Genomic DNA, 288,358 nt, shown 5'->3' with positions numbered 1-288,358 from the left:
ATCTCTTGAATCATGTCCACAATCTCTGACCATCTCTTGTATCATGTCCACAATCTCTGACCATCTCTTGTATCATGTCCACAATCTCTGACCATCTCTTGAATCATGTCCACAATCTCTGACCATCTCTTGTATCATGTCCACAATCTCTAACCAGCTCTTGTATCATGTCCACAATCTCTGACCATCTCTTGAATCATGTCCACAATCTCTGACCATCTCTTGTATCATGTCCACAATCTCTGACCATCTCTTGTATCATGTCCACAATCTCTGACCATCTCTTGTATCATGTCCACAATCTCTGACCATCTCCTGTATCATGTCCACAATCTCTGACCATCTCGTGTATCATGTCTGCAGCCTCTGACCATCTCTTGTATCATGCAAAAAAAAAAAGGTTGTCACGGAGATTCACCCTATTGTAATAGTCTGGGCAGGGAAGTATGGGTAATTAATAAACAATACAGAACAATTATTCCATTGCCCTTAGACTCAAACCATTCACCTAAATATATACAGAGTAGGATTAGGTGTGCCCCTCTGAATCAGGGTTAATGCATAAAAAAAAGAGGGGAGAGAAAGAGGGCCAAAGGCCCCGTCAGGATTCTTCAGAGAGGAACAAACTGGATTTTAACGAAAAAAAAGCTCTGTCCATCTCTTGTCTTGTATGTCTTGTATCATGTCTGCAGTCTCTGAGGGGGTGCCAGTGGAGAGGAGTGAAGAGTGGAAGCACAGCCTGGATGGGGGTCACGGGAGGAGACAGACGTGTGTGGACTGTAGAAATGAGAATATAAAATGAAACCAGAGCAGCAAAGCTGGAGCCCGGAGAGGACCATCTGAATGAGTCCTGCGGGTTTCCCCTTATATCAGTAATCCCCCTTTACCTTAGTGTGTTCAATCAGTGAAAGGTAGTCTGTGGTCACCAGATTCCTCCCCACATCTGAGTTCCCGATGCTTCACTTTACATGAGAGTCTGCAGGATTCTCCCTTACAGTGTAAGGGGGGAACACTGTTGACACTGATGTAAAGGGGAACTCTGATGTAAGGGGCAATGCTGCAGACCTTGATATAAGTGAGAATTCTGATGTAAAGGGGAACGCTGTGGACTGATATAAGGTGGTCTTTGGTCACCAGAGCCTCCTCTTACATCAGAGTTCCCCTTTACACCAAAGTCTGCAGCATTCTACCTTATATCATGATTCACATAATTCACCTTTACATCAGAGTTCTACTTTACTCTGATGTAAGGGGGATATCGGTGCTGGCTGGACTATATATAGGTAACTTGAAAAATATGTTTTTTGACTTTTGTTATAACTGAAACAGGTTGCTAATAGCACTAGCTACATGTTTGTAGTTTAAATATTTATATTTGCATTGTTTTGCACTTTTATGTACTTTTTTGAAGTGTCAGTAAAAACTGTGGCTCTGTAAAAAAATTGGTGCGGTTTGTAAATTTCGGGCGTCCTGTCAGTAAATTTCACTTTGGGGGTAGGCAACACTGTCCAGATGCCCTCCATCATCAAGACTGATGGAGGGCCCAAAGTCTTGTATTGTATGTGAGGATGCCAAGGGACAAGTCCTCTGCAGAAGCATAGGAGAGAACTGTCTGCCAAGAGCAGGGCCGTGTTTGAGGCAGGGCAAAAGGGGCAGCTGTGGGCTCTGGGCCAGATTCTCAAAAGAGTTACGACGGTGTAACTCAGGAAACACCGTCGTATCTCTGTTTTTGGCCCCGGGTATCTATGCGAGTGATTCCTAGAATCATTTTCGCATAGATACGGCCAAGATCCCACAGGTGTAAGTCACTTACACCGTCGGATCTTAGATGTAATGCGACGCCGGCCGCTAGGTGGCGTTTACGTTCAGTTCTCATTTGACTATGCAAATGAGCCTGATACACCGATTCCCGAACGAATTAGCGTCGCGTAGTCGTCGCGTACGTTGTTTCAGTAAGCGTAAGCTTACCCCTGCTATATGAGGGGTAAACTTACGCCAGTCCGCCGTATGCCATGTTAAGTATGGCGTCGGGTCCGCGTCGGCTTTTTCCGTCGGTTACGTAGTTTTCCTAAGTCGTTCTTGAATACGACTTTACGTCAATGACGCTCACGTCGGCGTCATTGACGTTTTCCGTTGTAAGCTGGAGCATGCGCACTGGGCTATTTTTCAGCCCAGGGCATGCGCAGTTCAATCGGCGCGGGGGCGCGCTTATTTTGAATACAAGCCGCCCCCTTTGAATTACGTGGCCATACGCCGGGCCAGTTACACTACACCGCCGCAAATAACGGAGCAAGTGTTTGGGGAATACGGCACTTGCTCCTGTAAGTTGTGGCAGCGTAGTGTAAATAGCTTACGCGACGCCGCCGCAGGATATACGAGAATCTGGCCCTCTGTCATTGTTATGGGGCCCAAAGCAGCTGCCTCATATTTGCCTACTATTCCAGTTTAAATTCCCTTGTCTTAGGACTAAGTTTTAGTCCTGTGCTGTGTCCTGATATCTCAAAGTGAAGTGCTGCTACTAATGCTGCCCAGCTCTGCCCTATTGTTGTGTACAGATGGCTCACCTGCAGACCCTGTGTTTACATGTAAATAACTGTCATTCATATGTAAATAATGGGAGCATTCATATGTAAATAGAAGCAGCATTCATATGTAAATAGCAGAGACCGGCAGCATTCATATGTAAATAATGGCAGCATTCATATGTATATCATGCCCCTCTGCAGTGAAGAGATGATGTGGTGTAACCTCTAGCAACCAATCAGTGAGCAGTATTACTGTACAGTAATCTCTAGCAACCAATCAACAAGAAGAAATCATGCGCGGTAACCTCTAGCAACTAATCAATGAGCCGTAATGTGTGCTGTATCCTCTAGCATCCAGTCAGTAAGTGGTAATGATATGCTGTAACCTCTGGCAACCAATCGCAATCACTGCCTGATCTGATACATAAACTGATTTTAAGTCTAGCTGATATTTATTGCATGGGGGGCCCCAAGAAAGTTTTTACCCAGGGTCCAATCAACATTAAAGATGGCCCTGGCCAAGAGAGCGGAAAATAAGGTAAGCAAAGCTGCTTTTTTATCCCCTAGGCATAAAGGAGTAGGACAGTTTAGTCCCTCCCAGAGGATTTTGACTTTTTCCAGAGGTGGGCTTTAATTGGTAATGACCTGTAAATCTGTGCTAAGACTCTGATCTTATATTTTGTCCACATATAATTTATCTGAGACATAAACACATAAGTGACATAAGGAAACAGGAAAGTAGTTCTTTGTAACGTCATATTATTATGTATATGGCCATTTGGCTCCTCCTTGTGGTTATATGTAGGTATTACAATAAAAACAATTTGTACTGTATACATGTTTATTATTATTATTATTATTATTAATATTATAGTAGAGCAAAGACTAATAAAATATTTAATGTGCAGTAACCCACATCAGCCATTCAGACAATATCCCTTAAAGTGTATCTAAAGCCAGAAATTAAAATGTAATACATTGCAGCTGACCAGTTCTTAGATGTTGCTGCTGCATTAGTTTTCTATGTTTATTTATTTATTTTTTCACCTGATAATGCTAATAACACACATTCTGTCCTTGAGTGGCTGGGCTTACTCACTCCACTGTATCCATTAAAGGAGCAGTGGCTGTCACCCAGGCTGTTTTCTGGATTTGGACTACAAAGAGGGCTTCTTTTTTTCATCTTCATTACCGGGGGGGCTATGAATTGGCACTTTATAGAAGGAAGATGGGGAGAGAGAAAGCAATATAAACTTGACAGCTAGGGTATTGCTTTAAATAATAAATCCAGGCATAGGTATGTTATATATAGCTTGGACCAATGTAACTCTGTATATACTATACCTGTCCAATGTCCCTGGAAGCTGGAAATCAGTAAAGTAGATACTTCTACTCCAGTAATCTCCATTTGCTTTTGGGTACTGTGGCCTGAGCAGCTAGCCTGATGCATTGTAAATACAGGACTATGCTCAGTATTCTCTAAATGCATGCAAAGCATTCTCTGATTGGACGAGGCGGAGAACGTGAAATCACCACCCTATTCTCTGAATGGCTCCCGTGCCAAGTGGCTAACCTCCTGACTTCACAATGCAGGGGAGCCCGGAAGCAAGTGGAGATGACTGGAGTGGAGTAGCGAGATTCATAGAGAGTTACGCCAGCGTATCAGTAGATACGCCGACGTAACTCGGAATCTGCGCCGTCGTAAGTTTAAGTGTATGCTCAAACTGAGATACACTTAAACCTATCTAAGATACGACGGCCTGCGCTGTCGTATCTTAGGGTGCAATTTTTACGCTGGCCGCTAGGTGACGCTTCCGTTGAGTTCGGCGTATAATATTCAAATGACTAGATACGCCGATTCACGAACGTACGTGCGCCCGTCGCAGTAAAGATACGCCGTTTCCGTAAGAGGTACGCTGGCGTAAAGATAAAGCTGCCCCCTAGGTGGCGTAGCCAATGTTAAGTATGGCCGTCGTTCCCGCGTCGAAATGTGAAATGTTTACGTCGTTAGCGTAAGTCGTCCGTGAATGGGGCTGGACGTAATTTACGTTCACGTCGAAACCAATACGTCCTTGCGGCGTACTTTGGAGCAATGCACACTGGCATATGTACACGGACGGCGCATGCGCCGTTCGTAAAAAACGTCAATCACTTCGGGTCACCAATCATTTCCATAAAACACGCCCCCCCCCATCCTCATTTGAATTAGGCGTGCTTACGCCGGACACATTTACTATACGCTGCCGTATGTTAGGAGGCAAGTGCTTTGTGAATACAGTACTTGCCTGACTTAAGGTGGCGTATCATAAATACGATACGCTACGCCGCCTTAAAGATGCGGCGTCCTACCTGAATCTGGCTAGAGGTGTCTACTTCAGTGATTTCCATCTTCCAGGGGCATCAGCCAGGTATGTAAACGTTATGGATCGCCCCCCACTTTCTGTCCCACTGACACTGGCTACCATTACTATTATAAATAGTAAAAAAATAAAATATGCTTTAACTGGGGTGACTGTAGTAAACTATAACCAGTTATTAGCATAGGTCACTGGAGGTCCACCTCCATACCTGATTCCTCTGTGCATTTTTCTGGATTCACCAGCCTTTCTAAAATAACAATTGTGCCTAAAATCAGGTGTTGCATGAAAGACAGATACAGGTATCCATTAATTATTTGCCATTTTCTGGTTGTTTCTGGGTCACATATGACAAAGTCTGTAGGAGTGCCTTAATTTGTTGTTGGCATTGATGTACCCAAAAATACTTCCTTAAAGCGGAGTTCCGGCCACAATTTCACTTTTTAAATATAAATACCCCTGTAATACACAAGCTTAATGTATTCTAGTAAAGTTAGTCTGTAAACTAAGGTCCGTTTTGTTAGGTTGTTACAGCATTTAGACACTTTATAAAATAGAAATTGACTGGGGCCATCTTAAGTGTGGGCATCATGAAGCCAGACTGTATGACTTCCTGGATTTCAGCCTTGCAGATCTCGCACATGCTCAGTGCTGCACAAGCAGTGTCAGATCAGGTTTCAGCACCTGTTCTGTCCAAGTCACATGATTCTTTGAGACTGGGGAGTGCACAGACTCCTGGAAAGTTACACCCACTACATTCCCAGGAGTCTGTGCGGTGTAGGTTAGGAAGCATTAAGCACCTAGGTGCAGGAAGTGGGAAGATTAACTATTCTGCCTAGCAACAACACTTTGAAGGCATCTAAAAAAAAATAAAAAATTCGTAAAGGACTAATGACATTTTTTTAAAACTACTGATGTAATGTTATATTTATCGGTGGAACTCCACTTTAAAGAACACAGGCCGTTTCTGACACAATGTTCATAAACACTGTCCAGACATGGGATTTAAAGAACACAAAGTAGTATTAGGCCTCATGTACACTACAACTGAAGTTTAGGAGGAGTTGGTCATTTTTTTTCAGCAGCCCCTGAACTCTCCTCTATGTTATCTTATGTATACATACAGTGGGGCAGATCCACAAAGAAATGACGCCGGCGTATGTATTGATACGCCGGCGTAATTTCAAAATTCCCGCGTCGTATCATGGTTTTGAATCCTCAAAACAAGATACAACGGCATCTCGGCTAGATCCGACAGGCGTACGTCTTAGTACGCCGTCGGATCTTAGATGCAATTTTTCGGCGGCCGCTAGGTGGCGTTTCCGTCGAAATCCGCATTGGGTATGCAAATTAGCTATTTACGGCGATCCACGAACGTACGTCCGGCGGGCGCATTTTTTTACGTCGTTTTCGTTCGGCTTTTTCCGGCGTATAGCTAAAGCTGCTATTATGAGGCGTACTCAATGTTAAGTATGGCCGTCCGTCCGTAATGAATACTAACAGGATGTATCAGTGGTGTGTAGCAGAGCAGGTCTCAGAGCCACTGACAGTGTCTGTCTTGAGGGGCGGAATGTGGCCTGACTGGTCTGTACCCAAATGGGGAGGTCTCCAGGAAGGATGGTATGTCCCTATCCTTTACCTAGTTCTCTGGAACGTCTCCCTGCCACTAATCACTTTCCCTGCCAGACGGGTGACCTGTCCCTACGCTACCTACATGTGAAATGCACACCAAGCCAGGGCCTTAAATAGGCTCTGCCTGACCCAAGATGGCTACCAGTGTCACATGGGATGGCAGCATCCAATCAAATAGCTTCCCCAGTGACCCTAGAGACCATAGAGGAACCAAGTTCATCTTGACCTCCCCTCCAACTGCAATGCAGCTGCGGTCGAGTGCCACCTACAATGGAGAAAATAGACTGGACAGATTCTGTCCTTGGCATTGCAACACAGTAAGGAACAATGTGATAAATGCAATTAACATAAAGCACAACAGGAAAAGTTTCAAACATCATAATCAATAAGAGTATCTTGTAGGAAGCTAGCCGTGGTTAGACCACAAAGGGCAACAAGCAAAGGTGTCCTCTGGGGAGTCAGGTTGCAGGTAATAATCTTCTGACTGTGACTCCGGGGCCACAGGTGGATGGGGATCAACCAGGCTTTCCATACCAGTCAACTGTGCCCAAGACCGAATCCTCAGTCTGTGGAACTTGCAGGAGTGTTGGGCTGTCCGTTGTTGCTGTACTGGGGCTTTCCGCTGCCGAGCCCAGAGGGACTGTAGGCTCAAGCAGGAGAGAAGACAGGTACCACTCTGCGGGACCTCCTGCATTGGTGGAACATCCACAGGGTCAAATACTTCTTGGTCCCCAACTTGTTTGGCAGAACAGTCACCACTTAGCACACAGGGCCTCATCAGGTTGTAGTGAAGACATCTCTGTACAGGATTGGGCACTTCTGAGGCCACGCCATATGCTGTTAGCCAGCCATAGGGCCCCGAACATCAAAAGGTAGGGAGTGTAGCCAGTATTTTGGTGAATGGTATTGCTGTAGGTCCACTCACAACCCCCACATGTTAGTGTCATTCATCTCGTAGCCCTTATTCAAGGGTCCGGCATGCCCAGCAGGGTGTGGTTGAACCGTTCACAAGATGGCTACTAGAGTCACATGATGTGGCAGCATCCAATCAGATAGCTTCCCCAGTGACCCAGGACACAATAGAGGAACCAATTTCCTCTTGACTTACCCTCCAACTACAATGCCACTGCGGTCAAACACCACCAACAGTGGAGAAAATAGACTAAACCTGCCTACATGTTTTAGAAAGGCTATGATCGAGCATAGCGGGAGCTAGATCAGGACAGTGAGTGGGGAAGGTGTCTTTCTGAGTCCTGACCTCTCTACCTCCTACAGCCAACTGCCGCTCCTTTGAAAAGCAATCCATGCTTGGATTGTTTTTCAGAGGCATATGACAGGCGGCGAGGTAGCGATATGTCACCCATTCACAACCTATTTTAGCCCCTTAAATGCAGTACTACCATGCACGCCTTTGCAGGTCGGTTTCAGAGCAACTTGTTCACCTGGCGGGAATTTTTCCTGCAGGGCTACAGCATGTGTGCTTTCCTGGCTGCTGCCTCTGCAGCTAATAGGGGAGAAGTTGGGGGTGGTGAGTGTAGGACAGCCAATTCATCTTATTTTCCTGCCCTACCGACAGAAACACAGGGAAAGACTTCCCCAAATCGCACAGCACTGATTTGGGAATGCGCTAAAACGCACCGTGATTGTCAATGGTTGTGGAGTAAGAATTAATAACATTTCTGCGTGTCTACCTAAGAGCAGCATGCTTGTCTGCAAAACAAAATACGTTCCAGACACACATAGGTAGATTCACGTAGCTGTGCCTATCTATAGGCGGGTGTAGCGTATCTCAGATACACTACGCCGCCGTAAGTTAGAGTGGCAAGTACAGTATTCACAAAGAAGTTGTGCTCTAAGTTACGGCAGCGTAGTGTAACTGGGCCGGCGTAAGCCCGCCTAATTCAAAAGAGGCTGGTTGGGGGCGTGTTCTATGCAAAATACTAGTGACCCCACGTATTTGACGTTTCTAACGAACGGCAAATGCGCCGTCCGTGGACGTATACCAGTGCGCATGCTCCAAATTACGCCACAAAGACTCATTGGTTTCGAAGTGAACGTAACTGACGCCCAGCCCCATTCACGGACGACTTACGCAAACGACGTAAAACGTGAAAAATTCTACGCGGTTCCGCTGTCCATACTTAGAGGATCACTAAAGGAAATTTTTTTTTTAGCTAAATAGCTTCCTTTACCTTACTGCAGTACTGGTTTCATGTCCTCATTGCTCGTTTTTGCTTTGAAGTGGCTGTAATTCTGCTGTGATCTCCACACTTCCTGGTTGTCGGTTTCCTTATAACCATCATACTGGGAGCTTTTCATGATGGTCTAACCAGGGATATGCAATTAGCGGACCTCCAGCTGTTGCTGAACTACAAGTCCCATGAGGCATAGCAAGACTGACAGCCACAAGCATGACACCCAGAGGCAGAGGCATGATGGAACTTGTAGTTTTGCAACAGCTGGAGGTCCGCTAATTGCATATCCCAGGTCTAAGCTGTCATTACTGTGTGTCTAAAACTTAACAGAACCAATCAGATTCATTTTAAAAACAAAACACTGCCCTGGATTTGTTTGTTTTTGTTCTGTGGGTCTCTTTACTTCACAGAAACATGAAACCAGTTTAAAAACTAAAGTGAAACTGTAGGCACATTATATGATTGAATTTAATCTATTTTTAATAATTTTTAAAAGGAATCAATTAACTTTTATGTCTCTATACCCTGTAAACAGTCATTTCAGCAGAAACATTTTTTTCCTTTAGTGACCCTTTAACATTGGCTGCGCCATCTTTTTGGTGGTTTATCTTTACGCCGCAAAACGCCTTACGTAAACGGCATTTATTTACTGCGACGGCCGGGCGTACGTTCGTGAATAGGCGTATCTCGCTGATTTACATATTCTAGGCGTAAATCAGCGTACACGCCCCTAGCGGCCAGCGTAAATATGCAGTTAAGATACAACAGCTTAGGAGACTTACGCCGGTCGTATCTTAGCAACATTTAAGCGTATCTCAGTTTGAGAATACGCTTAAATGTAGGACGGCGCAGATTCGGAGTTACGACGGCGTATCTACTGATACGCCGTCGTAACTCTACCTGAATCTGGCTAACAATATTTAAACCAAGCTTTACACTGGGGTGCCTCAAGACTGAAAATACTTCTCTGTGGGGCACCGTGACTGTACAAAGGTTCTCAATGGGGGTCATAAACAGAAAAAAAAAAAACAGGCATAAAATTTGGCTTGTCTAAAACGAAATAAATAAATGTATGAAATCTTTTTTCATGACTAAGCAGACACAAATGTGTATTCATCCACTAGAGGGAGTGTGCACACCGGGATGCGTAATATGCAGAGCGAAAACTTTTCAGTGATAGCTGAGCGCCTCCTTTTCACATCATTATATAATAATAGAGGTAGATAGCATTGGGATGGATAAAAACTAACACCTTGAAACCTTTATATTATCATCACATAATTACTACTGTTCCACTAACATAAACATTTTCTGTTATGTTATGTCTGGTGATGTCGATGTACACTATGGGCCAGATTCAGATAGAATTGCCTATCTTTAGGCAGGCGTAGCGCATCTCAGATACACTACGCCGCCGTAACTTAGTGAGGCAGGTACCGTATTCACAACGAACTTGCGTCCTAAGTTAAGGCGGCGTAGTGTAAATGGGCCGGCGTAAGCCCGCCTAATTCAAATTGTCCAGGCAGTGAGCGTGTTGTATTATAATGAGCCTTGACCCCACGTAATTCACGCTCCTAACGAACATCGCATGCGCCGTCCGTGAACGTATCCCAGTGTGCATGCTCGAAATCACGTCGCAAATAGTCAATGCTTTCGACGTGAACGTAACTTACGCACAGCCCTATTCGCGTACGACTTACGCAAACGACGTAAACGACGGAAAAATCTACGCTGTCCCGACGTCCATAGTTAACATTGGCTACGCCTCATATAGCAGGGGTAACTTTACGCCGAAAAAAGCCTTACGTAAACAACGTAAATCAATGCGCTGGGCGGACGTACGTTTCTGAATCGGCGTATCTAGCTCATTTGCATATTGTACGCGTAAATCTACGGAAGCGCCCCCTAGCGGCCAGCGTAAATATGCACCCTAAGATACGACGGCGTAGGAGACTTACGCCGCTCCTATCTAGGCCAAATCTATGCGTAACTGATTCTCTAAATAAGGCGCATAGATACGACCATGCTCATTCGGACATACGACGGCGTATATGGAGATACGCCGTCGTATGTCCTTTATGAATCTGGCCCTATATTGTCAAAAGTATCAGGACGCCTGCATTTGCACGCACGTGAACTTTAATGACATCCCAGTCTTAGTCCGTAGGGTTCAATTGAGTTGGCCCTCCCTTTGCAGCTATAACAGCTTCAACTTTTCTGATAGATGGTGATTGGGAAAAAGAGGTGCAGCAGTACTTCCCCCTCATGATTTCAGCCAGAGAAACATTATTTCTGCAAACATTTTTAAACAGGGTATATTACACCCCTTAGGGATTATTGGATATATAGTGTACTGCTAAGGACTGTGGTCAGAGATCAGGCAGCAATTATGTCCATCCACCTCTGCAGCTCTCTTTAAAATGGAACTTCAGGTAAATAAAAAAAATTGGCAAGCAGGGATGTAGGAAGGTGCAGTTAGTCTTCCTGCCTGTAGGTGGCTCTGTGCCATTACTGCATGGGAGGGGGAGCCTCATAAGAGAATTGAACCCTTACAGAATCCATACTGTGCCCTAATAGAAGTGATCTGATTGAACACTGAACTCGTAGGAGACTTTGGCAGCCATTTTTAGTGTGGGAACCTTTTAAAAAAGGAAACCCATGTCACTTTTCACGCACTTCTGGCAACAAACCCGATTGTGAGGGGCATTGCAAAGCATAGGGAAAGCTTCCTGAGAAGTAAGGATAGCTCAGGGCAGGCTCCTAGGTGATTGCTGATACTCTGGTGGTTGGAGTGGAGACATGGAACCAGTGAGAAGTGTTAAAGGGGTTGTAAAGGTCAGTTTTTCATTTTCTAAATAGGTTCCTTTAAAGCGGATGTTCGCTCAAAAAAAATATTAAAAGCCAGCAGCTAAAAATACTGCAGCTGCTGACTTTTAATATTAGGACACTTACCTGTCCTGGAGTCCAGCGGCGTCCGCAGCAGAGGACGAGCGATCGCTCGTCACCCTGCTACTCCCCCCTCCATCCACACTGAGGGAACCAGGAAGTGAAGCGCTCCGGCTTCACTGCCCGGTTCCCTACGGCGCATGCGCGATTCGCGCTGCGCCTGCCGATTGGCTCCCGCTGTGTGCTGGGAGCCGAGTGTTCCCAGCACACAACGGGGGACGGACGGGATGTCAGAAAAAACCTGTCTTTTGCCCGTGATGTGTGGCCGGAAGTGGGTGCAAATACCTGTCTTTAGACAGGTATCTGCACCCCCCTCCCCCCTGAAAGGTGTCAAATGTGACACCGGAGGGGGGAGGGTGCCGATCAGCGTGACTTCACTTTTGGGTGGAGAACCGCTTTAAGCTAGTGCATTGTTGGTTCACTTGTCTAAATTTCTCACTTCCTGTTCCTCCTCAGTAAGCTGTTCTGGCTGACTAACCCCCAGCCAGAACAGCTCGGATGATGGGGGCAAGCTTACTGAGGAGAAACAGGAAGTGAGAAATTCAGACAAAGAAAAAAAAACATTTAGAAGGGAAATTGAAGGAAAAAGTAAGTGAACCAACAATGCACTAGCTTAAAGGAACCTATTTAGAAAATAAAAAACTAACCTTTACAACCCCTTTAATTGGTCTCATACTAATTGTTTGAAGGAACACTACCCCTGCTAGCTGAAGCTGTCCTCTAATAATGCAGTTGGTAAATGCTGGACTGTTCAATTTTGCATTACTCTGCATATACCTAACCTACTGTATATGCTAGAGCTGCAGGATTAATTGTTAATAAATCGTGATCTCGATTCAACTCCCCTCACGATCTTAACCCACCTTTTTCTCGATTCTATGTAAACAGTGAAGAGCCGTTCTCTGCTCAGAGCTGTCAAAAAAAAGCCGGCAAATGTTTATCAACATACCTTAGCGCTGGGAGTTGAATAGAAACATTGTAACATTTATTTATTTTCAAAGATCAAAGGGAAGAACTTAGGTCTGTAAATGAGGTCAGTTTAACCACTAAGCCTTTTTCTGACACTTGTTGCCTAAAAGTTAAAAGACAGTATTTTCTGCTTGAAAACTACTTAGGACCCCCAAATATTATATATATTTTTTTATCAGAGACACTAGAGAATAGACGCAGTGCCGAATCGCAAAAACTGGCCAGGTCCTTTACCTGCATAATGGTCCGGGTCTTAAGTGGTTAAACACGGGTGGGTCAAATGTACAGTCCACTACAATTTTTACTACATGCTGTCTTTGGTTTGATCGTTTTTACTACATGCTGTCTTTGGTTTGATCGTTTTTACTACATGCTGTCTTTGGTTCGATCGCTTTGTGAGTAGCCTGCGATTATAATAAATGCTTGTGTCTTTTTAAAAAAGCGGAGAGCACTTAGATAATTTCTTTTGTTTCCTATATTACCTTACATTGCCTGCTGAGTCTAAAGGAATTTAGGGCCATATTCACAAACTAGATACGGCGGTGTATCTACTGATACGCCGTCGTATCTCTGTTTCTAACTATGCGTAACTGATTCATAGAATCAGTTACGCATAGCTAGCCCTAAGATCCGACAGGTGTAATTGAATTACACTGTCGGATCTTAAGGATGCAATTCTAGGCCGGCCGCTAGGTGGCGAGGCCATTGTAGCCGGCGTAGAATATGCAAATGAAGACTTACGGCGATCCCGAACGGGCCGTCGATCTAAATCTACGTCGTTTCCGTCGAGTTACGCCGCGTAAAACTAGGGCTGAGCCCTAGTTGTCTTAAGCCATGTTAAGTATGGCTGTCGTTCCCGCGTCAAAATTTAAACATCAACATAGTTTGCGTAAGACGTCCGTGAATGGCGCTGGACGCCATTTACGTTAACGTCTAAGCAAATGATGTCGGTGCGACGTCAGTTAGCGCAATGCACGTCGGGTAATTTACCCGACGGAGCATGCACAGTATGTCCGGCGCGGGAGCGCGCCTAATTTAAATGGGACTCGCCCCATTCGATTGGGCCCGCCTTGCGCCGGACGGATTTAAGTTACACCGCTGCAAATTTACAGGTAAGTGCTTTGTGGATCGGGCACTAACTTGGAAAAATTGCGGCGGTGTAACTTAAATCGGAAAACTTAACCACTTCCCGACCTCCTCATGTACATATACGTCAGCAGAATGGCACGGACAGGCACATGTACGTACCTGTACGTCCTCTGCTAGACGTGGGTGGGGGGTCCGATCGCATTAGTAGTAAAAAAAAATAAAAAAAATAAAAATGCAAAAAAACTATCCCCTATTTTGTAAACGCTATAAATTTTGCGCAAACCAACCGATAAACGATTATTGCGATTTTTTTAACCAAAAATAGGTAGAAGAATACGTATCGGCCTAAACTGAGGGAAAAAAAAATTATATATGTTTTTGGGGGATATTTATTACAGCAAAAAGTAAAAAATATTGCATTTTTTTCAAAATTGTCACTCTATTTTTGTTTATAGCGCAAAAAATAAAAACCGCAGAGGTGATCAAATACCACCAAAAGAAATCTCTATTTGTGGGGAAAAAAGGACGCCAATTTTGTTTGGGAGCCACGTCGCACGACCGCGCAATTGTCTGTTAAAGCGACGCAGTCCCGAACTGTAAAAACCCCTTGGGTCTTTAGGCAGCAATATGGTCCGGGGCTTAAGTGGTTAAGTTGCGCCCGGGCTACGTGAATCTGGCCCTTAGTGTTCTCTGTGGAGTTTAAGCAGAATCGTGTAGCTCTACTATATGCATATACCCGTGCCATAGACTGTTTTACTTGTTTTTGCAATGCATTTGCAAGGACTCGTATAAAGGATACTGTGCATTAAACAAAGTGGCTATTATGCTACCTAAATTAGGTCCTGCCTACAGGAAGTCTTTCTTAATTGCAGAAAATACATATTGTACGTCTTCTGCAATAAAATATTTTTACCTCCTCCCTGCAAGCTCATCATAGTGAACATTGAGCTGCACATGGTCTGCTTAGTGTAAAATCCCAGCAAATGCTGGGTGCCAGGATGAATTAAAAGTGAAATTAATACTAACTATTGTTAAAAATGTTCCTTCCCCGTACTCCTACCTATCCTGCCTGCCTTTTGTAAAAAAAGTTCTATATAATTACCCTTTTTTTAAGTGTAGCGCTACCCCCTCAGGAGCCGCTGGTTAGATTTGGGATCGGCATAATTATGTTACCTCTGTGATGTGTCTAGGGATGATGATGATGGTGAAGAGCAACGGAATGTCCAGATAGCAGGGTGACATTTTCTGTGCTTTATTAGTGGTCCAACATGACCAACAATCCAACTGAGATAGATAGGAGTAGGTTGGTGAAAGGAGAACTTGCAGATTCAGGCCTATGGATAAACAGAAACAGTCCTGCTTCCAATAGCAACTCTTGCTTCATCGCCACTTCAGCCGAAGTGGGTAAAGTGCCCCTGGACAGGTCCCCCTCACAGGCCTGGCAGCCAGAGCGTCACTTAGAACTTCTGGGAGGAACAAGTCTCTGCCACCGACTTGGCTCTATTAGAATTCGGATTAGTGATGCGACCTCTGCCACAGGCCCAATACTCAGGAACATAGATGGTAGAGCGAATCCTCCCAGTCAATAATTTGCCTGAATCTCCCTCAGGTAGACTTCGTATATTTGGGGTCACCGACTGACAGTTTGCAGCATACAACCTGTCAGTGTCCAGTCACCCAGATCCCCAATGGTTCGTCTAAGCCCCGTTGGATCACCTGCATCCGGGTTCACCTCAGACCAACTCCTCATCGAACAGCACAACTCGCTGGAGATCCTCTCAATAAGAGATGGGGGACCCAGTAAATCACTGGGGCCCCTTTGCAGCATCAGTTGCTCCGGGCCATGAGGGCCCAGAGTCAGGAACTCTGCGTAGCACCTGCACCCCGGCCTGGCAGGCCATATCGCCAGGGCCCGTGATGTGCGCACACCCTAAAGGTGGGTGCCGCACCTGGAACCAAGAACCTGCGAAGAACCCCACAAAATGGCATCTGCCACAGAAATACCCTCCCCCAGCATGCCCCGCGAGGGAAACACTCCTCTCATTGGCTGCTGGAGAAAAGCGGCTCCGCCTGGACCCCTCTGGCGCCACCTGCCTCCAAAGATGGAACTACATCTTTGGAGCACAGCATGAACTACATCTTTGGAGCACAGCCCAATTTAAACAGATCAATATGAATGAGAGCAAAGTAACTCTCTCATTCCCCAACTAAATTTGACATAGCACCTGTACTGAAAAGTACGCAGGCGCTACATAAGTCTGATCCAGTCCGGTCATTTGATCTTGCAGCTCCTGCTCCCCTGTGTCAGCAGAAGGGAGCACTGACAATAGCTAGGCCATGAGGGACTTGTCCAATCTAGATGGCTGAAAATCCTAAACCCTAAAGAAACTAATGTAAGGTGACCAGATTTTTTAAGTGAAATCCGGGAAAATATTATTATTTTTTTTACTAGTAATGGCGGCAACCAGCAACTTATAGAGGAACTGTGATATTGCGTCAGGAAAATCAGACTCTAAGTGATACTTTTGACACTTTTTGGGGTCCAGTGAAACTAATACAGTGATCAGTGCTAGACATATGCACTGTCACTGTACTAATGACTCTGGCTGGTTAACAGCAGGGGCGATCAAAAGGTTAAATGTGTGCCTAACCAGTGTTTTCTCACTGTGTGGGAGGTGTTTTTACTATGGGAATGCATAGATCCCTGCTTTGCAGGAACACAGGATCAATGTTTTTTTATACTGAAAGAACGGTGACCTGCCATGTTTACATCGGCAGGCCGCTGTTTTGCCTGTGTACAGAATGATTGGAGGGTACCGGCGTACATCGAGTTCCAGAGATGGAGGATCACATAAATATACACACATTAACTGCGTGGCGCGCCAGCCCTGTAGCAGTTAATCCGCTATGGGGCGGTCGGCAACTGGTTAAGATCAGCATTATAATAACACACAGGTAGCAGGCCCTCTATCATGACTCTGGTTGGCTCTGTCACAGTGTGTCACATGACATGGCTGCTGGGTGCTGATACTAATGACCAATAAGTTAACAAAATCAGTACCCAGCAGACATGTCATGTGACACACCGACAGAGCACTGTCAGCCAGAGCCATGATAGAGTGCCTGCTGCCTGTGAGTTATGATTCCATCCATGATGCCAGAGAGACACAGTGCAATGTAGTCTATTCACAGACACCCCCAAAGCACACCTGTGTTGAAGCCTTGAAGGCACTGGCAGCCCCACAATCAGATCCTCTTCCCCTCTGTTCCTGCTGCAGGACACTGTCAGCTAAGCTGCCTCTCTGCCCGTTGCCACCGATGCCCGCCTGAGCCACCTCACAGCCTCTCAAGTCTTACTCTCCGGGCCCCCGCTACTACTGAGTGGGGAGCGGAGGAAGATCAAGGCAAGGCGATAAGCAGGCAAGTGGTTGGCTGGGACTGGGGCCAGGGCAAAAGACAAAAGAACATGTGAGCGGGAGCGGAATAGGCATGTGCCCGAAACTGAAGAAATAGTTCCTCCACTCCGACCAGCACATGATTATCAAAGAGGGGCACAGATAATGGATACAAATACACCCCCGTAAGCTAGTGGGAGCGGCAGAGCAGAGGGGTGTAATTCTGATTTTGTTTTTTATTCTGCACTGACCGTCTTTGAAATTGCCCGAGCTCTGGGAAATTGTTTTGGCTGAGCCTCTAGTATAGATTTTAAGGGTATCTCATTCAATAATAACATTTACAGACCCTTCATTCAGTACCCAGTACTGTTGCTGGTTCCTGTTTACGAGCTTTTGGAGCATTTCAATGTACAACCACAGTAGGCTTCATCACCATAGAAGGGTTATGGAGAGGGCGAACTTAAAGCGGGAGTTCACCCAAAAATCAACTTTCTGCAGTTAGATCCAGCATACTGCTGACATCTGCAGTATGCTGGTCTTTTTATTTTTATTTTGGTACTTATCGTTATAGCGGTATTTCTTCTATGGCTCCGAGCGGGGAATCCTTCGGGGAATGGGCGTTCCCGAAGGCAAGCAAGTTGATTGACGGCCTTTGATAGCGCGTCACGGCTTCCGTAAAAAACAGCCGAGGTGACACTTGGCTGTTTACGGCGCCTGCGCCTGCCGTGTAGAGCTGACTGCGCAGGCGCCGTAAATTGCCGAGTGTCACTCGTGTGGATTTTCAGAAGCCGTGACGCGCTATCGAAGGCTGTCAATCAACTTGCTTGTCTTCGGGAACGCCTATACCAGGAAGTAAAATCCCCGCTCGGAGCCATAGAAAAAAAAACTGCTATAACGATAAGTACCAAAATAAAATAAAAAAGACCAGCATACTGCAGATGTCAGCAGTATGCTGGATCTAACTGCAGAAAGTTGATTTTTGGGTGAACTCCCATTTTTTGGGGGGCGCAAACAAACTGAAATATTCAGAAAAAAAGAAACAACAATTGCAGCCTCACTGTGCCCATAAAACGCAGCCAATGTGCCCCTCAAACACAGCCACTTTGCCCCTCAAACGCAGCCACTTTGCCCCTCAAACGCAGCCACTTTGTCCCTCAAACGCAGCCACTTTGCCCATTAAACGCAGCCACTGTGCCCATCAAACGCAGCCACTTTGCCCATCAAACATTGCCACTGTGCCCCAAATGCTGTCACTATGCCCATCAAACGCTGCCACTGTGCCCCCCACATGCCCGCCGTCTGCCCGGCACATACCTTGTCTCGAGTGGGCAGCAGGTGATGGCAGCAGGTGGCGACCGGTGTCCTCCATTTCTTCCCTGACCCCGATGTCTTCTCCCGCCCGCTCCTCCTCTCGTCCTCTGCTATGATTGGACGCCTGATAGGGGTCTAATCACAGCGCCTGTCGTTTCAGCCATCCAAGTGACAGGTAACACAGACCCGGCACACCTGAATGGCTGAAAGGGGGTTCAATTTTAGCAAAGTGAATTCCTTTGCTTTGCTAACATACAGCTGAGTGAAAAGCGAACGCATAGCATTGCACCCGCTTCTCAAATTTTTGGGCGCCTATTAGAGCCGACGGCTCTAATCAGTTGCTTCCAAAAAACACCCCCACCGCTGAAAAGCGGCCGGACACCCTTTATGGACGCACTGCCGCTGGAGAAGGTAATAAGGTTGAGGCTGAGGCTGTAATAAGGTTGATAAGGTAATAAGGTTGAGGCTGAGGGATCACTAAAAGTAACCAAAACTATTTCTTGCCTTGAACACCATCATCATTTATATTTGGGTATTGTAGTAGGCGTACTTCGACAATGACAAGTGTGAAAGAAAAAACAAGATAATTCTGACTGCCAAGGACAAACTATGCAAACAAGATATGACAGTTTCACAGACAATGTCATTTACATCTTCTGCAGCTACCATGGTAATGTGCTACAGGTTTGCATGTTTGTTTTATAGCCTACCATGTAGAGCTATTCAGAGTTTAGCATAAAAATGCTCATTTTCTGGATCACTAGCAGTTGCGCAACAAAATTGACGTAAGAATCTAGTCATCAACGAATCCTAAAAACAGGTTTACCCACCTTTTTTATGACTGAATACACATCATATTTCTATGTTAAAAGTGTAAAGCTTAAACCTGACCTCCAGACAGATATTTAAAAAAAACACCATTTAATGTAGTTGCGTAATTCTTTATTATAATAAAATTGCTTATACAGTAAGCTTTAGAACTTGTTAATGTCATCTCAAAAGTTGCTGTCATTCTTTCAACATCGGCAGATTTCATTAAAAACATAGCAGGTGATACAGCTATAAAGGTCCATGTTTAGGCTCTTTGTTTCCCAATTATGCTGTCACCTTGTCACATGCATACCTGGTGCTGACTACAAGCATCATTATTACCAGGTAGCAGATTCAGAGTAATGATGTGTAGCTGATGCATGAGTGAATGCATATAGAGAGGACATGGCTGAAAGAGACTGAAGGAAATCAAAAACACTGATGCCGCGTACACACGATCATTTTTCGGCATGAAAAAAACGTTGTTTTAAAAAAATTTCATTTAAAATGATCATGTGTGGGCTTCACATCATTTTCGGGTTCTGAAAAACGACAACAAATTTTTTCGAACATGCTTCATTTTTTAACAACGTTTTAAACAATGTAGTTTTTCGGGTGATCGTGTGTGGGCTAAAACGACGTTAAAAACCCGCGCATGCTCAGAAGCAAGTTATGAGACGGGAGCGCTCGTTCTGGTAAAACTACCGTTCATAATGGAGTAAGCACATTCATCACGCTGTAACAGACAAAAAAGCGCGAATTGTCTTTTACTAACACGGAATCAGCTAAAGCAGCCCAAAGGCGAATGGAACTTCCCCTTTATAGTGCCGTCGTACGTGTTGCACGTCACGCGCTTTGCTAGATCATTTTTTTAAAACGATGGTTGTGTGGGCAACGTCGTTTTAATGATGAATTTGGAAAAACTTTGTTTTTTCTACATGCCGAAAAACATCATTTTTTTTCATGCCGAAAAATGATCGTGTGTATGCGGCATGAGATGCAAAGAGATGAAATAATAGTGAAAACGGCCTTTGATAAAAAAAAAAAAATAATAATAAAAAAAAAACTATTGTATTTATATACAATATTGCATTGTATAAACAACCTCAAATCCAAACAAGTTGGGACGCTGTGTAAAATGTACAAAAAAACAGGATTCAACAATTTGCAAATGTAAAAAAAAACATTTTTATTCACAATAGAGAACAGAAATGCCCCCCCCCCCCCTTTTTCTACCCTCTTCTCTCTATCTACTCCTATTTTTTGTTTCCTACCTTTCTTATACTATTGTATGGTACTACAGTATTAAACACATTATCTCTTCTGTTTTTAATATATTCCTATTGGATTGATCTTCTTATTACTGCTCTTGCAATATTTTGCTCAGGAAGAGATCATCACAGCCTGTTTCCAGACGGTGCTGTGGCCCAACTTCCCAATCCAAATACAGCGAGAGGCATTTTTCAGATGTCCTCCCTGGTACCCCTACAGAAAGATCACCCCAAAGAAAATGTTGCGTCTGTAGAAAACGCGGATATAGGCTTAACATCTGATTTTTTTGTTCCTCCTTTTTAATTAAAATTGCAGTGTGTTTTTATCTACAGGCACCCCTTACATACATAGGCAGTTTTTTGGTAAAGGCAAGCTAATTCTCTAATGCCACATACACACGGTCGGAATTTCCGACAACAAATATTCGATGTGAGATTTTGGTCAGATATACATTTGCTGTCGGAATTTTCGCTAAGAACAATTTGAGAGCTGGTTCTCAATTTTTCTGGCAGCAAAAGTTCTTGTCGGAAATTCCGATCGACCGTATGCAATTCCGACGCACAAAAATCCTAAGCATGCTCGAAATCATTGAACTTAATTTTTCTCGGCTCGTCGTTGTGTTGTATTTCACTGCGTTCTTGACGTTCTGAATTTCAACATTTGTGTGACCGATTTTTATTGAGAATAAGAATAAGGTTACAGTTGTTACAAAATATGTCAGAAATAATAATAGCCCTAATGGGCGATGCATACCATTTTGCAAACAGATTAGGCTAGAACGAAAAAGATAAGAGCCAATATTGGAGAGGTAAAACTAATTTTAAACCTGTATGGCTCGCAGTTTGAAAGGGGATAACTGGGGGGGGGCTCACAAATGTGTACATCAACTGCACCCTATAAAATAAGGACAGGACCCAAGGGGAGCTCGGAACCAACCCTCCCGGCACCCCACATGGGATCATACTGTGCCAAGAGCGAGGTCCTCTTGTTTGGAGGTTGGCACAGTTAAAACATAGCCTTAAGCCTGTATATTACTCCAACAGCGCATTATGGGCATTGTTTTTTACTGATATCATAACATGACAAGGGGCATTATTATTACCTGTAGTGCCCTCCTACATAGGTGTGGGTTAGGTAAATTTAGTTACTGGCTTACTGTAATCAGTTAAGCTGCATGTGATTGTTTAGGTCTGTTCTGTGTTGCACTGGCTGCATGGATGGCTGCTTCCCCCTGTCTGTCTGGAAAGGTTCTGGAAGATAGTGGACTTGGAGAGTCATATCAGCAGCTGAATATTTATGCAGCCCCAGCTAATCCCTGGGGAGAGGTTGCCAGATGGTGGCTGGGGGCGAGCATTAATACTATGAGACCCGGAGCAGAGGGGTTCTTTTTCCAGAGGAAGAGATCCCGGGCTGGAGGGCTTCTGCCCTCCCAGGCAGTCTTGCCATGTGTCTGCCGTTCATCAAGATCCCAACTATGCTGGCTGTGGGGCCTATTCTGTTGAAAGTTACCAGAGATGACTGAGGGAAGGGTATTACTGAAGAAAGGTGCCTGAAAGATATTAGAAGAAGGCATCCAACAATTAAAGAACATTAGTGAGTACAGATTGGAGTGAGAGATCCCTGAGATTGTGTGTTGCTGCTATGTCTTGTAGAGTCAGCATTGCTCGAAAAGGGGACATAGGGCCTAATCCACAAAAACCCGGCGCAACGTAATTTTTCCCATTTAAGTTACACCGCCGCAAAATCTCTACCTAAGTGCCCGATCCACAAAGCACTTACCTAGAAATTTTGAGCGGTGTAACTTAAATCCGTCCGGCGCAAGGCGTTCCTAATTTAATGGGGCGAGTCCCATTTAAATTAGGCGCGCTCCCGCGCCGGACGTACTGCGCATGCTCCCGACATCATTTTCCCAATGTGCTTTGCGCGGTTTTACGTTGCGCCGGGTTTTGAGAATCGCGACGGCGAAAAAAAAAAAAGACAAGTTGCGGCGGGGAAAAAAAAAAAAATATGACAGCGACGCGGGGTAGAAGGGTCTACTTTTACAAGGTGTAAACAGTTTAGGCCTTGTAAAAGCAGCCCTAATTTTGCGACAGCAAACTAATACTTACGGAGAAAAAACGAAGAGTAAAAGCTTCGTGGATCTCCGTAAGTGCTAATTTGCATACCCGAAGCGGCATCTCGACGAGAAATGCCCCCAGCGGCGGCTGCGGTACTGCATCCTAAGATCCGACAGTGTAAGTCCCTTACACATGTCGGATCTTCTGCCTATCTATGTGAAACTGATTCTGTGGATCAGTTCCATAGATAGAAACAGGGATACGACGGCGTATCAGTAGATACGCCGGCGTATCCCTTTTGAGGATCAGGCCCATTATGCCTGGTGTTCTGGAATAGCTCAGTCCACTAACTGCTTGTTGTGCAGGGACTCTGTTCACAATAATAGGAGGAAGATTAGTGTCCTCAAGTTGCTACTCAAGTTACTGGGGTATCCCACGGTTATCCCACTCCTATCCAAGTTCAAGTTCTGCAACAAAGCATCAGAAAAGCATACTTCTAGACTGTTCATTGTCCCGAAGGAATTACTATGAAGGTGTGCCTGGCTGTGGGTGCAAACCAGATGAAAAAACCCTGGGGACCTTGTACTCTTGGCTCCTGCAGGAGTGAGCGCTACATAAATCAGAGACAGCAGGGTGTAAAAACCCAGCTCTGATCACTGGTGGTATTTTTGGAAGTTGACTTTTCTCCATCATATTTAGAAAGCAGAAGCTGATCAGTCCTGATTCTTTCCAGTTCTGAGCAGTTCTGCCAGAAAGTCTGCAATTTCTTTATTAAAAAAAGAAATAAAAAAATCTACATCATATCAGCATAAGACTCAAGTTCCATACAATGCCGAATTAAATGTACTCCTGTGTAATGCTTAAAAGATCAAACCAAAAATACCAAAGATCCCAAAATGAAGGACTGAATAACCACACCAAACTTTGTAAATGTGATGAAAACACATGAGTAACACCATAAGTTTGGAACAAGTACATACATTTTTCTGAGAGCCATAGATACCTTATCTTTTTAGTTTCTTAATGGGACCTATTGATAATGGGGTCCATTGCTGGGCTTACAAATTACATTTCCGATACTGAAGAAAATAAGTCAGGGCCCAGTAATAAAGTAAAACAATTTTAGAGGGTGGAAAAAAAGTAGGTTTTGTGGCTAATAAAGGTAATGACAGACATCTTGTTTTGTCTGTTGTTAGGCAGGACAACTTTTCAATAAAGTACAGGATCACTTTGAAGTGAACTGGCCTAAAAAGTGTCTAACAACTTTGCTGGTGCCTTCTAGTATCCAAATTAGTCTTAAAGTATGTTTTTTTTTTTTTTACGTTTCGGATAGAGTAAAGGAGGGTTATAAATCCTGTAAGGTTTATTTTTCCATCTGTGTCCCATTGGGTAGATTTACCTTCATTTTAGCCAACTCAGAATGTGAGGGAACCCCTGATTGTCACCATAACTAGTGTCCTCACTGGAAGATATTCCTACTGTTCCTGCTCTGGGGACAACCCAAAACGTGTGATTGTCTGGCTTTCACTTTTGGTGATAATGGTAAACAAGGGTGCCCCTGTTAGGGTGAATCTCCCTAACGGGCACACACAGCAATTAAAACCTGATAGGTATTTTAATCCCTCTTCACTATATCTAAAACTAAAACAAATGTTGCCTTTAGCCATACTTTAAAGAGTTTTTCAAAACAAAACCTTTTTTTCAATTCTGACTAGAGCTTTTAGAAGAATTAGAACTTCTGACAATGTTTATTGCTGTTTGTGGAAGATGCACCCTTTTTTTTGTCCCACTATTGTCTAAGATGGGAATTCTCTTCACTTTTGGGAGATTTCTGGTTGCGTTTCCAAGCCAGAAAGTGAAATGAAATTTCCCCTGTGGAGCCTCTTGTATTCAGGTATCGTCTCGTCGCTTAGATACGTGCATGGCCGTGCATGCCAATGAGACTGGCGCCAAAAGGTTCCCTATTTAAACCTCCCAGCTGCACAGAGACTTTGCTGTCTGATCTGAAGCTTGTACCTGTGAAATCCTGTTCCTGATATCCCAATCTGTTTCCTGTGTTTGACCCGGCTTGCTCAACATTGCTCTCTGTTATCCTGACCTTGGCTTGCCTTCTGACTATGCTTACCTCTCCACTGCTTGATATCCTGTTGCCGAACTTTGCCTGCCTCCTGATTATTCTCTGCCAGTCATTATATCTGCTTCACTGTCTGTTACCGAACCCTGCTTGTCTGACCACGCATCCAGTGTCTCCACAGCTCTGCACTTACCTGCTTCTTGTCTGCATTAGCTGAGCTGACTAAACCTGCTGGTCTACTCAGGGAAGTCATCCGTGCAAGGAAGACGATCCAGGCACCCATACACCACCCGGCTCTGGTGACCACTGTTCCCAACATCAGTGACCCTTGAACCAGGGTTGTACGCAAGGCCTTCCCACTGCACGTCAGGCTCGTCCATCAGGTGCAAGATAAAATTCCAATCTAAATTTTCTTCTGTTCAAATGTTATGGGGATGCGAGTGCAGCAGTAATTGGATGGGTCCCACTTCTGTCTCTGGTTAACTGGAAATGTTTTTAAACATGTGGATGGCCTGTCACTTTCCATGCACAGCTTGGTCTGCGTTTATCCTTGAAAATCAACAAACCTAAAAATGAAGTTACCTTTCACACCCAAACTCCATCTTTTAATTTTTTGGATTAGGAGACATGATGTTGAGGCATAAAGGACCTCGGTGGAAAAAGAAACACATTTTTTGTCCTGAGGAAGCAGACTAGTTCCACAAAATGCATAGACTTTTCTGTTGTACATAACTATACACATGGGTCTATTGATGTGATCACATATTATAACAGTGCAAGTAATCTCACATTTACTAATGTTGTACAGTAACTTGATTTTAATAAAAATTAATTGTTTTTAGTATAAACCAGCATTCCATTGAACCTTAAGAAGGCCATGGACAGTGCAAATTTAATTCAAATTGTATTCTCTTCTCCCGGCTTTGGAGGGAGAGAGCGGTTCCCCACTGGGAGAAGACTGCGATTATTGCTAGCGGCTAGTAAATTCAGCAGGTTAGGTTGTACCCAAGCTGGTCGATCGATCAACTTGGTACATTCAACCTGCCCATGCACAGTTTGAATCTCATCAGGCAGTAAAAATAGCTGGTTGGTCCGTCTTTTTACTGTCCCCTGACCACCTATCTAAAGCCCACCATGGCTTTACACGAAACTGAAAATCTAACACAGCTTGTCAGGTTTGACAATCAGCACTGCCTGTAAAACTTGTCCATTGAGGTTAACGACCGCACCACAACCACAAGCCAAACACTTAGCTTCCCCCCTGGGATTAAAAATAATAATAATACATATTCAAGAGGCAGCAGGATCACCTCCTGAACTCCTGAAATTGGCTGCTCTACCACCCTCTGAAAATCAATGCACCACAGACCACTTTACAGAGGGTGGTACCCACTGCCCATGTGAAAGGGGCCCAAGAGAAAATTTGATTATAAATCGTAGAAGCAAAAGGTATGTTGAATAAAAAGAACACACAATACTATCATTTTTTTATACATATATATATATATATATATATATATATATATATATATATATATATATATATATACCCTGTTTCCCCAAAAATAAGACCTACCCTGAAAATAAGACCTAGCATCATTTTCCAGGAGGGCTGCAATATAAGACCTACCCCGAAAATAAGCCCTAGTTAAAAATGCTTGTAAAATCCTAAAATCCACTCTATTACAGTATTATATAATGTACAATGTGTGTGTTTCTGTAATATAATTACGGGGAAGAGATCGGCGCTATAACAAAGGTATTTGGCACAATTATGTTACAGGAACACGCACATTGTACATTATATAATACTGTACTAAAGTGGATTGTAGTATTTTACAAGCATTTTAACTCAGTTCACACTGGGGATTCCTGACAGGCAGGGAGGGAGAGGGGGAGAGAAGACAGCACAATACATAGTAAGACCTACCCCGAAAATAAGCCCTACTGTGTCTTTTGTTGGCATAATTAATATTAGACCCGGGCTTATTTTCGGGGAAACACGGTATATATATATATATATATATATATATATATATATACACATACCACAAGCCATTACCAGAATATGCTATATGTACTTTAGTACTGTTATCTTTTAGGATAGGTTAGGCTCACTTTTAAAGGGTTTACCAACGTAAACAAAAAAAGAAGGTAACACCTTTGAATGAATCATAGCGATTGGCAGAGATCACTTTTTTGGCATGATGCAGCTGACCTTAAAAACCCAACGAACACACACACCTATTAAAAAACGGTGACATTTTTCCATATTGAGCCAAATGTATTTGCTTTTTTTTATACATTTTTTAACAATTTAAATTGCCTCTATGGTCAGTTTGAGGGCCCTTTCATACTTATGTGTGTATATAGTAAAGCTTGTGGTTGAAACGTGCTACTTCTTGGGTCTATAAGTACTTTTTTCAAAGTGATAACATCTTTAAATTGAGATGAGAGAAGCATTAAAACCACATTGAACTGTGTGATGCATACATTTACAGACCTGCACAGTGTGTATAAACACGGAAAAAATATTAAGGGCCAGATTCACGTAGGAGAGCGCATCTTTGTGCGGGCGTAACTTATCCTATTTACGTTACGCCTCCGCAACTTTGACAGGCAAGTGCAGTATTCACAAAGTTGCGGCGGCGTAGCGTAAATAGGCCGGCGTAAGCCCGCCTAATTCAAATGTGGAAGATGTGGGCGTGTGTTATGTAAATTTATTGTAACCCCACGTAAATGACGCTTTTTACGAATGGCGCATGTGCCGTCCGTGAAAGTATCCCAGTGCGCATGCTTCAAATTAACCCGCAAATAGCCAATGCTTTCAACGAGAATGTAAATGACGCCCAGCCCTATTCACGAACGACTTACGCAAACGACATAAAACGTGAAAAATTCGATGCTGTTCCGATGTCCATACCCAACATTGGTACGCCTCATAGAGCAGGGGTAACTTTACGCCAGAAAAAGCCTTACGTAAACGGCATATCTGTACTGCGACGGCCGGGCATACGTTCGTGAATAGGCGTATCTAGCCGATTTCCATATTTCTAGGCGTAAATCAGCGTACACGCCCCTAGCGGCCAGCGTAAATATGCAGTTAAGATATGACGACGTAGGAGACTTACGCTGGTCGTATCTTAGAGAAATTCTGGCGTATCTGATTCTTTGAATCAGGCGCCAAGATACGACGCCTCAGACTCAGAGATACGACGGCGTATCTGGAGATACGCCGTCGTATCTCCTACGTGAATCTGGGCCAATATATTTTTTTTCCCCCCCAAAACCTCACCAACCTGCAGCACATCGATACGGGTTGGCTACAGAGTAGTAAATACGTTTTCTAATGGAAAGGCATTTTAATGCACTAAATCCATTACATTTTACTGCAGGAAAAATAGAAGTGTGAACAGGCCCTAAACTGAAATGGCAATGATAAATATAGAATGCATAATAACACTGAAACAATCACCAGGCATGAAGCTTCACTCTACATATTCTAGAAAAAAAAAAAACTGTAGTGCTAAAAGTAGGTTTGTTTTAATACTCAAAGCATAATGGAATGGGAGGACATCATATAAAAATGCAGAATAAACAGAAGGAAACACCATTTATATAAAACTGGAAAAGAGGAAACATGCATACCAGGTTAGCATGTACATTTCGGTTTGTGAACAGACCCGGAAAACTCCAGTCCAGAAGGGCAAACACACAGGTGAAAACATCGTAGTGATTTACTAAAAGAGTTACAAAATGGTCACCTAGCTTAGTAAATACCGTGAAGCTGTGTTTACTTCAACAATCCAATTTTTTCAGTAACCTCCCTGGAGGTATGATTACGTCAGATTTTTGTATCTCAAATCGGTACACTGTTTTACATGGAAATTTGGCATTTTATATTGTAGGCCTGTAATTCTTAGGAATAAATCACTTAAATTTGTCCAAACAAGAGTCTAGTAGACATCCCGGGTATGATAACATTTGAAACACAAAATCATAAATTATAATATAATAAATAACATAAATAAAATGTATTCAATAATGTAATCGAATCAAAAACACTGAAATTTGCTCAGTTGCAGAATTGTCGCTGTTGTTACTTTCAGTGTTTGATGATGAATTTCCCCACGAATCACTATCACTCAATTCTGCAAGTGATTCTAATTTACTATCGCTGCTTTCTAGCTGGTGTTTTCTAGCTGGTCTAAAACTGATTTTGACGTGAAAGAGACACTTTTTGGTTGCTATGGACAATCTCAAGTTTCCAGGCAGAATTATTATTTTCACCACTCTGACAGGGAGCGTTACCTGGCCATGGTGTGCTCAAAGGCCCCAGGCTTAGTCTCGCATCCCTTTCAGATCCTGTTCTGCGAGCCTCGCGAATCCTGACAGGCGGGTGACAGACAGCAACTGCTTTTCCATCACCGCAAAATTTGGCAAATCGCCATGACTGTCGGCGAGGCGCCATCTCCGCACTCGCACACGCCCCTATGGGACAACCCTCGATTACCCGAGCTGGCCACAATCCCTGACCACGGCACCTGGATCAAGAGTGGAGTTATATACCTCACACAGGTCGTTGCCCTCGGCTCGGTTAGATCCTTCCAATCCCTTAAGGATACCCACACCCTAGCTAACCACATGCTCTTCCGTTATCTCCAACTTCGCCATGCATTAGTCACACAGTTTAGTTCCAACATCCCTTCGCTCGAGACCCCGTTACCTGTAGACATCGTACTGGGCTCTGACCCCAAGAAACTCATCTCCCAATTCTACTCCTACCTACTAGTGCCCTCGGCGACCGCCACTCTCCAGCAGGTGAAGTCCCGCTGGGAGCCTGATCTGGGGGTGGTGTCGGCGGAGGACTGGGACGAGGCTCTTATTAATTGCAGACTAGTGTCTCCCAAAATCTCAGACCGTCTCACCCAACTATACATCCTACATCGTTCATACCCGACACCTCATCGAATCGCAAAGTTTAGACCGGGCAGTGACCCCAACTGCCCGGGCTGTGGCTGTTCCAACGCCTCCTTCTATCATCTCCTCTGGGAATGCCCCTGTGTGTTAGGTTTCTGGACACAGGTGGTCCAGTTCCTTCACGACCGTATGGGGTCACCACTGTCCCTATGCCCCCGCCAATGCCTACTCGGGCTTCTTTCACTGTCTGAGGCCGAGAAATACCTCAACATCTTCCTACAAGAGACATTATTCCTTGCCAGGCTTCAGATAGCCAGAACTTGGATGAGGGGGACCACCCCCTACCCTACAACAATGGATTAGAGCTGTTAACGCAATCCTACCCTTTAAAAAACTGCTATATGTCCACAGGGGCTGCCCCAATAAATATTACAAAGTATGGGACAGGTGGTTGGGGGAGGCCTCCACCTGTGCTACTCCTGATGAGTAGGGCTCCGTGCTCCTGTCCATTGCCCTATAGCGGTGCATTTTCCCACATGTATTACCTTGCATATGTAGCTCATTATTTCCTTGTTGTGTCCGTCATGTGTGTGTATACCTGACATTGCATTGTATCCTTGCTTGTGGTGCATGTTGCACCGATTATTAATGTGCCTGTCATCCTTTTTTCTTTATGCTCAATAAACGTCGTTTTTGATTTTAAAAAAAAGTTTCCAGGCAGAAAGAACAGATATATATATATATATATATATATATATATATATATATATATATATAAAATAAAAAACTGCATGCAGGTCACTGAAAAAAGCATTAGGGAGAAAAGGGAAGTAAAATGATTTGGTACAGTAATGTAATCTGTAAAATTACAATGTACTGTATGTGTTTTGTCTTTTGCACTTTTTGAATTTGATGCTGAGCTCCGTCTCCATGCATCGCACAGCTCGCAGGGAACTGAGCCCGGCACACAGAGTAATCGAGCAGACTACACAGCGAGAGAACCTCGCAGGATCCTGGGGACAAGGTAAGTAACTTTCCCAGGATACTACAATTCAATCTCGAGTGTGTCTGGGGGTTACTGCTTTTGGTAATAAAAATGTACCCCGAGCCACACTCAGGATTACCGCCAGGGAGGTTAAAGTGGTTGTAAAACCTCTCCTATACCCAGTGAAGCGAATAGCCTCAGATGATACACAGCGATTAAACAAATCCTCCTACATTAGTTGTACATGAATATCTGCTGTCTTCCCCTTTCTACAGTCTTTGGAAAGTGCAGATCGCGTTAGAAACCTTGCTTCCTCTTTCTGCAGTGGGTGTGAAGTCTGGGCATAAACTGTGTGTGAGACCTGATTGTAGGAAGGTGATACACCCCCCCCCCCCCTCCATATAGGCTGAGGAACAAAAGAAACATGCAGAGCTGTAGTCTGAATAGACAAGCTCCCTGCTCATCTCTCTCCCCAACACAAATTTTCAGCTGCCGTTATGTCTGTTGGAGAATTTGTCAGAAGTGACTCTGCTGATAACAAAAGAATTAAGCAGCAGAAGGAAACAGCACTTAGAGCTTTGGAGAGACATAAGTAAACACTACAGTTATATGTGATTAGGTCAAATTTCATGAATGGGGTTTACAACCACTTTAAAGCAAGGCCACGGGTTGCAGAAAAGAAAATTGCTCGATTCCCCCATCAAAACTGACTGTATTGATGGGGGAAATCAAGGAAATTTTCTTTCCAACAATCCCTCCTACACCGCTATTGTGTTCTGCTGGTGGGGAGCCTACCCTGCCGGCAGAACACACTACTAACATCTATAGCTGAAGGCAGTAATCGCATGCAAAAAATCTGACAGGCTGGGTGTACTGAAGTTGATCAATGGATCGACTACAGTACAACCAGCCTGCCCAAAGATGGATCAAATCTCAGCTGGCCCATACCCCAGCTGGCCCATACCCAGATTCGATCCATCTATGGCTGGCTTTACATGTGAAAGTAAACACAGCTTCACCTTACTTACTAAGCGAAGTGAAAATTTATTTTGTAAAGTAAAACAAAAACAACTTTCCAAAGCTTCTATGGCTATGCTAAATCAACCCTGTCCATTTTATTTCATTTTTCATATTAATCAGGAAGCCATAATACACTTTTCTGTTCATGGGTTACCAATATACAGTATACAAATTTATTGAACCAATCGGAATGGTCACAGACTTTTCATAAATTTTTAGCTATAATGTAACTGTCTGTTGCAGGTTGATGCCAAAACTTCTGTTTATACATTCAGGCATAGCACAATACATTTTTGGTAATAGTCAAAATTATATAATAAAAGGATATTGTAAAATTTCATTTAGGAATGAAAAAATAGGGTTAAGGGTTAGGTTAAAAGGTTACAATTTAGGTTGGTGAATTCACACTTTCAACCCCTTTTTATATGCTTTTCGAACAAGGGCCCAAATGGATCAAAGTAAAATACAACCAACAGTTTCTATCAATTTACAAACAAAATTGTAGGTAATAGATTGCCCTAATGCATTTATCCTCAATGTGATAAGAAGATGTCTGAAACTGCTTGATTCATGCTTATGTTCAGAAAAAGGGTCGGTTTTGGTGTGACGAGGGTTTGGGTTAGAATGGCGTTTAGGGGAGAAGGTAAATTGCTTTTATGTTTCCACTGGAGCATGGGCTGCTAAATACAGTATCTGTCAGGTGACATTTCTTTATCCACCTGCTAAGTGGGGATGGGGGAAAACAATAATTTCTTTTGTTTAGCCCACGAGGCAGTACAAGATAAATTTGAAGTGTTTAAGGCCAGCTATACACACACACACCAACTCCAACTTCTGGATGTACAGTGTGTGAGGTCAGACAGATAAAGTGGAGGTCCACACAAAAAGTGAACCTCCGCTTTTCGGAACTCTTGCCTCCCCCGGTGTCACATTTGGCACCTTTCAGGGGGGAGTGGTGCAGATACCTGTATAATACAGGTAATTGCACCCACTTCCGGGAATAGACTCCAGCGGGAGTCACACCACTTTGCGTCACTCCCCGCTTTCTTCTGGGAAACACACTGGTCCCAGGAGACAGCGGGGACCAGTGAGGATGTGCTGAGCGGTTTTGCACATGCGCAGTAGGGAACTGGGCAGTAAAGCCGCAACGCTTCACTTGACGATTCCCTCAGAGAGGATGACGATGGGGGCAGCCGAGAGACGAGCGATTGTTCGGCCTCTGCTGCCAACATCGCGGGCGCGCTGCACAGGCAAGTGTCCATTTATAAAAAGTCAGCAGCTGCAGTATTTGTAGCTGCTGGCTTTAAAAAAAAAAATAATAATTTGTGTGAAGCTCCGCTTTAAAGTGGACATTTAGTCTGTCTCAGGTGGCTCAACGCCCGCTCCGGCAATACAAATATGGCACATGTGCAGATGCAGCAAAGGGCTTTGTCTGGGCTTCAGGTCCTGGCAAAGCCTTTTGGCGCATCTGCGTACGCGCAGGCATTTTTCCATGCATGCACAAAGACTAGGGACTTCCGATAGCCATCCTTGTGCAAACACAGGAAACCTCACTTTTCTCTGCGCAGATGGCAGAGAAAACCAGTGCGTGCACAGCTATGCTGCAAGGCTCGCTTGGGACCTGATGCCCTGCAGCGTATCTCTGCACGTGCAGGGGACAAGGAGTAACAACAGGAATTCTCGAATAGGCAAGAGATGCAGGAGTGGGAAGGAGGCAGGGCAACATAACATGACATTTAGGGTGAAATTCCTCTATAGGCAATATGAGAGAAAGCTGACCGTTGTAAGCACTCCCAGCAGTGTCAATTGATTTGTTACAACCCCGTAACTAAAGGTTTTGGTGGGCAGCATGGCTTTTTAATAGAAGTGAAAAATGTACAGATCTACTGGCAGGATTTACAGGTATAAAAATGATATATAAAACTTTATTATTAGACCTCATGCACACGGACATTATATTTATATTATATAAAAATGCCAGTAGCGTTCGCTGTAGAATGCGTTTTGCAGCTTTTTTTTGTAAAACTATACTCCCACAAAAGCTTATGGCTCAAAAAACGCTCATAATCACAGAATAGCCAAATTTTTCAGCATTTTTTTGAGTTTTTCAGAGTTAAAGTGTTTTAACAGCTGACAAACCCAAACCCAAACCCAAACCCACTAGTTCTGGGGTTTTTTTCCCCCGGCCAGAAACGCCCCTGCCAAAAAAACACTAATAAATATGTGACACATAGGATAACATGCTGGGGAGTTCACTGGCTGCAGAAAAAAAAAATGCCTGAAGCCAAAAACAGTCCAATGTGCATGAGGCCTTATTACAACTGTGCAGGCTCTTTATGTCTCTGAGACAGGGGCGGACTGACCATTGAGTCACTCAACACTGCCTGAGGGCCCCATGCCACTAGGGGGCCCCATCAGGGTTGCCAGGCTCAGTAAAACCAGGGACAGTATGTAAAAATCTATGTTTTTTTTTTTACATCTGTCCCTGATATGTCCGAAACCGACATGCTTTTGATGTGAAAATGCCGAGATTTTAGCTGCCCCGCCTCCTGGCGTGGTGGCCATCTGTAATTCCAGGGGCCCCATTATCTTCTATTGCCCGGGGGGCCCATGAGTTGTCAGTCCGTCCCTGCTCCGAGATAGTTATAACCCTTGAGAACTGGGAGTTGTGAAGTCTTGTTCTAGACACACATATATCCACTGCTTTGAGACCAGGAACACAAGAACTGGCTCGCCAAATAAACTTCAAAAAAGGAAATCTGTTAAATCATGGGAAATCAAATATTTGTCATACATGTACGTTTCAATAATTGTATTGTACAGACATTTGTTCCTGAGGTATGCTGTGAAATTACAATCTCTAAAAAAATATTTTACTGTTTAGGTCACAATTTGTGTCACATGATGTAGCAAAACTAGAGTGTGTGTAGAAACTACCCATCTCAACAATATATTAACACAATATATACATATAGTTTTTTTTTACTTTTCTTTGTTTTTTATGGTTTTGGTTTTACTATAAAAATTGTATGTTAATGCTATTAGTGGGAACACGGCAGAATGCTTTAGGAATGTTAGAGTGTAATGGTGGCAAATGAGGATTTCTGGTCTGAGGGTTTTTTAAATAGTTAAAACTGCTTTAATCTCTGCTGCAAGAAGACATCTTTTTGAGGAGGTATAATATTTCTTGCAATATCTAGGTTTTGGATTCCAGCTCAGCAACACAACTCTCCAAGCTTCTAATGTAGAGTTTTTTTCTGGAGAGGAGAGGCCTTTGCAACTTCCCTGTAGAAGGGAAAATCCAAAAATACCAACACACATGTGCATGCAGTTGTACTGATAAAAGCAATAAAAAAAATAAAAAGCAATAAAAAAAAATAAAAAGAAGAAGAAACACTCCTAACTCTTTAAGAAACCCACATCAACATAGAGTCCGTCTTGGGCTTACAGTCCATTTTTGAGATCCGGATTGAAAAATGCTCAGTGTCATGCCTCTAACAAAGTTCAAAGCCAAACATTTATTCTGCTTTATGACAATATAAATCTTTAAGTGCCTTCAGCTCCTCAATCAGAGTCTTGTTTTGGTTCTCAAGCACGGCCACTCGATTTTCAAGGCACTTGACATATTCTTTCTTCTTTTTGCGACACTCCCGAGCTGCTTCTCTGGAACCAACACAGGATATGAAATTAAAAAGGAGAAACCAAAGACAGAAGGAAAATACTTTCACTGCCACAACGCAACGACACATGAACAATGCAAAGCAGCAAATCACAGCTCAAATCACAACAATGAATGAAAATGGTGACACATGTTGGCTCAGATTATATAACAACAGCACAAAATTACAAAAATGGAAATGACAGAAAACATTTCATAACTGCAAACCTTGACATGCAAGTTACTTAGGCAAGCAAATGCAGCAAACAATAGAACAAAGTGATAATAAAAAGTTTTTTTGTTTTTTAAAGACATTTGAGTACTGTCCGTGATACTTTTTTTTATTTACACTAACATACAATTTTTCAGGACAAGCTTTCGGGGTGTTACCCCTCTCTTCAAGGTCCATGCAGTACCTTAAAGAAGGGTTAACACCCCGAAAGCTTGTCCTGAAAAATTGTATGTTAGTGCAAATAAAAAAAGTATCACAGACAGTACTCAATTTTCTCTATCACAATTGCACTAATACGGCTACAATCACGTCAAGTATGTTGTTTTTTAAACAAATATGGTTTTGCACAGAGCAGGTATTAAATAAAAAAACAAAAAAACACTATATTGAAATAAAAAAGTTAACCAGCTAGGGAATGCCTAGAAAAGCATTCAGCGTGTACTATAAAACCTTGATGTTATTCTAGAATGAACAACAGCTTAGCAACAAAATCACTAGCAAAAAACATGCCAATTTACTGGATGACAAAAACAAAAAAAAGTGCACATAGTGAGGCACAGCTGTTATCGGGAAAGGGGTTCCGGGGGTTTCATCCCTATGGGGTAGTTGGGATCAGTGGAAGGTAGGAGATCACAGGTCTCACTAAGAAGGACAAATTCCTTGGGTTGTGGTCTGGGGCGCCAGAAATAGAGGGAAAGGAACTAAAAATTTGCACGTAAGGATTCAGGGAGGGAGGGAAAAAATAAAAAAAATACAGTATTCCCCACTGCAGGTTGCACTTGACCGAAGCAGCAATGCAGGAAGGGAAGGAAGTTGTGAAGAACCTGGTTCATCTACGATATCCTGCAGTCACAAGGTCACTTGGATGCAGCTTCTTGGGTCAGGCAGAGTCTATTTAAGACTCCGGCTCTGGGTTGGGCTCGCTTTCTGCGAGTGGCTAGTGTAAAGTCAGGGACAGTGCTTGGATGAAGAGAGGTTCTGGAGGAGTAGGGACAGTGCAGGGACTGTCTGTCTCACTTCAAGATGCCTCCTCTTTGGGTGTGGACCGGCCAGGCCGCATTCCTCTCCTCGCAGCAGGCTGTCAGTATCTTTCAAGTCTACAGGCCATTGTTACAGTTCATAAGTGGCTCCAGACAGTCGTGCCTACAAGCCAGGCCTAATTGTATTGTGTTTAACCTTTCTCCATGTAGCGCCTGGCTACTTTAAGAGCTGGTGCTATGTTAAATTTAGGGGAAGAGTTTAGAGAAATAGTTAGCTCTGAATTTGTTTGATTGTTTAAATTTGGGTGCTCTAGCTTGGCTGTACTGTGGGCTGTCCTTTTGTCTGGGGACTCCCGTCACCCCCGGACAGCAGGTGGCAGCAGTGTGGTCAAGTGCTCTGAGTACCACTCTCAGCGGCCAGTCGGGGGTTGTCCGCCTCGCTGTGCATGCTGGGGAAGGGTATAAAGGGGGCAGACATTACCTCGAGGTTCTTCCTCATGTGGTGTCCATCATTGGGGTAGCCATTCCACAACACCCCCACATATGGCCCTCCTGGCCGGGGTGTGCTTGGGCAGCAGTGTTCCTGGTTTCCGGGACCAGGTTGGCCCAGAGCAATTGATCCTTGGTGTGGGCCCAGAAGTCGACTGGGTCCCCAATCTAAAGGGGGTCCCGAGCTGTCCGTCCAATTGGAGGAAGCTGACCGATGAGGAGTCTGTCCGAAAGATACCGAGAACAAGGCTGGAGTTCCAAGAGGGGCCTGTCCATTCATCGGGGACCACCTGAGTTCTGACAGGCTGGGTGTTGGTCGCCTGTCAGCTGCCAATTTTGCAAAACTACCTGAAGGAGATCCGGGTGCTGAATCTACTGAGAAAGGATTCCGGACCATAATTGTCTCTAATCTTATAGGAGGGTCTGTGGCAGACTTAATCCTAAGTTCGAGTGACACTCGGGCTGCCAGGCTGGTGAGAGAGGCCTGTCCAGGTGCGCTATACCCACTCCGGCTGGAGTGGAAAAGTAAAGTGTCGTTGGAAGCAGGACTGTTTCCCATATTTGGATACACCTGGATCTACGGTCTCCTATTTGGTGCAACATGGACAATAGTGGTTGGCGGGCTTAAAACAGAAGCTACAACAGACAGTGGCGGGGAGAGCCACCATAGCATGTAGTGTGGTCAGTGGCGGGGAGAGCCACCATAGCATGTAGTGTGGACAGTGGCGGGGAGAGCCACCATAGCATGTAGTGTGGACAGTGGCGGGGAGAGCCACCATAGCATGCAGTGTGGACAGTGGCGGGGAGAGCCACCATAGCATGCAGTGTGGACAGTGGCGGGGAGAGCCACCATAGCATGCAGTGTGGACAGTGGTGGGGAGAGCCACCATAGCATGTAGTGTGGACAGTGGCGGGGAGAGCCACCATAGCATGTAGTGTGGCCAGTGGAGGGGAAAGCCACCATAGCATGTAGTGTAGACAGTGGAGGGGAGAACCACCATGGGATGTAGTGTGGACAGTGGAGGGGAGAGCCACCATGGTATATAGTGTGGACAGTGGAGGGGAGAACCACCATGGCATGTAGTATGGACAGTGGAGGGGAGAGCCACCATAGCGTGTAGTATGGACAGTGGAGGGGAGAGCCACCATAGCGTGTAGTATGGACAGTGGAGGGGAGAGCCACAATAGCGTGTAGTATGGACAGTGGAGGGGAGAGACACCATAGCGTGTAGTATGGACAGTGGAGGGGGGAGCCACCATAGCATGGACAGTGGAGGGGAGAGCCACCATAGCGTGTAGTATGGACAGTGGAGGGGGGAACCACCATAGCGTGTAGTATGGACTGTGGAGGGGGGAGCCACCATAGCATGTAGTATGGACAGTGGAGGGGGGGGCCACCAAAGCATGCAATATAGACAGTGAAGGGAGAACCACCATAGCATGTAGTGTGGACAGTGGCAGGGAGAGCCACCATGGCATGTAGTGTGGACAGTGGCGGATCTATCCCCTTCACCTTTCTACTGTTTAATAGTTTTTACCTGGCTGGGTAATAAAAGCACAGAAAAGACACCTGTGTGGACATTCCCTTTACTACAACTCTCATCAAGTACCCTAGACGGCGGAGATACTGAAGTAACATGCCACCCAAAACAAACCAGCAGCTCCTTTGGGGGTAGTGCTACATACAATATATTGCTACTGCTAAACTTGGACTCTGTTTACTTCCCGCCACATCATGCTGCACCTTGCGCACAAGCAGGCACAGGGCTCTAGGGGTATTGTCATCTCCAGGGGAAGTTGGAATCAGTTAAGGAAGTGGGATTATAGGTCTCTTCAAGATCTGCAAAATTCTTGGGTTGAGGTGGGGAAATGCATATGTTATCAGTCTAAGCCAGACAAAAAAGTAATAGGACACAGCAGAAGAGCTAATAAAATGGAGTGCATGTTAGCAGACTAACTTTACCTATCAAACTATGGCCATTGTGGCAATAAAAGTCTCAGGAAAGCTGCTGGTGAATGTGAAACACATGAAGGTCTGCTAACGCCCATGTAAAAGGCACCCTAGCAACTATGAGGTTTATTATCTATGGAATGCTAATGAGTAATAAAGGTTTCAGCTGTAGAAAATAACCAGTACTATGCATATAGAAATTTTAATATGAAGTCAGGGCAAACTCCTAGCCTGACCTGCACTCTCAGTGGAACCCACCGAATGGGGGACATGCATGTGGGAGTGGAGACCCTAAAGTCAGTTTAGGTGCATAGCCATTTTAACTATTACAATAAAACAGCGGTTTTAAAATGCCAAATCTTCTAATTATACAGATTTTCAAGTCCTCAATATTTTCTAGATTTTTAATATTTAGATTTACTATGCAATGTTCTCCATTTATATTATGGCAACAGGAGCGGATCACCTTGCCTACTAACCTTATGGGTTATTCCAGTGTTTTCCTGGGATCAGTGTGTTTTGCCAGTAGTCTACAGCCACTACAACCTACACGTCATCCATAAAAAAAGAGATGGGCTGTGCAGGAGCCATGTTTATGCACAACATCATTAGTATGCCATATATGCATGCTTTAATTTAGATGATTTTACTACAAACTGTTAACTCCTTCTCCTGCCTGACATCTCACTGTGTTTAAGGGACCCTTCAGAGCAATGTCAGATGATTAAGGAGCTGGTGACACTTGCAATGTAAAATATATATAGATCATAGCTCCTGTGCAGTACATCTCCTCCTTACAGGCAATGCATGGCTAACAGAGACTCCTGTTACCGGATATAGCAGCATGTATTGGTGCTCACGCCCAGAGGACTTTGGAATTGCTTTACTCAGAGAGATCTCAAACTGAAAACAGCAGGTTTGGTATCTGCCTGTCCTTGCTGAAGTCACACACTGCTGGGACCAAATACAGCTTTTGTCCCTGACCCAGTTGTCATAAAGGTGAAGTGCATGAGTTAAGGGGCCATTTTGACTGAACAAAGAACAGGGGATGGAGAGGAGGCAAAAACAGCAGCTGGTTGTGGACCAGAGTAAGAGTGCAGAGCAGAATACAAGAACCTACAGAAAAAAAGAATGGAGACAGTATGTTCACCTATCGAGGATAATGAGAGAAAGGAAAATCAGTTAGTAGATGATCATGAACAGTGGGGCAGGGAGAGTTGGTAATATGATCAGATTGGTGAATCTTAGAATAGGTAAAGTGGGGTAGAGAGTCTAATTGTCCCAACTATGGCAAAAAAGACACATTGGAAAACAAAATCAGTGACAAGGCCACAGCCACAGAGTTTAGGTTCTGTACAAAGCAAAAAGGTAAAGGATAGTATGTATGCTGAATATTGCAGACTATATGTTGTAGATTGACTGGGGTGGAGAGTGATGTAAACAGGTGCAACATGGACAATAGTGGTTGGCGGGCTTAAAACAGAAGCTACAACAGACAGTGGAGGGGAAAGCCATCATAGCATGTAGTGTGGCCAGTGGAGGGGAAAGCCACCATAGCATGTAGTGTAGACAGTGGAGGGGAGAACCACCATGGGATGTAGTGTGGACAGTGGAGGGGAGAGCCACCATGGGATATAGTGTGGACAGTGGAGGGGAGAGCCACCATGGCATTTAGTATGGACAGTGGAGGGGAGAGCCACCATAGCATGTAGTATGGACAGTGGAGGGGGGAGCCACCATAGCATGTAGTATGGACAGTGGAGGGGGGAGCCACCATAGCATGTAGTATGGACAGTGGAGGGGGGAGCCACCATAGCATGTAGTATGGACAGTGGAGGGGGGAGCCACCATAGCATGTAGTATGGACCGTGAAGGGAGAACCACAATAGCATGTAGTGTGGACAGTGGAGGGGAGAGCCACCATAGCATGTAGTATGGACAGTGGAGGGGGGAGCCACCATAGCATGTAGTATGGACAGTGGAGGGGGGAGCCACCATAGCATGTAGTATGGACAGTGGAGGGGGGAGCCACCATAGCATGTAATATGGACAGTGAAGGGAGAGCCACCATAGCATGTAGTGTGGACAGGAGAGCCACCATAGCATGTAGTATGGACAGTGGAGGGGGGAGCCACCATAGCATGTAATATGGACAGTGAAGGGAGAGCCACCATAGCATGTAGTGTGGACAGTGGAGGGGAGAGCCACCATAGCATGTAGTATGGACAGTGGAGGGGGGAGCCACCACAGCATGTAGTATGGACAGTGGAGGGGGGAGCCACCATAGCATGTAATATGGACAGTGAAGGGAGAACCACCATAGCATGTAGTGTGGACAGTGGTGGGGAGAGCCACCATGGCATGTAGTGTGGACAGTGGCGGGGAGAGCCACCATGGCATGTAGTGTGGACAGTGAAGGGAAAGCCACCATAGCATGTAGTGTGGACAGTGAAGGGAGAGCCACCATAGCATGTAGTGTGGACAGTGGCAGGGAGAGCCACCATAGCATGTAGTGTGGACAGTGGCGGGGAGAGCCACCATAGCATGTAGTGTGGACAGTGGCGGGGAGAGCCACCATAGCATGTAGTGTGGACAGTGGCGGGGAGAGCCACCATAGCATGTAGTGTGGACAGTGGCGGGGAGAGCCACCATAGCATGTAGTGTGGACAGTGGCGGGGAGAGCCACCATAGCATGTAGTGTGGACAGTGGCGGGGAGAGCCACCATAGCATGTAGTGTGGACAGTGGCGGGGAGAGCCACCATAGCATGTAGTGTGGACAGTAAAGGAAGAGCCATCATAGCATGTAGTGTGGACAGTGAAGGAAGAGCCATCATAGCATGTAGTGTGGACAGTGGCGGGGAGAGCCACCATGGCATGTAGTGTGGACAGTGGAGGGGAGAGCCACCATGGCATGTAGTGTGGACAGTGGAGGGGAGAGCCACCATGGCATGTAGTGTGGACAGTGGAGGGGAGAGCCACCATGGCATGTAGTGTGGACAGTGGAGGGGAGAGCCACCATGGCATGTAGTGTGGACAGTGGAGGGGAGAGCCACCATGGCATGTAGTGTGGACAGTGGAGGGGAGAGCCACCAGTAAAATGTAGTGTGGATGGTGGGGAGGGGGTTGCCACCAGTAGATGTAGTGGGGGTACAGCTGCCAGAGAACACAGTGTTGAGGGAATCTGCAAGAGAAAATAATATAGATTGATTTGGGTGTTGCCAGAGAATGTAGAGTGGACAAGGAGGAAAAAGAGTTTCAGGAAGGGTGGTGGATAAATGATGCTGGACAGTGTAGTACAGGCAGTAGGGAAGAGCTACTACAGACAGTGTAGGGAGAGCTGTGACAGAAGCTAGTCCAGAAACTAGGGAAAAGGATAAGGAGGTGTGTACGGTTTAGTGTTGTGGACAATGGTCATGGAACAACGTGTGGTGGAGATATGGACAATGATGGCATAGCCTCCACTAGGTGAACAATGTTATGTGCTGGGGACATGTCACTATTCTGGTACAAAACTTCAGGAAGGGCTGAATCTAAAGCCAGCCGAACATAGAGCGATTTTCTTTTCTGGGAAAAAAAATCACTTGATTCCCCAATCAACACAATGAGACACAAGTTCCCTGTAGGAACCTGGACAGCAATGAGAGTTATATGCTGTGAGCAGATGGTCAAAGCAGATCCCTCACATTTGGGCTCTGCTCTATCCACGTACCACTCAATGAAAATAACAGGCAGAATTCCTAGTGAAAAAAAAGAAGAGGAATCCTGAACTCATTTAATCACTTCTTTTTAAAACCGTATGAACTGGCCTGATGAACTGGCTTAAAGTGGTTGTAAAGTCAGAAGGTTTTATATCTTAATGTATTCTATGCATGAAGATAAAAATGCCTTCTGTGTGCAGTAGCCCCCCTGCTCCCCCAGCACCCTTAATACTTACCTGAGGTCCCTCTCTGTCCAGTGATGGCTACGAGTGTCTCGGCCGTCCCAGATCCTTCTAACTGACTGATTGACAGCAGAGGCAGCCAATGGCGCCACTGCTATGTCTCAGCCAAAGTCGGCTAGCCAATCAGGAGTGAGAGGGGGTGGGGGGGGTGTGGTCGGGGCTCCATGTCTGAATGGACACAGGGAGCTGTGACTCGGGTACCACCATAGCAAGCTGCTTGCTGTGGGGGGCACTAAACAGGAGGAAGAGAGCAAGAGAGGGACCCGAGAAGAGGAGGATGATCCGGGCTGCTCTGTGCAATACCGACTGCACAGAGCAGGTAAGTGTAAAATGTTTGTTATTTTTTTATAGGGGAAAATAAACGAGACTTTACTATCACTTTAAAGTGTTTGTAAACCAAAAAAAAACAAAAAAAACGTAGATTCTGTTCCTTTAAGGCATGAGTAACAGCACAGTGCTTGTTAAAAAGAAAGAGGTACAGTGCAAAAACCAGTGAACATTTGATAATGAGAACCTAATGGCTGAAATAGGTAATATAATAAAAACACAAAAAACTTGTAAATGTATGTAAATGGGAAGAAAAAAAAAAAAAAAAAAAAAAAAAAACTTAAATCCACAGGCAATCAGAGACCCATGCTGTATTATAAGTTAGTGTAAATAATAATAAAGTCCAAAACACAGTATAGGGAAAAGTCCAAAAAATAGAATTTCCAATGTGAATCAGGTGAATGGCTGGTAATACACTCAAGTTGTGACATCAGAAGAAAACCATGTGTTTCTTTGGTGGATAGATCACATGGTTTTCTTCTGATGTCACAACTTGAGTGTATTACCAGCCATTCACCTGATTCACATTGGAAATTCTATTTTTTGGACTTTTCCCTATACATTGTTTTCTCACATGACGTGTTTTGGACTTTATTATTATTTACACTAACTTATAACACAGCATGGGTCTCTGATTGCCTGTGGATTTAAGTTTTTTTCCCCATTTACATACATTTACAAGTTTTTTGTGTTTTTATTATATTACCTATTTCAGCCATTAGGTTCTCATTATCAAATGTTCACTGTTTTTTGCTCTGTACCTCTCTTTTTAACTTGTTCTTAAATTTGTATCTACAATTTTTTGGTACTTGGCAGCACTTACACAAATCATTTCTGCTCAGTGTTTTTTTCTTCTAAGAATTTTCTTTCTTTGAAAAAGTTTCTTTTCAACAGCACAGTGCTTGTTATGTGCAATTCTCTTGCAATTCTCTGTAATAAAACTGACTGATCCTGTGTGTTCCTGTGTCCCCCTGCCTCTGCTGACCACGATAATCATGGGGGCCCCCAGATACCGGCCCCCCCCCACCCTAGGTGAATATGGGAATATGGGGTACATCGTACCCCTACGCATTCACCTGGAGGAAAAGTGTAAAAGAAAATAAACACACAACGCAGGGTTTTAAAATAATTTATTAGTCAGCTCCGGGGGTCTTCTCCGCTCTCCGGGGGGGGGGGGGGGGTCTTCTCCACTCTCCTGGGGGGGGGGGGTCTTCTTTCGTCTTCTCCGCTGTCGTCTCGGCGCTCCCTGGTTTTTCTCCCGCTCGCTCTCCGGAGAAGACCCCCCCTGGAGAGCGGAGAATACCCCCCGGAGCTGACTAATACATTTTAAAACCCTGCGTTGTGCGTTTATTTTCTTTTACACTTTTCCTCCAGGTGAATGGGTAGGGGTACGATGTACCCCATATTCATTCACCTCGGGTGGGGGGGCGGTATTTGGGGCCCCCTTATTAAAGGGGGCTCCCAGATTTCGATAAGCCCCCCGCCCGCAGACCCCGACAACCAACGGCCAGGGTTGTCCGGAAGAGGCCTTGTCCTTATCAACATGGGGACAGGGTACATGTTGAGGGCATGCGGCCTGGTACGGCTCAGGAGAGGGGGGGCGCTCGCTCGTCCCCACTCGTTTCCTGACCGGCCGGGCAGCGTGCTTGGATACGGGTCTGGTATGGATTGTGGGGGGACCGCCACGCCGTTTTTTCGGCGTAGGGGGGTCTCCTTGCAATTCATACCAGATCTAAGGGCCTGGTATGCCCCTGGGGGGAACCCATGCCATTTTTTTATTTATTTGGCATGGAGTTCCCCCTCATGATTCATACCAAACGCCGCGGCTAGAATTTGCAGGAATCCAAGTTGGATCCCCGTCGCTTCTATGACGTGCTCGCTGGAATGTGCTTTTTCTATTCCAGCGAGTGCGAGATGTCGGCACCATGTCGCAGGGAATCAGCACGATGCCGTCCTGCTGGAAACACATTCTCGGCGACAGGTATTGTAGTTTTTAGACCCTATAGGTCCCCGCACCTGCCTATTCAGAAATACTTAAATTCCATACAAAAAGAAAAACCGAGAGGTGATTTTCTTGCAACAGGAACACAAAATGGCAGTGCACTTTGCATGCCGCCTGACTTTGCAACTTGCGTCCAGTCATACCAGGCAGAACATCCCTCAGATAGTAACGGGTACAATTTGCAAAAAAAAATAAAGGGGGTCTGTCTTGTAGAAACTTGGAAACTGGGATACTAAAGTGATAAACCTGAAGCTTCTGCTATAAATTTATTTTCACTGAGAAGCATAACAACCTGCACTGGTGCAAGAATAACTTAGAACGGATAAGAAGACAAAATAGTATATATCTTATCATATGAGTTTCAGCCAACCATGTGCATAGGGACATAGGTGTGCGCAGCCTGTTGCATTAGGGCGTGCACCTCAAAGCTTCAACACATATGCGTTTGTGACATATTTACTGGCCTTTTCCCCGCTCTCCATCCTGAAACAATGGGGGGACCTGGGAAGCAGAAAGAAGAGGAACAGGGACAGGAGAGGTGGCATATATTGGTACCAATCCCTTGCATTTTCTCCCTTGTGGCAGCTGAATGTCAGCGAGAGGCAGGGTTGGACTGGCCATTGAGACTACAGGGAGTTTCCCGGTGGGCCGATGGCTCAGTGGGCCGGCTTAAGTGACAGCGGACCGCCGCCCCCCTCCGCTCCTCTGTCTCTCCCTTCCCGCAGTGCTCACCTCCTCTCCCTCACCGCAGCGCTCACCTGGGGGGAACAAAGAATCAGGGGGAGGACCAGAGGAGCAGGGGGGACGACAGAGGAGCATGGGGGAGGGGACAGACAGCTGACTCAACAGCTATGGCCTAGGAGTTTCTCACTTCTGCCTAAACTTGTCCCATAAGGGGGCACCAAACGGATTTTTCCCCCCCGGTTGAAATAATGTCTAGCTTCCCCACTGGTACTGCCTATAAGAGTACCAGTAGCAGTCATTCTACTCTAATACAGTAGAATGGCTAGTGGCTAGTGAAGGGGGAGAGGGGGCTTGGGTGGCCGGGGGGGTGCGGGAGTTGTCCGGCTGCCATGGGAGAGACCAGTCAAAGTGGGCCAGTCTAGATGAAGTCCAGGGCCAAATTATCGTCCCAGTCCAGCCCTGGCGAGAGGGAGAGGAGGAGAATTAGGGTGTGCCCAGGCACACCTGGCACACCTCTTGCGCACACCTATGCACAGGGAATGGATCTCTTACCTATTTTTCATAAGCCGCACTTCCCTCTTGCGTGTTACTTCTTCCGTCACATGCTGTGGGCTGTGCATGTTTGTTGGTGCTGCTGCCACTACAACTGTTTGTGGCAAAGCAGAGCTTGCTGTATGGATCTGGTAAACTGGCATATCTCCAGTAGCAGCTGCAATATAAGAAATGCTGCTTAGAAAACAATCAGAATAATCTCAGCACTTTATAGAACAAAAGAAAAAACACACTGTTTTTAAAAGGTCGGTGCTATACAATGCAAGTCTTTTAAGATGTAAGTGTAAATAACCAGTCTTGATATTAGCTTATTTTTTGTACAGCAACACCCATACTGGAAGAGAGGGGAGGACCAGCAGTCTAGGAGGGAATGAGGTATTCTACAGGCATGTGCTGACCAGGAACATGCTGACCAGTGGCGGCTGGTGCTCAAAATTTTGGGGGGGATGGGGGCGCAAAACAAACAAACAAAAAAAACCCACATAAAACGTAGCCACTGTGCCATCAAAACGCAGCCACAGTGCCCATCAAAATGCTCCCACTGTGCCTCTTCCTCACCTGCCCGGCACTTACCCTGTATCGGTGGGGTTGCAGGTGATGGCGGCGGGCGGTGAGCAGTGTCCTCCAAGTCTACTCCCATCCTCTCTTATGATTGGACACCTGATAGGCGTCTAATCACAGCACCTGTTTCAGCCAATCAGGTGACGGGTAACAGACCAGAGCACCTGACTGGCGGAGAGGCGGTTTTGTGTTAGAAACGCAAATGAATATTCAGTTTCCTAACACAGCTGGTTTAACTGCGTGCGCCAAGCATGGCGCTCGCCGTTTACCTTTTTTTGCCCCCTATTAGAGTCTACGGCTCTAATCGGGTGCTTCGAAAACACCCCCCACCAATGTAATTCACTTTTTGGAGTGCAAGAAAAGAGATTTGTCTCCTAAACAAAACTGGGGGAGAGAGGGTTAGGGCCAGGACACCCTTAGACAGATGCCATAGTTAATGTCAGACTGGATGCAGCAACTGTATTTATAGAATACCGTCTCCTATGGCAACTGAACTTTGAACAGTCAATAGAGATCCATACATGTAACTCACAGTAACCCGTTATAGATCTCCTCTCACATCTCACAGTATCCCACTGTAGATCTTCACTCACTAAACTCCTGGTCTCTCACTAGACTTCAAGATCCCAGTCATCATTGGATCCCCGGAGCTCTTGCACAGCTAACCCGCTGTAAACTCAAGCTTCACCCACACTTACCCACTGGGTCTCTGGCTTGGCACTCTGCTAAAGCTTTCCCACTTCTTCACCATCCCCGGTTGCTCTGGTACTCCTTCAGACTTCCATACACTGGCCATTGATAACAGGAATGGTTGTCCCTTTCTGGCGACTATTCCTCCCTTTACCTCTGGCCTCGATCATCACTTGCCCCTGGCCACAGGAGTGGCAACTGCTTCTCCCTCACTGTTGGCAATGATCCATTTCCCCCGTCCGATGGAACCTCTGCAACTTGGTTGGGCTTCTAGCCTCTCTCAAACCTGCATAGGCCTCGGACAGCCTAGCAGCCAGGTGCTCTCGGGACAGGACTCAGGCTTCTGGCCTAGCAGCCCGGAGCCTTGTGACACGTCCTTCCCAGACAGCCATCCAGGTGGCACAGAACCCCGATCACCTGACTCCTCCCAAATAAAGAGGCACTCCCAGCAGGCCAAGGGACTAAAGAGAATCCTGCCAAAAGGCCAAGTCAAACTATTCACTCCGAGTCTGGATTCCCTATGGCCTATATGCCCAAACATTCCACTGCCACAGGGAGCAATGCCACCTAGTGACAGAAGAGAGATGTGCATCAAATCCAGAGTTAGGCCCCTTTCAGACTGCGGCGGGAGCCGCGGTGGCGGTATAACGCCGCTAAAAATAGCGGCGCTATACCGCCGGGATTGCCGCGGGAATCAGCCGCTAGCGGTGTGGTATTAACCCCCGCTAGCGGCCGAAAAAGGGTTAATAGCACCCGCAATGCAGCTCTATAGAGGCGCATTGCGGGCGGTATTGCCGCGGTTTCCCATTGTTTTCAATGGGAAGGAGCGGTGAAGGAGCGGTATACATGCCGCTCCTCTCACCTCTCTAAAGATGCTGCTGACAGGAGATTTTTTTGTCTCCCGCCAGCACATCGCCTCAGTGTGAAAGCCCTCGGGCTTTCACATTGAGTCTGCAGTGAAGGAGTTTTTCAGGCAGGATAGCAGCGCTATTTTTAGCGCTGTACCGCCTGAAAAACTCCTCAATGTGAAAGGGGCCTTAGGGAAAAAGCCAGTGAATCCCCTATCAGACAGCAAGTTACCACCTAGCAAATTAAATTTATTAGCAACCCTGCCTACTATCAGGGTGCTACAAAGACAGAGTTTAGCTATAAATATGCATTAACTGTTTTTTTTATGAATAAATAACTGCATAAGCTAGTATTTTATTATCTGCCTGGAGTTTAGCTAGGGGAATACATGGTGACAGACTGTTCTCCTTTTTGCAACAGTTATTGGCAGTCTTTTTTTTATTCTTCATTTGGGACACATCGCAGTCAGGCTACATAATCCATGCACATCACCATTCCCAAATATAAAAAAAATAAATAAAAGAAGATGAATTTCCAGAGTCCGACTATAGAAATAGACCAGTTGTCTGGTAACCGTTCACAAATATCCCATAGTGTCCATATATGTCCCTGGTCCTTTGTGCACATGCAGATATGGATATGCTGTTGTGAGCACGGATTGCCAGTCTGACATCAGGATATGCATCATTCAGATCACATGAGCACACCACAGATGTAGCAGCCAAAAGCTCTCAAGCCAGTAATACCAAGGGATAATTTTTAGTAGTATAACACTGACATCATTGCTCTCAAATATCACGCTGGAATCTGTGGTCAGATCAGTTGTACACTGCATGTGTAAGCACAACAACTCACTCCTCCACTTCAGGGGCCCCTATGAAGAATAGGATTCCTGTTAAAGATGGCATGCTTCTTTTTAAAATATCTTTTTTGAAAATCAACCGAATACAAGTTATGAAAATACCTACAGTGCCTTGCGAAAGTATTCGGCCCCCTTAAACTTTGCGACCTTTTGCCACATTTCAGGCTTCAAACAAAGATATAAAACTATTTTTTTTATTTAAGAATCAACAAGTGGGACACAATCATGAAGGGGAACGAAATTTATTGGATATTTCAAACTTTAACAAATAAAAAAAACGGAAAAAAATTGGGCGTGCAAAATTATTCAGCCCCTTTACTTTCAGTGCAGCAAACTCTCTCCAGAAGTTCAGTGAGGATCTCTGAATGATCCAATGTTGACCTAAATGATTAAATGATGATAACTAGGAATCCACCTGTGTGTAATCAAATCTCCGTATAAATGCACCTACACTGTGATAGTCTCAGAGGTCCGTTTAAAGCGCAGAGAGCATCATGAAGAACAAGGAACACACCAGGCAGGTCCGAGATACTGTTGTGAAGTTTAAAGCCAGATTTGGATACAAAAAGATTTCCCAAGCTTTAAACATCCCAAGGAGCACTGTGCAAGCGATAATATTGAAATGAGAGTATCAGACCGCTGCAAATCTACGAAGACCTGGCCGTCCCTCTAAACTTTCAGCTCATACAAGGAGAGGACTGATCAGAGATGCAGCCAAGAGGCCCATGATCACTCTGGATGAACTGCAGAGATCTACAGCTGAGGTGGGAGACTCTGTCCATAGGACAACATCAGTCGTATACTGCACAAGTATAAAGCCATTCCTAAAGATATCCATAAAAAGTGTTGTTTAAAGTTTGCCACAAGCCACCTGGGAGACACACCAAACATGTGGAAGAAGGTGGTCAGATGAAATCAAAATCGAACTTTTTGGCAACAATGCAAAACGTTATGTTTGGCGTAAAAGCAACACAGCTCATCACCCTGAACACACCATCCCCACTGTGAAACATGGTGGTGGCAGCATCGTGGTTTGGGCCTGCTTTTCTTCAGCAGGGACAGGGAAGATGGTTAAAATTGATGGGAAGATGTATATAACAAGGAGGGGAGAAGGGACACGAGGAGGGAAAGGGATAGGACGTGTGTAAACTTGAGTAACAAAGTAACCTTGGGACTATAAATGAGACTGCGGCTGGTAAGCTAGGCCATAGCCTCTAGCCCTATTAATTGTAACAAAAGGAGTGTCAAAAGGAGTGTCAATGGGGAAGGGAGAAAGGGGGAAGGGAGGGAATAATAGGGGAAGGCGGGAATTGGGGATTGTGGGACTTTAAGATGAAACACACCACTGGAATATGATGAATCAATTGATGAATTAAAATAACATTTATTGGATACAGCATAGCAGACCGGGGATCATGTTTTTTCACAGTGCTCTCAGATGCCAACATCGTTGGTTATAATCTACGCTATCCAATGACTAATCTACCCATAGGTATTGAGTGTTGGGACTCTATTTTATGTCCCCTCTTAGGTCCTTATATGTACTAAATTACCATTTAGCGCAATTTATTTTATTATATCCACAGATATACCCAGGCCATAATTGCTCCTGATGAGTGGAAGCCATCCACGAAACGCGTCAAGCTATATATTGATGTTCTGTCACAGTAATCATATTATACCATATGTTTTATATCTTGTCAACCAACAGCATGTTTACCATGTTTTTAGACAATCATGTTTGTATGTATTTCTACTTTATACCATATACAACAATTTGGATATAGCGTTGCATGTTATGTTACATCATAGGTACATTTACGTTTTATGTTCATTATTATTATTATATGATTTACCAATCATGCCTATTACTATTTGTACAGTATCTATTGCTATATATGTGCATTGCTCGGTCTGCTATGCTGTATTCAATAAACGTTATTTTAATTCATCAATTGATTCATCATATTCTGGTGGTGTGTTTCATCTTAAAGTCCCACAATCCCCGATTCCCGCCTTCCCCTGTTATTCCCTCCCTTCCCCCTTTCTCCCTTCCCCATTGACACTCCTTTTGTTACAATTAATAGAGCTAGAGGCTATGGCCTACTTACCAGACGCAGTCTCATTTATAGTCCCAAGGTTACTTTGTTACTCAAGTTTACACACGTCCTATCCCTTTCCCTCCTCGTGTCCCTTGGCCCCTCCTTCTTATATACAATTACTAGGGATGGAGTCATTGACTTACTTATAGCCACTGCCTCATTGAAAGTCCCAACATATACCTTCTCTTCCATTGATGGGAAGATGGATGGAGCAAAATACAGCACCATTCTGGAAGAAAACCTGATGGAGTCTGCAAAAGACCTGAGACTGGGACGGAGATTTGTCTTCCAACAAGACAATGATCCAAAACATAAAGCAAAATCTACAATGAAATGGTTCACAAATAAACATATCCAGGTGTTAGAATGGCCAAGTCAAAGTCCAGACCTGAATCCAATCGAGAATCTGTGGAAAGAACTGAAAACTGCTGTTCACAAACGCTCTCCATCCAACCTCACTGAGCTTGAGCTGTTTTGCAAGGAGGAATGGGCAAAAATTTCAGTCTCTCGATGTGCAAAACTGATAGAGACCTACCCCAAGCGACTTACAGCTGTAATCGCAGCAAAAGGTGCCGCTACAAAGTATTAACTTAAGGGGGCTGAATAATTTTGCACGCCCAATTTTTCAGTTTTTTATTTGTTAAAAAAAAGTTTGAAATATCCAATAAATTTCGTTCCACTTCATGATTGTGTCCCACTTGTTGTTGATTCTTCAAAAAAAATTACAGTTTTATATCTTTCTGTTTGAAGCCCGAAATGTGGCAAAAGGTCGCAAAGTTCAAGGGGGCCGAATACTTTCGCAAGGCACTGTATGTGATGCGATTATATTTGCCTTAATGCCCCCTTTTTAGAGCGACTTCTTTTAGACAGGCTTGGCTGGATTTCTTCGTATGGCTTTGTCTAATGTTGGCCCTACACAGCTTCAATATTGGCCAGTTCAGAAGGAGAAGCAGTAGATGGCAATGTCAGCACTAGATTTTTCATTCAACTTTTGTTGAAAGAGCTGAGTGAAAATTATTGGCCATACAGTTTCATCTTCCAATCAGATGCAGTCACCTTTTTGGGCATTTAGCAGCCGGAGATCCCCACAGCTGCTGAATAGAATAACCAGCATGGAAAATTCTACCATCTTTGCTGTTCAGCATGGACGGAGGAATCTACTGGCTTCCTTTCATTCAGCTTGAAGGAGAAAAATCTTTCCGTGTATGTCCAACTGAAAGCTTAACTCCGGGATCAGCAAATATAAAATACAGTAAAAGCTTGGGATTGTGAGCATATTTCGTCCGGGAATGTGCTTGTAATCCAAAGCACTTGTATATCAAAGCAAAATTTCCCCATAAGAAATAATGGAAACTCGTTCCACAATCATTTATTCATAAGTCCTTCAGTCTATTATTTCAGCTTGTGCTTTTTTTTGTGCTCTTGTGCACATTTTTTCGAGCTTCATCAAGCATCTTTGAGCTTTTTTGACAATAAGCGCTTCCCCCCCCCCCCCCATTCTCTCACCACAAACCCTCATTAACCACTTCTCGCCCTGTCAACAGCATATTGACGTCCGGGAAGTTGCTCGGTTATACTGACTGGATGTCATATGACGTCCAGCAGGATAACATGCCGACACGCGTCCATGGGGCCTCGCAGTGCAGGGATAGTGAGTGCAGCGTGTCAGGCCGACACGCCGCATCTCCGACCGTGGTAAGGAGCCTCTGTCAGAGGACGTTCTCTTCCCTTGTGCAAGGTGACTGGTCTTTACTCCTCCCCCTCCTGTAGTTTTCTACAGGCAGCCCATAGTGGGTGGGGCCTGCTGGTCCTTCCACAGCTCTGCTCAGGCTATATACAGCACAGCGACAATGGCACTGTTACGTTTACTAGGTCATTTTTGGGTTTGCAAAAGGCATACAAAAAGTGGATTTATATCCGTGCTTGAAATATTAATTCAAAATTAGTTTTCATGCCCAGAGTTTACTGTAAAGCGTTCACTTTTCAGCCATAGGCAAATCAAATACTTCATCCATCTACTTAATGCACGTTATGAAATTTCATGAGCGACACATTTCATACGGGAAAGGTCCTTTTAAACCGGATGATTTCAAGAAAACGTGAATATATTTCAAAACAGGCTGTTTGAAAAGAAAAGGTGCAATGCATTGATGTAAAAAGCAGATGTGGGAAACTAAACATATTGCAACATTCAAAATGTGCTGCCCGTTATATAGACTGACCAAATAGTATATAGGAAACTATAACCAAAATTACAGACCACGCAACTCTATCCCTACATTCTATATAGGACATTCTAATGCAGATGCAGATTTAGGGCCCAACTGAAGTCACAGAAATAGAAATTTAGACTAAGACCCCTTTCACACTGAGGAGTTTTTCAGGCGGTACATCGCTAAAAATAGCGCTGCTATACCGCCTGAAAAACTCCAGCCCAGCAACCTCAATGTGAAAGCTGGAGGGCTTTCAAACTAAGGCGATGCGCTGGCAGGAGAGAAAAAAAAATCTCCTGTCAGCAGCATCTTTGGAGCGGTGAAAGGAGCGTTATGTATACCGCTCCTTCCCATTTAAAACAATGGGAAACCGCGGCAATACCGCCCGCAATGCGCCTCTGCGCATTGCGCATTGCGGGCGGTAATAACCCTTCATCGGCTGCTAGCGGGGGTTAATACCGCCCCGCTAGCGGGCGAATCCCGCGGCAAATCCGGCGGTATAGCACCGATATTTTTAGCGGCGCTATACCGCCACCGCGGCTCCCGCCCCAGTGTGAAAGGTGCCTTACAGACGCTACCAAAAATCTCCCTGCTATAGTCTTACGCTGCACACACTGGCGGCAGGGACGTCATCGCAGCTCCGGCCAACCACATAGCCGAAGACCGGGGGAACATGTTGGCCCTCTCAGTGGTGAGGGCGTGTTCCTTACATTGAACAGATGACCTCACACTGAGTTTACAGGACAGGAGGTGAAGAAAATTATAAACTTTACAGCAGTTTTAACCAGCCTCTACTCTATCCAAAATAAAAAACATAAAAGTTTGAGAGATTATATATATATATATGTATATATATTACACACACACACACACACACACACACACACAAACAAATATGACTGCACAGTCCAAAAAGCAGCAAAGTTAAACCAGTCTGATATGCCTCTTTCTCTTGCTCAGCAAACAAGTTTGCACAAAAGATCATTGCGGAAAGGGGGTGCGATCATTATTTATCATTGCCACCATCATAGAGCACCGGAGTGAGAAGACAGGAAGTGCATTTTTCACTTATACAAAAAGGTTAAAAAAAGTCATAACATACAACTATACAGGACTATAGAGAAAAAAAGTGCGATACTTAAAACTATGCTTTAACCACTTCAATACCAGGCACTTACACACCTTCCTGCCCAAGACAATTTTCAGCGCTGTCGCAATTTGAATGACAATTGCGCGGTCATACTACACTGTACCCAAATGACATTTTTATAATTTTGTTTACACAAATAGAGCTTTTGGTGGTATTTGATCACCTCTGCGATTTTTATTTTTTGTGCAAAAAAAAAAAAAAAAAAAAAAACTAAAATTTTGAAAAAAAAATATTTTTTTTTTCTGTTAATTTTTTTGTAAATAAGTAAGGTTTCTTCTTCAATTACGGGCACTTGTATAGCTGCACTGATAAGGTGGCACTGATGGCACCAATGAGGTGGCACTGATAGGCGATGCTGGTATGCAGCACTGATGGGCACTCATAGGCAGCACTGATAGGTGGGCACGTATGGGCACTGAGGGGTGGCATTGCTGGGCATCACTTTTTTATATGTTGTGCCCATGTTGCCAGTCAGTGCCCATTTGTGGGCACCGATTGGCATCTATTGCGAATATTTTTTTTAACATGTGGATGGCCATGGGGTACATACCTGGCCATCCACATGTTGCCCCCTTCCCTGGTGGCTTCCCTGGTGGTCCAGTGTGTGCATCCGCAGGGGGCTACGCTCATAAACAATCAGCGTAAACCCCGATCAACAGCTCTTCCTGTTTACATTGTGATCAGCTGAGTCACGACTGATCACGTGGTAAAGAGAGTCACGACTGATCTTTACCGAGAGCAGAGAAGCAGGGTGTCAGACTGACACCCCGCATCACCGATCGCCGCGATGGAAGAATTTTCCATGCTGGCTATTCTATTCAGCAGCTGTGGGGACCTCCGGCTGCTGAATGCCCAAAAAGGTGAGTTTGGAGTGTGACTGTTTGACAGGGGCGGACTGACCATTCGGTCATTCGGGCAGTGACCGAGGGCCCCATGCCACTAGGGGGCCCCATCAGGGTTGCCAGCCTTAGAAAAATCAGGGACAGATTGTAAAAATCTGTGTATTTTTACATCTGTACCTGAAATGTATGACACCGACATCATTTTGAAGTGAGATTTCGGAGGCAATAGCTGCTCCACCCCTTCACTACCTCCTCAGCCAATGGGAACATGGTGTACACGCCCCCCTTCCCCCGCGCGGCTTCTTTGAATACAGAGCAGGAGATTGCCGACAGCTGGAGGAGAGGGAGGGACGCAGCATGGAGTGTGGGATGGACTTCAGGCTAAAACAAGGTAAGTTAAATGTCGTTTTATCAGTGCTTTCTCTGGTGAGGGGGAGGGGGGGTTGAGTTTACTCTAGCAGAGCTGTCTCTGAGGCTGTTAGATCGTTTTTCTGTGTGTGAGAAGTGCACTTCTCCTGGAGGAAGCATGTTCTGAACTTCTGCCCCAATCTCTGCTACATCTCAGTCCCTACAGATTACCTGCCCACCAAAACACAGGCTAAGCCTCCTCTCCTGTATTACCACCGAATGTGTCTGTGTACTGCTGTTGAACTACAAGTCCCAGCATGCCAGGAGATGGGGGCAGCAGCAGTGTGTTCAATTATGCTGATTTATAGATGAAAAGTGTGTATACTGTGTGTATGTATATGCTTACTGTGTCTGTGTGTATACTGTGTGTGTGTCTGTATACTGTGTGTGTCTGCCTGTATACTGGGTCTGTATACTGTGTATGTCTGTATACTGTGTGTGTGTGTGTCCGTGTTTGTATATTGTGTCTGTATACTGTGTGTGTCCGTGTTTGTATATTGTGTCTGTATACTGTGTGTGTCCGTGTTTGTATATTGTGTCTGTATACTGTGTGTGTCAGTGTTTGTATATTGTGTCTGTATACTGTGTGTGTCCGTGTTTGTATATTGTGTCTGTATACTGTGTGTGTCCGTGTTTGTATATTGTGTCTGTATACTGTGTGTGTCCGTGTTTGTATATTGTGTCTGTATACTGTGTGTGTCCGTGTTTGTATATTGTGTCTGTATACTGTGTGTGTGTGTGTGTCCGTGTTTGTATATTGTGTCTGTATACTGTGTGTGTGTGTGTCCGTGTTTGTATATTGTGTCTGTATACTGTGTGTGTGTGTGTCCGTGTTTGTATATTGTGTCTGTATACTGTGTGTGTGTGTGTCCGTGTTTGTATATTGTGTCTGTATACTGTGTGTGTCCGTGTTTGTATATTGTGTCTGTATACTGTGTGTGTGTGTCCGTGTTTGTATATTGTGTCTGTATACTGTGTGTGTGTGTGTCCGTGTTTGTATATTGTGTCTGTATACTGTGTGTGTGTGTGTGTCCGTGTTTGTATATTGTGTCTGTATACTGTGTGTGTGTGTCCGTGTTTGTATATTGTGTCTGTATACTGTGTGTGTGTGTGTGTCCGTGTTTGTATATTGTGTCTGTATACTGTGTGTGTGTGTGTCCGTGTTTGTATATTGTGTCTGTATACTGTGTGTGTGTGTGTGTCCGTGTTTGTATATTGTGTCTGTATACTGTGTGTGTGTGTGTGTCCGTGTTTGTATATTGTGTCTGTATACTGTGTGTGTGTGTGTCCGTGTTTGTATATTGTGTCTGTATACTGTGTGTGTGTGTGTCCGTGTTTGTATATTGTGTCTGTATACTGTGTGTGTGTGTGTCCGTGTTTGTATATTGTGTCTGTATACTGTGTGTGTGTGTGTCCGTGTTTGTATATTGTGTCTGTATACTGTGTCCGTGTTTGTATATTGTCTGTATACTGGGTTTGTATACTGTGTGTTTGTCTGTGTGTATACTGTGTCTGCATACTGTGTCCGCATATTGTATCTGTATACTGTCTCTGTATCATGACATCATGGCACCCATCAAGCATGGCCTGTAATCACATGCCTAAATGCCAACCACAGCAGTTCACTATTCAGCTGGCTCCATGACTCACTTGTGCAGTTTGGAGGCGGCAACAAGTGGGTTTTTAAAGCCTTTACCTGCCAGCTGCCTGCTACACTAAGCACTAAGGTGCAAAGGTGTGTGTAAAGGGACACCGATAAAAGGTGACACACTGGGGGGGGGGGCTCTGCCATAGGGTGCCACTGTTGGGGCTCTGCTGTAAGGGGAGATTCTGATGTAAGGGGGGGACTGACCCTGCGGCCTGTGATGTAGAGGGAGAATGTTGGGACTTTGATGTAAGGGAGGACTCTGATGTGAACGTGGTGCTCATCCTGACTGCTATACTCTATATGTTGTTTTGTTTGTTACTCCTGACCCACATACTCTGTACATTACACTGTACATAGACCTGACCAAGGTGTTGTCTCAACAGTTGCTGGTTTTAATTGAAGGGGTTGTAAAATCTTGTTTTTTTATTTATTTTTAAATAACAAGCATGCAGCTTGCTGGGGGGCCCCATAATCTCCTATTGCCCGGGGGCCCCATGAGTTGTCAGTCCGCCCCTGCTGTTTGAGGTTGTGGACAGGTGTCTTTTATACCGATAACAAGTTCAAACAGCTGCCATTAATACAGGTAATGAGTGGAGGACAGAGGAGCCTCTTAACCGCTTAACACCCGCCGCACGCCTATTTACGTCCGCAAAATGGCACGGACAGGCAGATGGGCGTATATATACGTCCCCGCCTTCTAGCGGGTGGGGGGTCCGATCGAGACCCCCCCCCCGCTGCGGGCGGATTCCCTCGGGGAGCGATCCGGGACGACGGCGTGGCTATTCGTTTATAGCCGCTCCGTCGCGATCGCTCCCCGAGGCTGAAGAACGGGGAGAGCCGTATGTAAACACGGCTTCCCCGTGCTTCACTGTGGCGGCGTATCGATCGAGTGATCCTTTTTATAAAGGAGACTCGATCGATTACGTCAGTCCTACAGCCACACCCCCCTACAGTTGTAAACACACACTAGGGGATCCCTAACTCCTACAGCGCCCCCTGTGGTTAACTCCCAAACTGCAACTGTCATTTTCACAATAAACAATGCAATTTAAATGCATTTTTTGCTGTGAAAATGACAATTGTCCCAAAAATGTGTCAAAATTGTCCGCCATAATGTCGCAGTCACGAAAAAAAAAAAAAAAAAAAAAATAAATAAATAAATCGCTGATCGCCGCCAATAGTAGTAAAAAAAATAAAAATTTATAAAAATGCAATAAAACTATCCCCTATTTTGTAAACGCTATAAATTTTGCGCAAACCAAATCGATAAACGCTTATTGCGATTTTTTTTACCAAAAATAGGTAGAAGAATACATATCGGCCTAAACTGAGGAAAAAAAATATTTTTATATATGTTTTTGGGGGATATTGATTATAGCAAAAAGTAAAAAATATTGCATTTTTTTCAAAATGGTCGCTCTATTTTTGTTTATAGCACAAAAAATAAAAACCGCAGAGGTGATCAAATACCACCAAAAGAAAGCTCTATTTGTGGGGAAAAAAAGGACGCCAATTTTATTTGGGAGCCACGTCGCTCGACCGCGCAATTGTCTGTTAAAGCGACGCAGTGCCGAATCGCAAAACCTGGCCTGGGCATTTAGCTGCAAAATGGTCCGGGGCTTAAGTGGTTAGAGAAGAAGACACAGGTCTGTGAGAGCCAGAAATCTTGCTTATTTGTAGGTGACCAAATACTTATCCTCCACCATAATTTGCAAATAAATACTTTCCAATCAGACAAAGCGATTGTCTGGATTTGTTTCCACATTCTGTCTCTCATAGTTGAGGTATACCCATGATGACAATTACAGGCCTCTCTCATCTTTTTAAGTGGGAGAACTTGCACAATTGGTGGCTGACTAAATATTTTGCCCCACAGTATATATACACACACACAGTAAAGCATGCTTGTTATACTCACTGCGCCCGCCATGTAGAGCTGACTGCGCAGGCACCGTATAGCGCCGACCCGCAGCTCTGCTATTTACGGAATTCTGGTGACGCGCCTTGTGCCCACCCAGTTGTGTGTCACGAGACACGTTTCCCATTTGGCCGAAAGAAGAAGAGAGAAGGGAAGAGATGCACGGCCAAGGACCGAGAGACTGACCACCAGTGTAAGGGACCACTAAAATTTTCAAATCTGTTTCTCTTCTGGCCTTTACTATATTTGTTACATTTTATGATTACGTTAAAGCAGAGTTCCACCTAAAAGTGGAACTTCCGCTCATCTGATTCCTCCCCCTCCGATGCCATAGGTATCCTTTCCCACTTCCGGGAGTCCGGGCTCTCCCCCTCCCTCCTCCCCTGGCCAGTAGGAGAGAGGAGTGGGCAGGTAAGTGTCCATTTATTAAAAGCCAGCCGCTGCAGTATGTGTAGCTGCTGGTTTTTATTTTGCCCGGAACACCGATTTAACCTCGTTCAAGATAATTCATTTAAACGTTTCCACAACCTATTGATCAGGCCAATATACAATAAGCCAGAAGTCTAATAAATTTAGCAGAAGTTCCCCAAGACCTGAAAACGATTTCAAAGGGTTCCACCAGGATAAAGAGACGTCCCCCCCCCCCCCCCATTTTGGATATAGTAAGTGAGGGTTATAACCCGTAAGGTATAGTTTGCCATCTTTAACCCCCTGGGGAAATTTACCTTCACTTTCTATCCCATAGCCAAAACAGGAAGTGAGAGAAAATCCCTGCAAATGAAGGGAATCTCTGCCCCCCCGGGTCACCTGAACTAGTGTCTCCATTGGAAGATTTCCTGTCCATTATGGTTCCAGGAACAGCCCAAAATTTAGGATTTCTTTACTTTTCACGGTCAATGATAAATGGTAAAGAGAACAAATAGAGAGGGTGATTCCCCTAATGGGGTACAGACAGCAATACAAACGGACAGATGTTCTAATCCCTCTCCCCTCTAATAAAAAAACTTTTTGCCTTTAGTTATACTTTAGGTGGCTGGGGTCAGGACAGTACTCGGAATGCTCACGCTTTTCTTTTAAGATCTATGGTATTTTGATGATCGATCGCACTGAGATAATATCCCAACAGCTGCCCACACAGTCACAAGGAAGGCTGGTTGTTTATTACGTCTGTCTTCTGTCAATATCCAGGAGTGTCTATTCTGCATGTGTGGTTTGTTTTGCTCCAAAGGTGAATGCATTTCCTGTGCACAATACATAGGAAATTCTAGAAGCGCTGTGACGCCATACTGTATCTCATACTGCAATCCCATGTGAAATGTCACTATTTATATATTAACCAGTGCAAACAGCACACTGCAAGAATGTCTCACTGCCTCGGAGGCTGTTTACGTAACATTTACAACTTCAGTATTTCTTAGAAGGCATATTAATAGACATGTAGTCCAGGAAAGTTAGAGTTGCATAGAATAACTACCGTATTTATCGGCGTATACCGCACACTATTTTGCCCTGAAAATCAGGGCAAAATTGTGGGTGCGCGGTATATGCCGATACCCGCTTTCCCGTCACGAGTTTGAAAACTGCGCCGGCATATACCGAGCGCAGTATACTTGTGTATCTTCGGGCAGTCTCGGCGCCTCTCGCGCTGACGTCCTGAGCGTACAGGACGTCAGCGCGAGAGTTGCCGAACCTGCCCGACGATACACGAGTGTACTGCGCTCGGTATATGTCGGCGCAGTATTCAAACTCAGCGCGGGAAACGAGCGGGGAGGACGCGAGGACGCCGCAGAAGGACGCCGGACCCGACGAAGAGGACACCCGAAGCCGCAGAAGGACGCCGGACCCGACGAGGCCGCCGATGGACGCAGCACAAGACACCAAAACTGTAAGTACAAAACATCTTTTTCACACAGGAATTCGGGCAACTTTAGGGGTGCGCGCTATACCCCGATAAATACGGTAAATAATAAACAGCATTATACACACTGTATGGATACTATAATGCCGCGTACACACCATCACTTTATGTGATGAAAAAAAACCGAAATTTTTAAAAACGTCAATTTAAATGACCATGTGTGGGGTGTCTTGTGAAAAACAACAAAAAAAATTGAAACATGCTTCAATTTTATGTGTCGTTTTTCAAAACGTCGTTTGTTTCACAGAAATTGACCGTGTGTAGCAAAAAACTACGTTTTTAAACCCGCACATGCCCAGAAGCTAGTTATGAAGCGAGCTTCAATGGAAAAAAGTGGTGAACGTAACCTTGCTTTGCTAGAGCATTGTGAAAAAACGATGGTGTGTAGGCAACTTCGTTTTTGAAAATTGAAGTTTCAAAAACGTCGTTTTTTACTTCACAGAAACTTTAGTTTTTTTCCCATCACATAAAGTGATGGTGTGTACGCGGCATAAGAGAACCAGAAGAAAAGTGATGGTATTGCCAAAACAACCAATCATGATCTTTTAGCCAGATTCAGAAAGACTGGCTTAACTTTTTAGGCGGTGTAGCGTATCGCATATACGCTACGCTGCCGTAAGTCAGAGAGGCAAGTGCTGTATTCAGAAAGCACTTGTCTCCTAAGTTACGGCGGCGTAGCGTAAATGGGCCGGCGTAAGGGCGCCTAATTCAAATGAGGAACAGGGGGGCGTGTTTTATGTTAATGACTCGTGACCCGACGCAATTGACATTTTTAACCGTCCGTGGACATATCCCAGTGTGCATTGCTCCAAAGTACGCCGCAAGGACGTATTGGTTTCGACGTGAGCGTAAATTACGTCCAGTCCCATTCACGGACGACTTACGCAAACGACGTCCATACTTAACATTAGCTAGTCCAGCTTTTTGTTGGACTAACTTTACGCCTGAAAACGCCTTACGTAAACGGCGTAACTTTACTGCGACGGGCAAGCGTACGTTCGTGAATAGGCGTATCTCGCTGATTTACGCATTCTAGGTGTAAATCAGCGTTCACGCCCCTAGCGGCCGGCCTAAGTAGGAAGCTAAGATACGACGGCGCAGGCCGTCGTATCTTAGCGACATTTAAGTGTATCTCATTTTGAAAATACACTTAAAGATACGACGGCTTAGATTCAGAGTTACGACGGCGTATCTACTGATACGCCGGCTTAAATCTTTCTGAATCTGGCCATTTATGTTCCCAGTGCAGATCGAAGAAAAGAAAAAAAAAAGACAAAATGTCATTGGCTGCCACGGAAAGAAGCTGTTGCTTGTAATAACAAATTAGGTTTCAAGATTAAAATTATATAAAAAAAAAATAATAATAATATTTATTATAAAATTACAAAAAATGTAATTGTTGATCTTATTTTCCTTGCTGTAGCTTTTACTTATTTATAAAAAGTGTTTATTTATTTTAAAAAGTAATTCACACTTTTTAAAACATGAATCAAACAGCAAGGAGAACAGTGGGGCTTGTTTTCCTTGTAGTTTATATTTACAATTGTGGATGTGATGCATTTAATAACATTGAATATCGAACATAAAACATTGAAGCAAGCTGAAGAAAGTCTATAATTCTTGGTGAATGACAGTCCCAGCATATGTCAGGCAGGTTCCCTCTGTGTGCACAGCTAGTCCAGTAATGTCACATTGCTCATGATGATTCCGAATCAGAACTGTGCCAACCCCTTGATGACAGATGACAGCTTGCCTTTTAATTTGCAATAAATCCGTTGCTGGAAGCTTTGTCTTACCATGGCTAACCAAAGCCAGATCAACTCACTATCACGGCTAAATAAGGCAGTATGCAGGCTTAGCAAGATAAACTGTAGGATCCATCCATTGCATGCTGCTGCAACTCATATCACCCCCCCCCCCCCCCCCCGTCTTGGCCTTGAACTGACCATATATAACACAACGTCCTTAAATCCAAGAACAAATATGAAATGTATTGCAGCTTACCATTCCTTACATGTGATGGCTGCATTATTTTCCTTTTTAAGGAGTGTCTCTATTTTTTCCCCTGGTGATCCTGCCAATAACACACTTCCCATCCTGGGGTGACAACGCTCACTCACTGGAAGAGCAGAGTGGCAAGGACACTGGATTTCTATCAGGATCAACGGAAAAGGTTGAAATAAGTAAACTTGTACAGCCATCACATCTGAGGACTGGACTTTTTGTTCTTGCTTTTATATAAACTTTATGGTGGGAGTAAACTCCCATCTCTAACATTTACCCAGGGCTGGTGCAAGGATTTTTGACACCCTAGGCAAAACCTCAAGTTTGCCACCCCCCCCCCCCCAATGGCACCACTACTGACCCCGCCCCCTTTGCCCTGCCCACGTATACCACACCTATTTAATGAAGCACCAATCAAATGCAGCCTACCAGTGTCCATTAAATTCAGCCTACCAGCACCCATCAAATGCAGCCACACTAGCGCCTATTTATAAATATGTTTGCGTGCTTCCAATCATTTGGGAGTTGGAACACAGCCACAGTCCTCCGCTGCACCTCTGACACTATGGGCGAATGGATTGGCAGCTGCCTGCTGATGCCGAGACTTAGTTGCTTTCTGCAGAGATAAGAGAGTAGGAACACCAGTGGCCAGGCGCCCTAGACGGCTGCCTAGTTTGCCTGGTGGTAGCACCAGCCCTGCCTTTACCTATAGGTAAGACTATAATAAGGCTAACCTAGAGTTACAGTGATGGAAAAGTCATATATATATATATATATATATATATATATATATATATATATATATATATATATATATATATATATATATATATATATATATATATATATAATGTGTGTTGATCACGTATTATATAACTGGGTAACTGATGGCCAAAGGGAAACGCAGTTACTTAAAAGCGGTGGTTCACCCTCCTTAACAACAGTCTAGCATTAAATTCGGCATAGTAGCGCGAGCTACAGTATGCCTGTCTGTATTTTTTTATCCCCGTACTCACTGTGCAATTGTATATTGAAGATTCCGACTCCCGCGGGGAATGGGCGTGCCTATGGAGAGGGAGGATGATTGACGGCCGGCTCTGGCACGTCACGCTCACCCGAAGACAGCCGGAGTAGATCTCGGCTCTTCACGGCGCCTGCGCACAGGCTATGCGCAGGCGCCGTGAAGAGCCAAGCCTATTTCGGCTATTTCCGGAGAAGCGTGACGTGCCAGGGCCAGCCGTCAATCACCTTCCCTCTCCATAGGAACGCCCATTCCCCGGAATCTTCAATATACAATTGCACAGTGAGTACGGGGATAAAAAAAATACAGACAGGCGTACTGTAGCTCGCGCTACTATGCCGAATTTAATGCTAGAGGAAAAAAATATATATATTTTTTTTTATATAGGGTGAACCCCCGCTTTAACACAAAGAGAGGATGAAATGCTCTTACCCTGTGCTGTGGAGTTCTGTTTTAATCTAATAAACCTCCAGTGTTTTTTTTAACCTGCACCATTTGGAGCACTATTTTGTTCATTTTATTTCCCGAAGTTCACATGAACTGGTCCTCATCCAGCCGGTAGCAGTACGTTTCTTCGATCTGCCGCTTCAGCCCTCGAGATCCACTCTACAGGAGCCATCGAGATTGTACCACTTTTCTGGGAGACCTCACCACATCGTCTCGGGTCCCTGAGGACCACAAGCGCATCAGACCCACTGTTTTACAAACAGATGAGTCCACAGCACAGGGTAAGAGTATTTCATCATCTCTTTGTGTGATACGTGATCAACACATATATATGGACTTTTCCATCACTGTATGTCAGGGAGCCAACCTAGCCGGATGCAGAATAGCGCACATGCGCGGTAGAACAGCGCTACGGCGCATGCCTGTGTGCGCATGTGCGGTCCAGCGGCGCGTGCACGGGCACACGCTGTCTCCCCAGAACCAGAGGCCTGACCGGCCTATTTAAACCAGCTCCTGTCCTTTGACAGGTTGCTGGTTTGTCATCAGCTCCTGTTATGCTTCCTGTTGCTGTACCTGCCTTGTTTGACTCGGATTTCCTCACGACTCTACTCTCTCCTGAACCTGACCTTTGGCTTACGTCCCTGGATTGCTGCTGTCTCCTGCCCCTGACCTCTGGCCTGCACCTTTGGATTCTCTGCCTTCTCCAACCCTTGACCTTCGGCTTGCACCCCGGACCTGCCTCCTGTCCTTGTCCCTGACTACGTGCTCTGTGCACCCGGCCTGTTGTTGCCAGATCCACTGTTGTCTCCAGTGAACCACCATCAGCTCAAGCCACTGTCTAAACATACCTAATCTTCAGCTTCACTGCCGGTACCTCCTTGCGCCTTCCCCCCTCTGTCCCAACTCCAGGGGCCGGATTGCGCCAGGTCGCAAAGGTGAGTCGCCCTCAGCATCTCGGTAAGTACGTCCGTGACACTGTATTTTATTGTGATTATTTCACTTGGTTATTTGTTTTTTAATCACCGTGATATTTTGATTGATTTAGCGCTGCACTGTTTGTTTCTTATTTCTGTTATAGTTTTGTTTGTTGGAGTGCTGGCAGCTTTTTAGGTTCATTTTCCATTTCCTACACATGGGTTTAGCGCAGTTTTTTCCTTTTTTGCACATAACCTATAGGTAGTGTAAATATCTCCTAAACATCCACCCTTTGGGAGATATTTACTGTACGAGCGGCCAGTGACATCACTGGCGCATGCACTCTAAAGAAACAGCCACCCGGGTCAGTCCTTCAGAGCAGTGTGCCATAAACTGCGTCTCCTGTGCACATACGCAGGAGAGAGGTCATCGTGGCTCCAACCAGCCACACATCCGGAGTCCGAGAACCCGAAAGGAAGACGGGTGAAGATGGAAGTTCCGGCATCTCGTGCTGGAAGGGCTTCATTTTAAAGATAAGTTTAACATAATGTGCTAGTATACACATACTTGCACATTATGACATTACCTTGCAGGGTACGGAAAAAAAAAATGTTCTGTGGTTTACTACTACTTTAAGATCTAACACCAAAGTACGGCAGTCACTCAATGGGTTAACTTCTGTAAGAGATAAGTACCTATGAGTGTTGTAATTGTTGGCTGGAGAAGGGGGCTCATCCAATGTATTGGAAAATCTCTACACTCACTGGCCAATCAGAACGAAGAATGAGCCCTTTTCACCATGTATCCACTAGGCAAAGAAAAGAAGTTAGGACAGGTCCCAGAAGAAGGATTAGCATATCTCTCAGAAGCCATCATTGTCGGTGAGCTGTGTGCCCATCTATGGACACCCCTCAGTGCCAAGTCCTTAGCCTGGAATAAGAAAAAGAATGCAGCCATCACATCTAAAGACTGGTAAGCTGCAATATATTACATTCCTCTTCTTGCCCCTAGATTGCCTTTCACCTTAGAACTACTTCAAGCACAGTTTACAACAGTCAGGCAATGGGTTAACTTCTGGAAGTGACAACAAGAACGTACGAGTGTCGTCATCACTGACGGGGTCATCCAGTCTATTGGAAAACCTCTACACCCACTGACCAATCCGAAAGTAGGAACGACCTCTTTTCACCATGTATCCAGCAGGAGAAGAAAATAAGTTAGGTCAGGTTCCAGAAGGATGAGAAAATATTCCCCCAGCTTTCATTCCCAGTGAGCTGTGTGCCCATCTATGGACACCCCTAAGTGCTTACCTTGAAAAAAGAAAAGGAATGCAGCCTTCGCATCTAAAGACTGGTAAACGTTCTTGTTCTTGCCTTTAGATATTCTTTAAGCCATAACACCACTCCGAACACAGCTCACAACAGTCAGCCAATGGGTTAACTTCTGGAAGTGACAACAAGGACGTACGAGTGTCATCATCACTGACGGGGTCATCCAGTCTATTGGAAAACCTCTACACCCACTGACCAATCAGAAAGAAGGAATGACCTCTTTTCACCATGTATCCAGCAGGAAAAGAAAAAAGTTGGGGCAGGTCCCAGAAGAAGGATAAGCCAATCTCTCCCCAGCTTATATTCTGAGTAAGCTATGTGCCCATTTATGGACACCCCCTTACTGCTGAGTCCTTAGGCTTAAACAAGAAAACTAATGCAGCCATCACATCTAAAAGACTGGTAAGCTGCACTATATTACAGTCTTGTTCTTGCATTTAAATATTCTTTAAGCCATAACACAACTCACAACAGTCACTTAATGGGCTAACTTCTGTAAGTAACAAGAATGTACGAGTGTCATCATCACTGACGAGATTATCCAACATATAGGAAAACCTCTACGCTCACTACCCAATCAGAAAGAAGCAATGATATCTTTTCACTATGCATCCAGAAGGAGAAAAAAAAAGTTGGGGCAGGTCCCAGAAGAAGGATAAGCCAATCTCTCCCCAGCCTTCATTCTCAGTATCTATGTGCCCATCTGCACCCCATCTAGGTACCAAGTCCTTAGCCTGGAATAAGAAAACTAATGAAGCCATCACATCTAAAGACTGGTAAGCTGCAATATAATATGTTCTTGCCTTTAGATATTCTTCAAGCCATAAAACCACTCACAATCAGGGCTGGTTAGGGGGTGCAACGGATCAAAAAACTCACGGTTCGGATCGGATCATTTTTCGGATCGGCAAAAAATAAATAAATAAAAAATTCTCCCCCACTGTAATATACACATCTCCCCCCCCCCCACTGTAATATACACATCTCCCCCCCACCAACTATAGTACCCCCTCGGTGCAAACACCCCCCCCTCCTCTCAGTACAAGAGACCCCCCCTCCTCTCAGGGCAAGAGACCCCCCTCGGGCAGTACAGACACTCCCAGCGTGTGTCCCATGAGTGCAGGCTCCTCCTCTGTGGGTGTAAACAGAGGAGGGCCGCCGGCAGGTGTACCAAGATGGCCGCGGCTCCGGAGCTAGGCCGAAGCCGCGGCCTTTCCTAATGTTATTCCTGCGGCTCCGGAGCTAGGCCGAAGCCGCGGCCTTTCCTAGCGTTATGGCCGCTGCTCCTGGAGGTCGGCCGAAGCCGCGGCCTTAACGTTAGGAAAGGCCGCAGCTTTGGCCTAGCTCCGGACCCGCGGGCATAACATTAGGAAAGGCCACAGCTTCGGCCTAGCTCCGGAGCCGCTGCAATCCGCGGATCACAGTGTGTTCCGATCCGAAGGGGGTGACCTGTTCGGATCACGGATCAACTGTGATCCGTTGCACCCCTAGGGCTGGTGCAAGAATTTTTTACACCCTAGGTGAAACCTCCTTTTGCCGCCCCCCCTTGGCTTCACCCCTGACTCCACCCTCTTTGCCCTGCCCATGTATACCCCACCTTTTTAATGAACCGCCCATCAAATGCAGCCTCACCAGCACCCATCAAATGCAGTTTTGCAAGCACCCATCAAATGCAGTTTTACCAGCACCCATCAAATGCAGTTTTGCAAGCGCCCATCAAATGCAGCCTCACCAGCGCCCATCAAATGCAGCCTCACCAGCGCCCATTTATGAATGTTTGCTTGCTTCCATTCATCCGGGACAGACACAGGCTGCCTGCTGATGCTGAGACTTAGTTGCTTGCTGCAGAGAAAAGAGAGTGGGAACACCAGTGGCCGGGCGCCCCTAGGCGGCTGCCTAGTGGTAGCACTGGCCCTGCTCACAATAGTCACTCAGTGAGTCAACCACTAAGTGACAACCAGAACGCACGAGTGTCGTCATCACTGATGGGGGTCATCCAACATATCGGAGAATCACTACACCCATTAACCAATCAGAAAGAAGCAATGACACCTTTCCACTATGCATCTAGGAGTATAAAAAATGTTGGGGCAGGTCCCAGAAGGAGGATAAGTAAATCTCTCCCCAGCCTTCGTTCCCATTTATTATTATTATTATTATACAGGATTTATATACCGCCAACAGTTTGCGCAGCGCTTTACATCAGGGAAGACAGTACAGTTACAATACAATTCGATACAGGAGGAATCAGAGGGCCCTGCTCATTAGAGCTTACAGTATAAAACTATGTGCCCATTTATAAACCCCTCCTAGGTGCCAAGTCCTTTGCCTGGAATAAGAAAACAAATGCAGCCAACAGATCTAAAGGCTGGTAAGCTGCAATATAATATGTTCTCGTTTTTAAATATTCTTCAAGCCAAAGCAATACTGCAAGCATAGCTCACAACAGTCACTCAATGGGTTAACTTCTGTAAGTGACAACAAGAACGTACAAGTGTCGTCACTGCTGGCGGGGGTCATCCAACATATTGGAGAATCTCTACACTCACTGACCAATCAGAAAGAATCAATGGCCTCCAGAAGGAGAATAAAAAAGTTGGAGCAGGTCCCAGAAGAAGGATGAGAAAATCTCTCCCCAGTAAGCTATGTGCCCATCTATGGACACCCCCTTAGTGCCAAGCCTGAAGAAGGAAAACTAGTGCAGCCATCACATCTAAAGACTGGTAAGCTACACTACACTACATTTGTGTACTTGGGTTTAGACACCCTTTAGGTGGTAACACAACAGTCAGTCAATGGGTTAAGTTGCTGTAAGTGACAACAAGAACGTATGAGTGCTGTAATCACTGGCGGGGGTCATCAAACATATTGGAAAACCTCTAAACCCTTTGGCCAATCAGAAAAAAGGAATAACCCCCTTTTCATCATGGATCTAGAAGGAGAAAAAAAAAGTTGGGGCAGGTCCCAGAAGAAGGATGAGCCAGGATCACAGACACCCCTTAGTGGCCAGTCCTATCCTGGAAGAGATGAGAGGCATGTAGGAAGTAAGCAGAGAGAGGGAAGGGATTGGATGCCACTCACCCCACATGGTCCCCCAGCTGAGTGTCAGCTCCTAGGCACAAGCCCTGCACAGTGGATGAGGCCAGGCAGGCGGCAGCAGCATGATGAATCAGAGAGCAGCTCCCACAATCACGGTGTCAGCCCTGGGCTGCTGACGTCAATGTGCATCTTGTTTAGAGTGTAACGTTTCCATTTCCCCGGCTGTAACCCGATTCCAGGAAATCACATGACGTCAGTCTTGTCAGCCCAATTAGCAGAAGAATAAACCATTTTCAGGAGGAGGAGGGGGAGAAGGAGGGGCCCCAACAAGTTGCTGACAGGGGCCACACCTCTCCGCTGACATTTCCGAACACTCCTCTCCTGTCTGAGGCTGGAGGGGCAACGTGTCGGCAAAGAGCTCCGCCCTGTGCTGGGACTTGTAGTCCTCCTAGACGCATATCCTACCAGCAGGCTGCCTACCGTCATCACCCCCCTTCCCCTCCACTGCCATGGACAGAGAGATCGCAGTCTTCATGTGTGCGTCCTAGTGCCTGGCGCTGACATCATCCTGACGTCATTGCCCTTCCAAAGCTCATTCACATGAATAATGATCAGGGAGAGTCAGGCTGGGGTGTGACGTCACCCATCCCCGGGGGGTACAGTGACATCAGCAGAGTCTGATCTTTATTAGCCTGAGCTCTGGGACCGGAAAATGTGACAGTACATCCCATAATTATTATACAGTTCATATTCACTGATAGAATCAGAATACTTGGTTACATCAAGAAGTACAATGTAACTTTCTGAAGAACTTTATCCCAAATCAAAAATCTACCATTTTGCAGCTGAGCATTTCTTAAAGTGACACTGTAAAAAAAAAAAACTTCTATACAAGTATATTCTTAACCATTTGCCTACCGGGAATCTGAAGGGACATGCAAGGAAAATAAAAAACGGCATTTTAGCTTGCACATGATTGGATGATAAAATCGGCAGAGCTTCCCCTCATTTCAGATCTTCCCCTCAGGTTTACAGCGACTGCACTTCCAAGTGCACTTTCAGTGCAATTTTTTACCGCCTCTGGTCCTCCGGCCACTGGGGGGCGCGCGCGGCGCATCACTGAGATGCTGATGCGCGTGCCTGGCGGCCGCAATGTCCGCCTCGCGATCAGCAGTGACAGAGCAGGACCGTGGATCTCAGTGTGTAAACACACAGATCCACGTCCTGTCAGGGAGAGGAGACCGATGCTGTGTCCCTTGTACATAGGGACACAGATCGGTCACCTCCCCAAGTCAGTCCCCTCCCCCACAGTAAGAATCACTCCCAGGGTACACATTTAACCCCTTCCTCGACAATGACAATGGTCCCAAAAATGTGTCAAAAGTGTCCGATGTGTCCGCCATAATATCGCAGTCCTTACAGATCACAGATCGCCGCCATTACTAGAAAAAACAAATAATAATAAAAAATTTCAGAATTCTATCCCCTATTTTGTAGCCGTTATAACTTTTGCGCAAACCAATCACTATACGCTTATTGCGATTTTTTTTTACCAAAAATATGTAAAAGAATATGTATCTAAACTGAGAAAAAAATATATAAAAAAAAAAAAAAAATGGGATATGTATTATAGTAAAAAGTAAAAAATAATGTGTTTTTTTTTTTCAAAATGTACACTCTTTTTTTGTTTATAGCGCAAAAAATAAAAACTGCAGGTGTGATCAAATACCACCAAAAGAAAGCTCTATTTGTGGGAAAAAAAGGACGTCAATTTTGTTTAGGAGCCACGTCGAACGACCGCGCAATTTTCATTTAAAGCGTGACAGTGCCGAAAGCTGAACTTTCGCCTGGGCAGGAAGGGGGTATATGTGCCCAGTAAGCAAGTGGTTAAATGTCATATCTGGGTAAATGCTTAAATATTTTTGAACATGACCCTGTCAATATGGCATCAAAACTAAACTAAAGACAGCCTTTGTAACAAGATGCGGTATACTTACTTTTTCCGGGGGGGTCATGTGTTCAAACTCCACTATGTTGATGAGGATCCCCAGACCTGCTGCAGGCAGGGCTACTGATAAGGCAGTACAGCCAGCCCTCCTGTACTGGGCCCAGGCCTCATCGGTTCTAAAGGGGGGCCCGGGCACCTGCCGAGCAGTACTGCCTTATTGCTGACACTTGTGACTCTTGAGTGGTGCTTCTACTTTTCTTTTCTCCCTCCAGCTGCACTATTGGGGGATCAGTTCTAGTACCTGCTGTCTGGGACCCCTGTGTGCCCCTTTGCCCGCAGTGCTGCTGGTTTCACTTCTCTCCTACTGACAGGGGGTTATTTCAGGATGGTGAGCGGGGGGCTCACCAACCTGAAAAAAACACCATCCTGAATGAACACATTGAGCGATCGGTACTGATACTCACTGTGGGGGTGCAGATATTGCCTCCGTGCCACTATACATTTGAATGAGTCTTGTTTGACGGGGGTAAAATGTCTTCAATGCCTGCAAAGCATAGCATCATGGCTGTCACATTTCAGCAAAAATATAATTTGATATTTTCAGAGGAGGTTGGCCCTGTCAGGTAGGCCCTGTCAGAGGAGGTTGGCCCTGTCAGGTAGGCCCTGTCAGAGGAGGTTGGCCCTGTCAGGTAGGCCCTGTCAGAGGAGGTTAGTCCTGTCAGGTAGGCCCTGTCAGAGGAGGTTGGCCCTGTCAGAGGAGGTAGGCCCTGTCAGAGGAGGTAGGCCCTGTCAGAGGAGGTTGGCCCTGTCAGGTAGGCCCTGTCAGAGGAGGTTGGTCCTGTCAGAGGAGGTTGGCCCTGTCAGAGGAGGTTGGCCCTGTCAGGTAGGCCCTGTCAGAGGAGGTTGGCCCTGTCAGGTGGGCCTTGTCAGAGGAGGTTGGCCCTGTCAGGTAGGTCCTGTCAGAGGAGGTTGGCCCTGTCAGGTAGGTTCTGTCAGAGGAGGTTGGCCCTGTCAGGTAGGTCCTGTCAGAGGAGGTTGGCCCTGTCAGGTAGGCCCTGTCAGAGGAGGTTGGCGCTGTCAGGTAGGCCTTGTCAGAGGAGGTTGGCCTTGTCAGAGGAGGTTGGTCCTGTCAGGTAGGCCCTGTCAGAGGAGGTTGGCCCTGTCAGGTAGGCCCTGTCAGAGGAGGTAGACCCTGTCAGAGGAGGTTGGCCCTGTCAGGTAGGCCCTGTCAGAGGAGGTTGGCCCTGTCAGGTAGGCCCTGTCAGAGGAGGTTGGCCCTGTCAGGTAGGCCCTGTCAGAGGAGGTTGGCCCTGTCAGGTAGGCCTTGTCAGAGGAGGTTGGCCCTGTCAGAGGAGGTTGGCCTTGTCAGAGGAGGTTGGCCCTGTCAGGTAGGCCCTGTCAGAGGAGGTTGGCCCTGTCAGGTAGGCCTTGTCAGAGGAGGTTGGCCCTGTCAGGTAGGCCCTGTCAGAGGAGGTTGGCCCTGTCAGGTAGGCTGTATGGGGCCCTGTGATTTCTATCAGCAGCCCTGGCTGCAGGTACTTGACATTTCCATGAATTTCAAATACTGACTCCCCCCGCTGAATGTTCTTTTGTCCCATAGTACCTTAGGAGTCGGTGGGAAGAACCACAGCAATTGAGGAGGGAAGAGGGTTGGGTGGAACAACAGGTATTCACACTATCTATAGTGTCGTTTTATCTACGGAGGGTTGGCCAGGGTGACATTTCCTGTAGGGTCACTCTTGTCCTTGTTGTCCAATTGCTCTGATTCACATTTTACAAATTATTAAAAAAAGAATCAAGTTGAGCATTAACGTTATTGTATATCCATTTGCTGGATATTAAAGTATATTCACACTTCCAACTGTGTCTTTTATTTTGCAAATAGGAATGTTGAAAATTCTGACTGGCACTTAGTATATTCTATGGGGCCCATCCACACCTCTGCGACCCTCGGCGACCCTCTGCGACCCTCTGCTCGAAGAAGAAATGTACAGATGCGTTTTTTGGGGCAGCATCATAGAGGGTGATAAGTCTGCACATAGTAACAGAGCCATTTATGTAGCTGGCCACCTACACCATAGTTACCAATGCTTTTTCATGCTTACTGCTACAGAGATAATTGTTGACCTTCACACACAATACTTTCTTGAACATTACGGAACACTTTATACATACAGGATTATTAAAGCCAGCTATAAATCAATTTTTAGATTCTTAACCACTTCCATACAGGGTGCTTATACACCCTCATGCCCAGGCCAATTTTCAGCTTTCAGCACTGTTGCACTTTGAATGACAATTGTGCGGTCATGCTACACTGTACCCAAACTAAATTTTTATCATTTTGTTCCCACAAATAGAGCTTTCTTTTGGTGGTATTTGATCACCTCTGGGATTTTTATTTTCTGCAAAAAATAAATAAAAAAAGACAGATAATTTAGAAAAACATTTTTTTTTGTTTCAGTTACAAAACATTGTAAATAAGTATGTTTTCTCCTTCACTGATGGGCACTGATGGTACTGCACTGACGGGCACTGATAAGTCAGCACTGATGGGCACCGATGAGGTGGCACTGATGAGGTGGCATTGTTGGGCAGTGATGATGGGCACTGATGGGCACCGATAGACGGCACTGCTAAACGGCACTGATGGGCACGGATAAGCGAGATGGATGGGCACTGATAGGTGGCACAGATGGGCAATGATAGGCGGCATGGATGGGCACTGATAGGTGGCATGGATGGGCACTGATAGGTGGCACAGATGTACTGTAATGTGTTGTACTAATGGATGCCAATCAGTGCCAAACAATAATGCCTGCCAATCAGTGATGCCCAATGATGGCCCTGGGTGGCAACCCCCCCCCTTTTTTTTTTATAAAAGTCTATCTATTTATTTTATATTTTTTTTTATAAATTTTTTATTAAAGGGCCCAGAGGTCCCGGATGGCAACCCCCCTTTTTTGTAATTTATTTTTATAAAAAAAAAAAAAAATTTGTAAAGGGCCCCCCTCCGCTTCTCAATTGGCGGCAGCCCCCCCTTCTAGCTTCTCAATTTCAGATGGCAGCACACCCCCCCCCCCCCTCGGTTCCTGATGGCGGCCCTGAGTGTCGGTGCCAGTGAGCAGCCAGTGAGCAGCAGATGCAGGGGAGAGGGGGAGCACCAACAACAGCTAAGAAATGGGGGCCTATGAGTGATGTCTTGACTCCCATAATTCCTAGCCAGTGCCAAATGCTCTCTGACACAAGGAAGCAATAGCTGCAGTGTCATGTGACCAGACCAGACTTAAAAATAGGAGGATAGGCTGGAACTCTTGGTTAAACTCCCCCAGGAGCGGAGTCCTCTTCTCTCTTTCAGTTCAAAAAAGCTCTATTTGTGGGAACAAAATGATAACAATTTAGTTTGGGTACAGTGTAGCATGACCGCGCAATTGTCATTCAAAGTGCAACAGTATATAGCAGTGGGCAGTCCTTACCGCTGTACAGAACCACACACATGCAGCCTGAGCTTCATTCTGTGCAGCACTACTGTAAAGTGAGCCTAGGCTGCCGTGATAATGTATGGTGGTATACATGAAGCCATAGAAGAACCTGAACTGGGTTAAATAACACAAACCAAGTGGACAGAGCAGAATGTCAATGGGAGGCAGCACTGGGGTGAAATTTAGTGTTTCAGCAAAAAATTGCATTTCTTGTTTTGGGAGCTCCTGGGCACATTTATTTGAATTTTCTACTAAACCTTGAGTTGGGTTTCGAAGGATCCAGTCTGCCACTGACTGAAGAGAAATAATGAAGTACTTTCTGGTATGAAGATCATGTGACTCTTCTTCCCACAAAGGTGGCTCAGCGGCAAAACCAGGCCTCATCGCTGTCATGTGGAGGCAGAGGAAAGTGTTCTTAGCCCTGTGTAATCTCCAACCAGAGCAACTAAGAATGTACATGGGCTACTGAAGCAGCAGGAAAAACCAGTAAAAGCAGCTTTAGGGGATCAGGTCATTAAAGCTAAATTCCAGGGAAAGAAAAAAATTCTCCCTTGCATTGCAGCCCAATGCTCATTTAAGTCTAGAGGACCACAAAAAGCAGTTATTTTTTCCAGATCTTCACAGCCTCAACTGCCCTACATTCTAGTGAATGGATGCCCTCTAGGGTTGCCACCTTTTCTTCAAGTCAAACCCGACCACTTTAGCGGCACACAGCAATTTATACATATAGGCCCGGATTCACGTAGAGCGGCGCATCTTTTGGCCGGCGTAGCACATCTCATATGCGCTACGCCGACGTAAAACAGAGAGGCAAGACCAGTATTCACAAAGTACTTGCTCCGTAAGTTGCGGCGGCGTAGCGTAAATTGGCCGGCGTAATTCAAAGTAGCAAGGAAGTGGGCGTGATGTATTAAAATGAAGCGTGACCCCATGTAAATGAAGGGCCGAACGAACGGCGCATGTGCGTGCATGCTCAGAATCACGTCGAATTTACGCCCTAAGGCACGACGGCTCAATGCCTACGACGTGAACGTAACCTACGCCCAGCCCCATTCACGTACGACTTACGTAAACGATGTAAAATACGATGGCTGTTCCGTCGTCCATACCTTTGCATGGGTTGCGCCTCCCTATAGGTGTTTCATCTTTACGCCGGACGTACGTCTTACGTAACGGCGTATACTCATGCGACGGGCGCAAGTACGTTCGTGTATCTTGGTCATTTGCATATTCGACACGTAAATCAATGGAAGCGCCCCTTGCGGCCAGCGTAAATATGCGCCCAAGATACGACGGCGTAGGAAACTTACGTCGGTCGGATGGAGCCACATTTCAGGCGTATCTTCTACTAAGAATCAGGCGCATAGATACGACGGCGCATCTGTTCACTTACGCTGCGTATGTCAAGATACGTCAGCGTAAGTGTCTGTGAATCCGAGCCATAGTATATTTTGCAATTAAATAACATTTCTAACCATATAAAGTTAATCAGAATCCGCAGAGTTCCCATTTAACATCTGAATTTGCAGAGTTTCCTTACACTGTAAGGGTGGGCTCTGCAGACTCTGATGTAAGGGAAGCTCGGGAACAAGGGATACTCTGATTTAAGGGGAAACACTGAGAACTCTGAACGTCTGTGTGTGTGTGTGGGGGGGGGGGGGAGATTTTAGTGCAGGCTTTGGGCAGCGTGACAGAGAGTGTAACAGACACTCTGGCCCAGATTCACGTAGATCGGCGCATCTTTATGCCGGCGTAGCGCAACTCATATGCGCTACGCCGACGTAACTTAGAGAGGCAAGCACCGTATTCTCAGAGCAAATGGACCCAACCTTGCGCCGGCGTACCGTAAATTTGTTGGCGTAATTCAAAGTAGGAAGGAAGTGGGCGTGATCCATTTAAATGAAGCGTGACCCAATGCAAATGAAGGGCCGAACGAATGGCGCGTGCGCCGTGACGTGGTCGTATGTCCCGCACCCCTCTGCGCATGCTCACAACTACGCCCGGCGTAACCCCTGGGATACGCCAGCCCACCGCTTACGCTCAGTGCATAAATACGCCCAGACATGCGCCCGTCGAGTGCAAAAGTACACCCGTTTGGTTTTTGGTGGTGTAAGTACTTTTGCATTGTGCCATGTCTGCTCCAGCGTCTAGGAGGGATAAGAGCAGGAAGAAGAACTTCTCCCCACAAGAGAGGGCCATTGTGATCTCGGCCATGGAGAGGTACGATGCTCGCCTCCATGGGGCAGAGAGTAAAACAACTAGTAAGGCCAAGAGGGATGAGATTCTAATGAAGATCACCACACAGGTCAATGCCCTTGGGAATGAGGTAAGGACCCCCAAGGACATTTAAAAAAAAATGAATGACCTGCGTCGTGTGATCAAAGAGAAGCTTGGCACAATGAGGAAGCATGCCAGGGGCACTGGAGGTGGACCAGCCTCTGTTATTAGCCTCACTCCTGAGGAGCAGGTGGTTGCCTGGTGTCTTCAGAGGGAGCAAGTGGAGGGAGTGGAGGGCTATGACTCCACTGAACCGGCCTTGAGGACAGGTAAGTGTGTTTTATCTCCTATCTGGTGTGTAGCATGTGAGGGGGTGGAAGGGAACATGTGACAAGTGTGTGGGTCCACCAACATGTGAATGTTTTGTGTCATCCACAGATGTGCAGGAGGAAGCGGGGTATCACTGCTGTTTTTTGCTATAAAATTAATATGGTAGAGGGGAAATAATTTTTTTTTGGGGAGGGGGGTTGTGCTAGTAGAGATGATTTTGGGGTATTTGTGCTAGGAGAAGATTTTCTTTAGGGGGGGGGGGATTTGTGCTGTGGGGATATGAGGAGAGAGAGGATTTGAGCCGGGGGTAGCTTGGGGCAGAGGATCCTGTTATCTAGGCATCTAAAGGATCGCCCAGTGGGCTCATTATGGCTTAGGGCAACAGGGCAACAGGGCACCTAAGGGTACAACTGCTTACTCCATGGTGTTCTGCAACAGGTATGTCAGAATTCCAGGTCAAAATCTGTTCATGCGTAAGTGGAATGACGCTTTATAATCCTATCATAAAATAATCATTTCACTAATGGTGAACATCTTTTAAAGTACCCATGGACTAAATGATTTTTTAGAGATGTATCACATAGCAGCTATTTCTTTTATTCACAAAAACAACGGAGACAAAACATTTGGTTGATTGCACACTGACAATAATTTTTCAGCTGAAGAAAGAAATTGTAGCCTTTACAAGAGCTTGATCACTGGAGATAGGGAAGTGATCTCACCTACGGCTACCAGTAATGAAATATCTGCTTTCGTAAGCGGAGGATGTGAGCCTGATTTCATAAAGGAAATCATTTGCAATTTATTTACCATAAAGCTGAGCTACAGGTATATATAAAGAAAAATAAAAAAGAATGTCATCTTGCTATGTATTCTAAAAAAAGTTACATGCATTTTGAGAAGCTGAGTACCTGAATATATCTTTATATTAGCTACCTTTGGTCCCCTGCATAAAAAGAACTGTAGAGAAAGGGAAGCAGTTTCATCGGAAATTCCGATCGTGTGTGGGCCCCATCGGACTTTTTTCCATCGGAGTAAAAAAATAGAACATATTTTAACCACTTAAGCCCCGGACCATTTTGTTCCTAAATGCCCAGGCCAGGTTTTGCGATTCGGCACTGCGTCGCTTTAACAGACAATTGCGCGGTCGTGCGACGTGGCTCCCAAACAAAATTGGCGTCCTTTTTTCCCCACAAATAGACCTTTCTTTTGGTGGTATTTGATCACCTCTGCGTTTTTTATTTTTTGCGCTATAAACAAAAATAGAGCGACAATTTTGAAAAAAATGCATTATTTTTTACTTTTTGCTATAATAAATATCCCCCAAAAACATATATAAAAAAAAAAGTTTTCCTCAGTTTAGGCCGATACGTATTCTTCTACCTATTTTTGGTAAAAAAAATCGCAATAAGTGTTTATCGATTGGTTTGCGCAAAATTTATAGCGTTTACAAAATAGGGGATAGTTTTATTGCATTTTTATAAAAAAAATATTTTTACTACTATTGGCGGCGATCAGCGATTTTTTTCGTGACTGCGACATTATGGCATTATGACACTTCGGACAATTTTGACACATTTTTGTGACCATTGTCATTTTCACAGCAAAAAATGCATTTAAATTGCATTGTTTATTGTGAAAATTACAGTTGCAGTTTGGGAGTTAACCACAGGGGGCGCTGTAGGAGTTAGGGTTCACCTAGTGTGTGTTTACAACTGTAGGGGGGTGTGGCTGTAGGACTGACGTCATCGATCGAGTCTCCCTATAAAAGGGATCACTCGATCGATGCAGCCGCCACAGTGAAGCACGGGGAAGCCGTGTTTACATACGGCTCTCCCCTTTCTTCAGCTCCGGGGAGCGATCGCGACGGAGCGGCTATAAACGAATAGCCGCGCTGTCATCCCGGATCGCTCCCCAAGGTAAGCCGCCCGCCGCACGCAGCGGAGGGGGTCCCGATCGGACCCCCGACCCGCTAGAAATCAGGGACGTATATATACGCCCATCTGCCTGTACGTGCCATTCTGTGGACGTAAATAGGCGTGCGGCGGGCGTTAAGTGGTTAAATTCTTCCGTTGGAAAAAAATCTGATGGGAAATTACGATCGTCTGTGTGGAATTCCGTCGGAGAAAAAAACATGCATGCTCAGAATCAAGTCGACTCATGCTCGGAAGCATTGAACTTCATTTTTCTCGGCTCATCGTAGTGTTTTACGTCACCGCGTTTTGGACGGTCAGAATTTAGTCTGACAGTGTGGTCATGCAAGACAGCTTGAACGGAATAACGATGAAAAAATCCATCGGATTTTAGACCATCGGGTACCCTGATCGTGTGTATGCGGCATAAGGCAGTTCATTGTCAGTGTCATGGACGTGCAATAATGTCTGGCAGCTTACCTTCTTCTCATGTCTCCATCAGAGGCCTGACTTTCTTCTGGATGCCTTTTTATTCACCTCTCCTTCCTGTATGGCCCCACCCCAGGCCATCCCAGGAAGTCTATATTAACTGTTGCACTCTGCTTTGCTGTTCAACCCGTGTTGTTAGCTTAAGTTCCTGTCTGCAGTGTGCTACGTTTACCTTCCTGTGTACCGATTTTGGCTCGTCCCTGACTTCTCCTATTTGCCTGTGACCCTGACATTTTGCCTGTCCCTCGGTTACCCTTGTCTGCCTGTTGCCCTGACCTCGGCTTACCCATCACTATCGCTTGTCCTGGTTGCTGCTTCCCCTCTCTCCCTGCGGAGCGTGACCTAGGGGATCCCAGGGGTCGCGACCTGCATCCAGCTGCCGTGAAGGCCATCCTCACCACTAGAGGCTCTGGTGAACACAAAGCTGGGTCTTAGACTCCGTGCCCTGGGGAATCTTGGGTTCACGCTTCCTCTCTGATTGCAGCAGTCGGCTATAGGGTTCACTACCCTGTGGTGCATCCCTGACCCCAACGGGGTGCACTTGTCACCTGGCCACAGGTGACCTGACAGTCAGGTTTTTTTATTTTAGGTGTGGCTGTGTGTATAACAAAATGTCAGGCTTGATCCACTTGCTGGCTTGTGGGCTATTTTTTGCCCAATGTGTGGCAATTTTTAGGCATCTGCCAAGGCACCCCCGAAAAACCCAGAAGGCACTCCAGGGTGCCTGGTTGAAAAAATCTGGTGTAGAGAAACATGTGAATATTAGCCTACAGCTCCACCTGCTGATTCAAAAGGAGAATATCAAAAATAGATGTCTTATTTACCAAATCAAAACAAAAAAAATAAAAAAATATTTATATTTTAGTCGAGATCATAACAAATAAAGAAAATATGTAGAAACCCAATACACATTCCTTTGGGATGCAATTTCCACTAAGCAGTATGAGTCTCTAGATTCCCAACTACATGATGAAGAATCCATTGGATTTGAGTGACTTAACCTTTAGCTTTGTAATAATAGTGTTATCTGAGAACATCTGAGAATTCTGATGAACATTTTACCGAGGAGTCCTGAGGAATGTAAGAAGCAAGACTGTGACTCAGCTTTCCAGCAACCACCTGAACGTAAAGAATTCATTTTTTAGTGGTATTGGTTTTTATAGCAATTCTGTCCACATTGTTAATTCTTTGGACACTGCAAGCTGGTGTTTGATTAAACGCACAAAATAATTCAATTATAACCAAGTTCACAATGTCAAAATGACGCAAGAACAAAGGTTCACAAAACCTGCGCTGTACTTCGCATGCATTACCTGGATTGCTTAGCAACAAAGAGCCTCTGGATCAGTTTAACCACTTATCGACCACCGCATGTACATATACGTCCACAGAATGGCACGTACAGGCAGATGGGTGTACATGTAAGTCCCTGCCTTTCCGCGGGTCGGGGGTCCGATCGGTACCCCCCCCCCCGGTACATGCGGCGGTCGGTTCTTCCGTGGGAGAGATCCGGGATGACGGCGCAGCTATTCGTTTCTAGCCGCCGCCTCGTGATCGCTCCCCTGAGCTGAAGAACGGGGAGAGCCGTATGTAAACACGGCTTCCCCGTGCTTCACTGTGGTGGCTGCATCGATCGTGTCATCCCTTTGATAGGGAGACACAATCGATGACGTCAGACCTACAGCCACACCCCCCTACAGTTGTAAGCACACACTAGGTGAAACATAACTCCTTCAGCGCCCCCTGTGGTTAACTCCCAAACTGCAACTGTCATTTTCACAATAAACAATGCAATTTAAATGCATTTTTTGCTGTGAAAATGACAACGGTCCCAAAAATGTGTCAAAATTGTCCGAAGAGTCCGCCATAATGTCACAGTCATGAAAAAAAAAACGCTGAACGCCGCCATTAGTAGTAAAAAAAATGATAATTAATAAAAATGCAATAAAACTATCCCCTATTTTGTAAACGTTATAAATTTTGCGCAAACCAACCGGTAAACGCTTATTGCGATTTTTTTTACCAAAAATATGTAGAAGAATACGTATCGGCCTAAACTGAGGAAAAAAAATGTTTTTTATATATATTTTTGGGGGATATTTATTATAGAAAAAAGTAAAAAATATTGCATTTTTTTCAAAACTGTCGCTCTATTTTTGTTTAAAACGCAAAAAATAAAAACCGCAGAGGTGATCAAATACCACCAAAAGAAAGCTCTATTTGTGGGAAAAAAAGGACGTCAATTTTGTTTGGGAGCCACGTCCCACGACCGCGCAATTGTCTGTTAAAGCGACGCAGTGCCGAATCGCAAAAACCTGGCCTGGGCCTTTAGCTGCATATTGGTCCGGGGCTTAAGTGGTTAAAATATTGTACAAAAAGAGCAAGTTCTCAGAGATTTGTCTAAAAGCACGACTAATTCAATTATTTCTCCCCTACTACTCATTTCTAGCGACAAACAGAAGAAGCTGAGCAATTCTGCTGAATCATTGTGAGGCTTGTCCTTGTCATTTCACTTTAGATAACAATATCTGAGCAAGGTTGTCTGAGCTGCAAATCATGATGATTTGGCCTAGTAGAGTTTGTTCTTGTTACATGCATTTCAGCTACGTTATTTTTTTTTACATTGTATCAAGAAAACCAGACCACACAAGGTGACCCACATTAGCAAGGGGATCACATGGGAATGAACTTAGGTCCCCAGCAATATACAGCAAGGACCCCAACCATTGTGATATCTACCAGGTTAAGGTGTATACTCACCATTTCACTAAAAAGCTGGGTTCATATATGAGCACCCTCTGCTTAGGTAGGTGCTAGAGTTAGGATTTTTATTAAACAGGTAAATTTAAGCAGGCCCAGCTGGAAGCTAGGCCTCTTTCTTTTGATCTGTGTGGGCTGGGAATGGCTCAGAGCAGCAGCTGTCACTCACAGATAGCATCTCTCCGCGGTTAACTCCCTCTTGCTTCTAGAGGGTTCTAGAAGAAGAGGAGGGGAAGTGGGGAGGAGCAGTCTGGAGTGTTTCGGGGAGCCCTGACCAATCCCCAATTAGGATTGGCAGGGAAGAAGGAATCCCCTGCTTCAGGTGTATGCAATGACCCAATTTGGAACCAAGTAGGAGTGCTAGCCCCAGCCCGCCTCCGTGGGATATTTGGAAAAAGAAGAAATGGTTGTACATCCAAAGGTTCCAAAACAGTGTGCCTTTATTGAAAATCACCAGGATACATCAGGGACTCCAAATTTTTAGTCACGTAGATGCGTTTCACACATCCAACCTGTGCCTAATCATTGCCAGGGAGCATGCCTCCTTAAATACCCAGAGTCAGCCCAGCTGGGGAGGAGTTGTCTGGTGAAAGAACTGAGGATGGAATACTAGGCGGTTGCGCATATCTCCCAACTTTTGGAGATGGAAATGAGGGACACCTAACAGCAAAAGTATGTAGGCATAGGACACTGTCAAGTCTCTGATGTGAGGCAGAGTGGCAGAGAGGGCACCCCTTGCGGCTAAGTGCAGCGCTCCCCTGGGAGTGATACAGGGGATACGGTGCCCAAAGGTGCACGGGTTGCCAGTAGTGCTGCAACAGGCTTGTAAGCAGAATGTAGCTGGGGTGCGCTGGGTAGTGATGTCAGTAGCCATGCAAGAAGAAGTCCTGAGTAGGCGTGTGCAGGATAAACCAGGAGCAGGGTTCGCAGCCAGGCCAGAGGTCATATACCAGGAGACAGTCCAAGAGCAAACAGGAGCAAGCTGGGTCATAAACAGTGGGCAGTGGATCGAAGAATAGTCAGCCAAGCCAAGGTCAGAGCGAGGAGATAATCGGGGATCACAGGTCAAGCCAAAAGCAGAGGTCAAGCCAGGAGTTACAAGGTAAACAGACACAGGAAGCTGACGACAATCCAGCAATTTGGGTCAGACAGTGGCAGCCTTTTATAGGCCAGCAGGGGGATCCACCTGTCACATGATGTGCCTCTGGCGGCCATTTCTTCTACTGGCAAGATTGCCAGTACTTCCACGGCTATTTCCCTGACACAGCCTTCGACCATTTCTTCTACTGGCAAGATTGCCAATACTTCCACGGCCATTTCCCTGACACAGCCTTCGGCCATTTCTTCTACTGGCAAGATTGCCAGTACTTCCACGGCCATTTCCCTGACAGACACACACCCTGCCACGCCCCCTTAAGGGAGCAGTGTACAAAAAAACAAGATTGGTTAAGCCCACAAGTGCTTTTTTTACCACTACTATTCCTTTATATTGGCTTTTGGAATGTACAAATGCAGCAATTTAGAAATCAGATGAAAGGTTTAGTGCTGCAAAACACTTTTTGAAAGATAAAAAGTGAATTTTATATACATCTATATAGATCAGACCAAAATGAGGGACAAATGAGCAGGAAAGAGGGACAGAGGGACATTGCTCCAAATCAGGGAGAGTCCCTTGAAATCAGAGACAGTTGTGAGCTATGCGGTTGCGGGCCTTTGAGGGAGCTCCTCAGTCTGGAGTTGGGGGGGGAGTGACCTTGGGCCTGGGACTCGGGTGCAGAGCGGATCCTTCCAAGAACGCATGGAGGATCTGAACAGGAGGCACAGAGAGGAGTCAGAGAACAGCAGGAGCTAGTACTGCTGGGTTTCAGGGGGGAACCACCGGTTTGCATCCAGGAGAGCTGGTGAGTAAAATGGGCAGTCGGGAGGACTGGAGAGGCATGCCAGAGAGGACTGAGAGGAAACAGTCAGAGCTGGGTGTGGAGCCAGTGAGGATTGCAATGTCAGTGAAGTCAGGCAGCTGAAGCCAGGAGGGCTGGCATGGCCTGAAGAGGACTTACTGGGAGCAGTAGTCCACCGTAGGACAGCTAACACTGAAATACATTCTATTCCTATTTTTGCTACATTAAAGGGACACGTGGTCCCTGCCTGTATAAGGCAGCTGCTGAGGCCTGACTGAGCCAGGGTTGGGCATTACTACATGCTAGCTATGCCTGGAGTTAAGTGCTGTGCTGGAGAGAGAGAAGCAGGAGCCAGTTAAAGTCCCTGAAGAGTCGGCCAGTTCTAAGCCCCTTGCCTTCCCAGTCCGGAGAAGCCAGTGTCAAAGGAAGGTGCGCCTTCAGGTGAGCTGGACAGGGAAAGCAAGGGCCAGGTCATTGATTGGGTTTCCCCCAGAGTGCAGGCCGAGTTCGGATCTCTGGAGAGATAGGTGGAGTGGCCATCCCCCAGTGAAAGTTTTGAACAGGAATGGGAGATCGGGGAATCCCAAGTCTTTGGAAGTGGAGATGGGCTAGAAATGGTTTTGGGGTCTGAAAAAGCCGCAGAAACCCTGACCAGCAGCAGGCAGCTCTTCCTGACCAGACCTTCCACTACCCAGACCAGGGCCCCTACCCTCAGCAGCCCTCACGGGGGTACCACTAGACACATATGCGAATTGGATGTGCTTTTAAGTGCATTCAATTTGCATAACTTGTGAATGTGACCGGCTGTCAATGGAGCTGGTTTAACTACACACATGTCCGGGGCAGCCGCGGGGCAGCCTTGAAAAGGGTCCTGTGCGTATTTGGGTCCAGTTCAGGTGTGCATTCAGGCAAAAATTAGCACCTGAATCGGTGAACAGAAATGCACCTTACTCTGGACTGCAAACCACAGCCAGACATGTGTGAACCCGGTCTAAAACAGCACAGTGACTCTCAGACATAGGCGTGTAATGCCTATTGAATTAGGTTGTTCACTCCAAAGCTAAAGCACACATGCATGCATGTGTCTGTATATATATATATATATATATATATATATATATATATATATATAATTTGTCAGTAAGGCAGAGGACGGTGTTAGTAGATCAGTTCATCATGTCAGTAGGGCAGTGGACTATCAGTATTTTATTCTTTTTATACTTTTTTTTTTTTTATTTCTACAATTATTATTTTTTTAAATCATAAGCCTCACTGTGCCCATCAAAGGCAGCCACTGTGCCATCAATTGTCGCCACTGTGCCATGCCATCAATTGTCACCACTCTGCCATGCCATCAATTATCGCCACTGTGCCATCAATTGTCACCACTGTGCCATGCTGTCAAACGCAAGCACTGTGCCATCAATTGTCGCCACTATGCCCATTAATTCTCACCACTGTGCCCATTAATTCTCACCACTATGCCATGCCATCAAACGCAGCCACTGTGCCATCAATTGTCGCCACTGTGCCCATTAATTGTCACCACTGTGCCATGCCATCAAACGCAGCCACTGTGCCATCAATTGTCGCCACTGTGCCCATCAATTGTCACCACTGTGCCATGCCAAACACAGCCACTGTGCCATCAAATGCAGCCACTGTGCCATCAACTGTTACCACTGTGCCATCAGTTGTCGCCACTGTGCCCATCAATTGTCTCCACTGTGCCCATCAATTGTCGCCACTGTGCCCACATCAATTGTAGCCATTGTGCCCATCAATTGTCGCCACTGTGCCCTGTAAAATGCTGCCAGATTGCCCCCCCGCCCGACACTTACCGTTCTGGGGTCAGCCATCCTCCTTTCATGGTCCCTCAATGTCTTCTCCCGCCCTCGATGATGCTTCAGCCAATCAGGTTACCGGTTGAACCTGATTGGCTGAGACCCCTGTCAGTGTTAGCCAGGGAACGCACCCCCGTACGTCCCCTGGTTAACTATTTGGAAGCCGATTACAGCCCTCGGGCTGTAATCGGAAAGCCTATCAGAGCTGTTGGCTCTGAATGTAGCCAATAGAAGCAGGCATTGCCAGGTGAATGCTCGGCTCAAGGAGGAGAAGGAGGGGTAGAAATCCCCCACAGCTACGGCTCTGCCTGTGTCACTTCACAGAGCCTGTTAGTTTTGGCGCTGCTGCCCAATGGGGGTCGGCATCAGCACCACCTGCTCACTATTTTCGCGGGCGGTAATTGACCCGTTGCCCCCCCTGGATCCGCCCCTGTTTGTGACAATGTAAAATAGTGAGTGTACAGCTTGTATAACAGTGAAAATTTGCTGTCCTCTCAAAATAACTCAACACACAGCCATTTATGTCTAAACATGCTGGCAGCAAAAGTGAGTACACCCCTAAGTGAAAATGTCCAAATTGGGCCCAAAGTGTCAATATTTTGTGTGGCCACCATTATTTTCCAGCACTGCCTTAACCCTCTTGGGCATGGAGTTCACCAGAGCTTCACAGGTTGCCACTGGAGTCCTCTTCCACTCCTCCATGACAACATTACGGAGCTGATGGATGTTAGAGACCTTGTGCTCTTCCACCTTCCGTTTGAGGATGTCCCACAGATGCTCAATAGGGTTTAGGTCTGGAGACATGTTTTTTATTGGATATGTTGTATGGCACAAAGTAAAAAAAAATGTTTTTTAAATGTTACACCTTTTTTTATTTATATTGCAAAAAAAAAAAAAACCCAGTGGTGATCAAATATCACTAAAGGAAAGCTCTAATTGTGTAAAAAAAAAAAAATCCTGCCCACTATCATACCCTCCACACTCCTCTCCTGTACATACTGCCCACTGTGATACCCTTCACACTCCTCTCCTGTACATACTGCTCACTGTCATACCCTGCACACTCCTCTCCTGTACATACTGCTCACTGTCATACCCTGCACACTCCTCTCCTGTACATACTGTAACCCAACCTTACCCTTCACACTCTACATACTCTACATACTGCCAACTATCTTTCTCTCCACATTCCTCTTCTGTACATGCTACCCCCCATCATACCCTCCACACTCATCTGCTGTGCATACTGCCCACTGTCATAGCCTCCACACTCCTCTCCTGTACATACTGCTCACTGTCATACCCTCCACACTCCTCTCCTGTACATACTGCCCCCATCATACCCTCCACACTCCTCTCCTGTACATACTGCTCACTGTCATACCCTCCACACTCCTCTCCTGTACATAGTGCCCACTGTTGGACCCTCCACATTCCTCTCCATCACCTGCACATACTTTCCAGTGTTATACTGTCCATACTCCTCTCCTACGCCTCTTACCCACAAAACCAGTTCTTTAAAATTATACTGAATATCCTTAAAGCGGAGCTCCACCCTAAAGTGGAACTCCCGCTGATCGGAACCCTCCCCCCCTCCGGTGTCACGTTTGACAACTTTCAGGGGGGAGGGGGGTGCAGATACCTGTCTAAAGACAGGTATTTGCACCCACTTCCAGCCACAGTCTGCGGGCAGGACGTCACCTCCCGTCCCTGTCCCCCAATTGTGTTCTGGAAAAACTTGGCTTCCAGAGCACAGCGGGAGCCAATCAGCAGGCGCAGCGCAACTCACGTATGCGCCGTAGGGAACCGGGCAGTGAAGCCGGAGCGCTTCACTTCCTGGTTCCCTCACCGATGATGGCGGGGGGCCTCTGCTGCGGACGGCGCTGGACTCCAGGACAGGTAAGTGTGCCGATATTAAAAGACAGCAGCTGCAGTATTTGTACCTGCTGACTTTTAATATTTTTTTTTTCAGCGGACATCCGCTTTAATATTACCAGCTTTAGAATGGACACACTTTTATTAGTTCAACTAAAGGAAATCTTCTCAGTCCTCATATTTGTTCTGCCCATTATTAGTACTTATTTAATTTTGTGATTACTACTGCGATGTATAGAGGAACATAGGGGATCTCAGCTACTCTAAATATAGCAAAAAAGTGTCCCTCAAAAATATTTTTGAAATGTTGGCAACTATGCACTTAGGTACTGCCCAAGGGCCACCGGGTCAGTAGGGGGCCCCATGAGAGGCTCCTGGGATCCTGTGATAATAAAGCGGTAGTAAACTTTGCTAACATTACTACTCTTTAGAGGCCCTGAGGTAGGTTATGCCAGCATATTAGCACATTAGGGTACACTTAAATTGTCAGACTGAGCCCTCCACTGCTGCGATCTGTGATCTGTCTGGTGGGTCCCGGGCGCTTCCATCTTCACCCGGCCTTCCTTCTGGGCTCTGTGCCTTCGGTCACTTGCCTTGGCTGGGCTGCGTTGATGTCATTCCCATGCATGCTCATGTGCATCCTCTCTCTCTCATCCCCCTTTTCTCTCTCATCCCCCCTCCCTTACCCCTCGACCCTCTCTCATCCTCTTTCTTTCTCATCCTCCCTCTCTCTCTTTAATTTAATTTGTTATAACAAAAAATTGTTTGTATATTTATTTATTTATTATTTATAAAAGGCCCACCAAAATCCTCAGCACCAGGACCATGATGTTCTTAATCTGGCCCTGGTTTTGTATTGCAATTCCCTCATATGCCTCTGCTGCGGGAGATCCAGGAGAATAACACTAATGACTACAGGAATTTTCTCCGGATGACAGACCCCGTTTTTCAGCATCTGTTGGCTTTGGTGTCCCCCTATATCACCAGGCAGGACACCGTTATGCGGGAAGCCATCACTGCCGAGCAGAGGCCAGTTTCCCTACCTGGCGACAGGAAGAAGCCTGCAGGACCTCAAGTTCTCAACAGGCATCTCCCCCATGACCATGTGTTTTTATTAAAAAAGGAGAGTTTGCTAGTGAGTAGGCAGGGACATTTCAAAAATACATTTTCTAATTAACAAGGGACACTAACCTCCCTGGCCCAGATTCAAGTAGAATTGCGCGATATTTGCGGGGGATCAGGGCAACGATTTTGCCCTGCGCCCCCGCAAATATTTTGCGCTGCCCTCGATTCACGGAGCAGTAGCTCCGTGAATTGCGAGGGCGCGCCGGCAAATTTGCCCGGCGTAAGCACGCGCAAGTTAAATGATCCCGCCGGGGGCGGGAATCATTTAAATTAGGCGCGCTCCCGCGCCGAGCGTACAGCGCATGCTCCGTCGGGAAACTTTCCCGACGTGCATTGCGGCAAATGACGTCGCAAGGACGTCATTTGCTTCTAAGTGAACGTGAATGGCGTCCAGCGACATTCACTTTTCACTTACGCAAACGCGCGGGAAGGCCGGGTATACTTTAGCATTGGCTGCCCCTACTATTAGAAGGGGCAGCCTTGCGCTAAAAGTAGCCGTACGGAAACTCCGTACCTGCAATTTGCATACTACACGCTGATACACAATGGGAGCGCCCCCTAGCGGCCCCCGCAAGAATGCAGCCTAAAATCTGCGAGGCATAAGAGCCTTATGCCGCGCAGATTTTAGCCTGCAGTCGGTGTAACGAGGTTCCTGAATCAGGAGCACTCGTTACACCGGAGCAAGTAAGCACTTGCACTGTGTAACCTATGGTTGCGTGGGTGCAAGTGCTTCTTGAATCTGGGCCCTTGAGGGTAAATATTAATAATAAATAATAATGTTGTTGTAGACAACGGCACAGGCGCACTGAGCGTGCCGTTTTTCTTAATGGCATTAATGGGGTTAATGCCGTATTTCCACGCATGCGCGTGGTCCCGCGCGCATGTGAGGGAGTGACGTCATCGCCGCTCTGGCCAATCACAGCGCCGGAGCGGCGATAACAGGAAGAAGCGACGAGGGGACATGGTGGCGGCGGTGGACGGGACGGAGGAGGACTTCGGGGGCTTCGATCGCAGGTGCTGTGCATACTAGCTCATTATGCCTTTCTTTTGCAGGGTTTTTTTGTTTTAAGTGAACAGTTTACATTGTCGACCTGGCTGTAACAAATGGCAGGTTCTAGTATTTTTAAATTAAGAATCACATTCTGGACCTGGTTGTAACTCATAGCATGTTCTAGTTATGGTATCTGAGGAACCACAATCCTGAGTTGGCTGTAATACATAGAAAGTTATGCTATGGGTACCTGAGGAATCACATTTTGGACCTAGCTGTTAACCATAACAGGTTCTAGTATTGTTACCTGGACTTGGATGTTGTAATCCACTGATGGGTCTAGTATTCTGGACTTTGCTGTAATCCATTGCAGGTTCTGGTATGGGTACCTGAAGAATCACATTCTGGACCTGGATGTTAACCATAGCAAGCTCCAGTATTGGTACCTGATGAATCACATTCTGTTCCTGGCTGTTAACCATACCAGGTTCTAGTACTGTTACCTGAGGAATCACATTCTGGAACTGGTTGGAACTTATAGGAGGTTCTAGTTTTGGTATCTGAGGAACCACAATCGGGAGCTGGCTGTAATGCATAGCAAGTTCTAGAATGGGTAACTGAGTAATCAAGTTCTCGATATGGCTGTTAACCATACCAGCCTCTAATATTGGTAGCTGAAGAATCACATTCTGAACCTGGCTGTAATCCATAGCAGGTTCTAGTATTGGTACCTGAGTAACCAGATTCTGGACTTGGCTGTAATTCATAGGAGGTTCTAGTATTGGTACCTGAAGAATCACATTGTGGACCTGGCTGCAATCCATAGTAGAGTCTATTTTTTCTTCCTTAAAAATAATATTCTGCTTCTTGCTGTAATCCATATCAAGTTCTAGTTTTGGTATCTGAGGAATCACACTCTGGACCTGGCTGCAGCCTTCAGCAGGTTCTAGTTCTGGTACCTGTGAATTCACATTCTGGACCTGGCTGTAATCCATAGTGGGTTCTACTATAAGTGTATCAGGAATCATATTATGGATCTGGCTGTTATCCATAGAAAGTTCTTGCATTGCTACCTGAGGATTCCCATTCTGGACCTGGCTGTGATCCATAGCAGGTTCTAGTTTTGAAATCTGCAGAATCAGAGAGCAAATCACCTTTAACTGCAAGGTAATAAAAATACATATTTCTAAATTAAAGCTAAACTTTATTTTTTAAATATTTTTTTTTGTTTCAGTTTGTGAATAAACAGGAAGCCACTCAGCACAGAGAACTTCCCATTTCACTGTTCAGTGCAGCTGAGGTTACAGAGAAAGAGACTGGAGAATCTCTGTCCTCAGTCCCTTTCTCTGCCTGAAAAGTGAGACATCAGGGGTCTTATAAAATTATTAAAAAAAAAATACTGTAAAAATACAATAATAATATGACAAAAACTGACATAATTCACTGCCCTACTGACTGACACCATCCTCTACCCCAGTGTTTCTCAACTCCAGTCCTCAAGGCGCCCCAACAGGTCATGTTTTCAGGCTTTCCATTATTTTTCACAGGTGATTTGATCAGTTTCACTGCCCTAGTAATTACCACAGCCATTTCATCTGAGGGAAAACCTGAAAACATGACCTGTTGGGGCACCTTGAGGACTGGAGTTGAGAAACCCTGCTCTACCCTACTGACTGACACCATCCTCTGCCCTATTGACTGACACCATCCACTGCCCTACTGACACTCTCCACTGCCCTACTGACACTGTCCGCTGCCCTACTGACACTGTCCGCTGCCCTACTGACACTGTCCGCTGCTCTACTGACACTGTCCGCTGCTCTACTGACACTGTCCGCTGCTCTACTGACACCGTCCGCTGCCCTACTGACACCGTCCGCTGTCCTACTGACACCGTCCGCTGCCCTACTGACACCGTCCGCTGCCCTACTGACACCGTCCTCTGCCCTACTGACACCGTCCGCTGCCCTACTGACACCGTCCACTGCCCTACTGACACCGTCCGCTGCCCTACTGACACCGTCCGCTGCTCTACTGACACCGTCCGCTGCTCTACTGACACCGTCCTCTGCCCTACTGACACTCTCCACTGCCCTACTGACACTGTCCGCTGCCCTACTGACACTGTCCGCTGCCCTACTGACACTGTCCGCTGCTCTACTGACACTGTCCGCTGCTCTACTGACACTGTCCGCTGCTCTACTGACACTGTCCGCTGCCCTACTGACACCGTCCGCTGTCCTACTGACACCGTCCGCTGCCCTACTGACACCGTCCGCTGCCCTACTGACACCGTCCCCTGCCCTACTGACACCGTCCGCTGCCCTACTGACACCGTCCGCTGCTCTACTGACACCGTCCGCTGCTCTACTGACACCGTCCGCTGCCCTACTGACACCGTCCGCTGCCCTACTGACACCGTCCGCTGCTCTACTGACACCGTCCGCTGCTCTACTGACACCGTCCGCTGCCCTACTGACACCGTCCGCTGCCCTACTGACACTGTCCGCTGCTCTACTGACACTGTCCGCTGCTCTACTGACACCGTCCGCTGCCCTACTGACACCGTCCGCTGCCCTACTGACACCGTCCGCTGCCCTACTGACACCGTCCGCTGCTCTACTGACACCGTCCGCTGCTCTACTGACACCGTCCGCTGCCCTACTGACACCGTCCGCTGCTCTACTGACACTGTATAGACACACACACACGCATGTGTGGTTGAGCTTTGTGGTGCACACCCTAATACAATAGGCTAATGCCCCTGGGAGTGCTCACAGTACTCCTGGACTCATATCTCATTACATAAGCTCTGCTCAGTCCAGGGGAGGTCATTCACCATCCACCACTGAGGAAGGACCCACAACGTCACAGAACCAGACTGAAGAATACTAGAAAAAAGGTATATGAAGGTTTTTGATTTATTTTAAGAAAATAAATGTGTGGGGGGGGGGGGGGGGTTTTGGGGTGGGCTGCAGCAGCTGGAGTTCTGCTTTAATTTATTTAATTTAATATGGGCTGCTTTAATTAAAATGGAGAAAATGTAGAGCTGTTACCAATAGAAATAAATCAGATTCTCAGTTTTGTCTGAAAGATTAGGTCAGAATCATTAAAGAATCATTAAAGCGTAAATTTGCAGTGTCTACTTTAAATTAAAATGAAAGGCTGAAGTAGCCTCCTAAAAGGTTGAGGAATGGGAAGTTTTGCTCATACACTGTAACATCCATTTTTTATTTAAGTTTTATATCTGATAATAATATCAATATCTACTATGTAATATCAGATAATTTGGGTCTACCAATTCATAGCAGTGCTTGCAATGTCAGGCATTATGCCGCCTACACACGACCATTTTTAATGGTCTAGAAAAAACAACGTTTTTTTCAACCAGATTATTGTTAAGCCTGCCTTGCCTACACACGATCGTGAAAAAACAATGCTCTAGCAAAGCGCGGTGACGTACAACACGTACGACGGCACAATAAAGGGGAAGTTCCATTCGAATGGCGCCACCCTTGGGGCTGCTTTTGCTGATTTTGTGTTAGTAAAAATTTGGTGAGAGACGATTCGCGCTTTTCAGTCTGTTACACCTTGATGAATGTGCTATCTCCATTACGAACGCTAGTTTTGCCAGAACCCAACCCATTTAAATAAAAGGGTCTGCGCTGCAAGTTCCCCACAACCAGGGGGTGATGCAGCATTTAGAGGGGTAGCTCCCAAGGGGTAGGTAACAATCTGAATTTTACCTTATTTGGCGTTGAGGGAGCCAGTCCACCTCCTGCTGCGAATAGGCCACACTTGTTGTGAAGAGTAGGACCGGTATGACCGTTAGGACCGTTGGAGTAGAGTGAGGTGAGAACTGTAACCTGGCTGAGGTGTGTCACATGTACTCTACTGCTCTGCCCATTGGAAAATAGTGACAGTTGAAGGGTTGGGGTGTAACTATAAAGCCATATGGGAAAGTGTGGGGGGGGGGGGGTGACATGGAATAATGTGATGCATTTCTACAGCAGCTTTTCTCAACATTTTCAACAGAGGAATCCTTGAAATACCTTTACGGTCTTAGGGTATATTCACACCACGATTTTATCATCCTACTTGTTCTCACGATTTTCGGTTTTAAATCGTCCAAATCTGTATGGCAAAACGTATCCATTCACTTCCATTCATTAATTTAGGTCCCCAAGTGCATCCTATTTGATCCGCATACGATTTGATACGATTTAAAATCGCATAAAAAAACGTGTTTGACCACGTTTTTTGGTCCTGATTTGAAATTGTATTAAAATCGTGTCCGATTTTGTATTAAAATCGTGTCCGATTTTTTTTTATATTGTGGTCAATCTAAATCGTACTAAATCGGATGACTGTCCGATTTTCATACGATTTTGTCAGATACGATTGCATCCGATTTAACGGTCCGTTTATCGGATGTTAAAATCGTGATGTGAACCTAGCCTTAGGGAACCCCTGCTAAAAATAACTAATCTAAAACTCATGATATTTTAGTGTGATGCTCAGTTGGAAGAATGCTCCTTACGCTTGTGGTCATTGGGAAGAATAACCCCCTTAGATCCCTTTCACACTGGGATGGGAGGTGCGGTGGCGGTAAAGCGGCGCTATTTTTAGAGCTGCTTTACTGCTAATTTCGCAAAGCTATTCGGCAAAACCGCCCTGCTAGTGGTTAAGAAAGGGTTAAAACCGCAATACGCCTCTGCAGAGGCACATTCCTGGCGGTATAGCCACAGTGTCCCATTGATTTCAATGGGCAGGAGTGGTGAAGGAGCGGCTAGCAGGACTTTTTTCCACGTCCTGCTAGCGCACCGCTCCAGTGTGAAAGCCCTCAGGCTTTCACACTGGAGAAACAGCAGCCGCTGTTTCAGGTCGGTTTGCAGGCGCTATTTTTAGCGCAATAGCGCCTGCAAACCGCCCCAGTGTGAAAGTGGTCTTATAGATAGCTAAAAAGATCAATGGCATCAGTGGAAACTTATCTGAGAGGCAGAAATTGCTCATTGCTCAAGGAACATCTAGTAACCTCTGAAGGAACACTAGGGGTCCATGGAACCCTGGTTGAGAAACCCTGGTCTACAGTTTCTAACAAAAATGTATTATTTTTTATTCATGCGTTTTGCAGAAAAACATTAACTTTAGCATTCCGTGTTTTTCGGAAGAGGTTTACTTTAAGGGCTTGTTCGCACCAGCTGCATTGGGTAGCGTTGCCCAACACATGTTTACCTTATGACGGTGGGACGGGCGAGCCTCATAGAGTCACGAAAGGCGGTGGGAGGGACGTCTATTCCCGCTGCTTGTAATAGCAATCAAGCGGCTAGTGAGCTGCTCCAAATGCTATTACAAGAGAGCCGACAGTTGGCTCTAAAAATCTGTCCTGGTACTGCTTATGGTGCATGCGCTGTATGAAATATGGGGGGACTTATTACTATTCAATAACAAGTCATCCAGATCTCATGTTGCACATGCACCATAGGAGATCTGGCACATATGCTGTATGTACTCTTGGTCAGCTGAATGGGGTGCCCTATTTGCGACACACAGCAATGGGCACACTCTTTGTCGCGCATTCATGGTGTGAACGGAGCCTAACCTTTATCAGATACACACTGAATTAATTCACTTTCCATGCTATAATATTATAATTTCATTTTAGCATATAAGGGGCTTATATGGGAATAAAGGACTTGAATCACGGTTTTGGTTGGCAGCGGCAGGTACACAACGAGAAAAAAACAGTTACTTCTGTGGTGAACAGTGCTATGTGCTCCGATAGGGGCTCCTCTGTGTTTTTTAGGTGAATCTGACCTGACTTACACTTGGGCCGTTGTTAGACTTTGAAGTCACAAAAACTGACTCATGAGATTGCGTAATCCGGACTATGGACAACCTTTGCACGTGAGAACAACTATGTAAAAATATTTACTATGCTAGAATTTTGAGTGTAGCTACTCAGACCTGTATGTTAAAGTGAACCTGCCATTGACACAATATTAACCACTTCAATACAGGACATTTTCACCCCCTTCCTGCCCAGACCAATTTTTAGTTTTCAGAGCAGTCGCACTTTGAATGACAATTGCGCGGTCATGCAACACTGTATGAAATGAAATCTTTATGGTTTTTTTCCCCACAAATAAAGCTTTCGTTTGGTGGTATTTGATCACCTCTGCGGTTTTTATTTTTTGCGCTATAAACAAAAAGAGAGCGACAATTTTGAAAAAAACACAATATTTTTTACTCTATGATTTAATAAATATCACTTTTTAAAAAAAAATACAAACATTTCCTGAGTTTAGGCTGATATGTATTCTTCTACATATTTTTGGTAAAAAAAATCGCAGTAAGCGTATATTGATTGGTTTGCTCAAAAGTTATGACCCAGGGGCCAGATCCTCAGCCAGCGGTGCAAATTTAGTTTGTCCTAACTTATGTCATTTAACCTCTTGACCACCGCCCCATGTCAAAAAGACGTCCTCTTTTTAAAGTTGAATATCTCGATAACGGCAGCAGCTGCTGCCACAACCAAGATATTCATCTTTTCAGGGGGCGGTGGTGTACACGATAACGGCGGTCTCCGCGGCGGATTCGCCGTGAGATCGCTGTTATCGGTGGCGGGAGAGGGGCCCCCCCCTCCCGCCGCTCTCCCGCGCCCTCCGCCGCTTACCGGAGCCGTCGGTAGCGGCGGAGGGGATCGGATGTGTCCGGCAGCTGAGCGGGGACGGGACTGAAGGAGAAATCTCCTTCACCCGTCCTCATAGCTCTGCTGGGCGGAAGTGACGTCAAAACGTCAGTCCCGCCCAGCCTCTTAAAGAAACATTTTTTTTTTTGTCATTTGAAAAAATGACATTTTTTTTTTTTTTTTTTTTTTTTTTTGCATTTAAGTCTAATTATGAGATCTGAGGTCTTTTTGACCCCAGATCTCATATTTAAGAGGACCTGTCATGCTTTTTTCTATTACAAGGGATGTTTACATTCCTTGTAATAGGAATAAAAGTGATCAATTTTTTTTTTTTTTTTTAGTGTAAAAAATTATAAAACTAAATAAAAATAAATAAGAAAACCAAAAAAAAATTTTTTAAAGCGCCCCGTCCCGACGAGCTCGCGCGCAGAAGCAAACGCATACGCGAGTAGCGCCCGCATATGAAAACGGTATTCAAACCACACAAGTGAGGTATCGCCGTGATCGTTAGAGTGAGAGCAATAATTCTAGCCCTAGACCTACTCTGCAACTCAAAAAATGCAACCTGTAGAATTTTTTAGACGTCGCCTATCGAGATTTTTAAGGGTAAAAGTTTGACGCCATGCCACGAGCGGGCGCAATTTTTAAGCGTGACATGTTGGGTATCATTTTACTCAGCGTAACATTATCTTTCACAATATATAAAAAAATTGGGCAAAATGTATTGTTGTCTTATTTTTTAATTCCAAAAAGTGATTTTTATCCAAAAAAAGTGCGCTTGTAAGACCGCTGCGCAAATACGGTGTGACAAAAAGTATTGCAATGACTGCCATTTTATTCCCTAGGATGTCTGCTAAAAAAAAATATATAATGTTTGGGGGTTCTGATTAATTTTCTAGCAAAAAAATTGTGATTTTCACATGAAGGAGAGAAGTGCCAGAATTCACCTGGTGGGCAAGTGGTTAAGTTACGTTGCCCTAAGTTGGTGTCGTAAGTGCCGTATCCACAGCGCATTTGCGTCTAAATTTGCGCCAGCGTAACTTAAATTCAGAGGCGTAAGGCGGGGTTTTCGCAAGTGGGAAGGAAGTGGGCGTGCTTCATTGTAATGAGCCGTGACCCCATGCAAAATGGGCGATTTCTGCATGGCCCTGAGAGCCAGAACACCACCCCGGCCAGGAGGAGGCAGCTTATTAAAAAAATCACGGACCAGATCAATGCGGGGGGGGGGGGGGGGGAGACCAGGACCCCCGCTGGCATACAGAAAAAAATAAATGATCTGAGGAGCGTCGTCCGGAATAAGATGGCAAGGATCGACGCCCATACCAGGGGCACTGGAGGAGGGGGACCCTGCCCAGTCAGACTGACGGAGGAGGAATGGGCAGTGGCCCAGTGTTTCCACCCACAGCAGGTGGTGGGCCTGCCTGGCTATACATCAGATGTTCCTAGGAGGACAGGTACGTTTTTTTTTTAATCTCTGTTGATTAGCATGTGTGGGTGGGGGAAGGGAAGATGTGCCAAGTGTGTGGTTCCTCAAACATGTGATTGTTTTGTGTCCTCCACAGATGGCCAGGAGGTTGCAGGCCAGGAGGTTGCAGGCCAGGAGGTTGCAGGCCCATCGGGCCAGGCTGCTGCACCACCCCCAAGACAGGCTGATGATGAGTCCCAAGAAGGGCAGGATTCCCCAGGGGAGGGGATTGGCCAAACCTCCCCTCATGAGGAGGTTGAGGGGGAGGAGGTTGAGGGGGAGGAGGATGAGTGGGAGGAGGATGATGAGGGGGAGGAGGACGAAAATATGCAGATTGGCCGGGAAGTCCTCCTGGCCACTGATATGATGACCTTTGAGTCTTCCCCTGAGGCTACCCCTGAGGCTGGCACCAGTCAGGCCACCATCAGGGGTAGCCCCTCCCACTTCTCCCACAACAGGCCTCCAGTCACAAGGGTCACTCTCTCCCCTCCTCCAGGCCCGCAAGACTCAGCGGCAGCCAGGGGGCCAACCCAGGAGACCGTGGCTGTGGGCGAGCGTCTGTCGGCCAGTGTGGTGAAGGACAATGCCCGGCAGACCCGCACTCTTGGGAAAATACTAGAAAAAATTACACAGATGGAGCACAGCCAGGGTGAAATGATGGAGGCATTCGGTGATGTGGCCACCAACTCAACGGCGGTCATTACATGTTTGAACGACATACAGTCCGCCACAACACGCGTGGCCCATGAGCTGAGTGCCCTGACCCAGGCTGTGCAGGACAATACTAGGTCTGGCCAGGCCAATGCGGCTGCCCTCACTGCCTGTCTCACTCGAATTGCAGGGGCCATGGAGGGCAGGCCAGCAGGGACGGCTCCTCCTTCCCCAGCTCACCCCCCCCAGGAGGCTCCTCCTTCCCCAGCTCACCCCCCCCCCCAATGGACATCCTCCGTGACGGCGTGGCCGTGGCCGTGGCCGTGCCCCTGCCCGTGCCCCTGCCCAGCCAAGGCGTAGCAATAGGCGCCGCTAATTAATTAGCAGGGATACTTTTGTTTTTTTGTTTATGCTTTTTTTTTTTTTTTATTATTATTTAATTTGGTCTTCTGTACTTATGATTTGATTTATGTGTGTGAATGATGTGTGAATGTGGGGGGGGTGGCATTCCTGATAAATTAAGGGTGTCACCCTCAGTTTTGGTGGAGTAGGGATCCCCAGGACCAGGGAGAAGTGCAATCCCAGGTTCCTGAATGGTGTATGAATGCACAGTGACATAATTGGAGCCGTGGCGTGGCGTTACTGCTCCCAAGTCCCAAAGGGGGGGGGGGGGACTTGGATCTAATCCAATTCGATGTGCATGTGATGTGTCTGTGCTAGGGACCACAGTGGTGTGCATTCATGCATTATCATTGTGACTTTATTGATGTGCATTTACAGGGAAAAGATACATTCTTATTGTGACATTATTCATGTACGTTTACTGGGAAAAAATGCCTTCTGCAAGGCGTCTCCTGGCTGCTGTGCCCTCAGCAGACCGGGTAGAGTTGGTTGGGGGGGTATTGCCTGGGTCGGGGGTCAGGTCATCACATAAGTCAATATGCAGTCCCCTTCTCAGGGCAAAGTTGTGGAGTATACAACATGCCCCAATTATTTGGCACACAAAGTCTGGGGAATACAGCAGTGTACCCCCAGACTTATCCAGGCATCTGAAGCGGGACTTCATAAGCCCAAATGTACGTTCAACCACTCCCCGGGTACGTATGTGCGCCTGGTTGTAGCGTTGCTCTCCTGGGGTTTGGGGGTTCCTGAATGGGGTCATCATGTGAGGTCCCAGGGCATATCCAGAGTCACCTGTAAGGGAAAAGACAGGAGGATATTAGTCATGCATGTGCCCCTTGTGATGTCAGCATCATGGGGGGGACATACCTGACACACATGTCACTCACCAATCAGCCAGCTGTCTCCATACATGTTCTGGTCCAAATCTCTGGAGATCTGGGTCTGCCGGAAAATATAGCTGTCATGGCAGGATCCCGGAAATTTAGCACAGACGTGCCAGATGAGGCCATGGGCATCTACGATCACCTGCACATTTATGGAATGCCAGCCTTTACGATTCCGGAACATGTGCTCAGTATCATGGGGGGGTTGTAGTGCCACATGGGTACAATCAATGGCCCCGATGGTGCGTGGAAATCTGGCAATGTGATAGAAGTCTGTCATGGTCTTCAAACGCTGGTCCTCCTGGGTGGGTTTTTGAAATTGATTTCCCATGCGCCGCAGGATTGCAGGGACCACTTGGTGCACACACCTGCTGATGGAGGATTGTGCCATCCCAGCCACGCCTCCACTTGTGCGTTGGAAAGAGCCAGTGGCAAGAAAATGCAGAGTTGCCAGTACTTTGATGAGTGGCTGCAGTGCATGGGAGCGTTGTGTTGGGCTGGTAAGATCATCCTGAAGTATTGTTGTAAATTCCAGGATGGCCTCACGGGTAAATCTGAAGTTGCGGAATACTTCAGAAGCAGGCATGCCAAACACATCTTGGCGTGGGCGGTATACCCTCTCCTGTGCCCTCCTCCTCCTCCTCTGTGCCCTCCTCCTTCTTTGCGCCTCTATAGACACTAATGCAGCTAGGATCATTGATGGTCCTGGCATTTTGGCAGACAGATTGTAGTCCTGAAAGTGTGTGTGTGCTGAGCTCTTCCTCAATGGTGTTGCTTCAGCAGACATTCAGACGGCATGTGTAAAATTAGGGCTGCTTTTATAAAGTGTAAATTCCCACCGGGAAACTAACAGGTGGGCACAGGGCGTAATCTACGGCGCGCACACTTAATTCTGTGGATCGCCCTATCTCCCTCATTTGCATCTTTGCCTATCAAAAAAAGCGGCATTGCCTAGCGTAATTTGCGCCCGAGAATGCGCCGGTGTAATTATTTTAGGTAGGACGGAAAAGCCGGAATTTCAGGCGCTTCTCGTTTTGAGGATCGGGCGCAAAGATACACGCCGTGTAAATTTAGAAAACTCGAGTTAAGTCGGCGTATCTCTTTTGTGGATCTGGCCCCAGATCCACAAAGAACTTACGCCTGCGTATCTATTGATACGCCGCGTAAGTTCTACGATGCCCTGTCGTATTTTTTTTTTATCCACAAAACAAGATACGACTGAATGTTGATATGTCGTCGGATCTTAGGTGCATATTTACGCTGGCCGCTAGGTGGCGCTTCCGTTGATTTCCGTGTAGAGTTTGCAAATTAGCTAGATACGCCGATCCTCAAACGTACGTCCGCCCGGCGCATTTTTAAGGCTTTTTTTCGGCATAACGTTACCCCTGGGTCTGAGGCGTACGCAATGTTAAGTATGGACGTCGGGACAGCGTCAAATTTTCAGTCGTTTACGTCGTTTGCGTAAAACGTTCGCGAATAGGGCTTTGCGTAAATTACGTTCATGTCGAAAGCATTGACTATTTGCGACGTGATTTCGAGCATGCGCACTGGGATACCCCCACGGACGGAGCATGCGCCGTTCAAAAAAACGTCATTTACGTGATTCTCCCAGTGTGGTGTCATCCCTAGTAATTCTTCCAATGCAGTGTCATCCCCAGTAATTTTCTCCAGTATGTTTCGCCCTCTGTAATGGTCCCAGTGTGATGTCACCCTCAGCAGTTCTCTCAGTATGGTGTCACCCCCTTGCATAACTCCCAACTGTCCCTGATTTCTAGGGACTGTCCCTGATTTGGAGAAATGTCCCTCTGTCCTCTTCATTTGTCCTTCATTTTGGTCTGATCTATTTAGTTGTATTTAAAGCGGATGTGCCACTAAAAAAATATATTAAAAGCCAGCAGCTACAAATACTGCAGCTGCTGACTTTTAATATAAGGACACTTACCTGTCCTGGAGTCCAGCGGTGATCGCAGCAGATGACGAGCCGATCGCTCGTCACCCTGCTGCTCCCCCCTCCATCCACGGTGAGGGAACCAGGAAGTGAAGCGCTCCGGCTTCACTGCCCGGTTCCCTACGGCGCATGCGCGAGTCGCGCTGCGCCCGCCGATTGGCTCCCGCTGTGTGCTGGGAGCCGAGTGTTCCCAGCATACAACGGGGGACGGACGGAAGGTAAGGAAAAAACCCGTCCTTTGCCCGTATCGTAGGGCCGGAAGTGGGTGCAGATACCTAAAAAACGAGCAGAAGCTTCTTTTGGGTGACAAATGCGTGACACTTGGAAACGTGTAAATGGCACTTTAAAACTTGTAAGCAGGAACGCTCACTCCTGAACGGGTGAGAATCTTCCAATGGGAACATCTGTGTAAGTGGGGATTTCTCTCACATGGGCACTGATTGGCATCTTTTTTTTTAAAAAAGCTTTTTTTTTTTTTTTTTTCAAGACTTTTTTTATTTTATTTGCCCTTCCCTGGTGGTCCAGGGTGGGCTTCCCCGGTGGTCCAGTGTGGCGATCCGAGGGGGGGCTGCGCTGATAAACAATCAGCGCGAACCCCCCCTGTCAGGAGAGCCGCCGATCGGCTCTCCTCTACTCGCGTCTGGAGGCTCTTTACCGAGATCGGAGATGCAGGGTGTCAGACTGACACCCCGCATCACCGATCGCCGCGCTGCGCGCCCCCACGGGCGCGCGCGGCATGAAATCCTGCAGGACGTCCTGTCAGGATTTCAGAACCACTTCCCGGACGTAAATTGGCTATAGGCCGGGCTGGAAGTGGTTAATAAACCTATGCCGTTTTTAAAGCAGACAGCACGTAGATCTGTTTTTTCTCTTATCCTCGATCTCAATGCTGCCGAGCCTAAGAAGTTTGCTATCCACATATTGCACCAATCTGTCTATCGATTTCTGCTGGTATGACGGCCTGGTAAAACAGGGGTCCATACCTTAAAGCGGAGTTCCACCTAAAAATGGAACTTCCGCTTAATCCACTCCTTGCCCCCTTACATGCCACATTTGGCATGTCATTTTTTTGGGGGGGGGGGGGGGGTGGGGGCTTCAGGAGCCGTGGGACTTCCTGTCCCACTTCATCCTTCCACCGAGGGGCTGGTAAGGCGATTAGCTTAATTGCCTTATTGCAGCCCCTCCCTGTAGGTGAGCGCCTGTCCAATCGGACGGTGCCGCTCGCGCATGCGCAGTGGGTGCCCGGCCGTGAAGGCGAAAGCTGTCACTGCCGGGTGCCCACACTAGGAATGAAGATGTCGGCCGGCGAGGGGGGGCGAGGAGCAGAGCCCCGGCCCGTACGTCGCTGGAACCGTGGAGCAGGTAAGTGTCTTTTTATTAAAAGCCAGCAGCTACACTTTTTGGGGCAGATCCACAAAGATCTGCCCCGGCGCATTGTATCTGAGATACGCTACGCCGCCGTACCTTACCTGGCTTTGGTTCGAATCCATAAAGATTTTGCGCCGTAAGTTACGGCGGCATAGTGTATCTCAAGCAGGGTAAGGGCGCGGAATTCAAATTGGGTGGGTAGGGAGCGTGTTTCATTTAAATGAAGCGCCTCGCCGCGCCGAACGGACTGCGCATGGGCCGTCCCTAAATTTCCAGCCGTGCATTGCGCTAAAGGACGTCGCAAGGACGTCATTGGTTTTGACCTGGATGTAAATTCATTTTTCTTAAAGGTACCCCAAACGCTGTGTGATTCTGCCATGATTGTCACACAGCAATCACAAAAAAATGTGCGTTTTAAACATTGCACCAGGCTTGCCACCTAAAAAACGAGCAGAAGCTTCTTTTGGGTGACAAATGCGTGACACTTGGAAACGTGTAAATGGCACTTTAAAACTTGTAAGCAGGAACGCTCACTCCTGAACGGGTGAGAATCTTCCAATGGGAACATCTGTGTAAGTGGGGATTTCTCTCACATGGGAAAGATATCTTCTCATTTCCTGTTTAGTTTACAGGACAGGAAGTAACGTGAATCTCCCCCATGAGACACATATAGCAAAACAAAAAAAGTTGTGTTAATCCTTCCCACTATTCAAAAAAAAAGTTTTGTCTTTAGACATACTTTTAATACAAATAGAGATGTATGAGGTAGGTTGAAGTATATGTGATTATTGGTGTGTCCCCCTGTGTGTGGGCAGTACAAAGAGGTCACACATAAAGCATGGTGATTGGACATCTCCAGGGACGGACATAACACATGGGGATGTCGGCTGTGATCACACTTCCGGTTCCTGCTGTCACAGGGGACGGAAGTATGATCCTCGGGGCTCTCCGTACTTCGGATCAGCCCATTTTACACCCCGGGGGGACTCCGCCACCACTTCTCCCTTCTACGCAGGTCTGTGCCGCCTGTCCGCCCCAGCACCTCCTCCTCATTGGCCGGCTGTGCGGGTCAGGGACAGTCTGAGAAGCAAAGGAGACTTCCGGCCGTGAGAAGCTCCGTGTCTCCCCCCGTCCAGGCGGGCAGATGGTGGATCCCGGCATCCCAGGTAATGGCAGCTGAGTGAGCGGTGTCGGTGACAGCTGATGATCTCCCGCAGAGGATCCCCAGTGACGCGTGTACAGGTACCGGCCTCCCCTCCCCCCACTCACACCTCCGAGCCCCAACTCCGCACCGACTACAGGGGGCGCTCTACAGCTGGGAGTGTCTACATGGGAACCCCCCCCGGAGCCGGCACTCCTCACTGCCCCATGACTGACACACATGGGTACTAGGCCTCCGCCTGCACTGCATCCTGCCACTGATCCCCACTACACAGTGCTCTGTAAGCATAGAGTCAGGACTGATCCCTACTACACAGTGCTCTGTATACATAGAGTCAGGACTGATCCCTACTACACAGTGCTCTGTATACATAGAGCCAGTACTGATCCCTACTACACAGTGCTCTGTATGCATAGAGCCAGGACTGATCCCTACTACACAGTGCTCTGTATACATAGTCAGGACTGATCCTTACTACACAGTACTCTGTATGCATAGAGCCAGGACCTGATCCCTACTACACAGTGCTCTGTATGCATAGAGCCAGGACCTGATCCCTACTACACAGTGCTCTGTATGCATAGAGTCAGGACTGATCCCTACTACACAGTGCTCTGTATACATAGAACCAGGACTGATCCCTACTACACAGTGCTCTGTATGCATATCTCCAGGATCTGATCCCTACTACACAGTGCTCTGTATGCATAGAGCCAGGACTGATCCCCACTACACAGTGCTCTGTATGCATAGAGCCAGGACCTGATCCCTACTACACAGTGCTCTGTATGCATAGAGTCAGGACTGATCCCTACTACACAGTGCTCTGTATGCATAGAGTCAGGACTGAACCCTACTACACAGTGCTCTGTATACATAGAGTCAGGACTGAACCCTACTACACAGTGCTCTGTATACATAGAGTCAGGACTGATCCCTACTACACAGTGATCTGTATGCATAGAGCCAGGACCTGATCCCTACTACACAGTGCTCTGTATGCATAGAGTCAGGACTGATCCCTACTACACAGTGCTCTGTATACATAGTCAGGACTGATCCCTACTACACAGTGCTCTGTATACATAGTCAGGACTGATCCCTACTACACAGTGCTCTGTATACATAGTCAGGACTGATCCCTACTACACAGTGCTCTGTATACATAGTCAGGACTGATCCCTACTACACAGTGCTCTGTATACATAGAGTCAGGACTGATCCCTACTACACAGTGCTCTGTATACATAGTCAGGACTGATCCCTACTACACAGTGCTCTGTATACATAGAGTCAGGACTGATCCCTACTACACAGTGCTCTGTATACATAGAGTCAGGACTGATCCCTACTACACAGTGCTCTGTATACATAGAGCCAGTACTGATCCCTACTACACAGTGCTCTGTATGCATAGAGCCAGGACTGATCCCTACTACACAGTGCTCTGTATACATAGTCAGGACTGATCCTTACTACACAGTACTCTGTATGCATAGAGCCAGGACCTGATCCCTACTACACAGTGCTCTGTATGCATAGAGCCAGGACCTGATCCCTACTACACAGTGCTCTGTATGCATAGAGTCAGGACTGATCCCTACTACACAGTGCTCTGTATACATAGAACCAGGACTGATCCCTACTACACAGTGCTCTGTATGCATATCTCCAGGATCTGATCCCTACTACACAGTGCTCTGTATGCATAGAGCCAGGACTGATCCCCACTACACAGTGCTCTGTATGCATAGAGCCAGGACCTGATCCCTACTACACAGTGCTCTGTATGCATAGAGTCAGGACTGATCCCTACTACACAGTGCTCTGTATGCATAGAGTCAGGACTGAACCCTACTACACAGTGCTCTGTATACATAGAGTCAGGACTGAACCCTACTACACAGTGCTCTGTATACATAGAGTCAGGACTGATCCCTACTACACAGTGATCTGTATGCATAGAGCCAGGACCTGATCCCTACTACACAGTGCTCTGTATGCATAGAGTCAGGACTGATCCCTACTACACAGTGCTCTGTATACATAGTCAGGACTGATCCCTACTACACAGTGCTCTGTATACATAGTCAGGACTGATCCCTACTACACAGTGCTCTGTATACATAGAGTCAGGACTGATCCCTACTACACAGTGCTCTGTATACATAGTCAGGACTGATCCTCACTACACAGTGCTCTGTATGCATAGAGCCAGGACTGATCCCTACTACACAGTGCTCTGTATGCATAGAGTCAAGACTGATCCCTACGTCACAGTGCGGGTCCATGAGCCAGGATTGATCCCTACTACACAGTGCAGGTCCATGAGCCAGGACTGATCCCTTCTATACAGTGCAGGTCCATGAGCCAGGATTGATCCCTACTACACAGTCTATTTGCCTTTAGTAAATCCACCCCAATGTATACATGGAGATAGAGCTAATCTCTCATATACATTGGAGGAGGACTCTGTAGAATGGTGATCATGGCACAGATCAGAGCTGACCCCCTATATATGGTGCACAGGTCTCCTGTACATTGGTATCCATGGACACAGATGAGGACTGATCCCTACTACACAGTGCAGGTACACAGGACTCCTGTACATTGTATACATGGGAACTGATCCCTACTACACAGTGCAGGTACACAGGACTCTACATTGTATACATGGACACAGATGAGGACTGATCCCTACTACACAGCGCAGGTACACAGGACTCTGTACATTGTATACATGGACACAGATGAGGACTGATCCCTACTACACAGCGCAGGTACACAGGACTCTGTACATTGTATACATGGACACAGATGGGAGCTGATCCCTACTACACAGTGCAGGTACACAGGACTCTGTACATTGTATACATGGACACAGATGGGAGCTGATCCCTACTACACAGTGCAGGTACACAGGACTCTGTACATTGTATACATGGACACAGATGAGGACTGATCCCTACTACACAGCGCAGGTACACAGGACTCTGTACATTGTATACATGGACACAGATGAGGACTGATCCCTACTACACAGTGCAGGTACACAGGACTCTGTACATTGTATACATGGACACAGATGAGGACTGATCCCTACTACACAGCGCAGGTACACAGGACTCTGTACATTGTATACATGGACACAGATGGGAGCTGATCCCTACTACACAGTGCAGGTACACAGGACTCTGTACATTGTATACATGGACACAGATGGGAGCTGATCCCTACTACACAGTGCAGGTACACAGGAATCTGTACATTGTATACATGGACACAGATGAGGACTGATCCCTACTACACAGTGCAGGTACACAGGACTCTACATTGTATACATGGACACAGATGGGGACTGATCTCTACTACACAGTGCAGGTACACAGGACTCTGTACATTGTATACATGGACACAGATGGGAGCTGATCCCTACTACACAGTGCAGGTACACAGGACTCTGTACATTGTATACATGGACACAGATGAGGACTGATCCCTACTACACAGTGCAGGTACACAGGAATCTGTACATTGTATACATGGACACAGATGAGGACTGATCCCTACTACACAGTGCAGGTACACAGGACTCTGTACATTGTATCCATGGACACAGATGGGGACTGATCTCTACTACACAGTGCAGGTACACAGGACTCTGTACATTGTATACATGGACACAGATGGGAGCTGATCCCTACTACACAGTGCAGGTACACAGGACTCTGTACATTGTATACATGGACACAGATGGGGACTGATCCCTACTACACAGTGCAGGTACACAGGACTCTGTACATTGGTATACATGGACACAGAGAAGAACTCGGCTCTCATTCACAGCACTGAACACGCAGCTCTATGTACATATACAGTGCAGTGCATCTGGAATGTATTCACAGCGCTTCACTTTTTCCACATTTTATGTCACAGCCTTATTCCAAAATGTATTAAATTCATTATTTTCCTCAGAATTCTACAAACCATCCCCCATAATGACAATGTGAAAGACGTTTGTTTGAAATCCTTGCAAATTTATTAAAAATAAAATGCCAAACAATCCCATGTACATAAGTATTCTCAGCCTTTGCCATGACCCTCCATATTGATCTCCGAAGCATTCCGTTTCCAACGATCATCCTTGAGATGTTTCTACAACATGATTGGAGTTCACCTGTGGTATATTCAGTCCATTGTTCGATATTTGGGAAGGCACACGCCTGTCTATAGAAGGTCCCACAGTTATCAGTGCATGTCGGAGCACAAACCAAGCCATGAAGTCCAAGGAATGGTCTGTGGACCTCAGAGACAGGATTGTATTGAGGGACAGATCTGGGGAAGAGTACGGAAAAATGTCTGCCGCATTGAAGGTCCAATGAGCACAGAGGGCTCCATCACCATAAATGGAAGAAGTTTGGAAACACCAGTAGCTAGACTCAGAAAGCTTTACGCCGGCGTATCGGTAGTAACGCCGACATAACTCTGAATCTACGCCGTCCTAAATTTAAGCGTATTCTGGAAACCAGATACGCTTAAATTAGGCTAAGATGCGAGCGGCGTAAGTCTCCTACGCCATCGTATCTTAGGGTGCAATATTTACGCTGGCCGCTAGGTGGCGCTTCCATTGAGTTTGGCGTAGAATATGCAAATGACTAGATACGCCGATTCATGAACGTACGATTGCCCGTCGCAGTAAAGATATGCTGTTTCCGTAAGAGGTACGCCGGCGTAAAGATAAAGCTGCCCCCTAGGTGGCCTAGTCAATGTTAAGTATGGGCGTCGTTCCCGCGTCGAAATTTTTACGTCGTTTGCGTAAGTAGTCCGTGAATGGGGCTGGACGTAATTTCCGTTCACGTCGAAACCAATACGCCCTCGCTGCGTACTTTGGAGCAATACACACTGGGATATGTACACGGACGGCGCATGTGCCGTTCATAAAAAACGTCAATCACGTTGGGTCACCACCCATTTACATAAAACACGCCCCCCTCATCATAATTTGAATTAGGCACGCTTACGCCCGCCCCATTTACGCTACGCTGCCATAACTTAAGAGGCAAGTGCTTTGTGAATACAGCACTTGCCTCTCTGACTTACGGCGGCGTATCGTAAATACGATACGCTATGCTGCCGTACAAATGCACGCATCTACCTGAATCCAGCTACAGGACTCTTCCTAGAGCGGGCCGCCCGGCCAAACTGAACAATTTTAGTGAGGGAGGGGACCAAGAACCAGATAGTCACTCTGACAGCTCCACCATTTCTCTGTGGAGAGAGGAGAACCTTTCAGAAGAACAACCATCTCTGCAGCACTCCACCAATCAGGCTTGTATGGCAGAGTGGCCAGACGGAAGCCCCTCCTCAGTAAAAGGCACATGACTGCCCACCTGGAGTTTGCCAAAAGTTACCTGAAGGACTCTGACCATGAGAAACCAAATTCTCTGGTCTGACGAAACAAATATTGAAATCTTTGGCCTGAATTGCAAGTGTCATGTCTGGAGGAAACCAGGAGCCGATCATCATCTGGCCAATTTTATCCCTACAGTGAAGCATGGTGGTGGCAGCATCATGCTGTGGAGATGTTTTTTAGGGGGCAGGGACTGGGAGACGAGTCAGGATTGAGGGAAAGGCAGCAATGTACAGAGACTTGTACAGAGAGCGCTCTGGACCTCAGACTGGGACAAAGGTTCATCTTCCAACAGGACAACGACCCTAAGCACACAGCCAAGGTAACAAAGGAGTGGCTATGGGACAACTCTGTGAATGTCCTTGACGTTCCCAGCCAGAGCCCAGATTGAACCCAACTGAACATCTCTGGAGAGATCTGCAATTGGCTGTGCACCGCCCCCCTCCCATCCAACCTGATGGAGCTTGAGAGGTCCTGCGAAGAACGGGAGGAACTGCCCAAATAGGTGTGCCAAGACTTACTCAAAAACACTTGAGGCTGTAATTGGTGCCAAAGGTGCCTCAACAAAGTATTGAGCAAAGGCTGTGAATACTTATGTACAGTACATGTGCACTCCAACTAAGGCTAGGTTCACACTGCTGCAAATTCAAAATCGCGATTTTACCGCGATTTCGCGGCTGCGGATTTGCAGTGATTTTGTTGCGATTTCGGCCGCGATTTAACGCACGGCTGTGGAGTCGGTAGATAAATGTTCCGACTCCTCAGTTTTATGTACTTCCGACTCCGACTCTCCGACTCCTCTGTATTAATATGCGAATGTATTTTATACATTCCTTGAGGGAAAGAAACGCAACCTACCACAGGACTACTGGCTGGGAAGCCAACAGTCTACTGTATTGCACAGTTTAAGCAAAAGACAAACACAATGAAAACAATCAAGTGGCTGGATAGTAGCAGCAGGCATAAACATCAGGAACAGGCTCTTTACCAGTTCAAAAATACAAACCACATTATTTGGTTGTTTTAGAACAAAAACAAAGCTCATCTATAATGAACCAAAAACAAAATCTGTAAAACCTAGAAATCGTTTATATTAATCTTGAAATGTAGTTATAGGCTTAGCAAATGCAAATCAATTCAATTCAATGTAGAGTTCTAAGGAAGAGAATTGCCTCTGCCAGATCCTCTTTCATAGAAGCTCTTAAAGCGGATGTGCCATGGGAACAAAATATTAAAAGTCAGCAGCTACAAATACTGCAGCTGCTGACTTTTAATAATAGGACACTTACCTGTCCTGGAGTCCAGCGCCGATCGCAGCAGAGCACGAGCGATCGCTCGTCACTCTGCTGCTCCCCCCGCCATCCACGCTGAGGGAACCAGGAAGTGAAGCGCTGCGGCTTCACTGCCCGGTTCCCTACGGCGCATGCGCGAGTCGCGCTGCGCCCGCCGATTGGCTCACACGCTGTGTGCTGGGAGCCGAGTGTTCCCAGCACACAACGGGCGACAGACGGGATGTGACGGAATGCCCGTCTTTCGCCCGTATCGTGTGGCCGGAAGTGGGTGCAAATACCTGTCTTTAGACAGGTGTCTGCACCCCCCTCCCCCCTGAAAGGTGTCAAAAGTGACACCGGAGGGGGGGAGGGTTCCGATCAGCGGGACTCCACTTTAGGGTGGAGGACCGCTTTAAGTCAGACTGAGCCTAGGTTCACACTGCTGCGAATTCAAAATCGCGGTAAAATGTGCGATTTTACCGCGATTTCGCGGCTGCGATTTTGCTGCGATTTCGGCCACAATTTAATGTAAATCGCGGCCCGAAATCGCAAAAAGTAGTACAGGAACTACTTTTTGAAATCGGCGTCGCACCGATTAGGACGGTACCATTGCCGGCAAATGCCGCCGATTTGAGATGCGATTTGACATGTGAAATCGCATCTCAAATCGTACCCAGTGTGAACCAGGGCTCAGTTGTAGAAACATCTCAAGGATGATCGGTGGAACAGGATGCACCTGAGATGAATATTGAGTGTCATGGCAACGGCTGGGAATACTTGTGTACATGGGATTTATTTTTAATACATTTGCAAGGATTTCAAACAAACTTTAAGTTGTCATGGGGTATTGCTTTTAGTGTTTTGAGAAAAATTAATTAATCAATTTTAGAATAAGGCTGTAACATAACACAATGTGGAGAAAATGAAGCACTGAGAATACTTTCTGGATGCACTGTATACTGACAAAAGTACTGGGACACCTGCCTTTACACGCACATAAACTTTAATGGCATCCCAGTCTTAGTCCGTAGGGTTCAATATTGAGTTGGCCCCACCCTTTGCAGCTATAACAGATTCAACTCTTCTGGGAAGGCTGTCCACAAGGTTTAGGAGTGTGTCTATGAGAATGTTTGACTATTCTTCCAGAAGCTTATTTGTGAGGTCAGGCACTGTTGTTGGACGAGAAGGCCTGGCTTGCAGTCTCTGCTCTAATTCATCCCAAAGGTGTTCTATCGGGTTGAGGTCAGGACTCTGTGCAGGTCAGTCAAGTTCCTTCACCCCAAACTCGCTCATCCGTGTCTTTATGGACCTTGCTTTGTGCGCTGGTCCTCATTTGGTGGGGGGGGGGGGGCGAATTACGGTGTGGGGGTTGTTTTTCAGGGGTTGGGCTTGGCCCCTTAGTTCCAGTGAAGGGGACTCCTTAAAGGGGTTGTAGCCCTCGTGTTTTTCACCTTAATGCATTCTACATTGAGGGGAAAAACCTTCCATAGTGCAGCTGGCCCCCAGAGCCCCCCCCTTTTACTTACCTGAACCCGATGGTTCCATTGAAGGGGATGAGCACAACAGCTCCAGACACTTTCTCTGGCTTTTTTGGATAGATTGATGGCAGAGCAGCCATTGGCTCCTGCTGCTGTCAATCGAATCCAGTAGAACGGGTGCAGGGCCGAGTCCTGCTGTCTGTCAATAGATGCAGCAGGACTCAGGAGTGCTCCCCATGGAATGCCGGTCTCCGAGAGGGCACTTGATGTGGGGAGGAGCCAGGAGCGCTGCTGGAGGACCCCCAGAAGAGGAGGATCAAAGGGAAAACCCTTGTAAATAGAAGGTAAGTATATATAACAAAGAACAAACCTTTACAGCCCCATTTAAGGCGTCAGTATACAAAGACCTTTTGGTTGCTCCCAACTTTGTGAAGCAGTTTGGGGACGGCCCCTTCCTTTTCCAACATGACTGTTCACCAGTGCACAAAGCAAGGTCCATAAAGACATGGATGAGCACTTTGGGGTGGAGGAACTTGACTAGCCTGCATGGAGTCCTGACCTCAGATCGATAGAACATCTTTTATGATGAATTGCGAGCCAGGCCTTCTCATCCAACATCAGCGTATAATTTAGTTAATATGTAAAGTACGGTATAAAAAATTTATTCTTTGAATATCTCTGTGCCGTGGTAAATATAAACAACCAGCTATATGGTTCGGGAACAAATGATCTAATCCAGTCTGAGAATAACAGACAGAAGGACGTGTATAATATTGGAGGTTGGATCTGGTGCATATCATCAGACTTGGATGGCGTTTTGCAGATTTTCAGACAGGACTGTAATAGAATATTATAAATGACAGACTCCCTTCTCCATAGGCAAGCCTGTATATGCAGCATGTTTGTATGCCCAGTGTGCAGGGATCCTTATTGTGCAATCTCTGTACAATCACCTTTATTTTTGCTACTGCCAGTGGAGGGCAGAGGCCATGCTTATAGTGGCTTTACACCCCATACAACCTCTTTTACCTACAGGTAAGCCTATATTAAGGCTTACCTGTAGGTGCTGGAAATATCTCCCAACCCTCCACGGTTTAGGCGATATTTACAATAAAGCCAATGTCTATGGCGCATGCACATTTTAGGAAGGGCAGATAGTGCCGTTTCTAAAGGGGTCATGCTGTGACTGGCGGCTCCCTTGCGCATGCGTGACGTCACGCGGCTCTGGTCAGTCACAGAGCCGGAGTTCGTGGCCCCAGAAGGAAGAGGGGTGAAGATGGACGCTCGCTGCCAGTGGGGACAGCGGTGACGTCGCAGGCTTCGGTTTCAGGTAAGTGACATACTGACATTGGGTGTCAAACTCAATTTCATTGTGGGCCGCATCAGCATTATGATTGCCCTCAAAAGGGCCGGTTGTATCTGTAAGATTAGATGTCTAGCGCATCCCCTCCCCATATATTGGATATCAAAAGCCACCCCACCATCAGAAGTTGAGTCCCCCACTCTCCCTTACATCACATTGCACCCCCATTTCCGTATGCTGTTGCTGGGAAGAAGCTGGATGCATTGCTTGAAAGCAGAAAGTAAGGGTCTGGAGCAGTGTTTCTCAACTCCAGTCCTCAAGGCGCCCCAACAGGTCATGTTTTCAGGATTTCCCTCAGAAATGGCTGTGTTAATTACTAAGGCAGTGAAACTGATCAAATCACCAGTGCAAAATGATGGAAATCCTGAAAACATGACCTGTTGGGGCGCCTCGAGGACTGGAGTTGAGAAACACTGATCTTGAGGAGGGGTGGAGCTCTCCTGCAGGGCCACATAAAATGGCCTGGAGGGTTGGATTCGGCCCGTGGGCCTTGTGCTTGACACCTCTGCATAATGGGCTACTATGCGATGCACCCGTCAGGGTTTACTTCCTCTTTAAAAAAGCAATTTAGTCTTCATTTAGACAGGCCCATACGGTACATAAGCTGTTATTGGCCATGCCACCATGTCATAAGTATCCCTTTCCCGCCGAGTGTACGCATATATGCATCCTCAGGCAGCTGCAAGCATTATCCCGGTACCGTTGTTTAGAGCCAGCGATTGGCTATCCAGGCATAACAACCAATGCGGCTAGACATCCCCCCACCCTCCCGCTGCTCTGACCGGGCCTCCCGTCCCACTGGGAGACCCGATCTACAATCCGCCGCCTCCAGTGCCTAGCCCCAGAGTTCCTGTCTCCTCAATGTAAACACGGAAGCGACATAAAAAAAAGGGACATTCAATTCTCTGGCAGACTTCTTTAGCAGAAAGGAATCGAGTCAATCAGAATGATAATTAAATCAAGTTTATCTTCAGATTGTAGAGCAATGGGGAAGACCATATACTTGTTTGCATACTAGAAGAAATGCAGTTATTAAAAAAATAAAAAGGGCCGGATAACGGCACTTTACTTGCCTTTATTGGGCCACTAGGATGCCAATCCTCCCACCTACACAAACTACGGGGCGCCAATCCTCCCACCAATGTCCAGCCCCCTCGAAGTCTGAGGGACAGTAAACTGGCCCTTTGTTTAGAAAGTTTGGAGACCCATGCTCTAGAGCACAGGTGTCAAACACAAGGCCCACGGGCCGAATCCGGCCCTCCAGGCCATTTCATGTGGCCCTCGCACCTCTCCTGCAGCTGCAGGAGAGCTCCAGAAGTCCTCTAGTCCTACTCCAGACCCTTACTTTGCACTCAGATTCTACCCAGCAGCAGCATAAGTAAATGGGGGTGCACTGTGATGTAAGGGAGAGTGGGGGACTCAACTTCTGATGGTGGGGTGGTTCTTGACATCTAATGTAAGGGGAGGGGATACACTGGACATCTAATCTTACAGTTACAATCGGCCCTTTTGAGGACAAGCATAATTCTGATGCGGCCCACGATGAAATTGAGTTTGACACCCCTGATCTAGAGGTTTAACGCGGGTCTGCTTTGGATTCTGCCAAAACTACCAGACTTGATCCATCAGGGACCAGTGCTGCACCCAAACGTGCAACAGCTAAAGTCAGCAGCTTGGTACCTGAAGGGCAACTGCTGAAATCCCACCAGCTTTCCAGTTGAGTGATTAACACTATTATAGCAAGTAGTAAAAAGTCAAATGCCGTTTATGAAAAAGTAAAACAAAAACATTTAAACTTGTGGGTACCGGGTAACATAAAAGATCACAATAGCATTTCAGCCTCTGTTCTGGAGTTTCTTTAACCACTTAAGCCCCGGACCTTTAGGCAGCTAAATGCCCCGGCCAGGTTTTGCGATTCGGCACTGCGTCGCTTTAACAGACAATTGCGCGGTCGTGCGACGTGGCTCCCAAACAAAATTGGCGTCCTTTTTTCCCCACAAATAGAGCTTTCTTTTGGTGGTATTTGATCACCTCTGCGGTTTTAATTTTTTGCGCTATAAACAAAAATAGAGCAACAATTTTGAAAAAAATGCAATATTTTTTACTTTTTGCTGTAATAAATATCCCCCAAAAACATATCTAAAAAAAAAATTTTTCCCTCAGTTTAGGCTGATACATATTCTTCTACCTATGTTTGGTAAAAAAAAATCGCAATAAGCGTTTATCGATTGGTTTGCGCAAAATGTATAGCGTTTACAAAATAGGGGATATTTTTATTGCATTTTTATTAATTTTTTTTTACTACTAATGGCGGCGATCAGCTTTTTTTTTTTTTTTTTTTTTTTTTTTTGTGACTGCGACATTATGGCGGACACTTCGAACAATTTTGACACCTTTTTGGGACATTGTCATTTTCACAGCAAAAAATGCAGTAGGGGGGTGTGGCTGTAGGTCTGATGTCATCGATTGTGTCTCCCCTATAAAGGGGATGACACGATCGATGCGCCGCCACAGTGAAGCACAGGGAAGCCGTGTTTACATACGGCTCTCCCCGTTCTCCAGCTCCGGGGAGCGATCGCGATGCAGCGGCTATAAACGAATAGCCGCGCCGTCGTCCCCGGATCGCTCCCAGAGGGAATCCGCACGCAGCGGGGGGGGGGTCCCGATCGGACCCCCGACCAAAGGCAAGGACGTATATATACGCCCGTCTGCCTGTCTGTGCCATTTTGCGGACGTAAATAGTCGTGCGGCGGGCGTTAAGTGGTTACAAAGGAAAACCGATCTGCTTGTCAGTCAATGCTCATGAAGTGCAAGTAGGGGTACTTTTAGCTTGTGTGGGGTTGAGCTTAGCCGAAGAGCCTCCGATTAAGAGGCTCTTTAAGTTAGCAGGCAGGAATCCGTCTTGTTCATTTCCTTGAAGGCACCAAAGGTGTGACCCGCCAAGCTTTGCAACAATCACCTTTCGAACCTATCAAGTTGTTTAGACAGAGCTATAACTCTGAAAATGGTTGTGCCAGCAGTCCCAGCATCTACTATAAGTAGTAAGCGAGATTCAAGAACTACCTTTTGCAGGCCTATTTTTCTCCCCAGTCTTTCCAGGCAGAATTGTGCAGCAACTACATAAACTACCCAATTCACCTTGATCAAAAGTTTACATACCTTGGTGATTTTGACCTGATAACATGCACACAAGTTCACAAAAAGGAGTTGGAATGGCTATTAAAGGTGGCCATTCTAACTTGTGATCTGTTTGCTTGTATCTAGTGTATGTATAAAAGGTCAATGAGTTTCTGGACTCCTGGCAGACCCTTGCATTTTTCATCCAGTGCTGCACTGACATTTCTGGATTCTGAGTCATGGGGAAAGTAAAATATTTGTCCAAGGATCTGAGGGAAAAGGTAGTTGAACTGTATAAAACAGGAAAGGGATATAAAAAGATATCCAAGGAATTGAGAATGCTGATCGGCAGTGTTCAAACTTTAATCAAGAAGGGGTTCTGTTGAAACCAAACCACACTTGGGTAGAATAACTAAAATTTCAGCCACAACTGCCAGGAAAATAGTTCGGGATGCAAAGAGAAACCCACAAATAACTTCAGATGAAATACAGGACTCTATGAAAACATGTGGTGTGGCTGTTTCTAGATGAACAATAAGGAGAGACTTGAAGAAAGATGGACTACATGGTCGAGTCGCCAGAAGAAAGCCATTACTACGCAAACGCCACAAAGTATCCCACTTACAATATGCCAAACGGCACAGAGACAAGCCTCAAACCTTTTGGCACAAAGTCATTGAGCTTTTTGGCCGCAACCATAAATGCTACATTTTGGAGAGGAATCAACAAGGCCTATGACAAAAAGTACACCGTCCCTACTGTGAAACACGGAGGTGGGTTGCTGATGTTTTGGGGATGTGTGAGCTACAAAGGCACAGGAAATGTTTGATCCAGAACACAAGGCCAAGTTGGCCTGTCATTGGCTACAGCAGAATAAAGTGAAGGTTCTGGAGTGGCCATCTTAATATCATTGAGCCACTCTGGGGAGATCTCAAACTTGCAGTTTATGCAAGACAGCCCAAGAATTTGCAGGAACTGGAGGCTTTTTACCAAGAGGAATGGGCAGCTTTACCACCTGAGAAGATAAAGAGCCTCATCTACAAATACCACAAAAGACTTCAAGCTGTCATTGATGTTAAAAGGGTGAAATGCTAAGAACTGGGGTATGTAAACTGTTTTTTGATCAAGGTCATTTGGGTAGTTTCTATTGTGATTATGATTTAAAATGAGTAAACACAGTTGATTGATAAATAGTTTCAGCCAAACGCGAACCATGAGTGAAAGAAAAGTCTCTCTTTGTGTTATTTGTATTCTCTGAAAAATGGCCAAGAAATCATAAATTCTGCCAGGATATGTAAACGTATGAGCCCAAGTGTGTGTGTGTGTGGGTGTGGTGTGTTTTTTTTTTTTGTATTTTATTAGTTTTTCATATAGGATACAAAACGATAATCTTACAGGTTACACATTGTCAGGTCATCGATCGATCAATCGGGCTTTGCACACTTCGGCGCTCTGCTTACAGAATGAGGCAACATTGACTCACTTTCAGCAATTTCCATGTTGGCTGGAAGATCATTTTGCTCTGAGCATTTTCTTGCAATTGTCGCGTTCTCCAGCAGTCAAAATCCGTTGATTGTTTGAAATCGCAGAGCGTTCCATTGAGGTGCGTTAGAAAACATTCTGCTTGCTGCAGTTTTAAGGAGCTGACCTGTGGTTTTCCTATTGAAGGCATGTGAATGGAGCTTTTCACAACTCGTATATAAAAATACAACAAAATGTATTCAGCGTAATCCTGCACTGCAGTGTGACTTTCTGGTCTGATTGAAGACGCTAAGATGAAAGATTATTGTTTTGGGAAGCATTTCCGCAGTGCAGTGGAAACCACGGGTCCGTTTTGATCTATGGCTTCTATCACCGTTATTGGGGTTGGGGCTCACAGTTTTGTGGCTTGTTCACACCATGGGGGTTATTTACTAAAAAAGGACCATGGGTTGCAGGAAAGAAATTTACCCGATTTTCCCCATCAACACAGACGAATCCCTCCTGCCGAGCAATTGTCTTCTTCTGGGGCGGGGGGGGAAAGCTTCCCTCGCCAGGAGAAGACCATGATTATTGCTAGCGGCTATAAAAGCTGCTAATGATATTCGCAAGAGAATCCTGCAGGCTGGTTATAACCAAGTAGGTCGGTTTTTTTTTTTTTTTCTCCCATTTCATAATAAGCATCCTTTTCCTGCAGACATTCCTCTTTTCAATTCCTCATTGTTCGTTTTTGCTCAGAAGTTGCTCTATTTCTTCTCTGTTCTGTTCGCTTCCTGCTTGTCTGATTTTACTGACCACCGTGAAGGGAGCGTTTACTGCGGTGGTCAGTAACGTGCTCACCCCCTTCTGGGAACTACATCTGTGCGGCAGGACGCTCTCTACGTGTTAGAGACTTCAAGGAGGTGTGAATTACTGGGCGTGCCGCAATGCATACTGGGAAATGTAGTTCTTACATGAACGAGAGCCGCAAACCAGGAAGTGAATGAGAACAGAAACTAGAATGCCGGAGGTGATATAGATGAAGGCATTTAATAGGTATTTACTTGTTTTTTAACAGAATCATTACACTATTCTGTCTGTCTACCTTGCAGACATTCATTTTAGGCAAGAAAAATTTTTCCTTTACAACTCCTTTAATCAACTGGGTACATTCAGCCTGCCCATGTATGGCCGACCTGAGAAGCTGATTGGTTTCTATGCATAAGTGAGCCTGACTTTGCACTCTCCAGCTTTATTAAATATATCCCATCAAAGGCTCTTGTGTCCTCTCTGCCCGAAATTTGGACCTCGCTGTGCTAAACTTAATATCTCCTTTTCCTAAACGTATAGGAAGACTGCCGAGTCTTGCTTTTCTATTTATTTTTTAGAGCTGGCTTCATCTCCCCAATGTATAGATCTTTTGCATTCCGCACTGCATGTAAGTATAAGTTACTTCATGTGTGTTGGGTCTTTTGGATGTACAAGCTTCTTTCTCTGTATAATGCTAGGCTTGAAAGACACAGGAATGCAGTGTTTTCTTATGGGATGACTATATTACTCCATGTGTTCTGCTTCTGCCATCTGCTCAAAGGTCTTCTGTTTTTGCTTGACCTTGTGGATGTTTTAAGGAAAGTCCCGACTGAGCCGCTACAAACTTTTAAAGGGGTTGTAAAGGTACAATTTCTTTTTTTTTTTTTTCCTAAATATCTTCCTTTACCTTAGTGCAGTCCTCATTCACTTACCTCATCCTTCCATTTTGCTTTTAAATGTCCTTATTTCTTCTGAGAAATCCTCACTTTCTGTTCTTCTGTCTGTAACTCCACACAGTAATGCAAGGCTTTCTACCTGGTGTGGAGTGTCGTGCTCGCCCCCTCCCTTGGACTACAGGAGAGTCGGGACGCTCTCTACGTTGCAGATAAAGGAGCTGTGTGTTAGTGGGCGTCCTGACTCTCCTTGCATGCAAGGCTTATCTGTAGTTGAGCTGCACGATTATTCATCAAGAACCGTTGGAGCAATTTATTTTTCCGTTGTGGTCGTGACAAAGTGTTTCCCGATCTTTCTATGCAGAGCATTCTCTCTGCTCTGCTGAAGCCACAGCTGTAAAATCTGGGCAGTGTGCCAAGTGTCAGCACATTCTTTATCGGTGGCACTTTAAGTCTAAACCTTGTAACAATTTGTCTTTTACATCAAAGGAATACACTTCTGTGTGTAAATTTAGGAAAGTTTAACCACTTGAACACCAAAACTTTTTTTTTTTTTTTTTACATTTGTTGGTTTCATGTTTTAAAATCCATTTTTTTTCTTCTAGAAAATGACTTGGGACCCCCAAACATATATTATATAATTTTTTTTTTTTTTTTTTTTTGTAGAGACCCTAGAGAATAACATTGGTTGTTGCAAAATTTTATGTTGCGCTGTATTTGCCCAGCTGTCTTTCAAATGCAATTTTTTGGGGGTAAATATTACTTTTATTTAATAATAATAATAATAATAATAATAATAATAAAAAAAAAAATAACCAGTAAAGTTAGCCCAAGTGTGTTTGTATAATGTGAAAGGGATTCTTGATCGTGATTTGTATTCTAAGCAAAAAAATCGCGATTCTCATTTTGGCCAGAATTGTGCAACTCTAACCTGTAGCATAAAGTGGCTGTAAAGGATTTCCAACCTCTTTAATAGATGGAAAGTTAAAAAATGACTGAAGGTCCACTTTAAATATCGTGGACTGTCTACTTTGCAGAAAGGTGTAATTTGGTGGGTATTTCTACTGACCTGGTATTTTGGGGTCATTAGTACATCAGGATGGATTTGAGTTTCAAATGTATATAAACCATAGTTTGTGGATTCAAGAACTTTCCTGCAGACTAAATATACAGTGATTTGGGTTATTTTTTTACCAAAGTAAAATACACTTGCAAAAATTGCTCCCCGTTGGGATGATATTCCTACTTTTTGTCTCGGGGACACAACAAGAAGGGAAAACCTAGAGCAGGGATCTTCAAACTACGGCCCTCCAGCTGTTGCGGAACTACACCTCCCATGAGGCATTGTTAAAATCTGACATTCACAGACCTGACTAGGCATGATGGGAATTGTAGTTCCTGAACAACTGGAGGGCCGTAGTTTGATGACATCTGACCTAGAGAGACAAGTATAGATTGAAATAGGAACCTGACAGAGGTTGTAACACCTCTAATTCACAATCTTTCTTTGGTTGGCCAATAAATTGTATTACCCTAAATCCAAACTTCTACTTTTAACAGTGGCTAACACAGTACACATGGCTTGTTGCTCTCTTTTTAACCACTTCCCGACCTCCTCATGTACATATACGTCAGCAGAATGGCACGGACAGGCACATGTACGTACCTGTACGTCCTCTGCTAGACGTGGGTGGGGGGTCCGATCGGGACCCCCCCCCCCCCCCCCCGGTACATGCGGAGGTCGGGTCCGCTCGGGGAGCGATCCGGGACGACGGCGCGGCTATTTGTTTTTAGCCGCTCCGTCGCGATCGCTCCCCGGAGCTGAAGAACGGGGAGAGCCGTGTGTAAACACGGCTTCCCCGTGCTTCACTGTGGCGGCGCATCGATCGGGTGATCCCCTTTATAGGGGAGATCCGATCGATGATGTCATTCCTACAGCCACACCCCCCTACACTAGTAAACACACACACACAGTGATCCCTAAATGTTACAGCGCCCCCTGTGTTTAACTCCCAAACTGCAACTGTCATTTTCACAATAAAGAAATTTAAATGCATTTTTTGCTGTGAAAATGACAATGGTCCCAAAAATGTGTCAAAATTGTCAAGTGTCCGCCATAATGTCGCAGTCACGAAAAAAATCGCTAATCGCCGCCATTAGTAGTAAAAAAAAATAAAAAAAATAAAAATGCAAAAAAACTATCCCCTATTTTGTAAACGCTATAAATTTTGCGCAAACCAACCGATAAACGATTATTGCGATTTTTTTTTTTTTTTTACCAAAAATAGGTACAAGAATACGTATCGGCCTAAACTGAGGAAAAAAAAATTATATATGTTTTTGGGGGATATTTATAACGGCAAAAAGTAAAAAATATTGCTTTTTTTTCAAAATTGTCGCTCTATTTTTGTTTATAGCGCAAAAAATTAAAAACCGCAGAGGTGATCAAATACCACCAAAATAAAGCTCTATTTGTGGGGAAAAAAGGACGCCAATTTTGTTTGGGAGCCACGTCGCACGACCGCACAATTGTCTGTTAAAGCGACGCAGTCCCGAACTGTAAAAACCCCTTGGGTCTTTAGGCAGCAATATGGTCCGGGGCTTAAGTGGTTAAAAAACATAAAAAAAATGTCAAGTTAGGATTTTTACAGATTGAAATTTAGAAATATATACTTATTGCATTTTTTTTTTTTCTCGCAGACATCATTAAAAAATGGTAAAATGTTGGTAATATTTACAACACCATCACATGAAATGATGTAGCCTTCCTTCTTTCATTGACATCTCCTCCTTCTTGCATACATGGCTTCCCTGTCTGGTAATAGAGCTTCTATTTTTACTTGTAGTCGCTGCTGAAGTCTGGATGATGGCCAGTAGCAGAACATATCCTGTTCATAGGACACCAAAAGGAACCGTACCATTCCTCGGGTGAACCTGTGTTCCCTTCAACTTTCCTAAACTCAAGATCATTTTTTTAAAAGCCACCTTCCTGTCTGCATAGTCCAATACGTTGTAAGTCTGGGGGGGTGTTACATTGCTAATCACTCCTTCCATTCCTGTTGAAAGACATGCTTGTATTGCTGCTTCCCATGGCTCACTATTGTTAGTGAGCAGTGGTGTCACTAGGGTTGGTGTCACCTGGTGCGGTAAAACATGGTGTCATTTCCCCCCCTTCGTTTTCGTACCAGCGTTGGAGCTTGTTGGCTCATGTTGTGGCAGTCAACCACTGCCTAACCTTCTATCCTCTACCCCTAATACTGCCTGCAGTGGCAGTATTACGACTCGAGGATCGCAGGTTATGCAATTCCTAATGGCTCAGTCCCTAGGATCAGTAAAGGATAATGACTGACAGGCCCTCTTACCAGACCCAGTGAAACTGCAGCAGTGATCCCTCCTCCAGAATGTTTGCTCACTATGTGTGCCCGGGGCCACTCTGGTCAGTAGTGTAGCATGTCTGTATCCTGGCAGTGGCTCGGTGTATTTCTTTTTCTGGTGGCGCCGGTTAGCAGTGTCTTCTTTCTTTCTTGCTGCTTTCTTGCTTTCTTGCTTTCTTGCTTTCTTTCTTTCTCCCCTCCGCTGTGGCCAATAGGAAGCGAAATGGAGCAGGCAAGAAGCTGGGCGGCAATCCTAATGAGAGAGCCGTTCTATCTTCTGCTGACAGGAGAAAGGGGGGAAACATTCTGACAGCCCGCCTCTCCCCTGTCACACCACTGCCGCCTAACTTCTGCTGAGCTGCAGCCTGCTGGTGCTGTCAGCGCTACACTGATTGGGGGGGGGGGGGGGGCTTTGACAGCACCTGCTACGACTGCCCCCCCATAGCAACGCCACTGTTAGTGAGGCTGTCCACGAGGATCTACCAGTAGAAAACAAAAGGAGGAAATGGGTACTATCTCACCATTCACACTTGTGTCACTTGCCATAAGACTGTGTACCCCATATTTTCCAATGATGACCATTCATATATGTGTGACTTAATGTCGTAGGGACTTCAAAGTAGTTTATGCACTATTTTGGTCTGAATTTAAAGTAACTTGAGGGCAATTAACTTCAATGTTAACCCTCAAAGGTTGCATGCAAGTCTTGCCTGAATGTTTTCCATGCAACAGTGGGTCCAACTCTGCAGAGGGACAAAAAGCCACATCCAAGTCGTACCCATCCAAAACTGAACTCCAAAGTCTCACTTGACTCACTTGACTTTAACGTTGTAAAAGTGTGAATGGAGACTTGGAGTGTTACTAAACCCACAACAATAATGTCTGTATATGTAGTAAAGCATGCTTGTTTACTCACTGTGGAACCTAAGGGGTTAATACTCTGCATTGTGTAAAAAGGCTGTTTGATCCTGTCTTCTCTGTTCCTCCGCTTCTTCCACTGTCCCCAAACCATATCCTGATAGTACAGAGGCTAGGGGACAAGCTGCACATGCTCAAGTTAGTGTGTTTCTAGAGTTTTTTTTTTTTTTTTTTCTTGGGAGAGTGCATGTGATCCACACAGGGCCAATCGGCACTGTCCAGACAATAGGGTCAGGGGTCCTGCAGCCTCATAGGACAATCCTAGGAGAATGAAAACTTCTACAAGCTTTACTCAGACACTGATCTAAGTCTCAAGACTGCTATATACTGCTGATTGTTTTTTTGTATTTTTGTGTACTGTGGGGGACCAGATATAGTGAATGCAGGGTCCTGGGTTTAGTAACACTTTAAGGCATATTTGTTGGTCTATCATTGCAAAAAACTGACAGTTGGTGCTTTAAAAAAATAAAGAAAACGTCTCCTCGCTGATTTGGGCACCCACATGTGCGGGGAATGAGTGCAGAAGAGTCAGTATAGTCAGATGTTACACCCCATCTTCATTGCGGAGTAGTTGGAAGCTGCATGAAGATTTGGCTGAATTTATATGTGCAATACGAACCTGGAGAATTACTTCCCTGTTCAAGGCGCAATGTTGTCACTTCTTTTGTTCAGTATAATAAGGACTGCATGAGGTAGTAATTATTATGCCTGGGTATGGCTGATAAACGGGACCTGTCCCAACCATCCTACAGATCTCTTCCTAGGTTGTGTAGGAGGACTACTAGTAGTTAATGGCATAATCTTGGTTGTTGGTGAGTTCAAAATAAATTAGTTGCCTTCCTTTCTACCTGGCTGGAGACGGGGATGTGTTTTTTCATTTTCTCAGCTCTGATTTTTTTTTTTTTTTTTTTTTCTCTTACGAATTTAAACACAACCCAGACATTTCTGTCATTTCACTTAGACTAGAGCTGCATGCTGAGGTACATTACGAAGAGCACTAGAAACTGATCTCTACCAGAAGCAAATAACAGGTGGAATCAGTAGCTCCACATGGAGTCAATTAAACAGGTAATATGTAGTAGTTCAATAATTTCCTATATACCCACGCTGTATACAATAAACGTGCTAAAAACATTGAAATAGTGAACGATGAAAACTATGATAAAATTGTGTAACGTAAATATTCTTTAAGGTGGCTGTTGCAAAAGTCAACCCCTTCAGACGTAACAGTTCACAGCGGAAGAGAAAGGCGCCTCTAGGTGCAGTACTTAAAAGATTTATTGCAGGCTTAATGGGATTAAACACATACATCAGGGGTTGACAAATTTGCTTGGAATCTAGGAGCCAGCTAAAAAAGTTAGGAGCCAGAAAACGCACCCTGTCACGCCGAGCTTGCGTGCAGAAGCGAACACATACGTGAGTAGCGCCCGCATATGTAAACGGTATTCAAACCACACGTGAGGTATCGCCGCGATCGGTAGAGCGAGAGCAATAATTCTAGTTCTGGACCTCCTCTGTAACTCAAAACATTCAACCTGTAGATTTTTTTTCAACGGCACAGATGGAGATTTTAAAGGGTTAAAGTTTGTCACCATACCACGTTCCCTCCCTGCCCCTCTTTGGCTTCCCCCAGCACACTCCTCTATCTTTTCTGTGTCTTGGAGCTGCATACCTCCAGCGTCTCTTTCTTTCCCTTTTCTTTTCTTTTCTTTTCTTTTCTTTTCTTTTCCTTTCTTTCCTTTCTTTCCTTCTTTCGAGTCGGAATTGCATACAGACGAGCAGATTTTCCGTTGGGATCTTTTTTCCGTCAAAAAAATAGAGAACCTGCTCTCAGTTATTTGGGGTAAATTCCGACAGCAAAAGTCCGACGGAGCGCATATACACGGGTGGAATTTCTGACCAAAAGCTCAGACTTTTCTTGTTGGAATTTTTCGATTATGTGTACGCGGCATAACTCTTTCCTTTATGACCCTCCCAGAGCTGCTTCTTCTCTACAAAGTTCTGCCTTCAGTGCCATCTCTCCACTGCTAAGGACCAGATGCCCAGTCTTACCAGAGCGCCCTCATCGCTCCCTCCTTTCCACAGTTTCACAGCGCTGCCCTTCCTTAAGTTAATTATGTAATGCACTTTATGACTATAACTAGGGTTGTCCCGATACGGATACTGGTATCGGGACCGATACCAAGCATTTGCCCTGAGTACTTGCACTCGGGCAAATGCTCCCGATGCTTCACCCAATACTACTGTCAGGGGTGATCGGTGCATGGGGAAGTTACAGGCACCAATCACCGCTATATAGTGTATTCCCGCCGTGTATTCCTCCGTGTATCCCGCCATGTTTCTCTCCCCTTCCGTGCTCCTCCTCCACCCCCTGGAACTGTCAGGGTGGAGAGCGGGGTAGGAGCCGGTAAATCCAGCTCCTTACTGCTCCGAATGGACAGAGTCAGTGATCACTGACTCAGTCCATTCACATAACTGAAACATCGTAAACTGTGATTACAATGTTTCAGTTTATGAATAAAGAGAAGACGCTGTCTTCACTCCATTCATTTTCAGCGCAGCTGAGGCTGCTGAGAAAGGGACTGGGGAACATGTGTCCCTAGTCCCTTTCTCTGTCTCAAAGGGGAGATGTCACAGGTCTGTTAAGACCCATGATATCTCACCAAAGCCACCCAACAGGGCTGAAAAAAATAAAAATAAAGAATAATAATAAAAAAAAATGATTGTAGAAAATAATGAATAAAATAAAAGAAAAAACACACTGACACAGTCCACACCACCCCCCCCCCCCTTAAAAAGAAGAAAGCATTATAAATAAAAAAATAAATTGTAAAAAAAAATATTGTAAAAAATTAAAAACAAATTGTTAATGTGCAGTTTTAGTAATAAAGAGCAAACATAAAGACATTTTTCACGGTGCAGGAATCGGTGCTGTGCTCCCCTCCTGTGTTTCCTTACTCACCAATGTCACCAGAGTGAGGTCAGCGGACTGAAGCCCACTGTCGGCTGAATCTGGGTGACAGGAGTGCAGATCTAACTCTGTGATCATGTCAAACGGATCTCCCCCCCCCCCCCCCCCCCAAAAAAAAAAATTCCCTTCCTAGCACAATTACCCCTCCCCCTCTAACATAGTCAATTGGATTCATGTTGTGATTTTATTTAATAAGTGTTGCATTTACTCAAACACTTGTAGGAAAAAATTACAGATTCCTCCTATGGATGGGATACCTCCCAAAGCTTAATAGTCGCTATACAAAAAAGATCACTGAACATTTGTAGTTCAGTGTGTGTCTTCTGTGTTCCAGGGTTTTTCTGGTCATGTGATCAGGAGTATCACTACGGTGGCTCGTCTAGTCCAAAAGTGCAGACTTATCCTGGCAGGGCCAGAGGAAGATGTCGGTGCGGGAATACCACTCGCATGGTATGCATTAGTGGAGCGCAGGGTTTGTCCGGTGCAGCCTTTTGTTGATGCATTTCGTGCACTAGATCGTGCACTTCAAAACATTCAACGCTGGTCTGCATTGTCATTTTAAAGGGACAGGTGTCCAATCGGTGTGCATTGCGTCAAATTTCAATTGAGGTCCATCTTGTAGTGACAAAGTATATTGCATATGTTAAGAAAAAAAAGTGGTAGAAAATAGAACGTGAGTAAATGGATATTGCAGCAAAATGTAATTCTATATTGTTGTAATTCTATATTGTTGAGTTTTCACTCTATACAGTTGTCAGTGAGGCTACATAAATATTTTCGTCAAGTACTTTAAATTTAACATGTATTAAACAATAATTTTATTTAAGAGTATGCGTGTGTTTTTATTTTTAGTGTGTGTGTGTGTGTGTGTGTGTGTGTGTGTGTGTGTGTGTGTGTGTGTGTGTATTTAAATTAATACTGATAGATTGGCCCCTCTCCCTGAACCGTTGATATAATGTATCCGATTCACGTCTGTAGTCTTCTTTGGTGGAAACGGTCCTTCGTGTCTTCAGTAACTGTCCCTCCGGGATGCCCCAGACGTCAAGTGATCTTGGGTGGTGGCTATTTGTGGCTAGAGAAGAGTATTGGCTGCTGTGGTTTACTTTGTATGTATGGGTCAATAGCCTACAATTGTCTAATGTGATAGATTCAAGAAGAAAATATCATAGGGGTCAGCCACAAATGTGAGATGTATGTTATGGGAATTTTTACCCAGTTCATCCATGAAGGCCGTTGGCTCGGCCATGAAGCCGTCCCATACCATCAGGATGTCGTCAATCTATGTTAGCTAGGTCTGGGCTTGGCCAAGGTACATTGACGACCCATAGACCACCTCCTCCTCCCACCAGCCAAGATGGAGGCAGGCGTAAGCAGATGCCCATGGTGCACCCATGGAGGTGCCAAGTAATTGTTGATAACTGTTCCCAAGAAACTGGAAATAGTTGTGTTTGAGTGCTAGGTCCAAGAGTTCAATTATGAACTCATTTTGAGCCCCCATAGTAGGATATTTATTCTCCAAATGAAGCACCACTAGAATACCCCTTTCCTGTGGTATGGACGTGCATAATGCTTCTATACATCTATTCCAACCAGGAGAACATTCCCGTTTGAAGACCAAATCCTTAATTTTATTAAGCATGTCTCCAGTGTCTCGAACATATGAAGGTAAAGAAATCACAAGATATTATATAATATATATATATATATAATTGCGACCTTTTCAAGTGGGCTTCTAATTGCTGAGACAATTGGCCATCACGGGGTGTTCTCCTGGTTTTTGTGAATTTTGGCAATGATATAGAATGTTGGGGTATTAAAGTCGACGACCTTCAGATAGGTAAACATTTTTGGTAATAAGATCTGCTTCTAATGCCCAGGATAGCTTGTCATTAATGAGGGCCACAAGCGATTTAAAAGGATTATGGTTGAGTTTGCTGTAGGTACACTTGTCAAACGGCAGACAGCGTACCTCCTTTTCATACTCATCAGCTGACAGTAGGACAACATTGCCCCCTTTGTCACTTGGTTTAATCACTAGCTGTTCTGCATTTTGGAGTTCAGTTGAGGCTTAAAGTTCCTCTGGCTTGAGATTATCACTGCTTCGTACTGTCCAGTTGACCTTTTGGAGGTCTTCCTGTACCATGTCCAGAAATACACCAAGCCACTTCTTTTTTCTGAACTTGGGCATAGATGTTGATCTTATTTTTAGATTAGGGTTCCTTCTTGAGGGGGAGATATTAATTGGTTCAACATCCTAGAGGTATTTCTCCCTCTTCTAACAAGGTTTCCAAAGTATCTAGAGCCTTTGTCGGCCAAATAATCTTTAGAAATGGAGTGATTCACAGATGGTTTACCTGAGTGTAAAAGTTTATAATAAACCTTTCTCAGGAATATACAAAGGTCCTTATATATTTCAAAGTGCTCCATTCTTGAGATGGGAGAGAAGGCTAATCCTCTACCGAGGAGTTTAAGATGTCTATCCTTTATCTCAAATTCAGAGATGTTAATAACATTCATATCTCCAGAAGGGATAGTCGTTGATATAACACTATCTAGTGGGAGTTTCCATTTTTTCCTTTTTCTTTTCCTCCTTCTATTGTATCTGCTTTACCTCCTTTTTAGTATACCCCTGGGTTGTACTAGTTCCTCCTGGCCCAGGTGTTCCTTCTCTTAAAAAAAAAAATAAAAAAAAAATGACCGAATGATGCGATTCGTCCTCACTACCTGATACCTGGCTGCCTCTTGTATCTGCTTTAGAAGGAACTCTACGTCTCCGGGATCTACTCCTACTGCTCCTAGGGGTGAGGTCAAAGATCTCTCCCCTGGCTCAGTCGTCGAGGTTCCTTTTTTTACATTTTGATTGTTTTGTCAATTTAAGATTTTTAGGGGTTTTATCTTTCCTTTTTTAAGGAGATTGTTTAGTCTATCAAATTCAGGTTTTTCTTTAAATGGCTTAAGTTTGTTGCTACTCTCAGTAATCTTAGTTTGTATTGTTAGTAGTTGTTCCTTCTACTTCTCAACAATGAGTTTCGTAATTTGTAGACCATGGTCAATACATTGTTGCTGCCATTTCTCAAGAAATCTCTGTGTAGAGCGATGGCCGGAACTACTCGTTCCCTGAGACCACGGATAATAATTTTATTACTAATGTAGGATACAAGTGACAGAATATCCCACTTTCGATTCAGGGATCTAATAATGAGTTTCTTATGCTCCCTAAACAGGGGTTTAACATCACTTGGTTCCTGTGCCCTAGTGCCAGCTGTTTCTAAATTGAATGTAGCTTTAATCTCATCATCAAACTCATCACCAATCACTGGGACGACTACCACACTTTTACTATTGTCATAAATATGAGTAATTGGCGTACAGTGATTACTTTGCACAAAAGTTATAGCATCTACAAAATAGGGGATTAATTTATGGCATTTTATTTATTTTTTGGCTCCTGTGACTTTTTATAATTTTTTTGTATTAATTTTGATTTTATTCTACTTATTTTTACAGGTTTTAACATTGAAACCCCACCATGTCATTGAAGCCACGAGTCGTGGATTTTGATGAAACATGGAACAAACTTTTAACGACAATCAACGCCGTTGTCAAGCTGGATTACGTTGAAAGAGCGACGTGGAATGACAGATTCTCGTATCCTTTTTCAAGATGTGGATTGGTACTGATCTAAGTTGTGGTGTTTTATCTGGTTTTATCTATTCAGCATTTTTAACCACTAGAAGGACTGAAAATAGAAAAAAAAATAGGATTTTATCAATGACAACCAACTGGGTGTTTCTTTCAGAATTGTGTTCTGGGTAGGAATAGAGGAAGCGGCATGGGGAATACAGGAATTATTTTCAGGCTTGTTTTCTGAACTGAATCTATGGTTTCTGGTGCCCTTGCATGCCCTCATTGGAAGTCCATGGTAATTTGAAGATGTACAGAAGAAAACCATTGAATGGTCATCATCTTTTAAAAGTGGAATTCCACTCGGTCCAGCATCTGCGATGCGGTATGGTCCAACAGGAATGTGCTTCAGCTCCTCCTAGCTTAGCTTTGGCTTGGAGGACGGAAGGACTGTAAGAGTGCCTCCCAATTGCTCCATAGAAACATCTTTTACAAATTTTACTCATATCAGTTTGCTTTGGTTTAACTGACCGAAATGGAGTTAATTGAAAGCGAGCCTTGTCTTCCACATATTTATACTTTAGCAACTGGTTAACTGGCCATACACTGGAGTGGAGTGGTTCTCAATCTGTCCTCAAGTACCCCCAACAGGCCTTGTTTGAGGGTTTTCCTTTATCTTGCACATGTGCTTTAAGTCCGAGTCAATGGCTTGGTATTTTGGACAGAGAATTTCCCAAAACATGGCCTGTTGAGGGTACTTGAGGACAGGGTTGAGAACCACTGGCCTAAGGTAACCAGGCACTTGACCATAATGCCTCTGGTCACATAATTTTAGAGGAAGGGAGATCAGAGTTCAGTCTGCGTCCCTGACTAATCATCTCCACCTGAAGATGCTCCTCCCAGCCCCTTTAGTTTATGATCACACGACTAATTGCACAAACATTCAGCTATATCCATGTTTCTCAATTCAAGTCCTCAAGGTGCACAAACAGGTCATGTTTTCTGGCTTTCCATTATTTTTGCACAGGTGATTTGATCAGTTTCACTGCCTTAGTATTTACCACAGCAGTTTCATCTGAGGGAAATCCTGAAAACATGACCTGTTGGAGCGTCTTGAGTCCTGGAATTGAGAAACACTGAGCTATATGAATGGCCATCTTGGGTTCTGAGAGCAGTGTTTAATGCAACAATATAAAGTATTAGAGGGATTTTTGCCTTTAGCCGGGTGGTAAAGATTAGTTTGATGAAAAAACATTGGGGGCCAGATTCAGGTACAAATGCGGCGGCGTAACGTATCCCCTTTACGTTGATTCACCAAGCACTTGCGTGTAAACTTACAGTGGTGTAACGTAAAGCCATCTGGTGCAAGCCCGCCTAATTCAAATGGAGCGTGTACTATTTAAATTAGGCACGTTCACGCGCCGAACGTTCTGCGCATGCTCCGTGTGAGAATTTCCCGACGTGCTTTGCGCGAAAATACGGCGCCCCGACGTTTTTTTTGAACGGCGACGTGCGTTACGTCGTTTCGTATTCCTGGACGTCTTGCGCAAAAAAAAAAAATTTTAAATTCGACGCGGGAACGACGGCCATACTTTAACATGGCTGTTCTAAATATAAGCCATGAAAAAGCAGGCCTGAGTTTGCGACGGTAAAAACCGACTAGCGACGACGTAAGAGATTGCGACGACCGCGTGTATCTTCGTGGATCGCCGTAATCAGCTAATTTGCAAACGACGCAAACTCCACCCAGCGGCCGCCGGAAAATTACACCTAGGATCCGAAGGCGTACGAAGCTGTAAGCCTGTCGGCTCTTAGCCAAAAGCCGTCATATCTTTTTTGTGAATTACAAATTAAGATACGACGCGGCAAATTTGAAAATACGCCGGAGTATCAGTAGATACTCCGGCGTACTTTTTCTGTGAATCTGGCCCTAAATGTTTACCTTTTTTGAGATGTTAATTCCTCCAGTCTGTTTTGTAGTAAATTTGTAATTTCTTACCAAACATAACGCTATGAACAAAGAAGATGGAGATAGATGCTATGGGGGTTATTTACGAAAGGCAAATCCACTTTTCACTACAAGTGCAAAGTGTACTTGAAATTGCACTGAAATTTCACTTGGAAATGCAGTCGCTGTAGATCCGAGGGGGGCATGCAAGGAAAATAAAAAAACAGCATTTTTTTAGCTTGCACATGATTGAATAATAAAATCGACAGAGTTTCCCCTCATTTCAGACCTACCTCTCAGATTTACAGCGACTGCACTTCCAAGTGCACTTTGCACTTGTAGTTTGCACTTGTAGTGCAAAGTGGATTTGCCTTTCGTAAATAACCCCCTATATCTGACTCTTCCTGTGACGAAGGGTTTGGTGGTTGTTGAAAGACTTGTATTAGTGGCCTATTTTATAGTCTTGTGTATAATCTCTGTATTGCTTAGCATCACTTGTCGATTAGGCTGAGGGGGTTAGTGTAGTTCTAGACCAGGGATGTTCACCCTTTTGACCTTTCTGGGCAACATTGGAATAAGAGGAATTGTCTTGGCCATGACATAAAATACACTAACAATAAAGGTGGGTACACAGTAGAGGTGCACGATTCTGGCCAAAATGAGAATCGCGTTTTTTTGCTTAGCATAAAGATCACGATTCTCGCAGCGTAACGTCTTTCACATTTATACCAGAAAATGGGGCTAACTTTACATTTTTTTTTGTGTGTGTTGTTTTTCATTAAAGTGTACCCCCCCCCCCCAAAAAAAAAATGCATTTGAAAGAACCCTGTGCACATACAGTGTGACATAAAATATTGCAACAACTGCTATTTTATTCTCTCGGGTCTCTGCAGTTCTAAGTAATTGTTATAGCAAAAAAATGATTTTTAACTTGAAACCAACAAGTGTTGAAAAACATAACTTTTCAATGTTTATAGTTGGTGAAACTTGGCAGACTGCCTGTTTTTGACAGCTGTCGGCTAGAGAACTCTCTACATAGAACCGGGAAAATGCTTTCGTAAGATTGCGATCTCGATTCCTAACGATTAATTGTGCAGCTCTAGTACACATGATCCTGAATATCTGCTGGTTCAGCAGTAACTGACCAACATTCAGTACCTGTGTGCACCTGCCTGTCTGATGGAAGCTTTTGTCGAGCGGCCATGCTGGAAAGCCAGCAGCCAATCAGCACTGGCCGACAACGACTGCCAGCGTTAATCAGTGTGTTTTGGTGGGGATGGAGGCAGAACACAGTAGCACAGCGGGGAATTTTGCTGCACTAACATCGCTTGTGTTCGTATATCAATCTCCTAATTTTTATTTTTTGTTCAGCCCGCTGGATTGAACAAACAAAAAAAAAATGAATAAATAAACCAGTGCTTTTACCCAGCTTAACCACTTCCATACAAGGCCAATTCTGGCACTCCTCTCCTACATGTAAAAATCCTCTCTGTTTTTTTGCTAGAAAATTACTCCAGAACCCCCAAATATTGTATATGTTTTTTTGCATGGGCAGGCCTGTTGAAGCACTGAAGGGGGTACGTCCCCTCCCGCCACCTGTAAAAACAATCGGGCAGCTGAATAGCCCGCTATAATTGTTTTTATGGTGCAGGGAATCGCTGGCAGAAAAAAAGATCTGATGCTGCAGGCATCATTCAGTTTTAACGACGAAGTCCAGGACGTCATATGACGTCTAGCAGGCGGTAAGTGGTTGTAAACCCTTGCATATGCCCGGTGATGGAGATGAAACCATAAGTTGGACCTGTATCTGCAGCCTCCTCTTCTAGACAGGAGGGGTGGGAGCTGCTGAAGTTACACTCTGCAGAGCTCAGTGAGGAGAGCTGATTGGAGGGAAGGGACACACCCCTCTCCATACAGCACACATGAATGGAGCCGAGACTGTCAATCAGCTGGAGCACCCTCCCTGTCACCGTTTTTCTCTTGTTTTCTGGAAAACTTGTCGAGATTCATGCTGATAGCAGAGGTATGAAGTGGCAGTGATACTTTGTGCTCTGGATTGAGACAAATACACACTATAGGGGGGTATATGCTTTGCTCATATTTCATGTCTGAGGTTTACAACCACTTTAAGCATAGCTGATGAGCAGAAAAAGTCAGGCAGATCACAAGTCAACGATCTGATTTCAAGTACGTGCTGTGAGTGTGTGTGTGCGTGCAGCCCTCCCCATCGCCCCCCTAGATCCAGCCATGTGACATTTACTTGCCTGGAGCTAGCCAGGAGTCCTTGCATTCACTGCTGCCAGTGCTATTGTACACAGGGCAGACGTGCCTAGCTTGTTGTCGGTGTCTGCTGCCACGGTAGCAAACACGGCTAACCTTCAGACACAAATGGGCCTGGCTTGTCTGTACCGGGCGACATGGCTTCTATACTTGCATGGAATCTCTCCAGACGTTCCCAGGCTGCATGCTTGACACTCTTGGGCTGCATGAAAGCCACAGGTTAGGCACCCCTGTTCTAGACAAACCACTAAATACACAGTTTTAAATGCATTACATTTACTTTTTTACCTGTCAAAGAATTTTTAATTTTGGTCAACCATTGTGATCATCACTGCTTTCTAGATCATGAGGAGGCTAGAGGCGGAAAGGTAACATTGGAGGCAGAACCTGGAAAATAATAGGTAGATTCAAAGAGATTGGACTAACTTTAGGGCGGCCTAGCCTGTTTAGGCTACACCGCCGTAAATTAACTAGATTAGTAGTGATTCTCAATCTACTTACCTGCTAATCTACGGCAGCGTAGCCTCAAACGAGCGGGCGTAAGGGCGCCTAATTCAAATGACTTGGAGGGGGGGCGTGTATCCTGGTAATGAGGCTTGACCTCACGTTTTTGACGTTTTTTTACACTGCGCATGCGCCGGCCAACTACATTTCCCAGTGGGCATTGCGGCTAAGTACGCCGTACGGGCCTATTGATTTCGACGTGGACGTAAACGAGGTAAATCCCGATTCGCGGACGACTTGCGCAAACGACGTTAAAATTTCGAATTTCGCAGCGGGAACGGCGGCCATACTTAACATTGGCTAGGTCACTAGAGCATAGCTCTAACTTTAGGCGGTCTATCTTTTACGGAAACGACGTAATTCGACTGCGGCGGCCGCGCGTACGGTCATCGGCGTACAAGCTCATTTACATAATCTACGCCAGTCGCAATGGAAGCGCCACCTAGCGGTCAGCCAAAACTTTGCAATCTAAGATAGGACGGCGCAAGCCGTCCTATCTTAGATATGTTTAAGTGTATCTCTGTTAGAGAATACACTTAAACATAGGTCGGTCCAGATTCAGAGTTAGGTCGGCTTATCTGTAGATAAGCCGGCCTAACTCTTTCTGAATCTACCTATAAATGTCTGTTATTAACCATTATCTGTCTAGCCGCACAAGGTAGAAAGGTTTTTACATCACAACTGTAATTTAGCACCCTAGAATAGCGCTGTCAATGCCAGCAAACCTATGTGCAATCTAGGGGTGACTACACACACCTTCTGGCTGAACGAAAAAATATAACGGATTCCTCTATCCACGGTGAGCGGCTCAGATGAGCGCATCTCCTGCTGCAGCAATTTGTATTCTGGCAGCCGGTGCTTGTGGGTGTCAGAATACCCAAACAATGGAGGGTGCCAACAGTTTCAGCAGAAAAATACGTTTCAGCCAATGCGTCAAACCAATTGAAATGTAATCAATGTATGGCCATCTTTAAAGTGTATCTAAACAGAAAAATATATAGCACACTACTAGTGTATTGCTATTTGTTTATTTTTTAACACGCTTCCTGTCCTTAGCTTTGTCATTCCTTCACTGTACCCAAGGAGGGAACCATGGTTGTCACCCTAGGCTGCTCTCCTAATATGGACTGCAAAAATGTTCGTATCTTCATTTCCATTACATGGGGGGCAGGGCAATTGGTAAGTTAAAACTGATAGCCAGGATGACAGGAAAGGACACTGCGTTTGTGGCAAGATCAATGCATATTTTGTATTTGCTGAAAATATACTTGGCTTGAAAAAATTAAATTAACACAGCTGTCACATCTAAGGACTGTAAGCTGCAATATATTGTTTTTTTTTTTTTTTTTAGCTTTTTAAAGTGTTCCTAAACTCAGTACCCTGCATTCACTATACAGTATCTGGTCTCCCACAGTACACAAAACATGGAAATGCAGTTACCGTATAAGCCGAGGCATCTAATTTTTCCACAAAAAATGGGAAAACGTATTGACTCGAGTATAAGCCTAGGATGGGAAATGCAACAGCTACTGTAAGTGGAAAAGATGGTCAACATCGGTTCGTTTTTCTAGCACCGATCGCTGTATCAATGACAATGGTTCCAAAATGGTGTCAAGTGTCCGATGTGTCCGCCATAATGTCGCAGTCACAATAAAAATCGCTGATCGCCACCATTACTAGTGTAAAAAAAGCCATTAAAACTATCCCCTATCGGCCTAAACTGAGGTAAATTTTATATATATTATATATTTTTTTTTTTGGGGGGGGGGGGGGAATCTTATAGCAAAAAAAATAAATATATATATATATACCATATTTATTGGGGTATAGCGCGCACCCCTAAAGTGGACCCGAAATTCCTGTGGAAAAAATATTTTTGTACTTCCGGTTTTGGTGTCTTGCGCGGCCTCGTCGGGTCCCGCGTCCGTCTGCGGCTTCGGGTGTTCTCTTCGTCGGGTCCGGCGTCTTCCTCCCCGCTCGTTTCCCGCTTTCCCGTGCCGAGTTTGAATACTGCGCCGGCATATACCGAGTGCAGTACACTCGTGTATACTCTCGGGCAGGCTCGGCTACTCTCGCGCTGCCGTCCTGTACTTCAGGATGTCAGCGCGAGAGGAGCCAAGACTGCCTGACTATACACAAGTGTACTGCGCTCGGTATATGCCGGCGCAGTATTCAAACTCTGCGCGAGTATCGGCGTATATCGTGCACCCACGATTTTGCCCTGATTTTCAGGGCAAAAAAGTGCGCGATATACGCCGATAAATACGATTAATAATAATATTATTATTAATAATAATAATAATAATAATAATAATAATAATAATAATAATATTATTATTTTTTTTTTTTTTTGTGCTATAAACAAAAAAATCGATCTATCTAGTTTTTTTTGTTTATAGCACAGAAAATAATAAAAAAAAAAAAACGCAGGGGTGATCAAATACCACCAAGAGAGCTCTATTTGTGGGACAAAAAGGACGTCAATATTGTTTGGGAACCATGTCGCACGACAACACAATTGTCGGTTAAAGCAACGCAGTGCCGAATCGCAAAAAGTGCTCTGGTCTTTGGCCAGCCAAATGTTGCGGGGCTTAGGTGGTTAAATAGAGGGAAATTTAAAATTGGTGTGGTAATCCATAGTCTCTCTAAGAAGAGCACTGATCATTGGTTGTAAAAGGTTTTAGTATCTAGCAACAATCCCGTTATTGCGTTTCCAGGGAGCTCTTTAACCTGTACAGATCACCTTACAAAGTTTTATAGCTCTGATGCTTTTGAATTGAACTAATAAGTGAAAATCGGTTGCTACTATTAGGGAGACTTGAATGGCCTGAAGCAGCCTTGTCACATGGATGTTGCTGTGTATATTTTTGCAGCACCGGAATGTGCTTCAAAAATGTGCTCTTTGGCCCTATGCCAGCTGTTTATTCTCAAAGAATGTGAAGTGTGTTGGTAAAGTGAATGTCGGGTGTAAATTTACCTTTATAGTATGTCTATAGTATGTCCTGCCTCCACCCCCTAACCCCCACCACAAAAATGTAATCACAGGCCATGTGAAAGCTCATTGCTACAATTCCAGGGTCTCCCAGCATTTCAGTATGAGGGTAATATTGTATTATTTACATTTGCAGGCTGAGAAAAAAATAAGAACTTTAAAGTAGGACTAAAGGCAAACTTTTTTTTAATTATTTATTTTTTAGTTTTGAATATAGTGGAGAGGGATTAGAACACCTGTCAGTTTTTTTTATTGCTGTCTGTGCCCCCATTAGGTTGTTGCACCCTCTATTTGTCCTGTTTACCTTTTTATCATTGAAAGTGAAAATCCCACCTTTTTGGGTTGTCATCCGAAAAGTAATAGAGGCAAAATCTTCCAATGGGGACACTAGTTTTTGTGACCTGGGGGTCCCCAAGAAATTATTTAAATTTTCAGGGATTTCCTGTTTGGCTATGGGACATGCAATCTCCGTAATAGACAGATGGCAGAACAGGGGATGACGGGTTATAACCCTCCTATACTCTATCCAAAATGGGGGGGAGTTTTGCCCATAGTTCTACTTTAAGAAAAACAAAGCAGACTTTCCAAATAAACTTGAGCCATTAAAGTGTTAGTAAACCACTGGGGAAAAAAGACAATAAATAAAAAATCTGCCAGACAATAGCATACTAGCACTTTATGAAATGCTTACCTTTTACAATGAAGCCCCCCACCGCAGTGCTTAGTCACCGCTGAGGGGGTTGGCATGTTCCCTCTGCGTTTCTTCTGGGTTCGTGGGCTCCGGCGCTGTGAATGGCCAGAGCTGCAATGACGTTACTCCTGCGCACATGCGCCTTTCGTTCCGGCAAGGAGCTCTGAAGTTCCGGCATGATACGCAGGACCTTCAGAGCGCATGCATCCCTGACGTTGGCGGCTGCATGCAGAGTGAATATAGGAGGTATTCATTTTACCTACTGGTAAGCCCTATTCTAGGCTTACCAGTAGGTAAAAATCACCAAGCGGGCAATACAACCGCTTTAATGTTGAACGTAAATAAATTGTCTGCACCTTTCCCATCAGTTTCCTTTACATTAAGGTCCCCAGAAGTGTCCCCCCTTTTACATTGGAGCTCCCCCATATATTGGTGACCCCATCTGATTCCCCTCTTGCATCAGTTTCCTTATCAGAACCCTCATATGCATCAGAGACCACCTTGGGTCACAGCCCCCCCCCCATACATCGGGGTCCCCATCAGATTCCCCCTACCTTCGTAATTGGGCTTACAGAACAGTGAAGCAACAGTATAAAAGCTGAGAGGCAAAGCAGGTCAGGAGGGAGAAAGTTCTGTTCTTCTGTGACTGCTGCGGAAAGCACAACATTGGTTGTTAGGATGCTGGCAGTCCTAGCAACCAAGGACACAGTGCAGCAGTGGAAACTTGCACTGCAGAGACTGTGCACATCGGCGGCGGGCTGGATAGAATCATGCAGTGAGGCGCATGTGGTCCAAGGTGCTGTAGTTTGGAGACTGATGCTGTAAATCATGGGATTGTCATCCATTCAGTTAATTTATAACGCAGTGGCATGGCCTAACTGGTCATACCAAAGAAAATTGTGCGCAATTGCTGCGTTAGGACTCTGAAGGAAGCAAAGCCCCATTTATTCTGATTTATAAAGTACAAGGCAGAGGAAGTATAATTGTTGCAGGAGTTTGACAGGTCATGTGACTATGTGGAGCATGGGGCCCCCTTTTTTATCTTTTGTCAAGTACAAGGATTTTTTGGCATCAGAGGAAGTCCTGTGAAATGGCCTTGGGGGTCCTCTTTACTTTTAATTTAGAAATAATCTTAACATCTTTGGATGGTTTTGAACCTGATTCACTATCCAGTTGTTTGTCCTACAATGTGCCAGGGAGCCTTCATTCATGTGAGTTATGACCTTTTCTAATTTAGTTGGTAATGGAACTCTGGTGAGCCCTTTATACATTCACTTTTTTGTTGAGGGCCCATTGCACTGGTGGTGGATGCACTGATTAATTTGACCTTTCAGTGAAGAATATAATATGTTTTTTTGTATTTTTAATTTAACCCCTGGACATAAAACAGGTATGCAGCCTCACTGCACTGGGCTTGTTGTCATGGGGCCACATATATGGGTATCAATCTTTTGGGCATGGCGCGCTCCCAGCACAGAGATCGGGGACCTCACCGAAAGCCCCAGGTCCCATACTAATGATCGGAACACTTGATTCCAGGTTACCTGATCCCTGTGGTAGCCTCCGATTGGCTACACGGTGATCAATCACTGTGAAGCCTCTGTCTCTGTCAGGGTCAGTGTGTTCTGTACCCCTTCTTCCCCCCCCCCCCCCTTTTTTTTTTTTTTTTTATTGGTAAAAAAAACAAAACAAAATGTGCACTAGTTTCTTAGCTGTACTGCAGGTATAAATAACATACACATATGTGGTATCACTGCAATAATCAGGAGCAGTTTTATTGGGACAGGTTTTCTTTTGATAATAAAAAAGGTGATATCTATTACCATTTACCACCAAATGAAAGCCAAATTTTGTCCTTGAAATATCCCCCTGGATGCACAAAGTAGGTGTGATGAGATGTACAGTTTTACCAACACATGTCAAAGTTGAAAAATTGTGCTTGGGCATGAAGATGTGTTTTTACCCTTGGGCATGAAGGGGTGAAATTTTTGTTTTTTGATATCTCACTATTCTTTGCACCATAATTGCGGTGTTTAGCACAGCACAGTTATTTCAGGTTCATGAGACATGACTATCTCCTGTTAGAGTGTTCTCTGCAGCATTGTGCACACATCCCACACACACGCATCCCAAGCTCCAGAATGACTCCTCATTTTATAATTAAAATGTAAAGCACCAAAGAAGTGTGAAGTAATTGTAATGTTCTGCAGTACGGCAAAAGCAAAACTCCATCCAAAAATAAGATATAAATGTACAGCCTATTAAAACATAAAATTGCTGCAGTATTCATCTTGATTCTAGAGATGTCCCCTGCAATACTTTACTTCGACCACCATATGTCATCAGTCTAATGGCCAGAATCGCTCAATCCACTTCAGTTGAAACCGCCTAAGGCCTGTGACTGCACAGTAAATGAGATGAGAAGCGGCACAGTAATGAACTCCTCTTTCCGTTGCTCTGTTTTCTACTATATTAGCATGTTTATTGTAAGAACACCAAACTTATTGGCTCTTTATGTTGCTCCTTCCTTATACACTCCAGTTCTGTTATACAGAGGCTGCTGGAATTTAAATATATTCATATTCTATTCGAAGGCTCATCATAGACCAATATAGAGACCTTCATATAATATTAGTAGTAATAAGTCCCACCGTTTTTTTTGTTGTGCCAAATGCCTGGGGGATAGTAGTGGCACAGTTCAAACCCTCTTACCCACCAAATGAAAGCTTGCAAACTATGCATTAAAGTGTTACTAAACCCAGAACAGTAAAATCAGTCTGTATATGCAGTAAAGCATGGTTGTACTATGTGGAACCTAAGGGGTTAATCCTCTTCATTGTGTAAAGCAGGCATGTCCAAAGTCCGGCCCGCGGGCCAAATGCGCCCCCCCTGTTGATTTAATATGGCCCCCCTGGGGATTTGTGTGTGTGTGATATAGTTTTTGGCCCCCAGGGCCACAAAAGATATATATATATATATATATATATATATATATATATATATATATATATTATACCATTTTTATCGGCACTGCCTTGGAGGGGGCAGGACGAGCGCCATCAGATTACATAGAATCTCCTGTTTACTTAGCAGTGTCTGTATTGGAAGTCCTGTCTCCTGGGATGCCATTGGACGACTGTTCTGTCTATCATAGGAGGTGGGACTTTGTATTAAAGAGGCCACAGAGTAAACAAGAGATTCTCCTGCACTCGTCCCACCCCCCTCCCTCTGCCCTCCGAGTCTGCAGATGGGCATCGATCAGGCTGCACTGATGGCTATGGTAAGGCTGTATTTATGGCACATGCAAGGCTGAATTTATGGCACATGTGAGGCTGCATTGGTTGCAATGGTAAGGCTGCATTGGTTGCAATGGTAAGGCTGCATTGGTTGCAATGGTAAGGCTGCAATGGTATGGCTGCATTGGTTGCAATGGTAAGGCTGCAATGGTGAAGGCTGCATTCATGGCAATGGTGAAGGCTGCATTCATGGCAATGGTGAAGGCTGCATTCATGGCAATGGTGAAGGCTGCATTCATGGCAATGGTGAAGGCTGCATTCATGGCAATGGTGAAGGCTGCATTCATGGCAATGCCAAGCCTGTGCGTGTTATACGCCGATAAATACGGTATATCCAAATAACACGCCCAAGCTCATCATTGGTCCTAAGCGGCGCTCTGGGATTCGTAGGGGGCCACAAAAGAAAAATATACAGTATATCCAAATTACACACCCGAGCTCATCTCTTCACCACACACAGCCACAAAGGCAAGAGAATTCTTGTTGGGCGGTGCATTATTGCTCAGACGAACACACTTAGATTGAATTTTAATGGTTCAAAGAATGTCAGGCAAAATAGTCGGCCCTCACGCATGTTCACTTCATCAAATCTGGCCCTATTTGAAAAAAGTTTGGACACCACTGGTGTAAAGATACTGTTTGATCCTGTATGCACAGATCCTCCCCTTCTTGCCTTGTGCCCATAACTTGTCTGGAAAAGACAGTTACTGGAGCCACTCTGCACATGCTCAGTTTAGTGTGCATTTTGTTCCTTGGAAGAGTGCATATGATCAGCACGGGGCCAATCGGCACTGTCCAGACAGACGGTCAGGGGCCCTGCATACGGATATGACAACCAGTGCCATATGAAAACTGATATAAGTCACGAAGACTGCTCTAACTGCTAATGAGAAAAGGTATTTAGTAGTTTGTTTACTAAAACTATTGCATTTCCATGTTCTGTGTACTGTGGGAGATCGGATATAGTGAATTCAGGGTCCTGGGTGTTTGGTAACACTATCCTTGCCATTATAATACTATGGAATTGATACCCATCTAATACCGTATATACTCGAGTATAAGCCGACCCGAATATGAGCTGAGGCACTTAATTTAATGGGAAAACTTATTGACTCGAGTATAAGCCTAGGGTGGGAAATGCAGCAGCTACTGTAAGTGGAAAAGAGGTTCAACAATGCCCATTTGCTGTGTCCATTTGCAGCCTCGCTGTGCCCACCTGTCTCATCAGTGCCCATTTGCAGCCTTGTGTACCTTTTTGCTCTCCCATTCTGTCATGCAACTGCAGTCAGCAGTGTTCTGTCAAAAGATCCAACTTCTCCAAGCGGTACTGCGCATGCATGAGCGCGTCCACGAGAACGTCTTTCTGCTGCACGTCGTCAACCCATCAAATAAACCAACTCCCCTAGCCACCACACCTCGCGGCCTTCGTTTTAACGCACGATAATCCCGTATCGCACACCAAGAAAGACGTTCTCGTGGCCTCGCTCGCGCATGCACAGTACATCCGGCAAAGGCAGCGACTACAATTAAAACGGCATGACACAGCCGGAGACTCAAGTATAAGCCGAGGGGGGGGGGGGGCTTTTTCCAGCATGTAAAATTTGCTTAAAAAGTTGGCTTCTACTTTGTGTGTGTGTGTGTGTGTGTGTGTGTGTGTATATACAGTAATTCAGTTTTGGACCCACTACAAATATACAGAAATTTGTAGACCATAAAATTAGGGGGAATTCAGAACTTTAGTGCGACTTGGAGAAATACCAGTGCTCGGGGCAAGGTTTCTCACACACTAGTTCAGTCTTTCCCCGTGCAAAGGTTCGGTCAGGAGGGACATCTTTCTGATGTATAGCTTGGCAAAGTATTTTCATTGTGTATTACCTGGCATTCTTGTAATCCCTTCCCTTCTGCAATCATAGCAGATTTTATGGATGCTAAATGACCAAGCACATATGTGTGGACCAAATACGTTGGTGAATAGGCATCCCAATAGCGCCCCTGGCTGGGATCCAGCAGCAGGCTTATCCTAGCTTCTCATCAGAACATCATTCCGTTCCCGCTATGCCTTCGAGAGCCTCATGCTGGATGACTTCCCTTCTGAGTGATCACAACTGCTACTTCGGCCCTGCTGGCTACAGTCAGTCACCTGCTGGTTCTAGCTGTATCGAAAGATTCTTTTTTTCCGTAACCTCTTAGTTCTTTATTCCTTTTACTACCTTCCTTTTCTTGCTGCTCTATTCTTCTTTTACTTTTTGGTCCCTTACAACTATTTTTCTTGTCGTTGTGGCTAACGTGCCTATGAAGAAGCACCTGTTTGCTTTAGAAATCTACCTAACCTGATTGTACATGCCAGCTGTCTTTAGTACAGCTACCAGGAGAGAAGCATACAGGGATGGCAGAAAAATAATTTTTCTCAGGCCACCCCTATAACATGGAGAATATTGTAGATTCAAAATAAATGAGGAAGTTAAAATAAATTGGTCTTGTAATTTAGGTTTACTCTAGCACTCAAGAAGCCTATTAGAACCCATGGAAGGGCCAGAAATGGTGGCTTCAACTGTAGACCTCCTGTGGGTGCATTAAAGGGATAAGTCCCTTTGCATACAGCAAGAGGCATGAAATACCTTTTATATACTTGAATATAAGCTGGGGCACCTAATTTTACCACAAAAAAATGGGAAAACTTTTTGACTCGAGTATAAGCCTAGGGTGCCCATGCCTCACTGTGCCCATGACTAGACTAACGTTTAACATGGGAGTCTATGGAAGGGTTGCCCGGCTTTGAAAAATCAGTGCTCCCCAGCCGCAAGTCCCCCAGGCAACAATCTTTGCACACTTGTAGAGGAGAAATGGGGGCTACATGTGTGCCAAGTTGTGGGTCCAGGGGACCTACAACCGGCCAGTACCAGGTCCCCAAAGTCTTCTTTCTTCTTCTTTTCTTTTTCTTCTATAGAGCGACAATTTTGAAAAAAATGCAATATTTTTTACTTTATGCTACAATAAATATCCCCCAAAAATATATAAAATAACTTTTTTTTTTTTTTTTTCCTCAGTTTAGGACGATACGTATTCTTCTACCTATTTCTGGTAAAATTTGCAATAAGAGTTTATCGATTGGTTTGCGCAAAATTTATAGCTTTTTATTATTAACTACTAATGGCGGCGATCAGCGTGTTTGTTTTATTTATTTTGGTAACTGCGACATTATGGCAGACATATCGGACAATTTTGACCCATTTTTGGGACTATTGTCATTTTCACAGCAAAAAATGCTATACAAATGCATTGTTTACTGTGAAAATGACAATTGCAGTTTGGGAGTTAACCACTGGGGGGCGCTGAAGGGGTTAAGTGTGACCTCATATGTGTTTCTAACTGTAGGGGGCGGGGCTGGACTTGTGACATCATTGATCGTGTTTCCCTATATCAGGGAACACACGTTCAATGACAGCGCCACTGTGAAGAACGGGAAAGGTGTGTTTACACACACCTCTCCTCGTTCTTCAGCCCCGTTCGATCGGGTCCCGCGGTCGCAGTCACAGAGCTTCGGACCGGGTCGTGCGGGCGCGCACCCATGACTGGGCATTTAACAATCACGTGCAGGTACGTGATTGTGCCCAGCCGTGCCATTCTACCGACGTATATCAGCGTTAGGCGGTGGTTAAGAGATCAACTAGCAGGGCCTAACTAAATGGTCATGATTATTATTTTTAGGCTTCATTTCCTTGGACGTTTTTACAGCCACTTTTCTGAGCGTTTTTTGCAGCTTAAAAACGGCTCTCCATGTTAGATCTATGGCCTCATGCCCACCATGACGTTTTTGAGCTGTAGATGGCTGAGCCGTTTTTAAGCTGCAAACAAAAACCAGGACCAGTGCTTTCTGAAGCTCCAGCTTTAGAGCTGTAAAAACGCACAAACGCTACCGCTGCGTTTTTGACCTCCAGCTCAAAAAAACATGGACAGGCTTTTTAAGCTGTAAAAAAGGCTAAAAAAAGTGGCTGTAAAAACGTCCATGGAAATGAAGCCTTAAGTTTACTTTTACAAATTTTTTATTTTTTGTATTTTATTTTTATTTTTTTACAAGCCCAGCTTACTATGCTTCGGTTATAAATTAACTCTGTGAATTATCGGCACTGATAACTCACTGTGTTCATTCAGAAAAGGAAGGTCCCTTTACCCTGCTCTCAATTCTATAATGTTCCCCTGCGGCAGCTGGTAGGAAAGGAGGGTAAGCCGGCAGGGCTGCGGGAGGAACCAGGGAAAACCGGGCAGCAGAAGGAAGAGTAACCTGAACAGGAGAGGAAGTGGCGGTGAGATATACTGGAACCGATCCCCTGTACTTTCCTTCTGCAGCAGCTTAAGACGGTGGGAGGCTGAGGAGGAAAGGTGGCTTTCAGTGGCAGTCCCAGTAAATGCAGCCACTGCTCCTGTCCAGTTTCCCGGGGTCAGCAAGGAAGGGACACAATCTTCTTGTTGCCTGCATGTGATTAATGTGTAGAGCGCGACCAATGGGTTGCCGATTCCTGATTTTTAAAGCATTTGACAAAGTCAAGGGAACAGTGTGGTAGCATTCTCCAAAAGCTCTTGCCTGCCCAGTGCTTTCTGGTGTCTATCCAGTAACGGGGAACACATGACTTGTGCACTGAGCAGTCTTTCACTAGACCACTGCATTGTAAGCTCTGTGTAACTATCAACTTTTGAAAGGTTGGTGTTTGCACATACAGTTGTATGAAAAAGTATTTGCCCCTTCTGATTTTTTTTTATTTTTATTTTTTTATTTTTTTTGCATATTTGTCGCACTTAATTTTATTACACAAAGATAACCCGAGTAAATACAAAATGCAATTTTTAAAGGATGGTTTGATTTATTAAGGCAAAAAAGCTGTCCAAACCTGCCTGGCCTTATGTGAAAAAGTTATTGCCCCCTAAACCTAATAACTGGTTGTGCCACCCTTGGCGGCACCCACTGCAATCAATCGTTTGCGATAATTGGCAAGAAGTCTTTCACAGCAATTTGGCCCACTCTTTGCAGAATTGTTTTAATTCAGCCACATTGGAGGGTTTTTCAGCATGAAAGGCACAAGATGTGATACAACATCATCTCAATTGGATTTAAGGTCGGACTTTGACTAGGACACTCCCAAAACCTAAATTTTGCTTTGTTTGAACCATTTGGAGGTGGACTTGCTGTTGTGTTTCAGATCACTGTCCTGCTGCATAACCCAAGTGCACTTGAAGTCACAAACTGATGGTCGGACATGATTTTCCTTTAGGATTTTCTGGTAGCGCTCAGAATTCATGGTTCCATCAAGCAAGTCTTCCAGATCCTGAAGCTGCAAAGTGGACCCAGACCATCACGCTACAACCACCATGTCTGACATGTATGATCTTGTTATGAAATGCTGTATTGGTTATATGCAATATGTAACAGAATGCACACCTTACAAAGGTAAATTTTTGTCTCATCAGTCCCCAGAATATTTGCCTAAAAGTCTTGGGGATAATCAAGATGTTTTTTGGTAAATGCGAGATGAGCCTTTGTGGTTTTTTTTTTGGTCACACTGGCTTTGGCCTTGGAACTCTTCCATGGATGCCATTTTTGCCCAGCCTTGGGTTCAGGCCCTTTCTTGGTGTTGAATCATGAAGACTGATCTTACCTGAGGCAAGTGAGGCCTGCAGTTCTTTAGATGTTGTTTAGGGTTATTTTATGACCTCCTGGATGAGGAGTTGTAATGCTCTTGGTTGTAATTTTTGGAGGCGGGCCACTACTGGGAAGGTTCACCACTATTCCGAGTTATCTCAATTTGTGGATAATGGCTCTCCCAGTGGTTTACTGGAGTTCCAAAGCCTTAGAAATGGCTTTGAAACCCTTCCTAAACCGATACATTACTTTTTCTAATATGTTCTTGAAGTTTTATAGATTGTGGCATGATGTGTGGCTTTTTGTGATCTGTTACTGTGCTTCACTTTGTCAGACAGCTTCTATTTTGTGATTTCTTGATTCAACAGGTCTGGCAGTAATCAGGTGGGTGGTGCAAGTGAAATTTTAATTCTGCTTTCCTAAAAATTGTGGTTAATCATCGTTCATTCATGATTCAGCATGGGCGGGGGGTAATTACTTTTTCACATAGGGCCAGGCAGGGTTGAACAGCTTCCCCCCCCCCTTTTTAACAAATTAAATAATAATTTAAAAACTTTATTTTGGATTTATCTGGGTTATCTTTGTGTAATATTAAAATGTTTGATCTGAATCATTTAAGTGTGAGAAATATGCAAAAAAAAAAAACCTTTACCTCGTTGGTAAGCCGCCAGTGGTGGTAAAAGTAGGTACTATATGACTGCTGTTCTGCTTCCTTTCTAGTTGCTGCTTAGTCAGTTTGTTTTACAAAGTGGAGTATGTTAGAGGTGGAATTTCCTGGCTTTATCTTCTTTTAAACCTAAAGTTGTAAAGCCACATTTCTCAGCTCTTGACACATAGGGGTTGATTTACTAAAACTGAAAAGTGCAAAATCTGGTGCAGCTCAATATAGAAGCCATTCAGCTTGGTGTGTGTGTGTGTGTTGTTTTATTTAGAACAAAGCTTAAAGTGGAAACTTGGAACTTCCGCTTGTTGGAATACACCCCCCCCCCCCCCCCGGTGTCACATTTGGCACCTTTCAGGGAGGAGGAGGGAGCAGATACAGGAGTAATCCAGGTATCTGCTCCCACTTCCAGGCATGGATCACCACCGTGACCTACTGGGAGACACACAGGTTCCAAAAGACAGCAGGGACCAGTAGGATCATGCAGCGCGGCTCGCGCATGCGCAGTAGGGAACCGGCTTCACTAACTGATTTCCCTTACTGAAGATGGCGACGGCAGCACCAGAGAGCCAAGGGAGAGACCGGCTTTGGGTGCCGACATCGCGGGCGTCCTGGACAGGTAAGTGTCTATATATTCCTTTTTTTATTACATCTTTTTTTGGCTGATCTCCGCTTTAATTGAACAAGTTAGAAACTGGCTACCATGCACAGCTGCACCAGATTTTGCATTCTCCAGTTTTAGTAAATCAACCGGAAAAAGTCCTTTTATCTGTTAACTGTCAAAAATGTTTGAATTTAAATCTTTTTACTTTTTGTTTTGACAGTCTGTTTTTCAATTTGCATCTTTAACATGTGTATCCAGAGATATTTATGCACTGTGTGTTGCCTATCCAGAACCACTTGGGGAGAGACTATATTCAGAAACAAAAACCTTTCTGGAAAAGCATGTTCTACAGCAACACGCGGTAAGGCCTTGCATGTGAAAACTTGGGATCTGTAGCACTGATATCATCATATGTAAATGCACAACAGCTTAGTTGGACACACAAACTGGAGTATTTGTCTGAAAAGCATGTGATGATTCAATGATCTTTGTTAACTTCTTTGTTTACACTTCCATACAAGCACATAAACAGCTATGCTACCACCCATAATAAATGCAACTTTTGCAGCAGAACCGTCTTCCTACCAATCCATTAAATGGGTTGTAAAGGTTCATTTTTTTATTTTCTAAATAGGTTACTTTAAGCTAGTGCATTGTTGGTTCACTTACCTTTTCCTTTTATTTCCCTTCTAAATGTTTTTTTTCTTTGTTTTCTTTGTCTGAATTTCTCACTTTGTGTTCCTCCTCAGTAAGCTGTTTAGTAAGCTGTTCTGGCTGACTAACCACCACTCAGATGATGGTGGAAAGCTTACTGAGGAGAAACGGGAAGTGAGAAATTCAAACAAAGAAAAATGTCATTTAGAAGGGAAATCGAAGGAAAAGGTAAGTGAACCAACAATGCACTAGCTTAAAGGAACCACATTAGAAAATAAAGGACGTACCTTTAAAACCCCTTTTAATTACTAGTGATACCAAGTTCAGTTCTCTGCCATCCATCTTTCAGTTCCCCCTAACAATGTAACCGATTGGAGAAGAGCCAGTTCACATCTGTGCACTTTGGAGAGGGTATTTTGCAGGTTGAATCACCAACTGAGTTTTTACATCTCTGGTTCTTTAACTGTACAATGTCCGCTTCTAAATGATCAAGTCCATGACCCACATTACTGTACAAAAATTCCCCAGCACATTTTCCAGATGGTCGGCGCAAAAAAAAACGACGAACTTGTTCCAACATGTCGGCGATCAGGAGATTGCTGATGCCATGCAGGTCTCCTCCACACTGTGGGTGCATATGCTTACGAGTCTGTCCCGGGTAAGCCAATACTCACTGAAGGGAAGACTCAATGAACTACCAGGGTGTTATGGTAGTGCATTGAGAACTACAAGCTGGAAGCTGCTGACTGGACTTGTAGATCGTTCATACACAAAGCTCTGTTTGTAAATGAAGTGACCATGTGGGTGGAGCCCTGCACGGCCACGCTGCTTTCAAAAACTGGCAGCTAGTATGGGGAACTTCTTCACTGTACTGCTGCCACAGGGAGGGAGGCATAAATTGAGCAGGCTACCACAATGTAGCTCTCCTACAGTAATACACCAGAAGCCCAACTTTGCTCAAGGCACCTGAAGACCTCTAGGCTTTCTCTGCATTGTATGCAGTGAAGCAACAATGGCATCTGCTAAGATCAGTGGTTCTCAGCCTGGGGGTCGGGACCCCCTCGGGGGTCAAATGATGATTTGCCAGGGGTTCCAAATCCTGGGCTGTTCCTGAAGCCCACACCACTCTCCCAGTCTTTTGCGCCCCCCCAGCAGGGCTGTCCTTAGAGCCTGTGGCCACCCAGCGGGGCTGTTCCTGTGGCCCCCCACCAAGGAGTAAGTGAATGAATAAAAAAAGAAAATACATGGAAGGGAGAGGAAAAGGGGGAGGGACCAAGAAAAAGGGAGAGAAAGAATAAGAGAAATAAGAGAGACGGCTAGAGAGAGGGATGGGAGAAAAAAAACAAATTAGGATAGAGAGACGTACAAGGGAAAAAGGCGAACAAAGAGTGGTGAATCCTAAAATGTACCATAAGGGGGTTTAACACTGTACGAGTGGAAGGGACTCAGGGAGCGCTAAATGTCTGTGGGTTTGGGGCACAAATTACATGTCTTGCCATGCAAATAATTTTACTGTTACGGGTCCCCACAACTTTTTATCAATTTCAAATTTTATCAAGAGGTCACGGCGCTAGAAGGTTGAGAACCACTGGCTAAGATCATTTTAAGGCCTCCTGAGGATTTAAAAAAACAGTGGATCCTTAGCCTATTTAAACTAATTGTGGGGTGACAGATATTTTAGCTGAACTTGGGGACAGCTGTCCAAGCCTGGATGCAGGAATCGGCGCCTGCAACTACCTAGATATGCGTGAAAGAGGCCTAAAAGCAGCAAAAAGTGCAAAGATGCACACGGGCAGAAAAATATACAGAGCAATAAAGAAGTTCCCCGACACACTTTCCAGATAGTCAGCACTATAACAGCCAAATCAAAAAAAATGGTTCAACATCCCTGGTTTATATACAGAGGCATTTGTACATGCAGGCTCTCCTCACTTAACGACCAGGTTCTGTTCCAACGACCAGGTCGTTAAATAAGGAGACACAAGTAATCAATATTTTAAGCATTCTTAACTACTGTGCATTTGGAAATGTATGTTGACTCACACTGCCCCATCCAGGCGCATTTGTGAAGTGCAGTCTCTAGCTCAAAACTATCTTGGTTACCAGCTATGGGAAATGTAGCAATGCATCAAGTTAGGTCCATTCACATGCCATGGCCAAGTGGAACATTTTGTGTGTGGATTTTTATAAATCATTCAAAAGAAACCTAAAGACTCAAACATCAGGGGCACTTATATAATGAGTTCAAGCAGCTGGAGACCTCAAAAGATATATGGAAAATTCAGCATGCCCCGCATGACACTTGCACTCACACATACACCGCAATAAGATCGTATATAAGAAGGTCAGTTGCATACATACTTAGCTGGCCTTGCCTCACACGGCACTGAGGTAGATGGCTCCTCCTCACACGGCACTGAGGTAGATGGCTCCTCCTCACACGGCACTGAGGTAGATGCCTCCTCCTCACACGGCACTGAGGTAGATAAAGCTTTCTTTTGGTGGTATTTGATCATCTCTGCTTTTTTTTTTTTTTGCGCTATAAACAAAAAAGACAAACCATTTTTGAAAAAAAACACTATTTTTAACTTTTTGTTATAATAATTATTATTATAATAATAATAATATCCCTTTTTTTTTTTTTTTTTTTTTTAAATATATTTTTCATACTGGTATCATGGCTGCAGCTTTAGCAATGATCCCGGTATCGCCACTTCAACCCAAGGATGTATGGGTATGTTCTAAGGGCGTGTAGTGGTTAAAGCGTAGGTCTGCCCAAAAAATTTAAAAACCCAGCAGCTACACATACTGCAGCTGCTGGCTTTTAATAATTGGACACTTGCCTGTCCTGGAGTCCAATGATGTTGACACCGCAGCTGATGTTTACATCAGCTGTCGGGTGCTGCCGCCGCCATTGCAGGTAAGCGTACCCGGCAGTGTAGACTTTTGGCTTCATGCCGGCAGCCCTACTGCACATGCGCGAGGCCCGCTCCTCTCTCCTACTGGCCCGAGGGCAGGGGAAGGAGGAGGGATCAGGAGGGAGCTCCAGCCGTGAAGTCGATACCCGCAGCTGAGGCTTCCTGAAGTGGGAAAGGATACCTGTATGACAGATATCCTTTCCCCCTCCCCCCGAAAGGTGACAATTGTGGCACCGAAAGGGGCAGGGGGGTGAATCGGATGAGTGGAAGTTGCACTCTTGGGTGGAACTCTGCTTTAAAAAATATCTGTGGGCATTGTTTGAATAAAGAAGCTAAAAAATGTGGCGCTACCTCTAAAGCAAAACTTATTCAAACATAGTGCAAGGATTCCACCAAATGTCTCCACAAATCAAAAAGAGCAATCAGCAATTTAAAATAGAATTTTTGGATAAATACACAATCCCGCATATAGGTGCTGATGCTGAACATACTAATACTGTCTTCAGTGATGAATGTAATGGCATATGGTTCGGATCTCCCTAACTGGGCGCTAAAGCATAGATCCCCAGTGCTGTAACAAATGCACTACATGTACAAATATGAAATAAAATTAAAAAAACATCTATTTCATAAATAATGCTGCTGGATAGTGTTTTCAGAAGCGCCAGTCCTGCAAAATTCTGAATGGGTGAATAAATATGATTTCCATATATTGATAGGAAAAAAAAAAAGGCAGTGTTAGAAACCTTGGAGGTGCTCAAAATTAAGCAAAAAACAATCCCTATGATGCTGGTTATTAACGCTGTACATGGTTTAAAAAAAGATGTGATGTTTAGCGGTTCAAATATGTTGAAAAAGTCATGCGTTTCTATGGGGTGTACTTAGATTTTCACATGACTGTATTTGTCAAACTTGCCATTAGAATCTTTGGGCCAGATTCTCAAAGAGTTACGCTGGCGTATCAGCAGATACGCCGACGTAACTCCGAATCTAAGCCCGTCGTATGTTTAAGTGTATTCTCAAACTGAGATACACTTAAACATGCCTAAGATACGACGGCCTGCGCCGTCGTATCTTAGGGTGCAATATTTACGCTGGCTGCTAGGTGGCGCTTCCATTGCGATCGGCGTAGAATATGCAAATGAGATGTTACGCCGATTCACGAACGTACGCTTGCCCGTCGCAGTAAATTTACGCCGTTTCCGTAAGATACGCGGCGTAAAGATAAAGCTGCCCCCTAGGTGGCTTAGCCAATGTTAAGTATGGCCGTCGTTCCCGCGTCGAAATTTGAAAATTTAACGCTGTTTGCGTAAGTCGTCCGTGAATGGCGCTGGACGCCATTTACGCTAATGACCCTTGCGACGTCATTTAGCGCAATGCACGTCGGGAAATTTTAGGGATGGCGCATGCGCAGTACGATCGGCGCGGGAACGCGCCCAATTTAAATGATCCACGCCCCCTACCCGGATCATTTGAATTAGGCGGGCTTGCGCCGGAGGATTTACGCTACGCCGCCGCAGCTTTTACAGGCAAGTGCTTTAAGAATCAAGCACTTGCCCGTAAAACTTGCGGCGGCGTAATGTAAATGAGATGCGTTACGCCGCCGCAGAGATGCGGCGATCTACGTGAATCTGGCCCTTTCTTTCTGACACGGTTCACAAAGCTAACGCACCAGGATTAGATTTTTTTAAATGGATCCAATGAGACTTGAACATTAGAGTCATATGGCTGAAAATAAAGATCCTTGTCCTTGTGTTAAAGCTTTGTGAATTGAGACTGTTGTCATTTTGTTAAGTCTAGTAAAATAAAAATGCACAAAGCATATTCTTCAAAGTGTAGACAAGAAATGTTTTTCATCACCAGATCTATTTATTGATTTGTGTTTTTTAGAAAGTGTTGGATTCAGCAGAACAAGTTCTGGTAGTCTATCACAAGTTCTGGGAGGAATACAGTCGAGGCGCGGACTACATGGACTGTTTATATAGGTAAATATGATTGGTACTCTGCCGCCCCCAACATTTTACATTGACTACAATAACTAGCTTTTTGATTTTCCGTGTGCTTTTTTGTGAAGTAGGAAAATTTCATAAAATAGAATTCATTTTCTTTCCTCATTACCACTGTCTGAGTGCCATGCTTCTAGATCCTCACCCCATTTTAGGGAACTTCTGATATTTATTTTTTTTGTTATGTTTTTATTGCTTTCTGTGTACCCAGTCTAGATATTTACCCTCTTCTGTTTATTCTGCAGTTGACGCTGAAATAGTAGGCAAGGATACAGGTCATTTTTTTTTTTTTTTTTTAAAGTGCAATTGTATAAAATTAGGTTTTGTTTTTTTAAGTTTAGCTTTAAAAAATATTCTTACTGTTGGAGCAGGTGTACATAGGACTATAGGCAGCTTCTTTTGAATTGAATAGATGGTAGGCAAGGGGCATCAACATAAAATGAACCTTAAAGTGGAGTTCCACCCATAAATATAACATTACATCAGTAGTTTTAAAAAAATGTCATTAGTCCTTTACAATTTTTTTTTTTTTGTTTTTTTCAAAGTGTTGTTGCTAGGCAGAATAGTTAATCTTCCCACTTCCTGCACCTAGGTGCTTAATGCTTCCTAACCTACACCGCACAGACTCCTGGGAATGTAGTGGGTGTAACTTTCCAGGAGTCTGTGCACTCCCCAGTCTCAAAAAATCATGTGACTTGGACAGCACAGGTGCTATATAAATCTTTTATAACAATCCAAGAGTAATGAAGGCCATACACCGGAGACAAAACTACATGCATGATCTTCTTATAAAAATGTAAATACATGTATACTTCATATGCATTTCTTTAATATGGTATAAGCAGTTTGGCTCAGGTTTATTTTTATTGTGAAGGAAAACGCTAAAGTCGCACTGGTGATTAGGGCTGTTGCAAATAATGGCATCGGGAATCTGAGATTTCTGCTGCGACTCACAGCAGGTAAGTTCGGCCGCTGGCCCTGTTCTCCAAGACGGGTCGCCAGCAGCCACAGCCATTCTGTTTATCCAAATGGACAGCGATTAGCTGCGGTGATCGCTGCTGGGCGCACTTTGTGTGCATCCACTGCAGGTAATCGTTGGCTGTGAAGAGAGCCGCAAATAGCTGCAGCCAGCGACCTGTCTTTATAGTGGACAGGGTTGAGGCCACACCTACCCGCTAAGAGCCACAGCAGAAATCTCTGATTCTTGATGCTACTAGTTACACCAGCCCTAATCACCAGTGTGAATGTAGCCTACGTTTACAGACATTGGGGCAGATTCACGTACATTTGCATGGGCGCAGCGTATGTGAGATACGCTACGCCGCTGTAACTTGCTTTTCAAAGCTTTGAATCCAGAAAGAATTTGCGCCGTAAGTTACGGCGGCGTAGTGTATCTCTCGCGGCGTAACGTCGCGTAATTCAAATCGGCGAGTAGGGGGCGTGTTTCATTTAAATAAAGCGCGTCCCCGCGCCGAACGAACTGCGCATGCACCGTCCCTAAATTTCCCACCGTGCATTGCGCTAAATGACGTCGCAAGAACGTCATTGGTTTTGACGTGTACGTAAATTACGTCCAGCCCGATTCACAGACGACTTAAGCAAACTAAATAAAAAATTTAAAATTCGACGCGGGAACGACTGCCATACTTAACATTGCGTACGCCACCAGATAGCAGCTTTAACTATACGCCGAAAAAAGCAGAACGTAAACGACGTAAAAGAATGCGACGGCCGCTCGTACGTTCGTGGATCGTCGGAAATGGCTAATTTGCATTCTCGACGCGGAATACGACGGGAACGCCACCCAGCGGACGCTGAAGAATTGCATCTAAGATCCGAAGGCGTACGCCTGTCGGATCTAACCCAGATGCCATCGTATCTTGTTTTGAGGATTCAAAACAAAGATCCGACGCGGAAATTTGAAAGTACGCCGGCGTATCACTAGATACGCTGGCGTGCTTTCTTTGTGGATCTGCCCCCTTGGCTTTAAAAACTTTGCAGCTGGGAGTGTATGAATTGTAGCGGCTCTGTGTACTTCTGTGTCACTTGTCGTCACCTCCATGTCTTATCCTGTGCCTGCCATGTTGTACATTTGGCCCAGCAATACATTAGGGGCCTCTGTGCAGCATTGTGCCCATCTGTGATTATAATAAGCAGCTGCTGCTCTGGGGTTTGCAGTGAAGCGGATTTTCATTGCTAATAGTCATTCCTCCTTTTTTGCAGGTACCTCAACACACAGTTCATTAAAAAGAACAAGCTGACAGAAGCTGACCTGCAGTACGGCTACGGCGGTGTGGATATGAATGAGCCGCTGATGGAAATAGGAGAGGTGGGTATTCTCGTAGACTATGGTTTTAAATATGCTAAAAAAAAAACAAAAGCCCCATAAATCAAAGTGCTGGCATTTTCATCATTTCTGACTGATGTGAATGTAGTGTCATGCAGCATTTATTTTAGCTATATGCTTCACTTGGCAGTTAACAGGTAAAAGCTGACAATGTGGAGTGACATTATTTTTCAGTACTGCATTAGTTGATTATATAGCCTCATTCCACCTCTTTTCCTGACACCGTTTCTTCATATTTCTGATGTGATTTATTTGCAGTGTTGGACATCATGTTGTAAGACCCTGGCTATCCTACCGGTTCATACATGTAACTCAAATTGAGGCTTTCCTGATATTTTCCACCTATGTGTCTGCATTTTTTGGATGATTAATCTCCCAGATGGCAATTGTCACCACACAGTCCTCCCACCAACGTATTTAGGGTGTAACATGTTTAGCATCCCCCCTTCCCTGTGACAACGGGCAGGGGTTCTTCTTCCAGCACCCATCGCACTTTTAAAAACGGCGCAAGTTCGCGGGACTTCGCCCACACAGCCACATCATCCACAGAGATCTGTGAATGAAGAAACTACAAGTCCCACCTGTCATCGTTGCTTATGAGTGAGTGAGTGAAAAACTTATATAGCGCTGCACATGCGAACTGAATCGCCTCTGGGCGCTTGTAGTTCTCACTGAACTCTAAAGGCTCTTATCAGCACCATTATAGTCCATTGACAATTCCCCCAACTGAGTAACCATCTGTTTGTACTAAAATAATAGCAGAGGGCTGTCGGCAGTGTCTGCAGGAGCCTGACCCTGTGACCCGCGATCAGTGTCTGCAGGAGCCTGACCCGCCATCAGTGTCTGCAGGAGCCTGACCCGCCATCAGTGTCTGCAGGAGCCTGACCCGCCATCAGTGTCTGCAGGAGCCTGACCCGCCATCAGTGTCTGCAGGAGCCTGACCCGCCATCAGTGTCTGCAGGAGCCTGACCCGCCATCAGTGTCTGCAGGAGCCTGACCCGCCATCAGTGTCTGCAGGAGCCTGACCCGCCATCAGTGTCTGCAGGAGCCTGACCCGCCATCAGTGTCTGCAGGAGCCTGACCCGCCATCAGTGTCTGCAGGAGCCTGACCCGCCATCAGTGTCTGCAGGAGCCTGACCCGCCATCAGTGTCTGCAGGAGCCTGACCCTGCGACCCGCGATCGGGGTCTGCAGGAGCCTGACCCGCGATCGGGGTCTGCAGGAGCCTGACCCGCGATCGGGGTCTGCAGGAGCCTGACCCTGCGACCCGCGTCTGCAAGAGCCTGACCCTGCGACCCGCGTCTGCAAGAGCCTGACCCTGCGACCCGCGATCAGTGTCTGCAGGAGCCTGACCCTGCGACCCGCGATCAGGGTCTGCAGGAGCCTGACCCTGCGACCCGCGATCAGGGTCTGCAGCTTTGCCAGCTCCCGTGTTAAAAAAAAAAAAGTGCATTTTAATATATATTTTTTTTAACAAGGTGAACTTGGCCTTTAAAGTATATCTAAAGCCAAAACCTTTCATTTAAAAATTTGTTTTTCATTTTCGAAGTAGTAGAGGTGGGTTTAAATTGTCAATTTTTGATAGAGAAGATGGGAAATCAACGCCTTATTGTTTTTTTAATGGAGATTTCTCTTCACTTCTTGTCCTGTAGACTCCTGTGAGAGGGAAATCCACTCTTTAGTATTCTTGTTCTGGTTACAACTCCAAATTTTAGGTTATCACTACTTTCTTTTGCTGGTGATTGGTGATCAGGTCAGTCAGACTTAAATCTCTCTAACAGGTACACAGACCGCAAACTATTCCAAATCTGGCAAAAAAATAAAAATATAAAAAAAGCTCTTTTGGCCCTGCTTCTCCTGTGGTTCTCTTAGTTCTGCACTCCTGTGACGTGTATTCAGCCAACAGTGGGCTATAATCAAGATGTCACTCACCAGGTCCAGGCTCTGGAAGAATTCCGAATTTCATGTCTGGGTCCACCCAGTTGCCTGAACGTCAGCTCGCTCAGCCTCTCAGTGCGCCACTGTGAGCCTTATCCAGCCACTCTCATCCCCTCCACAGCCCGGAGCTCCAGTGAGCGCTGGAGGGGCAGAGCAGAGAGTCAGTGACTGATGGTCACCGTCTCTCTGCTCACTTAAGACTGAGAACTGAGCGATTGTATGCTTGTTTTTTTTAAATCCCACATTTCTCTTGAGTTATACTTTAATTTTCAACTGTGGTTTTAATATCTGTTTTTCTCACTGCACTTTTTAATATAATTACTTTTTTTTTTGCATAAATTCTGATATTGAAGTCTGTATGGTCACAGTAACATATGTGGAATAATGTAAGCTTCAATGCCGGCATTGGCAGCAGGAAGACTGTATAAGATCAGGTACATAAAAATACAGATGCATGGGCAGTTTCTGTGGCCTCCAGTTCCGATGGGGAGGGGGGGGGGGGAACAAACCTAGATTTACTGTGTAGTTCAAATTCATACATTACCCCCAAGTATCTTGGCCTTCTTTTGGCTGCCCTTGGCACCCCTTGTCAGAAGATTTTCAGAGGCAGGACGAGAAAGGGGGCTGAGTAAAGAAGGCATTGGTGTCACTGCAGCAGGCACACCTGCCAATGAGCAGTAATGATTAGCCTTTCCAACAAGGACCCAAATTGAATTTTTTTTTTTCCTTTTTATAGTTTCAATAGGCATATCTGGATTTATTAGAAAAGTGGGTATATCATGCCACCTGCAGGAGGCAACACGCTAGGTGCACAAAAAAAAACAGGGCTTGTTTACTTTTTTTATCCTTGCGGCTGAAAGGATGTTTTTTTTACCGCAAGCCCAACCGCTCACTATAGCCGCCAGCAGTAATCGAATAAAAAAATCCAACAGGCTGGTTGTACCCAAGTTGATCGTTTTTTTTTTTTTTTTTTTTTTTTTTTTTAATTGACTTGGGTACAACCAGCCTGCTCATAGATGGATCAACTCATCTGGTCCCTGCCGAACCGCCCAAGATTCAATCCAACTATGGCCGGCTATAGGTCCCATGCACATGGACACTTACCAGCTCCTGTGCGCCGAGTTGTTAAATCCCTGATGCTTTCTGGCACCTGGGGAGCCACACATGCTGTGTAGAGCTGCCAATAAATGAAAATGACTGTACAAGCCCGGTTAACCATTTGTATCTGAGGAGTGGTACAGATGCCATGAACATTTACTCGAGCACGGCCACATACAGCCATTCACAGCTGTTATGCAACTGCGTACATATTAAGCCCTACCTGTGCTGTTAACCCAGATTTGCACTTCAGGCACATAAATACACAATTTTTGACTTGTTCTTTTATAGAATAGTGAGTATACAATTTTTACGTTTGTAATATGTATTAAACTTATTTTTTTGTAAAGTGGACTAGGTGTACCAGCACTAATGCTGTCATTACCAAAATGTTGTTAACCATACAAGCTTGTACTTATGATATTGGTTACAAACTGAATTGTTATCCAGATAAATATATCTCATGTTTTGCAGTTAGCACTAGATCTATGGAGGAAGATGATGATTGAACCGCTGCAGGGCACCCTCCTTAGAATGCTTCTTAGAGAGATTAAAAGGTAAGTACATTTAGTTAGTCTTTTTTTCTCTGTAGCAAAACAAATGCACACCTAAATAACTTTAAGGCTAGTACACATGGGCGCAATCGGACGATGTGTACTGATGTTGGCCTGACACGAAGGCGCATGACCGAAAGGTCTGCCGACTTGCTTCCGATCAGCGCACTCAGCCAATGGCTGAGAGCGCTGACCGGAGTGTTCTTGCGGGGGGCGTGTTCCTATGGAAACCCAATAAAATAGCAGGAGAGATTGCTTTACTAAGGTTGGATAGTTAATACAACGGCTCCTCCTGAGCTGTCAGATTTGTTTTCGTTTAGCCATGCTAGGTTGAACGAAAAAAACAAATACTGGTGTGTACCAGGCTGTTTGGGCAGAAAAGTGAAGCCAAATCCCCATGGTACACAGAAGAGGTTTTCTGGCTACAAGGGTCATAGCATTGTGCTCCTGGCAGGAATTTTACTGACTTTGCGGATGTTCTGCTGTAGGCATGGTATTTTTTAGAAAATTAAAGTTGCACTAAACTTTGGTTTAAAATAAAAATAAAAAAAGTTTATATTTAAGTATTCGTAAAGTGGAAGTTCATGCAAAAACTAAAATCCCTGCACTAACCTATCTATCCCTGTAAAGAAAAAATCTGTATACCTTTTTCGAAGCCGATCTGACCCAATCTCCAGCGGCAGAAGGACATGGCCTACAACCAGTAGTGTATTTAGGTTTTGTGCTGCCCTAGGCCTGACTAAACCTGTGCACCCCCTAATTTAAATATGACCCACAACTTCCTGTCAAGGCCACGCCTCCTTCTGTTTAAGACCCGCCCTGAAATTTTCAAGTTGGGACACTAGTTCTGAGGGCCTGGAGGAGGTGGGGGGGTGGCAATGGATTCCCTTAATTTGCATAGATTTCCTCTTACTTCCTGTTTGGCTATGTGGCAGGAAGTGAAGGGAAGTCTCTGCAATGGGACAGAGATGGTTAAAAAAACTGACAGGGGTTATAACCCTTCCTTACTCTATCCAAAATGGGGAAAAAACGTGTGGCCTATAGTTCTACTCCAAGCACAAATTTCTGATAATTTTATGGAGAGGACTAAGAAGATATAACCATGCCAATGGTCCAGCAGATAACATATAGCACAGTTAGGAAGGTTTGTGGTCCAGGATGATAGGACAGTCATCCTGGACCCCCCCCCCCCCCCCCCCCCACGCACACACACACACACACACACACACACTTGCGAAATGCTTGCCTCCCGCATACCTCAAGCATTGCAGTCGCTTTATATGGGCACTAGACTAATTTGCCTCTCAGCCCAATCCGCCCCATCAGACTGGCACTACACTAACAGTGTAGTGCCAGCCAGGGGTGACTCTTTCAATGCTGCCCCCCTGCAAAGTGCTGCCCTATGCCTGGGCCAGGATACAGCATTGCCTACAACGGCTGTGAAATAAATGGGAAGTGGCATCACCCATAGTTACTATGGGGATTTCGTTGTCATCCATCTTCTCTGCACCTGCCTCTACAGTGAAGCCGCGGCTGACAGCTCAGTGTGGGATCCAGTCAGAGCGGGGCAGATCGGCTTTCAATCAATGTATACTTCTTTTTTCTTCACAGGGATAGAAAGGTTAGTGTTGGATCCCTGGTGTCTATACATGCAGGGATTTTAGTTTTTGCATGGATCTCCACTTTAACGCAAGAAAAGTCTCTTCTATTGCTCTGAGCCTAATCCAAATCTCCAAATCCCTTTTTTTATTTGTTGCTACTGTGATCTGTCTTCCTGTTTAGAGGTTGGCCATGTTCGTTCTCCACGGGCTCGCTGTAAGTAGGGACGTAGCCACCCCCTCTTGCACATTCTCAAGATGGACTAGAGACTATGGGCAAACTGTAATCTTGCTCCAATGTTGTTTTTTGGATAGAAACGGCTTTTCTTGGCACACCTCTCGTGCTGGTTAATTGGTGCAATCATTTTCTGATTGTAGATGCATACACTTTGACCCCAACTGTTGCAAGAGTTACCCAAACACAATGAAATTGTAAGGTTCTTGGAGACTTTTTAGCACCAAAGAGTAGATGGTACTGGTTATGAGTCTCTCGGTATTTGTCCATCCTTGCAGTAATAATCTGTTTCTAAAATTTGAATGTTGATATTTCTTCCGGTTGCTAGTCGTTTTTTAAGGTAAAGCGTGGCTTCCTCCTGTGAATTTTTCATTTTATTTAAAGCCCATCTCCAGACCAAAAAAAAGGTTTTCCCATTTAGTGGGCCTGTGCCCGCACTGCACAAGTTTCCTGCTTGTTTTATATGGGGGAGAGGAGAAAGGAGACGTGACTTCCTAATCCTCCTTTCCCCCCAGCACAAGACAGGTCTGGCATCCCCATGCTCCAGCGATCTTGAATTGTGGACTGTTTCTGACGTCATCAAGCCAGAGCAGGCTCCAAAAACCATGAAGTGCCCACCGCTGGACCGTGGGGGAGTGCCTTTTTTAGGTGGAATGAAGGATCAGGTGAGTATAAGCTTTTTTTCTCATCCCCAGGAAAAAAAACGAGCAGCTGACCCGTGCAGCGCGGGCCCGGACCCACTGCATGGTGAAACTCTTTTCTTGTCTGGAGTTGGTTTCTAATGCTAGACAAAAATTGTGATGGCTTATATTTGTTTTAAATTAAAGCGGAGGTTCACCCTAAAGGTGAACTTCATATGAGTAAGATCAGCAGCCCTAATACATATATTTTTTTTTTTTCGTACGTCAATCTTTACCTTGATTCAGAAGCATTTATTAAGTGTATTCGTACAGTTTGTACTCCTGCGCTGACCTTAAAATATAAATGAATATGTATATATGCGTGAGATTCATAAACAAGCTCTTGTGAAACGTTATCTCTGAAAATGTGATGCATTCACATATATGAAAACAAATGTAAAAATTATATAAAACGAAAAAATAAATAAACCCCTTCTCCCCTGCAAACTCCTAAGCGCGTCTGCGCTGTCAATCAATAGTGAAAATACGGAACTATAAATACACTAAATAGTCCAGTGCAATCGTGCATTAATACAATGTCCTCAAAAGCGTGCCTGCAGGAATTTGTGCTTTGCTGAAAAAAATCTGTGACTTTGCCACCTTATAGTGTCACCACCACCTCCTATTGCGCTATGCTCTCACCAGATTCAAAAAGGTAAACTGCATATAATCATATGGTGTACGGTTTCCTCTTCTGGTTCCCGAATCTCTGCGCTCCAACTCTCTATGGGTTCTCTTATACTCCCAAGAAAAAAAGCCCATATGGTGTAGTACGTTTTAACAGGTTTTATTCATGAAACATTAAAAACGAATTTTACACTCGCATGTTCCTGTGCCCAAGACGGCACTAGCCTGTCCAGCGTCACTGCTACCTCCCCGGCGTGCGTTCCAGCGGACGGAAATACCTGTGCGGTATCGTTCCAGGGGTCAGGGTCGTGTGGCGTAAAAGTGTGTGGTACCCCCGCGCCTCAACGCGTTTCGAATACTTAGATTCGTCCTCGGGAAGCTTCCTGAACGCACCACGGTCGAATACACTTTATAACTTTGCACAACTGCACCACCTGGTGGAGTATACCACAACTGCAGCAGACCAAATAATTTTTTTTTTCACAAGAAAGCAGACCAAATAATTTAATTTATATTAACACGTAATATTTTTTGCGCCGGTACAACCACTCACAACAGAAGCATTTATTGTAGTTTCCGGGTATTGTTCCCCGCGGGAGTGGTCGTGTCGTTCGTTTTCCCCGACGACCCAGTGTGATGTGGGTGCTGTGCGCAATGTCTCCTGGGAGTGATGTGTCTAGATTCCCAGGAGACGATCTGTACTGTGCTATCCGCTACCAGGAAGTCTTTGCTTGTGGGCTTCACAATGCCCACAAGCAAGATAGAAAACGCCAGGATGAAATTTTAAAACTTCTAGCAAGTGAGTGTTTCCATGACGTGTGTTACTATGCATTGCACATTAAACTAAAAAAAGGAGAAACCGCGGAACCTCCGCTTTAAGGTCCTATGTGTAACTTCTCAGGTTTTGAATTTACTGCTTTGATGGATTTTTTTTTTTTTTTTTTTTTTTTTTTTCAGTGATCGATGTGGGGATAACCCAAATCAAAAAGTAATCCACGGGGTTATCAACTCCTTTGTTCATGTTGAACAGTATAAGAAAAAATTTCCCTTAAAGGTATGTGATTTCTTTTTATTGATTTGACTGTGTTCATATAAATTGTAGAGCAACACCATGGTTAGGGCTGCTTTCACACCTGAGTGTTTCAAAGTTGCGCGTTTCTACTGTGTTTTTGCCGTGATTTTTACGGCTATTTTGTACAGGTCACCAATGTAAGAAGCAGAAAAACACATGTAATCTGCCCCAAAGAAGCTCCTGTTCGTGTTTTTTTTTTTTTTGTTTGTTTTTATGAGCCCAAGGTGATTTTCAGGCGTTTTGCTTCAGGTGACAAAAAGCTAATTTTTTTTTTTTCTGATGTTTTACAAGCTGAAAACGCTCAGGTGTGAATGCAGCCTTAGGGTGTTCTCTCCTTTTTACACAAACTTCATCAGTTCCCCCACCAACTTTCTTCCCCCCTTTTTTTTTTTTCTTTTCTTTTCTTTTCTTTTCTTCTTCTTTTTTTTTTTTTTAATTAAAACTGAATGATCAGTGTTTACATCTGTCTGAAAAACTGATAGATGGATCCAGACTGAACACCCACGTGAAGGGCCCTTAGAATAGTGTTGGATCCCACGATAATGCATTAAAATTAAATGCTCTTACATTAGTTTATACATTCGTCTTCAATAAAGTTCAGTTTACATCAGAATAAAGTGCATCCATTTTTCAAAATTCTTTTTGTTGAAAATAGTTATAAGTGGACAAAAGTGTAAACAAAAAAAGTATAAATACATAAAAGCATGAGTTTACATCTGTCTGCAAAGACAGAAAAGGATACAAACCTTTATCTATTTTTATTCTATGGGCATCAAGTCAGATGTAAGTGGACGTATATCAGTTTACATTCCCCCCCCATAGACACACAGTGGTGGTTATTTACGAAAGGCAAATCCACTTTGCACTACAAATGCAAACTGCACTTAGTGCAGTCCCTGTAAATCTGAGGGGTAGATCTGAAATGAGGGGAAGCTCTGCTGATTTTATCATCCAATCATGTGCAAGCTAAAATTATGTTTTTTATTTTCCTTGCATGTCCCCGCTCAGATATTCAGTGACTGAACTTCCAAGTGCGCTTTCAGTGCAATTTTAAGTGTAGTTTGCACTTGTAGTGCAAAGTGGATTTGCCTTTCGTAAATAACCCTAATTGTGTTTAGTCTTGATCTGTCTGAAAAGCTGATAGACGGATCCAGACTGAATGCCCTATTAAAGGGCCCTAAATGTATTCTTGCCAAGACCTGAAGCTACTTCTCTGCAATTAGAATCACCCCTGCCATAAATAGGTCTGAGCCTTATTGGTTCCTTTAGGGCAGTGTTTCCCAACTCCAGTCCTCGAGGCGCCCCAACAGGTCATGTTTTCAGGCTTTCCATTATTTTGCACAGGTGATTTGATCAGTTTCACTGCCTTGGTAATTACCACAGCCGTTTCATCTGAGGGAAATCCTGAAAACATGACCTGTTGGTGTGCCTTGAGGACTGGAGTTGGGAAACACTGCTTGAGGCTGGGTTCACACTACTACACTACTTTCATCCTACTTTGCTCTGCTACATTGGTCCTACATTTATCCTACATTGGTCCTACATCCATCCTACTTTCATGAACAGGATACTACTTTGGTCCGACTTCAATGATATTCAATGGGCCTGAAGTAGGATCAATGTAGGACCAAAAGTAGTACAGGGAGCATTTTCAAAGTCCGACCGACTTGTGTAGGACACTACAAGACGCTCTCATAGGGAAACATTGAACACAGAGCAAAGTAGGATGAAAGTAGTGTAGTAGTGTGAACCCAGCCTTAGGGAAATAAGTCCAGCTCCATAGAAACGACACATTTAGGCCCCATTCACATCTAACGATTTGGAATCGGAGGCATAATCGGCACGATTTTGCCCTCCATTCCAAATTGTGCTAAAATCACAGCAAAACATGTGACGTGCATTTGGGTGGCATTCATTATTTATTTTTATTTTTTTTAAAGGCATCTCAATGGCAGTGCAATTTTAATGAGATTGAGAAAAACATGTGAAGCTTGTTGACCAAAAAAAGTGCGGGAGGTTCTCCGCTCAACAAACGCCTATAGCACAGTCCACTCAAATGAATGGGCTGCCCTGTGCGTGACATACGGACGTGCGCGCAACTCGCCCCAAAAAAATTGCGAGCGGGAATGCATGTTCCTGTGAATAGGGCCTTCTATGTAGATTCTTAGAGCAGGGGTGCCCATCCTTTTGAAGAGTGAGGGCCACTTAAGCGACTTGGTAACCAGTCATGGGCCACAATAAGCAGATGACAGGTCTGCGTCGACTCACACAGCCCACTCTACCCTATGGGCCCTCTCATCTGATCAAATGGAAGGGGATGGATCCACTTCAGTTTTTTTAGCAGATCGGATTGGAAGGAGGCAGGTGTAAATGAACACAAGTCTGTTTACATCTGCCGCTCCATAGAGGTGAATGGTGGGTCCGATTGGGTCAGACAGATCATGTTAAAGGGGCCTAAGGCTACTTTTACACTGGGGGTCTGCGGTCTACCCACACCGCGGATGCAGCGCAGTGCACCTGTGGCTTTCCTGCATGTTGGCTGTACTTTGCCATAGAATTCTATCATATTCTGCAGGTTTGGTGCACTTTCTGAAAGTGCATCACACCCACAGGTAAAACCAGAAGTCTACGGCTCAGTGAAGGTAAGTGAATACTGCGCTACACCTGCGGATTAGTTTGAAAGCAGTAACCACTGCAGAACATATATGTCCATACGTATATATATACACACTGTGATTTTAGTAATAAACTTTCTCAGGCAGAGTGCATTTGGTATCGCTCCACCTTTGACCGGAGCCGGTGCTATACAGTAAGCATTGGCTTATGCAGCTCTGTTCTGCAGCTGCTTGCTTCCTCTACTGCTAGCTTCATTCACAACACTAATTCTCTGGCATGGCGGTTAGACAACCTTCAATCTGGGCTTGCCAACCCGCCATCCCAGAGCTGGAGGGCACCCCTGTCTTAGAGTATACTGTATGTACTGTTTTAGGTGTTCTTGTTTCCACCACAGTCTGTCTATTAATTTAATGTTTTTCCCTTTCTTTGTATTGGATGACCATGGTAGGTACGTTGGATCACTAGCTGTTTGGCGGCAAAGGCTGATATAAATGTTTACTGTTCTATAAAGTATCAAATAATATCTCCGCCTTCTATAAATTACTAAAAATGTTGTTCTCTTTGATTCAGTTTTATCAAGAAATTTTTGAATGGCCTTTTCTGGCTGAAACAGGGGAGTATTACAAACAAGAGGCTTCAAATTTATTACAAGAATCAAACTGCTCACAGTATATGGAAAAGGTAATCTTTGCTGTTCATTCTGTTCAGACTTTAGATTTCAGAGGAATGATTGGAGATTACGAGGGTGTGTGGTTTTTTGATTTTGTTGTATCTGTTATATAGTATTCATCTCACCAATGTCTTCACTGTTTCTCTGCAGATTTTAGGTAGATTAAAAGATGAAGAGATGCGATGTAGGAAATATTTAAACCCAAGTTCTTATAGTAAAGTGATTCACGAATGCCAACAGAGAATGGTCGCCGACCACTTGCAGTTTCTACATGCAGAATGTCACAATATCATTAGACAAGAAAGGAGAGATGGTAAGTGTCCTGTAAGGGTTATAGGACAGACACCACCAGTTCTGGTAGTAAAATGAACAGAACGAATAGAAGAGCCCGAGGTAAACAGACGTGTATAGAACCCAGAAAAAATGTTTGACAACCTTTTACCATTACACTAGATCTAAACTTTAAAAAGGCTTCATGTAACCTATCATTGAGCACCTCATTGCTGCCCTTTGACTCGCTGCATATGAGATCATCAGAAAGATGCAGTGCTACCGCATGCCAAAATGGTCTAATTTTGCAAAATAATTGATTTCAAGTGAAGTGCAACACCAACCAGCCATTTTATTTTTATATTGCCGTGGTCACTGGTGAGATTTAACACGACTTGGTGCTCTGATAACAACACAGGAAGTTAACGGCATTTCCTGAATGGGATCACTGCAATAAAAAGTGTATCTAAGTATCTAATCCTTCCTCCAAAGTACTTTTATTTCTCTGTGTCCTCACTGTAAAGATTGTTCAGCTTTTTGCTAATAGTTTGAAAAGCATGTTGGGTAGAGCTGCACGATTCTGGGGAAAAATGAAAATCGCGATTCTTTTTCTTAAAATGAAGATGGCAATTCTCTCACGATTCTCAATTTTTTTTTTTTTTTGACTGTGGTAATATTCATTATATTATAAGGGACAATGGTTGCCGGTATTTTAAGTCCACAGGCTCACATCACATGCCCCCCTTTAATAGCCTGACTGCAGTGTCATCTGCAAGGTCTGGGGTAGCTGACTGTGGTAATATTGATAATATGGGTAGCTGACTCGGACTGTGTGGTAATATTCATAATATATTATAAGGGGGACACTGACAGTGGTTGCCGGTATTTTAAGTCCACTCCTCACGTGTCCCCCTTTAATAGCCTGACAGTCAGACAGGCTATTAAAGGGGGGCATGTGAGCCAAGGAGTGGACTTAAAATACCGGCAACCACTGTCCCTTATTATGAATATTACCACAGTCTGCTACCCAGAGTCTGTGGTAGCTGACTGTGGTAGAATTGATAATATGGGTAGCTGACTCAGACTGTGGTAATATTCATAATAAGGGACAGTGGTTGCCAGTATTTTATTACTAATATTTCCACTGTCTGAGTCAGCTACCCATATTATCAATATTACCACAGTCAGCTACCCCAGACTCTGGGTAGCAGACTGTGGTAATATTCATAATAAGGGACAGTGGTTGCCGGTATTTTAAGTCCACTCCTCGGCTCACAGGCCCCCCCTTTAATAGAATGACTGAAAGGTCTGGGCCTGGCTGGGGTAGCTGACTCTCACTGTGGTCACTGGTGTTCATGATATATTATATTATGTACATTGTATACACTGCTTAACGCAAGGAAGCTTACTCAACTCACTGTGTTTTGGAGACTGTAGTGGCGGGTGACACCTGCTGCGCACACACACCCCATACATACATACATGCATACATACAGACACATGGGCTGGTTACCTTCTGCTGCCTCCTGGTCATGTCGGTGGGCTGTTTGGCATTGGAGGGATAGGCGATACACCTCATAATGAAGACAAAGCTGTAGCCGGCTCCTTCTCTCCCGTTCCTCCCTCTGTGCCTCCTCTCTGCCCTCACTATTGATGGACGGACTGGCTGGTCTGGTGAGGGTGGTGTTTCTGGAGTCCCGGGAAGGTGCATGGGATTGGCATGCAATTCTTTGTGATCAAGTTGCACCTGAAATCTCAATAGTGTGAATCAGATCTAAGGCTTGGTTCACACTAGTGCTGGCCGTGCATCCTGTGTTTGCTCGGGCATGGCAGCCCATTAATTTGAGTAGGCTGCTGTGCCACATAAAACGCACAAAGAAGGTGCATGCACCCTTTAAAAAAATAAAAAAATGCGGCCACAGGGAAGCTGACTATGCGGCTTCCCGGTGGTTCCCAAACCCAAGATTTCACTGCAGACTAAGATGCGTGGGGGTGCTTTTCAGAATGGCAGCCCCACACATCTCACAAGAGCAGTGTAATTGGGCTGCGGGTGGTTGTGGGTGCAGGAATCGATGCAAACGCACAGTCCGCACTAGTGTAAACGGATCCTACAAAGTGCCCTGCGAATATAGTGTGGGAGTGTTGAGTGCAGCTCTTAATAGACCAAAGTGTTTGCTAGCTTTACAGCTGGTGTTTAGTAAAAAGCCTGGCAACCTTGCTAAATGCCAATTTAAAGTGCATTTCTACTTTTTCAGCCAAATTTAAGAAAACCCCCTTCTCTGTTTACAATGGGTATAGAAAAGAATCCCCCCCCCCCCTTTAAAATCCCATTTTGTCTCTTTGCAGCTGAAATGAAGACACACTGTTTTCATTGTATCCAGCTGTATTTACTCAGAGAAGTTTGTAACATCTAAGTGAAAGATATAACTCCAACATGAAGGGGGAAAAAAAAAAACAGAATCACTGAGTTGGAAAACGGATCACCCCCCTAATGTCAGTGTTTTGTTGGGCCACCTTTTATTTTATTTACAGTCTTTAGTCTGTTGGGATATATCTCTACTAAGTTGCACATCTAGACTTTGCAATATTTGCCGACTCCTCTTTGCAGATCTGCTCAAGTCCAATTAAATTTGATGGTGACCTTTTGTGGACTGCAGTCTTCAAGTCATTCCACAGATTTTCAGTGAGATTTAAGTATTGTTTTTGTTTACACCCGCCCACATCCGATAAAAACAGACAGATGGGGGATCTGAGTTCCATGTAAATGGACAGGCAGTCGGCTTACGTTCGACCACCCATGGAGAACAGGGGCCTGTGTCCTTGTCAGCTCTGCATGGCAGAGCAGACATGGACCTGTCAACCTCCTGCTCAGTGGGGCCCCAGGGGGACATGGTATATACATTGTTGTTTTAAATCCACTTGTGACCAGAAAACAAATCCTTGCACCAGCTTTGCCTACAGTTTGCATTGACAAATTTATTATGAGCTGCATTGCGTAAAATTTGAGTATGGTCTCAGATTGAATTCATTAAATCAAAAATAAAATGTACCATCATCCGGAATTAGTTAGGAAAAAGAGGGGGACCAGGAATAGAGGAGTAGCGGCTGCTAGTACCGCAAGCTCACACAGACTATTACCCAGACAAAAATATCAATTGGACTTTCTCTGTACTGATGACATGAATCAATGTAGTAAAAATTCATTTATTATACATAAAAACATACAGTTTTAATATAAAAATTGTTACAAACGGAAACCGTAGGGTATCAGCAGTTGTGAGGAAGAGTCATAGAAGAACCTCTACCGGTTTCACGGATGACCGCTCCTCTGTGACTCCCCTAAAGCTGCAAATCTGGGACGCTGCACGGCAGTGCAGTCGTTTTCTTGCTGGCTCCCTCCAACCTTCACTGTTTCTCAGTGTTTGGGGGTCTCTCTGTCCTGGCTTACAGCTGCTTACCTTCAGCTGCTTCTGCCATTTCACAACCAACTACTTCCTTGATGCCTGCTCCCCGGCCGCCCATAGCCTAATGCTTTTATCAGCATAGAGTTTACCCATTTTTTGCCTCCCCCTTGTTCGCCACGGGGGACCTTGGTCAGTGAAGTTGCACTACGGTCCTTGACTCCTGACTACCTCCTGAAGAAGCGGTCATCCGCGAAACCGGTAGAGGTTCTTCTATGACTCTTCCTCACAACTGCGGCTACCCTACGGTTTCCGTGTGTAACAATCATTCTGTATCTCAAAGTGAGGTTGATGGTCCTAGCTCTGTTTTATATTAAAACTATGTTTTTATGTATAATAAATGAATTTTTACTACATTGATTCATGTCATCAGTACCGAGAGTCCAATTGATATTTTTGTCTGGGTAATAGTCTGTGTGAGCTTGCGGTACTAGCAGCCGCTACTCCTCTATTCCTGTTCCCCCTTTTTCATGAGCTGCATTGCCTTTAAATGTGTGTACCTGCAGGCAGTTTTAATTTGGTCGACTAAATTTAATACTATTTTAGTCGACTAAAATGCGAGTAAAACTATTGAAATGACTAAAATACGGCTAAAACTAAAATGGCATTTTGGTCAAAAGACTAAAACTAAATTGAAATTTGACTTCAAAATGAACACTGGTCTGTAGTGCATGTTAATACCTTAATACTATAAATGATAACATATTATATTTTCACTCCAGCAGTATATAATGAGTTAGGAAATTGTAGAGAAATGTTAAACAATGCATTACAATTTAATTACACTCATTGGGTTTTAGTCGACTAAAATGTACTGGAGATTTAGTCGACTAAATAGGACTAAAACAATTGCAGAAGACTAAAATGGGACTAAAACTAAAATGCCATTTTAGTCCCAAGGCTAAAACTAAATCAAAATTTGCTGCCAAAATTAGCCTGCAGGTACCCCAGTGGAATATGTAAGCAGTTTGTGTGGTTTAGGCTAGAGAAAAACATAGCCAAAATATTGGCGTGCTACAGCATGTGTCCTATAATGTTCATAGCTTTATTTTTTACCTCTTATGATGGCTTGCAACAAGTTGAAAGTGTTGCTAAACCCTACATTTTAATTGCCTATCACAACCTGACTTCTTATTAGAGCTGGTCAAAAGATTGCTGCCTCAAGGCTCCAGCTTTAGGGTGTCTCGGTTGCCTTGCAGGGACCTGTAGAGTCACTCTTGCATGCACACTCCCAGCACACGCACACACGGCACTGAAGCCTATAATGGCAAGTCACTCCCCTGCTTCCCCTTCCCACCTCTTAGCTAATTGATTGACAGCAGCTCAGGACTGCACTGTACTATTTTGACCTGCTCCATGTGATGTACTTGGCACACTCCCCAAAAGGGAAGTTCAGGAATGCAGCTCTGAGAGAGCCAAAGCCAGGCTTTTTTTTCTAACAAACTGTAAGGGCTTGGACACCCATATAAATAGGTTATTAATTGGGGAATTTTGATTTGTTTTGAATGCTAATGGTGAAAATGCTAAGTGTTTTGACTTGCTTTTTGGTGATTGCAGACATGGCCAATATGTATACCCTTCTACGTTCAGTAGCCAGTGGTTTACCTCATATGATTCAGGAATTACAGAACCATATCCATGATGAGGGCCTTAGAGCTGTTAGTAATCTTTCTCAGGAAAATGTAAGTATTCCAATAATTGTTCTAGCCAGTAGTAGTCGTTTGTTTTTAAAAGTGGACTTGTTCTGGAATGTTGAAGATGTTTCACTTAAAACAAGGGTCTCCAAACATTCTACACAAAGGGCCAGTTTACTGTCCTTCAGATTTTAGAGGGGCCGGACTTTGGCCATTGGGAGAAGATAATGCATCAGGATTGGTGGTCGGTGGGAGTAAAGGAATACATGGCACCCCTGAGGTCAGGAGGAGGAAGAAGAGTGCCCCTATATTGGAATTAGTGGGAGAAATGGCGCCTCATCGTTGGCATCATTAGAAGAACTCATAGCCTATAGTTGTCAGTGGGAGAAATGGTTCCCCATCATTGGTGGCAGTAGAAGGAATAGTGCCCCATCATTGGTGGCAGTAGAAGGAATAGTGCCCCATCATTGGTTTCAGAGGGAGGAATTATGCCTCGCTGTTGGTGTCAGTGGAAGCAATAGTGTGGGCCACAGTTTGGAGACCACTAAGCTAAAGAAGCTCCTTGAATAAACCACCAAACACCTTCAAAATTACAGGAACACGTCCACTTATATGTGAGTAAATGACCTGGACAAATTAGAACTCTTAGGCCTCGTACACACGGGCAAACATGTACGATGAAAACGGTCCGCCGGACCGTTTTCAGCGTACATGCCCGCTTGGAGATTTCTGTATGATGGCTGTACACACCATCATACAGAAATCCACGTGTACACGATACGCGGTGACGAGGCCGCGCCGCGACGATGACGCAGTGACGTGCGCGGCCCTGGAAGTTCAATGCTTCCACGCATGCGTCGAAGTCATTCGACGCATGCGAGGGATGGCGGCCGCTCGGACATGTACGGTAGGTCTGTACAGACGACCGAACATGTCCGACGGGCAGGATTCCAGCGGGCATGTTTCTAAGCAAGTTTAGAAACATTTGCCCGCTCGAAAACTGTCTGACGGGCAAATGTACGCTGGAATCCTGTCCGCTCGGCTGTACAGACGACCGAACATGTCTGCTGAAACTGGTCCGCGGACCAGTTTCAGCAGACATTGTTCGGTCGTGTGTACGGGGCCTTAGCCCAAATTGTTAATTTCCCATCTTGTGTGTTTTTTTTTTTTTTTTCTTTCTTTCTTTCCTGATTCTACTTGTGTTACTGTGCTGGATCTTTGTCTTCATACCCCAATACCAAATTCTCTGGCAATGTCGCTTGCATATTGTTAGATTTGTTTAACCACTTAACCCCCCAGGCCTATTTTTTGGAATTGTTTGTTTACATGTAAACAAAATCAGTTTATTTTGCTAGAAAATTTCTTGGCACCCCCAAAATAGATAGATAGAGATATATATATATATATATCTATCACACACACACACACATATATATATATCACACAAACGCACACAGTGGGTACGGAAAGTATTCAGACCCCCTTACATTTTCACTCTGTTATATTGCAGCCATTTGCTAAAATCATTTAAGTTCATTTTTTTCCTCATGAATGTACACACAGCATCCCACATTGACAGAAAAACACAGAATTGTTGACATTTTTGCAGATTTATTAAAAAAGAAAAACTGAAATATCACATAGTCCTAAGTATTCGTCCCCTTTGCTCAGTATTTAGTAGAAGCACCCTTTTGATCTAATACAGCCATGAGTCTTTTTGGGAAAGATGCAACAAGTTTTTCACACATAGATTTGGGGATCCTCTGCCATTCCTCCTTGCAGATCCTCTCCAGTTCAGGTTGGATGGTAAACGTTGGTGGACGGCCATTTTTAGGTCTCTCCAGAGATGCTCAATTGGGTTTAAGTCAGGACTCTGGCTGGGCCATTCAAGAACAGTCAGAGTTGTTGTGAAGCCACTCCTTTGTTATTTTAGCTGTGTGCTTAGGGTCATTGTCTTGTTGGAAGGTAAACCTTCGGCCCAGTCTGAGGTCCTGAGCACTCTGGAGAAGGTTTTCGTCCAGGATATCCCTGTACTTCATCTTTCCCTCGATTGTAACCAGTCGTCCTGTCCCTGCAGCTGACCCCCCCACCCACTGCATGATGCCAACGCCAACATTCTTCACTGTTGGGACTGTATTGGACAGGTGGTGAGCAGTGCCTGGTTTTCTCCACACATAACGCGTAGAATTAAGGCCAAAAAGTTCTATCTAGGTCTCATCAGACCAAAGAATCTTATTTCTCACCATCTTGGAGTCCTTCAGGTGTTTTTTTTTTTTTTTTTTTAGCAAACTCCATGCGGGCTTTCATGTGTCTTGCACTGAGGAGAAGCTTCCGTCGGGCCACTCTGCCATAAAGCCCCGTCTGGTGGAGGGCTGCAGTAAAGGTTGACTTTCTACAACTTTCTCCCATCTCCCGACTGCATCTCTGGAGCTCAGCCACAGTGATCTTTGGGTTCTTCTTTACCTCTCACCAAGTCTGTTCTCCCCCAATAGCTCAGTTTGGCCGGATGGCCAGCTCTAGGAAGGGTTCTGGTTCTGGTCATACCAAATGTCTTCAATTTAAGGATGATGGAGGCCACTCTGCTATTTGGAACCTTAAGTGCAGCAGAATTTTTTTGTAACCTTGGCTGGATCTGTGCCTTGCCACAATTCTGTCTCTCAGCTCTTCAGGCAGTTCCTTTGACCTCATGATTCTCATTTGCTCTGACATGCACTGTGAGCTGTAAGATCTTATATAGACAGGTGTGTGTGGCTTTCCTAATCCAGTCCAATCAGTATAATCAAACACGGCTGGACTCAAATGAAGGTGTATAACCATCTCAAGGATGATCAGAAGAAATGGACAGCACCTGAGTTAAATATGAGTGTCACAGCTTAGGACCATGTGATATTTCAGTTTTTATTGTTTTAATAAATCTGCAAAATGGGATGCTGTGTGTACATTAATGAGGAAAAAATGAACTTAAATGATTTTAGCAAATGGCTGCAACATAACAGAGTGACAAATTTAATGGGGTCTGAAAACGTTCCGTACCCACTGTGTGTGTGTGTGTGTGTGTATGTGTATATGTATATATATATATATATATATATATATATATATATATATATATATATATATATATATATATATATATATATATATATATATATAATATATTAGTGTGTGTGTGTGTGTGTGTGTGTAAAATTTTATTTTTTAAAAGACTGTCCTGTCTTTGAACACCTAACCACTTATTCTGTGCTTCTCTAATATTTTTTTAGATGCCAACCCTATTTGTGGAATCCGTCTTAGAAGTCCACAGTAAATTTGTTCAGCTTGTCAACACTGTTTTAAATGGAGATCAACATTTTATGAGTGCACTAGACAAGGTAAGCTGAAAACCAGAAATCTTTCTCTTAAATGTAAAGGGAAATCTGCTGTGTGTGTATTGCTGTACTTACAATGAAATAATATCCCCTATTACCAATATTGTGACATATAATATCCTATTGGCATATTCTACCAAATGTTCCTTGAAACCTGCACTTAAGGCTGGTACTCACTGGATATCGATGAGTTCAACAGAAACCGGCCAACATTCGGCCAGTGTGTGCCTCAGCCTGTCTAATAGAAGCTGGTCTAATGTTCGGCTTCTGTCAAACGGTCATGCTGGAAAACCAGCCGCCGACCAGTGTGTTCTGGTGGGGGGTGGGGGAGGTACCCCTGTCAGAACACAGTAGCTCAATAGGGAGATTGCTGTACTAACATTGCATGGTTAGTAAAGCTTGCTCCTTGGGGTTTTAACGTTCAGATCGCTGGGCTGAATGGAAAAAGCTACCTGTGTACACCAGGCTTTAAAGTTGTTCTAAATACTAAACTTTTTTTTTTAACCTTAATACATTCCCTGCGTGAAGGTAAAGAATGTTTAGGTAACGTATCGCCCTCCCTCCTTCAATACTTAGGTGAAAGGGAATAGCCGCTCCAGGTGAGAGCCCAGACGAACATCCACCGTTGCAGACAACTCGGGTGCAGGCAATGCACTTAGCAAAGCAGGAACAAAGATTGTCTCTGGACAGTTGGACACTGAACAAATTGTAGCCTTTATTGAAAAAAGGACAGCACTACAAGTCACAGCAACGTAAAATAAAGCCCAACTTTGACGCGTTTCGCACTAACACTAGTGCTTAGTCATAGCTGACTATGACTAAGCACTAGTATTAGTGCGAAACGCGTCAGAAGTTGGGCTTTATTTTATTTTACATTGCTGTGACTTGTAGTGCTGTCCTTTTTTCAATAAAGGCTACAATATGTTCAGTGTGCAACTGTCCAGAGACAATCTTTGTTCCTCCCCTTCAATACTTACCTGAGCCCTCACTCAGTGCCAGCGTTGTGCGCATTTGTAGCGGCTCTCCCCACTTTCATAGGCTTTGTTGAGGCCATCGGTTAAATCCTGTAATGACGGAGCAGGGGGTGGGACTGAGCCACGCTGTCTGTATCTATGCAGGTAGCATGGCTTGGGATCGAGCCCACAGGTAGGTGTGACACAATAAAAAGTGGAGGAGCCAGCAGCGCCTGTGGGGAATCCAAGAAGAGGAGGATTAGGGCTTCTCTGTGGAATTGCACAGAGCAGGTAAGTATATCATATATTTAATTTTTTATTAAATTTTTTTCGAATTACTTTAAGCCCACACTGGGCTGCGGGAATGAAGCCGTGCGAGTTCAGCTTAACTCGCTCGATTTCACTCCCGCTTGTCAGTCCCGATTTCGACCACGATTTCAGCGACATCTGTGCGGGTTTCTGCACAGATGTCATTGTAAATCGCAGCCCGAAATCACAAATGGTAGTACAGAAACAACTTTTTTAAATCGGTACAACGCCGCAGACGTGGCATCGCATCGATTAGGACGGTGCCATTGACTGCAATTGCCGCCGATTTGACATGTCAAAACGCATGTCAAAATGCTCCAGTGTGAACCAGTGCTAAGACCTATTTTCCAACATGCCTAGAGTAATTTATTCATGTAGATGTTGTTTGTTTTTGCAGTAATTGTTTTTACAGACTTCACTTTTAGTGAAACCAAGCCTACACCCCTGCTCAGCACTTGCAAGAATAAAATATACGCATTTGTTAAGAAATCATCTTTTTTAATGTTGTTACAAGATTGTGCCACAGGAGGGCATCCAATAAACCTTCTGCAGTTGTGTCTGTCTTTTATGGGGACTAACTTTTAAATACATTTATTTGAGAATAGAGAAGATGACGCTACACTTGACTCAATGTAGTTCATGGTGGCTGAGCACTTCACAGCATGCATTGAGTGTTTGGTAAAAACTAGAGGCCTTTGTACTACCTGCAACTCATTTTAAAGCAATATCTAATCTGGTCACAATTATGCTTTATTTATCTAGATACTCTCTGATGTATATGAAGCCAAAGTGCACGGACACAACCCAATCAGAATGCATCCTTCATAGCTTTGATTTAAATAATATGAAACCTGATTGGCTGTTATAGGTTATATACCAGCTAATTAGATTTCAATGGGTTTAAATGTTTTTTTTTTTTTTTTTTCATTTTATATTTAAAAAGGAGTTGTGGTACAGAGAGCCTAATTTTATTGCTCAGTAAGCATAAATCTAAACCATAAATAAATGAGAATCTTCAAAACAACGTGGCTCAGCCATGTCGCTCATTCCGAGTTCTGTAAAGAGAAAAGTACAGGGTCTGGCAGCCTTTGCGACTGTAGTTCTCCATTAACTACCACGGTGCTGTTGAGTGCTGTGATAGTTCATTGACATTTTATGTTAATGTGTAACTGCTTGGCTGTACAATGTGTGGCCCAACAACTTGTACAGTCTGCAAGAGCTCTGCCTAGCACCCACAATCTGCTGATCTTTCCAGGCTCCCAATAAAAAAATAAAATGCACATTTTTTTTTTTTTTACCTACAAAAATGTGCATTTATTTAATTTTTTAAAAAGGTGAACTTATCCTTTTTTATTTGCCAGTGGACATTAATGGTCCTTGCCTAATCTGGTCCATTACAGTTGGGTGTTTGTAGGTGATTGTATGTTGGTGGACTCCCTTTTTACCTGTGCAGACACCCTGGCCAACCAGTCTAAAGGAAGGGATTTATCGCCCAGGTTCGATTTTCCTGTCTTATCACTGCTGTTTGCCTAGAGCTTTAGTGCCTAACTTGCTGCCCTTTGGTACTTCTAGTACAGCCCTCAAGGCACTGCAGATGACCTTGGGTTTTTTTTTTTCACTGCTCTTAGGCCAATGAAAAAAAAAATATTCTTTAAGCCAGGTTCCCACATATGTGCGGACACGGGATCGTGCCTGGGGTCCGGTGTGTCCCTGTTCATCGGTTCAGGTGTGAATCAGGTACAAATGTTTGCCTGAATTCGCACATGAATAAGATGAAAAAAATGCACAGGACCCTTCTTTAATGCTGCCCCAGACCTGTGTGAACCGGCTCAATTGAGAGCCGATCACACTAGCCTGTAATGGGAATTTAATGCGGAGAAACCCACATCCAATTGATATATATGTGAAACCTAGCCTTAGCCTGGCTTCTAGTAATTAAATTACTTTTATTTATTTCACGTTATCTAATCTTTGTGTTGTGCCCATTCGTTTTTTCTTCTTTTTTTTTTTTTAACTTTACTTTAAACTTTTTTTTTTTAATTTCTTGTGTTGAGAAAATATCAATTTTGGCACAGATGTGGGCCCATTGATTTGTAAAGGGGCTATAATAGTGATCTCTATCAGTCTCCTGTAATCCAGTCTGACGGTCTCCTGAACAATGTCTTCAGTCTCTAGTAACTCTTATGGCGCGTACACACGACCGTTTTTCATGATGTGAAAAATGACATTTTTTTAAATTGGTTATTAAAAACGACCGTGTGGGGGCCCCAGAGCATTTTTCTCGACATGAAAAATGGCCATTAAAAATGTAGAACATGCTCTAATTTTTCTCGTCTTTTTTCACGTCGTGAAAAACGGTCGTGTGTAGGCTTTAATGACGGGGAAAAAATGCGCATGCTCAGAAGCAAGTTATGAGACGGGAGCACTCGTTCTGGTAAAACTAGCATTTGTAGTGGAGATAGCACATTCATCACGCTGTAACAGACTGAAAAGCACGAGGACTGAAAAGCGCGAATCGTCTCTCACCAAACTTTTACTAACACGAGCATCAGCAAAAGCAGCCCAAAGGGTGGCGCCATCCGAATGGAACTTCCCTTTTTATAGTGTTGTCGGACGTGTTGTACGTCACCGCGCTTTGCTCGAGCATTTTTTTTATTTAATTTTTCACGATCGTGTGTATGCAAGGCAGGCTTGAAAAGAATCACGTTGAGAAAAATTTATTTTTATTCCATGACATTAAAAACGGTCGTGTGTACGCGGCATAATGGCATGTTCACAATTTCTTATAATCTCCTGTAGCATCCTAGGACCATCTCTAGTAGCATACCTGCAGTTTCTGATCATCTGTTGTATCTCTGCAGTTTCTGACAGCTTTCTATTGCTTCCATATGTGCAGCCCTTTAAAAATGTCAGTGGCTGCACTTGAGGGTCCCGTATAGAGATCAGATTGGTGCTGGGGTTGTCTGCTCAGTTTATAAGCTTGCATGCTCAGCCATAACAAATGTTAATGCTCATGTAATGTACCTCCTGGTTCTGCAGCGCTTTTGGGCCCATTTGCTTTTTTTATTGGTTGGGTAAGGACCGAACTAGAATTGTATTGGTGAGTTAGTTGACGATCTTGCTTTGTGTATACAGGCTCTTACGTGTGTTGTCAACTACCGAGAACCGAAATCCGTCTGCAAAGCACCTGAGCTGGTAGGTCACTCTGTGTCCGTGTGTTTGTTTTTAATACCTTTTTATTTCTTCAAACATTGTCTGTAACTGGAATTTGACAGGTTTGATTATGTACATGCTTCCAAACTCGGTCTAAGCAATTTGTCTAGCATAAAAGTTTTAACTTTACCCATAACTTGATAAAAATGTTATTTAGTAAAAAACATATCTTCCACATTAATAACTATGCTACCAAAATGAGTGTGTGCTGTAAATTGCCCCCAGCATTTGCCTGTCTCTTCTTGCTGGACGGGCTGCCATTTTGCTGAAGCCCAGAGCTCCTGAACAGCAGTAAATCTTTAAGCTGTCAGCAGATCGGCCTCTACAAATTTGGCACAGTGCCTAAAAATAGAGAACAACTGAGCATGTGCAGAGTAGGATGAGACAGTGAATTACTGGATTTTAAACAGTATAGATACTTATTTTTATTGTTTTGCATACCGTATTTATCGGGGTATTGCGCGCTCCGGCGTATAGCGTGCACCCCTAAAGTGGACCCGCATTCCTGTAAAAAAAATTTTTTAGTACTTACAGTTTTGGTGTCTTGCGCGGCGGCCTCGTCAGGTTCGGTGGTGTCCTCCTCGTTGGGTCCGGCGTCCTTCTGCGGTGTCCTCCCCGCTCGATCCCCGCTTCCCGCGCTGAATTTAAACCACTGCGCCAGCATATACCGAGCACAGTACACTCGGGTAGGCTCGTCTCCTCTCGCGGTCACGTCCTGTGTGTCCAGGACGTGACCGCAAGAGGAGCCGAGCCTGCACGACTATACCCGAGTGTACTGCGCTCGGTATATGCCGGCGCAGTGGTTCAAACTCGGTGCGGGTATCGGCGTATATCGCGCACCCACGATTTTGCCCTGATTTTCAGGGCAAAAAAGTGCGTGGTATACGCCGATAAATACGGTAACTATACCTGCAAAAGGTGCCAGCCTGAAATCATCTAGGAGGACTTAAATTTCTGACTAATGTTTCACTTTAAAGTAAACCTATCGCAAGCCTATAAAAAGCAAATTGAGCAAATGATGGAAAAACCTTATATAGCAGAAATCAAAGATCTAGATCACTGACGGTATTGCCAAAGCTGAACTCTAGTAAAAACTATTTTGCGCACATCGGACCAATCGCATAAGTTATCCCTTGCAAAAATCCTCCCTACAGTGATGCAGGATACTTCCCACAGTGGTGATGTTCCGGTACTATGGGTGTAAAAAGCTGTGATTGTGAAGGGCTTACACTTTTTGCACTCTCCCCTCATCAGTTCACAAAAAAACTGCTATATTCTGAAGAGACTGCAAGGCGTTGACTGGAGGCGGGGCAGATAGATGACGGGATCCCCCTTGTCTGCTTACAGAATGCAGGACTTCTGTGAATGGGCAAAGAGAACAGGAAAGGGAAAGGAACGTCTCGTTCAGTCACAGCCGCTGCTTCAGAACTTCCAGTGCTGGAAGATCAACACTGTGGGGAGTAACTAGTGTCACAGGAGGGAGGAAGAGGACTTTGATTTCAGTTCACAGGAAGTGAGGACGCTACATTTCTGGCGAGATAAACAGATATTTCCTGCATTTGCAAGTAATGTCCTGAAAATTAAAAAAAGAAAAAGTGGAACTGTTTGGGTATATCTTAACAATTAGTCAGCTAGATTAAAAAAAAGTTATACTTTATTACAAATTATGAGATAAAATTGGGGACAAAAATAATAATTTTGTAGTATGTAAATGACCTCCAGATAGACCCATATAATATAATTTGTTCTAAATATATGAGTGTTTTCTAATAAACCTATGGTCTAAGGAATGCATAGAGAATTGGCCCACTATTGGAACTGTAGATGGACCATCTTTGATTATTTACATTGCAAAACACCATTAAGCCCTGTACACATGTCAGGAGACATTTGGCAGTTCCAAAAAAAGTCTGTCATTCTGCCCGTGTGAATGTCGGTCTCTCTCCGTCAGAAGCCCGACGTGCATGCTGGAAAACCAACCAACTCCCGATCAGCGCTTTCAGCCAATGGCAGAGAATGCTGATCGGAGTGTTCTGGTGGGGAGGAATGTCCCTCTGTCAGAACGCAACAGCTCAGCGGGGGAGATCGCTAGACTTGCCTCCGACCGGACCTGACTTGCGAACTTGAACGAGGAAAAAAAGGAGACAGGAATAGTGTGTACCCGGCTTTATGCATTGTGATAACACTCATTCATTTTAAATTGCGCCTCCACAAAATACCTGCATTGCAGCAGACAGGGCTGGACTTCATCCAGACCGGCCCACTTTAATTTTAAGTGTCCCCCTTGCATCAGTGTCCCCCTTGCACCAGAGTGTCCCCCCCTCTCCCTCCCACATTTACTCATTCACAGCTCTCCAGTCATGTGATAAGTGACAAGTGATAAGGGGAGAGAGAAAGGAAAGTCTGCCGGCTGTCTATCTCCCCCTATAGGGCGGGAGGGAGCAGAAAGGCTAATACTCCAGCAAGTGACGGCTGCTGCTTCTCTTGACAGGAGTGAAATCGTGATTACTCACTGTCAGTCAGAGGACTGAACCTGACCGGCCCACTGAGCCATCGGCCCACCGGGAAACTCCAGGTAGTCCCAATGGCCAGTGCGTGCCTGGCAGCAGAACACAGGGGGTGTGTTTTGGAATAGCCTGCCAGTACCAGTAATCCTAACTGAAGCAGAAGGGTTCCTCGATTACCAACAAAGAAGACTCTGGTGTGCTGCAGAAACATAGCAATGCTTGGATGAAGAACTGAATGACTGAGCAGGTTGAATGTTCTCTGTGTGCATTTCAAGCCTAACAAAGAAGGATGAGAACCCCCTTTTATCGTCTGTTTCCTTATTGGGGAGATTTCCTATTATTTCATATCGTGTCTAGAAATTTTGGGAAATCCCTCCAGTGGTGATGCAGAGAACTACACATTTTTAGTAGATTGGAGAAGAATTAGAACTTCAGATATGATTTTGTTTTTTGCTCTCTCTGCTTTCCCGTCCTGGTGACTGTCGTTCTGCCCATTTTTTTTTACTGGTGTCACTGAGACAGGAAGTGAAGGGAAATGTTCCCAAAGGAATTTCAGACAGAAATAAAAACCTAACATTTTTTTTAACTCTTCTCTATTCAAAACTATTTTAGCTAGAGTTGGGCTTTAATTTCCCATTTGGACTAGAGTGTACCTTGTAAGACCTAGAGATGCCTCTCTGATAAGAGACTGCCATGATGTAGAGAGCCTAAGGTTGGCTATACGTTGTACAATTTTCTTCTACAGTTCTCCTTTAGATTTATCAAAATCATATAATATGACGTCAAATCTAAACACTTCCAATTTGTATGCAATCAGACAAGCCCTTGCACTACATAGTTGAAGGTAATGCTAAAGAAAATTGCATAATGTATGACCAGCTTTAGAGAGAGTGTTTAAGGTGTACTCTGTTTGCAGGTGTGATTTGACTGGTTAGCCCTGTAGTATTACATTTCCACAATTGGCTGTTACACAATCCTTTCAGAAATGGTGTAAGATTCACGTCTCGCAAGACCTGCTCACATGCATCTCTGTTTTTCCTAATCCACACAGCTGGCCAAGTACTGTGACAACATGCTAAAAAAATCAGCCAAGGGAATGACGGAGAACGAAGTGGAGGACAAGTTAACGAGTTTTATTACTGTGTTCAAGTACATCGATGATAAAGATGTTTTCCAAAAGGTATGTTTATTTGGGTAATACACTGGCATTGGCCTAAGAAGAAAAATACTCGCCTATGTGGCTGCAGCATTGGTGTGATGCTGCCATTGTCTGCTGCTGGCTCCAAGCCTAGGAACTGAGCAATCACCTGATTGCTGATGGCTCAGTTCTTGGACTTCAGTGAGTGCCAATTACCAGCTTTCTGCTTCTTCCCCTCCAGCGCTCACTGGAGTGCCAGGCTGTGGAGGAGACGAGAGTCGCTGGCTCAGGATCTCGGAGGCGAGTGCGTTTTTAAACCATTCTTGCCCTACAGATACCAATGAGCTTTAAAATTCCATAGGGAGATGTCAAGAGTGATTATGCTAATCTAATCGTTGGCTATAGTCCAATACAAAGTGTGGCACTCTGGGTTAGCGATGAAGGGGCAGAGAGCTGGTGACTGACAGTGATCACTCTCTGAAGCCCAACTGAGCGATTATCGGTGACGTGATCGATCGGTTCTCAGGCTTAAAGCTGGCGGGGGGACAGCAGACCCCTGTCGGCCTAAGCCTGAGAACTGACCTATCACGTCACCGCTAATCGCTCAGTTGGGCTTCAGAGAGCGATGACGGTCAGTCACCAGCTCTCTGCCCCTTCAGCGCGAACACGGAAGGGCGGGAGGGGCTGGCTCAGGCTTACAGTGGTGCACTGAGCCAGTCGGGCATCAGGGCAGATCCTGACATTATTGGTGGGATCCCTGCAAAGTCTGGACCGACTTTGTGATGTCAGACAACAGTGGGGTTTAGCCCTCTGTTCTCAAATCTGGGTCACAGGATCAAGAATAAAGAAAAGTATGACCAAAAAAAGCTTTGGACATCCATCTCTTTTAATAACGCACAGTTTGTTTATTAACTGGCCTCATAAAATAACTCTTTGTATTGGTGTATAGTAGGGTTGTCCCGATACCACTTTTTTAGGACCGAGTACAAGTACCGATACTTTTTTTCATGTACTCGCCAATACCGATACTTTTTTTTTAAATGTGTCCCCAAATGCAGCCATGTCCCCCCACATATTGCAGCCATGTCCCCCCCACATATTGCAGCCATGTCCCCCCCACATATTGCAGCCATGTCCCCCCACATATTGCAGCCATGTCCCCCCACATATTGCAGCCATGTCCCCCCACATATTGCAGCCATGTCCCCCCACATATTGCAGCCATGTCCCCCCACATATTGCAGCCATGTCCCCCCACATATTGCAGCCATGTCCCCCCACATATTGCAGCCATGTCCCCCCACATATTGCAGCCATGTCCCCCCACATATTGCAGCCATGTCCCCCCACATATTGCAGCCATGTCCCCCCACATATTGCAGCCATGTCCCCCCACATATTGCAGCCATGTCCCCCCACATATTGCAGCCATGTCCCCCCACATATTGCAGCCATGTCCCCCCACATATTGCAGCCATGTCCCCCCACATATTGCAGCCATGTCCCCCCACATATTGCAGCCATGTCCCCCCACATATTGCAGCCATGTCCCCCCACATATTGCAGCCATGTCCCCCCACATATTGCAGCCATGTCCCCCCACATATTGCAGCCATGTCCCCCCACATATTGCAGCCATGTCCCCCCACATATTGCAGCCATGTCCCCCCACATATTGCAGCCATGTCCCCCCACATATTGCAGCCATGTCCCCCCACATATATCCAGCCATGTCCCCCCACATATATCCAGCCATGTCCCCCCACATATATCCAGCCATGTCCCCCCACATATATCCAGCCATGTCCCCCCACATATATCCAGCCATGTCCCCCCCCCACATATTGCAGCCATGTCCCCCCCCCACATATTGCAGCCATGTCCCCCCCCCACATATTGCAGCCATGTCCCCCCCCCACATATTGCAGCCATGTCCCCCCCCCCCCCACATATTGCAGCCATGTCCCCCCCCCCCCCACATATTGCAGCCATGTCCCCCCCCCCCACATATTGCAGCCATGTCCCCCCCCCCCACATATTGCAGCCATGTCCCCCCCCCCCCACATATTGCAGCCATGTCCCCCCCCCCCACATATTGCAGCCATGTCCCCCCCCCACATATTGCAGCCATGCCCCCCCCCCATATTGCAGCCATGTCCCCCCCCACATATTGCAGCCATGTCCCCCCCCCCACATATTGCAGCCATGTCCCCCCCCACATATTGCAGCCATGTCCCCCCCCACATATTGCAGCCATGTCCCCCCCCACATATTGCAGCCATGTCCCCCCCCACATATTGCAGCCATGTCCCCCCCCACATATTGCAGCCATGTCCCCCCCACATATTGCAGCCATGTCCCCCCCATATATTGCAGCCATGTCCCCCATACCTAGTAGATAACCACTTACCCCCCGGACCATATTGCTGCCCAAAGACCAGAGTACTTTTTGCGATTCGGGACTGCGTCGCTTTAACAGACAATTGCGCGGTCGTGCGACGTGGCTCCCAAACAAAATTGGCGTCCTTTTTTTCCCACAAATAGAGCTTTCTTTTGGTGGTATTTGATCACCTCTGCGGTTTTTATTTTTTGCGCTATAAACAAAAATAGAACGACAATTTTGAAAAAAATGAATATTTTTTACTTTTTGCTGTAATAAATATCCCCCAAAAATATATAAAAAAACATTTTTTTTCCTCAGTTTAGGCCGATACGTATTCTTCTACATATTTTTCGTAAAAAAAAATCGCAATAAGCGTTTATTGATTGGTTTGCGCAAAAGTTATAGCGTTTACAAAATAGGGGGTATTTTTATGGCATTTTTATTAATATTTTTTTTACTAGTAATGGCGGCGATCAGCGATTTTTTTTTTTGGTATTGCGACAATATGGCGGACACTTCGGACATTTTTGACACATTTTTGGGACCATTGGCATTTTTATAGCGATCAGTGCTATAAAAATGCATTAGATTACTATAAAAATGCCACTGGCAGTGAAGGGGTTAACACTAGGGGGCGGGGAAGGGGTTAAGTATGCCTGGGTGTGTTCTTACTGTGGGGGGGGGGGGGGGGTGGCCTCACTAGGGCAAACACTGATCCTCGGTTCATACATTGTATGAACCGAAGAAAAGCATTTCCCCTGCTGACAGGAACGAGAGCTGTGTGTTTACACACACAGCTCCCGTTCCCCGCTCTGTACCGAGCGATCGCGTGTGCCCGGCGGCGATCGCGCCCGCCGGGCACACGCACGGGAGTCGGGGGCGAGCGGGGGGCGCGTGCGCGCGCCTCCGGCGGCGCGCGTGCGCCCCTAGTGGCGGCTAAAAGGTAGGACGTCATAATACGTGATCTCGCCTAGGCGAGCCACCTTGTGGACGTATTATGACGGTGCGGCGACGGCAAGTAGATAATGATGCCGCTGCCGCATTAATCAGCGTGCGGGGAACATTACAGGCAACTTTCGTTTGAATAGCTGTCCATTCCTTGCCGCGCCGTGTATAGACACTCCCCCTTGCTCGGGATTGGACGGATCTGTCCAATCTCGAGCAAGGGGGAGTGTCTATACACGGCGCGGCAAGGAATAGACAGCTATTCAAACGAAAGTTGCCTGTAATGTTCCCCGCACTCTGATTAACGCGGCGGCTTTGCGGTATGGGGCGGGGGGGGGGGGGGCAAGTATTCTATTCAGGCATCGGGGGCATTTGCGGGAGTACAAGTACTCCCGCAAATACTCTGTATCGGTCCCGATACCGATACTGGTATTGGTATGAGGACAACCCTAGTCTATAGCCACTGATTAGATTAGCATAAGCACTCTTGACATTTTCCTATGGATTTTTTAAATCTGATTGGCATCTGTAGGGCAAGAATGGTTTAAAACACACTGATAAATATGGCATGGTGTAGCTGTCTCAGGTAAACAAATTGCTCTGATGCGCCAATTACCGTGCGTCAATGCAAGTGTGTATGCCAGATTTAAATACATTTCACAAACGCATTTGCTTGCCTGTCTATGTACCAAGTTTTTTATTTTTCCACCAGCAGAGGACACGCAGCGACCATTTGCATTTGAACATTTCCCTTTGTTCACCTGTCAAGTCATAAATTGCATTTTTCTATTGTTTTGCGCTGTGTAGGCTCTGTGCTTCTTCTGTACATTTTGCAATTGCCAAGCTGTGCCTCTGTGCTATGCTCAGTGTTATGTTCCTCAAAGTGAAGGCCCTTCCATATTAAGTGGACTTAAAGTGGTTGTAAAGCCACTATCATATTATCCTGCCATCCCCTCTGTTAAATAAGAATATGTGTTTTATAAAAAAAAATGCCGATTGCTACCTTAGTTTAAGAATAATGGGGGGAACTAATGCGCAAAAAAACACACTAACTAGAGCAATAGGTATTAATGACTAATAAAAGCTAAATAAAATTACACTAAGCAGCAGCCACGACAATACAGTGCTCACACACTGATAGAAATTGATAGATAAGAGGGGTAATGGCGCTTGCTAATGAGCAAAAAAGATAATTAATAAATATAATCTAAAATACTGCTTCAATCCTGAGCCAAGTAGGCCAAAAAAAGGGGGTGTATTACTCCTAATCAATCCAAACCCACCATCAATTAACGGGATGATGAGGGGAGTGATGTTTTTAATAATTATGAACCAATTGGTGGTATGTAAGCGTACCACCACCTGGCTACTACGAATAACTATAATCCAAGTATGTGTAAAAATAACAATTACAAAATTAATATATAAATATATAAAGCATAAAGTGGCAAACAAGAGCCAATAATGATTCAGGTGCAAAAAATTGTAGGTGACAACACGTGCAAATAAATATACATCTAAATATAAATATAAAAATATAAATAAAAAATAAAAGGAAGATGATGTGAGTTTCTGTGCACACTCCACACTCCAAGATATGTGCTTAGAATATGATAATAATCAAGTGTCCAAAATAGATCACAGTAAGGTTCTTCAATTAACAGTATTTTTCAAAGTGCCTAAAGGGGTCCAAAAAAAGTGCTTGACTCCACACAAGGTCCCACGGTGCATAACGTGCAGAACAAGTGCTCCGTTTCCCCAAGCCTCTCACCTCAGAAAGGCTTAAAAAAAGCTTATAGATCTCCAATACTGCTGGCTTAATAGCACAGCAGATCCCGTTTGTGATGGAAGACTCCAATCCCTCTGGTTAGTGATCCCCAGGTCCCAGCAACCAACTCTCAGGGTAGATGGCTCTCAATAAACAAATAAAAGCTCCATAGCGTGAAACTGATTAAATACATGTAATAAATAAAAGCAAATGCACTTACAGAAGGCTTGTAAACAAATAGCATGTAGCGTGTTAAAGCAGGGGTTCACCCTAAAACATTTTTCTAACATTACATGGTACTCACTCTCTACATTGACAGTATGCAGAATTATTTTTTTTGCTGTACATGCCTTCGTACAGCTATTTTCCCCCACGGCTTCCGGGTAGTGAATCCCACGGGACTGGGCGTTCCTATCCAGCAGGTGATTGACGTGATGAAAGAAGCCGAATGTCGGTGCGCAAGCGCCGACTCACCGTTCGGCTTCTTTCGGCAACTCGTAGCGCTCCTTATGCGACAGGGGGAGGTAGTTTTTGTCATTACGTCAATCACCTGCTGGATGTGAACGCCCATTCCCTTAGGATTCACTACCCGGAAGCCGGGGAAGAAAATAGCTGTACGAGGTATGTACAGCAAAAAAAAATCGGCATACTGTCAATGTAGAGTGTGAGCACCATGTAATGTTAAAAAATAGTTTTTAGGGTGAGCCTCCGCTTTAAGATGTCTCCACTCTCGGCCGCGAGCAGAGATGACGTCACCACCGGCTATGGAGCTTTTATTTGTTTGAGAGCCATCTACCCTGAGAGCTGGTTGCTGGGACCTGGGGATCACTAACCAGAGGGATTGGAGTCTTCCATCACAAACGGAATCTGCTGTGCTATTAAGCCAGCAGTTTTGGAGATCTATAGGCTTATTTTAAGCCTTTCTTGAGGTGAGAGGCTTGGGGAAACGGAGCACTTGTTCTGCATGTTATGCACCGTGGGACCTTGTGTGGAGTCGAGCACTTATGCACTTTGAAAAATACTGTTGATTGAAGCACCTTACTGTGATCTATTTTGTACACTTGATTATTATCATATTCTAAGCACATATCTTGGAGTGTGCACAGAAACTCACATCATCTTCCTTTTTATTTTTTTATTTATATGTATATTTATTTTCACGTGTTGTCACCTACAATTTTTTGCACCTGAATCATTATTGGCTCTTGTTTGCCACTTTATGCTTTTATATATTTATATATTAATTTTGTAATTATTTATTTTTACACATACTTGGATTTTTGTTATTCGTAGTAGCCAAATAGTGGTACTCTTACATACCACCAATTGGTTCATAATTATTAAAACATCACTCAGTGCACCCCCCCCCCCCTCATCATCCCGTTGATTAATGGTGGGTTTGGATTGATTAGGAGTGATACACCCCTTTTTTTTGGGCCTACTTGGATTAGGATTGAAGCAGTATTTTAGATTATATTTATAATTTTTTTTGCTCATTAGCAAGCGCCATTACCCCTCTTATCTATCAATACCTTAGTTTAAGAGCGTTTGCTGGTGCTCACGTGACTCCTTGGCTCTCTCCTCTCCTGGGCTGACGGCTCCAGCAGGAGGGGCTGAGAACTCCCACTGACGTCAGCTGGGAGGAGTCAGTCAAGGAGTCACGTGATTGACCGGAGACGATCTGAAAGGTAGTAATCGGCATCTTTTTTTTTTTTTTCCTTTTTTTTTTTTTTTTTTTTATTAAACGCATACTGTGTGGCACATGTCCTTATTTAACACAGGATGACATGATGTGGCACTAGTACTAGCTGACGGGAGGGGAGGGGGGGGGGAGAGCACAGAGGAGAGCTGTGGATGACAAAGGCACGTAAACTGACCACGGTGTCAGGGCTAAGCAGCCATGGTAAACCGTGGTCACTTTACAGGGGGAGGGCAGAACCAGGCAGGATCAGCCGGGTATTTCAGGTGATACAGGGGGCCAAATTACACAGCACAAGCACTGTGCTGCATAACATGCTTTAAGGCAACATGATGGTTTTGTTTTTAATTTTTGCTTTAAGAAAGGGTATAGTAAGTGCCATCAGCTTACATAATACACTATGTGCCAAAATGTTTAGGGACATCTATATGAGGTTATTGGCATACCATTCCAAACCCATTGGCAAAATTATGTAGTCCCTTCCTCACCATCCTTCTTTTTTTTTTTTGAGCTATAACAGCCTTCGCTGCTCTGATGGGGCTTTCCACAAATTTGGAGTGTGTCTATGTGAAGTTGTGCCCATTCAACCAAAAAAGAATTTGTGAGGTCAGGTACAAATCTTGTACAAGAACAGGCTTGTAATTAGTTCATACCAAAGGGGCTCATTAAAAATGAGATCTGAAGGGGTATCCACATTTAGTGAAGATCGCATGGATTTCCAACTTTCCTCTTGGCCTTGATTGCCAGCTTCTCCAAGATGGGTATTTTACCGACATGGGCATTTATCATATGTTTTATATTTTATGTAACCCCAGAGAAACAGTCAATTTTAGTTATCATTAAGTCATTGTTAAGCAATTGCAGCTCACGGTAATTGCGCAGAACTGTACGTACACAATCTCTTTAGTATGCCATTGTTCTGTCATCCATGTTTTCATTTTTTATGTTTTATTTCTTTAATAAAAGTATTATTATTACTGCTTGTGTTTAGATTCAAAGCAGCTTCATATATCGTTTGGAGCACTGGAGAGAAGGTTCTTTTTCTCATTATTCAATTGTAATTGTGAAAGCGGTGGTTATTGTCATCTACTCCGAAAATGTGTTTTCAGAGCTTTATATTTCTTTTTCAGTTCTACGCTAGAATGTTGGCAAAACGATTAATTCATGGCTTATCAATGTCGATGGACTCTGAAGAAACAATGATCAATAAATTAAAGGTAATTTCATAGTTTTGTATTTAGAATTTCTTTCCTTCCGATCTGAGTGGTACGCTGTAGTAGACTGCATGTTGCTGACAGTAAATTAGACATCAAATGACTGGATCATTGACTGATTCTTGGCTGTAGACTCAGCATTGCATTTGATTTACAACTTTTTCCCTGCATTGGTTTTCCTTCTCCCTTTCCTTCAATCCTCATAAAAATGTCACCTCCTCCTTTAAAACTGACCTTCAGTAGATTTTAAGTCTGCAGGCTCCTTGTGGGTGCCATCATAAAATGATCCCATGACTCCCCCCTAAATGGAATGAGGTACCCCACATTTCCTATTTTTAGTTTCTCCTCAGTTTTCACCGCTAGCCATGGCAAAGGACTAGATCTTTTTTAGACTCTGGTTGGCTGATTAGGCTGCTGCAGCTTGTTAGATCTTCTGCCACAACAAGATCCAGTGCTTCATTGCAGCTGAACAACAGGAAGTAAGGCGGTCATCATTGGGAATTCTGAGGGAACCCTCTCCAAGGCAGAAGTGAATATATGGGTAAGAATGTGTTTTTTTGTTATTTTTTGCAGCCTTAAAAGAGAGGTATGAGGTATTTAAAGTAAAACAAAAAAAAAAGGATACTCGCCAAGGGGAATGCAGCATTGCTTTTATGCTGCATCTGCCCCCTGCCGCCTCTGCACTGAGAACTGAGGAATAAAACGCAGCTGAAGGCTTGGTTCTCCCCTTCCGCTCTAAGCAGAGAGTCAGTCACAGTTCTCTGTTCTGCTCCTCCAGTGAGTGGTGGGGTGGGAGCAGCTGGCTCTGAGGCTGAACCAGGTGAAAGTCAGGATCTTTCCCCCAGCCTGGAATGGATGAGCGACGTCAGCCGACAGCAGACTTTGGCCTGCTGCCGGCTGAAAACAGCAGAACTAACTGCACTCCTATGATCCGTTGGAGCAGTATATCCAAAAAAAAAAGCTTTGGCCATACTTATCCTTTAAAGCGGAGTTCCAGCCGTTTAATGTGTATTAAAAGTCAGTAGCTACAAAAAGTGTAGCTGCTGACTTTTAATAAACAGATACTTGCCTGTTCCACGGTCCAGCAATGCGACCGCACGGAGTGCCGCTCCTGTCCTCGACGCCTCCATTCACACTGTGTGCACCTTTCGGCTTCACGGCTGGGCATGCATGAGGGCGCTGCGCTCCCGGAGTGGACAGGCGATCTCCTGGGACCTGTCGCATGTCCCAGGAGATCTCCTAGAGGGAGAGGCTACCTAGGGGCAGAGGAGGAGTTGCCTAGTTGGTCCCTAGGTGGAAGTGAGACAGGAAATGCCACTTCTACCATTGCCCCCACTCCCCCCCCCCCCAAAAATACAATGTGGCATGTAAGGAGTGCTTAAAGCGGAAGTTCCACTTTTGGGTGGAACTCCACTTTAAGGCCCCTTTTACATTGAGGTTGCTGGGCAGGAGTTTTTCCAAGCGGTATAGCAGCGCTATTTTTAGTGCTGTACCGCCTGAAAAACTCCTCGGTGTGAAATGTGGATTGGCAGACATTCAGAAGTATTTTTGATAGATATTTAGGCATTTTCGAACATTTCTATTATACTGTGGATTCAAATAACCAATTCATATACCAGAGCATAGGTGAATAGCCATAGGTGAACCCCAACCCCCCACCCACCCAATCCACACAAGCAAAGTGGATGGAGGAATTTTCACTGCTTTGCCATTGTATTCTGATTGCGTGGCTCTTCTGCTGTCAAAATATATCGGACAGCAGCTGCAGCTCATTTAGACATTTTCCAAAAGGCTCATTCGACAGAAGTCAATTGTTGGCGGAAACAACCACAAATGTATCTAAAACATTTTTATTTCGATCCCTCTATGGCCAAGTTACATTGTAACACAAGGACTTTTATGCAGGCCAATGGTCGAATTCCAAACTTTCTTTTGAAAATTTGAAATTTCTTGCGTTTTTGTGATCCGATGGTGCCACCATCGGTTTTTATTTCAAAATTCGATCAACCAAGCCTTCAAGTTCACCTAATTTTTGTTTCAATTATATTTCTTGCGCAATTCTCCCATCATTAAAGGGTCACTAAAGGAATTTTTTTTTTTAGCTAAATAGCTTCCTTTACCTTGCTGCAGTCCTGGTTTCATGTCCTCATTGTTCGTTTTTGCTTTCATGTTGCTGTAAATCTCTCTCTCTGTTCTGGACACTTCCTGGTTGCCTGTTTCCTGATGACCACAGTACTGGGAGATTTCTCACGGTGGTCACTAATCAAGGAGCTGTGTGTAAAACGAAACTGGATTGGTGCTGAGGAGTTTTAGACAAAGTATCACTGCTCTCTATTGGCTGACTGCCCTCTAGTGGCTCTCTGTACATCAGAGAACCAGCAAACAACAGCAAAAACGAAACTACACTGCAGGCACATTATATGATTGTTTTTTTATCTATTTTTAATCATTTTTAAAAGGAATCAGTTAACTATTATGTCTCTATGTCCTGTAAACAGTCATTTCAGCTAAAAAAATGTTTTCCTTTAGTGACCCTTTAATAAAAGATTTTTTCCTTTAAAAAAAATAAAAATATTCAACATCCCCGATCACTCAATTTCGATGACCGCACAAAAATTGTCCGTTGCTGCGGCCCACTAATGGTGCAAAATTTGAACACAAAATTCTTATTTACGATTTTCGAGATGACATTTTGGAAATTCGACCCTTGTATGGACCAGCTTTAGACTTGGGAGCTACAGTTTAAAAAAAAAAAAAAAAAAAAAAAAGCTAAGGACACAACCAGGTCAATAAAACTCATGCAATCATGATTTTTGTTCTGAAAGTAAATGATTTTTGTTAGGAAAGTAAAAAATCCTGCATCAGGATACAATGACTCTCTTGTCCCAGCTTCTTGTAGAAGGGAATATAACATGCACATGATGTGTCCTCTTTAATTGAAATCTGTGCAAATAGAAGTGCGAATAACTTTTTCTTAAAGATGTAGGCTGCAGGCCAGATCCTTGCTTAACTGCTTAGTTGCTAGTCTGGAACATTTAAGGCTGTATTCGCACTGTACAGTGACCTGTGTTTCATTGAGTTGTAAAACGCTGTTCATTGCAAGGACACAGAAAACTATTTGTTTTCTGTGTGTCTCATTCACACTGCAACACAGCCTGGAGCGACGGTAAAATGCAGACTTGCATCATTTTATTGCAGTGCGAACTTTAGAATCGCATGTCTGAGAACAAAAAGTGCAGTGCAGTTCCTCTTGCAGGGGGTGGTGTTTTTCTGATGAAATATAGTTCTGGCCATGAGATTTTTTTTATAATCTATATATATTTTTTTTGTCATTTGTGTGTCTGTCATGCTGTAAATGGCCTTTGCTGCATGCTCTGCACATCAAAACAATACAACACTAAAAATATACTATATATTGAACATATTTCAGCTCGTTAACTTTAATGAAAGTAAAGCCTGAAGCTGCTTTTGGGCTCAACTGGGCAAGCTGTGTGCAGTACACTGCAGCATAACCTTAAAAACACAGCTAACCAGTTACTAATGACTACATATAACCTCTAACCTTAATCATCTTAATGTCATTAGTGACTTAATAGTATACCATACGTTGTCCACAAATATTTACTTTGTATATTTACATATTGGAATAAGAATATTTGAGCTTCTCTATTTTCGATGTACCGTATTTATCGGGGTATAGCGCACACCCCTAAAGTGGACCCGCATTCCTGTAAAAAAAGATTTTAGTACTTAGTTTTGGTGTCTTGCGCGGCGTCCATCGGCGGCCTCGTCTGGTCCGGCGTCCGTCTGCAGCTTCGGTGCTGTCCTCCTCGTCGGGTCCGGCGTCCGTCTGCAGCTTCGGTGCTGTCCTCCTCGTCGGGTCCGGCGTCCGTCTGCAGCTTCGGTGCTGTCCTCCTCGTCGGGTCCGGCGTCCTTCTGTGGTGTCCTCCCCGCTCGATCCCCGCTTCCTGCGATGAGTTTGAACCACTGCACCGGCATATACCGAGCGCAGTACACTCGGGTATAGTTGGGCAGGCTCGGCTCCTCTCGCGGTCACGTTCTGTACGTCCAGGACGTGACCGCGAGAGGAGCCTGCCCGACTATACCCGAGTGTACTGCGCTCGGTATATGCCGGCGCAGTGGTTCAAACTCGGCGCGGGTATCAGCGTATATCGCGCACCCACGATTTTGCCCTGATATTCATGGCAAAAAAGTGCGCGGTATACGCCGATAAATACAATATTTAATGTATTCCCTGTAATTTGTATTACACCTTTTTGTACTCAATAAAATATTTTTGACAAAGAAAAAAACACAGCTGACCATGCGTCTTTTTGTAAATGGAGAGGCTAGAATTTGTTGGAAGGAACAGTAGCTATCAACTTTTTTTTTTTTTTTTATCCAATTCACTGTTTACCTTACAATGGCCAGCCAGTACCATCTAAAGACACTCAAAGACATGAGGTTTCCTCCTGATCTGGCCAAAATGACTAGGTCATGTGACTGTCATATCTGTGAGTATTTTTAAGTGATGGATGATTGGATGGGCGTGAGGGTATTAAATCACACACTGGCCACTTAACTTTTTCAGCTTCTAGCAACAAGATCTTCTTTCTTCCTTCTTATGATCATTATGAGTCCAACACGGCAGTCTGAAATTTCACTCTGTAGTCTCCATAATGTATTGTAAACTAAACTGAGAATCTATCAGGGAGACCTCCTGCCATAGCCATCAATGAAGATATAAACTTGGAGATCAAATAGATCAAAAGCCTTTTCATCTTCTTCATTCAACATGCTTGTACATCTTGAGGAACCATGCTTATAGCTGTACATTGATCATATTCATCATTACAGAGGAACGAGTAATAGACTGTAGTTGGCATCAATGCATCTGGTTATGGAAGTCCGTCATTGTTTCTTAGAAATCTGCTGGGAAGTGGTTCCCTACATTAATACCTTGTCACCAACTTGAAACATTGCATATAAATGCACAGACATTGTTTAATTTGCTGTGTTTTTTCTTTCCATGGTGTTTTTTTTTGTTTTTTGTTTTGTTTTTTGCAATGTGCTTTTGAACTTTCTAAAATATTTGACTACTTCAGGGTAGTTCATTCCCTAGCACAGCCCCCTCCTTCTTTGTACATTTTATAGACCTGTCCTCTGGTCGTATCTAATTACTGTGTGCGATGATAATAATATCAATAATAATAATGATATACTGTCGTAACCTTTTATCTAGGGGGGTGAACGAAAGGCTATAGACTGTCAAGTAACAGCTCTGGGGCTGCTGACATCACAGCCAATAGGTTGGCAGCCAGCAGCAGTCTCCAGGCTTAGGCTTCATGTACCTGGGATGTTTTTACAACCTCTCCTGAACGATTTAAAGGGGTTGTAAAGGTAAAAAAAAAAATCCCTAAATAGCTTCCTCTACCTTAGTGCAGTCCTCCTTCACTTACCTCATCTTTTGATTTTGGATTTAAATGTCCTTATTTCTTCTGAGAAATCCTCACTTCCTGTTCTTCTGTCTGTAACTACACACAGTAATGTGAGGCTTTCTCACTGGTATGGAGTGTCGTGCTTGCCCCTTCCCTTGGACTACAGGAGAGTCAGGACGCCCACTAACACACAGCTCCTTTCTCCAACTGCAACGTAGAGAGTGTCCTGACTCTCCTGTAGTCCAAGGGAGGGGGCGAGCACGACACTCCACACCAGGGAGAAAGCCTCACATTACTGTGTGGAGTTAGACAGAAGAACAGGAAGTGAGGATTTCTCAGAAGAAATAAGGACATTTAAAAGCAAAATCGAAGGATGAGGTAAAAGGAGGAGGACTGCACTAAGGTAGAGGAAGCTATTAAGGGAAAAAATGTTTTACCTTTACAACCCCTTTAACTTAAAAGTTTTGCAGCGTTTGCATTTTAGAAGCGTCTGTGAAAAATGCCTATAAACGAAGAGCGTTTACACATGTTTATAAGCTGTTGCAGGCATTTTCAAATGCCTCTGAACATCCGTCCTGAACGCATTTTTTTTTGCGTTCCAGAAAATGCTTCTAAACTCAACTGCCCAGAAACTACTATAAACGACCCTGTGTACATGTACTGATAAGATAACATAGAGAAGAGTTCAGGGGAAGCTGAAAAAAATGCCCAACTGCTCCTAATCGTCCGTTTCCCAGCAGCAGTGTACATGAGGCCTTAGATGTCTTCACTGTAGAAAAAAACGAAGAGAGGGCGCACCAACCTTGCGCATTACCCAAGTGGTATTTTATTTATTCGAAATGCAAGAAAATTTACTTACTTGCATGTTTGTGAGTATATTTAATATGAATAAATACCACTTGGGTAATGCGCAAGGTTGGTGCGCCCTCTTTTCGTTTTTTTTCGACAGTGTTTCCATTGGGTGTCCCCTGACGTTTGGAGGGCAGCAAGGTCTGTGCATTTACCTAGAGATCTGAGGGGATATCCACCGCCGTCACTTTCGAGCGCAGAATTGTTTGCTATTCCTTTGGATGCCTTCACAAGGGGAGCCTTTACAGATGAATAACATTTAAAAAAAAAAAAGGTTAAAAGCACAAATATTCTTTATGGGAAGATATTGTTTTTTAATGAACGGTCAGGCGACAGGGCCTCTTTAAAATAGTTAGTAATGGATGCAGACTACCCACTCAATTCTTGCAATTAAACATGCTTCACTGTGTTACAGCAAGCCTGCGGCTACGAGTTCACCAGCAAGCTGCATCGAATGTACACGGATATGAGCGTCAGCGCTGATCTCAACAACAAGTTCAACAACTTTATCAAGAATCAAGACACGGTTATTGACCTGGGTATCAGCTTTCAAATATACGTATTACAGGTCAGAATTTGTCAGTTATCCAATAATTGGTAAAACCAATGTGTGCCATTTACTAGATACTGGTAGTTTTGTGCAGCCGTCTCCACTACGTTATCAGTCCTGTTCTTCTTTTACGGTATTATGGCTGGCTGTGTCTATTGTAGTCCGTATCAGGATGGTAAAGACCAGACTGATTCTGCCACTTAAAACATTCACAACCAAAACAGGAGGGATGTGAAGCCATTTCAGAGCATTACTTGGGGTACATATAAATCTAATTTTCTAATCGCATGTTGATTTCTCAGATGCTGCTACATTCTATTTTTGCTCTAGTTTTTTGTCTCCTGTCCATAAAATAAATCTGTTCAATTTCCATCTTGCTGCACATCATGTGATTCAACTTAAAGTAATCCTGTCGAGCAACTTTAAAAAGTGAACACTCTGTGGGCAAGAGCGGGCATCACTCCTCTAATCTGAAACTGGTTCTCTTTCATTTTAACTTTATTAACAAGTGTGCACCCCCTGAAACTGTTCATCTTTCTTTACTAAGAATTACATTTCTCTTTCCACATGCTCCATCCAATGAGAACACCTCAGTGGGGTCACAAATAGTAAGGGCTTGGTCAGAAGTCAGGGAAATCGAGGACTAGAATATCTAAAAATGCATGTAAAATTCTCCTTAAAATTGCTGATAATAAAAATGGCTGGTAAGCGCTCCTGCTTAGAATGATGGAGTATTATTGTATTCTTATATTTTATATTTTTGGGGTAAGTGCGAGGAAATGTTGTTTCATATGATAGTGTATACCTGGCTTTCACAAAATCTAGTTCCAGAGATATTTGTTATGAAGCAGAATATCTGTCTACAAAGAATTTTATAAAAATCCGTTCCCTGAATCCTGTTCCTGTTGTAATCATTATGCACAATGGACATTGATACTATGTGGAGGGGCAGTTCAAAGCCACAAAGTAACTGAAAGATTAGAATCATTTGACTGGGATTCGGCCTTCAGCATCCACAAGAAAGATCAATTTTCAGTGGTCTGACCCTTTTAGTCGCATATTTCTTTAAATGCTCGACCTGCCAGGGATATTCAACCAGAAGTTTCTTTGCTTCACAGGGCACTTGTAGTGGCTTTGAGGCATTAGGGTTACATGTCTACAGACAGGAAGTCGGGTCATGAGGTCATTAGTGATGCAAGGCTTGAATAGATGACGGAACTGGTTTAACAACTTGGATGACCAGCAGAAAATGAAGAGTTTGGTGTGAATTTTGCTAGTGGCAGTCATTTGTGTCCACCCTAGAAAGCCTGCCAGCAACTAAACAATGTAACTCTGTCATCACCACTAAAATCTCATGAACAATGTTATCCACTACAGCCGGATGAACCGCAGGGATTTTCATATTTGGCTGGTGTGTAGCATTCTTAGCCATTTGTGTATGGCCATGAATGTGGCATGTGGCTATGAGCTTTGTATTTTATTTTGTCATATGCTTCATGTAGGTTATTATGCTGAGTCCTTAGCCCTTGTTGTTGCATGGCTTTTTTCTCCTCCCATAAGGCCCTTTTATGTACACAGGGATGTACACCGTGCTCATGCCACCTGGCTGCAGTAAATGCAACTGGAATGACACTCCTACTTGCTACTTTTGGGCTCAACCGTGCATATGTGAGCCCAGCTCAAATACTTTTGGGTGACCTCATTAGTGATAACTCGCTGGATCAGGGACAGGAGAATAAAAGACTGGCTTGTGGGCAGAGGAACCTACAGTATAAATGTACTGCACCTACGCTTTGGCTGCATTTACACCTGAGCGTTTCAAAATCACGCATTTTTACCATGTTTTTGCCGAAATTTTGTTCAGGTCACCAATGTAAAATGGAGAAAAACACCTGTAATCTGCCCCAAAGAAGCTCATGTTCTTTTTTGAGCTAAGGGTGTTTTTCAGGTGTTTTTTACTTCAGGTGACAAAACGCTCAGATGTGAACAGGTGCCATTGAAATTAATGGTGTTTTTCATGCGTTTTTTCGGGCTTTTTACAAGCTTTTTATGAGTTGAATGCAGCCCTTAAGAACTTATAGCTATACACATGCAACGCATTGTGTTGACTAATAATAAGGCCTGTGACTAAGGATGAGCTCTGGCTTGTTCGCATAGAACACATGCAGAGCCCGCCAGGAAGTGTGCACGGCGCTAATAACAGCCAGGGAGACATTTCATGATCCCTGCAGCCGAGCATCGGGAAATGTCTCCCTGGCTGTGATTAGCACAGCGTCGTGCTCACTTCCTGGCGGGCTCTGCACGTGTTCTATGCGAACACGCCAGAGCTCATCCTTACCTGTGACTGCGCCTAGAGTTCAATGAATCCTAAAAAGGAGCACACGAATCTACAGATATGATGGCCCCACTCTCATTGGATGTGGTTTCTAATTCAACAGCATGATTATCAGTTGGTGTGTTCCGTTCCTCTGCTGTGCCACCTTGTTGTTCTGTGAAGTCAACCTATTCTCATAATTTCTAGAGACTCCAGATGTTTGTTATCTACAGATGCAGATAACGGCCCCATTCTCATTGGATGTGATCTCTAATTAAACAATGTCCTATCGGTTGTGGGGTACCACCAATAGTATGTCTTGTTCCACTGCTGTGTGTCCTAGTGGAGTTTGGGAAGTCAACCTATTGTAATTTCTAGAGATATTATTATCTAGAGGTATTTATCATACATACTACCTGCTTTATAAGGAGCCTGCAAATTATTACTACCTACAAAGAGGTGCATATTACTACAGAGTCTTCTGACTCTTCTTCACTCATTCAGCATTTTATTTTTGCTGAACAGCTGGAAAAAGTGTAGATTGTATTGCATAGAACCTTTAGTGCTCTTACCAACTGAAATAATTGTACAGTACAAACATTCAACTTGGAAACTTTCAAAGATGTGAACATGTGTCCAATTCTGTAAAGCTGGGTACACACATGCTCATTTTTTTTGTTTTATTTTTTATTTACTCAACCCAGCAGGCTGACCAAAAAAATAAAACAGATCACCTACCAACACAAGTGTTGTTGGTGCAGCGATCTCCCATGCTGAGCCTTTGTGTTCTGACAGCGGGGCTGACACTCATCAGCACCTGCAGCCTTTGTCTGCAAGCGCTGATCTTTGCTGGACTTACGAGCTCCTGGAGTGGAACTTGCTTGTAAGTAGGGGACTTACTATATTCACATTTTATAGTTGAAATACTGGTATAAAAGTGCATGCTGTATTCAGTCCACAGACTGCTGCCAGAATGGAACAGAGAGGCCAAAAACAGCCAGAGCACTACAACAAGCACACTCTTCAGTTTATTTATCTCCTCCAAGCTGAGATGGTTGGAAATCAGCACTAACATTCATCCTGGCCTTTGCTGCTGTTTGTTGTTTCATCCAAGAAAGGAAGCAACTTTTTCATAAAAACTTCAGTTTTCCTGCCTGGCTTTATGTGGAGGATAGTATCTTCTAACGGCTTTAAAATAAGATAAAAAGTATGTTATGAGTACATTGAGATAGACCCGCTCGGATAGATTTTTCCTATAAGAACATCAATGAAACCGCTTTTAAAAGTGGCTCTTCTGAAGTATAAAACCTGTTTGTGGGTTGTGTTTGATGAGGCTTGTGCACCATCACTCATTAGTTCTCTCTTTAACTGGATTAAAGCGGAGTTCCACCCAAAAGTGGAACTTCTGCTTTAAGTACTTCTCGCCCCTTTACATGCCACATTTGGCATGTCATTTTTTTTTGGGGGGGGGGGGGGTACTTTTGAGTGGGACTTCCTGTCCCACTTCCTCCTTCCTCCCACCAGCCCCTACTCTTGGCAATCCTGTCCACTGGGAACGCACATGCGCAGTGAGTGCCTGGCCGTGAAGCCGAAATCTGTCACGGCCAGGTGCCCACAGTGGCTATGACGGTGCCGCCCGAGAAGAGGGGCGAGGAGCGACGCTTCAGTCGGCCGCATCGTTGGACCGCGGGGCAGGAAAGTGTGTAAAGAAAGTCAGCAGCTAAACTTTTTGTAGCTCGTGACTTTTAATAAACAAAAAAAAAGCCTGGAACTCCGCTTTAACTTTTTCCAAAGAAAAATTATTAGGTTTCCATTACTGACCTTTCAAATCTACTACTTTCCTGGATTATGTTGATTCTGTCTTTAGTATATTTTTGAGTAACTAACCAAAAATTGGCACAAACATCCCTAAAGTCCCTAAATGGGTGTATTTGCTGTATTTAAAAATATATATGTTCTGCTGAGTATTGAATATGGATTATTTTTTACATCTTAAAAATGATCTGTGATATTTGTTTGAGGCCATTGTAATTGATATGACAGACAAAGGCATCACTGAAAGCATAGGAGAATTTAGGGAAAAGATTTGTCCATTAACTGGACTATTGCACTCGGTGGGGTGGAAGGGTCTGTCCGATCATGTGATTACTGTGATTGGGTGTCACAGTAGTCACATGATTAGGAACTGGTACAGGGTGCTATCTTTAACAGCTCAGTCAATGAGCTGGGAGAGTTCTCTCAACACAAACTTCCTGTTGCCCATGGACACATATGTGCGGCGTTAAAGTCCACCCTATTTGCCAACACCCGTCTGCTTTACATGGGCAGCAACAGGTTAAAGGGGTATTTTATATAAATCTGATATTTTAGTTTTGAATGGGTAATGGCAAATTGAACTACCTAGCTCCTAGAGGTTCTAATAGAGTGATGTCGCTGCCAGCTCTGAAAGTCCTATGTTGTCGCTCTGCACCGAGTGCAATAGTCCAGTTAATAAGCTTCAATGTCTTTGCAGCATTATCTGTAATGTAACCTACATTTAAAAAAATCAACAGAGTACAAGACAACCTTATAATAGCTGCAGCAGACTCCCTAAGACGGCAGTGATTCTGTGTGCCTGTATTTATTCAAGGCTACAATAATACACTGTATTGTCAAGTGTGTTGGGACGCCTGCCTTGACACACACATGAACTTTAATGGCATCCCAATCTAAAGCTGGATACACATTATACAACTTTTGTTTCATTTCCCTTTACCCTTAACTATGTAGTGCAAGTCGGGGCTTGCCTGATTGCATGCAATTTCAAAGCGTTTAGGTTTGACCTCAAATTTATATGGTTTTGGTAAATCTAAAGGACAGTTGTACAAGAAAATTGTATAAAAGTTGTATAGTGTGTAGCCAGCTTTAGCCTGTAGGGTTCAGAATTGAGTTGGCCCACCCTTCTCGGAAGGCTGTCAACTAGATTTAGGAGTGTCTATAATGATGTTTGCCCATTCTTCCAGATGCGCATTTTGTGAGGTCAGGCACTGATGTTGGAAGATATCTCTGCTCGCATTAATGCATCTCAAAGGTGTTCTTTGGGGTTGAAGTCATGACTCTGTGCAGGCCAGTCAAGTTTTTTCACCCCAAACTGACTCATCCATGTCTTTATAGACCTTGCTTCGATTTGGTACATTCAGCCTACCCTTACATGGTTTGAATCTCAGGCGGTCTCGGCTGAGATTCCAACCGTCTATGACCGGCTTTAGGGAGGCTTCTGATTTAGGAGTGCGAGAAGTGTAGTGACCTCTGCCATTCCATGACTTAATGAGGTTGGGCAAGTATGACCTAAAGAAAGTGACTATTGTGCGCAAACTTTACCTGCTTGTCTGTCATGTCATGAAAAAGTTCACACCTTGAGAAAAGGGTCCTGGGGTATTTCTTCCACTAGCCATAGTCTGATCCCCTTAAGGTCTGAGGCCTCGTACACACGATAGGTTAAACAGAGGACAACTGTCTGATGGACCGTTTTCACCGGTCAAAACCGAACGTGTGTGGGCCCCATAGGTTATTTAACCATTGGTTAAAAAAAAGCCAACTTGCTTAAATTTAACCGATGGATTCCTAACCGATAGGTCAAAACCAGTCGTTGGTAGGCACAACCATCGGTTAAAAATCCACGCATGCTCAGAATCAAGTCGACGCATGCTTGGAAGCATTGGACTTCATTTTTTTCAGCACGTTGTTGTGTTTTACGTCACCGCGTTCTGACACGAGCGGTTATTATTTAACCGATGGTGTGTGGGCGTGACTGGCCATCAGTCAGCTTCATTGGTTAACCGATGAGAACGGTCCTTCAGACCGTTCTCATCGGATGGACTGATCGTGTGTACGCGGCTTTAAAGCGGGTTTCCACCCGCTGCTACTAACAGCTGACTGCTGACTTTTTTTTAATAAGGACACTTGCCTGTCCTAGGCGCCCGCAATGTTTTTTTTTTTTGGACCTCCCTGTTTTTTTTTTTTATTATTATTATTTAGATGTTTCATCTCTGTAGGACATGGCATAACTGTCAACATCTATCACCCCTATCATCATATCTTGCTGTCGCCTCCTTTTATGGTGAAAAGTGCCCAGTAGAAAGAGTCAGTTCTATAAAATTATTTTATTTTCCAAAATCTTTACAATTGTACAGCTAAAAAAAATAAAAGCCAGATTCGCCACAAAGTGATCAGAACAAAAAGGAAATATTCTTCAGAATAAAAGCTTACATTTTATACAGTTAATAATGTTCTATGTATGCATTTCTTTCAGGCTGGCGCATGGCCTTTAACTCAGGCCCCATCCTCTACGTTTGCCATCCCTCAGGAACTGGAGAAGAGTGTTCAGATGGTGAGTGTTTACCCTGATTAGTAGAAGTGTCTCTATTACCTTTATACAGGAGTTTGTTAATTGGATTATGTATTTTTTTTTTTCTGTTTTCAATATTTTTTGAGTTTTCTCGTATTGCTCAATATACATGAGCAAGTTATTTACAGTCTGGGTATATTCAATGTAATACAGCAGATAAATAAGTATTGAACACATCATCATTTTTCTAGGTAAATATATTTCTAAAGGTGCGATTGACATTCAATTTTCACCACATGTCGGTAACAACCCATGCAATCTATACATACAAAGACAACAAGTTCGGAAATTAAGTTATGTGTAATAAAATGGAACGACACAGGGAAAAAGTATTGAACACGCTAACTGAAATGTATTTAATACTTCATACTACAAAATCCTTTGTTGGTAATGACAGCTTCAAGATGGCTTCTGTATGGAGAATATAGTCGCATGCATTGCTCAGGTGTGATTTTGGCCCATTCTTCCACACAAACAGTCTTAAAATCTTGAAGGGTCCGGGGGCCTCTTCTATGAACTTTGATCTTTAGTTCTTTCCATAGATTATCTATTGGATTCAAGTCAGATGATTGGCTGTGCTAATCTAGCAGCTTTCTTTTCTTTCTTTGAAACCAATTGAGAGTTTCCTTGGCTTTGTGTTTAGTATCATTGTCTTGCAGAAATGTCCTCCCTTGTTTCATCTTCTTCATCCTGGTAGATGGCAGCAGATTTTTATCACAAAGTCTTGGTACATTTTCCCATTCATCCTTCTTTCAATGATATGAAGTTCCTTATGCTGAAAAACTGTCCTACACCATGATGTTCCCGCCTCCAAATGTCACTGTTGGTATGGGGGGTGTTTTTGGGGAGATGTGCAGTGCCATTTGACCTCCAAAAATGATGTGTATTATGGCATCCAAAGAGTTCAATATCGGTCTCACCTGATCAGACTATATTCTCCTAGTATTTCAGACTTGTCTAAATGTTGTGTAGCAAATTTAAACAAGCTTCAGCATGCTTTTTCTTCAGTAGTGGACTCTTGCGTGATGAGCTTGCATACAGGCCATGGAGGTTGAGTGCATTACTTATTATTTTCTTAAACAATTGTACCTGCTAATTTCCAGGTCTTTCTAAAGCTCTCCACAAGTGGTCCTCAACTCTTGGACAACTCTTCTGATCATTTTTTTCACTCCTCTGTCAGCAATTTTGCAAGGAGAACCTAATCGTAGCCGGTTTTTGGTTAATTTATGTTTTACCCCTTCCACTACCCCAGCAGTGCTCACTGGAACATTCAGAAGTTTATAAATCCTTTTGTAACCAAAGCCATAGGTATGTGTTGCAACAATACGGTGCAAAGGTCTTAAAAGCGCTTGTTGCTTTTACCCATCATGAGATGTTTCTTGTGACACCTCGGTAATGAGACCCCTTTTTATAGCCATCAGTTGAGACTGACCCAGCTGATATTTATTTGCACTGACAAGAGGCAGGATTGCTTTCTAATTACTGATAGCTTTCAGCTGGTGTCCTGGCTTTTGATGCATTTTTTTCATATGTTCAATACTTTTTCCCTGTGTCATTCCATTTTATTACAGACGATAACTTAATTTCTGAACTTATTGTTTTGGTGTCTTTGTATGCATGGGGTTACTGACGTGGTGAAAATTGCATGTCAATAGCACCTTTAGAAATATGATTACTTAGAAAAATAAACCAGTGCTGTCAATCCGGATAATGAAGAGGAACTTCACCCTTGCCTGTAAATTATACTTTCCATATTCCACTTACCTTTGACGCCCTTTTATGCAGGATAAACCTATTCATAAGCCCAGCAAACCTTGTCTTTTTCTTACCCTTTGCTTCCACCGAATCTTGTCTCGTGCCCATGCCATCATCTTGAATGCTATAATTGGGAGCCAGCTGCCTCTTCCTCATTTGCAGAGCTCTGATGAGGTTTTCTTGATCCTGCGAATGTCCAGATATGCTGAAGGTTAATTATGAGAACAAAATATCTCCAGCTATGGAGAGAAATGTGAAAGCGGGGGTTCTCTTTTTTTTTGCGTACATACCATTTTTAGGGCCATTTTCATCCCCGGCTTCCCCACGGGAGTGGGCGTTCCTAATCACAGGCTGTGATTGAAGTGCTTCCGACTGGCGCATACTGCGTGTCACGAGTTGCCGAAAGAAGCCGAACGTCGGTGCGGCTCTATACGGCGCCTGCGCACCGACGGTCTGCTTTTTTCGGCAACTCGTGACGCGCAGTATGCGCCAGTCGGAAGCACGTCAATCACAGCCTTTGATTAGGAGCGTCCACTCCCGCGGGAAAACCTGGGGTGAAAATAGCCCTAAAATGGTATGTACGCAAGGGGAAAAAAAAAACGCATACTGTCGGTCTCATAGGTCGGCTCCATGCAATGTCCGAATTTTTTTTTAGGGTGAACTCCCGCTTTAAGATCATGAGTGAAGGTTGTTTATAAAGTAAAATTGAAATTAATAATTATGTTTTTCCTACCCCCTTCCTCCTCTTGCCCTGTCTAATGTGTACCTGTCAGACCATATTTTGACCCTGCCAGGGACTAGCCATGTCTTTTTCATTTCTGGTCTGGTTGCTTGATTGTAGCTTGGCTTCATAGATTATAATGGGGAAACCCATAAATCTAAACATCTATGATTATTCAGGTCTATGGCTTCCACCTCATGTCGGTGGAGCTGAACTGCACATTCGCAACCTGCCAATAGAGAAATTAAGATGGCTGTTGCTAGGCTCTGGTTGGATCAAACTCCAATGCTGGTCTTTTGTTTTAGTTTCTTAAGAGACCAAGGGGGGATCCTATTGGGGAGAACTGTTGTTTTCAGTGAGTCAGCTGACTTTGTAAGAAGCAGTAAGGCTACTTTCACAATGGGGTGCTTTGCAGGCGCTATAGAGCTAAAAATAGCACCTGCAAAGCACCCTGAAAGAGCCGCTCCTCTAACTCCCAAGGGCTTTCACACTGGAGCGGTGCGCTGGCAGGACGCTCAATGTCCTGCTAGTAGCATCTTTGAGGCGCTGTAGGAGAGCCGGGAAAGCGCTGCTGCAGCGGCGCTTTGCAGGCTGTGTTAAAATGGTGGTGTTTTCACACTGGAGCGATGCGCTACTGGCGGTAAAGTAGCCTGAAGTGCAACCCTCATGTAGGCACTGCAAATCGGTAAGCAAAGTCAGCATATATAACTGCCAACGTGTACATATGTAATTACGCGCTATATAATATGGTTTGTAAAACGTTAACACGCATTGATGAGATAATAATTTCTATTTCTTTTATATGTGCAGTAAAAGTAGTATAAACAAAAGCTATAAGAATATAATTCCCTTTTTAAATATGGATATATAAAATCTATCACTTTTTGTTTTTTAGTTTGAATTATTTTACAACCAACACTTTAGTGGCAGAAAGCTAACGTGGTTGCACTACTTGTGTACAGGTAATTTTATTTTTTTCTTCTTGTTTTTATATGGTGACCGTATGGTTTTTATAGCTCATATACACTGATCAGACATATCTTTATGACTACCCACCTAATACTGAGTAGGTCCCCCCTTTTGCCACCAAAACAGCCCTGACCCATCGAGGCATGAAGGCCACTAGACCTCTGCATGTATACTGTGGTTTCTGGCACCTGGGTCTATGGGAGGAAGAGGATGTATTTCATCATCCACAATACCTCAGCCATGTACATACATGGCTGAGGTATATAGATGATGTCCTTGTCATTTGGGAGGGAGATATCGATTCCTTTCACAGTTTCATTAACCAGCTGAATACCAATGATCGAAATATACACCTAACCTACACTTATGACAGGACATCAATTTCCTTCCTTGACCTGAAAATGGGTCTTAAAGACGGAAATATTACCACGTGTACCTTTCGTAAAGAACGCCAGCCAACACCCTGCTACAGGCGGACAGCCATCACCCCCAGTGGCAAAAAAATGGGATTCCCATAGGGTCAATTCATGAGAATTAAACGAAATTGCTCAGAATCCTCCACCTTTAACATGGAGGGCAAGTAGCTCTACACAAGATTTTGTGAAAGACTATTCGCACAAACAGATCAAGTATGCGAAGCGTAAAGCAGCTCAACGTAGCAGAAACAGTTTACTTCTCATGAATTCAAAAGAAACAACTAGTATTAAGAAAAACTCAAGCCCAATAAGGCTTATAACTACCTATGGCTCCCAATGGGGCAATGTAAGGAAGACATTGGAGAAACATTGGGGCATCCTGGCGAGTAATAAAACCCTGGCAAGTATTGTAGGAGTCTGCCCAAAAATGGTAGCCCGTAGAGCTAAGAATCTGGGTGATATACTCGTCCAGTCTGAATTTGTTAGACAACCTAATATATCATGGCAATAAGAATATCCCCGGAGCAAAGGGATGTTCCCTTGCTCAAAATGCCAGATCTGTCCTTTTGTGGACGGGACTAAAATGTTTCAAGACGCAAAAGGACAGCGAGAATTTGAAATCAGGGACTTGATCAACTGTTCCACTGAAAGGGTCATATATATGCTTACCTGTACCTGTCCGAAAATCTATATAGGAAAAACAAAAAGACAACTGAGGATAAGAATTGGAGAACATCTCAGAGACATTAAAAGAGAGGAGAAAGTGAAAAGTAAAAAAGATGGTGACTTGGAGAAACATCATGAAAGTCCAGTCGCCAAACATTTTTTAGAATTCCACCAGGGTAAACCTGATGGTCTTAAGGTAAAGGGTATATATGTACTTAGATTGCCAGCCAGACGGGGTGATTTCGATAAAATTCTGTTACAGAAGGAAAAGTGGTGGGTCTACACCCTAAAATCCCTAGCACCCCTAGGAATGAACGTGGCAATGAGCATGCAGTCCTTTTTGGAGTAAAGAGCCGTGTTCTTCCCCTTTCTTATTTATCATCATATTTTTCACTATAGGGGAATTTCCTTATATACCATAATGCTATCTATCCATTATTCCCTTCGTTTTGTTATTTATTAATTTGTATTAACTTTACTTGTCCAATTATCTATTATTCTTTACTTTATGATTATTTTTCTCAATATTATCATTATCATTTTTCATCATCTCTCTACTATTCTAGTATGTACCCAGATATGGTAGCGATGGCGGACATTTTCATTATCGCTCATGAACTTAAAATATTCTTCCTCTCTTGTCTAGAGTTTTTTTTATATTTAATTATTTCATTAATTCTTTCTAGATCATTATATCTTTATATAACCTATACATATATGTTTGTCTCTGTCCCCTGTCTCATGTGTCAATGTGTTTAACAATTCAAACTGGATGATAGTGTTGAATGTGCCTACAGTGATCTCATGTAGGTTTTTTCTATTGCTACTGATATTCAATCTAGCTTAAAACACACCAGTACACATGCTAGAGTGGGATATATCAGAGATATATGTGCTGGAACTATCTGCGGGACTGAACAAATTCACATGAAGGAATATAACACCCTGCTTAACACTCTCTTGATTATAACACAAATTTTAACGAGGAGTAGGGGGCGTGCACTGGTGTAACATAAAAGGAGCATTGCGCGGGCCCCCCCTCCAACGTCCAGACGAAGCTACGTGACTAAGATTGCGAAACGCGTTGACGTCACGGTCTTAGGACGCCACATTCCATTCCCCGTCAGCACGGAGTTGATGTAGGGACATACAGCGGTTGCCTGGCCACACTAGCCAGTTATGCGCGCGGCGTACACGTGCCGCACAACAGGAGCGGGACAACATCCATCTGACACCCATCTGCTGAATACTCTCATACCACCATACAGGTGCAACACAATTGGTGGACTGTGACGGGCCCCCCTCAATACTTGGAGGACGCGTGAGCCCCGGTTCCACTGAAGACTGCAGAAGTGGTAAGATGGACTAGACCTGATCGCAAAAGGACATGTCATCTTAAAATCTCACAGGCTTTACGCAAAGTGAAACCAATACCCTGAGTGTCCATTCACAGGCAATTTCGCCTTGAAGAGACATTCCCTCACCAGTAGTTATCTGGTCTATACATGTCCCCTTTCTAGTCATCCCTTTCATTTATCCAGGGAAACTATATTTAGAGATATACACCTTACATGGACTACTGTTCTGCCAATTCTGATTACTCCACATTAAGGACATTATTTTACAGTAGTAATCTTGGCAATTGAAGCTTATTTACATATGCCGTTTGCATTCCATTCCGCATATGCACTTATTACATCATCCTCACTACACCGTCATCCCCTTCATCTATCTCCCCCGCGGGGACACATATGTTGCATTGTTCCCATTAGTTTCCCTTTTGGATTGTTATTGCATGATTACGTTTTTTTCCGTTGGGAACTGCAACATACATGGATTTATGGCGTCCAGACTGTCTTGTATATTTGTAATTGTCTTTCTTGTGATATTTGTTATTTGCACTCAGTACGGGTTTTACTGGTGCCCTCTGTCTGCACATTGAGACCCAGGACTTGGGATATATTTGCACTAGTGCTTTGCTGCTATTTTTTTTTATGTAGTGACTTATTTATTATAAAATAAACTATTTTCATTATTTCTATACGGATGAGTGTTGTCCATTTCTACCAACAGTAGCCCCTTTTATCTTTGTGGTGTCTTCCCTCTTGAGATTTCCACAAGATAGTACCTATTTTTTTTGTATCTAGCACCAAGCTGTCAGTAGCAGATCCTTTAGGCCTTTTAGTTGGATTGGGCTTGTTTTTCTAGCACTCCTAAAAGATTCTCAATTTCAGTTGAGATCTGGAGAAATTCGAGCTCAAGTCAAAACTTTAAACTCATTGTTGGGTTCCTCAACCCATTCTTGAACCATTTTTGCAGAGTGGTGGGCATAATATTCTGCTAAAAGAATTCACTGCCATCAGGGAATACTGTTTCCAATGAAGGGGTGTACTTGGTCAGCAGCAATGTTTAGTTAAGTAGTACATGTCAAGTAACATCCACATGAATGGCAGGACCTAAGGTTTCCCCGCATAACAATGCCCATAGCATCATACTGCCTCCGCCAGGTAAGCAATGCACATGCAACTGGCCTTACACATGATTTATCGGACCAGACTGCCTTCTTTCATTGCTTGTTCCACTTCTGATGTACATGTGACAATTGTAGGAGCTTTTGACTAAGTTCACCTTTAAGGAAAAATAATAAATGCACATATTTTTGCATAAAAAAATAATAATTTTTTTCCCATAGATGCCTGGAACGCATTGCGCCCGCATGCAGCAGATTTTGGGTTCAGTATCATGCTCATGCACACCAGCCACTTCCTCCAGCTTTCTACCCATACCTTCATACGGCTCTCAGTTGGAACTCCTATAGGAAATGTGAATGAACCATGAGCGCACTGATCAGCAAACTCATAGTCCTTTGAGAACTAGCTTAATGATTTACAGATCCCTGTGGCTAATTTTAAATGTAATAGCGGCTACGTGGGAGGAGGATGGGGCTGTGACGTGGTGGTGGGGGGGGGGGGGGCTGAGTGGTTGCTAGAGCATGTTACACCCTAAATATGTGTGTAACGTGCATGTTTTAAAGGTGAACTTATCCTTTCAGTTTAGGTTGCAATGACCCTTTACTATGTGGATTCATAATAAATCGAAGCAATTGTATGTTCTGTGCATTTATAAAAATGTATGTTCTTCTGAACAGGTGAAGTGAAAATGAACTACCTGTCCAAACCCTATGTAGCGATGGTCACTACATACCAAATGTCTGTCCTACTAGCCTTCAACAACAGTGAAACCGTCACTTATAAGGAACTCCAAGACAGCACTCAGATGAATGAGAAAGAGCTGACAAAAACCATCAAGTCTCTACTTGACGTCAAGATGATCAACCAGGATTCTGAGAAGGTCTGATCTCCCATTTCTTATGTTGTGAAAAAAATGCACATTTCCAGGACAAATACAAATGTCTTCCTTGTATCTAAACCCTCTGTAGTAGTCGCAATAGCAGAGCCCCCCCTCCCTCCCACTATTTTCAGTTACTTGGCTGATTTAAGCTGGGAATACACGCATAATACTTTATTTTTTTCAGCCAGAGAGCTGAATTTTTATCCGTGTACCTGGAGTTATAGGGTCACAAAAAAACACAGCCCCTTTATGGCATCTTTATGTCTGAATAGTTAGACTGCAATGCCAGTTTATACCTATGGGTGGTGGTGCATGTAAAATCAAACCTTCGTTTCCAGAAATGTACGAGAGATATGGAGGATTCCAACGCAAGGGTGAAGCTTGCAGCTTCTTGCTTTTAATATGGAGGGTGACATTGGTTAGAAATTCACGTTTTGGATGACCTTTTTATATTACTTTTTTGTTTCCATTACAGGAAGATGTTGATAGTGAATCAACGTTTTTATTAAATATGAATTTCAGCAGTAAACGGACAAAATTTAAAATCACTACACCGATGCAGAAGGACACACCACAAGTAGGTTTTTGTTCCTCTTTCACCTTTCATCGTCTTCTATTTTATTTTTATTTTTTCTGTTGGTTTCCTTCTCCTTTCCTTGGTTTCTTTCCTTTCCATGCTTCCCACCCTCTTTTCTTTCCTTTCCTTTCCTTTCCCTTTGTATTTATTCCTTTTTTTGCTGTCTTTACTTTCCTTAAGTGGTTAAGGAATTATTATAAGTCTATGCCAGCCCTTCTATTAGAGGCTGGCATAGCACACTGTGTGTGTGTGTGTGTGTGTGTGTGTGTTTTATTTAAAAACGAGTGCTGTAAATACTGAATATCCGCTGTTTTCAGGTCGGTCACATGACTCGTGGATGCTTTCCAGCTCTGATGGATGTATTCTGCGGGAGGAGCCGTGATCTTCCTCTGACATGGCCACTCGTCTCCTCCGCAGAAGCCACCCATCGTAGCTGTAAAGTGGCCAAGAGTCACGTGACCAGCCTGAAGACAGCTGGTATTCAGTATTTACAGCACTCTTGCAGTTAAAAAAAGAGTGCTGTAAATACTGAATACCAGCTGTCTTTAGGCTGGTCATGTGACTCGTGGCCACTTTACAGCTACGATGGGTGGCTTCTGCGGAGGAGACGAGCGGCCATGTAATCTCCCATCTGACGTCAGAGGGAGATCATGGCCCCTCCCGCCGGATACATCCATCAGAGCTGGAAAGTATCCGCGAGTCATGTGACCGACCTGAAGACAGCTGATATAAAGTATTTACAGCACTCGTTTTTAAATAAAACACACACAGTGTGCTATGCCAGCCTCTAATAGAGACCGAGAGCGCTCTGACAGGGAGGGGGTGGGGGGTGCGGCGAGAGGAGAGCAGGCAGCCTATCGCAGAGGAAAGCATTTTGACCACAGTGATCAGAGCGGAGCTGCCCTGGTTATTGTGGTCTGTTTATGACAGGTGCTATATTAGGGGTCTAATAGACCCCAGTGTCTCCCCTATATAAATAATAGTTGTTGTGTTTTTTTTATGTTTTTTGTTACGTTTTTTTTAAACACATTGTGACCAGTGCAATATAATGTTACTATAGCAACATTATACCACTCTGGGAAAGTGATCAGGATTTCTTTTTTATACTTTGATTGCTTGTTTTGTCTTGATTAACTTTGATTGGCCAGAGCTTAACACATGGTACAGATGGACTGTGATTCACCCTGTCGCTACAGCTAGCAACACAATTGTACACAATGGATGGCATGAAAGGAAGCTATCCATTGTGTACAACTGTCATGTTACCTGCTGTGATTGGTCACATGGTGCCGGCAGCGAGCTGGTACTCTGATCTGTCATAGGCTGTGTCCGGTGGATGCAGATGGTGACAGATCACGCTGATGCGCGGCCCGGTTAAACATTCTTCTATTATGGGGAATTTTCTTTGCTTTTATTTTTTTTATAATGATAGCCTAGCAGGCAGAACAAGATGCCCACTATTACCCTTAAATACTTTAGAAGGCTCTTCTGTGAGTAAGTGCAGGCTCACATCAGTGGGCTTTGCCAGATTGCATTTGATTCGCACCGCAGTGCAAATCACATGTGATATCAGCCATGCAGATTGTATGGCTGATATCACATTGCATTCTGACCAAACTCGCACAGGGCCCTTTTTTGGTTCGCACCATAATCGGATGGCTTGGGTGTTCACCTATGCCATCCAATTCTTGTCCGAACTGTCAGTTTGCAGTGCGATATGCGAGCTGAACTGTGGGTGTCATTAACAATATATTGACAATCCCGGCAGTTTGCATATGGCAGTGTGAACTGCTGTGCGAGTCGGTTGCAATGTGGGAACCCGCAGTGGATTTGCAGGGTTCCCGTATCGCACTAGTGTGAACCGAGCCTTAATCTTGCCATTCACTGATCAATTTGGCTAATTTTTGATGATCTTGTGACCATCTCCGCTTGATAGAAGTTGACTATTTGTTTGACTTCTATTGAAGGCACATGTTGGGAAAATTGTCCTCGACCAGGAGCTGTAGCCAATCGGTTGCAGCTACTGATAAGTCTATTCTGAAAGCGGCTGGAACCAGAGCCAGAATTCAAGGTTCTGGGGGGGGTTAGAATTCTTCTTTCCCATTCATTTTTGTGGATGGAGGAATCTGCCTAATAGCTGAACGAATAAAGTGTATAGCCAGCTCTGGTTTCACTTTGTTACGGGGCACGACTTTTTGTCTTGATGGCTAAGCTGTACTATTCCGCTGTCCAATGTGAGTGCCTTTACTAGTCACTATTTAAGTCAGATTGGAGAGTGGAATGGTATTTGGCAGGGTTTAGTCATAAAGTCAGGCCCCAGGGACAGTGAAAAGAATTCAGAGGAAACATTTTGGGGCAATAAACTGAAATAGACAAAAGGAATTGCACTGACCAACTGAGAACTTCCTCTACCAATTACAGCAGCAGCTAAAAAACTCTGCAATAGTAGCGCAAAATATTCATTCACAAAATAAAACTTCCTATTACAATGGTTGCAAACCCTTACAATATACCCACTTAAAGCGGAGTTCCACCCAAAAATGGAACTTCCGCTTATCCCACTCCTCGCCCCCTTACATGCCACATTTGGCATGTCATTTTTTTTGGGGGGGGGGAGTGGGGGCTTCAGGAGAAGGGGACTTCCTGTCCCACTTCCTCCTTCCGCCGAGGGGCTGCAAAGGCGATTAAGCTTAATTGCCTTTTGGCAGCCCCTCCCTGTAGGCGATCGCCTAGGACACATGACCGGTCCTAGGCGATCGCCTGTCCAATCAAACAGCGCAGTGCCGCTCGCGCATGCGCAGTGGGTGCCCGGCCGTGAAGCCGAAAGCTGTCACGGCCGGGTGCCCACAGTGACAATGAAGACGCCGACCGGGGAGGGGGGGAGAGGAGAGGAGCGGAGCCCCGGCCGGCGCGTCGGTGGAGCAGGTAAGTGTCTGTTTATTAAAAGCCAGCAGCTACACTTTTTGTAGCTGCTGACTTTTAATAAACATAAATATTGGCTGGAACTCCCCTTTAATTGGCTAGCCTCAAATGTGTCACAGAGATTAACCACTTTACAACCGCCAAACGTCAAATTACGTCCTTGACTTTGTGCGGTGATATCTGAATGATGCCTGCAGCTACAGGCTTTATTCAGATATCACCGTCTTCAGCCGGCGATTCTGTGCACAATAAGAATGATTAAAGCGGCTGTTCCACCGCTTGATCGTTCCTATAGGCAGCGGGAGGGGATGCCACCCCCTCCCGTCGCCATCCGGTGCTTCTCCGGGCTCTCCCCTGCCATCGGGGGCCCGGAGAGCTAATCGGCCGGCGCTGGCTGGGGAAGCATAGAGATGATGGGTGACCAGATGGTCACCGGTCATCTCTATGACCGTCGGAGGCCTGGGCGCGACGTTATGACGTCACGCTCGGGAAACCCGGAAGTAAACAAAGCCGCAATCGCGGCTGTTGGTGTGAGATCGGTGAATGTTTTTTTTTCACCGATTTCATGCTTGTAAGCCTGGAGGAGAGATGTGGGGTCTTATTGACACCACATCTCTCCATAAAGAGGACCTGTCACACTGATTCCTATTACAAGGGATGTTTACATTCCTTGTAATAGGAATAAAAGTGATCAAAAAAAAAAAAATTCAAAATAAAGTGTAAAAATAAAAAAATTAAGTAAAATTAAATTAAAAAAATGTTTTTAAATCGCCCCTATCCCCGGTAGCTCGTGCGCAGAAGCGAACAAGCATGCAAGTCCCGCCCACATATGTAAACGCCGTTCAAACCCCACATGTGAGGTATCGTCGTGTGCGTTAGAGCGTGTGTAATTCTAGCACTAGACCTCTTCTGTAACTCAAATAGTAACCTGTAAAAAAAATTAAAGCGTCGCCTATGGAGATTTTTAAGTACCGAAGTTTGGCGCCATTCCATGAGTGTGCGCAATTTTAAAGCGTGACATGTTTGGTATCTGTTTACACGGCGTAAAACCATCTTTCACATTATACAAAAAAATTGGGCTAACTTTACTGTTTTGTTATTTTTTAATAAAAAAAAAAGGTGTTTGAAAAATTATTGCGCAAATACCGTGCGAGGAAAAAAAGTTGCAATGACCGCCATTTTATTCCCTAGCGTGGCTGCTAAAATAAAAATATATAATGTTTGGGGGTTCTGATTAATTTTCTAGCAAATAAATTGTGATTTTTACATGAAGGAGAGAAGTGCCAAAATAGGCCCGGTTGTCAAGTGGTTAAACCATTCCTCCTACATAAGTTGTACCGGTTTGTGCAGAGGAGAGAGGCTGCAGATAAACGGCATTGAAGGGGATGGGGATTTACACAGCCAGAAGGCAGGGGATGGGGATTTGATGTCACAAACGGCACAGCATAGAGTAGGGAGCTGAGTATAATCTGAGAACTGAGTGGAGGGAATGGACACCCCCTCTACACAGACTCATAGGGAAATGTGCACAGCCGAGGCTGTCATCTTCTTTGTGCTGGAGGCGTCGGGGCTGTCTTCTGGGCTTGTTTGGTATTCACATAGACTGTCAGAAGTGAACCCATGCAGATAGCAGAGGACTGCGAGAGGGGACAGAAATCGCACTGGGTACTTTCAATAGAGGCAAATATATACTATAGACAGATATGCTTCGATCATTTTTCAGTTCAGAGGTTTACAATCACTTTAAATATATTTTTCCATAGTTCCATATTTTTCCATAGTTCTTCAGTCTACTTGCTTCTCAGATTGTAGATAGTTGAATTTAAGTCAGTAATTACGTGTGTGGTGTTGGATTCTATTATAAATAACAAAAGTTAGAAAAAATACTTCACAAGTCCTCGGCCTAGATATAGTATATTCTCATTGCACAAACATTTCATTTACAAGGGTCTCCCAGGAAGTAGTTGGGCAACATCCTGTGTATAAACTTCATTCCACTGACTCATTCTGCTACAAATCTAGTTTAAAGTACAGAACAGGTCATCTCTCTGAAATCCTTGTCCTTTGACCATTTCTTGATGATCTGTCCCCCTGGAACCTTTTGTAGTGTTAATGCTTTAAGTGCATGGACACAGAGTACACCCCCGCCCCAAACCTGTTCCAATCCCCAGTACCATTGACTGTTCATGAAATCTTTCCAAACAAACTTGTGATTCATATTTTGGATTACTGATGATCACACATTTGGCAAACGGTGCAACTATTCCATATGACTGCACATCAAAGAGTGACTGGAAGTCAAAGTAATGTTCAAATAAGAGTGTTTGGAAGTATTTCAGGGTGGCTCCATCCCTAGAGTTACTTTGGGTTTAATGAGCAGCTCTGGGCAACAATGAAACTTATGAAAATAATTAGGACATCAGATAATATGTAAACCAAAAAACATTTGCTATAAAGTTTACTACATTTAATTTTGAAGTAAATACAATACATGTGGCTGTTATTAATTTTATGATCCTTTGCCGGTGTTTTTATGCAGGCACTTTCAGGTCATTTAATATCAATAGGCGGGCACTATTCTTTTAAAAATAATAAATTAATAAGTGAATAATGATGTAAACAGGGCAGCTGCCCCTTTAAAGGGCAAAAGACCTTACAGTATAGAAAAAATCAAATGTATGCGCCAGTCCTTTTATACAGTTTGTGAACAATAATCTGTGATTGAATGAATAATCCAAAATGTCCTTAAATATGTTATAAAGTCCAACTGTGTTAAAGAAGATCCAATCCCTGTGACCTTGTAAAATCAAATGCGAAGTGACAATTTCTTCTTAATGCATAAAGTGCTCTTCCACGTGTTCAGGTGAAATTTACAGTCACCAGATGGTTGCGGCTAACAAAGCGGCCACCAAGCCTTGTGTTATATCCCGTACATGGGATTTCGAATCTTCTCCATAGGAGTCCAGATGCCAACCAGCTTGTGGATGTCATTATTGTAAATTCCCATTTACTCAGTGTGAGTGAGCAAGAAATTCCAGAGATCATTTCATAGTGTAGTATATTTTTATTAAAACTGTTAAAATGCAGCGTCAGAAAGTGACTTGGTACACGGGGCTTCGCCCTATCTGGGAGTACCATACCTACCCAGAATTTGCCAAATTGCAACATGCCTCTTTATGGCGAGGTTACGGGGTAATCCATTTTAAACATATTTTTGGTCATCTACTCAACTGCTTATTAGAGGGAATGATGGTCCCTCTATTATGCATTTTTATTATCTACAACTGAAACATAATGTGACGGCTCAGCAGTCCCTAGGGGCCTCAGGGTTGTCCACCCATCCTAATTTTTAATCGCAACAATCATCCTCCACAAAGGGATTGATCGCTAATTGTTCTGCCATGCTCATGGAGGTATACTTGGAAAACTTCCTTAATTAAGCATGTGAGAAATGGCAAAGGGATGTAGGTGATAAACCTAGAGAGCTGTGGCAGGAGGCTTTGGAGGCTGTATGGCTCTGCTCTATTAACCACTTCAACCCCGGAAAATTTGACCCCCTTAATGACCAGAGCATTTACTGCGATTCGGCACTGCGTCGCTTTAACTGACAATTGCGCAAATGTGCAACGTTGTACACAAACAAAACTGACTTTTTTTTTTTTTTCTTTCACAAATGGATTATTTCTTTGGTGATATTTGATTTTTTTTTTTTTTCTTTTGTGCTATAAACAGAAAAAGAGCAAACATTTTGGGGAAAAAAAGCAATATTCTTTGCTATAGTATATATCTCCCACAAATATATAAAAAAAAAACGAATTTTTTTCTCAGTTTAGGCTGATATGTATTCTGCTACATAATAACGCAATAAGTGTATATTGGTTTGTGCAAATATTATTGCGTCTACAAAATACTCACAGAATACTGTGCAGAATTGAACACACAAGGATTGTTGGCTGCAACCATCTGGTGAGTGTAAATTTCACCTTGGCACATGGAAGAGCACTTTATGCATTAAGAAGAAATTGGACTTTATATCATATTTAAAGCGGAATTCCAGCCTGAGGGTAAAAAAATAAGTCAGCAGCTACAAATACTGTAGCTGCTGACTTCTAATATAAGGACACTTGCCTGTCCAGGGAGCCTGCAATGTTGACACCCCAAGCCGATCAGTCTATCGTCTTCAGGTGCTGGCATTGCTAGTAAGGGAAACCAACAGTGAAGTCTTCACAGCTGGGTCCTGCTCAGGGCCATCTTTAAGGCCCATCTTTGGGCCCTGTCATTGTTGTGGGGCCCAATGCAGCTGCCTCATACTTGCCAGCTATCCCAGTTTAAATTCCCTTGTCCCTTAAAGTTTTAGTCCTGTGCTGTGTCCTGATATCTCAGTGTGAAATGCTGCCCAGCGCTGCCCTATTGTGTAAAGATGATTTGCCTGCAGACCCTGTGTTTACATGCAAATAACCACCATTCATATGTAAATAGCAGGAGCATTCATATGTAAATAGAGACTGCATTCATATGTATATCATGCCCCTCTGCAGTGAAGAGATGATGTGCTGTAACCTCTAGCAACCAATCAACAAGCAGAAGTCATGTGCTGTAACTAGGGGTGTAACGGATCGTCATTGATCCGTGATCCGCACGGATCAACCTTTTCGGATCGGCACACATGTGATCCGTATGATCCGTAGATTGTGAGCTCCCTCAGCCTCCTCTCACTGCAGTACACTGACTGACAGGAAAGGAGGAGGCGGGAAACGAAACACTAGCACTCGGCCAATCAGGATACTTAACAGAAGCGATGACCCAGAGCTGCCCTGCCTCCAAACCAATCAGCGGGCGCGTTACAAGCAAGGCAGCGTGTGTGTGTGTTTTGGCCGGAGCTGTGTGTGAAGGGAAAAGGAGATGTGCTGCGGAGCCCGGGGGGGAGGAGGGGGAGGCCGAGTGTTTGTGATTGTATTCCTGGACGGGGGAGGATGTTATTCGGCATCCCCAGCACTGGACGAGGAGACCATCAGAGAGCAGAACACATACGGTAGTGAATACATTGTATGAGCCTGACACATCCCTCCCCTCCACACCGTGTTCCCTGTGATCACACACTCACACACACTATGGGGACACCATCATACCCCACAATAATCACTGACAGGTGGAGGAAGAGCCCTGCTGTGTGTGTCAGATCATATATTTCATAGTTATTTTCAATACAAAACTGAGCTTATGTGCTTAAATACAGTATTTAGAAATCCAACGGACTGTTTAGTTTTAAAAGCAACAGCAAACCTTGCATGCTTGCTAATGTGACAGAACACCTCTGATTTTCACATTTAACATTTAGTTAAATGTGAAAATCAGAGGTGTTCTGTCACATTAGCAAGCATGCAAGGTCAGCAGGTTTGCTGCGGCTTTTAAAATGTACCATGTAAACAGTCCGTCGGATTTACATATACTGTATTTAAGCACATAAGCTCCATTTCGTGTTGAAAATAACTATGAAATATAAAACTCTGGTGGGTGTAACACGATTTGTCTCTTTTTTTTTTTTTTTGCTGATCCGAAAATGATCCGATCCGTGACTCCTGATCCGAGGATCGATCCGATCCGTGAGTTTTTTGATCCGTGGCACCCCTAGCTGTAACCTCTAGCAACTAACCCGTGAGCTGTTATGTGTGCTTTAACCTCTTGCAACCAGTCAGTAAGTGGTAATGATATGCTGTAACCTCTGGCAACCAATCGCAATCACTGCCTGATCTGATACAGTAGACTGATTTTAAGTCTAGCTGATATTTATTGTATGTCTCAGAGCAGGTGGAGAGAAAAATTGCATGGGGGGCCCCAAGAAAATTTTCGCCCAGGGTACAATCAACATTAAAGACAGCCCTGGTCCTTCTGCTCATTATGGGGAGATGCCTGGCACTTTCTAAATGGTCCTGTCTTCTGACACCTTCACAGGTCCCAGAAGGCATTGGGGGGGGGGGGCAGCATGATCCGATGGCGGAAATGACGTACCTCGCCATGGCAATGCTAAACAGGAAGAAAACGGATTACCCCATTGAAAAAAAGGGAAATCAAGCCAAAAAAAAAAAAAAAGCTTGCTGCTATGAAGCGACTGGTGCAAACATGTAAGTGTGGTAGGAACTCCGCTTTAAGGATGTTTAGGTTTATTCAGAGATTCTTGTTCACAAACTGTATAGAAGGGCTAGAGTCTACTTTTGACTTTCACGTCATTAACCACTCACTGCAGGTAAGCAATACAGCTTTGGTGAAGGACCCACCCCTTGGCTGCTATTGGAGAAAGAAGGGGCAGCAGTACATTGAATATACCCTTTTGCTCCTCCTCCTGTATGCATGTTCAGCACTGGCATTACAACACCAAGCATGCAAACTGTGTTGAAAACAATAGATCCTGAAACTGGATTGGAGAAGTGACCCCTCCTTTACCCAGGCTGTGTAGCAGATTACAGGAATCCATTATAAAGGCAGATTCAGGTCCACCTGCAATGTTTCATTTTTGTAATACATTCATAATTGCATTTTTCTTGTGTCTGAAGTCTCTCACCCAGGTATTTGGTTCCTGACTTTTATAGAATATAAGATAGATGTGAACACATTCAAACTGTTTCCATATTGAAATAGTTAAACATCCAGGTTTATCATTCACAGGAAGTGGAACAGACCCGAAGTGCTGTAGATGAAGACCGAAAAATGTATCTTCAAGCTGCTATAGTGCGTATCATGAAAGCACGAAAAATCTTGCGACATAATGCTCTCATACAAGAGGTAAGGATGGTTGGTTGTTGGGGCATTGCCTTGTGGAAGCAGAAATATTGTCCCGGTGGGCATAGGGTGGGGGGATGGGGTTCCTTTATCCACCTTATTTGTGTAGATGGAGGAATCTGTTAGGAACTAAAGAAACTAACTGTCTAAGGACAGCTTTACTCCAGAAGTACGAGTGAAGGAAAACAGGGTGGTTACATGCAGCAGTGAGTCATGTATTTTATTTCTAAACTTCAGTAGCAAAATCATTTCTGGAATGAGTCCAATATTCCTGTTCCCATAATAGTCACATGCTAGGTGAATACTGAATTTCTTGTTAACTAAAGGTGTCCGTACGGAGAATCAAACTATTGCATAATCAAGTTGAATCACAATATAAACTGACACATACATTTCAGTTTCAACTTGCATATTCTTCAAGACCTCCCACAGTGCCAGGACAAGGTCATCCAGTGCCCAGGGCGAAGGTCCCAAACTGGTTTTATTGCACATGAGTCAGTGTTTTTTCAAGATAAGAAAATATGTTGTATCATTTTTTTATTTATTTTTTTATAATATAGGTTTAAAGTGTTTGTAAAGTCATTTAAAATAACAAACATGTTATAGTTACCGGCTCTGTGCAATGGTATTGCACAGAGCAGCCCAAATCCTCTTCTTGGGTCCCCGCTGGCTCTCCTTTTTTTGTGTGCTGCCATTGGAAGCAGCTTTCTATTGTATAATAGGGGTTACTGGTGTGCAAACCACAACGGGTATACAAATCCTATGCTTACACAAGCAGATGCCACAACAAAAGCAGTGTTCACCAGTGCTGGGACAAGGTCATTTGGTGCCCAGGGTGAAGATGGCAAACTGCGCTCCCCCCAATTATCGTCACCCTTCATTGTCATTGTTGCTGATACTAAGCATTTGCAAGAGTACTTGTACTTGTGCAAATGCTCCAATATCTAAAACCAATACCTTTGCAGTGCGATTGGATGAGCTCAAATCGCACTGTAAAGAATCACATGAATGTGGTGCGATTCCTGTCTGAATCACATGCTGTTTCCCACACCGCTCCTGTGTGAACCTAGGCTTGTCATAATGACTTCAGCCTGGGTTCACACAGGAGTGGTGTGGGCTTCTAAAAAATTACGTTTTTCAGGCTCTAGAAAAAACAATTTTTTTTCCACTTCATCATCATTAAAACGGCCTTGCCTACACACGATCATGGAAAAAAAAATGCTCTAGCAAAGCACGGTGACGTACAACACGTACGACGGCACTGTAAAGGGGAAGTTCCATGCAGATGACGCCACCCTTGGGGCTGTTTAAGCTGATTTCGTGTTAGTAAAAGACGATTCGCGCTTTTCTGTCTGTTACAGCATGATGAATGTGCTTACTCAATTACCAACGGTAGTTTTACCAGAACAAGCGCTCCCGTCTCATAACTTGCTTCTGAGCATGCGCGGATTTTTCACGTCGTTAAAGCCCACACACGACCATTTTTTACAACCCGAAAAATGACAACATTAAAAACGTCGTAAAAAAATAGAGCATGTTCAAATTTTTTTTTGCCCGTTTTTTAGAACCTGAAAAATGCTCTGAAGCCCACACACGATCGTTTTTAATGACAAAAAAAACGTAATTTTTTAGAACCCGAAAAATGATCGTGGGTACGCAGCATAAGAGTTCAAGCAGGAGAGATAGAAATGACTGGAAAGCGGGAGAGAAGCCGCTGTTGTGTGCATGTAGACTGACACAGGAAAGCACTGATACCTTCCCAACCTCACGAGCACTGCCTGCTACACTCTACTGTTGCTGAAGGACTTAGTACAGTGCACTGTGCAGGCAGGGGGTGGATACATGCAGGGACAAAGCCGCTCTCTGCCTGTGTTATATTCTGCAGCATATTCTGCCTGGGAAGGGCTGTACCCGGCAAACTGCGCCCTCTTCTCACACAAAATCATCACGCCCAGGGCAAATGCCCGTCCCGCACACCCCTAGTACCGGCCCTGGTGTTCACACACTAAATACAGTTGTTAAAGAGGGGGTGAAGTGGCTCTTACTCAAATTAATCTAATATAAAGTATATAACCAATATTCAGGTGTATAAACAATTCCCTTAGTGCATGTAAACAAATGCAAATAAAGTGAAAATGAACAATATTACTTCAGTCCCTTCTGTGCAAATAAGCAAATGAAAGTGCAAAAAAAAAAATGTGCAAAAAATATTGGTAAATATGTGCAATAAAAATGTTCAGTCTTATGTGTAAACAAGCAATTTTCAAAAAAAAGTGCCAAAAAAAGTTCCCTGTGCTGGTAAATATGTTAAAACAGTCCAAATGATGTGGAATAAAACTCCAAGTGCAAAAATCCACTTAAAGATGAAATACTCTCTAAATGCCAAGAAAAAGTGCAAGTGCTTCAATCTTGTGCAAGTGCCCATGTTTCCCCCAGCCTCTCACCTCATCTGGCTTAAAAATAAGCCTTTCTGATAACCTCCCAGTAACTGAGCGATCGCTTTTTCCTATTCGATTGACCACGATCAGGTTTCCTGTTTAGATGCTCAGGTAACATAGAGAGGAAAGGGGGGACTCCATAGTGTAGTAATTCAAATAAGCATTGGTTTATTAAAGGTAAAAAAACTTAAAATTATGATGAACACAAAACGGCATATAACAATGTGTACTCTAACTTCCGGACTCGGCCACGACTTGAAAAAGTGACATTGAGCAGTCACGCAACGCTTCGGGGTTCAGAGCTGTGGTGACATCACTTCCGTCACGGCCGAGTCCGGAAGTTGGAGATGTGAGATGTCGCCGTGAACGTTGGAGCGAGAGCAATAATTCTAGCCCTAGACCTTTTCTGCAACTCAAAACATGTAACCAGAAAAAAAAATTAAAGCGTCGCCTATGGGGATTTTTAAGTACCGGCGCCATTCCACGAGCGTGTGCAATTTTGAATTATGATTTTTACATGTAGGAGAGAAATGTCAGAATTGGCCTGGTTGGCTAGTGGTTAAAATGTTGGCTTCTATTTTGCTTGAACATGCTTGCAGATTTGTGTGTTTTTTTTTTTCCCCCAGCTATCTAATCTGTATTGGAAGCCTTATAACTTGGTTTTCCACTTAGTGACATAGGAGAGAAATAATAAAACAAGCGTTCCACAGTCTTCCTTTTCTGCAGACCAACGTATAATTTAATGTCATACATATTGCCTTCATTGGGTGTAAGTGGCAAAAATGCTGTCCTGTGATATTACTTAGAGAAAGATGCGACCTATCTGAACACAGCTTGGGGAAGTCACGTATCCCGAGTGGGCAGAGGTCAGATGGAACATTTCACTTTTGCCTTAAATGTTTAATTTAGACATGCGATTTTGGTAAAGCTCCCATTGACTCTGCAGCTTCTTCTCATGACAATACATTCTACAGCGTGAAAGGGGAAAGTCTATTGGTTGCACTGGGCACTTTTCTATTGCTTCCATTTCTCCTTGATGCTACTGCTGTGAAGTGGTCTGTTGCAATCAGCAGTACCCCATAAACTACATATTAAAGTTATATAACAGGAAACAACCAAATAAAATCTCTTACAAACAATGGGATGAAATCCAAACCCCACACAGGCAAAACCCAAGACCCCAGCACTCTGGGAGCAGTAGCTTTTTATTTGTTCAGCAGTTTTGCCTCCTTTCCTCAGGAGTTAGCAGTAGAAATCAGGACAGGTTCTTGATTTGATAGATTTTTACCCTTAGGGCTCTTTCACACTGGGCGGATCAGTAATGATCCGCCCCGTGAACCTCCGCTTGCTCAGCGGGGATCGCTCCGTTGATCACCGCTGAGCCGGCGGATGACAGGGCGGTCCCCGCACACTGTGCAGGGACCGCCCTGTCTTTTCTCTCCTCCCCCTAATGGGGGATCGGATGAACACGGACCGTATGTCCGTGTTCACCCAATCCGATTTGGCCAGACGGAATGAAAAGTAGGTTTTTCCTCCGTCACACTTTGGCGGGTCGGATGTCAGCGGGCATGTCACCGCTGACAACCGCGGCTCCATAGAGGAGCACGGGTACAGGTCCGCAAAAAAAACTGACAGGCGGACCTGTACGGGCGCTCAGTGTGGAAGAGCCCTTATAAGTCATTGGGGTTGATTTTTGAGAGTGCAAAGTCTGGTGCTGCTCTGCATAGGAACCAATCGGCCTCCAGGTTTTATTGTCGGAGCTTAATTTAACCACTTGACAACTGGGCACTTAAACACCCTTAATAACCAGACCAATTTTCAGCTTTTGGTGCTCTCACGTTTTGAATGACAATAACTCAGTCATACAACACTGTAACCAAATGAAATTTTTGTCCTTTTTTTCCCACAAATAGAGCTTTCTTTTGGTGGTATTTGATCACCTCTGCGTTTTTTTTTTTCCCCGCTATTAATGAAAAAAGAACGAAAATTTTGTAAAAAAATGAATTTTTCTTCATTTCTATCATATCATTTTGTAAAAAAGTAATTTTCCTCATACATTTGGCCTAAAATGCATACTGCTACATATTTTTGGTAAAAAAAAAAAAAAAATTTGGATATTATTTAGTCTGGGTGAAAGTTATAGGGTCTACAAGCTTTGGTACCAATTTCTGAAAATTGAACAATTTGATCACACCTGAAGTACTGACAGCTTCTCTCATTTCTTGAGACCCTAACAAGCCAATAAAGTACAAATACCCCCCAAATGACCCCTTTTTGGAAAGTAGACATTCCAAGGTAGTTAGTAAGAGTCATAGTTAGTTTTTTGAAGTTGCCATTTTTTCCCACAATTCTTTGCAAAATTAAGATTTTTTTTTTTTTTTTTTTTTCATACCAATATTGTCATTATAACAGGTTATTTCTCTCACATGGCATGTATATTCCACAAATGACACCCCAAAATATATTCTGCTGCTCCTCCTGAGTATGGCGATACCACATGTGTGAGACTTTTACACAGCGTGGCCACATACAGAGGCCCAACACCGAAGTAGCAACTTCAAGCATTCTAGGAGCATAAATTACACATCTAATCTCTCAACCACCTATTACACTTTTGAAGGCCCTGGAGCACCAGGACAATGGAAACGCCCACAAAGTGACCCCATTTTGGAAAGCTAACACCCCAACGTATAATCTATGAGGCATAATGAGTCTTTTGAACAGTTCATTTTTTTGCAGATGTTTTTGGAAAATGTGGAAAAAAAATGAAAACGCATTTTTTTTACACAAAGTTGTCCATTTATAGGATATTTCCAACACATAGCATGTACATAGCAAAAATTACACCCCAAAATATATTCTGCTGCTCCTCCTGAGTATGGCGATACCACATGTGTGAGACTTTTACACAGCGTGGCCACATACAGAGGCCCAACACCGAAGTAGCAACTTCAAGCATTCTAGGAGCATAAATTACACATCTAATCTCTCAACCACCTATTACACTTTTGAAGGCCCTGGAGCACCAGGACAATGGAAACGCCCACAAAGTGACCCCATTTTGGAAAGCTAACACCCCAACGTATAATCTATGAGGCATAATGAGTCTTTTGAACAGTTCATTTTTTTGCAGATGTTTTTGGAAAATGTGGAAAAAAAAATGAAAACGCATTTTTTTTACACAAAGTTGTCCATTTATAGGATATTTCCAACACATAGCATGTACATAGCAAAAATTACACCCCAAAATATATTCTGCTGCTCCTCCTGAGTATGGCGATACCACATGTGTGAGACTTTTACACAGCGTGGCCACATACAGAGGCCCAACACCGAAGTAGCAACTTCAAGCATTCTAGGAGCATAAATTACACATCTAATCTCTCAACCACCTATTACACTTTTGAAGGCCCTGGAGCACCAGGACAATGGAAACGCCCACAAAGTGACCCCATTTTGGAAAGCTAACACCCCAACGTATAATCTATGAGGCATAATGAGTCTTTTGAACAGTTCATTTTTTTGCAGATGTTTTTGGAAAATGTGGAAAAAAAATGAAAACGCATTTTTTTTACACAAAGTTGTCCATTTATAGGATATTTCCAACACATAGCATGTACATAGCAAAAATTACACCCCAAAATATATTCTGCTGCTTCTCCTGAGTATGGCGATACCACATGTGTGAGACTTTTACACAGCCTGGCCACATAGAGACCCAACATCCAAGAAGCACCATCAGGTGTTGTAGGGACACAAATTACACATCCAATTTCCTTACAATCTATCACATTTTTGAAGGCCCTTCATATTTCTAACACAGCATGTACATACCAAGAATTACACCCTAAAATACATTCTGCTGAGTAATGGGTACAAAAAAAAAGGATTACCTGTGTTTTTAGTAGTGCAATTGTCCACAGGAGGAGAGCCCTGATCCAGGCAGCAGGCAGGAACGTGGTCAGCGACAATGAATGGAATTGTCCAGGCAGCAATATTGTTCATAGTCGGTACATAGCCAGCAGTGCCAAAATATTGGTCCTGGTAGTAAGGCCAGGAAAGAATGGGGACAGGGGTAGAGGCTTCTCCCACCCAAATCTCTTTGAAGCCTCCGGGCAACCAGACCCTAATCTGGGAATGAGAAAACTAAAAAATTAGTTTTTTCATCCAGAAAAACAATTCTGGAGCCCCTCACATGTGTGAGACTCCTGTGTTCCCACTAGCATAGCAGGGTAAAAGATCAATCCAAGGGGCAGGCAAAAAACGTGGTCAAACAGTCCAGGGTCAATTCCAGAGCAGGCAGATGTAGGTACAGTTTAGGGTTAGGCAAAAGAGTGGTCGTATAACAAGCCAGGGTCAGTTCCAGAGAAAGCAGAGGTATTTTTAGCATTAGGCAAAATCGTGGTCGTATAAAACAGTCCAGGGTCGGTAACGGAGAAGGCAGAGGTAGGTACAGTGCAGTGGCATAAGGGGTGTGGAGGAAAATGACAGGGAATTTGAATTTTGTTTATCTAATAATTTTCAATAGTGTGGTAACGGCGGAAACATGCACCTAAACAGAGGCCTGGTTGGGAGGGACAATCGGGACAATAAACTGTTGTGTCTCTTCTGACTCCTCCTCTGGCGCACACCCGACATTTCTTCTGACGGGCTGCACCTGTTCGACGGGGGGGGATTTTGTCAGGAAAGTGCCGTTCGTGAAGTCTGCTCACGCAATCAGTGCGAAGAATGTCTGGTGGCATTTCAGGGAACAAAAGGGCGGTGATAACGTCTTCTTGGTAGAGTAGATATGGAACGGGATTCTGTGTTGCTTTTTTGTAGATAACATAAGAGTTATAGAAGGCCAAACTGAAAAAGTAAATGGACACTTTTTTATACCAGTGACGGGATTTTCGGGAGGGAAGATAGGGTTCAATCATCTGGTCATTGAAGTCTACGCCACCCATAAATAAATTGTAGTCGTAGACACAAGATGGTTTCTGCACTGGGCCGCTTCTTTTGGGGACTTCCACGTAGGTGTCATTGTGGATGGTGGTGAGCATGTGGACATCTCGTCTGTCCCTCCACTTGACAGCCAATAGCTCCTGGTTCCGTAAAGACGTCGTCTCTCCTCGTCTCAGCTTCTGATTCACCAATTTTTGGGGGAAGCCCTTTCTGTTTATTCTCACTGTGCCACATGCTGGGGTGTCTCTCCGGTAAAGATTTCTAAACAGGGGCAAGCTAGTATAAAAATTGTCCACGTAAAGGTGGTATCCTTTTCCAAGTAGTGGATAGATGAGCTCCCAGACGACTTTTCCACTTGTTCCGATGTATTCGGGGCATTCGGGGGGATGTAGTTGGGAGTCCTTCCCTTCGTAAACAATGAAGGAGTAGATGTACCCCGTGTCTCGGTCACACAGTTTGTACATCTTCACCCCATATCGGGCCCTTTTGCTTGGGATGAATTGTTTAAAGCCCAGCCTGCCGTGGAATTTTACAAGGGACTCATCTATTGAAATATTTTGTTGAGGGGTATATAACTGGGGGAATTTTTCAGAAAAAAAATTTAGAAGTGGCCGAATTTTAAATAATTTGTCAAAGGCAGGGTCATTTCGGGGAGGGCACTGGGTGTTGTCATTATAGTGGAGGAACCGTAGAATCATGAAGTATCGGGATCTGGGCATACGGGATGAGAAGACGGGCATGTGGTGGATGGCTTTGGTAGACCAATAGGCGTACCCTTTGTTTTTTTTTGAGAGACCCATATTGAAGGTCAGGCCTAAGAATATTTTAAACTCCTCTACGGTCAGGTCTCTCCAATGAAAGGGGCGGGCATAGCTGGAATCGGGGTTGCTTAGAATAAATTGCTGAGCGTAGAGATTGCACTGGGCCACAATAGATGACAATAATTCGTCTGTAAAAACTAAATGAAAAAAATCAATCGTGTCAAAATTATCGGTGTTCACCTGTACACCTGGTTGGGCGGTGAAAGGGGGGATACTTGATGCTCCAGAATTCGAAGGCAGCCACAGGGGGTTTTGAAGGCCATAGGGAAGGCTGGCATGGCCCCTATCCCTTTGGGGCAGAGAGGACACCCTACTGGTGCCTGACCTTTGTTGCACTGCTTGCGGGGTGGACGGCACTGCTTGCGGGGTGGACGGCACTGCTTGCGGGGTGGACGGCACTGCTTGCGGGGTGGACGGCACTGCTTGCGGGGTGGACGGCACTGCTTGCGGGGTGGACGGCACTGCTTGCGAGGTGGACGGCACTGCTCGCGAGGTGGACGGCACTGCTTGCGAGGTGGACGGCACTGCACTAGTAGTAGGCTGCTCCACGCCAGAACGCCTTCTTTTAACGGGCACAGGTTCCTCCTCTGAATCAGTATCAGACCCGCTTCCTGTTACGGGCTCATAGGCCGAATCGGAATCGGACAGAGACTCCTCACAGCTGTCATCAGACGCCCATAGTTTCTGGAAGGCCTGCTCGGTGGTAAAAAAAATTTTTGCCATACTGGTGGCTAGTGAGGCTGGACTGCAGAACACTGGTGGGCACTAGTGGCACTGCAGTGGCGCAGGTGTAACTGATGGGCAAATGTGGCACTGGTGTGGCTCTGGTTGCACTGCTGTGGCTCTGGGGTCACTGATTAGCAGGCGGCACTGGTGGGCACAGGCGTCACTGCAGTGGTGCAGGTGGAACTGGTGTGGCACTGGTGGGGCACAGATGGCACTGGTGGGGCACAGATGGCACTGGTGGGGCGCAGATGGCACTGGTGGGGCGCAGATGAGCACTGGTGGGGCGCAGATGAGCACTGGTGGGGTGCAGATGAGCACTGGTGGGGTGCAGATGAGCACTGGTGGGGTGCAGATGAGCACTGGTGGGGTGCAGATGAGCACTGGTGGGGTGCAGATGAGCACTGGTGGGCACAGGTGGCACTGATGGGCACAGGTGGCACTGATGTGGCTCAGATGACACTGGTGTGGCACTGGTGTGGCTCAGATGACACTGGTGCGGCACTGGTTTGGTACAGGCGGCACTGGTTTGGTACAGGCGGCACTGGTGTGGCACAGGTGGCACTGATGGGCACAGGCGGCACTGATGGGCACAGGTGGCACTGATGGGAACAGGCGGCACTGATGTGGCAAAGATGACACTGGTGTGGCACTGGTGTGGCTCAGATGACACTGGTGCGGCACTGGTTTGGTACAGGCGGCACTGGTTTGGTACAGGCGGCACTGGTGTGGCACAGGTGGCACTGATGGGCACAGGCGGCACTGATGGGCACAGGTGGCACTGATGGGCACAGGCGGCACTGATGTGGTTCAGATGACACTGGTGTGGCTCAGATGACACTGGTGCGGCACTGGTTTGGTACAGGCGGCACTGGTGTGGCACAGGCGGCACTGGTGTGGCACAGGCGGCACTGGTGTGGCACAGGCGGCACTGGTGTGGCACAGGCGGCACTCGTGGGCACAGGCGGCACTCGTGGGCACAGGCGGCACTCGTGGGCACAGGCGGCACTCGTGGGCACAGGCGGCACTTGTGGGCACTTATGGGCACAGGTGGCACTTATGGGCACAGGTGGCACTTATGGGCACAGGTGGCAGTGTTGTGGCACTGATGTGGCAGTGTTTTTACTTTTACTTTTTACTTTTGTGGCACTGGTGTTCACTGGTGTAGGACAGGTGGCACTGTTGGGGCACTTGTGGGGCACAGGTGGCACAGATGGCACTAGTGGGGCACAGATGGCACTAGTGGGGCACAGATGGCACTGCCTGGGGCACAGATGGCACTTCCTGGGGGACAGATGGCACTTCCTAGGGGACAGATGGCACTGCTGGGGCACTGCTGGGGCACTGCTGGGCACTGCTGGGCACTGCTGGGGACTGCTGGGGATTGCTGGGCACTTACTATTGATTTGAAAAATCTCTCTCCTCTCCTCTCACGCTGCAACGGTGTGAGGAGAGGAGAGAGATGACCTGCATCTGACCCAGCCGCAGGGTTTGTTTACAAATGTGATCGCGCCGTCATTGGACGGCGCGATCACGTGGTAAGGAGCCGCGTCCATTGGCTCCTTACCGCGAGTGCTGTTGCTGCGGGTCCCGTAGACCCGGCGAGCACCGGCGATCGCGTGTGCGCGCCCGCTCGGGCGCGCACAAAGCAGTCTCTGGGAGGACGTACATTGACGCCCTCCTAGAGTACAGTAACCGCTCTGTAGCCGTATTTTGGCTATAGGGCGGTTACCAACTGGTTAACAAGTTGAAGCTACAAGCTAATTCGCTACCATGCACAGCTTCACCAGATTTTGAACTCTAGTTTTAGTAAATCAACCCCATAGTGATGTAACAAAAGCAACGCTGAAGCAGCTCAAGAGGGTGAAACTTTTTTTTACAGCATCTCAAATTCAAGACATTATGCTGATTGCAAGTTTATCTGAACCCTGAGTATACTAGTGCCTAAGCTGTTCATACACTTTGCAATCTTGAACAATTTAGTACCTACCTGACTAGGTACATACAGTAAATCCTTGTATTACGAGCATAATTTGTTCCGGAAACATGCTTGTAATTCAAAGCACTTGTATATCAAAGCAAATTTCCCCATAAGAAATAATGGAAACTCAAATGATTCGTTCCACAACTATTTATTCATGAATCCTTCAGTTTATAGTCCATATAAAAAGATTATAGCAATGTGATAGGTTGTGTAACCATAAAATGTCCATCCATTTAGAAGCAAAATCCAGCAGGAGTATAAAAGAGGAGAGAGGCGCCTCAAAGTGTAGCAATATGGTTACATTTAATGAAGTGTAAGATTGGGGTGTGTTTTTTAGTGAGTACGCCAGTCCAGAACTGAATTTTTAAGGGCCTGGTAGCCCACTTTTATTTAAAAGCACAACAAGTTCACAAATACATTCGCAGCCCTCGCAGGGGGTTCCACCATTACTGTATCTTGCCAACTCAACACTTTAGCCTCCTGGCTTTCATTCTTGCCATACGGCTGTTTCAGGCCTTTAGCCTAGGCCTAAGGTCTGCTCCTCAGAACAAGAGTTTCCTAGAGTTAAGCTCTCTCCTAGCTTACTCCTGGTCAGCGCCTTGCTGCTCAATCATTAATGACATCTGCCTCCTGCAGACATGCATGCTCTGACTTTTCTCAGAGGGATGGGAGTCCACCTGACTCCCAGGAACAGACTTCCTGTCTGTTGGGTGGGGCTCTGAGTCATAGTCAGGTCAGAACTAAATAGCCAAAACCCACAGCTGTGCAATCAATGTGTTTCTCTCTCCAAAATCTGGCGTAAACCAGCAATCTTTTAGGTAGGACAGAGTCCCACCACCACAGAAGGTATAACATTTTAGCAAGTCACATGGTTGATGATTTAAATGGGCACATCTAACTATGCAGGCATCCAGGATAAAGCTCTTTAGACCACCCTCCACACCGCCTGCTCTCACCGACATCAGTCTGCAATCGTGACCGGGAAGACTACCCTGCAGTAGAGAGATTTGAAAGTGAGGCTTGAACTTCTCAGAGTGAAGCAAGAAAGGGATGACGATGGTGGTGTGGAGGACATTCTATGTGGACAACTTTACCCCGTATGGCTGCATAATTAGATGTGCCTTTTTTTTATTCATTAACCATGCGAGTTGCTAAATGTTGTACCTTCATTAAATGTAACCATATTGCTACACTTAGATGCTCCTCTCTTCTCTTTTATACTCGGGTGTGACATGTAGCTACTTGTATATCAAGACATCACTTGTATATCAAGTAAACATTTCTTTAAAATTTAGCTTGTCTTGCAAAATGCTCTCAAAGTTGCTGTCAAACCAAGGTTTTACTGTATTAGGGGAGATCTAGTAAAACTGATGTGTTTCATTTCAGCTTGTTCAATAAAGCTTTGACAATAAAACCTGGAAGCTGGTTGGTTACTATGCAGAGCTGCACCAGATTTTGCACCCCCCCCCCCCCCCCCAATTGAGTGGTTTGCTTAGCAGGGCTTCTACCTCTACATAGTTTTGGTAGATTTAAAGCAGACTGAATAGAGAGTGTGCATTCATTTTGCAAGGTGTATGCGCAGCTTTGAGCTCTTATAGATATGATTTAAGATGTTTGCCACCATTTGCTTTGTTTTGTATGTAGGAATAGAAGTTTATTACTTTATGCACTGACCTGAGATTGTTTAATATCACATTGAAATCGGTTTGTTATACCTGTGCGGCAAATGCAAAGCGAATACCTGCCGTTCTTGTGGGAAATCCAGTAAGTTGATGGCAGTGCAACAGGAAGTTATCATTGTTCCCAGCTGTCTCCATGGACTACAGAACATATAGGAAAGGGGGTGGTGTTCAGTAGTCCTAAACCACGTCCTTTCCTTTGTTAACAATGTTGCTCCTCCATAGATACAGCACTGTGAGTGAGTTTTATAACCTTGATGCGCTGTACAGACATTTGTGACATGTGATTCTGCCCAGACCGCTGCAATAAATGAAGCAGGTCTCCATTTTTTCACCGCTCACTGCACCTCCAGGGAGCATTGCAGTGTGTATAAGACACATACAAAACAATTGTTTTGTATGTGTCCTAGCAGTGACCGGAGTTCATCCTGTGCGGGAAAATTCACAGCATGTGAGAGCAGCAAATATGCCCATTTTTTTTATTTCATGCATGTACAGCAGTTTACCAGCGGCCACTTTGATCGGGGGGCTGAACAGACCGGGTAAGGAGCTGGCAGCAAAATGGGGTTGCAATCTACTTGGCCTCAATCGGCAGAGAACAACCTGTTACCAATCTCCACTATACCCTGGGACAAAAAGTGTGTTGGAACTACAGAACACCTCCCCCTCTCTTTTTCTTTCTACAATAAGGGGAAGATATTCTATATATCAAACTTTCTGTTAACACTGCACTTCTCAAACAGATAATGAAATGCTTCCAATGATGTATTTAACAGACCAAAGGGGAGCAGATAATAAAATATATATATTACACACACACACACACACACACTTTGTGTGTGTGTGTGTGTGTGTGTGTGTGTGTGTGTGTATATAATATAAATGTATTTATATTTTTTACATTTTTTTTTTTCCCCCCCTCTAATATATACAACATTTGTCAAAAGTGAGTACACCCCCTCACATTTTTGTAAATATTTTATCTTTTTATGTGACAACACTGAAAAAAATGACACTTTGCTACAATGTAAAGTGGCGAGTGTACAGATTGTATAACAGTGTAAATTTGCTGTCCCCTCAAAATAACAACACACAGCCATTAATGTCTAAACCGCTGGCAACAAAATTAAGTACACCCCAATGTGAAAATGTCCAACGTGTCAATATTTTGTGTGGCCACCATTATTTTTCAGCACTGCCTTAACCCTCTTGGGCATGGAGTTCACCAGAGCTTCACAGGTTGCCACTGGAGTCCTCTTTACTCCTCCATGGCGATATCATGGAGCTGGTGAATGTTGGGAGACCTTGCGCATGGTCTGAGCATTGACAGGCTGACCCCGCACCCCTTCAACATCTGCAGCAATGCTGACAGCACTCATATGTCTATTTCCCAAAGACAGCCTCTGGATATGATATGACGCTGAGCACGTGCACTCAACTTCTTTGGTTGACCATGGCGAGGCCTGTCCTGAGTGGAACCTGTCCTGTTAAACCGCTCTATGGTCTTGGCCACTGTGCTGCAGATCAGTTTCAGGGTCTTGGCAATCTTCTTATAGCCTAGGCTATCTTTATGTAGAGCAGCAATTTATTTTTTTCAGATCCTCAGAGTTCTTTGCCATGAGGTGCCATGTCAAACTTAGTGACCAGTAAGAGAGAGTGAGAGCAATGACACCAAATTTATCACACCTGCTCACCATTCACATCTGAGACCTTGTAACACTAATGAGTCACATGATACCGGGGAGAGAAAATGGCTAATTATGCCCAATTTGGACATTTCTACTTGGGGGTGTACTCACTTTTGTTGCCAGCGGTTTAGGCATTAATGGCTGTGTGTTGAGTTATTTTGAGGGATAGCAAATTTACACTGTTATACAAGCTGTACACTCACTACTCTACATTGTAGCAAAGTGTGATTTATTTAGTGTTGTCACATGTAAAGATATAATAAAATATTTACACAAATGTGAGGGGTGTACTCACTTTTGTGAGATACTGTACATATATTTTTTTTTTTATATATATATATACAAATTCTGCACACACAACACTGGCCACATCATTTTTTTTTGTATGTAAAGTAAAAAATGAAATAAAAAGTACAATGGTGTGCCATTATACACATCATTGCACTGATATAAGGGCATTGATATCATTGACACCATTGTATTGCTGAGAGTGTCTCTGAGGACTGGGTTTAGGAACTGATGCAGTGGTCAACAAGATGCCATGCTAGTATTTGAAAAGCAGCAATTTATCTCTTATTGTAAAACCATACCTATTGTTTATCTACCACTGATCATGAAAGCCCTAGTAAACGCTCTTGGATGGTATGAACAAATAAATTAAATAAATTTGATCCAAGAACAATGCCAGCAGGTGGTGTTTTCATAGACCGGCCTATTGTGTGCATTAGCATTGAAATCACACAGGATACGTTTTTTGGCTGCCCATAGATGTAAGTGATGGGCATGCTGGCCTTCAAGGTTTACTTTGGCATGTTCAACAGATGCCCCCTTCTACGTGCCACAAAGAACTGCAGCTGGGGCATGCCTGACTGACACCACAGACATGAAATTGCCACCTAAGCCATAAAAATGTGGCCAGTGTTATCTGATGTGCAGTAAAATTCTGAATCGGGTATGGTCATTGATCTAACAGGGCTGATCACTCGGAATTGGTGCAAATAAAAATGGACCTGCTACTACAGCAGGTAGCCATATTCAGCAACTATTTGAATTTGCAGGTGAATGAATATGCAGATATGTGAACCAGCCTCATTAAAATTAATGTATTTTAAAATGTTATGCCAATTGGATGCGATATAAGCTGCATCCAATTTGCATAGGTGTGAATTCAGCCTGAATCAGTTGGCCTATTCGAATGGAGAAAAATAGTTTACTCTGCTGTTTGCTTTTTCTGCTCCATAAGATGATACCAAAGGAAAGAGTAGTTTGAGGAGATCAGAAAAGTAGAGGCTACAAGACCATCTCCAAGATTTTCCTATGACTACAGTTGGAACTATCACTAAGGTGTTTAGGATCCATGGGCGTGTAGCTGCCCTGGATGTGGTTTAAGTGGAAAATGAACCCCAAATTAAACAGGATGGTGCAAATGGTAGTCAAATAGCCAAGAACAACTTCACAGAGAAACAAGCAGAAATCCATTCAGGGCAAATCTGTGTCTGAACACACCATCAAAAAAAAGCTTATAGGTAAACATTGTACATACTGTGAAACATGGAGGCAGCCCGGTTACATTTTGGAACTGCTTTGCTGCATAAAACCATCAAGGAATTCTGGAGCAAAACACACTGCCTACTGTCAGAAAGCTTTATCTCCGTCACAGGCCATGGGTCTTCCACCGGGATAGTGACCCAAAACACACAGCTAAAAGCACTCCAGGATGGCTAAGAACAAAACATTGGACTATTCTGAAGTGGCCTTCTGAGCCCCAAACTGAAGTCTGTCATACATCAATGGAAAGAGATGAACGATGCAGTCAGAAGGAACCTGAGCCAGCTGAAGAGTGGGCCAGACTACCCATTGGCAGGAGCAAATGTTTTAATGAGAGCCACAGAATTCACTTGTTTGCAGTGATTGCCTCTAAAGGTTGAGCAACAAAATTTTGGGTTAAGGGATCATTTTTGTCCATGCCATTTTCATTAGTTTTATTTAAAATATTTTGTTTAAAGGAACACTAAAGGTACGGTAATTATTATTAATTTTTTTTAAATAACAAACATGTTCTACTTCCACTGTGCAGCTCGTTTTGGGGTCCCTCGGCGGCTGTCTCTGCTCCTCCTCGTAAGAACTTATCACCTTCATACGAGCAAGCTCGCATGGCGATAAGTTCTTGCGGCGCACTCCCGTGATACAGCCAGCGGCTATAGCTGCTCACTGTATCACTCGGCCCCGTCTCCCAGCGTGCCGCATCATTGGATGTGATTGACAGCATCACGAGCCAGGCTGCGCTGCTTTCACTCAACCAATGAATGAGCAGAGAAGCTTGCATGTTCACGGCACTTGACTTTTGAGGGGTCAGGTAAGTAAAGGGGGGGCCACAAATCCGCAGATGTTTTTTCACCTTAATGCATAGAAATCTGATTATTAAGAATCACAATACAGTACTCAATGATAGATGACGGTTACTTTGGTCAGTTTCAAATATTTTCAGAGAAGTTTGTGGGTTCTCTTTTCGTGGATGGGTATCGGCGAATTTGTCTGTTATTGAAAGAACCAAGCTCTGGCATTTTTTGGTGTATTTTGGTTAATGTAAGGTGCTTTGTAGACATAAGTGGGTTTGTACAATCTACATTTTTGTGTGTCTTAAATCTAAGGCCAGCCATACATGGTTCGAATCCAAACTTGCCAAGATTCCAACGGTTAATGGGCAGGCTGAATGCACCAAATCGATCAATCAACTTGCTGGATTCTTTTGCTAATAATTATCTTCTACCCCCCGCCAGGCCAAAAGCCAACAATGGCCCTGTAGGAAGGATTCCAGCATCGGCCGTGGATGCAGGAAAGGGAAATTTGTGTGCATGGCTGGCCTAACTGTCCTTCACAAACATTTTGTACAGCTTTATTTGTAACAACCTTACTCTAAAATATATTTTACTACTAAAGCCTAAAAAAATTCAATGCATTATGGTATACTGTCGTGAGGAGGAGGGGAGGAATCGCCAAGGACTACTCCAAAACATTGCCCTGTGACTCCAATGGGGTTGAGGACTATCTCGGTACCCATATAGTGCAGGTGTGTTGCATTGTACTGTAGGTTTGCACAGTGGTACACTCACAAATATAGTGTTTGCTCCAAAGAGTGTTATAACACTTGTGAAGTGAGCCATAAACTTTCATTGAGGGGCCGACATTTATTTAATAATCCACTTCCTTAAAATATATCTTTGTATTTCTTTTTTTTTTTTTTTTTCATCGCAACTTTATTCTCCCATAAGTCATTGCTGATGTTCCCAGCACTGTGTACTATGTACATCAACTGTCATTCTGTAATGATTGTATACATTCAGTTGAGATTAATATGCAGTAAACAAAACATTGTTCTCATCAAATATTCACTAACTGCATTTCCATAGGCAGCACAAAATGCATTCATAGGCAATCCATCTAGACACTGTGCTGTCACTAACCACATGTTCCAATTACACTGCTATTATTTATAGAGACTTTTTACTAGGAAAATATATTAGAGTAGTTGGCCTGTAATCTGCTCAGGTCAAAAAATAGCTGCGAAACCTCAGATGGAAGCTACCCCCTGATCACATACTGTATCTCACAAAAGTGAGTACACCCCTCACATTTTTTAAATATTTTATATCTTTTCATGTGAAAACACTGAAGAAATTACACTTTGCTACAATGTAAAGTAGTGAGTGTACAGCTTGTATAACAATGTACATTTGCCGTCTCCTCAAAATAACTCAACACACAGCCATTATTGTCTACACTGCTGGCAACAAAAGTCGATACACCCCTAAGTGAAAATGTCCAAATTGTCCTTAATTAGCCATTTTCCTTCCCCGGTGTCATGTAACTCGTTAGTGTTAGAAGGTCTTGGGTGTGAATGGGGAGCAGGTGTGTTAAATTTGGTTTTACCGCTCTCAATCTCTCATACTGGTCACTGGAAGTTCAACATGGCACCTCATGGCAAAGAACTCTAAGGATCTGATAATAATTGTTGCTCTACATAAAGATTGCCTAGGCTATAAGAAGATTGCCAAGACCCTGAAACTGAGCTGCAGCACTGAGGCTAAGACCATATAGCGATTTAATGGGACAGGCTCCACTCAGAACAGACCTCGCCATGGTCGACCAAAGAAGTTGAGTGCACATGTTCAGCATCATTTCCAGAGGTTGTTTTAGGGAAATGGACATACGAGTAGACGTATGAGGTTGAAGGGGTGGGGGGTCAGCCTGTCAGTGCTCAGACCATACACCACACACTGCATCAAATTGGTCTGCATGATTTTCATCCCAGAAGGAAGCCTCTTCTAAAGATGATGCACAAGAAAGCCTTCAAACAGTTTGCTGAAGACAAGCAGATTAAGGACATGGATTACTGGAACCATGTCCTGCGGTTTGATGAGACCAAGATAAATGTATTTGGCTCAGATGATGGCAACCATTTGAGAAGTACAAAGACAAGTGTATCTTGCCTACGGTCGAGCATGGTGGTGGGAGTGTCATGATCTGGGACTGCATGAGTGCTGTCGGCACTGGGGAGCTACAGTTCATTTTGGGAACCATGAATGCCAACATGTACTGTGGTATACTGAAGCAGAGCACGATCCCCCCCCCCCCTACCTTCAGAGACTGGACCAGAGGGCAGTAATCCAACATAACGACCCCAAACACACCTCCAAGAAGACCACTGCCTTGCTAAATAAGCTGAGAGTAAAGGTGATGGACTGGCCAAGCATGTCTCCAGATCTAAACCATATTGAGCATCTGTGGGGCATCTTCCAACGAAAGGTGGAGGAGCGCAAGGTTTCTAACATCCATCAGCTCCGTGATGTCATCATGGAGGAGTGGAAGGGGACTCCAGTGGCAACCTGTGAAGTTCTGGTGAACTCCATGCCCAAGAGGGTTAACATTTTCCCAAATACCAGGTCATTCTGAAAGGCAAAGCTCTCATACTTTGGTGTCAAAGCTGAACACTTAACCCTGCTACACCTATTGCTATTTGCATCTTTGGGTAAAAGGTGGAGTTGCGCTTAAAAAACAGCAAACTGTGTCTTGTGCAGATCCCCAGTAAAAAACAACAAAAAAAGTCCAATAAACAATCTGGAAGATTTCTTCAGATATGCAAAAAATGTAAAAAAAAGTTGATAGAAACAGTTCATTGTGAAAACAGCTGTTGAAAACGTGTTCAAGCAAAGAAGTGTAAAGAAACCAGAATTAATCCAGGATGCCTGGTATTGCTGACCCTTACCGGAGTTAATGATCCACAGGATCAAAACGAGCGGATAGCCATACACCTGGGCTAAACAGGGGAACGAATCCACAGCCAGACGCAGACACCCGATGATCCAGCAATGGTGAGCAACCAAAAAAGGAACAAAACTCCAATAGTGTGATATTGTACAATAAAATAAAGTAAAATAAAACCCCCAAGTGACTGGCAAACGGACAGTGTGACAAAAACCTCCACCTCAGAACACACTGGTCCTTACCAGATTCAAGTGAATAAAAGCAGTGAAATCCTGGAAGATGGTTATGCAGCTGTAGTAGGGAGAACTCACATCCAGCAATCCTTAAAGAGGCACTCAGGGCAATGGTCCCACCATCAGAGAAAGAAAGGGGCCACAATGGTGTAATATCGTTTGGCAAATTTAATAAAATAAAAATAGCTCACTTACAGGTAGGTAGACAAAAATCAGCAGACAAACAAAGTTCCGACCGGTACGGAACTGTTCCTCACAAGCAGTGACGTCAAGCGCGCCTCCTCCCAACGTTTCATCCAATAGGACTTGATCACGGGGTGTGCATCTTTAGTCCCTAAATATGTAAATATATTGGATGTTTAGCCACTTAAGCCCCGGACCTTTAGGCAGCTAAATGCCCCGGCCAGGTTTTGCGATTCGGCACTGCGTCGCTTTAACAGACAATTGCGCGGTCGTGCGACGTGGCTCCCAAACAAAATTGGCGTCCTTTTTTCCCCACAAATAGAGCTTTCTTTTGGTGGTATTTGATCACCTCTGCGGTTTTTATTTTTTGCGCTATAAACAAAAATAGAGCGACAATTTTGAAAAAAATTCTATATTTTTTACTTTTTGCTATAATAAATATCCCCCAAAAACATATATATAAAAAAAAATGTCCTCAGTTTAGGGCGATACGTATTCTTCTACCTATTTTTGGTAAAAAAAAAATCGCAATAAGCGTTTATCGATTGGTTTAATTTATAGCGTTTACAAAATAGGGGATAGTTTTATTGCATTTTTATAAAAAAAAAAAAAAAATTTTTTTACTACTAATGGCGGCGATCATCGATTTTTTTTTTTTTTTTCGTGACTGCGACATTATGGCGGACAATTTTGACACATTTTTGGGACCATTGTCATTTTCACAGCAAAAAATGCATTTAAATTGCATTGTTTGTGAAAATGACAGTTGCAGTTTGGGAGTTAACCACAGGTGGCGCTGTAGGACTTGGTGTTCACCTAGTGTGTGTTTACAACTGTAGGGGGGTGTGGCTGTAGGACTGACATCATCGATCGAGTCTCCCTATAAAAGGGATCACTCGATCGATGCAGCCGCCACAGTGAAGCACGGGGAAGCCTTGTTTACATATGGCTCTCCCCGTTCTTCAGCTCCGGGGAGCGATCGCGACGGAGCGGCTATAAACGAATAGCCGCGCCGTCGTCCCGGATCGCTCCCTGCGGGAATCCGACCGCCGCATGTAGCGGGGGGGGGTCACGATCGGACCCCCCACCCGCTAGAAGGCAAGGACGTACCTGTACGCCCATTTGCCTGTACGTGCCATTCTGTGGACGTACATATACATGTGGCGGTCGGGAAGTGGTTAATGTAGTGGTTGTTTAGAAGAAATGTAGCCTCTGGACCTTGCCGGGTATATTCTGAGGGTAGAAGTGGGGTACAGGGGATTGACAAGGTACTAGGTCATAGAGAAGTGGATGCTCAGTTCTTGACAAGGGACAGCTTTGCTCTCGGTGCCTCTAGGAACCAACAGGTCCTTCCACACACACTCTCGGTGGGGACCGATTTCCTGAGTCTGAAAGAGAGCATGATCTCCCTGCGAGGCTGACCCACCTACACAGGAAGGGAATAGAGCCAAATACACAGGTAGTAGAGCTGCTTACACAGGGAGGAACTAGAGTTGAGCCAAGTAGGAATGAGACCCGCAATAAAGATTTGGGGGTAGGGGGGTTGCACACACCCCTAAACCCTGCTCTCTGTACACAATTTTTCCCCAGCTACAAGCTAATGCACTTTTTTTTTTTTTTAAATCGTCTGTCTTCGAAATGGTCAAACCCACAGTGGTCCACAAAATGTTTCTGCTTTTTCACCACACCTATATATCTCTATCACTCCCATCTCATGGACCTAAATGTCCCCCTCTTGCTGCCTGAAATGTGGGCATTGAGGCTCGGTTCACAGCTAATGCCGATGCGGCTCCCAGCAGGGGTCCTGTGTGTCCTGGTTCACTGTTTCAGGTCCGATTTCAGCCTACATTTTTGGCTGAATTCAGACCTGAAACAGACCAAAAGACGCACAGAGCTCCTGTGCAAATTCACACTAGAGCCGCATCGGAGATATGTGAGCCGGCTCCATAGAGAGCCGGTCACCATCTCCTGCTATTATGAATTTAATGTGGAGATCCCGCATGCAATTCGCAATAGTGTGAACCCGGCCTTGGATGCAGACCTGTTCCATGTTTTATGGTCGTGCCCCGAGATTAAATGATTTTGGAACTCTGTAGTCTGCTATACTACCACTCATACTCAAATTACTTACCCATACACAAATGGGCACTTATTTTGCCTAATTGACATCCCAGGCATCAATTTTTAGAGGCTGCAAGCCACTCCATATTGTCGTCTACCTACACAAGTGGATTTATCCAGGACCTCACGCTATTTCTTTGTTTTATAGACCATCTGTCTTTATGTTTTCTGCATTGAATGGGTAGAGGCCTTCCTACGTAAGGAAAGGAACCATAGGTCTAAAAATACTTTGAGAATTATTGGTTTGATACCACTGGGGTATATTAAAAACATTGATGTATAGATTGTTGAGTAGCTATGGACCTCAAACTAATGTATAATTTTCCACTTAAGGCCACTTGTACATGGGGTGGACTCTAATTAGATTAGCAGGGTATCTATCTGCCGATCCCCTGCTAATTGGAGCGGGCAGATGACAGGTCCGTGTCCTCTTAGTTTCTGCAGCATGGACACGGACAGATCCCGCTATGCTCAACAGGTGGCCAAGTGTGTGTGTTTACCGATCGGTCTGAATGAAGGGGAACAGATTGTCTTTTTTTTTTTTTTAGCAGATCAAATCAGATTGGAGGTAGGTGGTTGTACAGGGACACAAGTCCGTTTTACACCCACCAGTCCATAGGGTAGGAGTGAATGGAGGGTCTGCCTGAAAAACTGACAGGCTGACCCGATCAGACCCTTAGTGTGAAATCTTCGAGGGATTACACGCCTGGTGATCAGTTCGCTTGTCACGTTTTGTGTATTGTTTTATGAATATATGTTTTGTTTTTAATTCGTGTTTTTTATATTATGTCAATAAATTTTGTTAAACTTATCTCAATGTTAGCTCGATTTTGAGTATATTCACTTTACCAAGTACCGCTATAGTCCTCCCCGCCCATCTTTACTGTTGGTTTTCAGGGTCTACAGGGGCTCCCTGAATCCTTCATTTTTTCTTCAAATATTAGGATGATGGTACATTTTCAATTTACTAATTTTTCTCAATGTTAGAGGTTCAATTTAATTATCAATCTGAAGATGATGGTCTATTATCCATGGTTGCTAGGCTTTGGAGAACTTGGATAGTGTTGTGAGGATTGGTCATAATTTTTAATCAATCATGATTACTGTAAGGCAATTTCTAAATGAATGTACCTGTTTACTTATTTTTATATTTTCTATCTTCCTGAACCCTTCATATTTTAATTTAGTTTGTTTCTTCTCAGGTGATCAGCCAATCCAGAGCTCGATTCAATCCAAGCATCAGTATGATTAAAAAGTGCATTGAGGTCCTCATAGACAAGCAGTATATAGAGCGCAGCCAAGCCTCAGCAGATGAATACAGCTACGTGGCATGATGCCACAGTCAGATTGGCGTGTGTGAGAGGACGTCATCGCCATCAGTTTGGTGTGCTCCAGTTGGAAGAAGCAGGTCTTTGCCTCCATATTTGATCACCTGGCAGTCTCCGTTTTTCTGCTGTTTACAACATCACCAGTGCCACCAGTGTCATGAGCGTCCGTGAAGATGCCTATAAATATTTCCAGCTCATGCCATTATAACATTTCTTACAGCTCTACTAAAAGGAATGAGTGAAGTATTTCTGGAATGTGGATTTTTTTATTTTAAAGATTTTTTTTTTTTTTTTGGGTAAAAATATTTTTTCTCCACGTTTGCATTTGATGTGTTCATTTTTTTTTAAAGTATCTTAAAAGACTTAAAGTCAAAACTAAATATTGTAATATTACAAAAAAATAACCTAATAACTGTATCTACTTTAAAATGTACAAAAATGGCAAACATGATATTGCTGCTTGTCATATTAAAAAATAAAGAAATGTTCTGTGTATTTGTATAATTGATACAAAAGGTAGGGAAGGCAGCATTATGAAACAAGGCAAATTGAATGAATTGGTATGTTCTATCCTAAATATGTATATTCTTATGAAAGAGCTATTTGCTCCCTTATTTAGAGTTTCTTTCTCTTACATTAAAGGAGATTGTGCAGTTGGATTGTAATGTCTTTTGCCAGGTTTAAACCTGGTACTTGTGCCAGGGAGCCAGAGGTTGTCTGGCAGTTGCCACACACTCAAACTGGGGAGTGATCTGTTGGGGCAAGGGTAGAAACTACAAGACTTCAGGTTACTTCTGGAACAAGCTAAAGTAAATCTCCCCTTGCACGTTGCAATCTGATTGCATGATCTCCTATTAGGTACGACCTACATAGAGTGAAAATCAACCTGATTAAATATAAATGGAATGATTTGTTTAGACAACTTTTCAAACTATATAGCTGTTTGCAATCTCTGTACTATGTTTTTAGATTTACCAAGTCGGCTAGTAACCCTGTATAACTTATTATTATTATATTTTTTTTTTTCAAAAGTTTTGCTTTTTATAGTAGTCCCCTTCACACTGAACACAGATTCACACATTTTCGTTTGTACTCGGTGTCTGGTGCATCTTATTGCAATGTCCAACAATAGTCAGCCAGCATTGATGGATTCCTGTTGCCCTGATACCATTCTTTCATTGTGGAAATGTCCTGGTGAAACCTTTTCACCATGTTTGTGACTGACCGCACCTAGATTTTCGGGGAAAGTCCAAGTGTGAATTCAGAAAATGAATCTTCAGTGACATGTTGCACTTCGTGGTCTTGTATGCTGTAGAAAGTGTGTCAACCAGCTGAATGTAGAATGGTCCACTGTAGTTGCCAAGAAAATTCTCAACGACATCCTTTGAATGCTTTCCAGATGATTTTCTCAGGCTTCACTAACAGATCTTCGAACCGCTTGTCATTGATGTTTCTGATCAGTGGACCATCAAAAATGCCTTTGTTAATCTTTCAGTTATTCTTGGAAGCATCTATCTCAAATAACGAAAACCTTTGCTTTTCTTGCTCATCACTTTTTAATTATTCTGAGTTTTATGTGAACTGTAAGTTTAAATCTTAAATATGTGTCAAGAAGTGTTTATCAGGCCATGTTTTTTTGTTTTGGAACCAAATACTTTTGACATGGCCATTTCTTTTTAATGTTCTATAACCAGCTGTTCACATATGTAACAGTACTTGGTATATCGGAGCTGCGTTCCAAACAGCAGAGCCACTACTTGTGGATCTCCTCAGATATTCCAGTTGTACTTGGTGTGCTTTATGTGCCTCAATGACCGTTCCATGTTTTCATGTGTGCAGCGTTGCCAACAGATCTTGCAAGCTGCAAAAATATGTTTTCTACAAAACGATATGTGAGAAGTTTAATAACAGGTTCTTTTTCATGATAAGCAGCCAAAAATCTAAAAGATGCACTAAAAAAATCTCTAAGATGCAGACAAAATTTCAGGAAGCAAAATATTTGTTGTCCAGTGTAGGGATGAGCTCAGACCCAAGTCCGAAACCCACCTAAGCGGGGACGCTATTAGGCCTGGCGTCCATTTACAGGCAGTGGAGGCATTCTCCGCACTGCATCCGCATGTATGCAAGGGGGATTCTGCCGTGTTAGTGGGAATACCTCTGCTTCCTATGATTGACTGTTGACTTTGACAGCTTCCCGGCAGAGCCCAGGTGCATTTGGAGTTGAGTGTGAACATGCAAAAGCACAAATTTTGACCCTTAAGATGATTCTCCTAGTTCACATCATCATATTTATGTACAGTATGCAGCAAGGAACTGAATCTATATAACGAACGATTCAAAGAGGTGAGAGTTATTGTTAAGAACTGAATAAAATGTGTGAACACGCCTGAGCTCATCCCTCGTCCAGAATATTGTGTGTGTGTGTGTGTGTGTGTCCAGCTTTTTGGTAAAGGTTAAAAAAAAAAAAAAAATCTGAAACACAAATGTGTGAAGGCAGGATATGTTTGATCTTTATACCTCTGATGATCAGCTATCCAATCTCCTGCTGCTTTATGTGTTACTGTTTATTTTTACCATTTGGTAAATTTCATATAAGTAGTAACTTTAGAACCCCCCTGGGGGGGCTGAGAGAGTTTTTTTTTTTTTTTTTTAACAATCAAGTCACCTGATGATCCAACAGGGATGATTGATTTCTCTAACCTGTCTGTACAGCATATGCCTGTGTTTTGTTCAGCTTCTTCTGTGGTCTCTCTCATAGCAATGGCAGCACACGCCCTTCCCTCAGGAGCACGGAGTCCCGGCCTTGCTGCTTTCAAAGCTCTGATGTCATCGCTTGCAGACTCATTCAGCAGGCATGTAGTTCTCAGTATCATCAACCTGCAAGTGTAGAGAAGGATGCATTATCCAGACAAGGCTCAGCTTACTGCTCTTCACAAGATTCTTCAAAATCCGCTGCCGTTTCTACTGTTTTTTTTTATATTTACTATTTTGTTTTTCTGTTTTTAAAGTGCACTTGGATTTGGGGCAAATGTGCTGGAAGGGATGCAAATAAGTTAAAGCTGACAATACACTAGCAGAATTTAGATTAGATTTTTTGTTATTGAGTTAACAGATTTCTAAGTAATTTTTTTTACACAGGCTTCAGCTTGTATAAGAGTATTGTGACCAGCAAGATTTGACAGAGCTTTTGTTGAAGCTTTTAAAATAGTACCTCTTGGCTCCAGTTTGTAAATGTCAAATGACAAATGACAAATCTGAATAGGAGAGCTGATTGACACTTTAAACATGCTGCCAGCAGGTTTCAGCGCATCTTAAAGCATGCTGAAAGCTTGATAGCAGCTTGCTTAAAACAGAGATCCATCCTAAAGTGGCAGCTTCGCTTATCTTCCTTCCCCCCTCCCTTCCGGTGCCACATTTGGCACCCTTGGGGGGAGGGGCAATTATGGGAGGTCTCGCCGCAGCCCCCCTCTTCCTTCCCCAGCCCCTTCTTCCTTCCATTCAGAAAGCGCAGTAGGGAACCGGCTGTGTAGGCTTCACTGACTGTTTACCCTACCACGAATGGCGGCGGCAGCACCTGAGAGCAGATGGAAACATCGGCTAGGGTGCCGACATTGCTGGATTCCAGGACCGGTAAGTGTCCTAATACTAAAAATCAGCAGCTACAGTATATTTTTTGCTGGGGGGGGGGGGGGGGCTGAACTCCACTTTAAAGTGGCAATCAACACTCCTTTTAGGCCCAATTGTGAATGTGGTTTTCCCTTGGAAAGTCCAAACTCGAATGTTAGAAGTAATCTTTTTTTTTTTTTTAAGTATCTTCGAACAAGTCATTGAATGAGCTGATGAGAAAGTATGTAGGATTATTCATACAAATGTCTGAAAATCTACTAGTGTATAACCAGCATTACCTGACTTTCCAACAAGCCATGCCTATTTTGTATTTTTTAACAATGGATTGTGAGAGTGCATGGTTTCCTCAAACTGGCCTGCAGAGACCACTAACAAGTCATGTTTTCCAGATCACAGATAAACTGTTTACAATGGGTATAGAAAAGCATCACCCCCTTTTTAAAATTAATAATGTTTTGTTGCTTTGCAGCCTGAAATGAAATGAAGACAAACAGTTTTCGTTTAATCCAGCTGTATTAACATCCAAGTGAAGGACACAAAACCAACATCAAGAAAAAAAATTCATTCAAAAACAGAATCCCTGAGTTGGAAAAAGGATCACACCCTTATGTCCGTATTTTGTTGAACCACCTTTTGCCTTAATTACTGTTGGGATATGTCTCTACTAACTTTGCACATATAAGGCCAGATTCACAGAAGAGATACGGCGTCGTATCTCTGTGATCCGCCCGTCCTAACTATGCGGCTGATTCATAGAATCAGTTACGCATAGATAGCTCTAAGATCCGACAGGTGTAATTGACTTACATCGTCGGATCTTAGGATGCGATTCTAGGCCGGCCGCTAGGTGGCGATTCCATTGCGGTCGGCGTAGAATATGCAAATGACTAGTTACGGCGATCCACAAGGATCCGCGCGTTCGTCGCAATCTCAAACGTCGTCGCTCGTCGGTTTTTCCCGTTGCAAAGTTACACCTGCTTTAACATGGCTTATCTTTAGAACAGCCATGTTAAAGTATGGCCGTCGTTCCCGCGTCATATTTCAAATTTATTTATTTTTTGCGTAAGACGTCCGGGAATACGAAACGCTGTAACGCACGTCGCAGTTAAAAAAAAACGTTGGGCGCCGTGATTTAGCGCAAAGCACGTCGGGAAATTTTAACACTGAGCATGCGCAGAACGTTCGGCGCGGGAACGCGCCTAATTTAAATGGTGCCTGCCCCATTTGAATTAGGCAGGCTTGCGCCGAGCGGATTTACGTTACACTGCCGCAAGTTTACAGGTAAGAGCTTTGTGAATCAGGCACTTACGCTGTAAACCTGCGGCGGTGTAACGTAAATCAGATACGTTACGCCGCGTGGGAGCAACGTAAATGTACCTTAATCTGGCCCATAGACTTTGCAATATTGGCCCACTCCTCTGCAGAACTGCTCAAGTTCAGTTGAATTTTATGCTGACTGTTTGTGGACTGCAATCTTCAAGTCATGCCATAGATTTTCAATGGACTTTATTTATGGATTCTGACTAGGCCATGCAAGGACATTCCCTTTTTTTTTTTTTTTCTCTTCAACTACTTTTGTGGTAATATTTGCTGTGTGCTTTGGGGTCATTAGCATGTTGGAGTGCTCCAGCCCCTACTGCAGAGAAATGCCCCCCCAACAGCATATTACAGACTCTATGCTTTACTGTAGGAATGGTGTTATTTGGATCGTGAGCTGTATTGGATTTTAGCCAGATCTATTGTTTGGTGTTAAGGCCAAATAGTTAAATTTTAGTCTCATCTGACCATAACACCTTTTTCCATGTGGCCTCAGAATCTTCAATGTGTGTTTTAGGGTGTTCAGATGAGACTAAACTAAAATGTAATTGTTTAGCCTCAACACTAAATGATATGTCTGGTGAAAATCTAATACAGCCAACCATTCAAATAACACCATTCCTACAGTATAGAATGGTGGTGGTAATATCCTGTTATGGGGGTGTTTCTCTGCAGCAGCAACTGGAGCCCTTGTCAGGATAGAAGAAGAATGGATGGGGCAAAATACCAATACTTGAGGAAAATTTGTTGCCCTCTGCCAAAAAGTTGTCATTCGGAAAAAAGTTTACCTTCCAACATGACCCAAAGCACACAGCAAAAATGACCACACAGTGGTTGAAGGAAAAAAGTGTGAATGTCCTGGCATGGCCTAGTCAGAGCCCAGGCTTAAATGAGGAGTTCACTTTTTTTTTTTTTTTTTTTTTTTCTCCTTCCTCTTTCTCTCTAAATTCCAGCTCCCCTATATACCAATAAACCATTAATGTACGTATTTTGCAAAAATAAAATGGCTTTCCATTTATTCTACACAGGCTTACCTCACTGTCTTCATAGCTGTTTAAAAAAACTGCTCGATTACTTTTGCCTTGCTTCCTGGACGGAAGTTAGTTCATGACACAGGAAGGAGTTGACCAGCTGATCTCGTTAGCACACACTCTGCATTAACTACCCTCAGCTGGTCAACTCTTTCCTGTATCATGACCTAAAGTCTGGCCAGGAAGTAAGGCAGAAGTAATTGATCAGTGTGTTTAAACAGCTATGAAGAGAGTGAGGTAAGCCTGTGTAGAATAAATGGAAAGCGGTTTAATTTTTGCAAAATAAGTACATTAATGCTATATTGGTTCCTAAGGGAGCTGGAATTTAAAGGTAAAGAAAAGTTGAATTTGGCCTTTAAACTTCATTGAAAATCTGTGGAATGACTTGAAGACTGCAGTCCACAAACGGTCACCATTAAATTTTACTGAACATTAGCAGATCTGCAAAATAGCATGGGCAAATATTGCAAAGTCTAGATGTGCAATGTTAGTAGAGACATATCCCAACTGATTGAAGCAAAATGTGGTCCAACAAAATGCTGACGTGAGGGGGGAGTTTGATCCTTTTACAAACTTGGTGATTCTGTTTTATAGATTTGTTTTTCTGATGTTTGTGTTATATCTTTTACTTGGATGTTCTAAGTTGCACTGAGTAAATACAACTGTCTTTATTTCAGGCTCCAAAGCAACAAAATGTGATTATTTTAGGGAGGGCGGGGGATTCACACTGTAATTGACGTATATATTGTGTCAAAAGAGAAATATATTCAGTACGTGCATGTTTTTCTATGTTTTATTTACAAAAAAGCTTCAAGTACTGAAAAATACCTTTTGATCCTTCCCGAAATTCAACATGTTCCTATCCTATGTTGTGAGCTAAGGATGCTAACTTTCCCACACTAAAAGCCCAAACAGTTTTGTCTGAAATACAGACCTGTGGCCTACAATAACTTCCATTCAACCGAGATGAAAAGGGTCCAACAGATGACCGCGAATAGCACTTGATCAGTGCAGAAGAGTAGGGTCTGACCTTGGACCTTTAAGTCCAGGTACCTACACCCTAAAGCAGGCCATACACTGTTGAATTTCGAACAATTTTTTATTTTTTTTTCCAAAATCAGAAATTTGTATCTATTTCTGATCCAATGGTCCCAATATTGATTTTCGAAATTCGGCCACACAAGCCTTCAATTTCACCACGTGTTGCTATAGAAAATAATTTTCGGGCTGGAAAACTTCTTGGATACGATTTTCAAAAAATAGCTATTACTTAATTGAAGCTGTAAACAGCCAGGCAGCCAGCATTTTCAGAAAGAGGCCAGCAGTGACAGCCTCTGCCTTTGCCAGCACAGGTTCTGTTAAATCCAAGTTCCTCAAGATTAAGTGAAGAAGCTGCTAAAGCCAGATAATACATTCCTGATGTTTCTGCTCTCTTCTACCAGTGCCATCATTCATTTCCAGCATGTGCTTATCATTAATCGATGATGTCATTACACATGAATACAAGTTGTAAATGGTATTCCCAGTATGACAGTGTATTACATGGATGTATGAACCGATTCATAAAACTAAACATGACAGCCTTCCCGGGGATGATTCATTGGAAAAGCCATGTTGCCTGTTCTGGTGGATATTGTGTTGTCCCTGTTGGCGCTTTACTGCCAACATTTTAAAATATCAGGGAATGATATCTGCTACGTTTGTGTGTTTTTAAAGTATAGTATATAGCAGGGGTCTCCAAACTGCGGCCCGAGGGCCAGATATGGCCCTTTGCTAGCCTGAATCCGGCCCTTGGGGCACAATTCTTTCCACTGATATGAGGCACTATTCCTCCCACTGGCACCAACAATGGGGCACTATATCTTCCACAGATACCAATGATGGGATACTATCCCACCTACTAATAGGGGGAATACTCCTCCTATTGACCACCAACCCTGAGGCCATATTTATTCTTGCTGATGCTGGGCCCGTGACATTTTCTGCCCCTGCTGGCCACAATCCGGCCCTCCTAAAGTCTGAAGGACAATAAAGTGTCCCTTTGCATGAAACGTTTGGAGACCCCTGGTATATAGAATAGTTCAATTCTAGTGGGGTATAGGGGAAATTGCCCACATCCCTAATATGGAACACAGAAACAAAAGGAGACCCTCTGGTGGGACTTTAAAGGGCAATGACTCCAAAAGATGCATATGTAGAATATATAAGTTTAATATTACAAGTAAAAATATAGACACAGCATTGGCTATATCAAACAGATTATGTTAAAATTAATGTAACATTTTGTTCATAATGAGATCAGAAACCACTAATTTACATCACTCTTGTACATTTGGACAGAGTGATACTCAACGTGTTTCAAGATCATGTGTTTTTCCTCTTCATCAGCAGAAAGGTGTATGAATATCTGATATCTACAATCTATAAGGCAAAAAAAGAGAAACCATAAGTAAAGAATATATGCATACAGATAATGCAACACAAGTTGATATACAGACAAGCAATCAATACATTAAATGCAGTATCTACTGACCATGTAGAAGCAGGTGTCTTGGTATGTCACATCAACAATTTTAAAAGCAAGGAGGTATGGCTGTGCTGGCCCTACAACGACCAAGGAGAATAGGGATGGGTGAAGCCACACCAAACGACGGCCAAAGGGGGGGGGGGGCAGAGAAAGGGTAAATCCGACCCACACTGAGCAGTCTACACCAAAAGATCTAGCAATGAATTTGTAAACGGTATATGCACCTGTAAGTAACATGCACATACATACACAGACATATATAAAACCCCATAACCACTCCAAAGTGTGTGCCTGAACCCATCTCAATCAATAGGTGCACAAATTAGAAGCTGGAACAGTTCCAAATTGGAGGATCCAGGGGCCAAAAAGTAAGAAACTTACTATTGGTATGTCTAATCTATAAGTAAAGACAATGGAATATCGTGTGTAGCCCCATCTGAGTTTTTTAATTTGAAATTCCGATGAATTCCATCAGACTTTTTTTTTTTATTTAATTGTCGTTATTAAATTTTTTTCAACATATATAAAAAAACAGGTTACATTCATAATATTCTTTTTACAAAACATTTCACATTCCCCACATATCGTAACCTTGTGGGTTTCCCCATTGATTTGTTTATCCCATCCCCTCCCTCCCCCCTCCCTTGTTCTCCAGTTTGGTAAACATCATTTTACCCAGGATATCCTCTTCTAATCAGCCACGGTTTCCACATTTTTTCAAATTCCTTGATATTACTTCTCTTAACATAGACTGCTTTCTCTTTCCATACTGTTACTGTCACTGCATTAATCCACTCACTTACTGTTGGGGGGGTTTACTGCTTGCCATCTTTGAGCAATTTGTTTTCTTGCCTGGAAAAGGCACCTTAAAGCGGTGGTTCACCCATAAAAACGACGCATTACAATACGAATATGCCATTAATTTTTTTTTGCCTGCTGTACATACCTGGGTACAGCTATTCACCCGTGTCCTCCGGGTTGCGAGTCCCGCGGGAGTGGGCGTTTCTACCATGGCAGTGATTGAGGTTTTGACAAAAAAACGAGCTCCCCCCGTCGCGTAAGCAGCGTCACGATTGGCGGAAGGAGCCGAACGGCGAGTCGGCGCTATACTGCGCCTGCGCATCGCAGTTCGGCTCCTTTCGCCAGTCGTGACGCGGCTTACGCGACGGGGGGGAGCGCATTTTTTAGTCAAAACGTCAATCACCGCCATGGTAGGAACGCCCACTCCCGCGGGACTCGCAACCCGGAGGACACGGGTGAATAGCTGTACCCAGGTATGTACAGCAGGCAAAAAAAAATTAATGGCATATTCGTATTGTAATGCGGGGGGGCAGTGTAATAGGGGGAAGTCGTTTTTATGGGTGAACCACCGCTTTAACACTGCTTTTATGGTGCTCGGCACCCCACCTTTTTCCTCCTATAGACCCAATATACACGTTCTAGGGTTCATCTCCAACTTGGTCCCATATGTCATGTTAATAATATCAATAATACATCAGACTTTAGATATAGAACATGTTCTATATTTTTCCGATGGAATTCCATCAGAATTCCGATGTGATTTGGCCGGGCAAACGCCTGATCGTGTGTATGCCGCAATATATATTTGTGTTTCTCTACAATGCTCAAATTTAGAGCAGAGGGAATGAAACAAATAAAAAAAAAGGGTATATATCTGCTTACTTAGAGATTGATGTTGCAGGGAAACAATGTCCACTGAAAAGAGGGCCTGGGGGATCGCCTTTATTGTATGTCTATAACTTTAACCACTTGGGATCCGCCTGCCGTCAATAGACGGCTACAGTGCGGATCCCAATTTCCAAACTGCCGTCAATTGACGGCCGCCCCTTTGGGCGTTCCCCGCGCGCGCTCCAGAGCGCGCTGCGGGGAAAATCTGTGTTGGCCGTGTCCCTCGGACACAGCCAATTACAGATCGCCGCGAACGGCCAATCAGAGTGGCCGTTCGCGAGGCGATCTGTGCGGCCAATGAGAGAGGATCTCATATGTAAACATATGAGATCATCTCTCATTGCCGTTTTACACAGAGACAGCGGTGCTGTCTCTGGAGAGGAGACGGATCTGTGTCTCTTGTACATAGAGACACAGATCGGTCACCCCCCCAGTCACCCCCCCCCTCCACCTACAGTTAGAACACTAAGCAGGGATACATTTAACCCCTTCCTCACCCCCTAGTGTTAACCCCTTCAATGCCAGTCACATTTATACTGTAATTAGTGCATATTTATAGCACTGATCGCAGTATAAATGTGAATGGCGCCAAAAATGTGTCCGATGTGTCCGCCATAACGTCGCAGTCCCATTAAAAATCGCAGATCGCCGCCATTTCTAGTAAAAAAAAATAATTAAAAAAAAATAATTCTGTCCCCTATTTTGTAAGCGCTATAACTTTTGCGCAAACCAGTCGCTTATTGCGATTTTTTTTTTTTTTTTACCAAAAATATGTAGAAGAATACGTATCGGCCTAAACTGAGAAAAAAAAATGTTTTTTTTTTTTTAAATTGGGATATTTATTATAGCAAGAAGTAAAAAATATTGTATTTTTTTCAAAATTGTCTCACTTCTTTGTTTATAGCGCAAAAAATAAAAACCGCACAGGCGATCAAATACCACCAAAAGAAAGCTCTACTTGTGGGGAAAAAAGGACGTCAATTTTGTTTGGGAGCCACGTCGCACGACCGCGCAATTGTTAGTTAAAGCGATGCAGTGCCGAAAGCTGAAATTTCACCTGGGCAGGAGGGGGGTATATGTGCCCAGTAAGCAAGTGGTTAAATAGCAAAATATACCTAAAAGTATACTTTTTTAGGTATACTTTACTATTTAACATTATCTAAAGGTCTTCCAAAGAGTGGAAGACCTTAAAAGGATCTCAACACATTTCATGAACAGTTTGCTTCTTTGGAAAAGACACCACAAATGTCTATATAATGTCTCTCTGGTCCAAAACACGGTCACGGCATGACTTTGTCAAAGGACGGTACACTGTCCATTCAGAGTGCAGTGTGCATGCACTGGTGACAACGCTGGTGCTGCTAAAGTAAATATCTTCTAAACCGTGCGCGTTTAGGAGATATTTAAAGTGGTTGTATACCCAAAATTCTGACTTTGCATTTAATTTTGTATTTAGTTAATTAAAATTAATTGCCATTGTTAATTTTTACTCTACCTGCCTCCTGTCCCAGTTATCGATATTTAGCCGAGTCATGACGTCTAACACGCATGCGCCGTATCCTCCTTTCTACCGGCAAGCCGAGACCCGGCCGGAAAAATTCAGTCTATGTCGGGGCTGCGTCATTTCCTGTTTTAGACGTCAGCCCCGACATCCCGCGATGCTTCCTCGGGTACCATGTGACTTGTACGTCACAGGGTGGAGGAGAGACAGAGGTGTCCTATCATCTCGATAGAACAGCGCTGGCCACGCACGCTCACAGCAAGAGGCGGAAAGGGGCGGGTGTATTATTCAGCAGAGATTTTTTTTTAGTTGGACATTTCGATAGAACAGCGCTGGCCAGCACAGAGCGGGGGGACCCATACTGATAGAACAATGGGCTTGTTACTAAGACGCATGCGCGGGATTACCGAGATGAGAATGTACTGTGAGCGGAAATAAAGATAGTTTCAGATGCGGAAGACCACAGTGGAGATGGCGCCAGCTAATATGCAGAAAAACTTTTACAAGATAAAGAATATATGCAGTAAGATAAAACAATTATTTATATACAACGTGATCAATCGCTTTAATGTACCTACAGGTAAGCCTTTTAATAGGCTCACCTCTATGTAAAAATCAAGGAAAGGAACAAGGAGGTGTTATAAAGGCTGAAACCACAATTATGTTGGGTTCACACAATGCGTTTTTTTTTGTGCGCATTTTGAGTTTTTCAGAAACGCACTGCAGTTTCCTATGGTACCTGTTCACCACGTCCTTAACAATTAATGTGGGCTCCCCGCTGAATGTAAAAAATAAAAGAATTGCCGGCAAAAAAATAAATTGTGGCCTGGTGTTTTTTTTTTTTTTTAAATGGTGTGAAGCCCCCCCCCCCCCCCCCCCCCCAAAAATCTATACCAGACTCTTATCCGAGCATGTAGCCTGGCAGGTGAGGAATGGGAGGGGACGAGCACCTGCTCCTTAACAACTAGCTGTTCACGGTTTGTAATGTAGAAAAAAAAAAAGCATCAAAATTGTGTGTTCTAACACAAAACACGGGGGAAGATTGCATCAACTGCATAGATGTGAACCTAGCCTTACGCAAGTAGTTGTCAGTCAAACTATTACAGCACTGGAAAGAAGCCTGGGCAGGAAGAGTTAAACATTTATTTTTTTATTTTGTATATAGCTGGCCAAGTGTTTTCATTTGTAGTGAATGGAATGAAAGCATATCTACAGACTTCAGACAGATCATAGTTATAAGATGAACAATACCCAGGGTTTGCAGGTAATTCCTTAAACAGAATCCCAGAGATTTGTAATCACACTGTTTATATTGAAAGCATTGGCCTTTGGCTCAGCTGCAGGACATGGAACATGGATATGTAATAGTCTGTATTCCTGTCTTCATCTGACCATAGATTCATTGAAATAATAGACGGAAAGCAGTTAACTAAAAACAAAAGCTGTTGGTCTGTGTCCAGGAACAGCGTCAGTCCCCAGGGACCCGCACACCTGCACCAGGCACAGATCTACTCTCACTATTACAGTTTTGGCTTTATTCCACCCCAGCCTGATAATGTTTAATATATATATTCCTGCATAAAACCATAACTGCGGGAACAAAGCACTCACCTTGAATCGAGTCCAGCATATTTATATTGATTTTTTTATTTGTAGGCCTGGAGTGACTTGCGCTATTACTCTTCTTCCCCGCTATAGAATGTTTACAGGGGTGTCTGGAAAGAAAAATTGCATTAAAAAAAAAAAAAAGTTTTATAAAAAATGAATTGTTTCGTATTGAGGATGGTTCTATGTCTGGAACTTGGGGGCCCAAAATGTGCCTGTATAAAAACACTAAAAGTTCAAAATTTGCAATTCGAATTTTCAGTCTCTTATTTACTCTTTGTGTCCTTCAAGTTCGATCATCAGCTGTCCCGCTGGTACAAGTTTATTTTTATTGTTTGATAACAACAACTTCTTCATTCTCAGGTCTATTTGCATTCAGACTTGTGCTGACCTTTACCTAAGAAAGCTTTCCAGAGGTGGTTTCAGAGGAGGATGATCCTTAGGCTTGCTCAGTTGTGGCCTTCAAAGGTGAGCACAAAGCCGGTACACCTCCAGCATCCCTCTATGTAACTTTGGGAAATATTGCAGTATTATCTCCTCCCAGAGGAGATTTGAATTTTGCATTTTTCTATTACACTTTATTGAATAGACAGGGATTTTTTTCTCAGAGAACAGGTGCAGGTACCCCCATTTCCGGGTCACCTTTATCTCTGCCCCCTACCTACCTACCTCTGAGCATATCCCTTGGTTCAATCCCTTCCCACCGTCCAGTACTGCCCCTTTTAGAGAATACAGAACCAAGTATTATTTTGTGGTGGTAAGTAATATGTATGGAACTTCATGATGATAACAGAAAAAGCTTGTTATGCTTTGTTCGCATGTGAGTATCTATTTGTCTATGTGGATTCAATAAAAATTATCTATGTTTTATGCAGTGTGGTTAGGCTAACTATTCCAGTGAAATACAGTTATATATATTAGGGTTGAAATTTAGTTTAGGTCATGTTTGCTTTTTTATTTAGAACAGGCTGCCCTGCATTTGATTCACAGCCAGGGCTGTCCTAATGCATGGGCACCCTTGGGCACTGCCTAGGGACCCCATGATAATCTTGCATTACATCATACTTGCAAACTGTCGTGGATCTGCTGGGATAGTCACAGTTTTTTTTTATTAAGCTTTTCCGAGATGGCCATCATCCTGGAACCTGTAAAATTGTTTTAATTTTTTTATTATGTCAATCTTTCCAGTCTGGAGGAGAGTTGTGGGGTCTTATAGACCCCACATCTCTCCATAAAGAGGACCTGCCACGCACCATTCCTATTACAAGAATGTTTACATTCCTTGTAATAGGAATAAAATTTATAAAAAAAATGTAAGTAATGTAAAAGTAAAAAAAAAACAATACTTTTTTTTTTTAAAGAGCCCCCTGTCCTTGTGTGCTCACGCACAGAAGCACCCACATATGTAAACACTGTTCAAATCACACATGTGAGGAATCATCACGTGTGTGAGTACAAGAGCAACAATTCTAGCACTGGACCTCCTTTGTAACTCTAAACTGGAAACCTGTAAAAAAAAAAAAAAAAATTAAAGCTTCGCCTATGGAGATTTTTATGTACCAAAGTTTGGCGCCATTCCACAAGTGTGTGTGTGTAATTTGAAAGCGTGACATGTTAGGTATCTATTTACTTTGCATAACTTCATCTTTCGCTTTATACAAAAAAATTGGGCTAATTAACTGTTTTGTTATTTTTTAGTTTGTGTTTGAAAAATTGTTATGTAAATACTGTGTGACATAAAAAGTTGCACTGACCGCCATTTCTTTCTCCATGGTTTCTGCAAAAAAAATCTATACTGTTTGGGGGTTCTGAGTAATTTTCTAGCAAAAAAAATATGATTTTTACATGTAGGAGAGGAGTGCCAGAATAGGCTAGGCATAGAAGTCGTTAACCACTTCCGGACCGCCCATCGTCGTTATACGTTGGTACTTTAATGTTAAGTGCCAAGGTTATGGCAGCTAACCCCGGTATTTTCCTAAATGGCCGGCGGTCTGCTTTGTGATAAAAGTGGTCTCCATTGCGGATTCGCTGCGAGATCACTTTTATTGGTGGCGGGAGTGGTGCCCTCATCCCGCCGCGTTGTGGTCGTCTACTCTGCTTACCAGAGCCATTGGTAGCGGCCTAGACGATCTGATCCTTTCCCCTCAGAGGCGCGAAGTCAAGTGGGGGAATGATATCCCCCACTCAACTCAATGACGTTGAATGACGGAAGCGGTGTCAAACGTCGCTTCGGCCCAACGGCCTTAAACAGAAATCCTTTTTCTTTTCTTTTTTTTTATTGCATTCAAGTGTAAATGTGAGATCTGAGGTCTTTTTTTACCCCAGATCTCACATTAAAGAGGTACTGTCATGCTTTTTTTCCATTACAAGGTAAGTTTACATTCTACATAGGAATAAAAGTGATCCAAATGTTTTGGGAAAAAAGAAATGAAAGCACCCCGTCCAGCTCTTTTTGTGCACAGAAGTGAATGCATATGTAAGTTGTGCCCACATATGTAAACGGTGTTCAAACCACACATGCATGATATTGCCGTGATCATTAAAGCGAGAGCAATAATTTTAGTAAAAAACCTCCTCTGTAACTCAAAGCTGGTAACCTGTAGAAATTTTTGAACGTCGCCTATGGAGATTTTTAATCAACGTTTGTCGCTATTCCATGAGCAGGCGCAATTTTGACATGTTGGGTATCAATTTACTTGGCGTAACATTATCTTTCACAATAAAAATAAAATTGGGCCAACGTTTAATTAGAAAAAAGTGTATTTTTTTTCCAAAAAAATTGCGTTTGTAAGATCACTGTGCAAAAACGGTCTGACATAAAGTACTACAACGACCACCATTTTATAAGTATTGAAACAACCGACATTTTATTGACTAGGGTGTCTGAAAAAAAAGATATATATATAATGTTTGGGGGTTCTAAGTCATTTTCTAGCAAAACAAAAAGATTTTATTTGTCAACAACAAGTTTGAAAAAAAGGCCTGGTCCTTAAGTGGTTAATTCTATCAACTATTTATACTTTAATTCTTGAGAGTAAGTTTGGGGCAGGCTGGTTGGGGCCCCAGTGCATTGCTTTGCCCAAGGGCCCATTATGCAATTTAGAAAGCCCTGCTCACAGAACATATAAACAAAAGCTGAGCCCTGATTGGATAAAAGGGGCAAAAACACTTTGTTTGCCCTGATTCTTCATAAATTGGCCTCATACACCGCCACACATCAGGAATAGGAAAAATCAACATCTGTTGCAATTTAGATGAGCAGAAGAATGTGATAAGAGATAAGACGTTGATGTGTAGACCCCAGTGTATCCTAGCTGTGAGTGGAAGACAGGCTGGCTCATAGAAGTCAAGTCTTATTAATAGATGACAAGTATCCCCATTGTGCTGTCATAATCCCTATTTTATTATCAACTCACCCGATGAAGATGCCATTATGAAATCACAGCAGAAGTGGGATAAATGTTTTGCTCCTCGGTATTCTCCAGCTGAAGACTTGAATATGATTTGGTATAAAATGCTCAGTCCTTGTTACAGGTTAGAATAGAAAAGATTCTTCTGAAGGTGTTCTGATCCCCGGGGTCCTGTGCCTGACACTCTGTTAATGTATTTTAGGCTGTACATGCAGCTTGTGACAGCTCTAATCATCTTCCCTGTCTGATGGAGCTGAACTAACACTGAATAATACAATGATAAGATTATAACTCCAAATTCCCTATTGATGGAGTTATTTTTTTCCGATACTTAGACATGAGAAATGTTCCGAGACTTCCGCACAATAGATATATTATTTTAGATGCGAGAAAGCATCTTAACGCTAATTGCTGTCCTTATGAGTGTCAGCAGAGTGAATGAATGTATTGTGGAATCAAAACCTCAGAGAATGTCAGATGTCACATAGTTATCAGAAAGGAAAGAATTTATACAATGAAGGATTTTATCAACTTAACCACTTCAGCTCCGGAAGTCCCTTTCCTGATCAGGCCATTTTTTTGCGATACGGCACGGCGTTACTTTAACTGACAATTGCTCTTGCGACGTTGTACTCAAATAAAATTGATGTCCTTTTTTCCCCCACAAATAGAGCTTTATTTTGGTGGTATTTGATCACCTCTGCGGTTTTTATTTTTTACATTATAATCGAAAAAACACTGGCAATTTTGAAAAAAATAAAACAATACTTTTTACTTTCTGCTATAAAAACATATCCAATAAAAAATGTAAGAAATCAAATTACTTAATCAATTTGGGCCAAACTGTATTTTGCTACATATTTTTGGTAAAAAAAAATCCCAATAAGCATATATTGATTGGTTTGCGCAAAAGTTATAGCGTCTACAAACTGAGATATTTTTTTTTCTTTTTTTTTTTTCTAGTAATGGTGGTGATCAGCAACTTATGGTGGGACTGTTACGGCGGACAAGGCAGACACCTAACTTACATTTTTTGAAATATTCACTGTCACTGTGCTAATGACACTGACTGAGAAGGGGTCGATTAGGGACGATCAAAGGGTTAAATGTATGCCTAAGTTGTGCTTAGTAACTGTGGGGGATGCGTTGACTAGGGGAAGGCAAAGTTCTGCTTAGCAGAAATACAGGATTAGTACCGTCCCCTCTGGCAGATTGCCATTCTGCCTGTGTCCCAAATGACCGGCGGGTCCCTGTGGACATCGAGTCTGCCGGGCCCTCTGATTGGCTCCTGCTGTATTCAACTACAGCAGAAGCAGGTCGATGATGGCGCACGTGTCCCCCCCAGACCTGCAAGTGTCAGATGACGTACCTGCCGCAGTAAATGCACGTGGGGCTGTCCGCAAGAGGTTAAAGATTATGTAAACACAACATTTCCTATTACTGATATGTGCTTTCTGCACCATGTACTTGTATGAGAGAGTATCCTGTTCTCTTTTTATTGCTTCCTTTGTGTAAAATCCCTGGTGTTCCTGCCAGTCCCTCTGCTTACCTATTAAAAATTGACCACACTAGGCATGAGAGCACAGTGTGATCAGTTTTCTGGCTGTGCTGGGAACTCGGTGTGCTCTCCTCCAATGATCAGACTTGTCCTGCCAATTTCTTGTGAAAAAAAAGACTTGTCCTGACAAGACCTTCCCCTGCACAACCTTTAACTGGGAAGATAAGTGTACTGCTGTTTCTCCTCCCCAGCTCTTATGCAGCTGAGAACATTGAGAATTTGATCACTTATAAAAAAGGGGAAAATATTTATTGATCTAGCACCCTGGTGTTTAGGCAGGCTTGCTAACAAATTTTGTTTGCCGGTTGGTACTTGTCCTGACTAATTGTTAGGAGATCCACTGATTTCCCCCTAATTCTGTAATTGCTGCACTTCTCTCTTCTGTCATTAGGTGGTATTGTAGCTGGTGACCTTAGGTAAGACAAAAGTATAGCAAGGACAGATCATGAATGGATGGGGTGTCTCAGCCAATAGGCAAGGGTTTCTTTAAGTCCCTTGGCCTGCTGGGAGAGCCTATTTATTTGGGTGGAGACAGGTGAACGGGGTTCTGTGCCACCTTAAACTGCTGTCTGGGTGGACGTGTGTTATGTCGCCTGGGTTGCTAGGCCAGAAGCCTGTGGTCTATCCTGGGGATACCTGGCTGCTAGACTGCCTGAGGCCTATCCAGGAGCAGTAAAAGCAGCGTAGGGTTGGGACTGAAGGATTGGAGTCCAACTGAGTTGAGAAGGTTCAGCCGGACGGGGAACTAGTTGTAGTTAGAGGTAGAGGGGAAGCTGTCACCACTAAGGGACCATACACCTTGTTACCGGAGAATACTGTAAATTAGCTGAAGCAAGTACCTGAACAGTCTTCTCACCAGCCGGGGACGGTGAAGAATGGGGAAAGCATCAGCAAGTGCCAAGCCAAAACCCCATCAGGACAGCAGGGGTAACGCTTCAGGAGTATACAGCGGGATAAGTAAGACTGTTCTGTGTTACCAAGAGTTATGTACAACTACCATTAGTGACTGTTACAAGATTAGTTGCCATAGGAGACAGCGGTCCTACCTATACAGAAGTGTTGTCCGGCTGCAGGCCTTTCACTGTATAGCTGTCTACCTATAGAAGTCTCAGAGTCTGTCAATTACTGTTACATCTTCTCAAGGGTGTCCTGGCCCTAACCCTCTCTTCCGTCTCTGTTAAGAGACAATAAATCTCTCTTGTTCGCATCCAAAAGTGACTGGCGCCCATCATTTCTTCTTAAATCACACCCACATGGTAACCCACTGTACAAGGAAGGATGTCAGCTCTCCCTAACCCTCAAGGTCACCATTAGGCCTCTGGGGCCCCGGGAACCATGCTATGTGTATATTGATTGGTTTGTCTTTTTTCTATTGTTTTTACTGGTAATGGCGGCAACCTGCGATTTTTAGTGGGACTGCGACATTGCAGCAGACAAATCTGACTTTAAGTGACACTTTTTGGGGACCAGTGACGCCAATACAGTGAACAGTGCTATAAAAATGCATTGATCCCTGTATAAATGACACTGACAGGGGAGGGGTTAACTACAGGGGCGATCAAGGGGTTAAATATGTTCCCTGGGAGGTGTTTTCTAACTGTGCGGGGGAGTGGATTTACTGAAGGAAAAGGGAGATCGTGATTCACCAATGATTAAGTACTTTGTGTGAAACGCATCTGCTGAACAGTGTGGATCCCTCATGTGTCATGTTTTTTTAAACCTTTGACTCTACAATAAACCAACAAATTTTTCTTCATCTCTGGATGTGCCGCTTTTTCTCTTTGTTGCAGGGATCGTGATTAGCTGAAACAAGATCTCTCTCTTCCTCCCTGAAAGATCAGCAGTGTAGTTTGTTTACATCAGCACACCGATGTTCCGTCTCTCCTGTGAAAGGTCGGCAGGTCACTGCAGCCATTGCGGCCGCCGGACCCACTGTTTGGCTCCAACTATGTCCAATCACAGCGAGAACGGCGCACGCCCCCTAAACCGCATGCATGAAATCACGTACAGGTACGTGAGTTTGCACACCTGGGCTGCCCTGCCGCAGTAAATGTACGTGGGGCGGTCTGGAAGCAGTTAAATCTGGTGTCTGCATTAGTTTTTCTGGCTTTTTTGCCTGTGGAATGATGATCTTCTAGACTCTGTTTCTGCACCATACCTAAAAAAAACTTACATAAATGCTTTTGATGCCTCGCATTCACCTATAAAGTCCACAGCTCACACTGGGACTTTTATGTAAACTGATTGTGCAATGTGTCACGAAAAGTACAAGAGATGGAACCTGTTAGTACATGTCCTGTAATATTAAATCCAACATCACAGGCTTCACAAAGACAAAAATATCTCTGCACAGGTAAACAATTTGCATTGTACAATTCCCATGAAGGTCACACCAAGTGATTTCATTATGTGTGCCAGGGATGTTGTATGTGTGCTGAAATTATATTTTATTAAATATGGCTCAAAAAAAGAAAAGCTCTCCTTAAAAAAAGACCGGTTTATCCTCCAGTTAACTCTAATAAGCTTTAAAACCCAGTAATCACCCCCTCCTTCCATCTCTATCTGTTAATTGTTTGACCGACCACCATCCTTCCTGGTACTTAAAGTGTTACTAAACCCACAACAGTAAAATCAGTATATGCAGTAAAGCATGCTTATTATACTCACTGTGGAACCTAAGGGGTTAATCCTCTGCATTGTGTAAAAAGGGAGTTTGATCCTGTCTTCTCTGTTCCTCCCCTAACTACCAGGCCGCGTACACGTGGTCGATCCATCCGATGAGAATGGTCCGACGGACCGTTTTCATCGGTTCACCGCTGAAGTAGACTGATGGTCTGATGTGCGTACACACCATCGTTCCAAAAACCGACGTAAAACACACGACGTGCTGAAAAAAACGAAGTTCAATGCTTCCAAGCATGCGTCGACTTGATTCTGAGCATGCGCAGGTTTTGAACCAATGCTTTTGTGTACTAACCATCGGTTTGAACCTATCGGTCAGCGGTCCATCGGTTCGATTTTAAAGCAAGTTCTCAAATTTTTGTCTGAAGGACAAAAGACCGATGGGGCATACACTCAGTTTAGTGTGTATTGCTAGAGAGTTTTCAGCACACGGCCGTCCAGACAAAGGGTCAGAGATCCTGCGGCCTTAGGCCCCCGTACACACGAGAGGATCTATCCGCTGGAATTGCTCTGCGGATCAGTTCCAGCGGATAGATCCGCTGGTGTGTACAACCCAGCGGATCTTTTTCCGCTGATTTTTTTCGGGCCGACCGATTTCCAGCAGATAAAAATTTCTTAGCATGCTAAGAAATCTATCCGCTGGAATCGGCTTCAGCGGATCGATCCGGTGGTCTGTACAGACTCACCAGATCGATCCGTCCGATTCCCTCCCTCGCATGCGTCGTAATGATTCGACGCATGCGTGGAATTCCTTATATGACAGCGTCGCGCATGTCGCCGCGTCATCATCGCGGCGACGGCGCGACACGTCATCGCGATGGGATTTCGGCGCGGATTTCGATCCGATGGTGAGTACACTCCATCGGATCCAAATCCGCTGAAATCCTCGAGAGGATTTATCCGCGGATACGGTCCGGCGGACCGTATCCGCGGATCAATCCTCTCGTCTGTACCCGGCATTATAGGACAGTCAGAGCAGAATGAAAACTCCTCCTACAAGCTTTAGCCAGACAATGACAGAAGTCACAAAACTGCTATATACTGCTGATGAGAACGGTATTTAGCAGTTTATGTTTACTAAATCTATTGCATGCCCATATTCTGTGTACTGGGGGGACCAGATATAGTGATTGCAGGGTCCTTGGTTTAGTAACACTTTAATACGACTCATTTCTAGACCCAGAACTATTATTTTATTTTCAAACTATAAACAAATTGTACATTATCATGTACATTGTCATTCTCAATTGTTTAATTGACCAAATGTTTCTACCACTATCATTGTTACATGCATTTTCACATAAAAAATAAATCAAAGTACGTAAAATAAAATATAAATTAAAAAAAAGACCTACCAAGGGTACCATTGCTGACCTGTATCTGAAAAGTTCTCTGGCTGTCATACTGGTCCTCTGACTTCAATGCTTTTTGAGCCAGTTACCCGACAAGCATGTTGATCAAGAATCTTGCTTTCACATTGTGCCGTCAGAGACAGACAGGCAACAAGCATTTTTAGAAGGAGGTCAGCAAGGGAAGACTATATTTCCACACACGCTTCTGCCATATGGAATGTACCGTGCCTTTTATATACTGTATTTTCTCTTTTATGTTTTGTTTTTATTGCTTCCCCATAATTTTTTTTCTATATACTTTATTTTAAATTTTTTAAACAAACAAAACATACACAATTATATGTTAAATTTAAGCTCTATTAACATACGTAACCCTATTAAAAAAAAAAAAAAAAAAATCACCTCTCTTTCACTTATCTTTTTGTACATTAGTGACCTAGGCCATAAGACATTCTTTGCAACTTAATCATTCTTGCTACTACTCATCAACATGGTTATAGTGGTCAAGGAAACATTAACACCTCATCATATTTTGCATCGTCAAAGAAGTAGGCACCCAACCAGGGGCAGAGAGCCAAGGTTCCCAACGCTTATTAAATGTATCTAGAGTATCCCTGTGCTGGTATATCAAATGCTCCTTAATGGTCATATTGACATGGGCTTGCCAGTCCTCTAATGTAGGTGGATATGGAGATGCTCACTTCAATGCAACTATTTTTCGAGCATTAAACAGAAGCCTGAATTTTGGCACCCTTTTCTCATTAGGTTACAATTTCTGATTTTACATTCCCTAGGATACACACTTAGGGGGTTGAGAACAACCTGCGTTAGATAAGCTCCATCAATACCGTAGTATAGTAGACAGCCAGTACCTAGATCATTTTGGGCACCGCCAAACCATGTGTATAAAATACGCCGGGTCCCCTTGACATCTCATGCAAATAGGGCTTTCCCTCCGACCCATTTAAATAATTTTAGTGAAGCATAATATGTTCTAGAGATGACAAAAAGCTGGTAACGTCTATGTTTGGGAGATAAAGATATCGATCCAAAACGTACCAGGATATGCTGCCAAGATTCTTCCTGCAGTGGTCCCAGCTCCTTTTCCCATCCTTTTGTACTAGAGGTGGCAAAGGCTTCTAGATGACTTCCCCAAAGGGTGTCATAAATCGTTGTTCTTTGTCTATCTTTAATCTGAATGCACGCCCTAGGTGCAGAATATAACAATTTAACCCATCTTAGAGAATTTTCTCCCAAATCAACCAAAGATAGAGCCACTCTACACTGTTAAATGCCTTAGCAGCATTTCACAAGATAATGGCCTGGCTTCCCATATTATGCTCATTAAAATGGTTGTAAACCTTAGCCATGGAATCTGAGAAAAGCACATATATCTGCAGTGTTTACTTATCTCTCTACAAAGCTCTGAAAGCCTCATACACACATACGGGATTCCCAGCGGTAAAAAGTCTGCCGAAAAACCCAAGGGGAAAACTGAGAACCTGCTGGGTAACTTTCCCCCTACACACGACCGCGTTTCCCGACAGGAAAACTGCCATGAGAGCTTTGGTCCGGAATCCCGGCCATATGTATACTCCATCGCAGTGTTTGCCATAGGCAAACTGCCCGGTTAAAATCCCGGTGGGAAAAAAGAGAGTTGGTTCTCTTTTTTTTCCGCTAGTTTTCCTGTTGGGAAAACTGTGATGGAGCATATACACGGCCGGTTTTCTCGGCCAAAAGCTCTCATGGCAGTTTTCCCAACGTGTTGTCTCTTTCTGGTGCTTTGTTCCACTGTTATCAGCACGAGTTACTTCTGAGAAGTTTTCCCGCATGGGTTAAATTGAGTTGAGAGCTCAGAACATAGCTTGTCCATTCACAACACAGTCCTTCTGCTGTGTGAAGGGGATGTGTTCCTTTCCTCCAATCAGCTCTCATACACTGTAAGTGCAGTCTCTCCACCCCCTCCTATGTGCTGCTGACAGATGAAGTAAGATTTTTAACACTGCACTTTTGAAAGGGCGCAGAGTGGGGAATACTGCAGATACACAAGTAAAACCTATGTAGGAGGATTTGTCGAATTTCTGTGTATTATCTGAGGCTGTTCACTTCACTGGGTATATGTGAGGGTTTACAACCACTTTATTGAAAAGTCAACGTAAATTAGTTACTGTAGACACACCAGCCGGGATAAGTCCTGCTTGGTCCGGATGTACTAGGGTCCATATGACTTTCTTTAGTCTGTTTGCTAGAACTTTAACAAGTATTTTAACTTCGGATTAAGCAGTGAAATAGGGTGAGCCTGGGCACAATGAGTATTTATCTGGGGACTATGCCATATTGGCATCACTATCTGGACCCACATCCAATTTATAAAAATACCTAGAAGCAACACTTCACAAGTGTGTTTGTGTGTAGATAAATTCACCACTCGCTTACTTCATGTAGGACTGTTTTGATAAAAAACTTTTGCCTTTTGGTGTGCTTACTCTCTCATTATATAGTCCTGACTAATGACCAGGTAGGCAGTGGCACTACAAGTTCCAGCAATACACATGTGGATAATAAACCTTGTATCCCACTCTACAAGTTGGCAGCATTTCTCTTTCCTTTGCCAGGCTCTTTCCCGTTTCTGGTGCTAGTACATTTCTACAATATTACCACACTTTCTCGCAGTCCTGGCACTGCATAAGACTGCACACCTGAGCCCATACAATGTAAATTCTGGTGTGTTTTCCCAACCCAGGTGCTGCATATAATCAGACATAGACATCTGAGTGGTATTGTCTGTGGGCGGCTGTACGCAATACCTGGGCAGGAGAGTGTAACGGGAGGGCCTGTGGGACCCAGAGGCTCTTGCAGGGTGTGGGGTACTTCTGTTTCAGCTTCACTGATGACTCTTGTGTCTAAAGTCATCCTATGTCCACTAGGGGCATAGGATGACTGAGAAATTATATCTTGGATTACAGGAGATGGGACAGTAATGATAATTCACAATGTATGTCAGGATATCTTGAAATATTACAGGTTGTTGATTCTAAACCCAACCGGTCAATAGAGTGATTCATTCAATGTGGGAACACAGACTCTTAAGGTGTTTAATGTCGTTTGCTACTGTCATGTAAATGAACCTTAGTCTGGCTCTCAAGAACCTTTCATTGTGTGATGCTAATTGACACTGTATTGTGTGAATTTCTATTGATGATAAATGTGTATTGTATAGCAGGTGAGAAGAGCTTATCTCGGAGTCACCTTGTCTGGGTAAATGATTAATAATTAGCTCATGTAGATTATCTCGGAGTCAGACAGTCTGACTAAAAGATGTGTATTGGAGGCTCGTTAGTACCCATTGTAAGATATTGTGGGTGGAGTGTGTCATTGTCCACTTGATTACTGCAAGTATTCTTTTTGGTGTATATAAGAGCCTCCCTTCTCAATAAAGATTGTATATTCCTGTTGAACCAGAGAACAGAGCTGTGTGTCTCGTTTCTGGGGAATCTGTATGGGCCATGTTCGTCTGCCGGATTGTAGAGTGTCGATAAGCTGTCTTGGGCTCGGAATGAAATATCGTAAACGGCGTTAACCCCTGTCCCATTTGGGGTTCCGTTACAGGGAGCTATACTGGAATTTACATTGCACAGGCTCAGGCACTGTGTCAAAGAAGTCTAATTCTGTCCTGTACATTCAGTCGCAATGGTTTCCAGAACAATATTTGATTCGTTTTCATGTGCCTGCTTGTTGTGCAATGTGTGGAAGGACAGAGCAGAACTTTTCTCTCACTAAGACCATCAGTCTTTATTGCATTGCTATGATTCTAACATCCGGTACAGCATTACAGGGACATGTTCTCACATGGACAGTGGATAGAGATAGGAGGGCCTCCATCCACTGGGGCTTATTGTAAAAAAAAAAACATATACTGGTATATACTGTACATACCCAGTATGAATGTCTGGCCTACCTGTGTCTGCACTTTAGACACACTATAAGGTAATGGAAATAATCTTCACTTAAAGCTAAACTCCAGACAAACAGTTTCACGCGACATACACATATGAGAGCTGTTCTATTTCAATTCTAAAGTCTCATACACATGATCGGACTTCCATCAGACTTTTCTGTGGATTTTTTTCGAAGGGGCGTTGGCCATGAACTTGTTCTTCATACACACGGCAGAACTTTTTCAGCCAACATTCACCAAATCACATGGTTTTTCAGCTCTTTACCTCTACCCTTTAGGCAACTTCTGATATTGTTGTCTGATGTTTAGCATTGGTTCGGAACATGCGTGTTTCTACTTTGGACTTTAGCCCGCTGGACTTGTGTACACAAGATCAGATTATCCTCCATCAGACATTTGTTGTCAAAGTTTGAGAGCATTCATAGCAAACATTTGTCCATTGAAAAACCAACAACAATTGTCCGATGGAGCATACAGATGGTCGAATTGTACGATAAAACACGTCTGTCGGACCGTTGTTGTCAAAAAATCTGATCGTGTATGGGCCTTTAGATTTACACAGCCCTACCCCACAGCAGTCAGATGGATGACCACCCTTACAGATAAGGATTTCAGTGGTGTCCTCTCTCCTGCTCCCCTTCCTTCCCAAACCAATTGATTGGACACTAAAAGAGTAGCAGGTGACTGATGAGGTGTGCTCCCTCAGCTTTGTACAGCTATCAACATATCCCTTGTCAGCACATTCGCATGCCTTGCCATTCCCGCCCCTCCCTCCTCCAGTCTGAATGCTCCTATATAATTGATTAGAAGAGGTCAATGGAACAACTTCAGTACAACCGGCCTGATCATATCTTCTGATTCATCTATGGCTGGCTTAGAGCCCATTTACACAGGGGCAACACGACTTCCAGCACGACTTTGGGAGGCAACTTGGACACCACTTGAGTATGAATTATCAGGCAACTTACAAGGCAACTTCAAGTTGCCTCCTGGACAGTACAAGGCAACTTCAAGTTGCCTCCAGGACAGGAGGCTTTCCAGTGGCCAATCAAACAACAATCGGCTCTGTGGGAGGAAGGGGGAGGGGTTTGCCTGAGAAATGTATGTTCTCTTCCTGTATTGTGGCTTCAGTTAAGACAGTGATCCAACTTCTGAGGCGACTTCCATTGAAACGAATGGGTACAAGTTGCCTACAAGTCACCTAGAATATGGATTGAAGTAGTACAGGAACCCTTTTTTGAAGTCGGAGAGACTGCAGTAGTGTGCATTAAGACGGCTCCATTCACTTACATTGATTTTCTCATGCAGCGCGACTTGAGGTGACTTGGGGCGACTTGAAGTCGGACCCAAAGTCGTCCCTGTGTGAATGGGCTCTTAAAGTGGTACTAAACCCCTAACAGTAAAATCAGTCTGTATATGCAGTAAAGCATGCTTGTTATACTCATTGTGGAACCTAAGGGGTTTATCCTCTGCATTGTGTAAAAAGGCTTTTTGAGCCTGTCTCCGATTCTCCCCTTCTTCCAGATTCCCCAATATATCTCCTGATAGAACAGAGGCTAGGAGAGTTTTTTTTTCTATTCTTGGGAGAGTGCATGTGATCAGAACAGGGCCAATCAGCACTGTCCAGATAGAGCATCAGGGGTCCTGCCCCCTCTTAGGACGGTCAGCGTAAAATGAAAACTCCTCCTACAAGCTTAACCAGACACTGATAGAAGTTGCAAAACTGCTAAATACTGCTGATGAGAAAAGGTATTAAACAGTTTATATTTACCAAAACTATTGTATTTCCATGTTCTGTGTCTTCTGGGTTTAGTAACACTTTAAGTCAAAGTCAGATAATTACACTAGGTACATAAACCATATATGTAATTGTGTATTTGTGTAGTTTATGTCTCCTAGGAGTCCAGCTTTTATGGTTGCTTACAGGACAGGACAGTAAGGTAAACATTTTGTATGTGTTTTTGATGTGTTTTCATGCTTTATGTTTTTTTTCTGTAGGAGAAGGAGACCCTACCCTACCAAAAACACACATATATTTGTTTTTTATTGTGTTTTTGAAGTCTATGAACGCACAACCCACCGTGCTGCGTGGAAAGAAGTCCCCGCACCTTTTACAAAAATGCACGACCCGTGACCCTCTGTCTGGACAGTGCTGATTGGCCCTGTGCTAATCACATACACTCTCTCAAGAAAGAAAAAACTGTCTATCAATACACACCAAACTGAGCAGGTGAAGCCTGTCCGCTAGCCTCTGTACTATCTGGAGATGGTTTGGGGACTCTGGAAGAAGAGGAGGATCGGAGAGGACAGGATCATGCTGTACTGCATACATTGACCTGCCTGGACACACCCTAATCACCCCGTGCAGCACGCATTTTCCTGCTCTACTGTTGTGTGTGTGTATTTAACTCTGGCTGTGTGATGGGCACTGCAAGGGTAATTTTTTTAACTTGACATGAAGTTTAACGCCCAGCTGACATATTTTTAAGAGTCTTTGGTGGTGAGACTTCTCTATTCCTCAGCCATATCAAAGGCATCACACTTCTCCTGGAATTTCCTTATATATCACATTCTACTTACACTCATATATATTACTAATGCCGCGTACACACGGTCGTTTTTTGTGATGAAACAAAACAACGTTTTAAAAAACATCATTTAAAATGATCGTGTGTGGGCAAAACGTTGTTTTTTGTCTTCTGAAAAACGACCAAAAAAAATTCAAACATGCTTCAATTTTTTATGTTGTTTTTTGTGTCATTTAAAATGATCGTGTGTGGGCTAAAACAACGTTTAAAACTACGTTTTTAAACCCGTGCATGCTCAGAAGCAAGTTATGACGCAAGCTTGAACGGAACAGAGTGCCGTCGTACGTGCTGAACGTAACCATGCTTTGCTAGAGCATTTTGAAAAAACGATGGTGTGTAGGCAACGTCGTTTTTTAAAATGAGGTTTGAAAAAGTTTTTTTCATGAGAAGGGTAACTCCACTTTTTGTGGAGAAAAAAAAGCAAACAAAAAAATAATATAGCATATAAAATTGCTACACAAGTCATATTGTAAAATAGCAATGGAAAACTTAACAGTGGCTGTGCCTGGAAGGAGCCCATTCCTCCTTTAAAGGGGCAGGGACACACCAGAAGCCCAGCAGAGCACAGCTATGAGATATCCGAAAAATTGCATGTACTATATGCTGTTTAAATACTGGTCAACTAATGGGATGGGGCAGCAATCTAAAAGGAGTGGGGGATCCCCGCCACTGTTGAACATGAATCCATAAAGAATTAATCCATTCCGCTAACTTAGGAGCAGTGGAGCTTTGCCAATGTGAAGCAATAATGGTACAAACCACAGGGAAAAAAGTAACGTACTCCATTTTTTATTTGTTTATAGGATCCTGGTATCATGGACAACAAAGTAATGTGGGGACCATTAGGAATAATACTAGCGCCATCAGGTATTGAGAAAGGAGGAGTCCCTTTTATGAAGATCAGATGGGCAATGTGTGAGTGGTTTTCAGTGAACAGTGGTCTGTATACCAGTAAAGTCTGGTTGATCAGGTTTCTGTAGTGGTTGTGAGATCCATGCAGTATACAAGTTGAGTTAATGGGATAATTGGGAGTATACCAGCCAGATTGTATGGTGTTTGTGGCATGATGGAAGCAATGGTAAAAAAGGGTGAACATTTGGGCAGTTGTGGTATTGTCCATTCTATGCTAAGTTAGAAAGTGGGATTGATGCAAAACTGGTGGAAATGCAGAATTCCCAAACAAGGCATTCAGAGGGTTAGTGTAAGAAGAAAGGAAGCTCTTGGCTATATACCTGTCCTAAATGTGTAAGGTAAAGTGAACCAAAACTGGTAGGGTATGTTTGTTCAGGCAAGAAGCCATGGTTTTCCCCACAATGGAGACTAGGGTTGGAATTGTAAAGCCCCGTACACATGTCCGAGGAACTCGACGGGCAAAACTCATCGTTTTGCTCGTCGAGTTCCGTGTGAAGCCGCCGAGGGTCTTGGCGAGCCAACTTTCCTCATTGAACAACGAGCAAATAGAGAACATGTTCTCTATTTGGCTCGACGAGGAACTCGCCGGCTTCCTCGGCCGAAAGTGTACACACGGCCGGGTTTCTTGGCAGAATTCAGCTCCGATCGAGTTTCTGGCTGAATTCTGCCGAGAAACTCGGTCGTGTGTACGGGGCCTGAGACCTTCCTCCGATCTGACCCAGAGATTGGTATTTCTGTTGTAAAGCCCGTCAATAATTTTGATGAGGGAGGCTGTGTGGAAATAGAAAGGAAGATCTGGTAAAGAAACCATTTCTATTTTCTTCTCTAGGAAGAATGAAAGTATATGTATGTATTCTAGACCCTTAAAAGATGGGTAACTAGAGAGAGAAAGTCTGGCAGTGGCAAAATGGGGATGGTTTGGAAAACATACAGAAGTTTGGGCAGTAAATCTGTCTTATATTAATTATATTTATATTATTACACCCCAACCACAAGACGCAGAGTTTGTTGAATGATTGTAGATATGTGTAGATTAAGCAGAGCTTGAGTGTATAATTTTCTGATGCTAGGACATGCACGTTCTTGGGAATATAGTTACCCAAGCATTTGACAGCTGATTACTGCCAGTGAAATTAGTAATTAGACAGTACTAGGGGGAGATCATAAAGGGATTGGAATATAGTCAAAGTTACTAAAATAGCCAAACCTATCTAACTCCTTAGTGATGGATGGAAGAGAAGTATGTCAGGGAGTAACATATAAAATAAAGTCATTGGCATATAATGACAGCTTATAAGACTAGTCCGCAACCTTGATTCCATAGACACCTAGATTGTTACATAATGTAATAGCTAAGTTCTCCATAGTAAGATTATAGAGCAGGAGGGATGATGGATATCCCTGTTGGGTACCATTATGGTATTATCTAAATGAGGTCTGATAAAATCATGTTATGGGTTGTTAGATTGCCATGATTTTGTGATGGAGGTTGGGACCTAGACCAATCTGGCATAGTATCTCTTGCGCAGGGGCGGACTGACCATTCGGGCACTGCCCAAGGGCCCCATGCCACTAGGGGGCCTCATCAGGGTTTCCAGCCTCAGTAAAACCAGGGACAGTATGTAAAAATCATTTTTTTTTTTTAAATCTCAAGATTATAGATGCCCCGCCTCTCCAGTACCTTTTCAGTGTGTGTATGTATACTGTGTGTGTATATTGTGTGTCTGTGTGTGTATATTGTGTATGTATACTGTATATGTGTGTACTGTGTGGCCCCATAATCTATTGCCTGGGGGCCCCATAATCTCCTATTGCCCGGGGGCTCCATGAGTTGTCAGTCCGCCCCTACTCTTGCATAAACCCCAAGTCCACCCTTTAAAAATATTTTTGGCATCCACTGAGATAAGGCAGGCTGAGATGAGGTTGCACTGGGCAAATATAAATAATGAGAGCTAAAATCAAAATGAGGTTTAAAAATTGTATTGCAGGTTTCCTAAACAGATGTGACACCCATTTGATCTGGGTGAATAACATTAGGGATCAAAGTCTCAATCCTGTTAGCAAAAAGTTTTGAATAGAGGCAAATATCAATATTGGTTATAGATATATAAGGTCTTCCCCAGGAAAAAAGATCTTTACCAGGTTTCTGAATGATCATTTAATGAGCCTGGACTTTGCCCGTCTGTAAAGAAGCAATAGTGAGTGCCACTTTTTTCTTCTGAAATGGTTGTTTTAGTATTTTTACTAAATACTATGGTAAGGAGAGCACTTTCTTGTATGCAAGTCTTCATTTTGAACTTGAGTAGTGCAGAATCCATATCTTTACAGCACCCAGGTATATTGTATACAGGCATGCCCCACTTTTAAGTACACAATGGGGTTTATTTACTATCGCTGGAGAGTGCAAAAACAGGCTCACTTTTGCACAGAAACCAATGAACTTCCAGGTTTTATTACCAGGCTTAATTGAACAAGCTGGGGTTAGAAGCTCATTGGTTTCTATACAGAAGTGAGCCTGATTTTGCACTCTCCAGCGATAGTAAATAAGCCCCATTGTGTACTTAAGTGGGGTATGTCTGTATCATATTTTAGAGGGCATGAGATTAGTTAGCGATTTTGGTCAGATCAGGAATAGGAGCCATTAAAACCTTTTAGCACAGGGATAGCCACACTGTTATTTTTAGCATGAAGGGCTCTAGCAGGTAATTCACAAGGTTTAACACCGGACTAATACAAAAATATGGGGGAGGGGGGTGCAATCCCTCCGACATAAGTGTTTTTCATGAAGAATTTGTAAGAGCAGCTATCTAGCAGTAGGTAACTGGAGTGATGTATACATTACTTTTTCCAGCCTGGTGCCATATTTGAGAATAATTTTACAGAGGACACAATTTAGTGCCTCACATTGTAGGGGTAATAAAGTATTGTGTTGGCAGTCCACGAAAATATGAATGTTAGCATAAGCTATTTCAGTGGCACAAGGGAATCTTGTTGAAGGTTGTTATTTTGTTTGCAGTTTAAAGTTTGCTGTTGCAGCTCTGAAAGGGAAAGTGTTACATTGATAGGGACATACCATAGGTCAGTGGTTCTCAACCTGGGGGTCGGGACCCCCTCGGGGGTCAAAATATGATTTGCCAGGGGGTCACTGAATCCTGGGCTGTTCTTGAAGCCCGCTCCGCTCTCCCGGCCTTTTTGCTTTGGCCACCCAGCTGGGCTGTTCCTGGAGCCCATGGCCACCCACTCAGCCTCTTTGCAGCCACCTATTCAGTTTATGGCATGGCTGGGGAGCAGAAACTAGAGGTCAGCTGACTGGTGAGGAATGTGAAGTGGGAGGGCCTGAAGGAGACCCTATCTTCTGATTTTGGCACTTTTGGTGTCACTGCTATGAGACACCACAAATTCAGAGACACAGTGAGTAACACTCCCCCACCAAGGAGTAATAGAATGAATAAAAAATAGAGAATACATGTAAGGAAGAGAAAAAGAGGGGGGAGGAACAAAGAAAAAGGGAAAGAAAGAACAAGAAAGGCAGCTAGAGAGAGGGATGTTGAAAAAAAACAGGAAATTAGGAAAGAGAGATAAAGGGAAAGAAAGGAGAAGAGAAAGAGTGGTCCATCCTAAAATGTACCAGAAGAGGATTTAATACTGTACGAGTGGAAGGGACTCATGGAGCACTAAATGTACATGAGTTAGGGGCGCAAATTACGTGTCTTGACTTGGGTGCCGACAACCCACCCTACGAAAATAATTTGACTGTTGGGGTCCCCACAACTTGAGAATTTTTTTCAAGGGGTCACGGCACTAGGAAGGTTGAGAACCACTGCCATAGATGATCAGACCAGTAAATGTTTACCTATACAGTAGTAGATGTAGGTTGGGGAGACAGGAGTATTATAGCATACTGGCTAGTAAGAAAAAGGTCAACCCTATTGTACAAGATGGAGAATAAAACCTATACATTTTGTATGTAGGGTGGGTGATCCACCAAAAATCTGCAAAGTGATGTTGGGTTAAGAAACACTCAAACAGTTGTTTTTTTTATAATGAGAAATTACACTTTTACCCATTTAAGGATCCAGAGTGGCATACATTATGCAGTTAAAATCACTACCCCTTCTAAAACTTCTATGGGGTCTGCTGCTACTACTTTGATCATCAGTGTCTTGCAGTTCCTGTGCCAAGCAGCTCACCTGCTTCATAGTAACCAGAGGGGGGTCACTCACTTGGCATGGGAGCCATTTACAGGAGAACACCTTGTAATTTTTTCAATGAATGCAAACTGGTCTCTGACTAGGTAAGGTGGAGATTGTGAAGTCACTGCCCTACCCCTCCACCTTGTTCAATCAAAGAAGACTTTGTATTCATTGTGGCGTTTCCTTAATACGGCAGGTACTTCAGTGATTCTCTGTTTCCACAGGGATCCCACAGGTATGAAATATGCATACTTACACTAATTTAGAAGATAGAGCCGGCTACTTGGTCAAGGCTTTCTTGCCGAAACGCGTAAGACCTCATATCTTTTACTCACTCATGTATCAATAAAAGTTATTACAAGGACTTTTGGAATTGCCGACTTTAGCTTCTAAGTTACTGCTTTTTGTTTGATGTTGTTGCACAATTGCAGCAAGTCCACATTGCATGACTCCAGATCATGTTTCTTTGGATTTTTTACACCTCAGGCGAAACCTAATCCCCCCCCCCCTGGTTCTGCCCCTGAATCCACCATGTTTGCCCAAGCATCAGTGTGACAGGAGACAGTGCTAGAGGAAGAATGCGGCTGCAGAAGAGAGCACTGATCATAGAGGCGCGCTAGAGATGCTTACTTCCGTTCCATCCTCCAATGCTGTGCCTCTATAATGACACTACAGAGCGGCTGCCTGAGTAACATGCAGCAGAGGCATCCCCTGTATCCCCCTACATGTGCACGCTTTATCCCAATAGTGCCCACTAGAGGTTATAGCATTTATTACAGAGGTATTTATAATACAGCACTGAAAACGTACATAGTGCGGAGATGGAGAGTAGGAAAACCTGTGGCCAGATGAGCTAGGCAGCAGTGCACCCTAGGTAACCGCCTAGTTTGCCTAGTGGCAGCACCAGCCCTGTCTATTGTTGCTGGGGGTGGATCTTATATTGCTGGGAGGAGATCAGTTATTGCTGGGAGAGATCTACTGTTGAGAGTGGAGTCTATTGATGTGGGCTGTGGGAATATCTGTTGCTGCTGCTGGGGATTTTTTGGGCAGTCCATTGTTGTTGTGGGGCTCTATTGTTGCTGGAGGGGGCTCTTTTGTTACTCGCTACAGGTGATCTATTTTACTGCTTTTCTTGTTATCATTTACAAATTCCAAACAAATTACTTATCACCACAAAATGATACACGGTTCTGTATTCTCTAAAAGGGCAGTAATGGAAGGTGGGTAGGGAGTGGAACCAAGGAACGGTGATTGGAGGTGGGTAGGGAGTGGAACCAAGGAACGGTGATTGGAGGTGGGTAGGGAGTGGAACCAAGGAACGGTGATTGGAGGTGGGTAGGGGGTGGAACCAAGGAATGGTGATTGGATGTGGGTAGGGAGTGGAACCAAGAAACAGTGATTGGAGGTGTGTAGGAAGTTGAACCAAGGAACGGTGATTGGAGGTGGGTAGGGGGTGGAACCAAGGAATGGTGATTGGAGGTGGGTAGGGAGTGGAACCAAGGAACAATGATTGGAGGTGGGTAGGGAGTGGAACCAAGAAACAGTGATTGGAGGTGTGTAGGGAGTGGAACCAAGGAACAGTGATTGGAGGTGGGTAGGGAGTGGAACCAAGGAACGATGATTGGAGGTGGGTAGGGAGTGGAACCAAGGAACGGTGATTGGAGGTGGGTAGGGGGTGGAACCAAGGAACGGTGATTGGAGGTGGGTAGGGAGTGGAACCAAGGAACGATGATTGGAGGTGGGTAGGGAGTGGAACCAAGGAACAGTGATTGGAGGTGTGTAGGGAGTGGAACCAAGGAACGGTGATTGAAGGTGGGTAGGGAGTGGAACCAAGGAACAGTGATTGGGGGTGGGTAGGGAGTGGAACCAAGGAACGGTGATTGGAGGTGGGTAGGGAGTGGAACCAAGGAATGGTGATTTGAGGTGGGTAGGGAGTGGAACCAAGGAACAGTGATTGGAGGTGGGTTGCGGTAGAGACAAGGAGTGACTCAGAAATAGGGAGTTCCTGCACCTATTCTCTGAGAATAAAAGCCCTGGTACTTACACTGCATACAATTAATATGTTAATGATTTAATAATAGATACTGCAACAATTTGTATTATTTGCCTGCAGTTCAGGTAGAAACAACAGTAAAAATAATATAACATTGTTATGTGTAAGAAGACCAGCACAGAACTCCCGTAATACCGAAATGTTGCGCCTTAGAGGAGAATCCCTGAACCATTTATACAGCAAAACTCGGCAGAGGAACTTGAAACACAAGAAAGTGCCAGGGAGGGGATTAAGCAAATGTGTCTGGAACCTGCCCTTCTTGTTTAAACTGCGCAGGATTAATGAGAATCTCCTGAATGCTTCCCTCAATAGCCAGACATCCAAGAGGAGAATGTGATCTGCAATGTATATTGCACCCAGTGGATGCTGGAACCTGTGCAGACCTTGGAATGGATTTCACAGACCAGATGCGGTGCCAAATGTTTAGAATTGCTCGAACAGCTGAATCTGTACAGTCAGCATTTGTGTTGAAGAACTGTTAAGAGACTTTATATGCCACCTGGCCTATCATGCCGCACAAAGTCACTTCAAACTACAAAACTGTGCTTTACATCCACTTTTAAAAATCACTTTACTTTATATATGGTGGAAAATTATGTAATAGCTTTTAAAGCAAATGATAGCGCCTAAAACATTATTTCCTGCATACGTATTGGCAATGCTCGCCTGACAGCTGTGAGCTTTAATCTTACTAACCTGTAGTTTCCTATAGCTTTATTGTCTTCTATAAATAACTTGCCTAAAGTTCAGCTGCATGTTTCTTGTATGGAATGTGAGCGTTATCTTATGTACTGGACAACATTGGCTGCTGTCAGCCTATGTATCCACCAACAGCACTGCTTATTCTATGGGCTGGAGCAGAATCTCTGGGAACTAGAAGTGATCTAACCGCTGTGATTTACACAGGCCATAGACGAGTCGAAAACGGAATGAAAATTCTTTATCATTCATTTTTCATATCATTAGTGTGCCCGCTGCGACACATGATTTTTGTGCCTGATCCAAAAAAGCATTTTTTTGGGGGGAAAAAAACAAAACAAATGATGGCACAATCGTATGCGCCATTTTTGTTTATTGATCGACAGAACGTTTGATTTTAGAGTAGACTCATCTATCGACGGCCTTGGAAGAATGGCCATAGATGCGTATGGACATGAGTAGGACAAAATTTATAGCACACGAGTCTGTAAGCACAGATGCTGTGATGAATAGATTGCAGCCTAATTCTGTTGTGCTAATACACAAAATAAAAAACATAAGAAACAGCCATGATATCACATCGGGATCGGCGCTCTTTTTCTAGCAGCGCCATGTATACAGAAGGATCATGTTACCAAAACTTGCCTCATTACCAAAAGTGCCATGTAACCAAGAGAGCCAAGGAACCATATCTCCCAACTGTCCCAGATTTCGAGGGACTGTCCCTGAATTGGAAAAAGGTCCCTCTGTCCCTCTTTCCTCCTCATTTGTCCCTCATTTTGGTCTGATCTATATAATTGTATATAAAATGCACTTTTCTTTTCTATCGAATAGTGTTTCCCAGTGCTAAACGTTTCATCCAATTTATGAATTGCTGCATTTGTAAATTTCAAAAGCCAATATAAAGGAATAGTAGTGGTAAAAAAATGGGTTAAATATTTTTTTGTATAGAATTCTTCTTTAAGAGGGCATGGCAGGGGTGTGTGTCCTATGCCTACATACTTTGACCAATAGGTGTCCCTCGTTCCCATCTCAAAAAGTTGGGAGGTATGAAGGAACTATTAAAACCATTTGTATAGAGGAGTGTGAGCAGATGTCCATACTGCTAGTGACAACATGCTACCAGATGTGCAATGCTTCAAGACCCCAGATAGCAAGCAATTGTGCTGCAAGTTTGAAAATAACTTGCTAAGCTATTGCTATACTTGCCAGGCCTCACAAGTTTGTTGCACAATTGCAGCAAGTCCGCATTGCATGATTTCAGATCAACTTTCTTTGCAAACATTCTGTAAGTCTACTGCAAGTTCTGGTTCAGTTATGTTGTACAATACTCATCCCACCACAGGGGTCACTGTGGCTGAATTTTCATGCTGTAGACTTGCAGAGCTCTTGCTGTGAGTGAGTGAAAAACTTGTATAGCGCTACACATGCGAACTGAAGGCAATTGGTATCCATTTCCTACTATTTTTTTGCCTTCAGAATAGATGGGTTTTGAGTTTTTTTCTAAAGGCCAGGTGATTCCCTTCCTTTCGGATACTGGTTGGTAAAGCGTTCCACAGTCGAGGTCCTTGGACTGCAAATCTTCGTTCTCCCTTGGACTTGTAGCGGGCCTTGGGAATTTGGAGTAGATTTTGGTTGGTAGATTGGAGGA

At 44.1% G+C, this 288,358-nt stretch overlaps 2 protein-coding genes across 4 annotated transcripts; one reads left to right on the top strand and one right to left on the bottom strand.

The window, feature by feature from the left end:
- Nucleotides 1–34,667: 34,667 nt before the first annotated feature.
- On the bottom strand, nucleotides 34,668–94,967 carry CREM (cAMP responsive element modulator). 2 transcript variants are annotated; one of them, XM_040352655.1, is made up of 4 exons: nucleotides 94,910–94,967; nucleotides 91,471–92,293; nucleotides 46,374–46,530; nucleotides 34,668–35,220 (listed from the first exon to the last, which is right to left on the bottom strand). In XM_040352655.1, the coding sequence occupies exons 2-4, from the start codon at nucleotides 92,270–92,272 to the stop codon at nucleotides 35,076–35,078; spliced, it is 1,104 nt and encodes a 367-aa protein (XP_040208589.1). In that variant the 5' UTR covers nucleotides 92,273–92,293; nucleotides 94,910–94,967; the 3' UTR covers nucleotides 34,668–35,075. The 2 variants fall into 2 exon arrangements, with proteins under 2 accessions (XP_040208589.1, XP_040208590.1); XM_040352656.1 differs by lacking the exons at nucleotides 91,471–92,293; nucleotides 94,910–94,967 and adding an exon at nucleotides 70,334–70,567.
- Nucleotides 94,968–105,502: 10,535 nt separating this feature from the next.
- Nucleotides 105,503–250,500, top strand: CUL2 (cullin 2). 2 transcript variants are annotated; one of them, XM_040352654.1, is made up of 21 exons: nucleotides 105,503–105,738; nucleotides 132,305–132,445; nucleotides 151,291–151,393; nucleotides 156,495–156,589; nucleotides 158,834–158,939; nucleotides 162,467–162,549; nucleotides 166,644–166,740; nucleotides 169,945–170,055; nucleotides 170,195–170,357; nucleotides 175,333–175,457; nucleotides 178,673–178,780; nucleotides 183,175–183,234; nucleotides 186,811–186,939; nucleotides 194,823–194,909; nucleotides 201,609–201,761; nucleotides 208,349–208,426; nucleotides 211,816–211,882; nucleotides 216,120–216,322; nucleotides 216,798–216,899; nucleotides 226,485–226,601; nucleotides 249,880–250,500. In XM_040352654.1, exons 2-21 carry the CDS (start codon nucleotides 132,327–132,329, stop codon nucleotides 250,009–250,011), a joined length of 2,238 nt encoding a protein of 745 aa, XP_040208588.1. In that variant the 5' UTR covers nucleotides 105,503–105,738; nucleotides 132,305–132,326; the 3' UTR covers nucleotides 250,012–250,500. The 2 variants fall into 2 exon arrangements, with proteins under 2 accessions (XP_040208588.1, XP_040208587.1); XM_040352653.1 differs by having other exon boundaries at nucleotides 105,503–105,814.
- Nucleotides 250,501–288,358: the final 37,858 nt, after the last annotated feature.

This window comes from Rana temporaria, chromosome 5 (genome assembly GCF_905171775.1).
Source record: "Rana temporaria chromosome 5, aRanTem1.1, whole genome shotgun sequence".
Classification (NCBI taxonomy): Eukaryota; Metazoa; Chordata; class Amphibia; order Anura; family Ranidae; genus Rana; species Rana temporaria.
The sequence above is the reverse complement of the archived record's forward strand: the minus strand, read 5'-3'. Positions and strand labels throughout refer to the sequence as shown.

Bases quoted from the DNA above. Each gene is read 5' to 3' on its own strand.
- CREM (XM_040352655.1), bottom strand. From the start codon at position 92,272: ATGGATCACAGCCAGGTCCAGAATGGGAATCCTCAGGTAGCAATGCAA. The intron at 46,531-91,470 runs GTAACAATACTA...CTTATATTGCAG, and splicing joins ATTACAACATCCAAGTCCAG to CTGCTACTGGAGATATGCCA. The intron at 35,221-46,373 runs GTAAGAGATCCA...TGTTGGTTCCAG, and splicing joins GTGCGGCTTATGAAAAATAG to AGAAGCAGCTCGGGAGTGTC.
- CUL2 (XM_040352654.1), top strand. From the start codon at position 132,327: ATGTCATTGAAGCCACGAGTCGTGGATTTTGATGAAACATGGAACAAA. The intron at 186,940-194,822 runs GTATGTTTATTT...TTTCTTTTTCAG, and splicing joins ATAAAGATGTTTTCCAAAAG to TTCTACGCTAGAATGTTGGC. The intron at 211,883-216,119 runs GTAATTTTATTT...TCTTCTGAACAG, and splicing joins GTTGCACTACTTGTGTACAG to GTGAAGTGAAAATGAACTAC.